At 38.2% G+C, this 223,727-nt stretch overlaps 5 protein-coding genes across 6 annotated transcripts; 2 read left to right on the top strand and 3 right to left on the bottom strand.

Moving 5' to 3' along the window:
- The first annotated feature begins 72,505 nt into the window (after positions 1 to 72,505).
- Positions 72,506 to 77,283, top strand: bmp3 (bone morphogenetic protein 3). The gene is made up of 3 exons (XM_039649858.2): positions 72,506 to 73,141; positions 74,182 to 75,083; positions 76,510 to 77,283. The coding sequence occupies exons 1-3, from the start codon at positions 72,874 to 72,876 to the stop codon at positions 76,699 to 76,701; spliced, it is 1,362 nt and encodes a 453-aa protein (XP_039505792.2). The 5' UTR covers positions 72,506 to 72,873; the 3' UTR covers positions 76,702 to 77,283.
- A 1,340-nt stretch (positions 77,284 to 78,623) lies between these two features.
- prkg2 (protein kinase cGMP-dependent 2) lies at positions 78,624 to 91,908 on the bottom strand. Its single transcript, XM_039650069.2, has 19 exons — positions 91,676 to 91,908; positions 89,867 to 90,354; positions 88,799 to 88,965; positions 88,551 to 88,664; positions 87,753 to 87,858; positions 87,088 to 87,151; positions 85,453 to 85,530; positions 84,470 to 84,564; positions 84,146 to 84,214; positions 83,965 to 84,063; positions 83,138 to 83,291; positions 82,901 to 83,037; positions 82,369 to 82,458; positions 81,537 to 81,678; positions 81,301 to 81,464; positions 81,083 to 81,205; positions 80,906 to 80,968; positions 79,893 to 79,959; positions 78,624 to 79,532 (listed from the first exon to the last, which is right to left on the bottom strand). Exons 1-19 carry the CDS (start codon positions 91,709 to 91,711, stop codon positions 79,437 to 79,439), a joined length of 2,352 nt encoding a protein of 783 aa, XP_039506003.2. The 5' UTR covers positions 91,712 to 91,908; the 3' UTR covers positions 78,624 to 79,436.
- Positions 91,909 to 94,137: 2,229 nt separating this feature from the next.
- On the bottom strand, positions 94,138 to 170,235 carry rasgef1ba (RasGEF domain family, member 1Ba). 2 transcript variants are annotated; one of them, XM_089130209.1, is made up of 16 exons: positions 169,909 to 170,235; positions 155,172 to 155,219; positions 141,765 to 141,815; positions 109,398 to 109,580; positions 108,496 to 108,618; positions 108,215 to 108,352; positions 104,880 to 105,092; positions 104,647 to 104,721; positions 103,333 to 103,428; positions 102,868 to 102,970; positions 101,221 to 101,300; positions 99,558 to 99,653; positions 97,970 to 98,065; positions 97,611 to 97,734; positions 97,109 to 97,181; positions 94,138 to 95,626 (listed from the first exon to the last, which is right to left on the bottom strand). In XM_089130209.1, exons 1-16 carry the CDS (start codon positions 169,975 to 169,977, stop codon positions 95,602 to 95,604), a joined length of 1,593 nt encoding a protein of 530 aa, XP_088986335.1. In that variant the 5' UTR covers positions 169,978 to 170,235; the 3' UTR covers positions 94,138 to 95,601. The 2 variants fall into 2 exon arrangements, with proteins under 2 accessions (XP_088986335.1, XP_088986336.1); XM_089130210.1 differs by lacking the exons at positions 141,765 to 141,815; positions 155,172 to 155,219; positions 169,909 to 170,235 and adding an exon at positions 113,340 to 113,614.
- Positions 170,236 to 180,582: 10,347 nt separating this feature from the next.
- Positions 180,583 to 186,868, top strand: tmem175 (transmembrane protein 175). The gene is made up of 10 exons (XM_039650066.2): positions 180,583 to 180,818; positions 181,003 to 181,041; positions 181,349 to 181,446; positions 181,539 to 181,590; positions 181,687 to 181,722; positions 181,890 to 181,973; positions 182,102 to 182,266; positions 182,400 to 182,481; positions 182,945 to 183,080; positions 184,825 to 186,868. Exons 1-10 carry the CDS (start codon positions 180,618 to 180,620, stop codon positions 185,492 to 185,494), a joined length of 1,563 nt encoding a protein of 520 aa, XP_039506000.2. The 5' UTR covers positions 180,583 to 180,617; the 3' UTR covers positions 185,495 to 186,868.
- Positions 186,869 to 195,748: 8,880 nt separating this feature from the next.
- Positions 195,749 to 221,981, bottom strand: cds1 (CDP-diacylglycerol synthase 1). Its single transcript, XM_039650067.2, has 13 exons — positions 221,664 to 221,981; positions 207,346 to 207,494; positions 205,187 to 205,283; positions 204,806 to 204,903; positions 204,294 to 204,433; positions 202,021 to 202,079; positions 200,488 to 200,570; positions 199,854 to 199,941; positions 199,666 to 199,734; positions 199,419 to 199,571; positions 199,150 to 199,269; positions 198,931 to 199,034; positions 195,749 to 196,857 (listed from the first exon to the last, which is right to left on the bottom strand). Exons 1-13 carry the CDS (start codon positions 221,724 to 221,726, stop codon positions 196,722 to 196,724), a joined length of 1,359 nt encoding a protein of 452 aa, XP_039506001.2. The 5' UTR covers positions 221,727 to 221,981; the 3' UTR covers positions 195,749 to 196,721.
- Positions 221,982 to 223,727: the final 1,746 nt, after the last annotated feature.

The raw sequence follows: 223,727 nt of genomic DNA, 5'->3' as shown, positions 1-223,727 counted from the left end.
GAAGTGGGTGGTGATTCACCCACATTCATAACTGTTTAACTTAACAGGCCACAGTCCTTATTCATGTGGTGGAGTGGCAGTGTGATGAAACTGCCCACTTCAATCCCTCACAACGCACAGCTCATTCATACACCTACAAACAGTGGTGGAGGAAGTACTGAATCTCAGTACGTAAGTAAAAGTACAAATAACCAGATAAATATTTACTTTAGTAAAAGTAGAAGTAACACAATGACAACCATACTTAAGTAAAAAGTAAAAAGTACCTGATTTTAAATGTACTTTAAGTATTAAAAGTAAAAGTACTTGCATAATTTATTTTCTTAATGTCTATTTTCTAATGATTAAAAAAACATTTCATTCTAACTCATTCAATCTAATACTCCTATAATGATGTTCCATAATGATGGAAAAAAAATGTTGTCACCGTTTCTGAAACAAGCTTGCAATTAGGCAATATACACATCATGCTTATCCTTACTATATGTTAATAACTATGGCAGTAAACACGATTAATTTATGGTGTAATTCTGAACCTCTTGGCTTGCCATAATCCTAACCAAACGTATATTACACACGGTGCGTTTCCTATGCATGTAAAAACTAATTTTCGCATATAAATTGCACTATGAACGCACTGCGTGCGAGACACATTTAGTGTGACCGGGTTGATATATCTAGAGCCTCCATTTTTGCACTCAGGTCTAAGTCCCATGGCCCTCTATCAGAATCCAGAGTTTCAAGAAGATCAGAGAAACTCAAAATTTCGACCCAAAAAAAAAAAACGACAGTTTTTTTTTTTTTTTGAAAAAATAAGTTTCTCCAATCTTCTTGAAACTCTGGATTCTGATAGAGGGCCATGGGACTTAGACCTGAGTGCAAAATGGAGGCTCTAGACCCTTCCAGAGCTGAGATATTGAGATATTTATAATGGCATAAATGCTACGTGGTATCTCAATATCTCAGCTCTGGAAGGGTCTAGAGCCTCCATTTTTGCACTCAGGTCTAAGTCCCATGGCCCTCTATCAGAATCCAGAGTTTCGAGAAGATCAGAGAAATTCAAAGTTTCGACCCCCAAAAAAACCGTTACCACTGTCGTTTTTTTTTTTCACTTTCGGGCGAAAAATTAAGTTTCTCCAATCTTCTCAAAACTCTGGATTCGGATAGAGGGCCACGAAACTTTGACCTGAGTGGGGGCTCTAGACCCTTCCAGAGCTGAGATATCAAAATTTCGACCCGAAAAAAAAAAACGACAGTGTTACCCCTTTCGTTTTTTTCGTTTTCGGGCGAAAAATTAAGTTTCTCCAATCTTCTCAAAACTCTGGATTCTGATAGAGGGCCACGAAACTTTAACCTGAGTGCAAAAATGGAGGCTTTAGACCCTTCCAGAGCTGAGATATCGAAATTCAAAATTTCGACCCGAAAAAAAAATGACAGTGTTACCCCTTTCGTTTTTTTCGTTTTCGGGCAAAAAAATACGTTTCTCCAATCTTCTCAAAACTCTGGATTCTGATAGAGGGCCACGAAACTTTGACCTGAGTGCAAAAATGGAGGCTCTAGACCCTTCCAGAGCTGAGATATCAAAATTCAAAATTTTGACCCGAAAAACAAACGGCAGTGTTACCCCTTTCGTTTTTTTTTTTCATTTTCGGGCGAAAAATTAAGTTTCTTCAATCTTCTCAAAACTCTGGATTCTGATAGAGGGCCACGAAACTTTGACCTGAGTGCAAAAAATGGGGGCTCTAGACCCTTCCAGAGCTGAGATATCAAAATTCAAAATTTTGACCCGAAAAAAAAACGACAGTGTTACCCCTTTCGTTTTTTTTTTCGTTTTCGGGCGAAAAATTAAGTTTCTCCAATCTTCTCAAAACTCTGGATTCTGATAGAGAGCCACGAGACTTTGACCTGAGTGCAAAAATGGAGGCTCTAGACCCTTCCAGAGCTGAGATATCAAAATTCAAAATTTCGACCCGAAAAAAAAACGACAGTGTTACCCCTTTCGTTTTTTTTTCGTTTTCGGGCGAAAAATTAAGTTTCTCCAATCTTCTCAAAACTCTGGATTCTGATAGAGGACCACGAAACTTTGACCTCAGTGCAAAAAATGGAGGCTCTAGACCCTTCCAGAGCTGAGATATCAAAATTCTAAAATTTGACCTGAAAAAAAAAACGACAGTGTTACCCCTTTCGTTTTTTTTTCATTTTCGGGCGAAAAATTAAGTTTCTCCAATCTTCTCAAAACTCTGGATTCTGATAGAGGGCCACGAAACTTTGACCTGAGTGCAAAAATGGAGGCTTTAGACCCTTCCAGAGCTGAGATATCGAAATTCAAAATTTCGACCCGAAAAAAAAACGACAGTGTTACCCCTTTCGTTTTTTTCGTTTTCGGGCGAAAAATTAAGTTTCTCCAATCTTCTCAAAACTCTGGATTCTGATAGAGGGCCATGAGACTTTGACCTGAGTGCAAAAATGGAGGCTCTAGACCCTTCCAGAGCTGAGATATCAAAATTCAAAATTTCGACCCGAAAAAAACGACAGTGTAACCCCTTTCGTTTTTTTCGTTTTCGGGCGAAAAATTAAGTTTCTCCAATCTTCTCAAAACTCTGGATTCTGACGAGACTTTGACCTGAGTGCAAAAATGGAGGCTCTAGACCCTTCCAGAGCTGAGATATCGAAATTAAAAATTTCGACCCGAAAAAAAAACGACAGTGTTACCCCTTCCGTTTTTTTTCGTTTTCGGGCGAAAAATTAAGTTTCTCCAATCTTCTCAAAACTCTGGATTCTGATAGAGGGCCATGAAACTTTGACCTGAGTGCAAAAATGGAGGCTCTAGACCCTTCCAGAGCTGAGATATCGAAATAAAAAATTTTGACCCGAAAAAAAAATCGACAGTGTTACCCCTTTTGTTTTTTTTTCATTTTCGGGCGAAAAATTAAGTTTGTCCAATCTTCTCAAAACTCTGGATTCTGATAGAGGGCCACGAAACTTTGACCTGAGTGCAAAAAATGGGGGCTCTAGACCCTTCCAGAGCTGAGATATCAAAATTCAAAATTTCGACCCGAAAAAAAAAACGACAGTGTTACCCCTTTCGTTTTTTTCGTTTTCGGGCGAAAAATTAAGTTTCTCCAATCTTCTCAAAACTCTGGATTCTGATAGAGGGCCACGAAACTTTGACCTGAGTGCAAAAATGGAGGCTCTAGACCCTTCCAGAGCTGAGATATCGAAACTCAAAAATTCGACCCGAAAAAAAAAACGACAGTGGTACCCATTTCGTTTTTTTCGTTTTTGGGCGAAAAATTAAGTTTCTCCAATCTTCTCAAAACTCTGGATTCTGATAGAGGGCCACGAAACTTTGACCTGAGTGCAAAAATGGAGGCTTTAGACCCTTCCAGAGCTGAGATATCAAAATTCAAAATTTTGACCTGAAAAAAAAAATGACAGTGTTACCCCTTTCTTTTTTTTTCATTTTCGAGCGAAAAATTAAGTTTCTCCAATCTTCTCAAAACTCTGGATTCTGATAGAGGGCCACGAAACTTTGACCTGACTGCAAAAATGGAAGCTCCCTTCCAGAGCTGAGATATCGATATTAAAAATTTTGACCCGAAGAAAAAAACGACAGTGTTACCCCTTTCGTTTTTGTTTTTTTTTCGTTTTCGGGCGAAAAATTAAGTTTCTCCAATCTTCTCAAAACTCTGGATTCTGATAGAGGGCCACGAAACTTTGACCTGAGTGCAAAAATGGAGGCTCTAGACCCTTCCAGAGCTGAGATATCAAAATTCAAAATTTTGACCCGAAAAACAAACGGCAGTGTTACCCCTTTCGTTTTTTTTTTTCATTTTCGGGCGAAAAATTAAGTTTCTTCAATCTTCTCAAAACTCTGGATTCTGATAGAGGGCCACGAAACTTTGACCTGAGTGCAAAAAATGGGGGCTCTAGACCCTTCCAGAGCTGAGATATCAAAATTCAAAATTTTGACCCGAAAAAAAAACGACAGTGTTACCCCTTTCGGTTTTTTTTTCATTTTCGGGCGAAAAATTAAGTTTCTCCAATCTTCTCAAAACTCTGGATTCTGATAGAGGGCCACGAAACTTTGACCTGAGTGCAAAAAATGGGGGCTCTAGACCCTTCCAGAGCTGAGATATCAAAATTTTGACCCGAAAAAAAAACGACAGTGTTACCCCTTTCGTTTTTTTTTTTTCATTTTCGGGCGAAAAATTAAGTTTCTCCAATCTTCTCAAAACTCTGGACTCTGATAGAGGGCCACGAAACTTTGACCTGAGTGCAAAAATGGAGGCTCTAGACCCTTCCAGAGCTGAGATATCAAAATTCAAAATTTTGACCCGAAAAAAAAACGACAGTGTTACCCCTTTCGTTTTTTTTTTTTCATTTTCGGGCGAAAAATTAAGTTTCTCCAATCTTCTCAAAACTCTGGATTCTGATAGAGGGCCACGAAACTTTGACCTGAGTGCAAAAATGGAGGCTCTAGACCCTTCCAGAGCTGAGATATCGAAACTCAAAAATTCGACCCGAAAAAAAAAACGACAGTGGTACCCATTTCGTTTTTTTCGTTTTTGGGCGAAAAATTAAGTTTCTCCAATCTTCTCAAAAAATGGATTCTGATAGAGGGCCACGAAACTTTGACCTGAGTGCAAAAATGGAGGCTTTAGACCCTTCCAGAGCTGAGATATCAAAATTCAAAATTTTGACCTGAAAAAAAAAATGACAGTGTTACCCCTTTCTTTTTTTTTCATTTTCGAGCGAAAAATTAAGTTTCTCCAATCTTCTAAAAACTCTGGATTCTGATAGAGGGCCACGAAACTTTGACCTGACTACAAAAATGGAAGCTCCCTTCCAGAGCTGAGATATCGATATTAAAAATTTTGACCCGAAGAAAAAAACGACAGTGTTACCCCTTTCGTTTTTTTTTTTTTCGTTTTCGGGCGAAAAATTAAGTTTCTCCAATCTTCTCAAAACTCTGGATTCTGATAGAGGGCCACGAAACTTTGACCTGAGTGCAAAAATGGAGGCTCTAGACCCTTCCAGAGCTGAGATATCAAAATTCAAAATTTTGACCTGAAAAAAAAAAACGACAGTGTTACCCCTTTCGTTTTTTTTTCATTTTCAGGCGAAAAATTAAGTTTCTCCAATCTTCTCAAAATTCTGGATTCTGATAGAGGGCCACGAAACTTTGACCTGAGTGCAAAAAATGGGGGCTCTAGACCCTTCCAGAGCTGAGATATCAAAATTCAAAATTTTGACCCGAAAAAAAAACGACAGTGTTACCCCTTTCGTTTTTTTTTTTTTTTCATTTTCGGGCGAAAAATTAAGTTTCTCCAATCTTCTCAAAACTCTGGACTCTGATAGAGGGCCACTAAACTTTGACCTGAGTGCAAAAATGGAGGCTCTAGACCCTTCCAGAGCTGAGATATCAAAATTCAAAATTTCGACCCGAAAAAAAAACGACAGTGTTACCCCTTTCGTTTTTTTTCGTTTTCGGGCGAAAAATTAAGTTTCTCCAATCTTCTCAAAACTCTGGATTCTGATAGAGGGCCACGAAACTTTGACCTGACTGCAAAAATGGAGGCTCTAGACCCTTCCAGAGCTGAGATATCAAAATTCAAAATTTTGACCTGAAAAACAAACGGCAGTGTTACCCCTTTCGTTTTTTTTTTTCATTTTCGGGCGAAAAATTAAGTTTCTTCAATCTTCTCAAAACTCTGGATTCTGATAGAGGGCCACGAAACTTTGACCTGAGTGCAAAAAATGGGGGCTCTAGACCCTTCCAGAGCTGAGATATCAAAATTCAAAATTTTGACCCGAAAAAAAAAACGACAGTGTTACCCCTTTCGTTTTTTTTTTCGTTTTCGGGCGAAAAATTAAGTTTCTCCAATCTTCTCAAAACTCTGGATTCTGATAGAGAGCCACGAGACTTTGACCTGAGTGCAAAAATGGAGGCTCTAGACCCTTCCAGAGCTGAGATATCAAAATTCAAAATTTCGACCCGAAAAAAAAACGACAGTGTTACCCCTTTCGTTTTTTTTTCGTTTTCGGGCGAAAAATTAAGTTTCTCCAATCTTCTCAAAACTCTGGATTCTGATAGAGGACCACGAAACTTTGACCTCAGTGCAAAAAATGGAGGCTCTAGACCCTTCCAGAGCTGAGATATCAAAATTCTAAAATTTGACCTGAAAAAAAAAACGACAGTGTTACCCCTTTCGTTTTTTTTTCATTTTCGGGCGAAAAATTAAGTTTCTCCAATCTTCTCAAAACTCTGGATTCTGATAGAGGGCCACGAAACTTTGACCTGAGTGCAAAAATGGAGGCTTTAGACCCTTCCAGAGCTGAGATATCGAAATTCAAAATTTCGACCCGAAAAAAAAACGACAGTGTTACCCCTTTCGTTTTTTTCGTTTTCGGGCGAAAAATTAAGTTTCTCCAATCTTCTCAAAACTCTGGATTCTGATAGAGGGCCATGAGACTTTGACCTGAGTGCAAAAATGGAGGCTCTAGACCCTTCCAGAGCTGAGATATCAAAATTCAAAATTTCGACTCGAAAAAAACGACAGTGTAACCCCTTTCGTTTTTTTCGTTTTCGGGCGAAAAATTAAGTTTCTCCAATCTTCTCAAAACTCTGGATTCTGATAGAGGGCCATGAAACTTTGACCTGAGTGCAAAAATGGAGGCTCTAGACCCTTCCAGAGCTGAGATATCGAAATAAAAAATTTTGACCCGAAAAAAAAATCGACAGTGTTACCCCTTTTGTTTTTTTTTTCATTTTCGGGCGAAAAATTAAGTTTGTCCAATCTTCTCAAAACTCTGGATTCTGATAGAGGGCCACGAAACTTTGACCTGAGTGCAAAAAATGGGGGCTCTAGACCCTTCCAGAGCTGAGATATCAAAATTCAAAATTTCGACCCGAAAAAAAAAACGACAGTGTTACCCCTTTCGTTTTTTTCGTTTTCGGGCGAAAAATTAAGTTTCTCCAATCTTCTCAAAACTCTGGATTCTGATAGAGGGCCACGAAACTTTGACCTGAGTGCAAAAATGGAGGCTCTAGACCCTTCCAGAGCTGAGATATCGAAACTCAAAAATTCGACCCGAAAAAAAAAACGACAGTGGTACCCATTTCGTTTTTTTTCGTTTTTGGGCGAAAAATTAAGTTTCTCCAATCTTCTCAAAACTCTGGATTCTGATAGAGGGCCACGAAACTTTGACCTGAGTGCAAAAATGGAGGCTTTAGACCCTTCCAGAGCTGAGATATCGAAACTCAAAATTTTGACCTGAAAAAAAAAATGACAGTGTTACCCCTTTCTTTTTTTTTCATTTTCGAGCGAAAAATTAAGTTTCTCCAATCTTCTCAAAACTCTGGATTCTGATAGAGGGCCACGAAACTTTGACCTGACTGCAAAAATGGAAGCTCCCTTCCAGAGCTGAGATATCGATATTAAAAATTTTGACCCGAAGAAAAAAACGACAGTGTTACCCCTTTCGTTTTTGTTTTTTTTTCGTTTTCGGGCGAAAAATTAAGTTTCTCCAATCTTCTCAAAACTCTGGATTCTGATAGAGGGCCACGAAACTTTGACCTGAGTGCAAAAATGGAGGCTCTAGACCCTTCCAGAGCTGAGATATCAAAATTCAAAATTTTGACCCGAAGAAAAAAACGACAGTGTTACCCCTTTCGTTTTTTTTTTTTTTTCATTTTCGGGCGAAAAATTAAGTTTCTCCAATCTTCTCAAAACTCTGGACTCTGATAGAGGGCCACTAAACTTTGACCTGAGTGCAAAAATGGAGGCTCTAGACCCTTCCAGAGCTGAGATATCAAAATTAAAAATTTCGACCCGAAAAAAAAAACGACAGTGTTACCCCTTTCGTTTTTTTCGTTTTCGGGCGAAAAATTAAGTTTCTCCAATCTTCTCAAAACTCTGGATTCTGATAGAGGGCCACGAAACTTAGACCTGAGTGCAAAAATGGAGGCTCTAGACCCTTCCAGAGCTGAGATATCAAAATTCAAAATTTTGACCCGAAAAAAAAAAAACGACAGTGTTACCCCTTTCGTTTTTTTTTTCATTTTCGGGCGAAAAATTCAGTTTCTCCAATCTTCTCAAAACTCTGGATTCTGATAGAGAGCCACGAGACTTTGACCTGAGTGCAAAAAATGGAGGCTCTAGACCCTTCCAGAGCTGAGATATCAAAATTCAAAATTTCGACCCGAAAAACCTTTCATTTTTTTCGTTTTCGGGCGAAAAATTAAGTTTCTCCAATCTTCTCAAAACTCTGGATTCTGATAGAGGGCCACGAAACTTTGACCTGAGTGCAAAAAATGGGGGCTCTAGACCCTTCCAGAGCTGAGATATCAAAATTCAAAATTTTGACCCGAAAAAAAAACGACAGTGTTACCCCTTTCGTTTTTTTTTTCGTTTTCGGGCGAAAAAAATTAAGTTTCTCCAATCTTCTCAAAACTCTGGATTCTGATAGAGAGCCACGAGACTTTGACCTGAGTGCAAAAATGGAGGCTCTAGACCCTTCCAGAGCTGAGATATCAAAATTCAAAATTTCGACCCGAAAAAAAACGACAGTGTTACCCCTTTCGTTTTTTTGTTTTCGGGCAAAAAATTTAGTTTCTCCAATCTTCTCAAAACTCTGGATTCTGATAGAGGGCCACGAAACTTTGACCTGAGTGCAAAAATGGAGGCTCTAGACCCTTCCAGAGCTGAGATATCAAAATTCAAAATTTCGACCCGAAAAAAAAACGACAGTGGTACCCCTTTCGTTTTTTCCGTTTTCAGGCAAAAAATTGAGTTTCTCCAATCTTCTCAAAACTCTGGATTCTGATAGAGGGCCACGAAACTTTGACCTGAGTGCAAAAATGGAGGCTCTAGACCCTTCCAGAGCTGAGATATCAAAAGTCAAAATTTCGACCCGAAAAAAAAAACGACAGTGTTACCCCTTTCGTTTTTTTTTCATTTTCGGGCGAAAAATTAAGTTTCTCCAATCTTCTCAAAACTCTGGATTCTGATAGAGGGCCACGAGACTTTGATCTGAGTGCAAAAATGGAGGCTCTAGACCCTTCCAGAGCTGAGATATCGAAATTCAAAATTTCGACCCGAAAAAAAAAACGACAGTGTTACCCCTTTCGTTTTTTTTCGTTTTCGGGCGAAAAATTAAGTTTCTCCAATCTTCTCAAAACTCTGGATTCTGATAGAGGGCCACGAAACTTTGACCTGAGTGCAAAAATTAAGGCTCTAGACCCTTCCAGAGCTGAGATATCAAAATTCAAAATTTCGACCCGAAAAAAAAACGACGGTGTTACCCCTTTCGTTTTTTTCGTTTTCCGGCGAAAAATTGAGTTTCTCCAATCTTCTCAAAACTCTGGATTCTGATAGAGGGCCACGAAACTTTGACCTGAGTGCAAAAATGGAGGCTCTAGACCCTTCCAGAGCTGAGATATCAAAAGTCAAAATTTCTACCCGAAAAAAAACGACAGTGTTACCCCTTTCGTTTTTTTTCATTTTCGGGCGAAAAATTAAGTTTCTCCAATCTTCTCAAAACTCTGGATTCTGATAGAGGGCCACGAGACTTTGATCTGAGTGCAAAAATGGAGGCTCTAGACCCTTCCAGAGCTGAGATATCGAAATTCAAAATTTCGACCCGAAAAAAAAAACGACAGTGTTACCCCTTTCGTTTTTTTTTTTCGTTTTCGGGCGAAAAATTAAGTTTCTCCAATCTTTTCAAAACTCTGGATTCTGATAGAGGGCCACGAAACTTTGACCTGATTGCAAAAATGAAGGCTCTAGACCCTTCCAGAGCTGAGATATCAAAATTCAAAATTTCGACCCGAAAAAAAAACGACAGTGTTACCCCTTTCGTTTTTTTCGTTTTCGGGCGAAAAATTGAGTTTCTCCAATCTTCTCAAAACTCTGGATTCTGATAGAGGGCCATGAGACTTTGATCTGAGTGCAAAAATGGAGGCTCTAGACCCTTCCAGAGCTGAGATATCAAAATTCAAAATTTCGACCCGAAAAAAAAACGACAGTGTTACCCCTTTCGTTTTTTTGTTTTCGGGCAAAAAATTGAGTTTCTCCAATCTTCTCAAAACTCTGGATTCTGATAGAGGGCCACGAAACTTTGACCTGATTGCAAAAATGAAGGCTCTAGACCCTTCCAGAGCTGAGATATCAAAAGTCAAAATTTCGACCCGAAAAAAAAACGACAGTGTTACCCCTTTCGTTTTTTTCGTTTTCGGGCAAAAAATTGAGTTTTTCCAATCTTCTCAAAACTCTGGATTCTGATAGAGGGCCACGAAACTTTGACCTGAGTGCAAAAATGGAGGCTCTAGACCCTTCCAGAGCTGAGATATCAAAAGTCAAAATTTCGACCCGAAAAAAAAACGACAGTGTTACCCCTTTCGTTTTTTTTCATTTTCGGCCGAAAAATTAAGTTTCTCCAATCTTCTCAAAACTCTGGATTCTGATAGAGGGCCACGAGACTTTGATCTGAGTGCAAAAATGGAGGCTCTAGACCCTTCCAGAGCTGAGATATCAAAATTCAAAATTTCGACCCGAAAAAAAACCGACAGTGTTACCCCTTTCGTTTTTTTCGTTTTCGGGCAAAAAATTGAGTTTCTCCAATCTTCTCAAAACTCTGGATTCTGATAGAGGGCCACGAAACTTTGACCTGAGTGCAAAAATGGAGGCTCTAGACCCTTCCAGAGCTGAGATATCAAAAGTCAAAATTTTGACCCGAAAAAAAAACGACAGTGTTACCCCTTTCGTTTTTTTTTCATTTTCGGGCGAAAAAATAAGTTTCTCCAATCTTCTCAAAACTCTGGATTCTGATAGAGGGCCACGAGACTTTGATCTGAGTGCAAAAATGGAGGCTCTAGACCCTTCCAGAGCTGAGATATCAAAATTCAAAATTTCGACCCGAAAAAAAAAACGACAGTGTTACCCCTTTCGTTTTTTTTCGTTTTCGGGCGAAAAATTAAGTTTCTCCAATCTTCTCAAAACTCTGGATTCTGATAGAGGGCCACGAGACTTTGATCTGAGTGCAAAATGGAGGCTCTAGACCCTTCCAGAGCTGAGATATCAAAATTCAAAATTTCGACCCGAAAAAAAAAACGACAGTGTTACCCCTTTCGTTTTTTTCGTTTTTGGGCAAAAAATTGAGTTTCTCCAGTCTTCTGAAAACTCTGGATTCTGATAGAGGGCCACGAAACTTTGACCTGAGTGCAAAAATGGAGGCTCTAGACCCTTCCAGAGCTGAGATATCAAAAGTCAAAATTTCGACCCGAAAAAAAAACGACAGTGTTACCCCTTTCGTTTTTTTTAATTTTCGGGCGAAAAATTAAGTTTCTCCAATCTTCTCAAAACTCTGGATTCTGATAGAGGGCCACGAAACTTTGACCTGATTGCAAAAATGAAGGCTCTAGACCCTTCCAGAGCTGAGATATCAAAATTCAAAATTTCGACCCGAAAAAAAAACGACAGTGTTACCCCTTTCGTTTTTTTCGTTTTCGGGCGAAAAATTGAGTTTCTCCAATCTTCTCAAAACTCTGGATTCTGATAGAGGGCCACGAGACTTTGATCTGAGTGCAAAAATGGAGGCTCTACACCCTTCCAGAGCTGAGATATCAAAATTCAAAATTTCGACCCGAAAAAAAAACGACAGTGTTACCCCTTTCGTTTTTTTCGTTTTCGGGCAAAAAATTGAGTTTCTCCAATCTTCTCAAAACTCTGGATTCTGATAGAGGGCCACGAAACTTTGACCTGAGTGCAAAAATGGAGGCTCTAGACCCTTCCAGAGCTGAGATATCAAAAGTCAAAATTTCGACCCGAAAAAAAAACGACAGTGTTACCCCTTTCGTTTTTTTTTCATTTTCGGGCGAAAAATTAAGTTTCTCCAATCTTCTCAAAACTCTGGATTCTGATAGAGGGCCACGAGACTTTGATCTGAGTGCAAAAATGGAGGCTCTAGACCCTTCCAGAGCTGAGATATCAAAATTCAAAATTTCGACCCGAAAAAAAAAACGACAGTGGTACCCCTTTCGTTTTTTCCGTTTTCAGGCAAAAAATTGAGTTTCTCCAATCTTCTCAAAACTCTGGATTCTGATAGAGGGCCACGAAACTTTGACCTGATTGCAAAAATGAAGGCTCTAGACCCTTCCAGAGCTGAGATATCAAAATTCAAAATTTCGACCCGAAAAAAAACGACAGTGTTACCCCTTTCGTTTTTTTTCATTTTTGGGCGAAAAATTGAGTTTCTCCAATCTTCTCAAAACTCTGGATTCTGATAGAGGGCCACGAGACTTTGATCTGAGTGCAAAAATGGAGGCTCTAGACCCTTCCAGAGCTGAGATATCAAAATTCAAAATTTCGACCCGAAAAAAAAACGACAGTGTTACCCCTTTCGTGTTTTTGTTTTCGGGCAAAAAATTGAGTTTCTCCAATCTTCTCAAAACTCTGGATTCTGATAGAGGGCCACGAAACTTTGACCTGAGTGCAAAAATGGAGGCTCTAGACCCTTCCAGAGCTGAGATATCAAAAGTCAAAATTTCGACCCGAAAAAAAAAACGACAGTGTTACCCCTTTCGTTTTTTTCGTTTTCGGGCAAAAAATTGAGTTTTTCCAATCTTCTCAAAACTCTGGATTCTGATAGAGGGCCACGAAACTTTGACCTGAGTGCAAAAATGGAGGCTCTAGACCCTTCCAGAGCTGAGATATCAAAAGTCAAAATTTCGACCCGAAAAAAAAACCGACAGTGTTACCCCTTTCGTTTTTTTTCATTTTCGGCCGAAAAATTAAGTTTCTCCAATCTTCTCAAAACTCTGGATTCTGATAGAGGGCCACGAGACTTTGATCTGAGTGCAAAAATGGAGGCTCTAGACCCTTCCAGAGCTGAGATATCAAAATTCAAAATTTCGACCCAAAAAAATCCGACAGTGTTACCCCTTTCGTTTTTTTCGTTTTCGGGCAAAAAATTGAGTTTCTCCAATCTTCTCAAAACTCTGGATTCTGATAGAGGGCCACGAAACTTTGACCTGAGTGCAAAAATGGAGGCTCTAGACCCTTCCAGAGCTGAGATATCAAAAGTCAAAATTTTGACCCGAAAAAAAAACGACAGTGTTACCCCTTTCGTTTTTTTTTTTTCATTTTCGGGCGAAAAATTAAGTTTCTCCAATCTTCTCAAAACTCTGGATTCTGATAGAGGGCCACGAGACTTTGATCTGAGTGCAAAAATGGAGGCTCTAGACCCTTCCAGAGCTGAGATATCAAAATTCAAAATTTCGACCCGAAAAAAAAAACGACAGTGTTACCCCTTTCGTTTTTTTTCGTTTTCGGGCGAAAAATTAAGTTTCTCCAATCTTCTCAAAACTCTGGATTCTGATAGAGGGCCACGAGACTTTGATCTGAGTGCAAAAATGGAGGCTCTAGACCCTTCCAGAGCTGAGATATCGAAATTCAAAATTTCGACCCGAAAGAAAAAAACGACAGTGTTACCCCTTTCGTTTTTTTTCGTTTTCGGGCGAAAAATTAAGTTTCTCCAATCTTCTCAAAACTCTGGATTCTGATAGAGGGCCACGAAACTTTGACCTGATTGCAAAAATGAAGGCTCTAGACCCTTCCAGAGCTGAGATATCAAAATTCAAAATTTCGACCCGAAAAAAAACGACAGTGTTACCCCTTTCGTTTTTTTCGTTTTCGGGCGAAAAATTGAGTTTCTCCAATCTTCTCAAAACTCTGGATTCTGATAGAGGGCCACGAAACTTTGACCTGAGTGCAAAAATGGAGGCTCTAGACCCTTCCAGAGCTGAGATATCAAAAGTCAAAATTTCGACCCGAAAAAAAAAAACGACCGTGTTACCCCTTTCGTTTTTTTTTTCATTTTCGGGCGAAAAATTAAGTTTCTCCAATCTTCTCAAAACTCTGGATTCTGATAGAGGGCCATGAGACTTTGATCTGAGTGCAAAAATGGAGGCTCTAGACCCTTCCAGAGCTGAGATATCGGAATTCAAAATTTCGACCCGAAAAAAAAAACGACAGTGTTACCCCTTTCGTTTTTTATCGTTTTCGGGCGAAAAATTAAGTTTCTCCAATCTTCTCAAAACTCTGGATTCTGATAGAGGGCCACGAAACTTTGACCTGAGTGCAAAAATTAAGGCTCTAGACCCTTCCAGAGCTGAGATATCAAAATTCAAAATTTCGACCCGAAAAAAAAACGACAGTGTTACTTACCCCTTTCGTTTTTTTCGTTTTCCGGCGAAAAATTGAGTTTCTCCAATCTTCTCAAAACTCTGGATTCTGATAGAGGGCCACGAAACTTTGACCTGAGTGCAAAAATGGAGGCTCTAGACCCTTCCAGAGCTGAGATATCAAAAGTCAAAATTTCGACCCGAAAAAAAACGACAGTGTTACCCCTTTCGTTTTTTTCGTTTTCGGGCGAAAAATTGAGTTTCTCCAATCTTCTCAAAACTCTGGATTCTGATAGAGGGCCACGAGACTTTGATCTGAGTGCAAAAATGGAGGCTCTAGACCCTTCCAGAGCTGAGATATCAAAATTCAAAATTTCGACCCGAAAAAAAAACGACAGTGTTACCCCTTTCGTTTTTTTGTTTTCGGGCAAAAAATTGAGTTTCTCCAATCTTCTCAAAACTCTGGATTCTGATAGAGGGCCACGAAACTTTGACCTGAGTGCAAAAATGGAGGCTCTAGACCCTTCCAGAGCTGAGATATCAAAAGTCAAAATTTCGACCCGAAAAAAAAAAACGACAGTGTTACCCCTTTCGTTTTTTTTCATTTTCGGCCGAAAAATTAAGTTTCTCCAATCTTCTCAAAACTCTGGATTCTGATAGAGGGCCACGAGACTTTGATCTGAGTGCAAAAATGGAGGCTCTAGACCCTTCCAGAGCTGAGATATCAAAAGTCAAAATTTCGACCCGAAAAAAAAAAACGACCGTGTTACCCCTTTCGTTTTTTTTCATTTTCGGCCGAAAAATTAAGTTTCTCCAATCTTCTCAAAACTCTGGATTCTGATAGAGGGCCACGAGACTTTGATCTGAGTGCAAAAATGGAGGCTCTAGACCCTTCCAGAGCTGAGATATCAAAAGTCAAAATTTCGACCCGAAAAAAAAAAACGACCGTGTTACCCCTTTCGTTTTTTTTTTCATTTTCGGGCGAAAAATTAAGTTTCTCCAATCTTCTCAAAACTCTGGATTCTGATAGAGGGCCATGAGACTTTGATCTGAGTGCAAAAATGGAGGCTCTAGACCCTTCCAGAGCTGAGATATCGGAATTCAAAATTTCGACCCGAAAAAAAAAACGACAGTGTTACCCCTTTAGTTTTTTTTCGTTTTCGGGCGAAAAATTAAGTTTCTCCAATCTTCTCAAAACTCTGGATTCTGATAGAGGGCCACGAAACTTTGACCTGAGTGCAAAAATTAAGGCTCTAGACCCTTCCAGAGCTGAGATATCAAAATTCAAAATTTCGACCCGAAAAAAAAACGACAGTGTTACTTACCCCTTTCGTTTTTTTCGTTTTCCGGCGAAAAATTGAGTTTCTCCAATCTTCTCAAAACTCTGGATTCTGATAGAGGGCCACGAAACTTTGACCTGAGTGCAAAAATGGAGGCTCTAGACCCTTCCAGAGCTGAGATATCAAAAGTCAAAATTTCGACCCGAAAAAAAACGACAGTGTTACCCCTTTCGTTTTTTTCGTTTTCGGGCGAAAAATTGAGTTTCTCCAATCTTCTCAAAACTCTGGATTCTGATAGAGGGCCACGAAACTTTGACCTGAGTGCAAAAATGGAGGCTCTAGACCCTTCCAGAGCTGAGATATCAAAAGTCAAAATTTCGACCCGAAAAAAAAACGACAGTGTTACCCCTTTCGTTTTTTTCGTTTTCGGGCAAAAAATTGAGTTTTTCCAATCTTCTCAAAACTCTGGATTCTGATAGAGGGCCACGAAACTTTGACCTGAGTGCAAAAATGGAGGCTCTAGACCCTTCCAGAGCTGAGATATCAAAAGTCAAAATTTCGACCCGAAAAAAAAAACGACAGTGTTACCCCTTTCGTTTTTTTTCATTTTCGGCCGAAAAATTAAGTTTCTCCAATCTTCTCAAAACTCTGGATTCTGATAGAGGGCCACGAGACTTTGATCTGAGTGCAAAAATGGAGGCTCTAGACCCTTCCAGAGCTGAGATATCAAAATTCAAAATTTCGACCCGAAAAAAAACCGACAGTGTTACCCCTTTCGTTTTTTTCGTTTTCGGGCAAAAAATTGAGTTTCTCCAATCTTCTCAAAACTCTGGATTCTGATAGAGGGCCACGAAACTTTGACCTGAGTGCAAAAATGGAGGCTCTAGACCCTTCCAGAGCTGAGATATCAAAAGTCAAAATTTTGACCCGAAAAAAAAACGACAGTGTTACCCCTTTCGTTTTTTTTTCATTTTCGGGCGAAAAATTAAGTTTCTCCAATCTTCTCAAAACTCTGGATTCTGATAGAGGGCCACGAGACTTTGATCTGAGTGCAAAAATGGAGGCTCTAGACCCTTCCAGAGCTGAGATATCAAAATTCAAAATTTCGACCCGAAAAAAAAAACGACAGTGTTACCCCTTTCGTTTTTTTTCGTTTTCGGGCGAAAAATTAAGTTTCTCCAATCTTCTCAAAACTCTGGATTCTGATAGAGGGCCACGAGACTTTGATCTGAGTGCAAAATGGAGGCTCTAGACCCTTCCAGAGCTGAGATATCAAAATTCAAAATTTCGACCCGAAAAAAAAAACGACAGTGTTACCCCTTTCGTTTTTTTCGTTTTTGGGCAAAAAATTGAGTTTCTCCAATCTTCTCAAAACTCTGGATTCTGATAGAGGGCCACGAAACTTTGACCTGAGTGCAAAAATGGAGGCTCTAGAACCTACCAGAGCTGAGATATCAAAAGTCAAAATTTCGACCCGAAAAAAAAACGACAGTGTTACCCCTTTCGTTTTTTTTCATTTTCGGGCGAAAAATTAAGTTTCTCCAATCTTCTCAAAACTCTGGATTCTGATAGAGGGCCACGAGACTTTGATCTGAGTGCAAAAATGGAGGCTCTAGACCCTTCCAGAGCTGAGATATCGAAATTCAAAATTTCGACCCGAAAGAAAAAAACGACAGTTTTACCCCTTTCGTTTTTTTTCGTTTTCGGGCGAAAAATTAAGTTTCTCCAATCTTCTCAAAACTCTGGATTCTGATAGAGGGCCACGAAACTTTGACTTGATTGCAAAAATGAAGGCTCTAGACCCTTCCAGAGCTGAGATATCAAAATTCAAAATTTCGACCCGAAAAAAAACGACAGTGTTACCCCTTTCGTTTTTTTCGTTTTCGGGCGAAAAATTGAGTTTCTCCAATCTTCTCTAAACTCTGGATTCTGATAGAGGGCCACGAAACTTTGACCTGAGTGCAAAAATGGAGGCTCTAGACCCTTCCAGAGCTGAGATATCAAAAGTCAAAATTTCGACCCGAAAAAAAAACGACAGTGTTACCCCTTTCGTTTTTTTTCATTTTCGGGCGAAAAATTAAGTTTCTCCAATCTTCTCAAAACTCTGGATTCTGATAGAGGGCCACGAGACTTTGATCTGAGTGCAAAAATGGAGGCTCTAGACCCTTCCAGAGCTGAGATATCGAAATTCAAAATTTCGACCCGAAAAAAAAAACGACAGTGTTACCCCTTTCGTTTTTTTTTCGTTTTCGGGCGAAAAATTAAGTTTCTCCAATCTTCTCAAAACTCTGGATTCTGATAGAGGGCCACGAAACTTTGACCTGAGTGCAAAAATTAAGGCTCTAGACCCTTCCAGAGCTGAGATATCAAAATTCAAAATTTCGACCCGAAAAAAAAACGACAGTGTTACCCCTTTCGTTTTTTTCGTTTTCCGGCGAAAAATTGAGTTTCTCCAATCTTCTCAAAACTCTGGATTCTGATAGAGGGCCACGAAACTTTGACCTGAGTGCAAAAATGGAGGCTCTAGACCCTTCCAGAGCTGAGATATCAAAAGTCAAAATTTCGACCCGAAAAAAAAAACGACAGTGTTACCCCTTTCGTTTTTTTTTCATTTTCGGGCGAAAAATTAAGTTTCTCCAATCTTCTCAAAACTCTGGATTCTGATAGAGGGCCATGAGACTTTGATCTGAGTGCAAAAATGGAGGCTCTAGACCCTTCCAGAGCTGAGATATCGGAATTCAAAATTTCGACCCGAAAAAAAAAACGACAGTGTTACCCCTTTCGTTTTTTTTCGTTTTCGGGCGAAAAATTAAGTTTCTCCAATCTTCTCAAAACTCTGGATTCTGATAGAGGGCCACGAAACTTTGACCTGAGTGCAAAAATTAAGGCTCTAGACCCTTCCAGAGCTGAGATATCAAAATTCAAAATTTCGACCCGAAAAAAAACGACAGTGTTACTTACCCCTTTCGTTTTTTTCGTTTTCCGGCGAAAAATTGAGTTTCTCCAATCTTCTCAAAACTCTGGATTCTGATAGAGGGCCACGAAACTTTGACCTGAGTGCAAAAATGGAGGCTCTAGACCCTTCCAGAGCTGAGATATCAAAAGTCAAAATTTCGAACCGAAAAAAAAACGACAGTGTTACCCCTTTCGTTTTTTTCGTTTTCGGGCGAAAAATTGAGTTTCTCCAATCTTCTCAAAACTCTGGATTCTGATAGAGGGCCACGAGACTTTGATCTGAGTGCAAAAATGGAGGCTCTAGACCCTTCCAGAGCTGAGATATCAAAATTCAAAATTTCGACCCGAAAAAAAACCGACAGTGTTACCCCTTTCGTTTTTTTCGTTTTCGGGCAAAAAATTGAGTTTCTCCAATCTTCTCAAAACTCTGGATTCTGATAGAGGGCCACGAAACTTTGACCTGAGTGCAAAAATGGAGGCTCTAGACCCTTCCAGAGCTGAGATATCAAAAGTCAAAATTTTGACCCGAAAAAAAAACGACAGTGTTACCCCTTTCGTTTTTTTTTCATTTTCGGGCGAAAAATTAAGTTTCTCCAATCTTCTCAAAACTCTGGATTCTGATAGAGGGCCACGAGACTTTGATCTGAGTGCAAAAATGGAGGCTCTAGACCCTTCCAGAGCTGAGATATCAAAATTCAAAATTTCGACCCGAAAAAAAAAACGACAGTGTTACCCCTTTCGTTTTTTTTCGTTTTCGGGCGAAAAATTAAGTTTCTCCAATCTTCTCAAAACTCTGGATTCTGATAGAGGGCCACGAGACTTTGATCTGAGTGCAAAATGGAGGCTCTAGACCCTTCCAGAGCTGAGATATCAAAATTCAAAATTTCGACCCGAAAAAAAAAACGACAGTGTTACCCCTTTCGTTTTTTTCGTTTTTGGGCAAAAAATTGAGTTTCTCCAATCTTCTCAAAACTCTGGATTCTGATAGAGGGCCACGAAACTTTGACCTGAGTGCAAAAATGGAGGCTCTAGAACCTACCAGAGCTGAGATATCAAAAGTCAAAATTTCGACCCGAAAAAAAAACGACAGTGTTACCCCTTTCGTTTTTTTTCATTTTCGGGCGAAAAATTAAGTTTCTCCAATCTTCTCAAAACTCTGGATTCTGATAGAGGGCCACGAGACTTTGATCTGAGTGCAAAAATGGAGGCTCTAGACCCTTCCAGAGCTGAGATATCGAAATTCAAAATTTCGACCCGAAAGAAAAAAACGACAGTTTTACCCCTTTCGTTTTTTTTCGTTTTCGGGCGAAAAATTAAGTTTCTCCAATCTTCTCAAAACTCTGGATTCTGATAGAGGGCCACGAAACTTTGACTTGATTGCAAAAATGAAGGCTCTAGACCCTTCCAGAGCTGAGATATCAAAATTCAAAATTTCGACCCGAAAAAAAACGACAGTGTTACCCCTTTCGTTTTTTTCGTTTTCGGGCGAAAAATTGAGTTTCTCCAATCTTCTCTAAACTCTGGATTCTGATAGAGGGCCACGAAACTTTGACCTGAGTGCAAAAATGGAGGCTCTAGACCCTTCCAGAGCTGAGATATCAAAAGTCAAAATTTCGACCCGAAAAAAAAACGACAGTGTTACCCCTTTCGTTTTTTTTCATTTTCGGGCGAAAAATTAAGTTTCTCCAATCTTCTCAAAACTCTGGATTCTGATAGAGGGCCACGAGACTTTGATCTGAGTGCAAAAATGGAGGCTCTAGACCCTTCCAGAGCTGAGATATCGAAATTCAAAATTTCGACCCGAAAAAAAAAACGACAGTGTTACCCCTTTCGTTTTTTTTTCGTTTTCGGGCGAAAAATTACGTTTCTCCAATCTTCTCAAAACTCTGGATTCTGATAGAGGGCCACGAAACTTTGACCTGAGTGCAAAAATTAAGGCTCTAGACCCTTCCAGAGCTGAGATATCAAAATTCAAAATTTCGACCCGAAAAAAAAACGACAGTGTTACCCCTTTCGTTTTTTTCGTTTTCCGGCGAAAAATTGAGTTTCTCCAATCTTCTCAAAACTCTGGATTCTGATAGAGGGCCACGAAACTTTGACCTGAGTGCAAAAATGGAGGCTCTAGACCCTTCCAGAGCTGAGATATCAAAAGTCAAAATTTCGACCCGAAAAAAAAAACGACAGTGTTACCCCTTTCGTTTTTTTTTCATTTTCGGGCGAAAAATTAAGTTTCTCCAATCTTCTCAAAACTCTGGATTCTGATAGAGGGCCATGAGACTTTGATCTGAGTTCAAAAATGGAGGCTCTAGACCCTTCCAGAGCTGAGATATCGGAATTCAAAATTTCGACCCGAAAAAAAAAACGACAGTGTTACCCCTTTCGTTTTTTTTCGTTTTCGGGCGAAAAATTAAGTTTCTCCAATCTTCTCAAAACTCTGGATTCTGATAGAGGGCCACGAAACTTTGACCTGAGTGCAAAAATTAAGGCTCTAGACCCTTCCAGAGCTGAGATATCAAAATTCAAAATTTCGACCCGAAAAAAAACCGACAGTGTTACTTACCCCTTTCGTTTTTTTCGTTTTCCGGCGAAAAATTGAGTTTCTCCAATCTTCTCAAAACTCTGGATTCTGATAGAGGGCCACGAGACTTTGATCTGAGTGCAAAAATGGAGGCTCTAGACCCTTCCAGAGCTGAGATATCAAAATTCAAAATTTCGACCCGAAAAAAAAACGACAGTGTTACCCCTTTCGTTTTTTTGTTTTCGGGCAAAAAATTGAGTTTCTCCAATCTTCTCAAAACTCTGGATTCTGATAGAGGGCCACGAAACTTTGACCTGAGTGCAAAAATGGAGGCTCTAGACCCTTCCAGAGCTGAGATATCAAAAGTCAAAATTTCGACCCGAAAAAAAAACGACAGTGTTACCCCTTTCGTTTTTTTCGTTTTCGGGCAAAAAATTGAGTTTTTCCAATCTTCTCAAAACTCTGGATTCTGATAGAGGGCCACGAAACTTTGACCTGAGTGCAAAAATGGAGGCTCTAGACCCTTCCAGAGCTGAGATATCAAAAGTCAAAATTTCGACCCGAAAAAAAAACGACAGTGTTACCCCTTTCGTTTTTTTTTCATTTTCGGGCGAAAAATTAAGTTTCTCCAATCTTCTCAAAACTCTGGATTCTGATAGAGGGCCACGAGACTTTGATCTGAGTGCAAAAATGGAGGCTCTAGACCCTTCCAGAGCTGAGATATCAAAATTCAAAATTTCGACCCGAAAAAAAAAAACGACAGTGTTACCCCTTTCGTTTTTTTTCGTTTTCGGGCGAAAAATTAAGTTTCTCCAATCTTCTCAAAACTCTGGATTCTGATAGAGGGCCACGAGACTTTGATCTGAGTGCAAAATGGAGGCTCTAGACCCTTCCAGAGCTGAGATATCAAAATTCAAAATTTCGACCCGAAAAAAAAAACGACAGTGTTACCCCTTTCGTTTTTTTCGTTTTTGGGCAAAAAATTGAGTTTCTCCAATCTTCTCAAAACTCTGGATTCTGATAGAGGGCCACGAAACTTTGACCTGAGTGCAAAAATGGAGGCTCTAGACCCTACCAGAGCTGAGATATCAAAAGTCAAAATTTCGACCCGAAAAAAAAACGACAGTGTTACCCCTTTCGTTTTTTTTCATTTTCGGGCGAAAAATTAAGTTTCTCCAATCTTCTCAAAACTCTGGATTCTGATAGAGGGCCACGAGACTTTGATCTGAGTGCAAAAATGGAGGCTCTAGACCCTTCCAGAGCTGAGATATCGAAATTCAAAATTTCGACCCGAAAGAAAAAAACGACAGTTTTACCCCTTTCGTTTTTTTTCGTTTTCGGGCGAAAAATTAAGTTTCTCCAATCTTCTCAAAACTCTGGATTCTGATAGAGGGCCACGAAACTTTGACTTGATTGCAAAAATGAAGGCTCTAGACCCTTCCAGAGCTGAGATATCAAAATTCAAAATTTCGACCCGAAAAAAAACGACAGTGTTACCCCTTTCGTTTTTTTCGTTTTCGGGCGAAAAATTGAGTTTCTCCAATCTTCTCTAAACTCTGGATTCTGATAGAGGGCCACGAAACTTTGACCTGAGTGCAAAAATGGAGGCTCTAGACCCTTCCAGAGCTGAGATATCAAAAGTCAAAATTTCGACCCGAAAAAAAAACGACAGTGTTACCCCTTTCGTTTTTTTTCATTTTCGGGCGAAAAATTAAGTTTCTCCAATCTTCTCAAAACTCTGGATTCTGATAGAGGGCCACGAGACTTTGATCTGAGTGCAAAAATGGAGGCTCTAGACCCTTCCAGAGCTGAGATATCGAAATTCAAAATTTCGACCCGAAAAAAAAAACGACAGTGTTACCCCTTTCGTTTTTTTTCGTTTTCGGGCGAAAAATTAAGTTTCTCCAATCTTCTCAAAACTCTGGATTCTGATAGAGGGCCACGAAACTTTGACCTGAGTGCAAAAATTAAGGCTCTAGACCCTTCCAGAGCTGAGATATCAAAATTCAAAATTTCGACCCGAAAAAAAAACGACAGTGTTACCCCTTTCGTTTTTTTCGTTTTCCGGCGAAAAATTGAGTTTCTCCAATCTTCTCAAAACTCTGGATTCTGATAGAGGGCCACGAAACTTTGACCTGAGTGCAAAAATGGAGGCTCTAGACCCTTCCAGAGCTGAGATATCAAAAGTCAAAATTTCGAACCGAAAAAAAAACGACAGTGTTACCCCTTTCGTTTTTTTCGTTTTCGGGCGAAAAATTGAGTTTCTCCAATCTTCTCAAAACTCTGGATTCTGATAGAGGGCCACGAGACTTTGATCTGAGTGCAAAAATGGAGGCTCTAGACCCTTCCAGAGCTGAGATATCAAAATTCAAAATTTCGACCCGAAAAAAAAACGACAGTGTTACCCCTTTCGTTTTTTTGTTTTCGGGCAAAAAATTGAGTTTCTCCAATCTTCTCAAAACTCTGGATTCTGATAGAGGGCCACGAAACTTTGACCTGAGTGCAAAAATGGAGGCTCTAGACCCTTCCAGAGCTGAGATATCAAAAGTCAAAATTTCGACCCGAAAAAAAAACGACAGTGTTACCCCTTTCGTTTTTTTTCATTTTCGGGCGAAAAATTAAGTTTCTCCAATCTTCTCAAAACTCTGGATTCTGATAGAGGGCCACGAGACTTTGATCTGAGTGCAAAATGGAGGCTCTAGACCCTTCCAGAGCTGAGATATCAAAATTCAAAATTTCGACCCGAAAAAAAAAACGACAGTATTACCCCTTTCGTTTTTTTCGTTTTTGGGCAAAAAATTTAGTTTCTCCAGTCTTCTCAAAACTCTGGATTCTGATAGAGGGCCACGAAACTTTGACCTGAGTGCAAAAATGGAGGCTCTAGACCCTTCCAGAGCTGAGATATCAAAAGTCAAAATTTCGACCCGAAAAAAAAACGACAGTGTTACCCCTTTCGTTTTTTTTCATTTTCGGGCGAAAAATTAAGTTTCTCCAATCTTCTCAAAACTCTGGATTCTGATAGAGGGCCACGAAACTTTGACCTGATTGCAAAAATGAAGGCTCTAGACCCTTCCAGAGCTGAGATATCAAAATTCAAAATTTCGACCCGAAAAAAAAACGACAGTGTTACCCCTTTCGTTTTTTTCGTTTTCGGGCGAAAAATTGAGTTTCTCCAATCTTCTCAAAACTCTGGATTCTGATAGAGGGCCACGAGACTTTGATCTGAGTGCAAAAATGGAGGCTCTACACCCTTCCAGAGCTGAGATATCAAAATTCAAAATTTCGACCCGAAAAAAAAACGACAGTGTTACCCCTTTCGTTTTTTTCGTTTTCGGGCAAAAAATTGAGTTTCTCCAATCTTCTCAAAACTCTGGATTCTGATAGAGGGCCACGAAACTTTGACCTGAGTGCAAAAATGGAGGCTCTAGACCCTTCCAGAGCTGAGATATCAAAAGTCAAAATTTCGACCCGAAAAAAAACGACAGTGTTACCCCTTTCGTTTTTTTTCATTTTCGGGCGAAAAATTAAGTTTCTCCAATCTTCTCAAAACTCTGGATTCTGATAGAGGGCCACGAGACTTTGATCTGAGTGCAAAAATGGAGGCTCTAGACCCTTCCAGAGCTGAGATATCAAAATTCAAAATTTCGACCCGAAAAAAAAACGACAGTGGTACCCCTTTCGTTTTTTCCGTTTTCAGGCAAAAAATTGAGTTTCTCCAATCTTCTCAAAACTCTGGATTCTGATAGAGGGCCACGAAACTTTGACCTGAGTGCAAAAATGGAGGCTCTAGACCCTTCCAGAGCTAAGATATCAAAAGTCAAAATTTCGACCCGAAAAAAAAAACGACAGTGTTACCCCTTTCGTTTTTTTTCATTTTCGGGCGAAAAATTAAGTTTCTCCAATCTTCTCAAAACTCTGGATTCTGATAGAGGGCCACGAGACTTTGATCTGAGTGCAAAAATGGAGGTTCTAGACCCTTCCAGAGCTGAGATATCGAAATTCAAAATTTCAACCCGAAAAAAAAACGACAGTGTTACCCCTTTCGTTTTTTTTCGTTTTCGGGCGAAAAAATAAGTTTCTCCAATCTTCTCAAAACTCTGGATTCTGATAGAGGGCCACGAAACTTTGACCTGATTGCAAAAATGAAGGCTCTAGACCCTTCCAGAGCTGAGATATCAAAATTCAAAATTTCGACCCGAAAAAAAATCGACAGTGTTACCCCTTTCGTTTTTTTCATTTTCGGCCGAAAAATTAAGTTTCTCCAATCTTCTCAAAACTCTGGATTCTGATAGAGGGCCACGAGACTTTGATCTGAGTGCAAAAATGGAGGCTCTAGACCCTTCCAGAGCTGAGATATCAAAATTCAAAATTTCGACCCGAAAAAAAACCGACAGTGTTACCCCTTTCGTTTTTTTCGTTTTCGGGCAAAAAATTGAGTTTCTCCAATCTTCTCAAAACTCTGGATTCTGATAGAGGGCCACGAAACTTTGACCTGAGTGCAAAAATGGAGGCTCTAGACCCTTCCAGAGCTGAGATATCGAAATTCAAAATTTCGACCCGAAAAAAAAAACGACAATGTTACCCCTTTCGTTTTTTTTTTCGTTTTCGGGCGAAAAATTAAGTTTCTCCAATCTTCTCAAAACTCTGGATTCTGATAGAGGGCCACGAAACTTTGACCTGAGTGCAAAAATTAAGGCTCTAGACCCTTCCAGAGCTGAGATATCAAAATTCAAAATTTCGACCCGAAAAAAAAACGACAGTGTTACCCCTTTCGTTTTTTTCGTTTTCCGGCGAAAAATTGAGTTTCTCCAATCTTCTCAAAACTCTGGATTCTGATAGAGGGCCACGAAACTTTGACCTGAGTGCAAAAATGGAGGCTCTAGACCCTTCCAGAGCTGAGATATCAAAAGTCAAAATTTCGACCCGAAAAAAAAAACGACAGTGTTACCCCTTTCGTTTTTTTTTCATTTTCGGGCGAAAAATTAAGTTTCTCCAATCTTCTCAAAACTCTGGATTCTGATAGAGGGCCATGAGACTTTGATCTGAGTGCAAAAATGGAGGCTCTAGACCCTTCCAGAGCTGAGATATCGGAATTCAAAATTTCGACCCGAAAAAAAAAACGACAGTGTTACCCCTTTCGTTTTTTTTCGTTTTCGGGCGAAAAATTAAGTTTCTCCAATCTTCTCAAAACTCTGGATTCTGATAGAGGGCCACGAAACTTTGACCTGAGTGCAAAAATTAAGGCTCTAGACCCTTCCAGAGCTGAGATATCAAAATTCAAAATTTCGACCCGAAAAAAAAACGACAGTGTTACTTACCCCTTTCGTTTTTTTTCGTTTTCCGGCGAAAAATTGAGTTTCTCCAATCTTCTCAAAACTCTGGATTCTGATAGAGGGCCACGAAACTTTGACCTGAGTGCAAAAATGGAGGCTCTAGACCCTTCCAGAGCTGAGATATCAAAAGTCAAAATTTCGACCCGAAAAAAAACGACAGTGTTACCCCTTTCGTTTTTTTCGTTTTCGGGCGAAAAATTGAGTTTCTCCAATCTTCTCAAAACTCTGGATTCTGATAGAGGGCCACGAGACTTTGATCTGAGTGCAAAAATGGAGGCTCTAGACCCTTCCAGAGCTGAGATATCAAAATTCAAAATTTCGACCCGAAAAAAAAACGACAGTGTTACCCCTTTCGTTTTTTTGTTTTCGGGCAAAAAATTGAGTTTCTCCAATCTTCTCAAAACTCTGGATTCTGATAGAGGGCCACGAAACTTTGACCTGAGTGCAAAAATGGAGGCTCTAGACCCTTCCAGAGCTGAGATATCAAAAGTCAAAATTTCGACCCGAAAAAAAAACGACAGTGTTACCCCTTTCGTTTTTTTCGTTTTCGGGCAAAAAATTGAGTTTTTCCAATCTTCTCAAAACTCTGGATTCTGATAGAGGGCCACGAAACTTTGACCTGAGTGCAAAAATGGAGGCTCTAGACCCTTCCAGAGCTGAGATATCAAAAGTCAAAATTTCGACCCGAAAAAAAAAACGACAGTGTTACCCCTTTCGTTTTTTTTCATTTTCGGGCGAAAAATTAAGTTTCTCCAATCTTCTCAAAACTCTGGATTCTGATAGAGGGCCACGAGACTTTGATCTGAGTGCAAAAATGGAGGCTCTAGACCCTTCCAGAGCTGAGATATCAAAATTCAAAATTTCGACCCAAAAAAAAACCGACAGTGTTACCCCTTTCGTTTTTTTCGTTTTCGGGCAAAAAATTGAGTTTCTCCAATCTTCTCAAAACTCTGGATTCTGATAGAGGGCCACGAAACTTTGACCTGAGTGCAAAAATGGAGGCTCTAGACCCTTCCAGAGCTGAGATATCAAAAGTCAAAATTTTGACCCGAAAAAAAAACGACAGTGTTACCCCTTTCGTTTTTTTTTCATTTTCGGGCGAAAAATTAAGTTTCTCCAATCTTCTCAAAACTCTGGATTCTGATAGAGGGCCACGAGACTTTGATCTGAGTGCAAAAATGGAGGCTCTAGACCCTTCCAGAGCTGAGATATCAAAATTCAAAATTTCGACCCGAAAAAAAAAAACGACAGTGTTACCCCTTTCGTTTTTTTTCGTTTTCGGGCGAAAAATTAAGTTTCTCCAATCTTCTCAAAACTCTGGATTCTGATAGAGGGCCACGAGACTTTGATCTGAGTGCAAAATGGAGGCTCTAGACCCTTCCAGAGCTGAGATATCAAAATTCAAAATTTCGACCCGAAAAAAAAAACGACAGTGTTACCCCTTTCGTTTTTTTCGTTTTTGGGCAAAAAATTGAGTTTCTCCAATCTTCTCAAAACTCTGGATTCTGATAGAGGGCCACGAAACTTTGACCTGAGTGCAAAAATGGAGGCTCTAGACCCTACCAGAGCTGAGATATCAAAAGTCAAAATTTCGACCCGAAAAAAAAACGACAGTGTTACCCCTTTCGTTTTTTTTCATTTTCGGGCGAAAAATTAAGTTTCTCCAATCTTCTCAAAACTCTGGATTCTGATAGAGGGCCACGAGACTTTGATCTGAGTGCAAAAATGGAGGCTCTAGACCCTTCCAGAGCTGAGATATCGAAATTCAAAATTTCGACCCGAAAGAAAAAAACGACAGTTTTACCCCTTTCGTTTTTTTTCGTTTTCGGGCGAAAAATTAAGTTTCTCCAATCTTCTCAAAACTCTGGATTCTGATAGAGGGCCACGAAACTTTGACTTGATTGCAAAAATGAAGGCTCTAGACCCTTCCAGAGCTGAGATATCAAAATTCAAAATTTCGACCCGAAAAAAAACGACAGTGTTACCCCTTTCGTTTTTTTCGTTTTCGGGCGAAAAATTGAGTTTCTCCAATCTTCTCTAAACTCTGGATTCTGATAGAGGGCCACGAAACTTTGACCTGAGTGCAAAAATGGAGGCTCTAGACCCTTCCAGAGCTGAGATATAAAAAGTCAAAATTTCGACCCGAAAAAAAAACGACAGTGTTACCCCTTTCGTTTTTTTTCATTTTCGGGCGAAAAATTAAGTTTCTCCAATCTTCTCAAAACTCTGGATTCTGATAGAGGGCCACGAGACTTTGATCTGAGTGCAAAAATGGAGGCTCTAGACCCTTCCAGAGCTGAGATATCGAAATTCAAAATTTCGACCCGAAAGAAAAAAACGACAGTTTTACCCCTTTCGTTTTTTTTCGTTTTCGGGCGAAAAATTAAGTTTCTCCAATCTTCTCAAAACTCTGGATTCTGATAGAGGGCCACAAAACTTTGACTTGATTGCAAAAATGAAGGCTCTAGACCCTTCCAGAGCTGAGATATCAAAATTCAAAATTTCGACCCGAAAAAAAACGACAGTGTTACCCCTTTCGTTTTTTTCGTTTTCGGGCGAAAAATTGAGTTTCTCCAATCTTCTCTAAACTCTGGATTCTGATAGAGGGCCACGAAACTTTGACCTGAGTGCAAAAATGGAGGCTCTAGACCCTTCCAGAGCTGAGATATCAAAAGTCAAAATTTCGACCCGAAAAAAAAACGACAGTGTTACCCCTTTCGTTTTTTTTCATTTTCGGGCGAAAAATTAAGTTTCTCCAATCTTCTCAAAACTCTGGATTCTGATAGAGGGCCACGAGACTTTGATCTGAGTGCAAAAATGGAGGCTCTAGACCCTTCCAGAGCTGAGATATCGAAATTCAAAATTTCGACCCGAAAAAAAAAACGACAGTGTTACCCCTTTCGTTTTTTTTCGTTTTCGGGCGAAAAATTAAGTTTCTCCAATCTTCTCAAAACTCTGGATTCTGATAGAGGGCCACGAAACTTTGACCTGAGTGCAAAAATTAAGGCTCTAGACCCTTCCAGAGCTGAGATATCAAAATTCAAAATTTCGACCCGAAAAAAAAACGACAGTGTTACCCCTTTCGTTTTTTTCGTTTTCCGGCGAAAAATTGAGTTTCTCCAATCTTCTCAAAACTCTGGATTCTGATAGAGGGCCACGAAACTTTGACCTGAGTGCAAAAATGGAGGCTCTAGACCCTTCCAGAGCTGAGATATCAAAAGTCAAAATTTCGAACCGAAAAAAAAACGACAGTGTTACCCCTTTCGTTTTTTTCGTTTTCGGGCGAAAAATTGAGTTTCTCCAATCTTCTCAAAACTCTGGATTCTGATAGAGGGCCACGAGACTTTGATCTGAGTGCAAAAATGGAGGCTCTAGACCCTTCCAGAGCTGAGATATCAAAATTCAAAATTTCGACCCGAAAAAAAAACGACAGTGTTACCCCTTTCGTTTTTTTGTTTTCGGGCAAAAAATTGAGTTTCTCCAATCTTCTCAAAACTCTGGATTCTGATAGAGGGCCACGAAACTTTGACCTGAGTGCAAAAATGGAGGCTCTAGACCCTTCCAGAGCTGAGATATCAAAAGTCAAAATTTCGACCCGAAAAAAAAACGACAGTGTTACCCCTTTCGTTTTTTTTCATTTTCGGGCGAAAAATTAAGTTTCTCCAATCTTCTCAAAACTCTGGATTCTGATAGAGGGCCACGAGACTTTGATCTGAGTGCAAAATGGAGGCTCTAGACCCTTCCAGAGCTGAGATATCAAAATTCAAAATTTCGACCCGAAAAAAAAAACGACAGTATTACCCCTTTCGTTTTTTTCGTTTTTGGGCAAAAAATTTAGTTTCTCCAGTCTTCTCAAAACTCTGGATTCTGATAGAGGGCCACGAAACTTTGACCTGAGTGCAAAAATGGAGGCTCTAGACCCTTCCAGAGCTGAGATATCAAAAGTCAAAATTTCGACCCGAAAAAAAAACGACAGTGTTACCCCTTTCGTTTTTTTTCATTTTCGGGCGAAAAATTAAGTTTCTCCAATCTTCTCAAAACTCTGGATTCTGATAGAGGGCCACGAAACTTTGACCTGATTGCAAAAATGAAGGCTCTAGACCCTTCCAGAGCTGAGATATCAAAATTCAAAATTTCGACCCGAAAAAAAAACGACAGTGTTACCCCTTTCGTTTTTTTCGTTTTCGGGCGAAAAATTGAGTTTCTCCAATCTTCTCAAAACTCTGGATTCTGATAGAGGGCCACGAGACTTTGATCTGAGTGCAAAAATGGAGGCTCTACACCCTTCCAGAGCTGAGATATCAAAATTCAAAATTTCGACCCGAAAAAAAAACGACAGTGTTACCCCTTTCGTTTTTTTCGTTTTCGGGCAAAAAATTGAGTTTCTCCAATCTTCTCAAAACTCTGGATTCTGATAGAGGGCCACGAAACTTTGACCTGAGTGCAAAAATGGAGGCTCTAGACCCTTCCAGAGCTGAGATATCAAAAGTCAAAATTTCGACCCGAAAAAAAACGACAGTGTTACCCCTTTCGTTTTTTTTCATTTTCGGGCGAAAAATTAAGTTTCTCCAATCTTCTCAAAACTCTGGATTCTGATAGAGGGCCACGAGACTTTGATCTGAGTGCAAAAATGGAGGCTCTAGACCCTTCCAGAGCTGAGATATCAAAATTCAAAATTTCGACCCGAAAAAAAAACGACAGTGGTACCCCTTTCGTTTTTTCCGTTTTCAGGCAAAAAATTGAGTTTCTCCAATCTTCTCAAAACTCTGGATTCTGATAGAGGGCCACGAAACTTTGACCTGAGTGCAAAAATGGAGGCTCTAGACCCTTCCAGAGCTAAGATATCAAAAGTCAAAATTTCGACCCGAAAAAAAAAACGACAGTGTTACCCCTTTCGTTTTTTTTCATTTTCGGGCGAAAAATTAAGTTTCTCCAATCTTCTCAAAACTCTGGATTCTGATAGAGGGCCACGAGACTTTGATCTGAGTGCAAAAATGGAGGTTCTAGACCCTTCCAGAGCTGAGATATCGAAATTCAAAATTTCAACCCGAAAAAAAAACGACAGTGTTACCCCTTTCGTTTTTTTTCGTTTTCGGGCGAAAAAATAAGTTTCTCCAATCTTCTCAAAACTCTGGATTCTGATAGAGGGCCACGAAACTTTGACCTGATTGCAAAAATGAAGGCTCTAGACCCTTCCAGAGCTGAGATATCAAAATTCAAAATTTCGACCCGAAAAAAAATCGACAGTGTTACCCCTTTCGTTTTTTTCATTTTCGGCCGAAAAATTAAGTTTCTCCAATCTTCTCAAAACTCTGGATTCTGATAGAGGGCCACGAGACTTTGATCTGAGTGCAAAAATGGAGGCTCTAGACCCTTCCAGAGCTGAGATATCAAAATTCAAAATTTCGACCCGAAAAAAAACCGACAGTGTTACCCCTTTCGTTTTTTTCGTTTTCGGGCAAAAAATTGAGTTTCTCCAATCTTCTCAAAACTCTGGATTCTGATAGAGGGCCACGAAACTTTGACCTGAGTGCAAAAATGGAGGCTCTAGACCCTTCCAGAGCTGAGATATCGAAATTCAAAATTTCGACCCGAAAAAAAAAACGACAATGTTACCCCTTTCGTTTTTTTTTTCGTTTTCGGGCGAAAAATTAAGTTTCTCCAATCTTCTCAAAACTCTGGATTCTGATAGAGGGCCACGAAACTTTGACCTGAGTGCAAAAATTAAGGCTCTAGACCCTTCCAGAGCTGAGATATCAAAATTCAAAATTTCGACCCGAAAAAAAAACGACAGTGTTACCCCTTTCGTTTTTTTCGTTTTCCGGCGAAAAATTGAGTTTCTCCAATCTTCTCAAAACTCTGGATTCTGATAGAGGGCCACGAAACTTTGACCTGAGTGCAAAAATGGAGGCTCTAGACCCTTCCAGAGCTGAGATATCAAAAGTCAAAATTTCGACCCGAAAAAAAAAACGACAGTGTTACCCCTTTCGTTTTTTTTTCATTTTCGGGCGAAAAATTAAGTTTCTCCAATCTTCTCAAAACTCTGGATTCTGATAGAGGGCCATGAGACTTTGATCTGAGTGCAAAAATGGAGGCTCTAGACCCTTCCAGAGCTGAGATATCGGAATTCAAAATTTCGACCCGAAAAAAAAAACGACAGTGTTACCCCTTTCGTTTTTTTTCGTTTTCGGGCGAAAAATTAAGTTTCTCCAATCTTCTCAAAACTCTGGATTCTGATAGAGGGCCACGAAACTTTGACCTGAGTGCAAAAATTAAGGCTCTAGACCCTTCCAGAGCTGAGATATCAAAATTCAAAATTTCGACCCGAAAAAAAAACGACAGTGTTACTTACCCCTTTCGTTTTTTTTCGTTTTCCGGCGAAAAATTGAGTTTCTCCAATCTTCTCAAAACTCTGGATTCTGATAGAGGGCCACGAAACTTTGACCTGAGTGCAAAAATGGAGGCTCTAGACCCTTCCAGAGCTGAGATATCAAAAGTCAAAATTTCGACCCGAAAAAAAACGACAGTGTTACCCCTTTCGTTTTTTTCGTTTTCGGGCGAAAAATTGAGTTTCTCCAATCTTCTCAAAACTCTGGATTCTGATAGAGGGCCACGAGACTTTGATCTGAGTGCAAAAATGGAGGCTCTAGACCCTTCCAGAGCTGAGATATCAAAATTCAAAATTTCGACCCGAAAAAAAAACGACAGTGTTACCCCTTTCGTTTTTTTGTTTTCGGGCAAAAAATTGAGTTTCTCCAATCTTCTCAAAACTCTGGATTCTGATAGAGGGCCACGAAACTTTGACCTGAGTGCAAAAATGGAGGCTCTAGACCCTTCCAGAGCTGAGATATCAAAAGTCAAAATTTCGACCCGAAAAAAAAACGACAGTGTTACCCCTTTCGTTTTTTTCGTTTTCGGGCAAAAAATTGAGTTTTTCCAATCTTCTCAAAACTCTGGATTCTGATAGAGGGCCACGAAACTTTGACCTGAGTGCAAAAATGGAGGCTCTAGACCCTTCCAGAGCTGAGATATCAAAAGTCAAAATTTCGACCCGAAAAAAAAAACGACAGTGTTACCCCTTTCGTTTTTTTTCATTTTCGGGCGAAAAATTAAGTTTCTCCAATCTTCTCAAAACTCTGGATTCTGATAGAGGGCCACGAGACTTTGATCTGAGTGCAAAAATGGAGGCTCTAGACCCTTCCAGAGCTGAGATATCAAAATTCAAAATTTCGACCCAAAAAAAAACCGACAGTGTTACCCCTTTCGTTTTTTTCGTTTTCGGGCAAAAAATTGAGTTTCTCCAATCTTCTCAAAACTCTGGATTCTGATAGAGGGCCACGAAACTTTGACCTGAGTGCAAAAATGGAGGCTCTAGACCCTTCCAGAGCTGAGATATCAAAAGTCAAAATTTTGACCCGAAAAAAAAACGACAGTGTTACCCCTTTCGTTTTTTTTTCATTTTCGGGCGAAAAATTAAGTTTCTCCAATCTTCTCAAAACTCTGGATTCTGATAGAGGGCCACGAGACTTTGATCTGAGTGCAAAAATGGAGGCTCTAGACCCTTCCAGAGCTGAGATATCAAAATTCAAAATTTCGACCCGAAAAAAAAAAACGACAGTGTTACCCCTTTCGTTTTTTTTCGTTTTCGGGCGAAAAATTAAGTTTCTCCAATCTTCTCAAAACTCTGGATTCTGATAGAGGGCCACGAGACTTTGATCTGAGTGCAAAATGGAGGCTCTAGACCCTTCCAGAGCTGAGATATCAAAATTCAAAATTTCGACCCGAAAAAAAAAACGACAGTGTTACCCCTTTCGTTTTTTTCGTTTTTGGGCAAAAAATTGAGTTTCTCCAATCTTCTCAAAACTCTGGATTCTGATAGAGGGCCACGAAACTTTGACCTGAGTGCAAAAATGGAGGCTCTAGACCCTACCAGAGCTGAGATATCAAAAGTCAAAATTTCGACCCGAAAAAAAAACGACAGTGTTACCCCTTTCGTTTTTTTTCATTTTCGGGCGAAAAATTAAGTTTCTCCAATCTTCTCAAAACTCTGGATTCTGATAGAGGGCCACGAGACTTTGATCTGAGTGCAAAAATGGAGGCTCTAGACCCTTCCAGAGCTGAGATATCGAAATTCAAAATTTCGACCCGAAAGAAAAAAACGACAGTTTTACCCCTTTCGTTTTTTTTCGTTTTCGGGCGAAAAATTAAGTTTCTCCAATCTTCTCAAAACTCTGGATTCTGATAGAGGGCCACGAAACTTTGACTTGATTGCAAAAATGAAGGCTCTAGACCCTTCCAGAGCTGAGATATCAAAATTCAAAATTTCGACCCGAAAAAAAACGACAGTGTTACCCCTTTCGTTTTTTTCGTTTTCGGGCGAAAAATTGAGTTTCTCCAATCTTCTCTAAACTCTGGATTCTGATAGAGGGCCACGAAACTTTGACCTGAGTGCAAAAATGGAGGCTCTAGACCCTTCCAGAGCTGAGATATAAAAAGTCAAAATTTCGACCCGAAAAAAAAACGACAGTGTTACCCCTTTCGTTTTTTTTCATTTTCGGGCGAAAAATTAAGTTTCTCCAATCTTCTCAAAACTCTGGATTCTGATAGAGGGCCACGAGACTTTGATCTGAGTGCAAAAATGGAGGAGCTGAGATATCGAAATTCAAAATTTCGACCCGAAAAAAAAAACGACAGTGTTACCCCTTTCGTTTTTTTTCGTTTTCGGGCGAAAAATTAAGTTTCTCCAATCTTCTCAAAACTCTGGATTCTGATAGAGGGCCACGAAACTTTGACCTGAGTGCAAAAATTAAGGCTCTAGACCCTTCCAGAGCTGAGATATCAAAATTCAAAATTTCGACCCGAAAAAAAAACGACAGTGTTACCCCTTTCGTTTTTTTCGTTTTCCGGCGAAAAATTGAGTTTCTCCAATCTTCTCAAAACTCTGGATTCTGATAGAGGGCCACGAAACTTTGACCTGAGTGCAAAAATGGAGGCTCTAGACCCTTCCAGAGCTGAGATATCAAAAGTCAAAATTTCGACCCGAAAAAAAACGACAGTGTTACCCCTTTCGTTTTTTTCGTTTTCGGGCGAAAAATTGAGTTTCTCCAATCTTCTCAAAACTCTGGATTCTGATAGAGGGCCACGAGACTTTGATCTGAGTGCAAAAATGGAGGCTCTAGACCCTTCCAGAGCTGAGATATCAAAATTCAAAATTTCGACCCGAAAAAAAAACGACAGTGTTACCCCTTTCGTTTTTTTGTTTTCGGGCAAAAAATTGAGTTTCTCCAATCTTCTCAAAACTCTGGATTCTGATAGAGGGCCACGAAACTTTGACCTGAGTGCAAAAATGGAGGCTCTAGACCCTTCCAGAGCTGAGATATCAAAAGTCAAAATTTCGACCCGAAAAAAAAACGACAGTGTTACCCCTTTCGTTTTTTTTCATTTTCGGGCGAAAAATTAAGTTTCTCCAATCTTCTCAAAACTCTGGATTCTGATAGAGGGCCACGAGACTTTGATCTGAGTGCAAAATGGAGGCTCTAGACCCTTCCAGAGCTGAGATATCAAAATTCAAAATTTCGACCCGAAAAAAAAAACGACAGTATTACCCCTTTCGTTTTTTTCGTTTTTGGGCAAAAAATTTAGTTTCTCCAGTCTTCTCAAAACTCTGGATTCTGATAGAGGGCCACGAAACTTTGACCTGAGTGCAAAAATGGAGGCTCTAGACCCTTCCAGAGCTGAGATATCAAAAGTCAAAATTTCGACCCGAAAAAAAAACGACAGTGTTACCCCTTTTGTTTTTTTTTCATTTTCGGGCGAAAAATTAAGTTTCTCCAATCTTCTCAAAACTCTGGATTCTGATAGAGGGCCACGAAACTTTGACCTGATTGCAAAAATGAAGGATCTAGACCCTTCCAGAGCTGAGATATCAAAATTCAAAATTTCGACCCGAAAAAAAAACGACAGTGTTACCCCTTTCGTTTTTTTCGTTTTCGGGCGAAAAATTGAGTTTCTCCAATCTTCTCAAAACTCTGGATTCTGATAGAGGGCCACGAGACTTTGATCTGAGTGCAAAAATGGAGGCTCTACACCCTTCCAGAGCTGAGATATCAAAATTCAAAATTTCGACCCGAAAAAAAAACGACAGTGTTACCCCTTTCGTTTTTTTCGTTTTCGGGCAAAAAATTGAGTTTCTCCAATCTTCTCAAAACTCTGGATTCTGATAGAGGGCCACGAAACTTTGACCTGAGTGCAAAAATGGAGGCTCTAGACCCTTCCAGAGCTGAGATATCAAAAGTCAAAATTTCGACCCGAAAAAAAAACGACAGTGTTACCCCTTTCGTTTTTTTTCATTTTCGGGCGAAAAATTAAGTTTCTCCAATCTTCTCAAAACTCTGGATTCTGATAGAGGGCCACGAGACTTTGATCTGAGTGCAAAAATGGAGGCTTTAGACCCTTCCAGAGCTGAGATATCAAAATTCAAAATTTCGACCCGAAAAAAAAACGACAGTGGTACCCCTTTCGTTTTTTCCGTTTTCAGGCAAAAAATTGAGTTTCTCCAATCTTCTCAAAACTCTGGATTCTGATAGAGGGCCACGAAACTTTGACCTGAGTGCAAAAATGGAGGCTCTAGACCCTTCCAGAGCTAAGATATCAAAAGTCAAAATTTCGACCCGAAAAAAAAAACGACAGTGTTACCCCTTTCGTTTTTTTTCATTTTCGGGCGAAAAATTAAGTTTCTCCAATCTTCTCAAAACTCTGGATTCTGATAGAGGGCCACGAGACTTTGATCTGAGTGCAAAAATGGAGGTTCTAGACCCTTCCAGAGCTGAGATATCGAAATTCAAAATTTCAACCCGAAAAAAAAACGACAGTGTTACCCCTTTCGTTTTTTTTCGTTTTCGGGCGAAAAAATAAGTTTCTCCAATCTTCTCAAAACTCTGGATTCTGATAGAGGGCCACGAAACTTTGACCTGATTGCAAAAATGAAGGCTCTAGACCCTTCCAGAGCTGAGATATCAAAATTCAAAATTTCGACCCGAAAAAAAATCGACAGTGTTACCCCTTTCGTTTTTTTCGTTTTCGGGCGAAAAATTGAGTTTCTCCAATCTTCTCAAAACTCTGGATTCTGATAGAGGGCCACGAAACTTTGACCTGAGTGCAAAAATGGAGGCTCTAGACCCTTCCAGAGCTGAGATATCAAAAGTCAAAATTTCGACCCGAAAAAAAAAACGACAGTGTTACCCCTTTCGTTTTTTTTCATTTTCGGGCGAAAAATTAAGTTTCTCCAATCTTCTCAAAACTCTGGATTCTGATAGAGGGCCATGAGACTTTGATCTGAGTGCAAAAATGGAGGCTCTAGACCCTTCCAGAGCTGAGATATCGGAATTCAAAATTTCGACCCGAAAAAAAAAACGACAGTGTTACCCCTTTCGTTTTTTTTCGTTTTCGGGCGAAAAATTAAGTTTCTCCAATCTTCTCAAAACTCTGGATTCTGATAGAGGGCCACGAAACTTTGACCTGAGTGCAAAAATTAAGGCTCTAGACCCTTCCAGAGCTGAGATATCAAAATTCAAAATTTCGACCCGAAAAAAAAACGACAGTGTTACCCCTTTCATTTTTTTCGTTTTCCGGCGAAAAATTGAGTTTCTCCAATCTTCTCAAAACTCTGGATTCTGATAGAGGGCCACGAAACTTTGACCTGAGTGCAAAAATGGAGGCTCTAGACCCTTCCAGAGCTGAGATATCAAAAGTCAAAATTTCGACCCGAAAAAAAACGACAGTGTTACCCCTTTCGTTTTTTTTCGTTTTCGGGCGAAAAATTGAGTTTCTCCAATCTTCTCAAAACTCTGGATTCTGATAGAGGGCCACGAGACTTTGATCTGAGTGCAAAAATGGAGGCTCTAGACCCTTCCAGAGCTGAGATATCAAAATTCAAAATTTCGACCCGAAAAAAAAACGACAGTGTTACCCCTTTCGTTTTTTTGTTTTCGGGCAAAAAATTGAGTTTCTCCAATCTTCTCAAAACTCTGGATTCTGATAGAGGGCCACGAAACTTTGACCTGAGTGCAAAAATGGAGGCTCTAGACCCTTCCAGAGCTGAGATATCAAAAGTCAAAATTTCGACCCGAAAAAAAAACGGCAGTGTTACCCCTTTCGTTTTTTTTTCGTTTTCCGGCGAAAAATTGAGTTTCTCCAATCTTCTCAAAACTCTGGATTCTGATAGAGGGCCACGAAACTTTGACCTGAGTGCAAAAATGGAGGCTCTAGACCCTTCCAGAGCTGAGATATCAAAAGTCAAAATTTCGACCCGAAAAAAAACGACAGTGTTACCCCTTTCGTTTTTTTCGTTTTCGGGCGAAAAATTGAGTTTCTCCAATCTTCTCAAAACTCTGGATTCTGATAGAGGGCCACGAGACTTTGATCTGAGTGCAAAAATGGAGGCTCTAGACCCTTCCAGAGCTGAGATATCAAAATTCAAAATTTCGACCCGAAAAAAAAACGACAGTGTTACCCCTTTCGTTTTTTTGTTTTCGGGCAAAAAATTGAGTTTCTCCAATCTTCTCAAAACTCTGGATTCTGATAGAGGGCCACGAAACTTTGACCTGAGTGCAAAAATGGAGGCTCTAGACCCTTCCAGAGCTGAGATATCAAAAGTCAAAATTTCGACCCGAAAAAAAAACGACAGTGTTACCCCTTTCGTTTTTTTTCATTTTCGGGCGAAAAATTAAGTTTCTCCAATCTTCTCAAAACTCTGGATTCTGATAGAGGGCCACGAGACTTTGATCTGAGTGCAAAAATGGAGGCTCTAGACCCTTCCAGAGCTGAGATATCAAAATTCAAAATTTCGACCCGAAAAAAAAACGACAGTGGTACCCCTTTCGTTTTTTCCGTTTTCAGGCAAAAAATTGAGTTTCTCCAATCTTCTCAAAACTCTGGATTCTGATAGAGGGCCACGAAACTTTGACCTGAGTGCAAAAATGGAGGCTCTAGACCCTTCCAGAGCTGAGATATCAAAAGTCAAAATTTCGACCCGAAAAAAAAAACGACAGTGTTACCCCTTTCGTTTTTTTTTCATTTTCGGGCGAAAAATTAAGTTTCTCCAATCTTCTCAAAACTCTGGATTCTGATAGAGGGCCACGAGACTTTGATCTGAGTGCAAAAATGGAGGCTCTAGACCCTTCCAGAGCTGAGATATCAAAATTCAAAATTTCGACCCGAAAAAAAAAACGACAGTGTTACCCCTTTCGTTTTTTTTCGTTTTCGGGCGAAAAATTAAGTTTCTCCAATCTTCTCAAAACTCTGGATTCTGATAGAGGGCCACGAGACTTTGATCTGAGTGCAAAAATGGAGGCTCTAGACCCTTCCAGAGCTGAGATATCGAAATTCAAAATTTCGACCCGAAAGAAAAAAACGACAGTGTTAACCCTTTCGTTTTTTTCGTTTTCGGGCGAAAAATTGAGTTTCTCCAATCTTCTCAAAACTCTGGATTCTGATAGAGGGCCACGAGACTTTGATCTGAGTGCAAAAATGGAGGCTCTAGACCCTTCCAGAGCTGAGATATCAAAATTCAAAATTTCGACCCGAAAAAAAAACGACAGTGTTACCCCTTTCGTTTTTTTGTTTTCGGGCAAAAAATTGAGTTTCTCCAATCTTCTCAAAACTCTGGATTCTGATAGAGGGCCACGAAACTTTGACCTGAGTGCAAAAATGGAGGCTCTAGACCCTTCCAGAGCTGAGATATCAAAAGTCAAAATTTCGACCCGAAAAAAAATGACAGTGTTACCCCTTTCGTTTTTTTTCATTTTCGGGCGAAAAATTAAGTTTCTCCAATCTTCTCAAAACTCTGGATTCTGATAGAGGGCCACGAGACTTTGATCTGAGTGCAAAAATGGAGGCTCTAGACCCTTCCAGAGCTGAGATATCAAAATTCAAAATTTCGACCCGAAAAAAAAACGACAGTGGTACCCCTTTCGTTTTTTCAGTTTTCAGGCAAAAAATTGAGTTTCTCCAATCTTCTCAAAACTCTGGATTCTGATAGAGGGCCACGAAACTTTGACCTGAGTGCAAAAATGGAGGCTCTAGACCCTTCCAGAGCTGAGATATCAAAAGTCAAAATTTCGACCCGAAAAAAAAAACGACAGTGTTACCCCTTTCGTTTTTTTTTTCATTTTCGGGCGAAAAATTAAGTTTCTCCAATCTTCTCAAAACTCTGGATTCTGATAGAGGGCCACGAGACTTTGATCTGAGTGCAAAAATGGAGGCTCTAGACCCTTCCAGAGCTGAGATATCAAAATTCAAAATTTCGACCCGAAAAAAAAAACGACAGTGTTACCCCTTTCGTTTTTTTTCGTTTTCGGGCGAAAAATTAAGTTTCTCCAATCTTCTCAAAACTCTGGATTCTGATAGAGGGCCACGAGACTTTGATCTGAGTGCAAAAATGGAGGCTCTAGACCCTTCCAGAGCTGAGATATCGAAATTCAAAATTTCGACCCGAAAGAAAAAAACGACAGTGTTACCCCTTTCGTTTTTTTTCGTTTTCGGGCGAAAAATTAAGTTTCTCCAATCTTCTCAAAACTCTGGATTCTGATAAAGGGCCACGAAACTTTGACCTGATTGCAAAAATGAAGGCTCTAGACCCTTCCAGAGCTGAGATATCAAAATTCAAAATTTCGACCCGAAAAAAAATCGACAGTGTTACCCCTTTCGTTTTTTTCGTTTTCGGGCGAAAAATTGAGTTTCTCCAATCTTCTCAAAACTCTGGATTCTGATAGAGGGCCACGAAACTTTGACCTGAGTGCAAAAATGGAGGCTCTAGACCCTTCCAGAGCTGAGATATCAAAAGTCAAAATTTCGACCCGAAAAAAAAAACGACAGTGTTACCCCTTTCGTTTTTTTTCATTTTCGGGCGAAAAATTAAGTTTCTCCAATCTTCTCAAAACTCTGGATTCTGATAGAGGGCCACGAGACTTTGATCTGAGTGCAAAAATGGAGGCTCTAGACCCTTCCAGAGCTGAGATATCGGAATTCAAAATTTCGACCCGAAAAAAAAAACGACAGTGTTACCCCTTTCGTTTTTTTCGTTTTCGGGCGAAAAATTAAGTTTCTCCAATCTTCTCAAAACTCTGGATTCTGATAGAGGGCCACGAAACTTTGACCTGAGTGCAAAAATTAAGGCTCTAGACCCTTCCAGAGCTGAGATATCAAAATTCAAAATTTCGACCCGAAAAAAAAACGACAGTGTTACCCCTTTCGTTTTTTTCGTTTTCCGGCGAAAAATTGAGTTTCTCCAATCTTCTCAAAACTCTGGATTCTGATAGAGGGCCACGAAACTTTGACCTGAGTGCAAAAATGGAGGCTCTAGACCCTTCCAGAGCTGAGATATCAAAAGTCAAAATTTCGACCCGAAAAAAAACGACAGTGTTACCCCTTTCGTTTTTTTCGTTTTCGGGCGAAAAATTGAGTTTCTCCAATCTTCTCAAAACTCTGGATTCTGATAGAGGGCCACGAGACTTTGATCTGAGTGCAAAAATGGAGGCTCTAGACCCTTCCAGAGCTGAGATATCAAAATTCAAAATTTCGACCCGAAAAAAAAACGACAGTGTTACCCCTTTCGTTTTTTTGTTTTCGGGCAAAAAATTGAGTTTCTCCAATCTTCTCAAAACCCTGGATTCTGATAGAGGGCCACGAAACTTTGACCTGAGTGCAAAAATGGAGGCTCTAGACCCTTCCAGAGCTGAGATATCAAAAGTCAAAATTTCGACCCGAAAAAAAAACGACAGTGTTACCCCTTTCGTTTTTTTCGTTTTTGGGCAAAAAATTGAGTTTTTCCAATCTTCTCAAAACTCTGGATTCTGATAGAGGGCCACGAAACTTTGACCTGAGTGCAAAAATGGAAGCTCTAGACCCTTCCAGAGCTGAGATATCAAAAGTCAAAATTTCGACCCGAAAAAAAAAACGACAGTGTTACCCCTTTCGTTTTTTTTTCATTTTCGGACGAAAAATAAGTTTCTCCAATCTTCTCAAAACTCTGGATTCTGATAGAGGGCCACGAGACTTTGATCTGAGTGCAAAAATGGAGGCTCTAGACCCTTCCAGAGCTGAGATATCGAAATTCAAAATTTCGACCCGAAAAAAAAAAACGACAGTGTTACCCCTTTCGTTTTTTTTTTCGTTTTCGGGCGAAAAATTACGTTTCTCCAATCTTCTCAAAACTCTGGATTCTGATAGAGGGCCACGAAACTTTGACCTGAGTGCAAAAATTAAGGCTCTAGACCCTTCCAGAGCTGAGATATCAAAATTCAAAATTTCGACCCGAAAAAAAAACGACAGTGTTACCCCTTTCGTTTTTTTCGTTTTCGGGCGAAAAATTGAGTTTCTCCAATCTTCTCAAAACTCTGGATTCTGATAGAGGGACACGAAACTTTGACCTGAGTGCAAAAATGGAGGCTCTAGACCCTTCCAGAGCTGAGATATCAAAAGTCAAAATTTCGACCCTAAAAAAAAACGACAGTGTTACCCCTTTCGTTTTTTTTTCATTTTCGGGCGAAAAATTAAGTTTCTCCAATCTTCTCAAAACTCTGGATTCTGATAGAGGGCCACGAGACTTTGATCTGAGTGCAAAAATGGAGGCTCTAGACCCTTCCAGAGCTGAGATATCAAAAGTCAAAATTTCGACCCGAAAAAAAATGACAGTGTTACCCCTTTCGTTTTTTTTCATTTTCGGGTGAAAAATTAAGTTTCTCCAATCTTCTCAAAACTCTGGATTCTGATAGAGGGCCACGAAACTTTGACCTGATTGCAAAAATGAAGGCTCTAGACCCTTCCAGAGCTGAGATATCAAAATTCAAAATTTCGACCCGAAAAAAAAACGACAGTGTTACCCCTTTCGTTTTTTTCGTTTTCGGGCGAAAAATTGAGTTTCTCCAATCTTCTCAAAACTCTGGATTCTGATAGAGGGCCACGAGACTTTGATCTGAGTGCAAAAATGGAGGCTCTAGACCCTTCCAGAGCTGAGATATCAAAATTCAAAATTTCGACCCGAAAAAAAAACGACAGTGTTACCCCTTTCGTTTTTTTGTTTTCGGGCAAAAAATTGAGTTTCTCCAATCTTCTCAAAACTCTGGATTCTGATAGAGGGCCACGAAACTTTGACCTGAGTGCAAAAATGGAGGCTCTAGACCCTTCCAGAGCTGAGATATCAAAAGTCAAAATTTCGACCCGAAAAAAAAACGACAGTGTTACCCCTTTCGTTTTTTTTCGTTTTCGGGCAAAAAATTGAGTTTTTCCAATCTTCTCAAAACTCTGGATTCTGATAGAGGGCCACGAAACTTTGACCTGAGTGCAAAAATGGAGGCTCTAGACCCTTCCAGAGCTGAGATATCAAAAGTCAAAATTTCGACCCGAAAAAAAAACGACAGTGTTACCCCTTTCGTTTTTTTCGTTTTCGGGCAAAAAATTGAGTTTTTCCAATCTTCTCAAAACTCTGGATTCTGATAGAGGGCCACGAAACTTTGACCTGAGTGCAAAAATGGAGGCTCTAGACCCTTCCAGAGCTGAGATATCAAAAGTCAAAATTTCGACCCGAAAAAAAAAACGACAGTGTTACCCCTTTCGTTTTTTTTCATTTTCGGCCGAAAAATTAAGTTTCTCCAATCTTCTCAAACCTCTGGATTCTGATAGAGTGCCACGAGACTTTGATCTGAGTGCAAAAATGGAGGCTCTAGACCCTTCCAGAGCTGAGATATCAAAATTCAAAATTTCGACCCGAAAAAAAACCGACAGTGTTACCCCTTTCGTTTTTTTCGTTTTCGGGCAAAAAATTGAGTTTCTCCAATCATCTCAAAACTCTGGATTCTGATAGAGGGCCACGAAACTTTGACCTGAGAGCAAAAATGGAGGCTCTAGAACCTTCCAGAGCTGAGATATCAAAAGTCAAAATTTCGACCCGAAAAAAAAAACGACAGTGTTACCCCTTTCGTTTTTTTTCATTTTCGGCCGAAAAATTAAGTTTCTCCAATCTTCTCAAAACTCTGGATTCTGATAGAGGGCCACGAGACTTTGATCTGAGTGAAAAAATGGAGGCTCTAGACCCTTCCAGAGCTGAGATATCAAAATTCAAAATTTCGACCCGAAAAAAAACCGACAGTGTTACCCCTTTCGTTTTTTTCGTTTTCGGGCGAAAAATTAAGTTTCTCCAATCTTCTCAAAACTCTGGATTCTGATAGAGGGCCACGAGACTTTGATCTGAGTGCAAAATGGAGGCTCTAGACCCTTCCAGAGCTGAGATATCAAAATTCAAAATTTCGACCCGAAAAAAAACGACAGTGTTACCCCTTTCGTTTTTTTTTTTCATTTTCGGGCGAAAAATTAAGTTTCTCCAATCTTCTCAAAACTCTGGATTCTGATAGAGGGCCACGAGACTTTGATCTGAGTGCAAAATGGAGGCTCTAGACCCTTCCAGAGCTGAGATATCAAAATTCAAAATTTCGACCCGAAAAAAAACGACAGTGTTACCCCTTTCGTTTTTTTTTTTCATTTTCGGGCGAAAAATTAAGTTTCTCCAATCTTCTCAAAACTCTGGATTCTGATAGAGGGCCACGAGACTTTGATCTGAGTGCAAAAATGGAGGCTCTAGACCCTTCCAGAGCTGAGATATCAAAATTCAAAATTTCGACCCGAAAAAAAACCGACAGTGTTACCCCTTTCGTTTTTTTTCGTTTTTGGGCAAAAAATTGAGTTTCTCCAATCTTCTCAAAACTCTGGATTCTGATAGAGGGCCACGAAACTTTGACCTGAGTGCAAAAATGGAGGCTCTAGACCCTTCCAGAGCTGAGATATCAAAAGTCAAAATTTCGACCCGAAAAAAAAACTACAGTGTTACCCCTTTCGTTTTTTTTTTTCATTTTCGGGCGAAAAATTAAGTTTCTCCAATCTTCTCAAAACTCTGGATTCTGATAGAGGGCCACGAGACTTTGATCTGAGTGCAAAATGGAGGCTCTAGACCCTTCCAGAGCTGAGATATCGAAATTCAAAATTTCGACCCGAAAGAAAAAAACGACAGTGTTACCCCTTTCGTTTTTTTTCGTTTTCGGGCGAAAAATTAAGTTTCTCCAATCTTTTTAAAAACTCTGGATTCTGATAGAGGGCCACGAAACTTTGACTTGATTGCAAAAATGAAGGCTCTAGACCCTTCCAGAGCTGAGATATCAAAATTCAAAATTTCGACCCGAAAAAAAAACGACAGTGTTACCCCTTTCGTTTTTTTCGTTTTCGGGCGAAAAATTGAGTTTCTCCAATCTTCTCAAAACTCTGTATTCTGATGGAGGGCCACGAGACTTTGATCTGAGTGCAAAAATGGAGGCTCTAGACCCTTCCAGAGCTGAGATATCAAAATTCAAAATTTCGACCCGAAAAAAAAACGACAGTGTTACCCCTTTCGTTTTTTTCGTTTTCGGGCAAAAAATTGAGTTTCTCCAATCTTCTCAAAACTCTGGATTCTGATAGAGGGCCACGAAACTTTGACCTGAGTGCAAAAATGGAGGCTCTAGACCCTTCCAGAGCTGAGATATCAAAATTCAAAATTTCGACCCGAAAAAAAAAACGACAGTGTTACCCCTTTCGTTTTTTTTTTCATTTTCGGGCGAAAAATTAAGTTTCTCCAATCTTCTCAAAACTCTGGATTCTGATAGAGGGCCACGAGACTTTGATCTGAGTGCAAAAATGGAGGCTCTAGACCCTTCCAGAGCTGAGATATCAAAAGTCAAAATTTCGACCCTAAAAAAAACGACAGACCCCTTTCGTTTTTTTTCATTTTCGGGTGAAAAATTAAGTTTCTCCAATCTTCTCAAAACTCTGGATTCTGATAGAGGGCCACGAAACTTTGACCTGATTGCAAAAATGAAGGCTCTAGACCCTTCCAGAGCTGAGATATCAAAATTCAAAATTTCGACCCGAAAAAAAAACGACAGTGTTACCCCTTTCGTTTTTTTGTTTTCGGGCAAAAAATTGAGTTTCTCCAATCTTCTCAAAACTCTGGATTCTGATAGAGGGCCACGAAACTTTGACCTGAGTGCAAAAATGGAGGCTCTAGACCCTTCCAGAGCTGAGATATCAAAAGTCAAAATTTCGACCCGAAAAAAAAACGACAGTGTTACCCCTTTCGTTTTTTTCGTTTTCGGGCAAAAAATTGAGTTTTTCCAATCTTCTCAAAACTCTGGATTCTGATAGAGGGCCACGAAACTTTGACCTGAGAGCAAAAATGGAGGCTCTAGAACCTTCCAGAGCTGAGATATCAAAAGTCAAAATTTCGACCCGAAAAAAAAAACGACAGTGTTACCCCTTTCGTTTTTTTTCATTTTCGGCCGAAAAATTAAATTTCTCCAATCTTCTCAAAACTCTGGATTCTGATAGAGGGCCACGAGACTTTGATCTGAGTGCAAAAATGGAGGCTCTAGACCCTTCCAGAGCTGAGATATCAAAATTCAAAATTTCGACCCGAAAAAAAACCGACAGTGTTACCCCTTTCGTTTTTTCGTTTTCGGGCAAAAAATTGACTTTCTCCAATCTTCTCAAAACTCTGGATTCTGATAGAGGGCCACGAAACTTTGACCTGAGTGCAAAAATGGAGGCTCTAGACCCTTCCAGAGCTGAGATATCAAAAGTCAAAATTTTGACCCGAAAAAAAAAAACGACAGTGTTACCCCTTTCGTTTTTTTTTCATTTTCGGGCGAAAAATTAAGTTTCTCCAATCTTCTCAAAACTCTGGATTCTGATAGAGGGCCACGAGACTTTGATCTGAGTGCAAAAATGGAGGCTCTAGACCCTTCCAGAGCTGAGATATCAAAATTCAAAATTTCAACCCGAAAAAAAAAACGACAGTGTTACCCCTTTCGTTTTTTTTCGTTTTCGGGCGAAAAATTAAGTTTCTCCAATCTTCTCAAAACTCTGGATTCTGATAGAGGGCCACGAGACTTTGATCTGAGTGCAAAATGGAGGCTCTAGACCCTTCCAGAGCTGAGATATCAAAATTAAAAATTTCGACCCGAAAAAAAAACACGACAGTGTTACCCCTTTCGTTTTTTTTCGTTTTTGGGCAAAAAATTGAGTTTCTCCAATCTTCTCAAAACTCTGGATTCTGATAGAGGGCCACGAAACTTTGACCTGAGTGCAAAAATGGAGGCTCTAGACCCTTCCAGAGCTGAGATATCGAAATTAAAAATTTCGACCCGAAAGAAAAAAACGACAGTGTTACCCCTTTCGTTTTTTTTCGTTTTCGGGCGAAAAATTAAGTTTCTCCAATCTTCTCAAAACTCTGGATTCTGATAGAGGGCCACGAAACTTTGACCTGATTGCAAAAATGAAGGCTCTAGACCCTTCCAGAGCTGAGATATCAAAATTCAAAATTTCGACCCGAAAAAAAAAACGACAGTGTTACCCCTTTCGTTTTTTTCGTTTTCGGGCGAAAAATTGAGTTTCTCCAATCTTCTCAAAACTCTGGATTCTGATAGAGGGCCACGAGACTTTGATCTGAGTGCAAAAATGGAGGCTCTAGACCCTTCCAGAGCTGAGATATCAAAATTCAAAATTTCGACCCGAAAAAAAAACGACAGTGTTACCCCTTTCGTTTTTTTGTTTTCGGGCAAAAAATTGAGTTTCTCCAATCTTCTCAAAACTCTGGATTCTGATAGAGGGCCACGAAACTTTGACCTGAGTGCAAAAATGGAGGCTCTAGACCCTTCCAGAGCTGAGATATCAAAAGTCAAAATTTCGACCCGAAAAAAAAACGACAGTGTTACCCCTTTCGTTTTTTTCGTTTTCGGGCAAAAAATTGAGTTTTTCCAATTTTCTCAAAACTCTGGATTCTGATAAAGGGGGCACGAAACTTTGACCTGAGAGCAAAAATGGAGGCTCTAGAACCTTCCAGAGCTGAGATATCAAAAGTCAAAATTTCGACCCGAAAAAAAAAACGACAGTGTTACCCCTTTCGTTTTTTTTCGTTTTCGGGCGAAAAATTAAGTTTCTCCAATCTTCTCAAAACTCTGGATTCTGATAGAGGGCCACGAGACTTTGATCTGAGTGCAAAATGGAGGCTCTAGACCCTTCCAGAGCTGAGATATCAAAATTAAAAATTTCGACCCGAAAAAAAAACACGACAGTGTTACCCCTTTCATTTTTTTTTCGTTTTTGGGCAAAAAATTGAGTTTCTCCAATCTTCTCAAAACTCTGGATTCTGATAGAGGGCCACGAAACTTTGACCTGAGTGCAAAAATGGAGGCTCTAGACCCTTCCAGAGCTGAGATATCGAAATTCAAAATTTCGACCCGAAAGAAAAAAACGACAGTGTTACCCCTTTCGTTTTTTTTCGTTTTCGGGCGAAAAATTAAGTTTCTCCAATCTTCTCAAAACTCTGGATTCTGATAGAGGGCCACGAAACTTTGACCTGATTGCAAAAATGAAGGCTCTAGACCCTTCCAGAGCTGAGATATCAAAATTCAAAATTTCGACCCGAAAAAAAAACGACAGTGTTACCCCTTTCGTTTTTTTCGTTTTCGGGCGAAAAATTGAGTTTCTCCAATCTTCTCAAAACTCTGGATTCTGATAGAGGGCCACGAGACTTTGATCTGAGTGCAAAAATGGAGGCTCTAGACCCTTCCAGAGCTGAGATATCAAAATTCAAAATTTCGACCCGAAAAAAAAACGACAGTGTTACCCCTTTCGTTTTTTTGTTTTCGGGCAAAAAATTGAGTTTCTCCAATCTTCTCAAAACTCTGGATTCTGATAGAGGGCCACGAAACTTTGACCTGAGTGCAAAAATGGAGGCTCTAGACCCTTCCAGAGCTGAGATATCAAAAGTCAAAATTTCGACCCGAAAAAAAAACGACAGTGTTACCCCTTTCGTTTTTTTCGTTTTCTGGCAAAAAATTGAGTTTTTCCAATCTTCTCAAAACTCTGGATTCTGATAGAGGGCCACGAAACTTTGACCTGAGTGCAAAAATGGAGGCTCTAGACCCTTCCAGAGCTGAGATATCAAAAGTCAAAATTTCGACCCGAAAAAAAAAACGACAGTGTTACCCCTTTCGTTTTTTTTCATTTTCGGCCGAAAAATTAAGTTTCTCCAATCTTCTCAAAACTCTGGATTCTGATAGAGGGCCACGAGACTTTGATCTGAGTGCAAAAATGGAGGCTCTAGACCCTTCCAGAGCTGAGATATCAAAATTCAAAATTTCGACCCGAAAAAAAACCGACAGTGTTACCCCTTTCGTTTTTTTCGTTTTCGGGCAAAAAATTGAGTTTCTCCAATCTTCTCAAAACTCTGGATTCTGATAGAGGGCCACGAAACTTTGACCTGAGTGCAAAAATGGAGGCTCTAGACCCTTCCAGAGCTGAGATATCAAAAGTCAAAATTTTGACCCGAAAAAAAAACGACAGTATTACCCCTTTCGTTTTTTTTTTCATTTTCGGGCGAAAAATTAAGTTTCTCCAATCTTCTCAAAACTCTGGATTCTGATAGAGGGCCACGAGACTTTGATCTGAGTGCAAAAATGGAGGCTCTAGACCCTTCCAGAGCTGAGATATCAAAATTCAAAATTTCAACCCGAAAAAAAAAACGACAGTGTTACCCCTTTCGTTTTTTTTCGTTTTCGGGCGAAAAATTAAGTTTCTCCAATCTTCTCAAAACTCTGGATTCTGATGGAGGGCCACGAAACTTTGACCTGAGTGCAAAAATGGAGGCTCTAGACCCTTCCAGAGCTGAGATATCAAAAGTCAAAATTTTGACCCGAAAAAAAAAACGACAGTGTTACCCCTTTCGTTTTTTTTTTCATTTTCGGGCGAAAAATTAAGTTTCTCCAATCTTCTCAAAACTCTGGATTCTGATAGAGGGCCACGAGACTTTGATCTGAGTGCAAAAATGGAGGCTCTAGACCCTTCCAGAGCTGAGATATCAAAAGTCAAAATTTCGACCCTAAAAAAAACGACAGACCCCTTTCGTTTTTTTTCATTTTCGGGTGAAAAATTAAGTTTCTCCAATCTTCTCAAAACTCTGGATTCTGATAGAGGGCCACGAAACTTTGACCTGATTGCAAAAATGAAGGCTCTAGACCCTTCCAGAGCTGAGATATCAAAATTCAAAATTTCGACCCGAAAAAAAAACGACAGTGTTACCCCTTTCGTTTTTTTGTTTTCGGGCAAAAAATTGAGTTTCTCCAATCTTCTCAAAACTCTGGATTCTGATAGAGGGCCACGAAACTTTGACCTGAGTGCAAAAATGGAGGCTCTAGACCCTTCCAGAGCTGAGATATCAAAAGTCAAAATTTCGACCCGAAAAAAAAACGACAGTGTTACCCCTTTCGTTTTTTTCGTTTTCGGGCAAAAAATTGAGTTTTTCCAATCTTCTCAAAACTCTGGATTCTGATAGAGGGCCACGAAACTTTGACCTGAGAGCAAAAATGGAGGCTCTAGAACCTTCCAGAGCTGAGATATCAAAAGTCAAAATTTCGACCCGAAAAAAAAAACGACAGTGTTACCCCTTTCGTTTTTTTTCATTTTCGGCCGAAAAATTTAATTTCTCCAATCTTCTCAAAACTCTGGATTCTGATAGAGGGCCACGAGACTTTGATCTGAGTGCAAAAATGGAGGCTCTAGACCCTTCCAGAGCTGAGATATCAAAATTCAAAATTTCGACCCGAAAAAAAACCGACAGTGTTACCCCTTTCGTTTTTTCGTTTTCGGGCAAAAAATTGAATTTCTCCAATCTTCTCAAAACTCTGGATTCTGATAGAGGGCCACGAAACTTTGACCTGAGTGCAAAAATGGAGGCTCTAGACCCTTCCAGAGCTGAGATATCAAAAGTCAAAATTTTGACCCGAAAAAAAAAACGACAGTGTTACCCCTTTCGTTTTTTTTCATTTTCGGGCGAAAAATTAAGTTTCTCCAATCTTCTCAAAACTCTGGATTCTGATAGAGGGCCACGAGACTTTGATCTGAGTGCAAAAATGGAGGCTCTAGACCCTTCCAGAGCTGAGATATCAAAATTCAAAATTTCAACCCGAAAAAAAAAACGACAGTGTTACCCCTTTCGTTTTTTTTCGTTTTCGGGCGAAAAATTAAGTTTCTCCAATCTTCTCAAAACTCTGGATTCTGATAGAGGGCCACGAGACTTTGATCTGAGTGCAAAATGGAGGCTCTAGACCCTTCCAGAGCTGAGATATCAAAATTAAAAATTTCGACCCGAAAAAAAAACACGACAGTGTTACCCCTTTCGTTTTTTTACGTTTTTGGGCAAAAAATTGAGTTTCTCCAATCTTCTCAAAACTCTGGATTCTGATAGAGGGCCACGAAACTTTGACCTGAGTGCAAAAATGGAGGCTCTAGACCCTTCCAGAGCTGAGATATCGAAATTCAAAATTTCGACCCGAAAGAAAAAAACGACAGTGTTACCCCTTTCGTTTTTTTTCGTTTTCGGGCGAAAAATTAAGTTTCTCCAATCTTCTCAAAACTCTGGATTCTGATAGAGGGCCACGAAACTTTGACCTGATTGCAAAAATGAAGGCTCTAGACCCTTCCAGAGCTGAGATATCAAAATTCAAAATTTCGACCCGAAAAAAAAAACGACAGTGTTACCCCTTTCGTTTTTTTCGTTTTCGGGCGAAAAATTGAGTTTCTCCAATCTTCTCAAAACTCTGGATTCTGATAGAGGGCCACGAGACTTTGATCTGAGTGCAAAAATGGAGGCTCTAGACCCTTCCAGAGCTGAGATATCAAAATTCAAAATTTCGACCCGAAAAAAAAACGACAGTGTTACCCCTTTCGTTTTTTTGTTTTCGGGCAAAAAATTGAGTTTCTCCAATCTTCTCAAAACTCTGGATTCTGATAGAGGGCCACGAAACTTTGACCTGAGTGCAAAAATGGAGGCTCTAGACCCTTCCAGAGCTGAGATATCAAAAGTCAAAATTTCGACCCGAAAAAAAAACGACAGTGTTACCCCTTTCGTTTTTTTCGTTTTCGGGCAAAAAATTGAGTTTTTCCAATCTTCTCAAAACTCTGGATTCTGATAAAGGGGGCACGAAACTTTGACCTGAGAGCAAAAATGGAGGCTCTAGAACCTTCCAGAGCTGAGATATCAAAAGTCAAAATTTCGACCCGAAAAAAAAAACGACAGTGTTACCCCTTTCGTTTTTTTTCATTTTCGGCCGAAAAATTAAATTTCTCCAATCTTCTCAAAACTCTGGATTCTGATAGAGGGCCACGAGACTTTGATCTGAGTGCAAAAATGGAGGCTCTAGACCCTTCCAGAGCTGAGATATCAAAATTCAAAATTTCAACCCGAAAAAAAAAACGACAGTGTTACCCCTTTCGTTTTTTTTCGTTTTCGGGCGAAAAATTAAGTTTCTCCAATCTTCTCAAAACTCTGGATTCTGATAGAGGGCCACGAGACTTTGATCTGAGTGCAAAATGGAGGCTCTAGACCCTTCCAGAGCTGAGATATCAAAATTAAAAATTTCGACCCGAAAAAAAAACACGACAGTGTTACCCCTTTCATTTTTTTTTCGTTTTTGGGCAAAAAATTGAGTTTCTCCAATCTTCTCAAAACTCTGGATTCTGATAGAGGGCCACGAAACTTTGACCTGAGTGCAAAAATGGAGGCTCTAGACCCTTCCAGAGCTGAGATATCGAAATTCAAAATTTCGACCCGAAAGAAAAAAACGACAGTGTTACCCCTTTCGTTTTTTTTCGTTTTCGGGCGAAAAATTAAGTTTCTCCAATCTTCTCAAAACTCTGGATTCTGATAGAGGGCCACGAAACTTTGACCTGATTGCAAAAATGAAGGCTCTAGACCCTTCCAGAGCTGAGATATCAAAATTCAAAATTTCGACCCGAAAAAAAAACGACAGTGTTACCCCTTTCGTTTTTTTCGTTTTCGGGCGAAAAATTGAGTTTCTCCAATCTTCTCAAAACTCTGGATTCTGATAGAGGGCCACGAGACTTTGATCTGAGTGCAAAAATGGAGGCTCTAGACCCTTCCAGAGCTGAGATATCAAAATTCAAAATTTCGACCCGAAAAAAAAACGACAGTGTTACCCCTTTCGTTTTTTTGTTTTCGGGCAAAAAATTGAGTTTCTCCAATCTTCTCAAAACTCTGGATTCTGATAGAGGGCCACGAAACTTTGACCTGAGTGCAAAAATGGAGGCTCTAGACCCTTCCAGAGCTGAGATATCAAAAGTCAAAATTTCGACCCGAAAAAAAAACGACAGTGTTACCCCTTTCTTTTTTTTCGTTTTCGGGCAAAAAATTGAGTTTTTCCAATCTTCTCAAAACTCTGGATTCTGATAGAGGGCCACGAAACTTTGACCTGAGTGCAAAAATGGAGGCTCTAGACCCTTCCAGAGCTGAGATATCAAAAGTCAAAATTTCGACCCGAAAAAAAAAACGACAGTGTTACCCCTTTCGTTTTTTTTCATTTTCGGCCGAAAAATTAAGTTTCTCCAATCTTCTCAAAACTCTGGATTCTGATAGAGGGCCACGAGACTTTGATCTGAGTGCAAAAATGGAGGCTCTAGACCCTTCCAGAGCTGAGATATCAAAATTCAAAATTTCGACCCGAAAAAAAACCGACAGTGTTACCCCTTTCGTTTTTTTCGTTTTCGGGCAAAAAATTGAGTTTCTCCAATCTTCTCAAAACTCTGGATTCTGATAGAGGGCCACGAAACTTTGACCTGAGTGCAAAAATGGAGGCTCTAGACCCTTCCAGAGCTGAGATATCAAAAGTCAAAATTTTGACCCGAAAAAAAAACGACAGTATTACCCCTTTCGTTTTTTTTTTCATTTTCGGGCGAAAAATTAAGTTTCTCCAATCTTCTCAAAACTCTGGATTCTGATAGAGGGCCACGAGACTTTGATCTGAGTGCAAAAATGGAGGCTCTAGACCCTTCCAGAGCTGAGATATCAAAATTCAAAATTTCAACCCGAAAAAAAAAACGACAGTGTTACCCCTTTCGTTTTTTTTCGTTTTCGGGCGAAAAATTAAGTTTCTCCAATCTTCTCAAAACTCTGGATTCTGATGGAGGGCCACGAAACTTTGACCTGAGTGCAAAAATGGAGGCTCTAGACCCTTCCAGAGCTGAGATATCAAAAGTCAAAATTTTGACCCGAAAAAAAAAACGACAGTGTTACCCCTTTCGTTTTTTTTTTCATTTTCGGGCGAAAAATTAAGTTTCTCCAATCTTCTCAAAACTCTGGATTCTGATAGAGGGCCACGAGACTTTGATCTGAGTGCAAAAATGGAGGCTCTAGACCCTTCCAGAGCTGAGATATCAAAATTCAAAATTTCAACCCGAAAAAAAAAACAACAGTGTTACCCCTTTCGTTTTTTTTCGTTTTCGGGCGAAAAATTAAGTTTCTCCAATCTTCTCAAAACTCTGGATTCTGATAGAGGGCCACGAGACTTTGATCTGAGTGCAAAATGGAGGCTAGACCCTTCCAGAGCTGAGATATCAAAATTAAAAATTTCGACCCGAAAAAAAAACACGACAGTGTTACCCCTTTCGTTTTTTTTTCGTTTTTGGGCAAAAAATTGAGTTTCTCCAATCTTCTCAAAACTCTGGATTCTGATAGAGGGCCACGAAACTTTGACCTGAGTGCAAAAATGGAGGCTCTAGACCCTTCCAGAGCTGAGATATCGAAATTCAAAATTTCGACCCGAAAGAAAAAAACGACAGTGTTACCCCTTTCGTTTTTTTTCGTTTTCGGGCGAAAAATTAAGTTTCTCCAATCTTCTCAAAACTCTGGATTCTGATAGAGGGCCACGAAACTTTGACCTGATTGCAAAAATGAAGGCTCTAGACCCTTCCAGAGCTGAGATATCAAAATTCAAAATTTCGACCCGAAAAAAAAACGACAGTGTTACCCCTTTCGTTTTTTTCGTTTTCGGGCGAAAAATTGAGTTTCTCCAATCTTCTCAAAACTCTGGATTCTGATAGAGGGCCACGAGACTTTGATCTGAGTGCAAAAATGGAGGCTCTAGACCCTTCCAGAGCTGAGATATCAAAATTCAAAATTTCGACCCGAAAAAAAAACGACAGTGTTACCCCTTTCGTTTTTTTTTGTTTTCGGGCAAAAAATTGAGTTTCTCCAATCTTCTCAAAACTCTGGATTCTGATAGAGGGCCACGAAACTTTGACCTGAGTGCAAAAATGGAGGCTCTAGACCCTTCCAGAGCTGAGATATCAAAAGTCAAAATTTCGACCCGAAAAAAAAACGACAGTGTTACCCCTTTCGTTTTTTTCGTTTTCGGGCAAAAAATTGAGTTTTTCCAATCTTCTCAAAACTCTGGATTCTGATAGAGGGCCACGAAACTTTGACCTGAGTGCAAAAATGGAGGCTCTAGACCCTTCCAGAGCTGAGATATCAAAAGTCAAAATTTCGACCCGAAAAAAAAAACGACAGTGTTACCCCTTTCGTTTTTTTTCATTTTCGGCCGAAAAATTAAGTTTCTCCAATCTTCTCAAAACTCTGGATTCTGATAGAGGGCCACGCGACTTTGATCTGAGTGCAAAAATGGTGGCTCTAGACCCTTCCAGAGCTGAGATATCAAAATTCAAAATTTCGACCCGAAAAAAAACCGACAGTGTTACCCCTTTCGTTTTTTTCGTTTTCGGGCAAAAAATTGAGTTTCTCCAATCTTCTCAAAACTCTGGATTCTGATAGAGGGCCACGAAACTTTGACCTGAGTGCAAAAATGGAGGCTCTAGACCCTTCCAGAGCTGAGATATCAAAAGTCAAAATTTTGACCCGAAAAAAAAACGACAGTATTACCCCTTTCGTTTTTTTTTTCATTTTCGGGCGAAAAATTAAGTTTCTCCAATCTTCTCAAAACTCTGGATTCTGATAGAGGGCCACGAGACTTTGATCTGAGTGCAAAAATGGAGGCTCTAGACCCTTCCAGAGCTGAGATATCAAAATTCAAAATTTCAACCCGAAAAAAAAAACGACAGTGTTACCCCTTTCGTTTTTTTTCGTTTTCGGGCGAAAAATTAAGTTTCTCCAATCTTCTCAAAACTCTGGATTCTGATAGAGGGCCACGAGACTTTGATCTGAGTGCAAAATGGAGGCTCTAGACCCTTCCAGAGCTGAGATATCAAAATTAAAAATTTCGACCCGAAAAAAAAACACGACAGTGTTACCCCTTTCGTTTTTTTCGTTTTTGGGCAAAAAATTGAGTTTCTCCAATCTTCTCAAAACTCTGGATTCTGATAGAGGGCCACGAAACTTTGACCTGAGTGCAAAAATGGAGGCTCTAGACCCTTCCAGAGCTGAGATATCGAAATTCAAAATTTCGACCCGAAAGAAAAAAACGACAGTGTTACCCCTTTCGTTTTTTTTCGTTTTCGGGCGAAAAATTAAGTTTCTCCAATCTTCTCAAAACTCTGGATTCTGATAGAGGGCCACGAAACTTTGACCTGATTGCAAAAATGAAGGCTCTAGACCCTTCCAGAGCTGAGATATCAAAATTCAAAATTTCGACCCGAAAAAAAAAACGACAGTGTTACCCCTTTCGTTTTTTCGTTTTCGGGCGAAAAATTGAGTTTCTCCAATCTTCTCAAAACTCTGGATTCTGATAGAGGGCCACGAGACTTTGATCTGAGTGCAAAAATGGAGGCTCTAGACCCTTCCAGAGCTGAGATATCAAAATTCAAAATTTCGACCCGAAAAAAAAACGACAGTGTTACCCCTTTCGTTTTTTTGTTTTCGGGCAAAAAATTGAGTTTCTCCAATCTTCTCAAAACTCTGGATTCTGATAGAGGGCCACGAAACTTTGACCTGAGTGCAAAAATGGAGGCTCTAGACCCTTCCAGAGCTGAGATATCAAAAGTCAAAATTTCGACCCGAAAAAAAAACGACAGTGTTACCCCTTTCGTTTTTTTCGTTTTCGGGCAAAAAATTGAGTTTTTCCAATCTTCTCAAAACTCTGGATTCTGATAGAGGGCCACGAAACTTTGACCTGAGTGCAAAAATGGAGGCTCTAGACCCTTCCAGAGCTGAGATATCGAAATTCAAAATTTCGACCCGAAAAAAAAACAACAGTGTTACCCCTTTCGTTTTTTTTCATTTTCGGCCGAAAAATTAAGTTTCTCCAATCTTCTCAAAACTCTGGATTCTGATAGAGGGCCACGAGACTTTGACCTGATTGCAAAAATGAAGGCTCTAGACCCTTCCAGAGCTGAGATATCAAAATTCAAAATTTCGACCCGAAAAAAAAAACGACAGTGTTACCCCTTTCGTTTTTTCGTTTTCGGGCGAAAAATTGAGTTTCTCCAATCTTCTCAAAACTCTGGATTCTGATAGAGGGCCACGAGACTTTGATCTGAGTGCAAAAATGGAGGCTCTAGACCCTTCCAGAGCTGAGATATCAAAATTCAAAATTTCGACCCGAAAAAAAAACGACAGTGTTACCCCTTTCGTTTTTTTGTTTTCGGGCAAAAAATTGAGTTTCTCCAATCTTCTCAAAACTCTGGATTCTGATAGAGGGCCACGAAACTTTGACCTGAGTGCAAAAATGGAGGCTCTAGACCCTTCCAGAGCTGAGATATCAAAAGTCAAAATTTCGACCCGAAAAAAAAACGACAGTGTTACCCCTTTCGTTTTTTTCGTTTTCGGGCAAAAAATTGAGGTTTTCCAATCTTCTCAAAACTCTGGATTCTGATAGAGGGCCACGAAACTTTGACCTGATTGCAAAAATGGAGGCTCTAGACCCTTCCAGAGCTGAGATATCAAAAGTCAAAATTTCGACCCGAAAAAAAAAACGACAGTGTTACCCCTTTCGTTTTTTTTCATTTTCGGCCGAAAAATTAAGTTTCTCCAATCTTCTCAAAACTCTGGATTCTGATAGAGGGCCACGAGACTTTGATCTGAGTGCAAAAATGGAGGCTCTAGACCCTTCCAGAGCTGAGATATCAAAATTCAAAATTTCGACCCGAAAAAAAACCGACAGTGTTACCCCTTTCGTTTTTTTCGTTTTCGGGCAAAAAATTGAGTTTCTCCAATCTTCTCAAAACTCTGGATTCTGATAGAGGGCCACGAAACTTTGACCTGAGTGCAAAAATGGAGGCTCTAGACCCTTCCAGAGCTGAGATATCAAAAGTCAAAATTTTGACCCGAAAAAAAAACGACAGTGTTACCCCTTTCGTTTTTTTTTTTCATTTTCGGGCGAAAAATTAAGTTTCTCCAATCTTCTCAAAACTCTGGATTCTGATAGAGGGCCACGAGACTTTGATCTGAGTGCAAAAATGGAGGCTCTAAACCCTTCCAGAGCTGAGATATCAAAATTCAAAATTTCAACCCGAAAAAAAAAAACGACAGTGTTACCCCTTTCGTTTTTTTTCGTTTTCGGGCGAAAAATTAAGTTTCTCCAATCTTCTCAAAACTCTGGATTCTGATAGAGGGCCACAAGACTTTGATCTGAGTGCAAAATGGAGGCTCTAGACCCTTCCAGAGCTGAGATATCAAAATTCAAAATTTCGACCCGAAAAAAAAACGACAGTGTTACCCCTTTCGTTTTTTTTCATTTTCGGGCGAAAAATTAAGTTTCTCCAATCTTCTCAAAACTCTGGATTCTGATAGAGGGCCACGAGACTTTGATCTGAGTGCAAAAATGGAGGCTCTAGACCCTTCCAGAGCTGAGATATCGAAATTCAAAATTTCGACCCGAAAAAAAAAACGACAGTGTTACCCCTTTCGTTTTTTTTCGTTTTCGGGCGAAAAATTAAGTTTCTCCAATCTTCTCAAAACTCTGGATTCTGATAGAGGTCCACGAAACTTTGACCTGATTGCAAAAATGAAGGCTCTAGACCCTTCCAGAGCTGAGATATCAAAATTCAAAAATTCGACCCGAAAAAAAAAACGACAGTGTTACCCCTTTCGTTTTTTTCGTTTTCGGGCGAAAAATTGAGTTTCTCCAATCTTATCAAAACTCTGGATTCTGATAGAGGGCCACGAGACTTTGATCTGAGTGCAAAAATGGAGGCTCTAGACCCTTCCAGAGCTGAGATATCAAAATTCAAAATTTCGACCCGAAAAAAAAATGACAGTGTTACCCCTTTCGTTTTTTTTCGTTTTCGGGCGAAAAATTAAGTTTCTCCAATCTTCTCAAAACTCTGGATTCTGATAGAGGGCCACGAGACTTTGATCTGCGTGCAAAGATGGAGGCTCTAGACCCTTCCAAAGCTGAGATATCAAAATTCAAAATTTCGACCCGAAAAAAAAACGACAGTGTTACCCCTTTCGTTTTTTTCATTTTCGGGCAAAAAATTTAGTTTCTCCAATCTTCTCAAAACTCTGGATTCTGATAGAGGGCCACGAAACTTTGACCTGAGTGCAAAAATGGAGGCTCTAGACCCTTCCAGAGCTGAGATATCAAAAGTCAAAATTTCGACCCGAAAAAAAAACGACAGTGTTACCCCTTTCGTTTTTTTCATTTTCGGGCAAAAAATTTAGTTTCTCCAATCTTCTCAAAACTCTGGATTCTGATAGAGGGCCACGAAACTTTGACCTGAGTGCAAAAATGGAGGCTCTAGACCCTTCCAGAGCTGAGATATCAAAAGTCAAAATTTCGACCCGAAAAAAAAACGACAGTGTTACCCCTTTCGTTTTTTTTTCATTTTCGGGCGAAAAATTAAGTTTCTCCAATCTTCTCAAAACTCTGGATTCTGATAGAGGGCCACGAGACTTTGATCTGAGTGCAAAAATGGAGGCTCTAGACCCTTCCAGAGCTGAGATATCGAAATTCAAAATTTCGACCCGAAAAAAAAAAACGACAGTGTTACCCCTTTCGTTTTTTTTCGTTTTCGGGCGAAAAATTAAGTTTCTCCAATCTTTTTAAAACTCTGGATTCTGATAGAGGTCCACGAAACTTTGACCTGATTGCAAAAATAAAGGCTCTAGACCCTTCCAGAGCTGAGATATCAAAATTCAAAAATTCCACCCGAAAAAAAAACGACAGTGTTACCCCTTTCGTTTTTTTCGTTTTCGGGCGAAAAATTGAGTTTCTCCAATCTTCTCAAAACTCTGGATTCTGATAGAGGACCACGAGACTTTGATCTGAGTGCAAAAACGGAGGCTCTAGACCCTTCCAGAGCTGAGATATCAAAAGTCAAAATTTCGACCCGAAAAAAAAACGACAGTGTTACCCCTTTCGTTTTTTTTTCATTTTCGGGCGAAAAATTAAGTTTCTCCAATCTTCTCAAAACTCTGGATTCTGATAGAGGGCCACGAGACTTTGATCTGAGTGCAAAAATGGAGGCTCTAGACCCTTCCAGAGCTGAGATATCGAAATTCAAAATTTCGACCCAAAAAAAAAACGACAGTGTTATCCCTTTCGTTTTTTTTCGGGCGAAAAATTAAGTTTCTCCAATCTTCTCAAAACTCTGGATTCTGATAGAGGGCCACGAAACTTTGACCTGAGTGCAAAAATGAAGGCTCTAGACCCTTCCAGAGCTGAGATATCAAAATTCAAAATTTCGACCCGAAAAAAAAAACGACAGTGTTACCCCTTTCGTTTTTTTCGTTTTTGGGCGAAAAATTGAGTTTCTCCAATCTTCTCAAAACTCTGGATTCTGATAGAGGGCCGCGAGACTTTGATCTGAGTGCAAAAATGGAGGCTCTAGACCCTTCCAGAGCTGAGATATCAAAATTCAAAATTTCGACCCGAAAAAAAACCGACAGTGTTACCCCTTTCGTTTTTTTTCGTTTTCGGGCAAAAATTTGAGTTTCTCCAATCTTCTCAAAACTCTGGATTCTGATAGAGGGCCACGAAACTTTGACCTGAGTGCAAAAATGGAGGCTCTAGACCCTTCCAGAGCTGAGATATCAAAAGTCAAAATTTCGACCAGAAAAAAAAACGACAGTGTTACCCCTTTCGTTTTTTTTCATTTTCGGGCGAAAAATTAAGTTTCTCCAATCTTCTCAAAACTCTGGATTCTGATAGAGGGCCACAAGACTTTGACCTGAGTGCAAAAATGGAGGCTCGAGACCCTTCCAGAGCTGAGATATCGAAATTAAAAATTTCGACCTGAAAAAAAAACGACAGTGTTACCCCTTCCGTTTTTTTCCGTTTTCGGGCGAAAAATTAAGTTTCTCCAATCTTCTCAAAACTCTGGATTCTGATAGAGGGCCATGAAACTTTGACCTGAGTGCAAAAATGGAGGCTCTAGACCCTTCCAGAGCTGAGATATCGAAATAAAAAATTTTGACCCGAAAAAAAAATCGACAGTGTTACCCCTTTTGTTTTTTTTTTCATTTTCGGGCGAAAAATTAAGTTTCTCCAATCTTCTCAAAACTCTGGATTCTGATAGAGGGCCACGAAACTTTGACCTGAGTGCAAATAATGGGGGCTCTAGACCCTTCCAGAGCTGAGATATCAAAATTCAAAATTTTGACCCGAAAAAAAAACGACAGTGTTACCCCTTTCGTTTTTTTCATTTTCGGGCGAAAAATTGAGTTTCTCCAATCTTCTCAAAACTCTGGATTCTGATAGAGGGCCACGAAACTTTGACCTGATTGCAAAAATGGAGGCTCTAGACCCTTCCAGAGCTGAGATATCGAAACTCAAAATTTCGACCCGAAAAAAAAAAATGACAGTGGTACCCCTTTGGTTTTTTTCGTTTTCGGGCAAAAAATTAAGTTTCTCCAATCTTCTCAAAACTCTGGATTCTGATAGAGGGCCACAAGACTTTGATCTGAGTGCAAAATGGAGGCTCTAGACCCTTCCAGAGCTGAGATATCAAAATTCAAAATTTCGACCCGAAAAAAAAACACGACAGTGTTACCCCTTTCGTTTTTTTTTTCGTTTTTGGGCAAAAAATTGAGTTTCTCCAATCTTCTCAAAACTCTGGATTCTGATAGAGGGCCACGAAACTTTGACCTGAGTGCAAAAATGGAGGCTCTAGACCCTTCCAGAGCTGAGATATCAAAAGTCAAAATTTCGACCCGAAAAAAAAACGACAGTGTTACCCCTTTCGTTTTTTTTCATTTTCGGGTGAAAAATTAAGTTTCTCCAATCTTCTCAAAACTCTGGATTCTGATAGAGGGCCACAAGACTTTGATCTGAGTGCAAAAATGGAGGCTCTAGACCCTTCCAGAGCTGAGATATCGAAATTCAAAATTTCGACCCGAAAAAAAAAACGACAGTGTTACCCCTTTCGTTTTTTTTCGTTTTCGGGCGAAAAATTAAGTTTCTCCAATCTTCTCAAAACTCTGGATTCTGATAGAGGGCCACGAAACTTTGACCTGAGTGCAAAAATGAAGGCTCTAGACCCTTCCAGAGCTGAGATATCAAAATTCAAAATTTCGACCCGAAAAAAAAACGACAGTGTTACCCCTTTCGTTTTTTTCGTTTTCGGGCGAAAAATTGAGTTTCTCCAATCTTCTCAAAACTCTGGATTCTGATAGAGGGCCATGAAACTTTGACCTGAGTGCAAAAATGGAGGCTCTAGACCCTTCCAGAGCTGAGATATCAAAATTCAAAAATTTCGACCCGAAAAAAAACGACAGTGTTACCCCTTTCGTTTTTTTTTCATTTTCGGGCGAAAAATTAAGTTTCTCCAATCTTCTCAAAACTCTGGATTCTGATAGAGGGCCACGAAACTTAGACCTGAGTGCAAAAATGGAGGCTCTAGACCCTTCCAGAGCTGAGATATCAAAATTCAAAATTTTGACCCGAAAAAAAAAAACGACAGTGTTACCCCTTTCGTTTTTTTTCATTTTCGGGCGAAAAATTAAGTTTCTCCAATCTTCTCAAAACTCTGGATTCTGATAGAGGGCCACGAAATTTTGACCTGAGTGCAAAAAATGGAGGCTCTAGACCCTTCCAGAGCTGAGTTATCAAAATTCAAAATTTCGACCCGAAATAAAAACCGACAGTGTTACCCCTTTCGTTTTTTTTTCATTTTCGGGCGAAAAATTAAGTTTCTCCAATCTTCTCAAAACTCTGGATTCTGATAGAGGGCCACGAGACTTTGATCTGAGTGCAAAAATGGAGGCTCTAGACCCTTCCAGAGCTGAGATATCAAAATTCAAAATTTCGACCCGAAAAAAAAAATGACAGTGTTACCCATTTCGTTTTTTTTCGTTTTCGGGCGAAAAATTAAGTTTCTCCAATCTTCTCAAAACTCTGGATTCTCATAGAGGGCCATGAGACTTTGATCTGAGTGCAAAAATGGAGGCTCTAGACCCTTCCAGAGCTGAGATATCAAAATTCAAAATTTCGACCCGAAAAAAAAACGACAGTGTTACCCCTTTCGTTTTTTTTCGTTTTCGGGCAAAAAATTGAGTTTCTCCAATCTTCTCAAAACTCTGGATTCTGATAGAGGGCCACGAAACTTTGACCTGAGTGCAAAAATGGAGGCTCTAGACCCTTCCAGAGCTGAGATATCAAAAGTCAAAATTTCGACCCGAAAAAAAAAACAACAGTGTTACCCCTTTCGTTTTTTTTCGTTTTCGGGCGAAAAATTAAGTTTCTCCAATCTTTTTAAAACTCTGGATTCTGATAGAGGGCCACGAAACTTTGACCTGATTGCAAAAATGAAGGCTCTAGACCCTTCCAGAGCTGAGATATCAAAATTCAAAATTTCGACCCGAAAAAAAAACGACAGTGTTACCCCTTTCGTTTTTTTCGTTTTCGGGCGAAAAATTGAGTTTCTCCAATCTTCTCAAAACTCTGGATTCTGATAGAGGGCCACGAGACTTTGATCTGTGTGCAAAAATGGAGGCTCTAGACCCTTCCAGAGCTGAGATATCAAAATTCAAAATTTCGACCCGAAAAAAAACGACAGTGTTACCCCTTTCGTTTTTTTTCATTTTCGGGCGAAAAATTAAGTTTCTCCAATCTTCTCAAAACTCTGGATTCTGATAGAGGGCCACGAAACTTAGACCTGAGTGCAAAAATGGAGGCTCTAGACCCTTCCAGAGCTGAGATATCAAAATTCAAAATTTTGACCCGAAAAAAAAAAACGACAGTGTTACCCCTTTCGTTTTTTTTCATTTTCGGGCGAAAAATTAAGTTTCTCCAATCTTCTCAAAACTCTGGATTCTGATAGAGGGCCACGAGACTTTGATCTGAGTGCAAAAATGGAGGCTCTAGACCCTTCCAGAGCTGAGATATCAAAATTCAAAATTTCGACCCGAAAAAAAAAATGACAGTGTTACCCCTTTCGTTTTTTTTCGTTTTCGGGCGAAAAATTAAGTTTCTCCAATCTTCTCAAAACTCTGGATTCTGATAGAGGGCCACGAAACTTTGACCTGAGTGCAAAAATGAAGGCTCTAGACCCTTCCAGAGCTGAGATATCAAAATTCAAAATTTCGACCCGAAAAAAAAACGACAGTGTTACCCCTTTCGTTTTTTTCGTTTTCGGGCGAAAAATTGAGTTTCTCCAATCTTCTCAAAACTCTGGATTCTGATAGAGGGCCATGAAACTTTGACCTGAGTGCAAAAATGGAGGCTCTAGACCCTTCCAGAGCTGAGATATCAAAATTCAAAAATTTCGACCCGAAAAAAAACGACAGTGTTACCCCTTTCGTTTTTTTTTCATTTTCGGGCGAAAAATTAAGTTTCTCCAATCTTCTCAAAACTCTGGATTCTGATAGAGGGCCACGAAACTTAGACCTGAGTGCAAAAATGGAGGCTCTAGACCCTTCCAGAGCTGAGATATCAAAATTCAAAATTTTGACCCGAAAAAAAAAAACGACAGTGTTACCCCTTTCGTTTTTTTTCATTTTCGGGCGAAAAATTAAGTTTCTCCAATCTTCTCAAAACTCTGGATTCTGATAGAGGGCCACGAAATTTTGACCTGAGTGCAAAAAATGGAGGCTCTAGACCCTTCCAGAGCTGAGTTATCAAAATTCAAAATTTCGACCCGAAATAAAAACCGACAGTGTTACCCCTTTCGTTTTTTTTTCATTTTCGGGCGAAAAATTAAGTTTCTCCAATCTTCTCAAAACTCTGGATTCTGATAGAGGGCCACGAGACTTTGATCTGAGTGCAAAAATGGAGGCTCTAGACCCTTCCAGAGCTGAGATATCAAAATTCAAAATTTCGACCCGAAAAAAAAAATGACAGTGTTACCCATTTCGTTTTTTTTCGTTTTCGGGCGAAAAATTAAGTTTCTCCAATCTTCTCAAAACTCTGGATTCTCATAGAGGGCCATGAGACTTTGATCTGAGTGCAAAAATGGAGGCTCTAGACCCTTCCAGAGCTGAGATATCAAAATTCAAAATTTCGACCCGAAAAAAAAACGACAGTGTTACCCCTTTCGTTTTTTTTCGTTTTCGGGCAAAAAATTGAGTTTCTCCAATCTTCTCAAAACTCTGGATTCTGATAGAGGGCCACGAAACTTTGACCTGAGTGCAAAAATGGAGGCTCTAGACCCTTCCAGAGCTGAGATATCAAAAGTCAAAATTTCGACCCGAAAAAAAAAACAACAGTGTTACCCCTTTCGTTTTTTTTCGTTTTCGGGCGAAAAATTAAGTTTCTCCAATCTTTTTAAAACTCTGGATTCTGATAGAGGGCCACGAAACTTTGACCTGATTGCAAAAATGAAGGCTCTAGACCCTTCCAGAGCTGAGATATCAAAATTCAAAATTTCGACCCGAAAAAAAAACGACAGTGTTACCCCTTTCGTTTTTTTCGTTTTCGGGCGAAAAATTGAGTTTCTCCAATCTTCTCAAAACTCTGGATTCTGATAGAGGGCCACGAGACTTTGATCTGTGTGCAAAAATGGAGGCTCTAGACCCTTCCAGAGCTGAGATATCAAAATTCAAAATTTCGACCCGAAAAAAAACGACAGTGTTACCCCTTTCGTTTTTTTTCATTTTCGGGCGAAAAATTAAGTTTCTCCAATCTTCTCAAAACTCTGGATTCTGATAGAGGGCCACGAAACTTAGACCTGAGTGCAAAAATGGAGGCTCTAGACCCTTCCAGAGCTGAGATATCAAAATTCAAAATTTTGACCCGAAAAAAAAAAACGACAGTGTTACCCCTTTCGTTTTTTTTCATTTTCGGGCGAAAAATTAAGTTTCTCCAATCTTCTCAAAACTCTGGATTCTGATAGAGGGCCACGAGACTTTGATCTGAGTGCAAAAATGGAGGCTCTAGACCCTTCCAGAGCTGAGATATCAAAATTCAAAATTTCGACCCGAAAAAAAAAATGACAGTGTTACCCCTTTCGTTTTTTTTCGTTTTCGGGCGAAAAATTAAGTTTCTCCAATCTTCTCAAAACTCTGGATTCTGATAGAGGGCCACGAAACTTTGACCTGAGTGCAAAAATGAAGGCTCTAGACCCTTCCAGAGCTGAGATATCAAAATTCAAAATTTCGACCCGAAAAAAAAAACGACAGTGTTACCCCTTTCGTTTTTTTCGTTTTTGGGCGAAAAATTGAGTTTCTCCAATCTTCTCAAAACTCTGGATTCTGATAGAGGGCCGCGAGACTTTGATCTGAGTGCAAAAATGGAGGCTCTAGACCCTTCCAGAGCTGAGATATCAAAATTCAAAATTTCGACCCGAAAAAAAACCGACAGTGTTACCCCTTTCGTTTTTTTTCGTTTTCGGGCAAAAATTTGAGTTTCTCCAATCTTCTCAAAACTCTGGATTCTGATAGAGGGCCACGAAACTTTGACCTGAGTGCAAAAATGGAGGCTCTAGACCCTTCCAGAGCTGAGATATCAAAAGTCAAAATTTCGACCAGAAAAAAAAACGACAGTGTTACCCCTTTCGTTTTTGTTTCATTTTCGGGCGAAAAATTAAGTTTCTCCAATCTTCTCAAAACTCTGGATTCTGATAGAGGGCCACAAGACTTTGACCTGAGTGCAAAAATGGAGGCTCGAGACCCTTCCAGAGCTGAGATATCGAAATTAAAAATTTCGACCTGAAAAAAAAACGACAGTGTTACCCCTTCCGTTTTTTTCCGTTTTCGGGCGAAAAATTAAGTTTCTCCAATCTTCTCAAAACTCTGGATTCTGATAGAGGGCCATGAAACTTTGACCTGAGTGCAAAAATGGAGGCTCTAGACCCTTCCAGAGCTGAGATATCGAAATAAAAAATTTTGACCCGAAAAAAAAATCGACAGTGTTACCCCTTTTGTTTTTTTTTTCATTTTCGGGCGAAAAATTAAGTTTCTCCAATCTTCTCAAAACTCTGGATTCTGATAGAGGGCCACGAAACTTTGACCTGAGTGCAAATAATGGGGGCTCTAGACCCTTCCAGAGCTGAGATATCAAAATTCAAAATTTTGACCCGAAAAAAAAACGACAGTGTTACCCCTTTCGTTTTTTTCATTTTCGGGCGAAAAATTGAGTTTCTCCAATCTTCTCAAAACTCTGGATTCTGATAGAGGGCCACGAAACTTTGACCTGATTGCAAAAATGGAGGCTCTAGACCCTTCCAGAGCTGAGATATCGAAACTCAAAATTTCGACCCGAAAAAAAAAAATGACAGTGGTACCCCTTTGGTTTTTTTCGTTTTCGGGCAAAAAATTAAGTTTCTCCAATCTTCTCAAAACTCTGGATTCTGATAGAGGGCCACGAGACTTTGACCTGAGTGCAAAAATGGAGGCTCTAGACCCTTCCAGAGCTGAGATATCAAAATTCAAAATTTTGACCCGAAAAAAAAAACGACAATGTTACCCCTTTCGTTTTTTTTTTCATTTTCGGGCGAAAAATTAAGTTTCTCCAATCTTCTCAAAACTCTGGATTCTGATAGAGGGCCACGAAACTTTGACCTGAGTGAAAAAAATGGGGGCTCTAGACCCTTCCAGAGCTGAGATATCAAAATTCAACAATTCGACCCGAAAAAAAAAACCGACAGTGTTACCCCTTTCGTTTTTTTTCGTTTTCGGGTGAAAAATTATGTTTCTCCAATCTTCTCAAAACTCTGGATTCTGATAGAGGGCCACGAAACTTTGACCTGAGTGCAAAAATGGAGGCTTTAGACCCTTCCAGAGCTGAGATATCGAAATTCAAAATTTCGACCCGAAAAAAAAATGACAGTGGTACCCCTTTCGTTTTTTTTCGTTTTCAGGCGAAAAATTACGTTTCTCCAATCTTCTCAAAACTCTGGATTCTGATAGAGGGCAACGAAACTTTGACCTGAGTGCAAAAATGGAGGCTCTAGACCCTTCCAGAGCTGAGATATCGAAACTCAAAAATACGACCCGAAAAAAAAAACGACAGTGGTACCCCTTTCGTTTTTTTCGTTTTCGGGCGAAAAATTAAGTTTCTCCAATCTTCTCAAAACTCTGGATTCTGATAGAGGGCCATGAGACTTTGACCTGAGTGCAAAAATGGAGGCTCTAGACCCTTCCAGAGCTGAGATATCAAAATTCAAAATTTCGACCCGAAAAAAAACCGACAGCGTTACCCCTTTCGTTTTTTCGTTTTCGGGCGAAAAATTACGTTTCTCCAATCTTCTCAAAACTCTGGATTCTGATAGAGGGCAACGAAATTTTGACCTGAGTGCAAAAATGGAGGCTCTAGACCCTTCCAGAGCTGAGATATCGAAATTAAAAATTTTGACCCGTAGAAAAAAACGACTGTGTTACCCCCTTTCGTTTTTTTTTTTTCATTTTCGGGCGAAAAATTAAGTTTCTCCAATCTTCTCAAAACTCTGGATTATGATAGAGGGCCACGAAACTTTGACCAGAGTGCAAAAATGGAGGCTCTAGACCCTTCCAGAGCTGAGATATCGAAACTCATAAATTCGACCCGAAAAAAAACAACAGTGGTACCCCTTTCGATTTTTTTTTTCGGGTGAAAAATTAAGTTTCTCCAATCTTCTCAAAACTCTGGATTCTGATAGAGGGCAACGAAATTTTGACCTGAGTGCAAAAATGGAGGCTCTAGACCCTTCCAGAGCTGAGATATCGAAATTAAAAATTTTGACCCGTAGAAAAAAACGACAGTGTTACCCCCTTTCGTTTTTTTTTTTCATTTTCGGGCGAAAAATTAAGTTTCTCCAATCTTCTCAAAACTCTGGACTCTGATAGAGGGCCACGAAACTTTGACCTGAGTGCAAAAATGGAGGCTCTAGACCCTTCCAGAGCTGAGATATCTAAATTCAAAATTTTGACCCGAAAAAAAAAAACGACAGTGTTACCCCTTTCGTTTTTTTCGTTTTCGGGCGAAAAATTAAGTTTCTCCAATCTTCTCAAAACTCTGGATTCTGATAGAGGGCCACGAGACTTTGATCTGAGTGCAAAAATGGAGGCTCTAGACCCTTCCAGAGCTGAGATATCGAAATTCTAAATTTCGATCCGAAAAAAAAATGACAGTGTTACCCCTTTCGTTTTTTTTCATTTTCGGGTGAAAAATTAAGTTTCTCCAATCTTCTCAAAACTCTGGATTCTCATAGAGGGCCACGAGACTTTGACCTGAGTGCAAAAATGGAGGCTCTAGACCCTTCCAGAGCTGAGATATCGAAATTCAAAAACTCGACGCGAAAAAAAAATGACAGTGTTACCCCTTTCGTTTTTTCGTTTTCGGGCGAAAAATTAAGTTTCTCCAATCTTCTCAAAACTCTGGATTCTGATAGAGGGCCATGAGACTTAGACCTGAGTGAAAAAATGGAGGCTCTAGACCCTTCCAGAGCTGAGATATCGAAACTCAAAAATTCGACCAGAAAAAAAAACGACAGTGGTGCCCCTTTCGTTTTTTTTTTTCGGGCGAAAAATTAAGTTTCTCCAATCTTCTCAAAACTCTGGATTATGATAGAGGGCCACGAAACTTTGACCAGAGTGCAAAAATGGAGGCTCTAGACCCTTCCAGAGCTGAGATATCGAAACTCATAAATTCGACCCGAAAAAAAACAACAGTGGTACCCCTTTCGATTTTTTTTTCGGGTGAAAAATTAAGTTTCTCCAATCTTCTCAAAACTCTGGATTCTGATAGAGGGCCATGAGACTTAAACCTGAGTGCAAAAATGGAGGCTCTAGACCCTTCCAGAGCTGAGATATCGAAACTCAAAAATTCGACCCGAAAAAAAAAACTACAGTGGTACCCCTTTCGTTTTTTTCGGGCGTAAAATTAAGTTTCTCCAATCTTCTCAAAACTCTGGATTCTGATAGAGGGCCATGAGACTTAAACCTGAGTGCACAAATGGAGGCTCTAGACCCTTCCAGAGCTGAGATATCGAAACTCAAAAATTCGACCCGAAAAAAAAAAAACACAGTGTTACCCCTGTCGTTTTTTTTGTGTGTGTGAAAAAATAAGTTTCTCCAATCTTCTTGAAACTCTGGATTCTGATAGAGGGCCATGGGACTTAGACTTGAGTGCAAAAATGGAGGCTCTAGACCCTTCCAGAGCTGAGATATTGAGATATTTATAATGGCATAAATGCTACGTGGTATCTCAATATCTCAGCTCTGGAAGGGTCTAGAGCCTCCATTTTTGCACTCAGGTCTAAGTGTTACCCCTGTCGTTTTTTTTTTTTTTTTTTTTTTTTTTTTTGTGTGTGAAAAAATAAGTTTCTCCAATCTTCGTGAATCTCTGGATTCTGATAGAGGGCCATGGGACTTAGACCTGAGTGCAAAAATGGAGGCTCTATGGCAACCAAACGTCACTGGTGAGACAAAGGTGCAACGGACGGACGGTCAGATTACGTTTTGGCAGGGGAAAAACTGATCAGAAAATGTAATGAAAATGTAACAGAAGTTGTAGAAATGTAGTGGAGTAGAAAGTATTATAATTGCTGCAAAATGTAATGAAGTAAAAGTAAAAAGTTTGCGCTATTTATTCTATTAAGTAAAGTAAAGACACGTGAAAAATGTACTTAAGTAAAGTAACAAAGTATTTGTACTTCGTTACATTCCACCACTGCCTACAAATCAACATAGCAGATGTGCTTGTGAAAATCTGGGTTCTTATCCTAAAGTGGACTAGTTTAGTGGGACATTATAAAACATGATAAATATAGGTTATTGACAGCAGACCACATATTTTCTCACTAAACAGCAATTACACCTCGGGCAGATCTGACAAAATCATATCTTGAAAATAAGTCCACTGGCATCAGATGTCTGGGGTGGGAGTCAATAACTTCCTCCTCAATGATCCTGAAAGAGAGACCGTGACAGAGGACATTGAAGCCGTGCTCGCGGGTCTGGTGTGCGCAGGGGACGCGGTGCAGCATCCGGATCAGACTCTGCTGTGCAGGATGTGTCTGCTCATCGCCATTGAGCTCAACTAAATGGGACAGAGAGCCTTTAATGCTCCCCATAAGCCATGTCATTCAGCGTGTCAACCCAGACACACAGCTTTGCTGAGAGACGTTTCACGGACCTCACTATCGAGCATTAGGCTACAACACAGATCCACATGACTCACCCAGTCGCTCAGAGACAGCTGGGGGTGTGAATAGTGTACGATGAAGACGTAAAAGTAGCCTACATATGGTTTGTTTTGATGCCCTGAACGTGCATTCGAGACTATAATTTAAAGAATGCATTTTTCACGTGTTGTATTTTTTAGGGGCTAGAAAGTTACTCTGTCGTTCTCTCTCAAATTGGCAACACACGTTTTAATCTCTTTGTGAAGAATAATATCCGACTGTATCAACAATTACAATAAATCAGTTGACAAAGTTCGCAAAACTGGTCTAAACTATTCGTTCTTGAGTCAGACTGAATGAATAGAGTGATATTCTAACTGAGTCGGTCGAAGTGAATCTTTTGGAAAAGTCTGACTCGCAAAAATACGGGTTAACAACTGAATCAGTGAATCAAGAACCGCCCGAGGAACCAGACATTGATTTGACCACTGGTGCGGAAAGTCTGCTAGGCTACTTCATTAACTACAATGGCAAAAATTTAAATATTCTGGATACAATTACGAATAAGCAAGCTTTGTAGCGTAAGTGTTGATACGCATTTGAAACAGGACTTGTTTCAAATGCGTATTAATAACATGTGAATGAACTTTGGTTTCTATTGGTTAGTGTAAATGCAAATGTTTAGTTTCTAAATTAATTTTTTTTTCTAAGCTGGATCAATGCTTCAACAAATGGAGCAGTGCTTACAAAACTCTTTAAAATGAGTAGCCAACAATATAATGAATGCCTCGCCAAAATGTTAGGGAAAACGTGGTGACGTAAAGAAAAGAATAATCTGTGTTTTGAATCGGTTCTTTTAAACGAACCGTTCGAAAAATGATTCGCGGAAATCATTTGGACTTCCCAACACTGTCCGACTGCTCCCATAATCCCTATATAGTACCAGCGCGACCAGCTTTACCTTCAATGAATGCAGGGAAGAGGCGCGATTGGCTGAGAACAGCATCGCTCAGACACAAAACCGAGAATCAAGCCTGGCCATCAGGACAACAGCAGATCAAACTCACACGGACATCCTCGTACATTTTGCACAAGGACTGTGATATCTTTGGAAACGTGCATTTGGACTATTCTTTTTGAGCACCAAATTGACATCTTGTTTAAATTTCCAAGTAATGTTTCTCGCTCTCTTTGCCTTATTTGTGTGGTCCATGTGATGCTCTCCCTCTCAAGAGACAAGAGTTCAGCACTGATATACTACACCTAAATCAGCTTCAACAGTCTCGTACATCCAGCATGGATCGCTGTCAACCACTATTTATCCTCCTGTTGGGATGGGGTTATCTGTGCTGTGGATACTGTGCTGTGCTTAAAACGCCGCTTATGAGTTTTTCGAAAGACGTGCAGTTTGAACAAAAAGTGGAAGCGCAAACTAAGCAACATGTGAAGAAAGGCGAGCAGGACACGCTGTCAGAACACATGCAGATGCTCTACGCCAAATACACCAGCGCGGGATTCCCTCTCAAAGATGGCAACACTGTCCGTGGCTTCAAAGGACATTTGGGTAGGTGTTCAATGTATTTCGTAGTAGGCTAGCTGACGAAATGTAGCAATGTACTCGTTAATATCGCCTCACTCCTCTTTCGTGAGTTTAAGTGTTGGTGTGTTCAGTTTTGCGCATCACATCCTAAAAGATATGGTTCAGCCAAATATGAACTCTCTTCATTTAACTTACCCATTCTATATAGGCTATAAACGTGCAGTCCTTAGAGATGTTTAAATTCATTTTAAGTACATCTTTTACCATAGCCTATGGTAACGCTGACTGAGGCTGTCAGCCTCCAACTTCTGTTAAGTTTTCATTTTAGAGTGAACGGTCTCTTTAAGACAGCTTGTTTTGCAGTTGTTTCTATTACACCTGTTTATTTAGATTTGAGAGACAGCATATCGATGTGAAGTAAAGCTCGTCCTGTGGCGTTTCATAAATCATTATAGATATTGTTCAGACTTTTACGTGTCATATGAAAATTATGACACGTAAATTCAGTGTACTTTTACACAATTGCAAAGCAAGCGAGCGTTCGCCTCTGTACGTAGGCTTTTTAAGTGAAAAACGATCTCAAAAATGATGTATTTAATTAATTTTTTTTGTTTGTTTTTTTTCTGAAACACTATCGTTTAATACACTCTAATCACACTTTAGTGTTTTCAAACGTTATAACTTCGCTAAAATAAACTGCCGGTAGTTATCTAAATAACACATCTCTTTCGTGCACATTTACGCATCACTAATTTGATGAAGACTCTGGAAAAGAGCAGAAAGACGGGACTGCAGCGTTTAATAATGACATTGTTTCGTGCAACTTGGCTTTAGTGGTTGTTTGTAAGTAGTTGGAACAAAATCACCCTAAAAGTGCAACCTGCATATAAACGACTGAAGAAAAGTTACTTATGCTTATTACTGAGTAACTTATAATGAGTGAACATACCGCCCTCTAGAGTCATTTGCTTGTTTTTTGCCTTCTGAGCTATGTTTTGGTTAAAGAGTGATGATAACGCCATGCTTTTTTTGAATGTGTGTGTGTTTTTTTTTTTTCCTGTTAGGGACCATCAATGATAAGCAGTTACAAATCTTCAACCTCACTTCCCTCACCAAGTCTGAGGATGTTCTTTCAGCAACGCTGCACTACTACATTGGTGACCTGCAGAACGTCAGCCACAGATGCCCAAGGCACAAGAGCTGTGCTCACCATAATAATCTCAGAAGACAAGGTCATATTCACCTTGATGTCTGGAGTTTCAGCTTTGTGGATAACACCACCAGAACAATCGGCCATTTTCCCATTAACATCTCCACAGTGTACCGGGACTTTATATCATGGCAGTGGAAAGACATTACTCGTGTTGTCAACCAAGCCAAGCATCACGACCAGCTTCTCATAGGCATTGACATTGACTCAAAAGGACGCCAACCTTGGAAGAAACTCTTGTCAGATAGGTCTCCTTACATTCTGGTCTACGCCAATGACTCGGCTATCTCCGAACCCGAGAGCGTCGTGTCTACCTTGCAGAGACACAGAAGCCGACTGGTGCCTAACCTTCATCTGCTTGAAATACATAATCGCAGTGCCTCCTCGCAACATCGGACCAGACGGTCCACCAACGTCCTGCTGCCGCTACAGAACAATGAGCTTCCAGGCCCCGAGTACCCTTATGAGATACCTACATGGGATGAGACCAGCCCTTACGATCCAATGGAGAGCAAACCAGTCAAGCGCCCTCGCAAGAAGCCGCGCAAGAACCCACGGCACAAGAACCCTCTCCTGCAGTTTGATGAGCAGACCATTAAGAAAGCTCGTAAGAAGCAATGGAACGAGCCGAGGAATTGTGCTCGCAGATATTTAAAGGTTGATTTCGCAGATATCGGCTGGAGCGAGTGGATTATCTCCCCCAAGTCTTTTGATGCGTACTACTGCTCGGGGTCATGTCAGTTCCCCATGCCAAAGGTATGTATTCATGTACGATTATAAAAATCTCAAATTCCACACTTCTTTGTTGAAATCAGTAAGCTTTACTTTTTATTATTGTTATTGAGCAAAAAGTCAAGATGAGTACCGAAACGTTGTGCACGCTGATCTGCTGTGATACAATCAACCCCAGGAGCAAATAACCAGAGCAGTGGGAAAAAAGACTGACTGATGCATGCATGTACTGTAGAGAAGTGAAATATAAGCACCACCTAGTGGAAGGAAAAAAACGGTAAATCATCATAGGCAGCACAGAGGTTCATTCATCTTCCATTATTATATCATTCAAGCTGCCTGTTGCCACCAATGTGATATTATTACGTTTAAGAAACAAAGTCTAATTCACTTCAGTTTTATGTTTCTGTAGTAAAGCTGATGATAGAAAACCAAGACCCAATTGTTTCATATTCTAAAATGTATGTGGCTAAATTCCTTCCAGAGCAGTTAAGCAATTTATCGATGGAATATTTGTAAAGATGTATCATTTAAAGTTGATCTTTAAAAACATAAATCATTTAATAAGACTGTTTAATGTCATCTTTTGCTAAATTAATATCCATTTTCATACTGTGTGTTATAGTGTTGTGATTCCTAAATTCACTTGTAGCATTTAAAATGATTCAGTTTAGTTGTTAGTGTTTTATTCTTAATTTATTCAGATACTTTAGCATTTTAACATCTCAGGCCAGAATGTTAATATTGGTACATCGCCAGTGTTCATTTACTATTGTTTATATACTATTATAGTATTTATTAATATTTTGAATTAGCTTTTATTCATATTTGCAAGTTTCATCATTTAGGTTGTAGTTGATTTGTAGCGTGCTTATGGCATTTTTATTAGATTTTGTTTAATTATGTAGGTTTAAGTTTTTTTATCAAATATTCGAACTCAGCTTTTTTCTGTTAGCGAATATATTTTTAATAGTTTCCGTTTTAGTTAACAACAGAAACTCTGTGCATCTCTACTACAGCAAATAGCCGTCCCATGTCAGGCTTTTCTTTGCTTTTCGAATGATTGTGAAAAGTGAGAGCACCAGTAATTTCCCTTTCACAGACATTGGAATGCAGATGGATTAGCATGAGACCAACCATAATGGCCCAGTTTCACAGACAGGGCTTAGATTAAGCCAGGATTAGGCCTTAGTTCAATTAGGACATGTAAGTAGCTTTTATAAACATAACTTTACATTACTGGTGTGCATCTTGAGACTAAGATACGTCAGCGCAAGTTATTTTCAGTTAAAACAGCATTTTAGTCTGGGACTAGTCTAAACCTTGTCTGTGAAATCTTTGACCTATTTGTACATCCTTTAGTGCTTTCACTTGTTTATCGCGAAACAAACTGTAGCTGTCCTAAACCCTGTAATGGGTTCTGACCTCTTGAGCTTTTTACCTCTTACAGTCTTTGAAACCTTCAAACCATGCGACCATCCAGAGCATCGTTCGGGCGGTCGGGGTGGTCCCAGGCATCCCAGAGCCCTGCTGTGTTCCGGAGAAGATGTCTTCCCTCAGCATCCTCTTCTTTGATGAAGACAAGAACGTCGTCCTCAAGGTATATCCCAATATGACAGTGGACTCCTGTGCCTGTCGGTAAATATGCCTTGGTCTTTTCCACCAGCCTCCCTCCCCTAAACTGATTTCCAATTTTTGCACTGGAAGAAAAACTGAAGATGCTCATTTCATAAGCCTTGAAGAACTATCTACAGATTTAAGGATTGTGAAGAGCAAAGTGATTTTCCAGAATGAATTTCTTCCTGTTAGCAGGAGGCTTCGTGCATCAGTTGAGATACGAACATATGAAGAGATCCTCTGTCTGTGTTTGACCAGGATGTTCTCATGTTTCTATAACCTCGGCAGTTAAGCTTACAGGGGCCAAACATTTGCTGTCATTCATCATGTTTCTGTACAGTTTGTGTAATCTGTCATTATTATAGCTATATTTTTGCTACAGAGGCATTGATTGACTCTAAATGTTCATATTCTATGGCTGCTATAAAGTGGACTTCTAGGGAAAATGAAAAGTAAAGATATCTTTTTTTTGTTACATTTGTCTTTTTTTAATTAAATGATTACCTATATAAGTTACTTACTGTTCATATTCAGTTTTCCGCATTAAGCTTGAAACAGTGTTTTATTTCTGGGTGACTGTTTTGAATGTCTTCAATCTGCATCAAATATATATATATATATATATATATATATATATATATATATATATATATCATGTTTTCCTCCAAAAAGGTTCATTGTTACAAGCCTAAATGTAACAGTAATACATCGAATTTCTTTTATCTGTCTTTTTTTTTTTTTTGATACTTGCTTTTGTAAATATGATGTTTCCGTCTGACCGATTAATACAAGGTTGCATCCTCACATTTAGCTGAATTCAAAATGTATATGCACGCATTCATTTTTCTGTCATTCCCCTGAAAACTGCTAGTGTCAAGAAACCAGATGTTATTTTATGAGCAATTTTTAAAACAATATATTCAGGAAGTTGATTACGAAAATTTTATGTTGATTATTTAGCCTTTGTCTCTTTAACACAACAATGCCTATATAAAGTGCCTTAGGTTAATCAAACATTAAATACAACGTATATTCTACAAGAAAATTTATATTTTACAAAGATGAGTGTAACATGTAATGTCTTATTTTGGCAGAATATTTTAAGTCTATCAGTTTATTTGGATAAAATGTGATATTTTGTTCTGTATACAAATTGTACTGTTTTTAGCATAAAAACTAAAGCAAAGACATATCACAAGCTGCATGTTCATAAATGGGGTGTGGGATTTTTTTGACAACAGAGAATTGAACACAAATGTAAAAGTGGGCTATTATCTTAATATATGATACATACGTCAAAACACACTATTTAAAGCACTCCTTTAGCATTTTTGTAATATATTTTTTGGAAGGCTTCCGCCACACTGTGTGTTTTGTAAATGTTATGCTGTAGGTGAAAGGATGTGCTTTGTATGATAAGCTTCATAAGAAATTATATTTGTATATGGAAATGACCTTTAAAAGCATTTATTTATTGTCAGTATGATGCCTTCTGTATCTTAATTTTGTGAAGCACAGAGGGGTTCATTAAATATTCATTGAGCTTTGCTGCACAAAGGTTAGACGGGGTGCAAAAGGAAGCAATCACATGACTCATGTCAAATGAGCGAGAGTGCTATTTTTGTAACATCTCCCAAGTTGAAAGAATCCCTTTCGGCAGACTGTTCGAGGAAAACAAATAAAGTTTTAAGAATTCTGTAGCCATGTGTTTATTTATCTATCATGTGTTAAAGGACTCAGCCCTCTGGCGACAAAGCAGAGCTTTACTGAATATTGATTGCATTGTTATGCAATCAAAAATTATATTGAGATTGTTGCATCATGGAACATCCATGATGTAAATTTCTTAATGGGTCAATGCGGTCTGGAAAGTTACCACACAAATGTCAAAGTTCATTATTTAATAGATACTAATGTGCAATAACTGCTGAACTTAAAAATAAAGAAATGCTCATTTTTTTACATTTTAGATAACATTTTAATATACAATTAATGTACAATATCTTTGTAGAATCTTGCAGGGTAACTAAAAAAAATCTAAATTCTCACAAAAAAAAGAAATACATTTTTCCTATTCACAAGGATAAAATACGCAAGGGGCAAACATTACATCAGCACAAACATAACTGGCTCAGATGCAGAGGTTCGAGTCACCTGAAGTATGCTAAAAATATTACTTTTCACACAACTCTGCTGGACTTGCACAAACGGCAGTGCCAGTCGCCCGCTGAGGTTAACCTTTCAAACCTCATCAGTGGCATTCACAGTCACAGGTGGTTATTACCTCCAGGAGCTCAAATACGTGACATCACCAACGCTTCTAAAACAGGGAACATCTCACCCTCCTGCCAAACCACAAACCGTTCCACATGTCTAAAGGTAAATATTACCAATGGTTTCACACCATCCTCCTCTGAGATGCCCCAGCTACATCATTCTCACAGACTGATCCTGCTCTGACATCTCAGAGTTTCAGTCAATTCAACAAAGTTTATAATCGCAATGAATGAGTAAATCTGAACATCGTTTCTGAAACAATCCCTTTCTTATGTCTCTCCTCCTCTGCTGTGCCTCCCACTGCACTAACAGCAGCCTTCTGTCAAGGAGTCCATTGTTGCAACACATACAGTACACGGGTTCTGTCGGCTTCATGGTCTAAGGTTCCTTTGGGAAAAGGCTGGCATTTTGGAGATGACAAAACGGCAGAAGAGTTTTGTTTGACTCACAATGTTTGAGCACATGGGTGCATCGAGGGGTCAGTTAGAAGTCGGTGTCCCAACCTGACATTTCATCTGGAGGGATTTCTTCTTCAGGAGGATAACTGTCAAAGTAACTGTGGTCAGTGGGTCCCTTCACCTGGAGAAGAAGACAGAGACAGATCAAATAAAATAAAAATACTTGAAAAAAAAATCATGTTTCCACAAAAATATTAAGCAGCACAATGTTTTCAACATTGATAATAATAAGAAATGTTTCTCGAGCATCAAATCTTCATATTAGACTAATTTTTGAAGGATCATGTGACACTGAAGACCGAATTAATGATGTTGAATATACAGCTTTACCACCACAGGAATAAATTATATGAAACAATACATAGAAAGGAGTTGTTGAACATGTTGAACTCTGATCCCACACTTTTGAATGGTAGTGTGCATGTCCTTTTATGATGCTGTATATGATCCCATAAAAATCTTAGGATGATGTTTGTCTTACCTCTCTTTTAAGTGGTGATATCAGACATCTGGATTTCATACCACTCCAGCTAAATCCTGTAAACCATCTAAACACCAACACACAACATCATGAATTTAATAAAATGTATTTATTGTAAAATGTATGTCGGTAACATAACAATGAGGCCAATTTCAAAGTTAGTGTTTATGGATGTCCACTGATTGCAAATGTAACGTTTGCTAACATGATAGAAACCTGTTTAGGGGCAAAGTAAAAAGAGCCAAGCCTCAAATTAGTCTGAAGGCTGTGTAAGTTCAGGCCTGTATAAGAGCAGGCCCAGAAAAAGCCATAAAGGTCAAGATTAGAATCTCCTCAGATTTACTGATTGATTTGATTAAGAGTGACATGTTTTACCGATGGAACACATTCCAGAGATCTTGGGTTATCTAATTTAGTCTGCACCACTATGAAAAACCAAGCATAAGTGTGTTTTTTCAAACATGAGAAATCTGAAAATGAAAGACAAAAACAAGTAAAATATCTGTAGTAATATCTGCAACCACACTATATCCATAATTCAGTATATTATGTGGGTAACTAACTAAGCAACTACTTAAGTGAATGTCTTTGAGTGTACAACGTCTGAGGGTTCGGACCAATATTTTGTGAAAACATATGAGATACTACAGTTTAATATTTTGTGAATTTGGTCAAGTGAAGTCAATTATATTTATATAGCGTTTTTCACAATATACGTAGATTGCATCAAAGCAGCTTCACAGTATCAATCAAAACACAATAACAATGTTAGTTTCTTAGAGGAAAAACATCCATGTTTGGTAGAGCTGATCAACGGTAAATTAATGATTGGTTAATTCATTGGAATATCTCCAACTGAGCAAGCCAAAGGCAACAGCGGCAAGTAACCGAAAAAATCCATCAACTGACCATTCATTTTTGGTGTTAATACATATAGCATAAGACAGTCAAATTTATGAAATTGGGGATATTTTTTGTCAAACAGCAGCAGATTTTGACTGTTGTACACTTACCTGTGTTTTTTAATATCAGTTATTCCATTCTTTAGATTGCCCAGTCGCTCTGAAGGGTTTTGTCTTCATAAAAAAAGAGAACAGGAAAATCATTTTATGATATATTGCAGAGGCTGAATAGTTTCAGAAAACAGGTAAAAAACATACGAATAAGTTAAGAAGGATGCATGATCGTACCTGCACAGCTTTCGGATAAGGTCACCAGGCCTCTTGGTGATCTTTTTAGGGAAATCCATCTTCTCAATTCCTTTCAGAATGAATGTGTATATAATCATCTGATCTGAGCCAGTAAAGGGGGGGCTGAAGGAACAGAATCCGATCAAACACATTAGAGTAGGTCTTTCATGCATTTGTATTATTAAATGTTTTCCACTAGAACTTGAGCTGATGCAAACCTTCCTGTAAGAAGTTCAAAGATCAGGATTCCAAGAGACCAGAAGTCCACACTGAGACCGTGACCTTTATTGAGAATGATCTCAGGTGCAACATACTCTGGAGTCCCACAGAACGTCCAGGTCTTCTGGCCACACTTGAGCTTCTTAGCAAAGCCAAAATCCACCTAAGCAAACATGCTTGGAGTCAGTATCGCTGCACTGAAGTTGTGAAGTGAAGTTGGCTGACTTCTGCTCACCAATTTGACGTAACCATCTGCGTCCAGCATCAGATTCTCAGGCTTCAGGTCTCTGTATATGATGCCATTGTTGTGTAGGTAGTCAAAGGCCTCTGTTACACAGCCCACACAGAACTTGGTAGTGTACTCATCAAAACTCCCCCTGAATCAAAACAGAAACTTTTAGCATATTATCAAACCAGTAAAACTGTAGCTGTTCTGGATGCATAAAATAGGTAGACGTGATTATGCTGGACACATATGAGAGAGATAAATTTACTATGTAAATACTGATTTAAATTAGTTGGAAAGCCTATGTAACATCACGTTGAATGATAACGTTAAATTGCCAATAAGCTTTGAGCGGGTCTGTGACTGGCACTCAATTTGCCCTGGTTCGAGTGATGCAAAGTAATTTACATTACAGAACTTATTCAGTCTGCTACATATAATGAGTAAAAGTAACTGAGTAAAAGGCTAATAGGTAAAAATCACATTTTGTATAAAAATAAAATTGTCTTAAGTAGCGCCTAGTTTACTTCTAGCTGACAATTTTTGAGTAACGTTAAAACCGCCAAGATTCCTTGACTCCGTCCAGTTTCATCAGGAAAAATCCCACTTTACGAGTGCAATGGCTGGTAATTTTCCCGTTTTAGCTAGAACATGACGGTTGTGCAAATAGTTTTTTTTTTTAAATGGCAATTGCATATTTAGTTTTATATTACTATTTGTGGTATAGTAAATTTCAGGGAAGAAAAAAAAACATTGAAATGTGGGACACTGCTTATGTCTTGTGGGACGCAGGACGAGGACTGTCCAGCTTTTGGTCACCTTAGCATGAAATGTAGCTCACCTGTCTCTCAGAAGACTCCAGATTTCTCCACCCAGACATGCCTCCAACAGCATGTATACATACTTGTTGTCTTTGAAAGTGCAGTACATTCTAAGAGTAAAAATGTACAGATCAGATCAAAAATAAGTTTTGAAATTCACAGCTTGCAGTGACATTCACTGCCACTGACTTCTTTTATGTTTGGTTAAATTAAGCATTTTAGGTATGAAATTTCTCTCTTAATTTAATCATGTGAACACTAAGGGGATTCATCATGAATATCTCTTCAAAAACAATGAACAGGGAAATTCAATGATCAAATTATCTTTAAGATAGTATTTTAGATAGATAGATAGATAGATAGATAGATAGATAGATAGATAGATAGATAGATAGATAGATAGATAGATAGATAGATAGATAGATAGATAGATAGATAGATAGATAGATAGATAGATAGATAGATAGATAGATAGATAGATAGATATTTCCTAAAACTCACAAGACTAAATAGGCTTTACTAAAACAGTCTGATAATACTAGATGAACATACTTTACAATAAAAGGAGAGTTTGTTTCAAGCAAGATCCTCCTCTCTGAGTAGATGTGCTCTTCCTGTCTGTTATCCACGATGTGCCGTTTCTTGATGCATTTCAGAGCAAACGTCACATTCTCATGCTTCACTTTCACCTAGAGCAAAAAAAAAGGCATCATTATTGCTCATTTCACTCCCTCACTTTGTGGGAATGATTCAAAGAAGAAGTGTGATTATTGTGAACAAGCTTCTAACCAATTCAACTCTGCCAAAGCCCCCAACTCCCAGCGTGGCAATAACCTCGAGGCAGCTGAAGGGTATAGTGGATGCAAAGCTGCTCTCTGTCTCTTTCAGCTCTATCATATCATGTGACACTGGTGTGGTTGGTGGGGTGCAGCTTCCTGACCTCCTAATAGAAAAAGTAAGGATTTTCAGAGATAAGTGAATGTCATTATTTTGGTCATTCTGTTTAAGACAATTATACAGAGTGGCAAATTTGTCTAATTTTTGATTGGTTACTGAACAGCTGAAAAGGAAAAAAATACTATTATTTCTAGGAATTCTTTCTTGTCCACTAAACAAATGAGCAAATTTGAAACACTGACCCTTGTTCTTCTAATAAATAATTTTAAGTAATAAAATTACAAAAGTAAAGCATTTATTTGAGTGGTCTCAGACTTTTGAACCCCACTGTATATACAGTGTATCTAAATAGGTGGATTTGAGATTCAAATGCTTAAATCCAGAAAGTACAATCTGCCATTTTCCAAATATCTCGAACCAGTTGAGATATCCTTATATTCACAGTCACACTACATAATATGTATATACAATATGTGCATATTGGGAATTATGGTCAGTTCTTCAATTCTGTCAATTGGGGATTGTTGATAAATCTTAGCATTTAGTTTTTACATTTACGTGAAAACACTTTTTTGTTTTTGAAGAACTGTGCCTGTAGTACAAAATAATGTTATTAGTGCTATTTTTCAGCACAATGGAGTATGAAGACTATCACTGTTTTAATTATATATATATATATATATATATATATATATATATATATATATATATAAACTTACTTAGCCTTTCTTTTCTTATCGTCTCGTGCTAAATTCTCGACATAGCTCTGGAGGTACTTCTTAAGCTCATCAAAAGTTCCAACAGTTTGGCTGAAGGTTCTAAGAGAAAAACGTTGTTATTGTCACAAACAACAAGAAACAAAATCAATTAAATGACGATGATCTACAAGTGTGAACTCACTCTCGATCAATGACAAGGCATTCCACTCCATCCTCATCTGCTATTATATTTGCAGATCTGACATCATCACTGTAGTTTGGCAAAGTAGGAACACATAAAGTGCATTAGACATATACTGAGCTAAAAATGGCTCCTAAAAATGACAGTTGAACATGTTGTGGCAATGAATATGTTTGTAATACTCTATTAACCAATATACATGTTGACGAGACAAAGATGATGCTCTCTGCTACTGCAGTGATGCTAAAAGTCCCCATATACCAAATGGGTATTGAAATAGGATTAAATGGGGACATTGAGCTGGGGATTGAAGAAGGACAGCACCTGATGAGGGCCTTCTCTCCGAAATAATCCCCTTTCCCCAAGGTGTTGATGATCTGAGGCTCTTCATGATCCTGTGTGCACTGTGTGACTTTAATCTGAGCAACAGAGAAAGACAGAGGTAGCATTTGAAAAAAAAAACAAATCATATTAGTTTTTGAGAGAACCACATTCACAGATTAAAATCCTTCAACTGTAGGCAACAGGTATTAGATAATAATGATTAAAGAAATGTAGTTAGTTTGTTCGATCTTTCTCAATTCTCTATAGAATGATCCACTAAAACACAATGACCCTCTTGACCTTCAGTTTTTGGTGGCCAGCACTAATGGTCTTATTCCCAAAACAGTCTCGGACATGGTGGCGACAGGCTGACGAGAACCATCATTTCCGGTAATTAAATTCTCTCCCCCTCAGTAAAACATCTTCCTTCCCCCCGTCCCCCGTCTTGAGCGACAGTAGAGCAGAAATGAACAGGGGATCTGAGCCGGACTACCTCATGCCAAACAGTTCCTGTAGCTTCCCAGTGGAGAGTCCTGTCTCTTAACCCCTTCGGTGTCGAATTACTGATTTATCTAAACGCGCTCGACCTCCCAAAGACCCAGATCGGTGTCTGCAGTGAAGTCCATGATTAGTGGAGTGGAAAAAATGGTTCCTCAAATGGGATAAATCACTTTTATTTTTTGATGGTTTAGCTTTAGCATTGAATGGTGTGAGTACATAGCATGACCTGGCTAGTTTATGTACTGTACCTAAAATTATGTTAACACTCTCGTCTTCACTAGGCATGATGAATGGCTTATATACTATAATTACTAAAAGTTCCTGAAAAAGGAAATCAATAATGATCATACAGCAAAAGCACATCAGTTTTTATTTGAAATTATAGTAGTAAATAATATTATGTAACCTCGTGGAATGAGACATGATTCAGTGTTAAGCATAGTACGCTAAATACAAATTGATGATAATAGATTGCAAATTACCTTTCCATTGGCGATTATGTAAAAAGTGTTTCCTTCTTCTCCCTCCCGGATGATGTAGTCTCCTTTATTATAATACTCCTGTTCAGCAAACGCAAGACAAAACTCATTTAGCTATTGATTTTACCATCAACCCACTGCTGTCATTTTCCCGGAGAGGTTCCCTGAGGGAGACAACAGGAAGGCTGTCATGTCTGCTTCCACAATGATATAAGAAGATACGTCTCCTACACTTTGCTTACTTACATACTTCTCAAATTTCATAAAATGTGTTTTCTCAGTAGAAGTAGTTAAAAGGCTAGGTCACCCAAAAATTAAAATTCTGTCATCATTTACTCACCCTCAAGTTGTTCCAAACCTGTATGAATTTCTTTCTTCTGCTAAACACAATATTTTTTGTTGTTGTTGTTCAGCAGAAGAAATAAATTCATACAGGTTTGGAACAACTTGAGGGTGAGTAAATGAAGACAGATTTTTTTCTTTTTGGGTGGAGTGGAGTATCCCTTTAAATTGTACAGTTGACCATAAGGTAGCACTTTACTAACCATTAAAACAGTTCAGCTTTTTATAATAAATAACAACAACAAAACAGCATTTTGTAAGTGGCTTTATACTCCAGAATAAGCTGTTTACTAGACTAAAATTTGTGTGTGTGTGTGTGGGGTGGGGGGGGTTGTTACAGTACTTTGGTTGCCTTGCCCTAGAGCTTGAGAACACTGTGCTTGAACTGATATCCCTCCTCAATGGAACAAGAATGTTTTTGCAACAGTGATTTCCTAAAACAAAGTCCTATTTACAGTGGAACGGAATGATTCACCTGAAATTTGAGATTAAACTTTGCCAAACTGAATCATTAAACCATTCTAGAACATCCATCAAAGGCGTTCCAAGACATTCTTTGAGTTTTAATTTCTCTGGTGCATGTACTCCACTGATCTCCATCCCCAACCGTCTTCCTGACAGAGCTCTGCTGTGTCATTAGAGAAGCTCTCTAGGTATGCCACACTCCTCTGAGGGTCTCGAAACATGTGTCTTCTTCTAGCATCCCATCTGCATTCCATTCCCCACTGTTTAATGATAGAGTTCCACATTATCTGCAAGTTTCAGTCCAAAACATCTGGGCCACTATTGGGTTACATTGCTTCTTTACCTCTAGAGAGGGGAATATAATTAACTCCATCGGAGTGATTGAATAACGACATTCTCCCATTCTACCCCAGGGGCCGACAATCGAGAAGAATGCCCTTGAAGTTTTTTCAGCATGGAAGAACATGAGGATGCTTATTTGACGTTGAGTCGACAAAGCCCACACTCTTCTAGAAAAACTCACTTGGCCCCTCATGGAGAAATGGAATAAATCACTCAGCAGCCTACACTGGCTGCTTCAAACATCTTTAACAAATTACTCGTCCCCTCGATTGGAGCGAACACTTCACGCAGCCTTAGTCAAATAACTATGGTAACAATATACAGGGCCAAGTGATGAAAGATGCAATATCAACACCGCTTGCCCAAAATTGTCGGTTTGGATTTAGACATCTGAAAACTTTACTACAGATAGATATTTTGGATCAGAAGAGGCCGGTTTGCCATTTTGAATCACCAAATTTTAATAATGTTAAAAAAGGTTTTACTTACCACCTCTAAGCAGTCCACGATCTTAGTTAGTTTGTCCCCAGGTAGACTAGCAAGAAGTGAAACACTAAAATAAAAATAAATAAAATAAAGGTTAGGACATTTGTAGGAAACAAGCAATAAAACATTGTTTTCTAAAATATATATTTTTGCCATTTTTCCCTTTTATGCTATTAATCAATATTCAATGTTCATTTTCTTATTCAAAACATATTGGTTTAAAGTCATTTTATCTTTGACTCTCTTATGACTAAACTGATACAAACAATTTAAGATTGGCCCTTTGACTCGGATGGAACTGATGGTTATGGAGAGTCATCTAATATAAGATACTATCTCACAATCCTTTCTTATTAGAACGTATTTAAGAGCGCTCAAATTGAATTATAGCATTTTCCTCCTTTCATGTTTGCCATTTCAACTGATAGTTATATAAGCAAGGTCACAGAGGTCACTTCAACCAGACCGTGAACTAACATTAACAACATCAATAGCATGGCTAATGCCTTCACAAAAAAAAAAAAAAAAAATCCTAGCTATGCTTTATTTGTTTGTATGATCTCTACAACGTTTCATGCAACAGCCGCACTTTGATGTTTTCAGGTCCAGCTATAATATGTGGTAGGACAACACAGTAAACAGCGGGAGGGATGAACAGTTTGGATTACCTCCTCAGGAAGTGGCGGTATTGCTCGTGTCGAGCCTCGGCAGTCATCCGCATGATGTTGTGAAAGACTTCTCGATCGAGGGCCCATGTTTTCACATTGCTGGCCGCTGTGATCATAATAAAACTACAGGTAAGGGAAATACCAGAAGCTCCCTCGTTCCTCCCATTTAAAGTCCCATTTAGTGGTGTCCATTTAAACTTCAGTGACTCAGTGACCAGGAAACAACAGCTGCTTCCAATAGGACCATTAGGAAGTGATTAAATTTTATCAGGGTGACTTGGTAGAGAACATATTTAAGTATCAAATTACCAACAGATCATATATTTTTTTTGTAATATTAAGAATTAAACATTAAATCACATTAAAAATTAACCACTGAAAGAATGCACGCCAGTGATTTATGATTTAACATTATGGGTAACCATGTTTTACTGCACACCAGTGCTTTTTTAAGAGTGGGAATAAAAGATAATATGAGGGAAGGCATTTGAGATGGTACATCTGGCCACACAAACAAGCAAACAAAATTACTGACAAGCAGATGAGATTACCGTTACAAGACAAAACAATGGTGTTTTAGTTCTCACTGGTGTTTGTTTGATAGCCTGTGGCTACATGAGGCCAATCCATGGTCACAGCATGAATAAAACACACTGAAGTGCTATCGTGCAGGGACAATTTGAACTCGGAGGAAATAAGTTACAGTACCCTATATAACGTATTTGTCATACACAGAACTATATTGTTCAAACACATCTAAGTGAGAGACGGAACAAAGCGCAAATATAAACACTTCACCTTTGACCGATGCAGTCCTGGTGCAATTGTACAAGATGGCTAATTCACCAAACGTGGTCCAGACAGCTATTGATGTGAGCAGTTTGTTGTGCTGATAGACATCCAGCTTGCCATCTGTAAGAGTAAACGGTATTTAAACACAAATTGTTTCTTTTTTGCAACAAATTTGCATTTAATTCAAAAAGTGGGTTTATTATTATTTACAGTGTATAGATTATTATGTAAGAATTAAATGACTTGATTCATACCTGCAAGCACAAACAAGTGGTTTCCCGGCTCTCCTTGTTTTATGACGTATTCTCCTTGCTGGTACGTCCGCTCATACATGCATTCCACCATGTCTTTGACCTGTTGCACTTCCAGTCTCCTCAGATACTGGTTCTTATTCAAAGCATCGGTGAGGAGCTTCTTTACACTGTTAAAGATATTGGTAAAAAAAAAAAACACACACAGTTACTCATACCTCCAATTTTAGACAAGGTTTAAGCCTAGTCCTAGACTAAAATGCATGTTTGAGCTGTTTTAACTAAAAACAACTTGCGCTGACGTATCTTAAATACGTATCTTTTTTTTTTTCCTAAGGCACATTTATGAAAGCTACTTAAATATCCTAATGAACTAAGGCCTAATCTAAGCAGGCCTTGGACTGTTCATGGGTTGACTCAGAACAAATTATTCAAGATGGACTAATTGGACAGTTCTCGCTATTGAAAGGCACCAGTTTCCTTTTTTGAGTGTTAGAATAGAGACAGGATAATGAATATCAGCATTATATTTTGCAGGCAGATTAGACCAACTTAAGCCTCACAACATAATGAGCTTAGCATATGAAAAACACAGACTAATTACCAACATGAACAAATGGCGTATCTATTTTAGTTCTTTGAGGATGCTTGATACAATAATGAACATTCTTGTTCAAACCCACGCACATACAGTATGCACACACTAAACACGACCTATAACCTTACAAACATACAGCTTTAAACCACATGTATTTCTTCTGATGATAACAGGTAATAGTTAATCAAACTATCCGTGTTGGTGCATCATCATGACACCAGTAGGTGGCGAAAAGGGACGTATTTCTGAGTGAACCGTGAGATTACTCGCAGCAAATTACAAACAAATTCCACTTTGACTTCGCTTGGAACTTTTTTCACTGGAGGTGCAAAAATTGAAACTGGCAATAATTTGACTAAAAGTTTACTCTGTTAATTTATAAGCATATAGTCCCAAATCCTAACATAACCACTAATGTCAATCAAATTCTGGAAGAAAATTGGCCTTAAAAGCAGAAAATAAATTTCTCTCACCTTTGCTCTTTCCAGACCCGTGCACTCTCAAAGTAGAACTTTGGTATACCGCTGGAATCATACGTTCTGGACGAAGGCTCTGCAGAAACCCCAGCTTTTGCTCCTTTCCTCCTGTTGAGGGTATCTCTGAGCAGGCCTGTGAGACACTGACTGACCTTTTCCTTGATAGGTGATGGCAGGAGACCCAACTCCCCGTGATTCTTCAGTACATCCTGGAGCTTGTTGAGTTGGAGACACTTGTTCCTCAAAGCATCAGATATCTCTGAAATGGCCTGCCTCTGCTGAGCCAACTGCTCCTCTAGATGTTTGATCTGAAGCTCCTTGGCATTCAAGTCTTCATCCTTCTTCTTCAGTTGACTCTCTAACTCTTCCACTCTAACTTGAGGAACTGAGCTTGTTTCCCCATTGTTTTTGGATTTGGCCGAGCCACTGACCTGCTTGAGAGGATTCAGCTTCATAGAACCATTTCCCATTTTGGCACTTTTATTCTACAACAAAAGATGATCAAGTTCAATTTCAGTTTGCTGCGGGATGACATCAAACAATATTTTTAAAATAATTAAAGGATAATATTATCGGAAAAGTATCAAATATAATTTTTCTGTCATTTTTCCCTTTTTCTGTCAGTCAATTTAATGGCTTGAAAAAACATAGTTAACATTTAAGTGACTATAAAACAAAAGTGAATTTAGTAAAGTAACTTTTTTAATTTAATTTTTTTATCTGTACATCAGGAAGGTCTCAGGGTCAACTGGAGCTTGAGGATTAAATGTGTGTGATTGTGCATATAGTGTATTCATTTTAATAATGAATCTGAGATTGCCATTTAGTCCCTGTCCCAACACAGATTTGTTGATAAATAATATAGATAATGCTGCTGGTCCTTCTGGGTGTGTGCTAATCTTTTGTCGTCAGGTTTAATGCTGGCATTTGTGCTCTACAGAACACAACTTTGATGGTAAAGGTTAGGGGATCCTCCCATGCCTTTCATCTACCTGTCATGTATATCTCATTATGAGGGCCACAACAAGACAGAATGATCACCCATATTTTCATATCTCAGATAAAGAGTGAGAGAGAGCATTTTACCAGAGATCTGTTGGCCCCAGTGATTTAGACCTAATCAATAATTTAGAGGCACGGTAATACCGGATGGCACCAGCACCCTGTGAGTGTGCAGTATGCTCTTTCCTGGACTGTCTTGTGATGTCATTCTTTGCTGACTTTCATTGATGGAAAAACAAATGAAAGAGGATGTTTTGTAATTCACTTTGGTTTACGAACACACATACAATGGACAGTACACTCCCACCATCACAAAGAAGAATGTTTGAGCACAATCACAGTATTTACAGCACAAGACCTCATGCCTACTCCATACATAAACTTAAAACACTAAGTACACAACACAAAGTAGCCAATGCAGTTTAAATAAGAGTTATTTTGTTTGCATCCAATCTGTTGTTGAATTCACAGGATATTTGATTAGCTTTATTTGCTTACATCCTTGAGAAATGTTATTAAGACAGGATGTTAGCTACAACAGAAAAATAGCTTAGGTTATTTTAGTCTACGATACTCAACGTAAACCTCATGCAAAGCTAAACAGAAATACAATAAAATTAAGAAACGTGTTTTCTTTCAACGACAAGTAAATGCTTAATTTTAAAATGATAGCCTATAACGTTACCCTCACAGTTTTGTATAGCCATGCAGACGTTACACCTGTTCTTCCAATTTATCGTGTAGATAACTAAATGGTTCTGAGAGGCATAAAGTTTAGTTTTAAATGACAAGGAAAACCCCTACCGTTTTCGTGTAGAGGAACTGTTGTAGGCTACTCATAAAAGAAGACGGTTGACAAAGTGTTGTGTGTTTGGGCTGCAGCCCCAGTCAGCAGCAGCTTCGTCCAGTTCACGCGCACACACTGGGCATGTGTCATTTCTCCACAACAACTACACTGGCAGTCGTGATGATGGCTTCATTAGGCTACAGCAGGATTCTCTCTCTCTCTCTCTCTCTCTCTCTCTCTCTCTCTCTCTCTCTCTCTCTCTCTCTCTCTCTCTCTCTCTCTCTCTCTCTCTCTTCATTAGTCAATTAATTTATATTTTGGTTTGTTTTCCCGAAGCGTATATGGATTAATTAAATGCTGTTGTTTTAAATATCTTGTCCAAAGATCTATTGGGCAAAACAATAGTTTATTTATTTTTTGTCCATTTTTGCTGTTTCATCCATTGTTTTGTGTTTGATAATTGTTTCATTATAGCCTACTGCTGAAAAGCACATGTGACGTTTAACAGCGGGTCCTATTGTGACACAACTTACCCCGTATAGAGGGACAACACCAATTGAATGCGTATTCTCAGATAATGCGTAGGCTATATGAATAAAATTAAATCCATAACATTTTAAACATAAACAATTTCTATATATATTTAATTTATATATAATTGCTGGAGGAAAAAAAGTGTGAAACCTGCTGCTGATCATCCCTGATCAACTGTTTAGAATCATCTCGACTTTAAAGGGCTATATTACGCTTATAATGTATCCAGATTTAGGCTACACTGAGATGGATTTTGGACATAGGCTAGTGCTATTACAGCAATCCCCGAGTCAGTTGAATTGATTTATTCGCAATCGCATTGCGCATCAGAACCAGTGACTTGCATCAGAGTGCCGCCCTCGGGCAATGGAAATTACCAATATATCATTCAAAGCTGTGAATCATATGAACTGTGCATCAAGCAAATATTAGCCTACATGATAGGCTACATATAATAAAATAGAATATACAAAATTATATTGTTTTTCCAACCTATCATCTGCACTTGGCCAAAACTATACCAACTCTAAAGAAATCAATATTAAGTCGTCTTAGAAATCTGTCGGTGATATAGTTGACCAGTAGATGGAGACAGAGGCCCATTATTCGTCTGAATTTGGACCATCCTCAAAACAATACATCATGTCTTTGACACATTTCTGAAACATTGTAAGAACATTAATTAGAAGTTCTATTAATATAGGGCCATTGAAAATATTTTGCATATTTTACTCCACCTCTCATCCCACTCTGGTGATCTTACAGTGGGCTGCACAAATCTCAGCCTGGATAAATGAACACTTCCAGATCAATATAGCCAAGCAATTCCTCCCAGCATCAAAAATAACACCATCCAGGTCAGTCAGAAACTTTGGAGCAGTGTGATGCTAACCATCATCTAGATTCACGCTCTACAACATCAGAAAGTTCAGACACTTCACCCACTCATATTTTACATGTAATCACTGCAAACTACATTTGCACAATACAGAAATTACTGGATCTGGACCCTTCCAACTTTATATTTATTGTTGAAGATTCTGATAAATTAGAAATATAGAACAATAAAGGTCAAATTGATCAAAGGTGACAGTAAATACTTTTACATTGTTAGTTTTAAAAGTTTTCGATTTCAAATAGGCTTACTTTTGTATTCATCAAAGAATCTTGAAAATTATTAAGCAGCACAACGGTTTTCAACTTTAATATGAAAGGTTTCCTGGGCATCAAGATGTTCAACATCGTCATATTACAATGATTTCTGAAGTTTCATGTTACAAGAGGCTGAAAATGTGTAAAAATCACAGGAGTAAATAACATTTAAAAAATATTTTAAATAATCACGTTATTTCAAATTGTAGTAATATTGTTTTTGTACTGTTTTTGATCAAATAAATGTAGCCATAAGACTTCTTTCAAAAACCATTGGAAATAATTTTTACAGACCCTAAAATTATTGGACTGTTTCATAAAGAGACTAGTTTTAATTAGGGCTGTCAAACGATTAACCGCATCCAATATAAAAGTTTGTGTTTACATAATGTGGGTGCGCTGTGTATAATTATTTTATACATATAAATACACACACATGCTTGTATATATTTAAGAAATATTTTCAGGTATATACTGTATATAGATTTACATATATAAATATTTTATAAATAATGTTTTTTTCTTAAATATACATGCATGTGTGTGTATTTATATATATACAAAATAATTATACACAGTGCACCCACATATATTATGTAAACACAAACTTTTATTTTGCATGCGATTAATCGTGATTCATTGTTTGACAGCCCTAGTTTTAATAAACCTACAACTCATCCCTTCATAATCCTGTTCATAGCAAATATTGTTTATGACAATATTCCTGTTATTATTCCAATATACTGTATCAGATCAAAATCATGAGACACACACATAACAAAAAATACTCAAATAGCTTTAAAGGCATTCTTTAATTCCTCTTTTTTCTTGTTCACTCCATGAGGTTCTATAATCTGCCCAAACAATCAAAATACATACCAATATACAGAGTGGAGAAAAAGACATGATATTTACATAGAAAAAAAGATGCATTTGTGGACCTATTCCAATAAGGGGAAAAAAAAAAAAAAGATTGACATCATCCGACATACAATAACTTCATAATGTGTGCTAGTACCGTCAAATAGTATTTTTCCATACAAACTTTTATAAACATTATAAAATATAAGATAGGGCAATATCTGATTACTAAAAAAAACATGTACCTAGTACAAAATAACAAATAATATAATAAAGTATGTAAAAATCTGTAACATATTTGAAAACAGTAAAGCAGGCAAAAACAGGACAACTACAGATATTTTGGAGGCCAATAAATATAACCAAAAATAGAAAATATTAATATAACAGTAATGAAAACTAATACATCCTATAAATGGACTCAAATCCCAACTACCACAGGTATGATAAACCTTCATGAATTTAACTCCTCCCTGATAAGAACAACACTCTGTCCCCTCGTCACTTCACCACCAGAGGACGACATAACACCATTCACCACTGACTATGGTCAACAGCACTTGGGAGAATTCTCTTACACACAGTGCGATATCCATCAATAAATATCACCTTCATTGTGTAAGAAACAGCATTACACCTGTAACACTGACAAACAAACACTGCTTTTCCTTCAACCGTAAACCATGACGACAATAAAAAGGGATGGGGAGCATTATGCTGCAGAATCATCACAAAAGAGTTTACACGAGAAAAGAATTGACATCTTTATTAACAGAAACATCCAGTGCATTTGGCAACCCTCAACGAGTTTGTCACGCACACATCAATGGTCACTCACAGAGCTTGAAGCAATGCATTACTCTCATCTCATGTGCATACAAAAACACTATCAAAAAATAGTGACAACATAAAATTATACTTAAATTAATGCTTCAGGTACAATAAAAATATACAGTACTGGAACCCAGTACACATAATGCTGGTTTATATCATCATGATTTTTTTTTTTTCTTTTTCTTTTCCCCAACCTGTTCCAATTGAGTTTGCCAACCAGCAGCAAACTCACAGAGTCAACAGACAAGAACGACAGCATAGACCGGAATTGGTTTGTAGTCGAGGGACATACCAAACACATTTCTCCTTCAGCTCAAACCACGGTTTAAAAAGGGGGAAAAGGGAGTACAAAAGTCTGCACAAAGACATGAAAAAGCCTGCAATATCCAGTATGAAAGACAGAAAGAGTAGGGCCTTGCAAAAAAAATGCTCCTCTTTCCAACATAAAAATGTGCCGTTCAGCAAAACATGGATTGTCATCTCCCTTGAAAAACAGGGATACATCTCACTTTTGGAAGGGGCAAAAGGGGGACACAGCTTGCTTTTCAGAGGGTTCACTTGATTACGTCCTGTTCAACAAAGATGACCTGCAAGAATTGTAACAAAATATTCATTTAACGAGTCAAATACAATGATTCAAAATGATGAAGCAAAAATACATAACATTCAATGTATTTTATTTAAAGTCACAACTAAACGGAGCACACTGAAAAAGTCCTTGTAATTAAGGTAAAAAAAAGGAAATGTATGGTTATTCACAATAAGATCAATAACATGTATTATCTCATTTCCGTTTTAGTACAAGCAGACGACTGAATGGACACACTGTACAATATCTGCCCTGTATTCTGATCCAAGTCCAGCACCCAACACTTGATAAATCAAGTATAAACTGGTTTCAGGCTAGCAATAAAAGACAACTTTGCCCTATGGACATTATTCTTCTGTCTGTCTACACATCAGCTGGATTGTCTTTTCTCTCTGCTCTGCCCTGTTTCCTGTTGGGCTACTATCCTCACTCCGAGACATTGAGTGTGGTAGATCACGAACTGCTGATACAGACAGAATCTGGTGCTGTGACAGATCCTGTCGCAGTGGAAAGAAAAAAAAAAACCCAGCCCAACATTAGCCTCTGCAATCACTTTCTTCCCCCCCCCCCCCCCCCCCCTCTCTCTCTCTCTCTCTCCCTACATCCCTCTTGAGCAGTAAAGCTATCAGGAAACGTGACTAAGCAAGAGCCAAGAGGTGTCACCCTTTCCAAGCACGCATATGTGTGTGTATCCATCACTGTGTGATCTTTGGCAAGTGTTAATGGAACGTGTTTTCGTCAGCTGTTTACATATTGAAAACGATTGAAATGAACGTGAAATCAAAAAAAGACAAAAAGCTTCTTTATAAAAACAAATTTTAAAAAAGTGCAATAAATATTCTTGAATACTTTAAGATTAAGGTTACACAATATAATTCCCAAAACACTGTTTATTTTGAGTGTAATGTTCCAGTAAGGCAAAATGTACCTTAAATCATGTAAAAGTAACGCAAAATGAACTTAATTGAAGGTTTATACATTTCTCCACTGATTAATTTCCAGGACCATTTGTTATTATTGGATGAAATTTTTGTTTTTAAATCCTTAATTCTGTCCGACTTGCCAATTAATCATTCAGATTAATTTGTGACCGTTTTGACTGATTCGCTCAAAAGAACAATTTGCTTATAAATCAAGATATTACTTGGATTGCAAGCATTGCACACAAACTACCAATATTTAACCTTCTAGATGAATGGCATAGCTAGATTAAATTATATTTATTACAGAAATTTCCATGACCTTTAGGATTTGATTAATATTTAATTGTATCATTTTTCAAGACATGGACCACACAATTTAAATTCCCCGATATTTCTCTGACAGTGGGAAGACTGTTAATTCAATATTTTGATTAGCAACTCAATTACTAATAGACAATGTCTATCAGACAGGTCAGGAATAATCTGAACATCTGAATGCATTCACACTTGCCAAGGGAGTGTCAATCAACATCCCTGATGAATCATATCATACACACCTGAGAGATTTCCATCTGTCTTTCTCCATGTTGTTCTCCGGTCCTTCACTTTCATACGATGCCAGATACAAAGCTGTTGACAGATCATTGAGATGAGACGAGTGTGTCAGCAACAGAAAACAAAGCCACCTGTTTTCGTTCATGAGGAATGTTCTGAACTCTTGTTACTCGGTTATTTAGCATGACGGCATTTTACACCTGAGGTAAATTATGACAAGCGCAGTTGTCTTTGTGTCTGGTATTTGTGTGTTTATTTCGCAACTGTCATTAGAACAGGTTTATGACGTGACCTGAGCAGAAGAGCTCTAGTTCAGGCAGGAAGTCCAAGCTCACAGTAAACAAGTTAGGCAGAATGTAGAAATAATGTAAAATCAGCAATGTCTTCCCTCAATATTATTAAGTGTCTAGGTTTTTAGTAGATAATCTCCACTGAAACTTAAAAAAAAAAAACACAACAGCATGCAAAAAATTAGCATGGAAAAGCATCATATGACATCAGTACCGTCTTCACTGAAGACTGGTGCGGTCAGGAGATACTGCAGAATCTTGCGGTCTCTGTCAAAAGGACACTCCACCTTCTTCCAAGTCATGAACTCCATCACTTGTTTGGCCAGCTCCCAGAATTTCTGCAGCACAGTCAAGATTGATTCTGTTAGAGATCATCACCTAAGTTTCGTGTGTAGCTTCTGTCAGAATGAATCCATGCCCTTGAAACTTCATTTCAACAGATGCAAACGTCAATGAATTGCTGCTTGACAGTCTTTTCTTAATCACCCATTGTTATGCAGTAGCTGTGACGCCAGTTGTTTCCATGCATCATGTTAGCTTGCACGTATCGCCGAGTTAAACAGAAAGTATTACCTCAAAATTGACATGTCCGTTGGGGAGCCTGTTGGTACATCCTTCATTGAGGAAGTAAATGTCTTTGATCAAGAGGCTGAAGAAAGGAATAACAATCTATAAGGAAAAAAAAATGAACATACGATTACACAACAGCTACAACTGACCAAAAGCTTAAAAAAATGCAACCTCATTGGAGGCCATCTAAGGGTTATCGTCACAGCAAGACTGGATTAGGCAACAGTGTGTTACAGCATCTACAACATGATAAACAAAGCTCTCTCTCTCTTCAAAACACAATAAAATAATCCGCAATTCAAGCTTTAATGCAAAAATTTGCATCAGATGTGGAAAGAGCTGAAAAAAAAAAATTGTGGGCTTACTGAGCAAAAAATATTCAAGTAAAAATAAATGCCATGGTCTAAATCTTTTGTACACCTGAAAATTACCATCAGTCTGAAGACAAGAAAATTTAAGTAAATACCTTTTTTAATAATATTAATACAGTACATTTCATGACATCATCCTCAAATTCTTTTAAATGTTTATTTTTGTTTTGTTTTTTATTTATTTTTTGTCTTAAACCTAAACATCACACTAAAACTGAGAAATGTATAAACTAATAATCTCACTTACTACTTTTGTTATTTAGCTTATTTTGTGTTTATTTGAGTATAGTCCCATGTGTCTAATTAACCCCAAATTTAAACTGAGCTTAAAATAAATGTAATAACACTAGTGAACAAAACAATGGGTCAAAAAACAAGCAGTAAACATGTTGTGAGTGAGTTAAGGACATTAATAGAACAGTAATTCATTCCTGATTTAATTTGTTTACAGTGGAAATTCCTGGCCTGGAACATGCACGTATTATGTCCCTTGTATCTTATTTAAAGTAACAACACTAGCCAAAGTCTAAACACATTTCAAGGAAAAACAAGTGACATGGGACACTGTGATGCAAAAAAGCTGAGCATTCCAGAGTCGCTCTGGAACATTCTGTCTCACTCACCACCTAAACCCACACAGCGAACATCTCCTCCCTAACCAGTCGAAGACACAAAACAAGCCTTACAAAGCTTAACAAAAACAAACAAAAAACAAATCCCCCCAACAATATATAAGAACACACAAAAAAGTTGTGCACTTTGACAAAGACATTAACAATGACACAACATCCCTTTGGCAGACTCATGCCGGATGGAGTTTATTGCGTGAGTTTGCTCAAAGAAAACATTGAAGAGAATCAGAACATTTTGTTAACTGGCCGACTGCCATGTTTTTAGAACAAAAATGGAGCATATTTTGCCGAGGAAACAGAATGTCCCATTTCACGCCTTGCCCTCAGCAAATCATCCATCAGTCCAGCCATTATTACATAACTCTTGGGCAAAGAGGTCAAACTCAATTTACTGAAAATACAAAGTGTCTGAACTGGGGACTGCATTTAAGATAATTTTTTGTACTTGCATCTTTTACGTAATGAATCAGATTTTATCATTATCCTCAGCACGTTTGTTGTTAATATCAATACAACATATCACACACTTCAAACACTGTTTGAAACTTCTGTGAGAATATGTCTGGAAGGAGAAATGAAGTGCATTACCTTCTCTCTGCTACTATGAGCAGTGATGGATCTCTGAGTGGCTCCACGCAGCGCTGTTCTGTAGTTGTAGAAATTGCTAGAGGGATCCATCTGGTGCTGAGAACAGAGGGAAAAAACAGGTTTATGCACCAACCTCAGGACTTGGCCTGGAAAATGTAGATGTGGTTTCTACAAACTAAAGTTTCTAATGAGCCCTGAATCCATTTGGCATGGTTACGTCTTAGTAAGAACTACTGATTTAGGCAACATGAGTCATTCTAGTTACCATTCAGCATGGGACATTCTTTCATGGGAACTACGTAAGATGATACATTTCATGTGCTCTCAAACGTCATTCAACTTTTTGCCTGAAGGTGAGACGTTCACAAAGGTTCAGCAGTTTTAGTAGGTCCACTATGGTTCAAAGGAGTGGGGTCAGTAGATATTTTTAATGCTTTTGAAAGAAGTGTCTTACTCTCACCAATAAAAATATATAACATTTTTAATATATTTACTGTTTCTTTTGATAAATTTAATTTGTCCTAATATTATCCTACATTCTTCCATTGTCTGAGAGTAAAACAAAATGTAAAGGTGTTTTTAGAGGTCGACTGATTCATTGGTTTGCCGATATATCGATACCGATAGTTGATTGGTGGAACTATCGTTATCGGCAAAAATCCTAAAACGTACATGAACGATCAAGGTACAATTGTATTGCTCAAATAATAATGCATGCAGTAAAACTGTATTGTATATTGCATAATGCATAGTTCATGAAAGCTATATTACATCCTTGATAACAAATGGGACTTGCAAAGTGTTTCCTATGAAATTTACAAATGTTCTAGGTAATTATAGCTAAAAAAAACATTTTTGACCTGTAATATTTTAATGCTCTAATTTTTTTTCTGTTCAGTTTGTTCTAGAAGTTCTCATTAATTTGTATATATTTATTTAATTTAGCACATTTCAGTTCAGCACAGTTTTACTTGGAGTGTTATGTTTGTTTTTAATCCCATATCCATTTCTTAACCCAAGAAATATCGGTTGAATAATCGGTTGTTGGCATGCATGGTCAAATCTAAATATCGGTATCGTAAAATCCACTATTGGTCGACCTCTAGGTGTTGTGATACAGAGGCTGAACCTCCCTAAAGACTACACATACAGTCCCTATTTACAGCATTTATCAAAATGCTGCAGCCGACCGTGTGTATTGCGTACATAAGTCATATATCAAGTTCAAGGAATCTATAAAGATAAAGCAAGACCTAAACACACCCTCTAGACAGTAAACACAGTGTGCAGTTTGAAAATTAAAGCCTTAAAGCTCTCAACCCCTAAAATGTGGCCTAAAAAGCTTTGTAAACATTTGCACACCCACTTAAAGGGAGAATTGCCGTGCTTGAGAGAAATAATGATACAAAAGCAGCAATTCTCGCCCACTGGAGACTAAAATTAACAAGAGGTGGTGCACATATTGTCGTGGGTTTGAGCATCATGCATGCATAAGTCAAGGGGACAAGAGCCAGGGTTGAACACTTAATGTGCTTAGTGCAATGTCAGCACTGTGTTCAATCCCAACGGGATTCAATCCCACTCATGCTGTCCCCTACATATTCCCTCACTCCAGTGAGTCACACTCACCCACTACTGTAAACAGAAAAGATGAAAAACCTACCTCTAGTATATCAAATTTGGCGGTTTTGACTTTCCCCCAGGTCTTCTTGAGCCGTGACACAGGGCTCATGTTCATCCCGGCTGAAAGACACACAGAAACAGACACAGGTCAGCACATTGCAACACCTCGTTTCCTGTCAGAGGTGCAGTTTCTCTGTAGCAAACAGAGCAGTTAGGCCCATGAGCCCACATGAACAATGGCATTAGCAGAGCGTCATTTCCCTCCGACAATAAGTTCAGCTTATAGTGCCGAGGGTCACAGTGGGCTTGTGCAGTCAGCAGTAATGACCAGATGAGGTCAGAGTGTTGACTGGAAATCACTAGGGGTGGGTCAGCCAATCAGATTCGTCTGTACTGACGACAGAATCATTTCTTAATATGTTAAGGAACATTACTTGTTTTTGATGCTTTAAAATCAATATGAAATTAAAATTCAACTTTACTTTCCTATTGCACATTCTTTAGCTATTATTTTAGCATTCAGTCCACTCTGAAATAAGTTTTTTTTTTAAGTCTCCTATGCTCACCAAGGCTGTATTTGATAATTACAGTGTTAAAAAAATTATATTGATAAATATTAGATATTTGTATAACATGCATTCCCATTTTCCTGAATATTTTGTGATCTACATGTGAAAGTCCATTTGTTTAGATCTTTTCTTATCCAAATACAACAGTTTTAACCCCGAACAATATCAGCACTATCTGTCCATCACCAGACGAGACATCTGAGACCTTAGTACCAGTAACAATCTGTCTAACAGGTGACAGACCCAGAGCTGCTCCGTCACACTAACACGATACTAGTGCGAATGATCTTTCTTTCCTAGCCACGCGCTGACACTCCATTCACATCACACAATGTACGCTGCCTCCAAAAAAACACTAGCAGGAGCGATCAACCTTTCCCATGACTTGTTTGTTCTCTTCCAGTGACTTTAATATCAGCCCTCCATCTCTAGGGAGAGAGGCTTGTGTAAGAGCCATGGCCCACAGGCTCGTCTCCTGGGAATGACCAGGGAAAAGACAGCTGGTTCCACTCCCTCCCTCCCACAATCCCCTCCTCAATGAGTCCGTCCCTCTCTCAGTCTATTGGATTGGTCAGCACTGACCATCTGCCTGAAGGATGCCGCTCCCTCGTTCCAGCTCTCACTCACACAAGCTGAACAGCTGCCTCCTCTCATGGCCCTCTCCACTCCTGCTCCCCTACCCATAATGCCTCAGGCACATGCAGCTAATCATCATTTTGATATAATATATGATGCATGCTTTCATTATCAATAGAAATCGAACAAATATACAAATGTTTGGAATATATATTTATATAGCTATATTATAATATAGCTAAAGATTATCTGTAGATTTTCCAAACAATGAACAGTTGAGATACAGTACAATACAAGGTTAAAAAATTGTATTATCTAAATCTTGACACACAGCTAAATATGACTCTCTGCATCACTCCACAAACACAAATAACCTGATAGTGTTTGCATAGTCTATAAGAGACATGTAAAGCTTACAAGAGCAAGGATTAGAAAAGCAAACCAAATCCTGCCAAAACAGCAACTGTCTTATCCAAACAGATTTGTAGGGAACAAGAGAGCTTTCTGTAGCAAAGTGTTGCAAGGGACATCAAAATACTCACTAATGATGGCCATGAGCGAGTTGAAGTTGCCAATGTTGAAGCATTCTCGTGCCACGTCGATGAAGAACTCAATGACTCGAGCCCGATGTTTCTTCTTTACAGGCTGCATAAGAAAAACAGGCAATTTATGACCATCAATAAAGGGATTCTGATTTCAAAGATCACTAAATACTTAAAAGCCTTTAAATGAGATATATATATATATATATATATAAATAAAAGTTTTTTTTTGAAAGCCTCTTATGCTAACCAAGTTAACAAAAAATACTATTAAAAAACGGAAATATTACAATTTGAAATAACTTTTTATTTAACATTTGTTTATGAATAGAAAGAACATGAATTTTCTGACCCCAGTGTATGTTTTCTATAAAGCCTATATTTAAGATCACATGAGAATCACTAATAGTGCAACATAACTAACTAAGTTGCTAGGTGAGTCATAGCATAAGATCAGATAATTACCATGCAGATCTCCGTCGCCACCAGGTAGCTGAGCCTGTTGAACCACTCCACATAAGCCTCCAGGTTACTTGCTTTTTTGTGATCACTAAAGCATCTCTGCAAGAATCAAAATTTCAAAAGATCAGTTTCACTATTATAATTACACTTAGCTTGAGCTTAAGCTAAGTCAAGTGCTTAATTTAGAAAATCACGCCACAATGTTTTCTAGTTTTTGTTGGGTTTTTTAAAGACCATGTGTTTTTAATTGATCGGTATGAGCCAATTTCATGTTTTTTTTTTTTTAACCAAGTAGTTAAATACAAAAAATATCTATGATGGAGAGACCTTAAAGTTGTCTTTCATCACTGTTTTTACTGTGTTCTTACTATTCCTATGCATTTTATAATATTTATGTTGGGTTTTAACATTTCCTGTTTTAGCTGAGCATTCATTTAGCTATTGATGGAAATATTTGTCAAAATGTATGTGTTGATTTTATCGGTCTTGCTTTATTTATTGACTTAATCATCTTGTGTATTTATTTATTTTTTTCCAATATCATTGCATATAGTAAGTTTATCATAAATTCTTAACTGCAGGAATTTTGAAAGCCATTTAAGTTTATCATTTGTAAATCGCTCTTGAAGTGATCTCACAAAACTCTGAATGCTGAGATATGCGATTCCTACATTCCCAACCCAAGAAACAAAGGCCTCTGAGATGACTGATGATCTCAAACAATGCATTCAATCAGAGAGTTCGAGCTATTGTCTGTTTAAGGGAATGTATGCGGACGCTCTGTCTGAAAGCTTGGGTCACTCTAACCCTTCATTCCTCACATTCCTACAGTCGGACTGTGTCGTCCGTCCCACAATGCACAATCCACCCTACTCTACCTTTGATGGACAACATCAGAGAGCCAGTGCACAAGGACCCTCTGGAGAGACGACGATCAAAACAAAAGAGAAAATCGCACCAGCAATGCCTCGACACAAGCTGCTGCCTAGCAGCCAGGCGGCAATGGGCATTACGAGGCAGGGCTAAGCAAACTTTTGGCGGGTTATTGTGAGAAACCAGTTGCTAGGCTTTGGCCACAAAAGGACACTGTGAGGAACGTGAGGAGGGAAATTTGGACAATGACAGATTAGACAAGGAATGTGCTGTGAACGCTGTGTGAAAAAGGTGACACGGCGTTGAACCCGAGAGTTAACGTAAACATTGTGCGTATTGATTTCTCCAAGTTGGTTGTTTGCTGCAGTGAGCGAAAGACATACCATTTGTGTTGAATGTATTTTTAGTTAACCTTGCTGACCATAAACAGGATGGGACTGTTACCTTGTCGTTATCAAGAGGGTCTTTCTGAACAAACGCCTGAACAAACTCCTCTGGTCCAATGTAGCTCAGTCTTTCCTGAAAAATAAAAATGAAGTCAGTGCATCATTTGCAGTAAGTCCAAATGGTAGCATTGAAAATAACTACACGGATTATTGATTTTGTAAATAAATCCACCCAAACCCACAGTAAGGTGAGGAATGTAAGGTCATGTAAACAGAGGAAGCTCCTCTCACCAGTTCAATGTGTGTGAGTTGTTGTGCCAGGGTAAAGGGGTCATTGCAGATGGTCAGAATGTCTCTCTGGATGGACTGAGGTTTGGTCTTCAGAACAGTTAGTCTGTCGGTCACAGACGAGTTGATCTTGGCCAGGGCCTCCTCATACTGACTCAGTGTGGTGAGCTTACGGATCAGCGTTTGTGTCATCTGTTGCACCGATTTACGATAGAGCTGAAGAGGAGACAGAAGTTGTGGATTTCATTACAACCATGCTTTTATAGACCAGAATTACCTGCTACTAGTCATTCATTTGAAAGGATTGACAGCTAGACGTGTCCTGCACTGACACGAAAGCTGAGCGAATACACCGAGTATTCTAATGGGTATGGGATTTTCAGCCCTTTCCACTTGACTGGCCAGCAATGACTGGTCTATCGTTCCAAGATAGGGTTGGGTAGTATGTTACATAAACAGTTAATGGAAGATTACGAAACAGCAAAGGTTCTTCAAAAGGTTCACGAGAGCCCCTGCATGCCTCCCATTTCCCCTCGTAACACAAGATGAGGTTGAGTTATCTAATAACAAGAGCCTGACACAGTTCTGGACTTCTGTTGCATAAGAAGAGGACCGCAGCGGTCATGCCCTGTTGCTCAACTTCAGTCAGACAAAAATCTACATCCTCTGCCTGCTCGACAACAGTGGTCTTTTTAAGAAGTATTTCGTGATTTTTCTTACAATAATTTACGTTTTTTTTCCAGCTAAGGAACGATAAAAAATTTGACAGCCATATTGCCCGTTGGTGTGGGCGCTAATGTAGTAACCGTTATAATTATCATTCTTGCTGTGAACGGTCCAAGGTTTTCCTAAATGAGTGCAGGATGTACAAAACATCTTTTGTTTCTGTCAGGCTTCTGTACTCCTTTGACTGATTAATCTGATTGTGCAGGAGGTCACTGGCACATAAATCCATTTGACTCAACATTCGAGAACAACCTGCATTCTTGTGCACTCCAGCACATTGATGATTTGCGAGAGCGAGAGAACAGCAGGAGACCTAGCAGCACTTTAAAGAATCACAGAGAATCTTTAATAGTTCCCTCTCCAAGGTCTACCATGTTGACACAAACAAAGGAAAGGGAGATTATTTTTAGCAGGAGTTCTTGGCGATAACTGCTTGACATTTTAATACAGCAAATCAGACATCTTACTTGTTGTAAAAAAATAAGAAAGCCGCCTCTGTGCTGCCTCCACATTTTTAACCCTGGCACGAGTGTGCGACAGCCGTACAGATGACTCTGGCATGGATAAACATGCACAATAAACAGAATTTGTTCAAAATGTGTCCAAATGTGCACCAAATGCTTGGATCTACAATTATGCAACTGTGCACTGCCTTTCCTATACAGAAGACCACATGCATAATGGTGAACTAAGCAGACAAGAAGCCTGAAGACCAAACTGCGGTCTGGAGTCTGGACACAGATGTTACAACATCTATTCTTAGCTCCCGCACCGAAAGCAAGAGATCTGCAATGCAATTGCCAGTAAAAAGACGGAAAACAGCAGGTCAAACAACTGCTGGGAAACTCATCAGGACCGATGAGGTCCAGAAGAGGTCAAAACCTAAAAGGCCTAACTGGAAACCACTTATAGTCATCTTGTTATGATGGGCTGTGAGCACTGGAGAGTACATTTGAAAATACACCACACATGTTGTCTCATTTATTATTATAAAAACACCTATTGTCTATTGTGTGGCTGCTGTGAATCCCCCGTCAATGTAGAGTCAGTGCTCTACTGTAACAGACTGCCATTACCCCGCGATTCACATACGAGTACATGCCGCACAAATGAAGGGGAAAAACACAGGGACTGAATTACATAATACAGACAGCATACTGATGGTCTGAACAAATGCATTCTTCATGCTTTGAGACGCTCTTCTCAGGCAGATACACATCTACACAGATTAAATTTGTCTCGTCTACGTAGTAGATGTAAAGATCAAAGAGACTTTGATGAGTTTTTCATTATTATGGGTCAGTGACATAAGGGTAAAATATATACTTTTAATATATTGCTCTTGTACTCATGTTGGTTTCATGTTTTATTTCAACATTTTTGATATAAAAATAAACTTAATTCATCATATAAGAGGCATGTTCAGATTATTGTATGTATGAATTTGGTTACTATGAATTTTTAAATAAAACAGGTCAACTACATCATTGACCCTTATACAGTTTTAGCTTTCCATGTTATCTTTTGAGTGTACTCTACATGTGATCTTATTAGTTGATCACCCTTTCACAAGATTAAAGAGGCGGTACAACACGAACACATTTCCTCCATGAGCGTAGCGGGGAAGCAGAAGCTCATCGATCTCCAGGCTCAGGATGAAGCAGATCAATAACCACACATGTGTTTACTGCAGAAGACACTGGAGGATGAGTCCTTCTTGTCTTTTCGGGTTAGAGAAACATCATTCGATTCTGGATCTGATGGGTCAGCGCCCTCCATCTTAAACTGTCTATTCTAACTAGCTCCCTGCTGTTAGTCATTACACTAATGCTCACAACCATGTGAGATGACCAGACCTTGCTCGGGCAAATCTTTTTCACTGTACATTAACAAAATCAAGATTTGCAGACAGAGAAGGACTGTTCAACTGCGGACAATGGAGACAAATGTTCACAGGGACATTCGAGGACAAATCTTAATGAGAGCTGCCAACTTTATTCAAATTTAAAAGGAAGTGACAGGCTCAGCACCGACCGATAAACAGCAAAAAGTATGTGGGCACAACAGAACCTGATGTAAAAAATAAAATCTGATCAGAGTGTTGCTTTTTTTTTTAAGAATTTAGCATAAACTATCCCAAATGTGGTGAAAAATCCCTTTGAGGAAAAAAAAATGCTAAGCCAGAACATGGTAACATCAGGGCTAATGGAACAATTTAAATGCAGCCTGTGGAAAAGCACCAGTGAAGACAAAAGCAGCCGAACAAAAGAGCTTTATTCTCACTTCTGTCAGAGCACTTTAGGTCTAAAGAAATCTCACTCCCCAATGCCCAGGTGTTGACACCTTCTCACCCAGCGTGTTACATCTTATGTCTTAAGCAGCCGAATTTTAAAGAAGCCATGTTAAGACTTATGCAAAAATGTTTTATTCTCTCTATGCTAATAGTGGTACTAAAGGTATAAAGAAACGCTAATGTCTTTGACAAGTATTCTCACCTTTAGGTGACTATTATTTTAAAACGGCATTGCCCTTTAGCTGACATTTCCTTAAGAATAAAAAACTCATTGTTTCTGCTGAAATTATCACCAAACACTTGGAAGCGGCAGACTTACTTCATCTCCAGTACTCAGACGATGTGTTAGTTCCTTCAGACTCTTCATCATCCTTTCATCCCTGAAGTCATAGGGAAACGTCTCGGTCCACTCAGTCAGCAACTGCAGGATCTTAGGAGCAATTTTCCTGACTCTTGCCTATAGATCAAGTAAAAATAAACAATGCAATTGCAATTATTGTCTCTAGATTCTTAAAAGTTCCTTGCTAAAGCTAGAGCAACCATTACAACTGAAGACACCTTCAATCAGTGTAATGATACATCATGTCTTTGCCAGTTTACCTTGTCCGCCTGAGGATCACTGAGCCTCTGCTGGTCCACACATAAATGGCACACTTTGGACATCAGCTCATATGGATGAGTAAAGAGACGGGAACTGAGCAGAAACGTGAAGATGTATGTCCTCTGCAAGTCAATAAAAATTTGATCAAAGTTTGCAATAATATGTTTTCATTGTTCTATCTAAACAAAACTAGTATTGAACTACAATAAATCTAAGTGTTAACTACATACATTTATATATTTCTGGAGAATATAACTAGTAAGCTGCATTACTGTTACAAAGTTTTGGGTTGTTGTTGTTTTTTCAAAAGAAGATTTGCCCAGCAAGTCTGTATTTATTTGATCATAATATTAGTTTAAAATATCTATTTTAAACTAAAAATTTATTTTTATCTGTTTTCTATCTTAATATACATTTAAAATGTATTCCTGTGATGGCAACGCTAAATTTTCAGCATCATTATGCCAGTCTTTAGTGTCACATGTTCTATAAAAAAAATATATATATATACAGTATTTGGTGCTCAAAAAAACATTCTTATTATCATCAATGTTGAAAACAGTTGTGCAGCTTAAGTTTATTTTATGAAATTTTTTTTGGAAGCTTTTTTTTCTTCAGGATTCTTTGATAAATGGAATGTTCAAAACAAAAGAACAACAGATTAAATAGAAATCCTACTTTTGATCAATTTAATGGGTCCTTAAAAGTATTAATTTCTTTATTTAAAAAAATATACTGAACCCAACCTTTTGAATGAGGCAGTGAATGTTGGTGATAGTTAGACAGTTTTGACATTTTAAAAAAATAATTTGAGACATAAAAATGAGCGTCCATGCGTTTTCAATACTCAAAATACAATATCAGAATAAGGCTGAATACTTTTGATACTCTATATACTCACATCAGGATAGTACGCCACTGTAGGGACCAAGTGCTCAATAAGTGCCTCCAAGGACCCCGACACCAGGGTGTTGTCATGGTAATACAGGCCTTCGTAGTCTTCCTCCTTGGCCTTATAAATATTCTTGTTGTATCCATTGGGCCCATACATCACTGGAAAGGGTGGCGTTTGAGGCATTTTGTCCTGTTGAAGGATATAGTCTTATGAGCCTCAGATGAATGCAAACACACTCAAAAACAGACATTAACGTATGAACCAATTCGTTAATGCTGAGCCTTCATTTTCCTCAGAAAAGTTTGTTTACATTTATGTAAAACACAAAGTCCCCAGTATCATTATAGGAAGCTGAGTGGAAAATTACTCTTCCTCGGATGGACGACTCATGGGGATGAATCTGTCGCGATTAATCTCAATGTGCAAACACCTTCCCTGATTGAACCTAAGAGAACTTGAATTTAATCTCCATTCAGTGCGCATTTCAGACACTCGCTAGCTCTTTAATCCACCATAAATCACCTGAACATCCCACCGCTCAACAAACACCAACAACTTAATCTTCATGCTGCTTTTACCTCACGTGGATGTACAAAACAGAGGCTCTTTTAACCATGGTTTGATGCGAAGAAAATAAACACGATGACCTATGAGATCTAGTGCTTCTGAAAAGAAGGATTCTCTCCACATAACGCCCCCTCTCAAAACCAAAACGTGGCCCTTTACAGATGAGAGTCCTGTGAGTCGGTCACCATTAGCTAGAGGTGATAAGCAGACAAATGCAGTTCTTTACCCACACAAAGAGCACTGACTCACACTGCCTCCCTCCCTCCTATATCTCCCTTCTGTATCTTCCAGGCTCTCGTGGAACGGCAGAAAGTGAGCTTTGCACATGTCAATGCATCACCTAATCACGCGGGCGGCTCCAGCATGCCAGCACGAGCTTCTGTGCCATTTCAGAGCTCAGCCCGTGACTTTATGCGAGATTCCTGGACACTGCGCATATGGGCCCCTCAATGGAGGCATTCACAGCTAAGGCACGGGGCGTCAAGGGACACCCCAAACAATGTGTGGCCCCAATGGCCGCCTGCCTATTCAGGCTCACAGACGTTCGGGTGCCAGAGTCGGACGAGAGTGCACAGGAGGGAGGGGGTGTCGCATGAGGACGTACATGGCCCCCACTGAGACCTCCTTCATAAAACCATAGACATTAGCATCAAAATGGAGCCCCAATAGGTCAAAGAAGAAATGCCCTCCGCGCATCTGCTTTACCATGTGTTATACCATCTGAGCAAGTCAATGAGTTGAAAAGCGAGTGACTTTGCTCTCATCACCAGAAATTGACAATTTGTCAAGTCCTGCATGAATGATGCCTCTCTGGGAACCAGTAATCAGTTACTGGGATATTACTCTTCGTCTCACATTCGGCCTGCTGTACAGCATTGGCCAAAACATGCAAAGAAATAAACCACCTTGTTGTTTTTGACTTAAATCCACTTACGGCCAAAATGCAGGATCCTCCTGCGCATCTGCCGATGCAAACCTATTAGCGAAGCCCCCAGGCCACAATGCAAATCTGCTAAAAACTGCAACAGAAAAAGCCAAAGCCCTTTTAAACTCACTAGGCACACCAGCTGCATCCCAATTTAATTCTGAGAGTGAATAAAACAAAGCCGAAGCTGATTAGTAGTAGCAGGGAATCTGGATGTGTTTACTTTTTGGTTGCAGGTGTCAAGTATGGCCCGCCACATGTCCTCTCCCCTCTCCTAAACAAACACTGAGCACAGCCTTCACAACAGGGACCGTATAGTGTGTAAGCAAACAAAAAGGTCCATCCTTTCACACAATTGCTGCACTGTATTTGACAGAGCTTTTATTTTGACTATGTAGAATATTTGGCATCCATCCACGGCCGCATTTTAGATAGTTATGTCTTTCAGAAAGCTGAAAACATTCAGTCCCACCCATGTTGACTGTAGTATTGATTACTGCGTCTCTAGATCACAGCAGACTTCCTCAAGCATAAAGCAACATTAAGTAAGACAAATAAACTGATTGACCAATGAATTTCCATGATTTTTATACTATTTCTTGTTTGTCATACAGCAGGCATTTGTTTGTTTGGATCTTTTAGAGGAATATGATTGGGAATCATGTCTTCCTGTCAGCACAACAGTAAACAGTACTTCCTATTTGTTAGAGCTTGATCCTTGGTTGTTGTTGTTTTTTCTTCAGCATGAAGCGACCTTTAAACAGTAGACTTACAACAACTTTACAGCTTCTAAAATCATGCCAATGAGCTCAACAAACTCTGTTGTTGAGGATGCGGTTTCAAAACAGCCCAGAATGTATGGGTTTTGTGGTTTTAACCTCTGCATTTGCAATATACACGATTCATGGAACCTATCAAGGAATTGTAAAATTCATGATTTCCATGGAAATTGATCCTAATAACACATGGAAATGTAATTATTGTAAATAAGAATGTTATTTTATTTATTACATTTTCTATTTTATCAACTTTGTGAGTGTAATCTTAATATAAAAATAATCTATAATATCCAAATGAGTGGAAATGATGTTACGAATATTAGGAAATGAGGAAATAAACATGTCTGCTCAAGACACTGTCATAGACGCCCGCATGACACAACATTGCCAGTTTCCAAATAAATTGAGCAAAAGGATGATATTGAATCTAAGTTTTTTTTCTGTCAAAGTGGATTATATGAGAAATGAGCAGGTGTGTAAGACAATGGGGGAAGGGAGCCAAAGCTTCATTGAAACTACTCAAGTGTGTCTGAGTAAATAAAGGGCTTGTCTGACAGGGCATACCGTCCTTCCCACTGTAAAAGCACTTTGAGCGACCTGCATGACTTGTATCACAGGGGCAAAGTTCAGCCAAATCACAGCAACCTGATGCAGATCAGCATTTCAAAACAAAATCAAGTGCCTCAGACACAGTTCTTTACACAATTTTTGAAAAGACAAGAAACCCTTATTTCAATGAAATTCAAAAAACTACAATAAACACAAGTAGATATGACAATCTGCTTAATTCCCAAAATAGCTTGATAGTGGAACACATGGGTACTGATCATCTGAAATCAACAGGGGAATATTCAGCAACAGCCCTCCAGTTCCCAAAACCACCCATCCACAAGAAATCCACCACTACTAGCTATAACAGGACAAATGAAAATGATTTCCCTACTGAACACACAAAACTCCATAAAACTGCCATCTTCATTCTGAAATGCACACCATCTGTTTAGTACACATTATGTACACTATATTCCTATGCCAATTTACTGTAAATTTATATCTCTCACACACACACAAATGTAATGGCATTTCAAGATACTTTAAGATTTCACTAGCTGCTAAGCCCCATGAGTTTTAAAGACTTGGAATCAAAAATGTTTAATTCCCTAAGATATCCGTATCTCTTTAACTATATAACTAGTGAGGTATATAAATATTATAATCATGGTATAATAGTATATATCAAAGTCTAAAGATTAAATCAATTAAACCATTAAACTATCAGACCAGTCAAAAAGGCAAACTAGATTTTTAATAACATACCATAAATAACCAATAATACATTGTAATCATCCATTATGGTACATATGGGACTGAATTTGTTGTGCATAGGATATTGTGAGAGATCACATTCAGGACCGCCAACATACCAGAGCCACAGCCTAGATTCTTAATACTCATGTTAATAAGAAAGCAATGACTAGGCTATAATCAGCAACGAATATGTGTTGGGTATGTTTAAATATAAGAAACTGGATTCTGCCCTGTTTGCATGACATGACTGACGGATATATAGAAGGTTGCACTGTGAAACAATATCAAAATGCATGCAAAAACAAGCGGCGTCTAACATCAGGTGATGTTATTAAAGGCATGTTATTAAACATCGCTTGCGTTTCTCACCTCGACAGGGACAGAGACTCCGCTGTAGATCAGATCAGCAGAAGTTTGGCGTTGAATGGCTGAGCAAGAACCTCCGAACATATAATAATCACACACTTCAAAGAAAAAGATACTTAAAACATGTTCAACTAAAAAGTCTTAAACCACGCTGCGTATTCCCAAGTCATACGAACACCGATTGTGACATTCAAGCGTATGATCCTTATAAATATCTCCAGGAAGCTGATGTGCGACGCGCTATTTACTCACGGTCTCAAGCAAGTGTGCGGATCCAGTGAGCGCGCGCGAATAGTAAATGATAGTAGGCTGAGCTGTGGGATGCGAGGTGACCAATCAGCGGACAGCACCAGACTCAGACACCCGCGTGCATGTCAGCGCGCACCCATCAGTTTGCGAAAGCAAGCATACCGATTTCTATGGAAGCTTGTTTCCGCCACTGAATAAAAAAATAAAATAAATAATTGCGACTTTTTATCTCACAATTCTGACTTTTTTTCTCACAATTGCAAGATAAAAAGTCCGAATTGCGTGATATAAAGTCGCAATTGCGAGTTGTAAAGTCAGAATTGCGAGATATAAAGTCAGAATTGCGAGATATAAAGTCAGAATTGCGTGATATAAAGTCGCAATTGCGAGATAAAAAGTCAGAATTGCGAGATATAAAGTCGCAATTGCGAGTTACAAAGTCAGAATTGCGAGATAAAAAGTCAGAATTGCGTGATATAAAGTCGCAATTGCGAGTTATAAAGTCAGAATTGCGAGACATAAAGTCAGAATTGCGTGATATAAAGTCGCAATTGCGAGTTATAAAGTCAGAATTGCGAGACATAAAGTCAGAATTGCGTGATATAAAGTCGCAATGTGAGTTATAAAGTCAGAATTGCGTGATATAAAGTCGCAATTGCGAGTTTTAAAGTCAGAATTGCATGATATAAAGTCAGAATTGTGAGATTTAAACTCTTCTGATGGGGGAAAAAGAATTGGCCTAATAAGTCGCAATTGCGAGTTTATATCTCACAATTCTGAGAAAAGATGTCAGAATTTCGACATATAAACTCGCAATTATGTGTTATAAAGTCAGAATTGCGAGATGTAAACTCGCAATTGTGAGAAAAAAGTCACACTTCTGTCTTTTTTTCTCAGAATTGCGACTTTATATCTCACAATTCTGACTTTATATCACGCAATTCTGACTTTATATCTCGCAATTCTGACTTTATATCTCGCAATTCTGACTTTATAACACACAGTTCTGACTTTATAACTCGCAATTGCGACTTTATATCACGCAATTCTGAGAAATAAAGTCAGAATTGTGAGATATAAACTCGCAATTGTGAGAAAAAAAGTCAGAATTGTGAGAAAAAAAGTCAGAATTGTAAGATAAAAAGTCACAATTCTTTATTATATTTTTTATTCAATGGCGGAAACAAGCTTCCATAGATTTCTCTAAAACGGCAACTGAAAGAAGAACTAATGACAAAGCAGAATCCCAGAATTCAGCAAAAATCCCCTGAAAATAATTGTCTTGGTACTTACAAGTCTGCCATTGGGCTATAGGCTATACAGAAATACACTGGTCTCATTTGCATAAAGTAGGCTAATTAAACGGTATGGCATGAACTTGAAATTATCTTTTCTCATAATCCACATTTATTGAAACAAAATAAATAGTTTAATGTTAACAAGCATAATTGATGTGAATGGGGATATTTTGGGGAATCTCCCTCAAGTCTCATTTTTTATATTTTTGAAAAAATCCAGATAACACTTTAGTAGGCTACAGACTGATAATATTAGATTACAATGTGTTTGTATCTGCGTTTACCTACAATATCTTTAGCTTAATTTAAAATAAATCTGTAAAACCCACTACATTATTTTCTATACCTTATCTCATCTTAGAAGTTTTGCTAATGTGCCATTTACACATGCATGTTTCTTAGATACTGTATGTATCAGGATGCCTGGACTTTCACAGAAACTGGGCACACCCCCCACATCAGATACTACAGTGATTACCTCAAACAATTCACAGGGGTTTTCCTTCTCTCATCGCAGGTCGGGGGGCCGAGGCGAGAGGTCATCTCGCACCTTCATGAGGTGTGCTAACTGCGCACCAATAGCATGTTTAAACATCACACATATCAGTTTGTCTTTTAAATTGACATAACAAATTGATTTATCTTCTAAACGTTTTACTCCTCTTACTGGTTAAACAAAAAAAATACTATAATATTCATATTTTCAATAAGTGTTTAAAGTATTATGCACATAAGAAGAAATAAGCTGATATCAAACCAGCACTAATTGAGGGAGTCTATAGATCACATACAGTGAAAACATTTGTTAAAAAAGCAGAATCGAACAAAGTTCCGAAGCTTTAAAGATGTGTATGAATCATCTCTAAAAATCTGCATCACAAAAGACAGTTCAAATGTGGTGTGAAAATGGAGATGTTTCTTCATGCCTTTGACAACCAGCCTGAATAAAATCTGGATATGGGGAGCATTATGCTTGAAAATAACCATTCACAGATTTCACATCTTGGCTAACACCTCCACAATGGGCCCACAGTTATATAACCTCTGTGTATATTGAAAGGCATTGTTCATTGTGAAGTGCTGAATTGTGGAGGTGTTCATAAAGATATGAAGAGCTAAATACTCTGCAAAAGTTAATACTAATGACAAGAACCAAACATAACAAAAAGTTGAAGAGAAACAGCTACAAGTTCATTCAAATACAGTCATTCGTCCCAATAAATACACATTTAAGCTTAGTCAGCACAGACAGTCTGACTTGGCTCCCCTTCTGCTCCCGAGGTATTCACACCCCTATTGTAGTCCTAGATGGGGCATTATGAATGTGAAAAGTGATGCATGAATTATTTAGATGTTTGAAATGCTTAAAAATAATATATGATACTGTGTCTGTTGTTACATTTACATGTTTGACTTAAAAAATCCTTAAAACAGAACAAGGATAAAAATGTATGCTTAAAGCTAAATGTGTTGATTGTTGATCACTTGATTAAACAAAGAGAGTCTTGCAAAACACAAAAGTCTATGTAGAGTGTGTACATTTCTTTTACACATAAGAATGCTAAACATGGAAATTGTCATTTTTACTCATTCAAACATTTCTGCCACATTCATTCTGAGGAAACAAATGCACTAGCAGTTGACAGAGATGATCAGGCACAAGTGTTAAAAACCACAGCAGTGTAAACCAAAGTGCTAATGTACTACAGAAACTTTACCATATGGTTACATCATGTGTGTGTTGAATCTTCATACTGGAAGGCAAGGAGGTCACAATCGGCTTTGTCTTTTGATCTTTGGTGTCACTCTGTAATCATGTTGTTTAATAGCTAGGCTTCCATTTACAACCCCATTCATTAAAAATAATTCAAAATGCTCCATTTTCACCAAATAATATTATGCCACGTTGGGTGTCATTTTGAGTTTTAAGTTTAACAAGTCAAATGGAGACATTCAGTACCCCAACAAACAGACATACCAATATCTAACTCAAGATTGACTTGCATCATATATGAATTCGGACTCAATTATTTGATGTAAGCCAACTAAAGAAAAGCACCAGTCCGACCAGCCTTCTCCATCCCAACTTTTAACTTCACAATCATAAAGAAAATATAATTAAATAATACTGGCTTCCAAGCAGGAACATGGATGGTAACCAATTCCAGACAAAGGGCAAAAGTAGGTCATCGCAGTCTGCTGCTTCTTTACTCATCATCATTCACAGAGCCTCATTAGCATGTCGTTACATCACAAGATCATCACATGGAAAAGTCAAAGCATGGAAAACACTGTGACTCAATGATCAGAATTAGCTTCCAAATGAGGAACCAGAAGCGTGTGTGTTGCTTCCTGACATTTAATATGTTACAAAAAAACTTTCTGTGAAATATATGACTCTGTAGTTCTCGTAAAAAATGTTTTTGTAAATTTGTTCACTAACAGTATTTAAAGTTTAGATTTTTAGCTTCTTGATTAAAAAAAAACAAACAATTCTACCATCTTAATTTGCTTAATTCACTATTAATATACTGTAGTATCCCAGTAGGTGTTGAACTTTTTTGTGAACATTTCTCTTTATGAAAGATTAATCCATAAATATCTAGGTTATTTATATTAAGTTGCACTTAAATCCAGCACTTTTCTAAACATTTACAAAACATGCTGGGATAGACACGATCAATTGTACTCATGTATAGACTTCTTCACAAACATACCAGGGAATCCCCAACTGGCAAGTAAAGAATGAGCGAGGCACTTTCCCAGTCGATTTCTCTTGATGGATTCAAGAGAAATATTACACTCTGCAATCTGATACAGACCACACAAGTGAACTCTCAACTACACAAGCCAGTTATAGTCAAATGCAACCTGACAATATCAAAACCTTATGGAAATACGACTGGATTTAATTTGTCAAGAATGTGGACCATATATACGTTTCCAGAGGAATGTCTGCAGCACAATTCTTTTTTCACAGTTGGCCTAGTTCAATGTTGGCGTGAGCCTGAGGAGAATGCCTTTATGTCTCTGTCTGACAAAACCACTCACATCCCAGAAATCAAAAAATAGGGCATCTCTAACTGCGGGAAGTGACTTTTAAGAAACCTTGATTTAAAGTTCAGTAAATCCAAAAAGTAAAAAAAAAAAAAAAAATTACAACAACAGTAAAAAACTTCTGTCGCAAAGACGTGCAATTCTTCTGAGGTGACCTCCGCACTGAAAACATATCATTAGGATACTGAGGCAGATAACAACCCATTGCACTCAGCCCTTAAGGTCACAAAGATATCCCCTCTCCCATCCCATTCTACAACAACAGAGGCCACGTGATTCAACATGTCATAGGTGGACTGGATAAGATCAAAGGACAGGTGAAACGTATTCTGAGAGAGTCAACACCAAATTACTGAAGCTGCACCAAATGTTGAAACGGTCATAAAATGAATTCATAGTTCTACAAATAATGTAATCATTTTATACATTATTAAGAATGTCTTCATATTAACATATTTTAATACACATGCAAACACAAGCATAAACACAACACTCTCCGCCCAGCAGGTGTCTGGGAGACTGGCTGCCAGCGGAATGAACCGGAAACCTGAAAGTATTCCCGGCTCCCACACACACTGAATGTCAAAGAACATGATCTCCCACCCATGTATCTTGGGGGTAAACAGAATCACATGATGCAGGGGCAGAATTTACTGTAATTATGCAAACAAGTCCAGATTACAATGTACAGCAGCACACACTATATTATTTATGCAGTATGAACGTTCACATTACTGGGATGCTTGCCATGAATTATGCAACATTTTCTTATCAGTTCCGACAAATATAATTAGCTCTCAGCCATCAACCAAATTGACCAGCTTTAGACATATAAGCTCTGAACTACATATAAAGACACATATATATCTCCTGTTACCATCTGGAGGCTACGGTGAGTAGGATGGGCTGCTGGTTTGTTAAGTCAGTCAGGGAGCAAAGGACTGTCCTGTGTCCATCTGTGACTTGGCTGTCTGAAGGAGCGCTGACATTTTAATTATCTTTGACTGAGGCAAGAGACTGAAGGCTGCAGTCTGGGAAAAAACTGCCTACAAAAGAGAATGGGTTATAAAACTGTCTAAATGAGAGGCGTATGAAATGACATATGTGGGTTTAAGCATGATGTCCAATAAAATGTTTGACCAAAAAAAAAGAAAAGAAAAGCTTTATTTTTTTAATTGACAGTGAGGAAAATGGACACTGACAAAGCAAGTCGTAAGCAAACTACCGTAAACAAAAAAAAGTGATGACTTTTGGAATTTTTAACTCTGAAAATGTCCAAATTATACATAATTAAAATGATATATAACTAAATATTTAATAATATACAAATTACTCAATAGACTCAAATCAAGTCAAAAGCAAGTCACATAATAAGCATCCTGGAAAAGAGCTCTGAGAACAGAGTTATGTGCTTTGGGAGGGGTCCTGAAGCATATAAGACAGAGCAGCTGGAAGACATTGCATGTGTGCATGTGGAGTGGCATAAATGTATGGGGGGGAAGGCTAGGAAATGGAGGAAACTAGAAGACAACACCCAGACAACCTCCCTGTGACCCACATACCCTCCCTTTTCCTCCCCCGTCTTCCCTCTCTACCTTCTGAGAGAAGGCTTGAAAGCTGACATTCCATCACCACCCCCCTCTGTCAAAACAAACAAGAAGACCACCTGAGGAAAGGGAATTGTTTTGTCACATTTTCAAGGGTCTAATCTTAACTAGTCAGAGGCCCACTTTATACGTCAGACCTTTGGGTACACAAGACATGCTTGAGAAATCAATGCTTGATTTTCTATTAAGAGTTATGTATGATGACACATTGCACTGAACGGAGGCATACGCATTGTTGTTTTGTCCTACTTTTGTCTTATGGGTGTTGTCTTTCATCAACAAGGGCTACGAAGACTATGCACTCAAGAAAAGGATTCCTCAGTGTCACGTAATTGAACAAATGCCACAAACAGAATTACGTCAATCATCACATTTATATGCAACGAAAACATTCAGAATTTGGTAAGTGTCATGTAAACACATCAACCAATATGAACAATAACATAATAAAGATTGGCTTAATAAAGATTAAAGGGATACTCCACTTTTTTGGGGGGGAAATAGGCTCATTTTACCTCTCCCCCAGAGTTAATCAGTTGAGTTTTACCGTTTTCAGATGTATTCAGTCGATTTTCTGATATTTAGAAGAATATCAGTAAACAGACAGTTTCTGGTCTCATTGACTTCCATAGTATATTTTTTTCCTACTATGTAACTCAATGAGACCAGAAACAGTCAGGTAACTGATATTCTTCTAAATATCAGAAAATCGGCTGAACGGTTTGACTTTGGGGGAGTTGTAAAATGAGCCTATTTCCAAAAAAGTGGAGTATCCCTTTAAGCCAATATTCTGGTTTCTAGAAATATGAATAAGACAGCAGGCACACAATACTATACCAATATTTATCATAATATTGGGTCATGTAATGACCTTATAGAATACTCACCATTGCGTAACATTCATTAAATCAGCATGGCTAAATAAAGGTAAAATGTGGGTTATATACAACCATTCAAAAGTTAGGGGTGAGAACTTTTTTTTTTTTTAAGAAATTAATAATTTTATTAATCTAGAATGCATTGAATTGATCAAAAATGATGATACAAATGTTTTCTATTTTAGATAAATCATGTTGTTTTATTCATCAAAAAAGTGAAATGTATAAGGGTTTTCCCTAAAAAAAACACACACATTAAGCCGCACAACTCTTTGATTAAAAAACTCTTTGAATTGATTATAATAATAAATGTTTCTTGAGCACCAAATCAAAAATTTAGAATGATTTCTGAAGGATCGTGACACTGAAGACTTTTAGCATTATTTCAGCAGTAATAATGCTAAAAATTATTTACAATATTACAATTTTACTGTATTTTTGATCAAATAAATGCAGCCTTGGTGCGGATAAGAGGAAGAACACATTTAAAAAAATCTTTCTGACTTCAAACTTTTGAATGACATTAGACACACACACACAAATATATAAAATTTCAACAAAGAAACATAATTTACATTTGTAACATTGTAATTCATGCTCTGTGTTGCTCTTGCATATAAACTTTTAACTAGAATATGGACCATAAAATGTCCCTTTAATCACAAAATGTGTATGTAAACATGGTCACATTATAATGAGGCAACACTTATCAGCACGAACAATTCACAGAGCTTCACCATGAGATTCCAGCCGCAGGTTTCAGAGAATGCGAGTTAGGCTAGATGATGTTGCCAGCAGACGGTCATAATGGATGTTCCCAGTAAAGGCTGGGGGCGGCCCGACTCTTCCCACCATCCCTGCTGAACAGCTGAACAGGCCCACTTGTGTGTTTGTACTGTTTGATTCATTCCACCAATGCAGAGGACACTTGCTCAGTCAACTGGCTGCATAGCTGCTGCTGTTTTTGTTTTTCAAAATCGCCCACTGAATAATCTCACATTATAGATAGGATGTCACTGGCACAGAATGAGATAAAACAAAATAGTCCACCACATAAAAGCTAATCTGTTCAGACTGCATAGGATCTGCCCCTTTTCATGGCCGTCCAAGTCAACAGATGACTTCTTCCCACTGCCCCTTCTTTCAGCCTGGGGCTCAACTGGCCGATCTGAGGCGGCCGAAATGTGAAGATGGCGTAATTCAGACCATTTATGTAACAGCATGTAGTCATTCATTAGAACTGGTCTCCACAAAAGTTTCTCTAGGTTGTGTTTGCCTATTCAAACGGGCCGCCAGACTGTCTGCTCTGACCCTGCTCACAGCCTTTCCTATCATGCCACCAGTGCCTGAAACAATGTAAGCGCAGATGGCAGGCATGCCACACCAAATGCCACACAAAGCAGTCCCAGATGGAGCCGGCCTAGGATTTATCTGCCTGATAAAAGAGTATGGAGAGATTGCACATTTTGGGGATTCAAAAAATAGCCAAATATCTGTGTAAGAACATATGACTTTCCGATCACGTCTCTCTTCTTTCGTCCAGACAAATTCTCTTTTTGATCTGCTAATGTTTAAATCTCCTGAAAAGGATGGGAAGTTAGACTGGATGGGCAATGCCACTATTATGCACTTTGGTACTGTTTTGGCTTCTCATATAGGAGTATGAGGCCTTTCTCTCCTTCCTATTTAGCTTTCACAGCCACTGTAAACATATGTTTTGAATATACAGTAGCTTTTCTTAAAATAGACATTGAGACGTGATCTGTAAACACAGCTGGTTGGCATCCCACATTCATGAAATTTAAGTGATCATAAGGTCTTTTTACACAATATGAAATAAGTTTTCCTAATAATATAGGGGTGACAGAAAAACAAAGGATTACAGTTCCTCACATAAATCTTCGGAAAGACTTCTCTGACATCTGTAAATGATTATAATTACAAAACATAACACTGTGAAATCACAAAATAAACAAAAAATGCTACAGTTAATATACAAAGTATATTCAAGAGAGGTAAAGCGATGAAAATTCTTCCTGAAATCCAACTCTTAAGAAAATATTGAGCACGGTTCAGCTGTATCGTGATTGTACGACCTAAACATTGCTATAACAAACACTTCTTAGTCTGAATGGATGTGGATGTTACGGTTTAAAATTGATTGTTACAATATGAAAAAAATATATATAAATACAACAAATCCTTTCAGAACAGAAATGCCCTGATTATTCCCCTGTGGTTTTTGTGTGGGAAAAGTGATGATTTGGTGATTCCAGTCACGTTCAAATGCCTGTGTGTGCTCATTTTCATGATGTGACGAGTGAAACGGAAGCAGCACAGCCCATCCCAATCACAGAGAGCTATCAACACACACACCCTCCCTATCATAATCTTTCTGCTTTGTGAAACAGTTTAGATTTCTCTAGTCCTGTATAGTTGACGAACCTGAATAGAAAAAAAAAAATAAATGTGATAAAAACAAACACAGGTACTGACACCTTATATTTTAAGAAAAAATATATACATACGTACGTGTGATGCATTCTGGGAACATCATTACGAGATATCAAACTGTATTTGCAGAAAACTGTTTTACAGTAAAACGACATCTCTTTTTAAAGCCTGGGTTATATTTAGATAGAAACACTAGGGGATAGATCTGTTTAAAAATAAAAGTTAAAGCATTCACAGAGACAGGTTTAGATCATGCAAAAACTAGTATCCCAAAGCATATTGATATTTACTGTATGCTTCAGTGAAACGCCTAGAAGGCAACAATAATAGAGCATGTTTGAAACCGTTGTCTGTTTAAAATAAATTCAAAGCCTTTACCATCATGTAGAGGAGGTCGCATAAAATATTTATTTGCAATAGGTGACCACTGTATGACACTGACATGAATTGTTAATTATTTGTGAATGGGGTATTGTATCAATTTTCAATAAAGTTTTGATGCAATGGTGCACTCTGCTTTTCAAAACTGTCACACCGCTGTTTTATCATGATAATCTTCCACATGTAGAACCGTAATCGAGCGATTCTCAGTGGTAGCATGATGTAATACACTCAAAAAAATAACACCATTCCTTTAACCCTCTGGGGTCCGAGGTATCGGCGGTGATACCAGCTCACTTTTTTCCTTAGTGCAAAAGAGACTCAAATTACTCTGTTGATTTTGATCTTACATATAAGTGTTACACATCATTCAAAACTGTTAAATGTCTTCTTTTATTTGTGTACACTCATATTAAAAACTAAATGTTGTGTTTTTCGTAAAATAAAGAAAATAAACGATGCGAGTTTTCCCTTCTCTCTCAATTTGAAGTTCATGAAACACGACATAAACTGATCTTTAAGTCAGCAAATACTTGCTACACACACGTGAGAGTTATGTCTTTACAAAGCTTTAAGTCTCCATTTTAGTCTCTCAACTGTAACGTGTAGTCCATGCTCTAAAAAATGCATGCTGGGTTGTTTTAACCAATGTTTGGGTCAAATACAAACCCAACCGCTGGCTTAAAGGGTTAGTTCACCCAAAAATGAAAATTCTGTCAGTATTTACTCACCCTCATGTTGTTTCAACCCCGTAAGACCTTCGTTCATCTTCGGAACACAAATTAAGATATTTAAGATATTAAGATTGCTCCTGCATACAGTCCATAGGCTTCTTGAGGGACTGGCTCTTGCTGTCCCCGAAAAGTCATTAAAGACATCGTTAAAATAGTCCAAGTGACTACAGGGGCTCAATCTTAAGTTTATCAAGCGACGAGAACACTTTTGTGCACAAAAAAACAACAAAAATAACGACTTTATTTCAACTATTCACTTCCTTCTCCATGAGCCTGTAAGTCAGTTAACGTAGTGTGATTGCGTAGAGCTACGTCACACGTAGGCTCACTATTGGCCGACGCTGGTCATGTGTGTGTGATGCGTGTGACGTACAATAACAGAAGCTTACGCTATTAAATTAGTAACCTGACTCGCGCAGAGGGAGAAATAAACGAATAGTTGAAATAAAGTCGTTATTTTTGTTGTTTTTTTGTCTTTAATGACTTTTCGAGGACAGCAAGAGCCAGTACCTCAAGAAGCCTATGGACTGTATGCAGGAGCGATCTTAATATCTTAAATATCTTAATTTGTGTTCCGAAGATGAACGAAGGTCTTACGGGGTTGGAACAACATGAGGGTGAGTAAATACTGACAGAATTTTCATTTTTGGGTGAACTAACCCTTTAAATTTTTGTTTATTTTTTAAACCCAACTGTTAGGTTTGTCCATATTTGACCGAAACATGGATTAAAACAACTCAACATGGTTAGAGTGTAGTTTCTGTTTTGTGTTTCAAGGACTTCTCGATTATTTCTTATTGTTTCCTTCTTCTTTTGTTCTTCTTTTTCTGTTTCCTTCGTTGTCATGGATTCTAAGTATGTTTACATTTGTTGTCTCATGCTGTGCCCTGAATTTCCCAACTTAAGTATAATGCATATACTATATGCCCTAAAAGTACATCATTTTCAGTGTGTAGCAGAAAGATTATATAGGCAAGCTTTGGGTCATTATAACTTTGTCATAATTGCATCTTTAAAAGACAGCTGTGTCATCTACACTCTAAAAAATGGTGCTGAATAGCACTAAAAGTGGTTCATTGGCTTGTAATCATAGGGGAACCACTTTAACTTTGTCATATGGTGCTATGTAGAACCATAAGAGGTGCCATAGAGCACGTTAACCACCCCAGAGAACCACTGAAGAACCGCTGAAGAACCAAACTGGGCTTAACTGGTTCTTTAAATGGCAGTGGTGCTATATAGCACCATGACCACCGCAAAGAACCCCCGAAGAACCGCTGAAGAACCGTTACGTGCATCTTGTCACCATTTAAACTGCCCTGTCATTAATCTTGGTGCAGTTAAAATCATAATCAATTTAATTTGGAGAACTCTCCTCATGTGTTTGCAAAATTATGCATATAAAAGTTAAAGGAGTCATGAACTGCATCCTTTTATTGTTTCATAATTTCCTGGGGAGAACTCATAATGGGATGACTTTTACTTCAAAAATTGTCAAAATTTAGAAATAAAAGGCATTGTTCTCCAGGTGAAGTCTATTGATGCTTTCCTTTTTTGTACTTTGGACTAATCCAAATAAAGTGAGTGCTTCAAAAATCTGTGATTTGTGTGGAGTGCTGGGACAGGAGAGGAGAGTTCTTAATTGTCAAACTGTAATTTCCTTGTTACTGTCTCCTTGACCCCTAGACTGGGAGGCACGTAACATTATTAAATCACTCAAACCCCTTAATCTAAACCTCTTTGTCTAACCATCAGTCTTGCACATCAAGCTTGTGCCAGTTAGACTGTCTGCTTCATGGTCCCCCAACAGACATTCTGACCAACTTTGGAACTACATGTCAATTTATTCTAACCCTACTAATACTCTGATGATAGTTAGAGTATTAGTAGACACACATCAATAATCTACAGTAGACATGTAGGTGCAACACTACTTATAGTCAAAAGGAAAAAAGGGACCATCAAAATACGATAAAATACGAAAAACGATAAAATCATGCCTGCGGTCCACCATGGTGCTAGAAAAACTGTCCGCACTTGATGTCAACTGAACACAACGTTAAGAGATCGCTGGATAAGGATAAACTTGTCAGAGCTTTTGCTCCAACTGTTGTTTGAAACAGGCCTCTGAATTGAAAAGGTTGTCTCTTACTTTATCCCTTCACCCATTAGATCCACAGAGATGGACATGGATGTCTGCTGGTTTTGCAGTGAGCACCAATGTGCTCCAATGTGCAATGGGTTGAGGGCAGTATTAGTCATTAGAGTGTACACAGATCTTCGCTTTGGATTCTAAACGGAAAAAAAGACATCCTGGTATCTTTGGAGCAGGCAGGGGTAGTAGCAAAATGGGATGCAGTAATAGTGATTCATTAGTTGATTGATTAGTCCCCACCTGTGCCTTGTTTTTCTCCACACTTTCTGCTGTTCATTGTCTGATAACTGGTTAGGTTATACATAAGTTATAGGTATATAGGTTTGTTAGTTTTTTTTTATTAATAAATATACTGCTGTGATTAAATCCTGCCTCTACTCTTCCTTGCTGCAACCACTGCTGACAACAACAGTGACACATGTTGTAGAGAGGCAAGTTATAAAGAGTAAAGTACAAGGAGTAAAACAACAGTAAATGCAAAGAATAAATACAGAGTATCACAAGGTACACAGAGTAAAAACATAATTAAAAGCTATATAGTAATAATATTATATGGTACTACTAGATAATATTGTAATACAACACTCCCTATTCGATTTCTATCTGTCATGGGGTTCCTGGCATAAAAACGATACATACGATTTTACACTAAATAATGTAACGACAATAACATGACAGCTGTTTATCAGTTTGTTTGTCTGTCTGTTAGCAGGTGCATAGTGAACTAAACTGCTTTCAAGATTGTACCCCTGAAAACTGGGCTCTTTGCTGAGGAGAACAATGTTGACCGAAAGCTTTCAAAGCCCAGCTCTGCCGGGACTCAAACCCCTGATTTTGTGCTGTCAGTCAAGTAACTTCCACCAGTCCAGCTGCCCATGTTCACTTTCTTCTCAGCATGCATGTCTGTACAACATCACTTTAACAACCAAGAGAGATAGCTTGCTGATATGTCTAGCTGAAATATAAATTGTAAGAAGGGAGTAGAGCTTGTTTTTCACAGTTGTTGTGATAATACTGTATAATGCTCATCTGCTCTTTCTGCGTAAATATTAAACTTTTTTACCATTAGAGAGCATATTGGCCATGCAGATGCAGAGTAAAGTGTAATGACGAGTGATGGTGTTGACAGTAGCTTGAGGAGGGTTCAAATCAACCGACACATTTATGAGTATCAGGAGATCGCATGCAGCTGTTTTGACTGATGGTGATATATCTTTTATCAACTTCGATGTAAAATATTTAGAATGTACTTGTTAAGGGATCAAATTCATGATTTAAATGTTAAATATCTTTAAGCTGACAAGTGTTCCTGTCCAGTGTCCAGTAATTGATTTAATACTTCAAATCAATATCACACTGTATTAGGTTGCAATAATAGTAAAGGCGTTTATATTACAGTAATGCTACTTCATTCAACATCCAGGGATGGATTCCTTTAAAAGCATTAAATGTAATAGTATGTATGGTATTATTATAAAAATTTCATGTTAATGCTGATGATAATGTTTTAATCCATTCCAACAGCGCATGTAAGAGTGACTTGAGCACTACAAATACAAAACTAAGTCTGTGCTGTGGGTTTTTCGGCACTCATTGCAAAGGAAGTATACTTTGAAAGGCTATAGTGTACTAAACTGTCTGCAAAACAGAGCTAACACAGAGAATAAAGTATACCTGGGCCTAATCAACTTCCTAGTTATTGCATTCAAAGGACACTTGTCATGGAAGTGACTGTGCAGGGTTGTGCATGATCAGTCACGAATGGTGCTTTTGGAACTCTATAGCTTCTCAATAAATAATGAATAAATAATTAATTATGAAGTTAAAGCTTTTTCACAGACATGACTCAAAATAATTTAGTGATGATGCAAAATAATTGTCCTTCTGAGGATCTTTATGTCCCAAGATGGGGGTCAGAACTTTTTCCAATGCCAGGCATTTGAAAGCTTAATATTTGTCTGATGACTACACTGACCTGTCCGTATGTCTATTTGGCTGTGTTTTGGAACTAACTGTGTTTTTAATAGCGGTTTCCAATGGTGACCACACTCTCTCTCAAGCCGCTTCCTGTTGGGTAACGTTTCTCTGACAGTTGTTTACAGAACAATGCTCAGACACGGTTTTATATGCTAATCAACAATACAACATGAAACAATATGAATTGACAAAAGTTGAAGATTCAAATTAGACTTTGACAAAGCTCATGAGCAACTTGCATAAGAACTAAAAACATACTTGCTCAAATTCATATAATAGTATAAAACATCTTTAAAATCTGGTTTAAAATGTAAAACATGGAAAAAAAATGAATCTATAAATCTGAATAAATCTGCCTCTCTGACTATTGCAATGCTCAGTGAGTCAGATTTGATGAACATGTATTTTATATATATGAATATTCAGCAGTTCTGAGAACACAACACAGACATAAAACTGAAACTGTACTTTCACTTCCTGAGAATGTGTAAGCTTCATGTTATGGCAACATTTGACACGGTGTAAATCCATAACATGATTTTCCCATATCTAGATTTGATATAGTTATGGCAACATTTGACACGGTGTAAATCCATAACATGATTTTCACATATCTACATTTGATATAGTCAAGTCAAAAAAGAGCTGTACAATGAAACATTGAGCATTTAAAAAAGAAAGCATAAAGAGAAACCATGCATCATACAAAATATAACATTATATGTATTATAACATAACCTATAACATTAAACAAAATACAATAAAAAGTCAAAATAAAAACCTATAACTAACCTAATCTAAAAGACGTAGAACAAATAAGATTTAAGACCAAGTCGCTACAATGGGCGAAATGTGATCTCACTTATTTGTGCCGGTAATAAGTCTCGTAGTTTTGCAATATACAATTGTGTTATTATTTTAGAGCATCTTTTATGAGTTCAGTCATTATTTAATTTTTACATTCATGTTTATTTGTAACATTATAGAATGGAAACAAAACAAAATGTATTGTAGAAGAACACCAACAAAACTAAAGAGCAATATCACAGTAACTACTTTTAAAAAAAAGCTACTTTTTCATTGAAACTGTCTGGCGGCTTTAATAACCCATAACTGAGGCCTTCTGCTGAACTTTCCAAAATTAAATCAGCACACTAAACCCTAACAAAAAAAAAACCTGTAGAGACAGACCTCTAAGCAAAGTTTGACAATAGCCTCTTGGCTCAGAGTTTCTAGCACGTCAATCAGACTCAGCAGAGAGGAGGAGCAAAAAGATGGGATGTTTTCTCATCCACACCGTAACCAGCTCGATTTTGTGGCATGGAACCCGTGAGAATTATTTCCACATATCAAAAAGCCAATAAATCTCTCACAAATTTAGCAGTTGGTGGGTGAATGAGTTTCTCAGCCGACGGCTACCTATTGCATTCAAAGGGCTGATTCGCTATGATGTAACTGGATATGAGCTCATTATGAGTCAGACAGAAAGAGAGGATTGAGAAGAGAATCGTGTATATGCTTCAGTAGGTTTGAAGACAAAGTGCTTCTTACACACATACACTCACACACGTTTGACAGTAATCGTTTTTGAGTCTCCCCCTTCTCTCATCTGTTGCCATTCAGACAGCAGTAAAAGCTGTGCCAGTGTCCCCAAAGAGACCTCCAGAAATACTCTCAGAAGTCTAAGCGGGGACAAAAACACTGGAGATTCACAGCATTCTCTCCGTACAATAAGAGTAAATGTTTAATGGTTAATTTGTCCCTGTCTGATCAGTGTTTGGGTTATTATACATGTCTCACACAAATTGTGCAATATGTAAACTTCCAGAATGTTCTCTACCACTTTGCTGTAAATCAGAGTATTCCAAGCCTATTTATTATATTCACTATATAAGTCCTGAGACCCACCAACTTACTTTTTTGTTTTTTAAATGTTTGTAGATTTGATTGGGCATTAGAGCTTCCTCAAAACTTCCTAAGACATCTGATAACAACAATAATGTTATATTTTATACGTATATGTGTGTGTGCGTGTGTGTGTGTGTGTGTGTGTGTGTGTGTGTGTGTGTAAATGTTATATAATGTGTAAATGTTATATAATGTGTAAATGTTATATAATGTGTGTGTACACAAACACGTATAGAGAACGGAATATATATTTAGAGATATATTCACATATATGGCTGATATTCTTAACTTTAATATGTATTATGATTATGTTAGCCTATATTATGAATATAATAAAGTCAGTAATATTAAGTCAGAAAATGTATCAATAACTGTATCATAACTCAGAGCAGCACATATATTCTGCTAAAAATGTTCCACAATAATACATAAATATGTTTAGTTTTCTTTTCTTAAAAACAAACTGAATGCAATCATGGTATTAATGTACTGTATTATGTTCTAATTCGTTTTTATTGAATGTATTTTAATATAGTTTTACAGATTTTTATCTTAAAGTTAAGTAGAACCCCAGTTGGAAATAACCACTAAAACATCCCCAAAAATCAGTTCTCTGTGTACAAGTACTTCATGTTGAAATACCCATGGATGCTGGCCTAGATTTCATTTACAGTTACAATGTAATTTGCCCGTTACTTGACAGTGAAAGTCACTTCACGCAGGGTGTAGAGTGGAAGACACACTCTAAGTCAAAGTCACTCAACTCCCATTCAACCACACAGTCATCCTCCTCTCATCATTTCCTTCTTGTCTCTGTCGTACTCTTCCTCTCAGCTCCATTAGTCACAGTGCTGAGAGCGCAGTCGGCCCCTGCACCTGTCCCCTCTGTTCTCACTCACACACCCGAGGGAACTGTTATTGCCCTGGGAAGAGTCGTCTGCTCGACTACTCTCTCTTCATCTCTCCATCACACACTGACACACTCACGCGTGTACAAAGAAAGTCGGGTCTGCTACGCCCGTCATACGCCTATCTCATGCAAAATCAGTACAATATTTATTTTTGGAGAGGGAAATAAAAATCGAATATTCAGATATTCCCATATGGATAGAATAAATGTCTTTGTCCTCTGATTTGTAGCATGTATAAAATGACAACCTCCATCAGGTGCTCCATTACATTCATCTCCTTCAAACATCAATTTATGTGAAGTCACAGTCAGTTTAATGTAATTGAAACTGACACCTTTTATGACTACCCATAATGTTTTGTCACATGTGTGCCTTTCAGTCAAATGGGGTGTTTTTTTTCTCTCTTTATTTTATAAGTGAACATACAGTTGAGCCTCTCAAGGTCAAAAATAATCTGCATGCGAAGCATATAACAAAAGCTATAGCAGATTTGATCACGTTAACAATGAGCATAAGCAATTTTATAAATGGCAGAATATATAATAAAAAATACTTAGAAAGCTTTATCTAATGAAGTATCTGTCAATTTAATTTTTGTATTAGGCAGACATACTATATGCCATGCATGCTTCAGCTGGTTGAGAGAAATCCAGGAGGATTATCATGGAGTCTGCCAGGCTTTGGTGCGCTGCCAACTGATGCAATGCCGCTCAGGCAATCTAACGATGATGCATTATGTAACGAGTCAGAACTTGTCATTAAGCCCTTCATTTGGTCTTCGTATATATAGCAGTTCTTCTCTCAAATCATGACCTAAAAAGTATTCTGTACAAAAAAGAACAAACAACAAAAACAATGCTGAATGCAAATAATACGATGCAACTAACCGTACAGTAGAGCATCATTTGAAAACTTGATCATGTTGTTGTTTTGTTGCAAATTCTGTGACCTGAAGTTAGACAAATAACATCACATACCAACATCCTTTATGAAAAATAATAATGTTTTCTTTGGGGTCAATTATATAAATAAACAATTTAAACTACTGTTCAACTTTGAGGTTGATGAGATTTAAGATTTTATTTGATGAAAAAAAAGAATTTCATCAGCCATAACTCCATTATTCACATGATCCTTCAGAAATCATTCTAATATGATCTGATTTGATGCTCAAGAAACATATATATATATATATATATATATATATATATATATACATATATATACATATATATATATATATATATATATATATATATATATATATATATTAACTTATGTATGATAAACACATTTGGTGTTAGATTGCCACTAGATCACTGGCTTCTAAAGCAAAACCAGTGAGAAGCACTCATATAGAGCAACTCTCATCTTTACCCTTCGGACATGTTCCTGTTGTTCTCAGAGTGAACATTCCTGTGGTAAGCTTCATGGAAGTTAAAGAAAGATGGTATATTTGTATGAATAACCTATGAGCGTGCTTCAGATTTAAGGACTTACTTGAATGTCAAATGACCATCTGCTTCAGCACAATGCTGTGATCAAGGAAAGCAAACCAGTTTTCCTCTTGCTTATAAGGTTTCTCTTTTATTTGGGAGGTGGAATGTATTCTTCGCTTTACAATCCCAAGGCCTGTACTTGAAGTTACCGGAAGTAACATTTTTCTATGTTTCCTTAATTCTTCAGCAGAAAGCATGTGCCCTTTTATAGTGTTTTTACAGACAAAAGGCAGTGCTCATTTTGGCACACAGCCTTTATACAATAAAGTAAATTTATCTTCTCGTGAAAAAAGATTTATGCGTCTGTCTCTGACAGCAAAGCTTTTGTATTAGTAGTGTTGGCACAAACACTGCAGCAGATCACATCAAGCACAAAGATGCGTAAAAAGAGTAGAGTGCCTACACAGTGATTTGACCAACCTTGTGTCAAAGAAAAATAATAGAAGGCTGTAAATTTACACTGCATTGACAATGTGAAACAAAGTGTTTGGTTGCGTGTGTGTGTGTGTGTGCGGAGCGCCCACATGCAAGCTGCTCTGCTCGTAAACATGGGGCCAAGTGACCTTCCTCTGAGGATGTTTGTTTTCCAAGGAAAGGCTGCTTTGATGACTAACTGACTCAGCACTTTTGTACAGGCTGCGTTATGCCCGTGTTATGGATGGGCTACCACAGCCATCAGACAGCTCACTGAATCTGTGAAGTGTGATTCTCTATGGCACACATTATCTTTCAGTCTTTAATGGCTGCTCAAATCGCTCTTTATTATTTGCATGCGTCTAACCTCTTCCCACTTGCATGCAGCAATCCACAAGGAAATGACTTTGGCTTAGAAACTTATGGTCCTGGCTTAGAAATAACACCGGCCAAGATAGCATTGAACAGTGTAATAGGATTCACAAAAATCTAAAGGGTTATTATCTAATTACATTGAACTATGTCATAAACCTGAGGCCCAGACTTTCTTACAGTGTGGCCTCAAAATATTTGACACTTAAACCACTCTTAAACATACATGAATTTCATTGCATTAGCCTAGGCAACAAAACTTTGAGTCTTTTTAAACCAGGTGGCAAACAATTAATGCTAGAGCTTGTTTTCAGAACTAATGTAAGTTTTGTCAGTTTAGTACAGGGCTTAAAAATGGAAAAATAAATCAATCGGTTCACACTTAACAGAATTATTATTTTGGCGTTTCTGTTCATGTGTTCCTTTAACATTACAGTTCTGAAACCAGTTTAATTAAAAAAAAAACACCTGTGCATTTTTATTTTATTTTATTTTTTCTGCCTGTACATTATACCAGAGCTTGAATAGAGCTTTATCCTAAATAGCTTTATTCTAGAGCTTGTGATTAAACCTCATAACTCCAGCAGATCCTCTAACTTTTGGCAAGACCTCATGCAAGACCTTGTTTGCAGTGTAAATGTAAATAAATAACTGGTCCTTAATCAAAAAATGATTGTAAAGGCTAATGTTTTATGTATTTGCATATTTGAGGAGCAGAGAAGAGAATCTTAGGGCCTCTTCACATAACGCGTCTTTTGCGTGCTCATAATATTGCGTCAAGCGCGGTCACGGTGAGTCCAAGGACGTCCGAGCTTCGAGATAAAAACATCTCAACTTTTCAGAATGCCACAAGCGCACCGTAGGTCACGTGACAAGAACCAAGCACAGCAATGATAGACGCCTCCGGATCGCCACCGCCCTAGCGCTTTGAAAAAAGGAGAATGCGGCGCGCCTAGAGTTTTCTACGCGTTTTAGGCGCTACATGTGAATAGCGCCTTAGCCTCGTATTTTCCCTCTAATATAGCCAATATAGCCTGTGAATAGAACTTCATCTTTTATAACACACAATTTTGTCCAAATGTATTAAACTACAGGACAAATGAAGAGTTCAGATGCAAAAGCCTCTAAATTTTCTTCTAGAATGATCATTTTTATCAAGCCTGTATATTTAAGTTCAGTAATTTCACTTAAATTGCAATGAAGATTACCTATTAATTGTCATTTAAGTGAAATTACTGAACTTAAATATACAAGCTTGATAAAAATGATCATTCTAGGAGAAAATTTCAAATGGCACTTAGAGGCTTTTGCATCTGAACTCTTCAAATGGAGCGCCCACATAGCTACTATAAACGTTGTAACTTGTAAGTTGATGAAAGGTGATTCTTAACTTACTGCCTCAGATGCAACTGTTAATGACTAACAAAACACAAATCTCGGACATTCGCTGCTGAAAAAACTCCAATTGAGCTTGAATTAGCAAAACTGTTATATACAATGACACACGCAAGTGTCTCATAATACATAAAGCCAAAATCCTAACTTTGACAACATAGTGTTTAATTATTTATGTATGCATAAAAAACCTGCATTGTAGCGGTTCTGCACTAACCTGCACTTTCGGTGGCTTCAAAACAAACACCACACTTGATATTACCTGCCACTCATTTTCATAATACTTAAACGGTTGCTGACATAGGCCTATCCTAGGAAAAACTCCTGAAATCCAAATGCCAGAGACTTGACAGCTGAGTGTGGGCATTTCACTGACGTTGGATGCCTCACATTTGCATGCCATTCTACATGAATTCGTTAGTAGTGAGAAAGAAAACTGAGAAAGAAATTAAACAAGTTTTAAAAGTGAAATGATGTGGAATTCACTACCTTCCTTTCTGAATCGACTGGTTTCACCTGATGACTGTCCATCAGATTCACTTGTAGCACATTATCATTCTACAAGCTCATATGAGTTTTCAGGCTCATAGAACCTGCATTCATTAAACAGCTGTCATGTGTCCGATTACATTGTGTCACAGAAAGAAATAGTACATTTTCCCCTGTGAAATCCCCACTTTCTCTTTTCATTTCCTCTTTATTTGAATTCTAAGAGAATTAAAGTTGTAGATAATGAAATCAACCAAATGTAGCCGTTAACCAGCAGACTGGAAACCTGGCATTATTGCATACATTTCTCTATTGAGGGGAGAAAATAACTTTCCATGACTCAAAATGTATACTCTGGATGAACTTCTGGGTGAACTTCTTGTATTGAGGGAATTATTTTTAACAAGAGAAAATGCAATCTAGACGGTTTATTCGTGAATAATTTGCCTTAGAATTTGCAATATTGTGTATTAGAGTAGATAAACTGAGGTATAGCTTTACCTAACTAAGCAGTGTACGCTTTAGCAGAGCCAATAATGGTACGTTTAGCCTGAAGGATTTATTAAAGGTTTCTTTTTTTAAATTCTTTGCCCTTTTCTTTTCAGTAAAAAGAGAAAGTTAATGTTTTATTCATGCTGTACCGTAGCCTGTGGCAAGCTAAGGATTTTTCGGTGAGATTAGATATGTTAAGTCATTTGTTAAATTGTTCAACAGGATAATAGGCTTCGAATTTGCATGCAGGCATTGCCTTTGATTGCTTCATGTTTACAAATCTTTCCAAGACAAACTGTAAGTCTGCAGCAGCAGATAATCACTTTCTTCTCCTGTGGGTATGACAAGCTGACCTGTATGGAAATGTGCACTTTGCATCCACTATTATTTTGAAAGGATTTTTAGGTCCTGTGTGGTGAAAAATGGAACAAATAAACTCTTTATTGTAAAAAAAAAATTGCCTCAACTATGTATACCGATGAGCCAAAACTAGCCTAATATGATTTGTCATAACATTTTGGCCCTTGTCAGTGTTGCTCACATCTAGATCGCCTAGTTTTGAGTTCTTCATGGTTATGACCTGAGACCAATGTATGAAGAGTGTCCAGTTGGAGGACAGATATTTATTCTTCACTCAGGAGACAGTGACTTTTATCTTTGGTGTACTTTGAGTGTCATGCTTAGACCACAAATGTGATAAACTCCACACACACAATCAAATTTCCCTTATTTCCAGCTAAAATATTACGTTTGCAAGAGAAGGCCCACATGTGTGAGATGCTCCTAATGTTCAGTTTAAATGGAGGTTGGAGCAGGCTTCACTCAAAGTTTATACTTCAATTTATTTTAAGAGTGCTGGCCTAATAATGATAGTGCATGTATGGAAGAGAGAGGCCGCACTTTGCATATACAGTTTTATTATACACAAACAAATGTTCAAACAAATGTTTGTGTATAATAAAAACTGTATATGCAAAGTGCGGCCTCTCTCTTCCCTAATGTTCAGTTTGAAATGCACAAATGAGGCTCTTAACTGGTAATTGGTGTTTAATAACAAGTAAATTGAGTTTGACTTGAATGTGTTGCATGGGGAAAATTTAAAATAATAAACATAATAAGGTAAACTAATCTTATGTTAAGAAGATCAAGCTCTAAATATGGCATGTGAGATTTATGCCGTATTTTTAAATTTTAAGCATGTGTTGGAATTCATTAAAATACTTTTGATCAGCTTTTTTGTTTTTTACTGAACCAGAGATAGAGGATTCACAGTTCAGTCATTCTTTAAAACTTCAAAAGGGGATGCTCTCATAAATAGTTAATTGTATGCCTCATTTGTTGACTGAAAAGTGCAAAATAAATGTGAACAGTTAAATTAAACTTGGAGTTAGACAAAGCATGCTCTCTGATACATCAAAGATGAGGGTTAGAAGATATTGTCCCATGAAAAACATCATCATCATCTACTACTGAGTGACAAATCATATTTATCACTCAAAAGTATGATGATGATGATAATGATGTTGTTGAATGTTGGGTCATAATTTCAACTGTTTATCTCTAATTACTTAGTATCTCAATTTCTACTTTTGATATAATTAATGTAGTCATTTTTATGTAGTAAAAATTTGATGAGTTTTTATGTAGTAATTATGATTAAAAAATATTTTGTATGTGGCAGAAATGAGCTTCTATATTAAAATAGATATGAAGTCCTGACTCCTGACCAAAATGAAACACACTCTCACAAACATGCACAATCATGATTCAAATACAGAACTGTTGAACATGTGAGGTAATGAGTAAAACATCACTAGTTAAACTAACATATGCCAATAAACCACAGAGGTATTATCAATGCTGCGATGTTGTCTGAAAATGATTTCTCTGTAACACTTTACAATAAGGTAAATTAACATTAGTACCTTAGTTAACATGAACTAAGAATGAACAATATTTCTACAACATTTATTATTCTTAGTTAATATTAATTTCAAAATTGACAAATACATTATTAAAATCCAAGGTTGTATTTGTTAAAAGGGATACTCCACTTTTTTTGGAAATAGGCTCCCCCAGAGTTAAACAGTTGAGTTTTACCGTTTTCGAATCCATTCAGCTGATGTTTTGATATTTAGAAGAATATCAGTAACCAGACAGTTTCTGGTCTCATTGACTTCCATAGTATATATTTTTTTCCTACTATGGTAGTCAATGAGCTGGTAACTGACAATCTTCTAAATATCAGAAAATCGGCTGAATGGATTCGAAAACGGGAAAACTCAACTGTTTAACTCTGGGGGAGTGGTAAAATGAGCCTATTTCAAAAAAAAAGAAGTGGATTATCCCTTTAACATTAGTTAATGCACTGTGAACTAACATGAACAAAGGATGAACAGCTATATTTTTATTTACTAACAAAGATTAACTAATACAGTAACAAATGTATTGATTATTGTTAGTTCATGCTAGTGTTAACTAATGAACCTGATTTTAAAGTGTTACCGATTTCTCCTCTTTTGAAGACACACCGGTTCAAAGGAGGCATGTGGGCATAAAAGCTTTTCCTGTTACCATAGCAATGGAGTCAGCCACATGACATCAAATAAACGCTTTTGACGGTAGCTACTGGTGACCTAGAAAACCTACTGAATACGAGGACCCACAGGGCATCAAAACCAATTTCTCACGGAAGAAGAAAAACTCAAACAAACACAACTGAGGGGAACAAAAAAAAACAAACAAACATGAATATTCTATTTTTAAGGAACAGTTTGAGATTTGTCAAAAAGTATATTAAACTTTCTATCATATGAATTTCCAACAGACAAAATATTGTATGATGTATTAAACTATAACCCGACTATATATATATACAGTATATATATATATATATATAACACATTATGAAGTTAACATTAAAAAAAGAAAAGGTATTTCTTGTAAGACCCTCTCCAACTTCCCTGCCATGTGGTCACTACTATTATTCAGACTGTGTACGGATGTGTTCAAAACTGGTCCAGTGAATCAGACACCTCCCCCTCAAAACTCCTAACCACTGATTAAAATTCCAGAGCTCCAGCAGTGCTGCCCTGCCACTGTCATGGGACACCAACCAAAATTAACAACCTCTGGTAGCTAGTCAATCATCAGTCAAATGCTCATGAATGATACACCAATGCAAGACAAATTGTCCATCGCTTCTAATGCACTTGCTATGACCAGAGAGCATGTGATTCTTGGTAGCACTTTATTTTACAGTCCTGTTTCGCATGAACATACTATTTAGGCAACTTTGTTAAGCCACTAACTAGGTACTAACCCTGAACGTAGCCCTAAACCTTATGTAGTTACCTTACACTACTCGGTACTTTTGTAGTTAAGTACACTGTAAATACATTAAAAGTGCACGTAGAGTAAAATAAAGTACAACCTGATTCTTTTTCTTTTTAATTATTAATTTAAACAGAACATTTGCACCAACAACAGACATTGTCCGGTCTGTTATGCATTTTGCAACAAACAGACTAAGTCCAATAATAAACTGCTGAAAATATTCCTATTCCATATTAAACACTACCAATTCTAAAACAGTAAATATATTTAGGCAATTTCACACTTACAATTCTGCGGTTATGATGTCACCAGAGATCACACATAATTACAGATGTGCTAATAAAGCAGGCAACCAGAATACTGCGATATTGACAATGCTTTTATACAACAGCATAAACACAAAATTTATATTTAATAACTTACATTTTAGATACAATATTGCCTGTTACTTTGTCTATTTGTGCTCCACCAATGAAAATAGCTCTAATCTGTGTTTTTGATTGAATAATTTGGGGCAATGACCCACTGGCTGTGTCGGAAATCACCCCCTATACCCTTAAATAGGGTACTAATGGACAGCCATTTGTAATTGTGTCTGAAATCATAGTGGACATTATCAAGTGCACTCATTCAATCCCACAGTGCACTGCAATAGCGAGTGTACAACCGATGTACGCTCAACGGCTAGAGAATACCCATAATGCACTGTGCCTAATTAATTTCCTGCGTCTGACCAGAAGATGGTGCCTGCAGCTGCTGGTCCGAAGTGGCTACAGCGTAATATCATACATACTGGTATAAATTCCTTTTAAATCGATTATTAAATTGTTTTATGATGGACTCTTAAAGCATCACAGACCCAATGAAATTCAAGGACCAGAACTAACTGTCGTAAAAGGTCACAGCTAAAATAATTTAAAATCCACGTTGTCTATAATATCAAGTCAAAATGTTTGATTTCTGCACTCACATAAGGTGAATATAAGGTCACTGTGAACTACAAGGCCAAAGACAATCTTAAGACATTCTTTTTTTAAACAAATCACCCATGATCTGCCTTCATCCCTATAGCAAACAGACCATGCGTTACAGCAGAGAAGGTGGATGAGAGATCTTAAAACGTTAAGTTTGCAGAGAACAAAAGCACTGCAAAAAATCAATTTGGTTTTGGCACATTGTTATTGCATTAATCCTTAAAGCTCATCTCATTGGAGTTAAGCCTTCTGCACTGATCTCATGTGTGGACTGACTCTGGTGCACAGTCCCATGGAGAAAGCCATTGTTCAACACGCATACGTTAGCATAATATTAGGCCTTGATCCTCCGGTGTGTCTGTGGGCAAGTTGGATTCTCCCAGGTTTCATTAGGCAGAGAAACCATGCCTGGTGCCTTAAACTTTACTGAATACAAAATGATCTCCAACTGTGAAAATCCACAGGACCTAGGGATGTAACGGTACCAAAATCTCAGTAGTCGGTACGATAACATTAAAATTTTACGGTTCTCTCTGTACCAATTTCAGTACCACAGCAAAAATGTATTTAACTATTTGAAGAAAATATTCAATTCAATTCAATTACAATATACAAAAATATTGATGATATTGAGAAATATTGCTTCTAAAAAACATCAAGCGAAAAATAAGCAACCTTCTACGCACACATTATTATTAGAAGTTAAATCTATTGTACAGTAGCCTAAGATAATTATTTCTGTCAATTTCAAGTTAAAGTTTCAAGTCATATCAAGTTAAACCAAATATTTATTTTTGACGGGTTGCCGCGAAGACCTTTGAGTTTGCGTGTATGATATGACGATAGTTTTTCTCAAATTAAACGGTAAAATGCTCATAAAGTGATTCTCGGAGATTCATTGAATCATGAATCATGAATCATGTCATCATAACGTGAGGCAGCAGAGACTGAAAACAGAGCGAGTGTAACTCGTGCTTCAGTGTGTGTGTGTGTGTTTGTGTGTGAGAGAGGTAAGTTAAACAAAAGATCCATAAGCAAAAGATCCATATTTCCGATTAATGTGGAATAAAGGTCAATAATATATGCTTTTGTTATTGTATGAGAAAGCGACCCCTAGTCGCGAAAAATCCTGCATATTGCACCTTTAATAATAAAATCATAAATCATGTAAAAATGCAAGCAAACATTTAATAAATTAATAAAATGCAGAGTTTTTTTTTGTTTGTAAACAAATACCACACACAAAAGTGGTGCAAATGTTCACCACTGGTTCTTGATTTACATCCTGCACTACTCATCCCCAAAATTTTTACACACAAATGAGAGGTCAGTAAAGAATATCACAAGCCATCAAGGGGCAACATGACGAACCGTTATGACAAACTGATTGTTTTTGATAAATAAAGAATGTAGCTGTCTGTGACCTCATGCACTTGGCTCCATTAGTAACTGTACATTTGCTACTTGGCAAGCTTTGCATTCCTCCTGATTCTGTACCAACTCTGTCTGATGTGGTTAATTAGTCAAGATTGAATATCCGTGCTGGCTGGCCAACAAAGCAAAATGGGAAACTTGTCCAGAACTAAAATATTCTCCATTTCAAAAGTTAAACACAATCTCGGGATTTACAGAAACAAGAGTATTATGTTAATAAGAAGCTACAGTATCAGTGACCATATATATATATATATATATATATATATATATATATGTGTGTGTGTGTGTGTGTTGCATAAAGTTGTGTTAAATAAAGTTGTGTTGCAATGCCCAAAGGCTTAGTGAATTGAAAACCTAAGATGTTCTTCAAACAATAATACACATAGGATAAAGAAAATTGGATTTGCTTACTGCATTGTGATCCCCCAGTGGTTTTTCAATCAGTGTCCCAAATATGGTAGGCTGCAAAAGAAAGTAGAAAATCCATCAATCAATAGAGGAACACAAAAGTTGACACACAGTTCATGAGCAAACGTGCAACAAGATAAACTTTCCTTTTAAATTAAATGAGGATGTAAACATCACATGATTCAGATGGTTCATAATAAAGGTTATCAGCGATTTCAGGCCCAAACTTAAATCATCACATTCATCTAATCTTTCCTAACGATCCGCTTGCTGCCCTCCCCATAAGCAGGCTTTCATAAAACGCATCTCTGAAGGCAGCCTAGGCTCTGAGATCTGCACACAAAAACAAATGGGAACAACCACTAAAATCAAAATAAACAGTGTCAATCACCGATTGTTCATTTTTGCGCTCATGCACAGCGCCTGTGTGCGAAGTCGGAGCTGAAGAATAAGTCAGCGTCTATCAACCCTATGATATCAACGGACCAGATACATTTAACATGGAAGAGGCAATCCCCAAGAAGAGAAGGATAGGGCCAGGGAATACCGTCATTTTTTGTCAAAGAAACAAAATAATAATCGGGAAGGCTTTTGAAAGGTGGAAAGAACTCAAAGAACTGAAACATTTTAATTCGGACGCCAAGGTTGCAGTGTTTCTTTTGGACCGGTGAGTAGCTTCTAGAGATGACTTTTTTTGTATGTGAACTGTGTGTGAAAATATAATTCTTTAAAAAATATGACTGAAACGTGACTTAACTTGGATAGCTCTAGCAAATATCAGATTGTAGGGATTTAGTGTATGTGAGTTTTTCATGATGCACGAAACGGGAGGGAGGGGCGAGCTAACTTGGTTTGTTTGGGATCTCGCTTCAAACACAAACAGAAGTGACGTCCCCCACAATCGCTGATACAAGCTTTATGCAAAGCCAGAAAAGCTTTGAAACTAGAAAAAGACAGATGTGAGAGAAAATATTGTGTCAAATACACAGTTCCTTGTTTTTATAAAAACTTTAAAGCTTAAAAATGGTTGACCATTGCATTATTGTTTGCCTTTAACTGAGCTTGGAATAATGATTTATTAAACAGATTTTGCACACACTTGCACGCAAGTATTTTTTTTTTCTTCACAGCCAATTCTGGCATCCAAACAATATCATGGACCCTATTCTAGTATCTAAATATTTGCCTATGCCTATGCTTAGTGCATTGTGTCGTGATACTGACACATGACAAATTGCAAAATTGGCAAGATAATAATAAAACTGGCAAGAGAGATTGTTTTAAGAACTTTATTGAACCGATTCATAATTAAGCAATCATTATGGCCAAAATCAACCTTTTTGAGAGCATAATTAATAAATCAGACTGATTACTGCAGTGTCACTGCATGTAGTGGAGTAATATTCCACAGAACAAGGTTTCCTGAGGCTGTTGTCCAGAACACAGGACGCTTCAAATGTTACAACCCCGGTGATATTTAATGACTGTGGCTGAGGAAGAATGACTATAATAAAAGAGTGGAATTCATTACTTGTGTGAGCAGCTGTCTATGTCAAGATAAATGGAAATTGTGTGACAGATGAAAAAGAAGCTTGTTTGGCTAATTGAAGTCTAGACCTTCAAATAAGAAATGAGACAAAATGGCAGAATGCATCTCGCCCTGCAAGTCCATCGGTCAGTGATCCAAAGCAATTAACAAAACAACAGTACAGAGTTACAGCACCCGCTGGCTCCGGCAGAGAATGAGAAAATGACAGAATAGGCAGCAAAGCAAGTCATGCATGTAATTAAAACCATTCCACTAATACAACGGCTGGAATCATAATGGGCTACACTAACAATCCTTCTTCCCCAGCAAACTACTTGAGTTGCAAGTCCTGTCTTGCATTTTTTGTAGTTGGCTGGGTCAAAAAGGTAATCCATGTTGACTTAATCAGAAGGATGTTTGGAGTTTGGCACAGCTGGAAAGAGCGTGATCTCATGTATAATCTGAGGGCTGAATCATTCATCGGCCTATTAATTATAATCCGTCTTCTGTTCCACATCCTGTTTTTAATGCTACATTTTTGAGCTCAGAATTAATGGTGACACTTTAAAATCAAGTTAATGCAATATCTAAAATAAAATAACAATAATCAATATATTTACTCAACTTACTATTGTGTTTTTAAAGATTAAATTCGAATTGGACTTAGATAAAAGCAAAGGTAATTCAACTGCAAAAATAGGAGTAAAAGACCATAAACAATTAAATATCCACCAATACAAATACATTTAAAAATCTCCAGTATCGACTGATAAGTACTATGGTACCAATATATTACAGTTACAATAATATATTTATAAATTATCATTAATCTATATCAATAACTTCTGTAAAGATTTGTGGTGTTTAGTTCATGATATCTATTCCAAAGTGTTAAGAAATGCGTGTAGGGACTAACTTTCGGCCAACATGCCTGGCTTAACCATCTACTTCAGTAACCTCCAAGTGTGCTACTCCACATCAACCGCTTCAACTGGGTGGTACCAACAGCAGAAGAGAATAGCCATGGGTTGATCATTCTACCCAATTCTCTTCACCTCAGCCTTTGAGGTCATCCTAGAAGGAGAAGGACAGATGGGCAAAGGAATCAGATCGCCAGCAGGACACTAATAGACTCCTAAAAAGATTCAAGGAACTGTTGACATGGGCCAGGATGAAGATAAAGCCATACAAGTCTCGCAGTGTCTCAATCCGCAAAGGAGCCAGGAGAGACGAGTGGATGCCGAGGAGATTCCACGCCTGACAGAACAGCCGGTGAAAAGCTTGGGAAGGCCATACACAGCTGACCTGTTAGACAAAACATGGCGGTCTCTGTGACAGCACAACTCACTGCTGGTCTGAAGAAGATCGACCAAAGCCCTCCACCTGGCAAGTTTAAGGTCTGGTGCTACCAGTTCACCCTGTTTCATCGCCTCATGTGGCTCTTAAAGCTGTGTGACAAGGAACAAGGAACTGTATTTGGAAGGAAGACCTTAAGACTTCCACTAAAAACCATATTCTTGGGCTATAAACTGGAGAAGGCGAGACTGCAGTTCGACCAAAAAAATTCACCTGATCCTACCGAGAGCCAAAGTCAGGAGTCATTCGTTAAATTCAGAACAAGAAGAAGATGGGACGCATCACAGGCATTAGAGCAGGCCATAACCCGGCTGAAACATCAGGAGTTAGTAGGGGCAGTGGAATATGGCACGTTAGGTTTTGGATGGCGAACACCACCCAAGCCATGGTCCAAAGCCTCAAGGGAGGAAAGGAAACAGCTTGTGATTTCGGAAGTCAGAAGGGGGGAAGAGGAGGGCTACAAGGTCAGTACAAGGCAGTAACCCAATCTCAGCAATGCAGATGGACCTGGGAGGCTGTCACCGACAGGTCCATCACGTGTTCTGATCTATGGAAATTGTCCTAAGCAAGGCTATGCTTCTTGATCAGAGCCACATATGACACTCTCCCAAGCCCCCAAAATCTGCACCACTGGTACGAAAATGAGCCCTGCCGGCTTTGCGGCCACCAATGTCCCAGCCTCCAGCACATCCTCTCTTACTGCAAGACTGCATTGACCGAGGTGCGCTACGGATGGCGTCACGACAGAGTCTTGCAAAAGCCATTGAAGCACGAAGGCTCGAAGAGAACCGTGCCTGCCCATCAACATCACACCTGCCCATCCAGTTTGTTAGACATGGGGGAGAGGCACTTAGTGGCACAGTAACAGAGGTACTTGCTGACACCTGGAAGGGAGTGGGCCCTCACAGCTGAACTGGATCGCCAGTTGAAGTTCCCTCAGGAGAGTCCTCAAAGAGCTGGCAGAAGAGGCAGAGCAAGGGAGCTTTTGGGTCTGGCTCCGTAGAAAGGACCAGGCTTGGGGGAAAGACGGATCCTAAGGCTGGCTGCAGGGGGCATTCCGGGGTTAAAGGAGCGAAACATCAGTGAAGGGTGGCTCCTGACTGACGACTCTGAAGCCGGACCAAAGGCACTGGCGGAAGTGTGTCAGGCAGGAATGCCTTGCAGGTGGTCTCACCTGTGCTTACAAATATCATTAATCTGAATTAATAACTGCTGTAAAGATTTGTGGTTTTAAGTTCATAATATCTAGTGTATGAATGTTAAAAAAGAGTCATATTGCAAAGTGTTAACAAATGCATGTAGGTACTAACTTCAGGCCAACTTGGCTCTTAATGCTTAGAGGACTTGGCTTTAACACATTGTGTTTGCTTCAACAACTGCCAAGCATGTCCGGGGCTGCTCTAAGGCAAGATTCAAGTTTTCCGGTAATCTTCATAATCTTCAACCATGCACACAACACAGTCTGAAGGGCAGAACGGGAACCTGGCATCCTCATGTGCCAGAAACCAGACATTTCACACTCAGTTTGCTCATTGGAACATCAGTCCCTGGCACTGAAGGGGCCAAACCGTGTCTACTGAGATTTCTGCTTTAATGGAAACACTGGGGGGAATCCATGCTGCTGCCACAGGTGCATCAGACCCATCTAATCACACAGATGATTGCGTTTTCTGTCACAGTGCTTGTGTGTGAAAAACAGATGCTCACCTACATGTTATCTCAGGAAATTGCATTCCCTATAATTCAAGAATTAACTCTGAAAATATAGTGACAAACAAGACAAACATCATGAGATCATCCCCCTTCAACTGCCAATTAAAGAGTCAAAACAGAAATTCAACTCATCAGGTTGATTATTTTTTTTATAAGGCACAACTATGAGCCAATGCATGAAACAGTTGGTGGCCGCTTGTGTGCGTTTTAAATAAATTCTTGATGTGATTGCTTTTAACAATGTGAACCTTGAGCAAACTTAGTGGGCTGAAGTGGAATTTACTGTATACAATGCTAATGGAATAGTAAAAAGGGGTAAAAGGTCAAAGAGAGATTTCTCAACTGAATGGATCTCCAGTTGTTTAGACTTTAGACAGACAGATCTGAATCAATGCTCTGCATTGACTTATAAATCTCTGTCTGGGTGCAGACAGCTGAAGGATGTCTGGCAGGTCAAGCTGAAATGTTGTGTCTCTTCTGGAATTCAAACCTCATTTAGCAATGCAATTGTGCCACTCAAACTGAAGATGTTTCCAAAACCATGCGAGTAGAGGATAGGCTAAGTGCTAGGGCCTGGTGTTTAAAGCAGAAACAGGCCCATTTAAAGGTGCACTTTAGTATTTCTACAATGGCATCGGTAAGAAAATATTCGGGTATTCTGTAGGCATAATGCAAGACTACAAAGAACGCCCACTTACAATGGCCACGTGAAATGATGGGATTACAAGTTACACCCAACTATCAACCACACCATCTGTGAAACCCTAAAAACTGGAGAGACACAACTTATAAATCATGACACACTTGTCTGTGATCACTGATCATGACAAAGCTTATATTATCTACATTATTGCTAATTTTATTGTTTTTAATCCTGTAATTGTGGACAAATGTGGGCACAGAGGACTCAGGTGTGATCCTAATTTTTTTATTTTTTTATTTAATTATTTATTCTAAATGTTATCTTTATATAAAGTCTTCGATAAAGTTGTCTATCAATTTATGGTACTTTATTGTTTTTAATTAAAGTCCCCCTGTGGTGAAAATCTAGTTTTTAATGTTGTTTGCTTATGTGGTGTTTTCAATATGCTTTAAGACAAACCGTGTGCAAAAGTATTTTCTCGTAGCCCTCAAACCGTATTCACTTTATAGCCCTTTTAATCCTGTAATTGTGGACAAATGTGGGCACAGAGGACTCGGTGTAAACCGAGCTTTAGCTATCTTTCTCTGTCTTTGAAAAAATGAAAGCTCAGTCTGGCTGATCTTGACAGTGTTGTAGTACTCGAGACTCGGACTCGTCTCGGACTCGGTCTCGAGACCATATTTTAATGGTCTTGGTCTTGTCATGGACTCGTGTGCATTTGGACTCGGAATTGACTCGTGCTCTAACATTTTTTTTTTTTAGGACTCGGACTTATTCCCGAGTCCACTCGAGTTCAATTCAAAATATTTTTCATGATTATTAATGTATGTTAATAAAATATTTCTTTAAATTGATTGACACTCCCAGTGATTGGTGATTTTCTAGTGCAAAACTGCGCATGACAAATTGCAATAAAATTACTTTTAACACCACCTACTATGTGACCTTTTTACCCTAAACTGATAATATTTTTTAAACTCTAAGTAAATTCAGTAAAATAAAAAAGGATTTCTCTAAGTAAATAAAAGTAAATTAGGTAATCAACCCTCACTGGTCTCGGTCTCGACTCGGACTCGACCGTCTCTGGTCTCGGACTCGACTCGGACTCGACTCTCTCTGGTCTCGGTCTCGAGTGAGGTGGTCTCGACTACAACACTGGATCTTGAATCTCCTCCAGGAAACATTATAAAATAACAAAATAACCCCATTTCAGGGGACCTTTAAAACTGCATTGAAAACCAAAATCACGGTTTGAAATCGCTGGTGTCTCATGTTTTCTGATGTCACAAATTACCTTATTCCCAATGACGTCAACATATGTGATTGTCAATGAATGGATCTCTGAACTGGTGCGTGAGTGGAGGCGTGGCTAATTAGCATATTCATAGAACAGTGTATATTAGATTAGGCAAGGGTGTAGAGTTATATTCAAGCTATTTTAAGACATGAAGAAATTTATTTTTTTTAAACGTTTAAATATGTCATTTTGGTGATCAAAGGTAAGTGTTAATGGTTACAATTATTGACTATAGGGGGACTTTAACAAAATATGATTGTATATAAATTTTACTTAGTCATCATATAGCCTATGAAACTTGAGTAGATGGAGTAGTTTAAAGTTCCTTTTGCTTCAAACCCTGCCTCCGATTCATAACACCTAATAAATAGCTGGATTCTCCCATACACGATGCTAAAAATGACCGCTCTCTCTCTTCTAAAGAGCTGTGTTTTTGAAGTAAAATAAATAAGTTCAGCTGCTTACTGTAACACAGTATGACCTGTGTGATGAGGTCAGTTGTGTTTATGTTGGGTGAAGGTGAACTCAAACTCCCACTTTAGAACAGCTGCTATCTAAAACACAAAAGGTGTGAGCGTGTGTCTGTCAGCAGCAACTTAGATTTTTTATATTTTTTTTCATAATGCAAAACTTGTGTACCCTTATCCAAGATATACAAATTCAAAATTAAAAAATAAAGACAAATATAAAGCGTAGTTCTGGAATCCCACTTCAAGTTATATCTTATATGAGCATAACATTTCAGCTGTATCAGAGACACAGAACATAACTCATTTACATTAACAAAGTCTTAACATATTAAGATATTTCTGATTAAATCTGAGAGCTGGATCACTCCTCCATTGGCTTCTTAAGGGATCGAAACTGGCTGGCCCAAAAGTTATGAAAGACATGGTTAAAATAGTCTGAGTGACTACAGTGACTCAATCATACTGTAAGTTTATCAAGCAGCGAGAATACTTTTTGTGTGCAAAAAACAAAAATAACGACCTTATTCAACTATTCATGTCCTTCTCTGTAGGCCTTGAGATTTCATGTAGTGAAACTCTGCAATAAAATACACTTTAAAAGTTCAAATATAAAAGTCAATTCTAATAATAGTTAGACTATTTTACACTTTATTTATTTTTTTAAACAAACAAACAAAAAAGATTTATTTCAAAACATTACCTTTTAAAAGTTTGGGGTCAGTAGAGGTTTTTATTGGATTTATTTAGATGTGTACAATAATTGATAACAATTTTAAATAAGTTAACAAAAAATTGTATTTTAATTAACAATGTTAACAATTTTGATTCATTAAGTAAAGTAGATTATACTCGTGAAAATGTTTTATTAAATTGAATGTGTCATTAAACTGTTGAAGACATACAACTAAGACTGACTGGACCCAACATGTGTTATGTTCAATACAATTTGGACTTAGCCTAGGAAAAAACCCAGACAACTTCCAGTAAATTTAGATTTGCTCTGAAAGTTAGTCTGGAAATGGGCTTGAATGAGCTCTTTGCCAATCCGTCGAAATCGAGGCACCAATCAGAAATGTTGGGGCGGGCTTTACACGATGACGACAACGCTGGGATTTTGAAGCAGATTTTGTAGGCTATATTACAAAAATGGACGCCGCTGTCGGACATCACTAGTTCGAATCAGCTATCGCGTCTGTTTTAAGCGGTTTGAACTTTTCTCTTTTTTTAAAAAAAAAACGAGCAAAGAACAACACTCGGAGATGTTTCGCATACGTCATCTCCTTCATTGCTCTGATTGGTTTTAGGTCTATCCGAGACGTTCGTTGGTGATGCTCCTCAGGGAATGATTTATCTATGACGCTTTGCCAGACCATAACTCAGTTACAACTGAGAATGGTTTTAACCAGGCTAATTTGGACTAATAATAATTAATAATTTGTTACATTTATATGCTTTTCTGGGTACTCAAAGCGCTTTACATGAAAGGGGGAATCTCCTCAACCCACCACCAATGTGCAGCACCTGGATGATGTGATGACAGCCATATTGCCAGAACGCCAAACACACACTCACCAGCTTATTGGTGGAGAGGAGACAGAGTGATGAAACCAATCAGTATATGGAGATGATTAGGAGGCCATGATGGACAGAGGCCAAGGGGCAAATTTGGCCAGGATGTCGGGGTTACACCCCTACTCTTCAAAGGACATCCTGAGATTTTTAAGGACCACATTGTCAGGACCTCAGCTTAACTCTTTTGGCGCTTTTCCACTATACAGAACCAGCTCGACTCGACTCGCCTTTGTTTAGTTTTCTACTGTGTAAAAGTTGTACCTGTACCTGCTTCCGGGTACTTTTTTTTGTATCGGGCGAGGTTCTGAGTGAGCCGGACTAAAATGTGACGTGAAAACAATCCCGACTGCTGATTGGTCAGAGAGAATCGTCACCATTCACTGCGTCATCACTGCACGCGCCAGACGGAGTATCCAGAATATCCCCACCATTTTTAAATAGTTTGGCCAGAGATAGTTACTAAACTTACTACTATTATAATAGCAACTCGGAAGAATAAGCCGTGGTCAAACGAGGAGGATCAGACTTTCCTTTGTTTGGTTGCCAAAGAGAGGATCCAGTGAGAGCTTGATAGGGCAACGAGGAACGAAAGGCGTCGCTATGACGACCGGATACTATTTGTGGCGGTACTGCCTGCAATGGAAAACGGAATCTTATCTCGAAAAGCGAGCAAAGGCGAGCCGAGTCGAGTCGAGCTGGTTCTGGTAATGGAAAAGCGCCATTTGACAGTATAGTGTCCCCGTCACTTTGGGGCATTAGGACCCACATAGATCCCCTACTGGCTTCACTAACACCTCTTCCAGCAGGAACCTGGTTTTCTCATGAGGTCTCCCATTCAGGTACTAACCTGGCTCAGCCCTGTTTAGCTTCAGTGGGGAACCAGTCTTGGGCTACAGGGTGATATGGCTGCTGACGATAACACATTTTATGTGGGCTTGTAATCACAATTAAAGCCCAAAAAAGAGGTAAATTTGCACGAGTACTCTGAGTCTTATAAGCCACTTGACATACATTCCTGCAAGTACATTTTTTAAGATCATAATTAGTTCCAGTCCAACACATACACAGTAAGATGTATTGTAAGGTGTCAGGGAAGACAGGGGATCTCACATGGGTAAGTTACCACAGGTTGCTGTAATAATCTTAGCTCTGACCACAGCACTAGAGATCTAATGAATGCAGCAGGAGCTCTGTGCAAGCTTATTAAGCTGGCCACCCCATTCTTAATCAGCTGGAGCAGAGATCCGTGCGTGAAACAGCACAACTGCATGTGGTGGCATAATGAGGGTCTGTTAAATCCTCATGCTCTTGTGACATGAAAAAGGAGAAAATCAATAGTTTTCCTGTTGTTAGCATCTCCGCATAGCATGTTTATGTAGAGCGCAGGCCTGATTTATGTGGTCAAGCAGACAAGACGGGTCAATGCGGTTACCATTGTTCAGCAACCTTTGGTAGTGATGTATAGTTTTTTGTGCATGCTGTCATTTTTATGTATTAAAGGGATAGTTCACTTTAAAATTAATTTTTGACATATTTTAGCTTACCTCAAGGGCATCCAAGATGTAGGTGTCTTTGTTTCCGCAGTATTTTCAATTTTTATATTTTTAAGTCAAACCGTTCTTGTCTGTCATTCATATAATGGAAATATATGGGGTCCTCCTCAAAGAGCATGCACAGAGAAGTCCAAATTAAACATGATTTAATGACTCGTAAATGTAAGTACACTTTGATGGCCTAAGACACGAAACGAGCATTTTGTGTGAGAAAACGAACAGTATTTATATCGTCTTTATAGCTCTTGTAAACACAGCCACGTCCAAGTGATTCGAGGGCGCGGGCGCTTCGGTCTATATAAATACTATATAAATACTGTTCGCTTTCTCACAAAAACGGCTTGCTTCGTGTCTTAGGCCATCAATGTGTACTTACATTTATGAGTCATTAAATCATGTTTAATTTGGACTTCTCTGTGCATGCTTTTTGAATACTGAATCACATTTCGTCCCATTGCGCAGTCACAAGATTTTTTTTTTGATGCACATCGAGGAAAATGATTCAGTGTTTCCATCATATTTTGTTCACATGTTTACTAATCAGATAAAACATTATTCTCCCTCAATTGAGCACATAAATTTTTTATGTGCATTTTTAAAATGTATTTATTTTTTATTATATATATATATTTATATTAGAATTGTATTTATTTGTATGCGATATTCAAAAATGTGCATAAAAATAAGTAGATAAGAAACAACTAGTGTCACTAGAAAAACAAGTGATTTATACACTTCTTTGAGGTCATGTTTCATAATACAGTATTACAGTATATCATAATACAGTATTATTTTTGAACTGGATTTTTTTCTCACCCAGTTTTTTGAAGAGGCACAGCTTCCATTGCATCCGCAGAGGAAACAACCCTTCTATAGCTGAGTGCAACGTATTATCATTTAGATGTGAGCTGAACACATCTGGCGTGACCTATAGATAATCCACTTACTGTATATTAATATAAAGAAAAGAGATTTTATCAATCAAATCCCAGAGATTGAAGCGTGTGCTTTATCCTTTCATCTTCACAGCTGCAAATCATGAATCTTTTCCCATTTTTTCCCATTAAAGAATCCTGGTTTCCACAAAAAAGATTAAGCAACACAACTGTTATCAACAATGATAATAAGAAATGTTTGCACCAAAAATTTCTGAAGGATTATGCGACACTGAAGACTGGAGTAATGATACTGAAAATTCAGCTCTGCCATCACTGGAATAAATTATGTTTTCAAATATATTCAAATAGAAAACAGTTGTTTTTAATCTGCAATAATATTTGACAGTATTGCTATTTTACTGTATTTTGGATCAAATAAATGCAGCATTGGTGAGCATAAGAGACTTCTTTCAAAAACATCACTGATCCCAAACTGCCCATTCGGTATGTCCCTACATATTTAATATATTTTCATCATTTGTGTTCTCCCGTAACTAACGTGAAGTCATCACAAAGTAAAGATTTATGCTGATATTTTCCAAACCCCCATTTTGAGATCTTACTTTTTTTGTAATCTAACTTCATGGTCCTGTCAAAACATAAAATATGCAGGTATTAAAATAAAACTTTTTTTTCTTGATAAGTGAAAAATATGTTTTGACCATACATGCAAACCCTCCACTGGTACAAAAAAGGAGTGAGCTCATAAAGGAAAGGGTGCAACCAAAAACACAAGCACAGTCCAAGGAGCCTTTTGATATCAAAGAAAACCACACAATGAAACACGAGACCCAATTTTCATGCTGGTCTCATACACTCATCTCAGGGCCATCTCTGGTCTCATACACTCATCTCAGTCTTAATTTCAGTGAAAACAAAATCTTTTTATTTCTGTAAACGTCAGATTTCACTGGTTCCAACTGTAGTTCTCACTGCATAAATAAATACCCCTTCATGTCACTTTTTAATGAAGTGTTTTTATTACAATTTGGCTCTTACACAAAAGCTTTTGTAACACTATCCATTCTCCACAATCCCATCAACACTGTCTTTCTGAACTCAGCTGCTTGTCTCAAAAAAAAAAAAAAAATGGCATCAAATGCTTAGTATCAAAGAGTCAGATAAACCCAGTCGACCTTGGGTGCGGCTGAGCCTGGGCACGACTGCCTTGAGAACAAGTGGAGCACATGCTGACAAAAAGTGAACCCGAATTTCGGAAGATGAAAGTCATGTTTAAGCATTCCTAGACGCACTCTTCAGAAGGACCGTGACTGTCTATGCGTGCAAGGATCAAAGCCTCGCCTCCAGTGCCGAGTTGATGGCGGAGTATATGGAGTGTGGGGGCTATCGAGGTCCCTGTGTTAATGGGGACTGGGAAGAGCTTTGGGCTTTGATGGAGAGCTTGTGCCTGATCCCCATCACTACTGCATTGTCTGAAGGGCAGGGACAGTGGATCAGGCTACAGTCTTGCTATATGGAGTGCTTTGGTGTCATGCTGTTCATACAGGTGTAAAAAAGACCTTCTTCTTCATTAGACAGGTGATGTCATGAGACTGACTGATGTGAGAAGAGATTAGATGTTCCTTTCATACAAAACCAATTCATTTTCTCTGTATTAAAATACTCTTATTTCAGCCTGAAGTTTGTTTCACCCCAAAATGGAAATATGTCATTTACTTACCCTCATGTCATTCCAAAACCACAACACTTTTGTTCATATTCAAAATACAAATGAAGATATATATATACGGTATATATATATATATATATATATATATATATATATATATTTAAATATCAGCTCATCATTTTGGTTTTGGAACTACATGAGGGCGAGTAAATGCCTAAATTTTTTTTTTTTACTAGAAAGTAGAAATCAATCATTCATAGCTTGATTTCTCAAAAGATTGTGCATCGCTAATAATTGTACATGAAAAATATATATTTCATGTAGATTATATGTACACATAAATTTGTTCTTACCCTCATTTTAATGACAGTATATTGCTCTGTTCAGGAGGGCAGAACTACCTCTTTATTTTAATTAATACATGTAACAGAAAACTGCCTGGATATGGTTTCTTATGAAAATGATGTATTGCCATAATTACAGCTAATATTAAACAGTATATAAGTTCGTAATACTATATTAAGTAATCAGGTGTGCGTTACAGTGTATATAAACTTATCTTTGGTATATTTATGGTCTGGCTGTCAAAAAGCAGTGATGGGAAAATATCATTGATATTTTCTGCCTCAGGGTAACTGCAGCTTAGCTCCAAAATCAATACTTCCTCTTCCATACAAGACATAACACAGGCAAACAAATGGAGAACATACCCGTTGTTTGGTGACATGCCTCAGTCCGATGTGTGGCTGACTCCTGCACTGTTGAGGAAGAAAAAATAGAATTTATTTTCTAGTACAAACACAGAGACCCATTTTTCTACAGCTTAAAAGTCTCTGATTTTTGCATTCTCACTCTCCAAATGTTTCAGAGAACTTAAGTGAATATAATCTGAACTGATATTTGTAGAAGGCAGTATTATAAACTGCACGACAGTTGTGAACACAAATCAAACATGGCAACCACACAAAGGTCATTTGATCAGAAAACAGTATAGAACTTGACAACACAGTTTTCCAGGAGAATTCAACTTGATCAACTTGGACATGATTCAACAGGATACGGATCAGGTAAATAATAATTTGTGTCAGCACTCAGCAGCTTTTTAAACTCCTTAACTAAATGGTTTCTGCATCATATCCAGAAATTTGAGGATAAGAGGAGGGACAGTGAACGAGGAGGGCTAATTTTAGAAAACAGGAAGTCCATGTCATTACAAGTGAGAATAAAAAACACCATTTTATAATTTTTATCTAAAAATAAAAAATAAATGCCATATTTTTGAATACTATTATTTGAGACCTAATGTAAAAAGAACAATAAATATATGGGTTTTTTTATGTTATATGATGTGTTTTTATGTTCCTAGAGGCTTGACTACACTACACGACAAACAGGGTCGGCGCTAATGGGGGGTATTAGGGGGCATTAGAGGGCCATGGGTTGGTTTCCATCCACTGCGCAAAATTATTAAAACATGATTGCAGAAGCCAATGGCCCCCCTTAGAAATATAAATGATTTCAAATATAATTGCCCCCTGGCTTTGACAACAAATCTGAACACTTGGCACTTGTCAACTTTGTAAATAATTACAGAGAAAATCTGAGCATCATAAACTAAACGACTGATTAGATTGGATTGATTTTTATTTAAAAGGGACCATGTGCAATTAATAACATAAATGTAAACATTTGATGCATTACACCAGAGTTAGCCTTATAGGCTAATTTACATCTGCAGTCCCCCGGCACAAATAAATACAGATACATACAACACAGATTAAAATATCAACATTATTCAAGAATATGTGGCATATCAAACATAAAACATCAAACATTCTTCAAGAGCATATAACATGTACTTAATGACCTCACTGACACGCACACACACGCACTCACACACTAAAATCACAACATACAACGATATGTCCACCCACAACCCCTTCTCAACCCTATAATAAAGAGGTAAATGTGACTGAAAAATAATATTACCCAATAATAAATTAGTGGATACATTGCTGTGAAAATTTTAAATGTTTTTTTTATATTATCTTTAAAGTGCCCAAACAAATCACATGTTTTTATATTGTCTGGAATTATATTCCATTGTATTGCAGCTTCGATAGCAAAGGCTGCCTGCCCAAATGCTGAATAGCGAAAGGGTACAGTACAGCTATATACGGAAACTATTCTAGTGGTCCGCACAGAGCCACGGTAACAGATATACTCACGCAAACATGTGGGGGCCAGACCTTTTAAAATTTTATAAACTGTGCATAAATTTGAGAATAATCTAATTTATTGACTGAGGATCACACATTGCCAGTCTCTAGTCATTCCAAACACCACAAACTCACACAGAAACTTGTGTGGTGAAACCTGCATGCCGCATTTCAAACATGACGTTTAAAGGCCAACAAGCTTGGATTTTCTTTCCAAAGGCAAGGTTCATAAACAGTCTGCAGTCCTTTACTTCACCAGCTGCATCAACACACACAAAAATACCTTAACTGACTCAAATCATGATGCCTCCTCACAAAATCAAAAATGAACCTCATATACTCTCTCTTACATGCACTCACACAAGCCACTCTAACAACCTAACTCAATGAGCGTCTAAACCTAAGATTTGAACACTGACCTGAACCAGAAACCACCACTCTCCATGGGACAAAGCAATTAACTGTTGATTTTGCGACTCTAGAGTAAATGTATTCAGCTGATGTAGACAAAACATGGTGCCTGGGGTAACAACACCTGCTCCAACCCATTAAAGATGATGGACCTTTTCACAATAATAGGTAAATATAAAATGAAAAAGAAACCATATCGATTCAAATCAATACAATAGCACAGAAAACTGCTGCTCATGTAAATTCATCAGTAATCTTCTTAATATCTAAGAGCAAAACATGCACAAATCATGAGAGAGGACAGACAATTGCAAACAGAAACCATGTCGCATAAGAGTTCTTCATTATGAGGGAGCCCGGTTGCCTAGTTACCACGGCAGCCTGCTCGGAGAAAGTTTTTGGGCTGGTCACAATACATCGTGGCTCTGCTGCCTGAGGGGTTAAACGCCTCCTCCAGTCTAAGTGATGCATCTGAGTGCTTGTGTGTGTGTGGGAGGTAAGTTTATGACAGAAGAAACAGAGCGCTCTCCAGGTCTACAGTTGCCCAGAGGGACCAGTTACACAAAATGCTTAGATGGTCTCCCTCAAGTTTGGCCGGGGACAAACTTAACGACTGTAAGGCCGATTGTGAACGTATTTTGATACTTATGGCTGATCATGTCTAAAAATCTGCTCCAGTCGTTGGAAACGTAGGGTGTGTAATGTGTTCAGTTCAGAGTCTTAGAATGTTTCAGCGAGTCGTTAAGTCAAGTGAACTTAAGTGTGTCCCCGGCATTAGCCATCGCATTTTCTTTCTCTAAAAACTTTATATAACGTTATATAAAAGACTGGAAAAAGCAGGTTAAATTGTTCCAATTCAATCTAATGACAATTTTACACTTCAAATGTGTATGCACTATGTATTTACAGTTAGATCAGTGTGACTTAGGCTATTTTAACAATGTATTTTCTCACTTTCTGGGCTGGCAAGTTTCAAAGAAGCGTATGGAGGAGTGAGACTCAGATTTAATCAGAAATATCTTAATTTGTGTCCCGATGATTAACAAAAGTCTTAAGGGGTTGGAATAACATGAGGGTGAGTAATTACAGCCCATTCTCACCCCAAGGCGTCACTTAACTGACGCCTTGGGAAGCATTTGGACATGCTTCAATATCTGACGCTTTAGGCGCCCTTTAGCGTCAGTTAGATGACGCCCTAGGATCGCGTGTACCCTACCCCCACCCCACACCTAAACCTAACCGCGTCCTCTAACTGACGCTTTCCTTTAGCGTCAGTTAGATGACGCCGTAGGATCGCGTCATGTAAGTGACGCTAAAGGGCGCCTAAAACGTCAAATATTGAAGCATGGTCAAAGGTGACGCCTTGGGGTGAGAATGCGTTGGTAATTACTGACAGAATATTTGTTTTCGGGTGAACTAACCCTTTAAGCCTTTATTTCAAATACATCTGTGCAGTGTGAATTGGTTTTAATGCTATTATTTGAGGTGTATCTGTTAGTGGGTTTAGTATTTGTTTCAGTGTTATGTAGGCAGGGTTTGCACTGAACTGGGTTGAATGAAGAATCCGTAAGGATCTCTGTTTGTTTGATGCTCTGTGTAGGCCATGTTGACCAATCCAAATCGCTTTGATTCAACTTTTTGAACAATCTTTTTTTTTTAAGTAATACTTCACTTGTACTGTAACAGTGATTTAATTTTGTTTACAGCAATTCAAAACTCTGACAAGTAGCTCTGACAATTAAGACCAACAACAACAAAAACTTTACTTTAAAACTTTTCTCAGTCTTGCAATGTTCATGCACCTTTTTATAGAAGCTGTGCTTTAGGTATTCAAAACAGCTGATAACCCATGAACAACAGCCTCTCAAGGACATGGATGCCAACTAGTCCATGATCTTACATTTCTGGTCAAAGGAGAGGAGATATGGTGGTGGAGAACATTTTTCTCTGTTTTTTTTTTTTACCCAATACTTCATAGATAGAAAACACTGCACTTTAGATGCACCTCTAGAAGACAAATAAGGGTGTAGTTCAAGGGAGTCTTCAGCTTATGTTAACATTTTTGGTGGTTGGGACTGGGAGGGAGTGCTGACATCATTAACACATTTAATGCCAAGTGCCAATCAAACCAAACCCCAGACTGAGATGATTAAGTAAAAGCATCTATGTGCAAGACACAAATGTCAAGGACAGCAAGGATCAAATAGGTGTATATGAGCAGAATCTTATAACAGCAAATGGCAAAGTAAACCAATAAAGTGCTATAATTAATACAATCAAGTTCTCTCAAAAGCAAATTCAAATCAAGACAATGAAATGTTTAAGTTAGCGCACAAATGATCAACAAATGCAACTCCATTCAAATGTAAACTCATTGAATCCTGAAGCACGGTGATAACAATACAACATCACTGCATTATTTTAATGCATAGGGCCACAAGGTCCATAATAAGTAGAGAGGGTTATCCATTAACTTTTCCAATCATTTCAATGGCAGCTTGCAGCAAGAAATAGGTAATTTGTCATCTTTAAATCCAATTTATGTTACAACAGGCTAACTGGGTCATGCTAACCTGCTTTATTTTAATACAGTAAACACAATAATATTTTTAAATAGCCAGTTGCACTTGCGAAAATGCAAGCGGAAAGACTGAACGCTGCATGGTGCATACACTCACAAAATTTCGAGATATCATTTTTTTATATCGCACACCCCATTACCATGCCAAACACAGTTATCATGAGAGAAATCTTTTTGTGGAAACTGTTTTCTTCAGTATTCTATGATTATTAGAAATGTTAAAGGGACAATGTGGAGGACTTTCTCCCATCCAGCGGTGAAATTGTATTTTGCATTCAAACGAATTGTGCTCTCCAGCGCTTTGCATCTACGGTAGCCATTATGTACCAAAAAGCTATGACAGGATGTCTTCTAACAGCACTTCGTGGAGTGTCCCTTCAGGTGAACAGATTTGTTATTTTATACAAACAGCAACTTGACACCAAACAAACGAATGTTACTTACTGTATGAATTACTGACTGTGAAAAACATGAACTATTGTAATAAGTAGTTATATTTTCTGAAGAACGTACATTGTTAGATACCGTCATCAACTTTTAACTATAAATGTTCATCCGTCTATAAAATAAAGTACACAACCAAACAATGAGAAAAAAAGCTTGTAATTAAGACTAGCATTGACTTACTGTCGATAAGAAAGCGGGCAACTTACTCGTGTTTTTTGTAATCTCCGGTCATGGTAATCTTTTGTCCCTCTCTGCTATTATAGTTTTTCAAGATGGCAGAACTACATGGAAGCCTCCTTGGACCTACCCATCCCATGTATATAAAAATAATAAATTCTTCATTTACGAGGATAAGTCAGATAATTGGCAGAGGTATTTGTACACCATTGCGGACATATTTATGAATAAAAATATTGATTTTAAATAACAACATATTTATTTTACCTTTTAAATATCTTTACTGTCAAATGTGATCAATTTATTACGATTATTGTTTCATAAAATTATATATATGGTCATGTATATGCCCTACTTTCCCTTAAGAGACTTTCAGGGTTTATATGGAGGAGTACAACTGTTGATAACACTCTCATAGCAACAGCTGCTTTGGAGACTTAGACAATCAAATACCAGTGTTTCTTCATCAGGGTCAAACAAAGCTATGCAGAGTATTTCAGAGGACTTTCGGAATTCGCTGACAGAATTAATATAAATATTTTCTTAAAAGCAGTTCAACTATTTAAACAGGAGGTATATTACCACATTATCAGACACCATCCCTTTTCTTTCCCTTCTTTTCAAGCAGACGAGCACCAGCACTTACATTAAGCTGACCTTGGCTGACGCAGCCAGTCACTGTGCAAGTGTGGATAGCACAGAGACATCCACTCCATCCAGCGGGCATCCATTTTATCAGCATCAGGGTGACGGAGTGCATGGCTGTCATGGGGATGAGATACGGCAGGCTGAGGTCCCATCAGTGCACTAACATCTGATGTCCTGACAGTGTCTGCTCACCTCTGGCCTACCCAGCTGTGAGTCCTCTCTCACAGTGTGTGACAGGCAGCAAATGCACAGAACATGCCTCATAAAACAAAAGGACTAAATAACGTAGAGGGTCTTTTTTTTTTTTTTTTTTTTTTTACAGTTCATGAATTACCTTGACATCTTGAGAAAGGTCTTGAGAGAAAGCCAATGTGGTATTTTATTACCCCAGTCATGCTCTTGAAGGGTCACTGAAGTATTGGGCCTTTCATATAATTACAAAAGCCCTGTTAAAAGGCATACTCATCAGATGGAGATCTGAATGACTGAAGATTGTAGAGGTCAGAATAACATTGAAAATCTGGCATTCAGAATCTATATAAAACCTGGACTTAAAAAAAAAAGGTTTTTGGTAAGCTAAACCTCGGATGTTGTTTTATAGGATTTAATGTTTTCGTCACTAATCAAATAAGTTAATTAACCACGTGACTCCGTTTGTACAAAAGATCAGCTGTTCTTTTACATTGTCAAACTGAAATTGTATTGTACAATATATACAATACAATTTCAGTTTGACAATATATACTTTTTAAATTATTAAATTATTTGACAAATGCAGAAAAAAAAGATTTTTTTTAATATTGGTCTAAGACATATGGACCCCATTTCACCTTTCCATGAAAGGCAAAACATTTCTGAAACACTAAGTCAGTGTTGTAATGCACTACTTAATTTATCACTTGATGGTTTTATCTCCACTTTTCAAAGTGGGTCTTTGGAGAGAGAGAAATGTACAGAGCCCCCTTGTGGTGTATTTGAGAGGACTGAAGCAGAGTTTATACAAATTAACCAAGGTGTGTGCAAATTAGCCCTTATTATAGGTTGAGAGAGCTTCCTATAATTTAGAAACACATCTGCGTATGAAAAGCACAAGAGGCATTAGTTACAATACGCAGACTGCCAAGTGTTCATTAAAAATCTTTTTGGCAAGTACGTTTTCCATTGTAAGTCCCTTCGCGTAATTTGCCGCCAAGATCTTTGCTGATTAGCTTGTTATGTGTGAGTGACATGTCTCTCTTTTGAGACCTTGAGCCTGATGATTCCCGCTCCAAACAGCAGGTGGATTGAGCGGGGCCTTTGTTCATGACTAACGAGACACAAAGAAGATTGACATACGGCATCGGGAGGAGAAAGTCTCCAAGGGAAGCGTTGTTTGATGAGATTATGCTGTAGAAACAAAACCGAGGCTTTCCCTGTTTTCCCAGGAAACAAAATCCTTCAAATTAATTCACTGTGAGAGGAAAGAAGACATTTATAAAGAAAAAAATAGAGCGTGTTAGAGAGTCTGAAGATAACCATTTCGGTACATCTTTGGACGTAACTGTGATGTTGATGTTTGATCAGCATAATCAACATACTAAAAGCTAAAAAGAAAGCATAATTAACAGAAAACCATCCATAAACAATAATGGTCTGGGTATAAATGAGTATAACTATACTCTCTTCTCAGAATGCTAATGTATTCATGTGAAAAGCCAGAATTACGCCCAAGAAAGAGGGATACGTTATCCCAAAGTCAAAACTCTTTCATTAAAATGGAAATTGCCTCAGATAAGAGTCAATGAAGGTCAATTAAAAACTCATATAGGCACAAAAAGAGATAAAGCCTTCAAAGCCCTTTTAACAGAAAATAGCTGCACATACTGTATGACAAACGCAGACCTTGGAGAATAATACATTTATGAAAATGAAATCATTCCAACATGAGAAGCACATGATAATGTTAATATGTAATTTAAACCATTATATTAGCAATTATCAAGATTATAATTATTATAAGCCAGTATACTGTCTGAACAGATTTCCATATTTTTCAAAATTGCAATTATGATGGTATTATAAACCTTAATGGTTTAAAGCAGCGATGAATAATTTGCATTAAAACATGGCTTCTAACAAATAACAGTTACTTAATAATAATCATGTAAATTTACAGCCACAAATTGTTAACAATTCATAAAGTAGATTTACATGCTCTGAGAAATTCATGATTATAGTGATACTTTGACATTTTACTTGGATCTTGTGTTGCTTTAGCCATTGCCTCTGGAAACACTTTGATAATAGTTGTATATATAAAACAGTGTTAGTTCACTTTCATCCGATGGAAAAAAACAAACAACTTTCTGCTAGATTTGTGCGCCTTGTGCACCATGCAAGAAAAGTCATACTTACTAGAATTAAATGAATGAGTGTAAATGATAACACAAATTTCATTTTTAGGTGAAGCATTTTGTCTGTGTTGCTTTGTAAATACAGCTCTGTCTGCATCACTGTTGTTTTTTCTATGACTGTGTGAATGTTGGAGTTTAATTTGACCCTATTTCCTTTGTCATGCCTTTATGCTGAATTGTTTTTTTTTCTTTTGGTCTAAATCTCAGTGTTGATATAGTGCTACTTCTATACTATTGGTAACCCCTAACTCGTCAAAGAGAGCCGGTGACCTCAGATTATCGCGGTTCTACCTACTCATTTAAACATCACACATTTACTTGATCTGGGGTTAAAGGAGGATTTCACCCATTTCAACATTAATCTTATTGAAAGTGGATCATATATGTAGTCGAAATGTAAAATATTTTTTTTAATTTGGTGCCCTCTTGACCGCGAAAAGACGCATTTGTATGAAAGACTACAACAACACCCACAATGCACCACATTGCAAAGCTCCGCAAGCCACACCCACTAATCCAGAAAAGCATATTCAGAGAATTTGTTCATGAGAAATTGCCATCGTTGAAATTCGCTGCAGCTGACGGACTCTATCTGAAATGAAATAATGAAATGTGACTTCCTGCTTATTATGACGTAAAAATCGTCATTTTGCGTCATAATAAGCAGGAAGTCACATTTCATTATGGAAGTAAAACACCTAAATCCTTATTTCTCCCATCTCAAAAGAAAATAAGGTAATAAACCATGACCATTCAAAAATATGACTGGGTTTCTAAAGATACAACGCTTAATGCAAATGGATGAAGTGTCCCTTTAAATAGACAACCAACACATTTTTAAGAATTGTGAAAGAATTTAAGAATTAAGACGAGAAACAAACAAAACAAAGCACATATGACTCTGTACTACTCAGCATAAACTAGATTCCCTTCCCCAACAAAAAAAATAAAATTGGTTTTGTGGTTACCTCATGACTTTAAATTGTGGCGAAAGCCATTACTTTGCACAGCATTTTATTTTCTTGAGTCATCCATGTTTAAAGTCAAACATGCTAGTTTCAGCTATTCAGTTGTACAACAAAGCACATTCAATGCTGAAGGACAGTATCATCTGTGAATTTAACTTCCCCCAACAGACTTTTGAGAAAAAAGGGGGTAGGTCACATGTTTCTGACATACAATAAAACACTCAAAGGTCCGGCTTTCACTTTCCTGTTGTGCCGCACTGAAAATCCATTAAAAACAAGGTGCTTTTTTGTCTCTTAAAGGGTTAGTTCACCCAAAAATGAAAATACTGTCAGTATTTACTCACCCTCATGTTGTTCCAACCCCGTAAGACCTTCGTTCATCTTCGGAACACAAATTAAGATATTTAAGATATTAAGATCGCTCCTGCATACTACTCCATAGGCTTCTTGAGGGAATGACTTGCTGGCCTCAAAGTCATTAAAGGACAGCGTTAAAATAGTCCAAGTGACTACAGGGGCTCAATCTTAACTTTATCAAGCGACGAGAATACTTTTTGTGCGCAAAACAAACAAAAATAACGACTTTATTTCAACTATTCACTTCCTTCTCTATGGGCCTGTAGTCAGTTAACGTAGTGTGATTGCGTAGAGCTACGTCACACGTAGGCTCACTATTGGCCGACGCTGGTCATGTGTGTGATGCGTGTGATGTACAATAACAGAAGCTTACGCTATTAAACTAGTAACCTGACTCGTGCAGAGGGAGAAATAAACGAATAGTTGAAACAAAGTCGTTATTTTTGTTGTTTTTGCGCACAAAAAGTATTCTTGTCATTTGATAAACATAAGATTGAGCCCCTGTAGTCACTTGGACTATTTTAACGCTGTCCTTTAATGACTTTGAGGCCAGCAAGTCATTCCCTCAAGAAGCATTTGGACTATACAGGAGTGATCTTAATATCTTAAATATCTTAATTTGTGTTCCGAAGATGAACGAAGGTCTTACAGGGTTGGAACAACATGAGGGTGAGTAAATACTGACAGAATTTTCATTTTTGGGTGAACTAACCCTTTAAGATGATGACCAAGGGTTAAAAGTGTGTAAAACTGAGGAACAAGCATAAATGTCAGTCTATTGTCCAAACAGATGAGAAAACTAACATCATCGAAGCATTCATGAGTGTATAGAAAATGTGCAATCTTTCACAACCTTTAAGTTATTTGTTCAACAGATATTGTAAAAAATAATAAGCAGCATATTCTGTTGAATCTGTGACATTTCTTGCTGATGTTTTTTACACAGTTTGATATCTTAAAGGTCACTTGCTTTCACTGTCTGGAAATCCTTCTCTTCCAGTGAATGTCCCTTGTGTTATTCCTAAAATATATGCAGAAACTGAAATATGCTGATCAGGCTGAGAATGGTTAAGGGCGGCATCATCTTTGCAGCATCCTTTCTGTATGCTGAGCTGTCTGTAACCTCCATACCCTTGAGAACTCACATCTAATGACCACACTGATCACACTCATCTCTATATGTATGAAAGTTTTGAGAAGGAAATAATAATGACCAGTTGTTGTCCTTTTTCATTAAATTAAAGGGATAGTTCACCCTAAAATGAAAATGCTGTCATCATTTACTCACTTTCTTGATTTCCAAACTCCCAAGCCTTTCGTTCATCTTCGGAACACAAATGAAGATCAATTTAATGAAATCTGAGAGCTTTCTGTCCCTTTATTGACAGCGCAACTGAAACTTTGACAATTCAAAAAGTTCATAAATAGATCATAAACCTAATCCATATGAATTGAGAAGTTTAGTCCAAAATTTTCTGAAGAGAAACAATCAATTTATATGATGAAAAAAGAAAAATCTAGGATTTTATTCACATATAAACACTGATCAGCGAACATAAACAGAAGCTCAACCGAACCTGCTTGACGTACAGTACAAGAACAAATCTCTTGATGAACCTCATTGGTTCTTGCAGAAGATCAAACGTGCGGCGTAAAACAAGAGAATGAACCTCATTGGTTCTTGCAGAAGATCAAACGTGCGGCGTAAAACACGAGAATGAACCTCATTGGTTCTCACGATGCTTGAGCTTCCGTTTACCATAATTCATGTGTAAGTTGATGAATGTTTATTTGTGAATAAAAGCCTAAATTCAATCACTTCATCATATAAAGTGATCGTGTTTTTTTAGAAAATGTTGGACTAAAACACTCAGTTCATAACGAACGCCTTAAGGGTACGTAATGGATCAATTACAATTTTCATTTCTGGGTGAACTATCCCTTTAACAAGTTAGGATAAAGCAGCACGTTCTCTTCCAGACATTTCTGCATGAAATCAACATATTAAGCAGATTTCAGTGTCAAAACAACAAGACCCACACACATCAAAACTGAATGGTAAACTGTGGTTCTCACTTTTAAGATTGCCTCTCTAAATACTGCCTCACAGTGGAAGCACTAGGATAAAAACATTAAAAATATACATAGCTTCTACATGAGTTTATCTCTGCACTACACTTTAAATAAACTATACTAATAGTAAAGTTGTGTTTTAGTTGTGTTTGTTTAATCCTAATTGATAACAGCTTTAGAGAAAGCTGCAGTATTCCAGATAAAAAGATTGCAGCATAAATTCTTCTTATAAGACCCAGTCATTTCTAAGCTCATACCAATCGAGTCAATTACCCAGCAATTGTCAGTTTAAGGGAAGAAATGAGTTCAGTTTTTGGCTGGCAGCATTTCAGTGTCCACTATGAAATAGCCTGTCGGGAACTAAAAGGGCTTAAAGTGTAAATTGCAGGTTACATTTTTCACAAAGATAATGCAATGTGCTTAGATAAAGATGAGAACCGCCAACCATTGTTTTGTATGTTTTTTTATAGCAAAATGATGAATATAATATGACAAGTTGGTACTTTTTACACTCCGCCTCCCTTCCACTATAGGCAAGATTTTGAAAAGACTTTGGCTTGTTCCCTAATGTTATCTGGGTTAGCACCAGGGCGTCACTTAACTGACGCCTTGGGAAGCATTTTGACCATGCTTCAATATCTGATGCTTTAGGCGCCCTTTAGCGTCAGTTAGATGATGCCCTAGGATTGCGTGTAACCCTACCCCCACCCCACACCTAAACCTAACCGCGTCATCTAACTGACGCTTTCTTTTAGCGTCAGTTAGATGACGCCGTACGATCGCGTCATGTAAGTGACGCTAAAGGGCGCCTAAAACGACAAATATTGAAGCATGGTCAAAGGTGACGCCTTGGGGTGAGAATGCGTTGCCACCATAAGACACCAGGCCAACCCTCCACTCATTTTCCTCACACCAAGCATTGATAATTGATCAATTGTAGGGCTGTTGTCCATCAAGAATTTGATGGTTCCCCACATCCTCAGTCTCCCAGTCATTTTCCATAGTCAAGCCACAAACAGTAGGAATCTAGAAGAGTACGGGTTGCTATGGGTTGCTACTCCCTCTAATGATGTCATCACCCAGTTACTGTAAAAAAACACGCTACCTTTGAAACCCCAATAAATGTTATATTACTGTAATGCATTTTAAGACAGAAATGTTTAAATATACATATTGAGCACTTTAATTGGTTGTCGTTGTTAACCTGCAATTTACAATTGAAATGCTGTAATTTGATAAATTAATTCAATATTTTGTTAGGTTTAATCACTTTGTTTTACATGATAAAAAATTGCTATAAAATGTATCAAAATTATATTAGGATGCTTGCGAGTGCAAATTAAACTGAAAATATTTGATTTTAGGTTAATAAAATAATAATATTAAATCAAGCAGCCAAACTTCAAGCAGCTATGCGTGTATGTGGGGGGCAAAGAGTGGGTGTGTGTGATGTTAGTGTGTGTGCATGTGTGCTCACCTTGCCTGACTCAATCTCTTGCTGAGTGTCAAACAAGTGACCACAGGACACTAATGAGGACCAGATCTAAGCCAACAAAACATTCAATGACCTCACACTCTAATGCACTTACACACACACACACACACACAATGCATTTTTTTTTTTTGTATTTTCCTATCCTAATCTAGTGTTGTCTAATAAACATGGCATTGTGTACAACAACGATTGTTGGCTCTTTGACAAATGATTTGTTCTTCTTTTGTAAGTCGCTTTGGATAAAAGCATCTGCTAAATTCATAAATGTAAATGCTAACACCTACCACACCACAGTAATCTGAGCAGCCACATTCTCCAATCATTTCAACTCTTTTACTGTACATTTTTAGAAAGCTAATTCCTGAGCCCAAGTAAGCTAAAAACACACACCATGTCCAATTTAAAACAACAAATCCAAATCTAATCTAACCCTTAATCTCTAACCACCCCCCCCCCCCTCCCCAACTAAAAAGTGTTGATCCATTTTAAACTAAAGTCAAACAAAACAAACTGCACTCAACAGACCTAAACCTAAATTTGACAAACCCCAACAAACTAAACGAATCTGTAGGCCTGTTATTCTTACAACATTCCCTAAATCAACGACAAATATCAATTAAAATAAATGCAAAACAGAAGGACACAAGACACACAGAGAGTTTAAAAAAATAAACAGCAACACAGGGGGAAGAAAGGCATGATGAGATTAGAGGCAAATGCTGATCTGATGGCTTTGTGCAGATTCAAACAGAATATTCTCTTATATAACGGCCCGGGCGCTAATCCCTCAACACCACCGTACTGCAGTTGTTCTTCACTCAATGGAACTGCCATTACGGGCTGATTATGACCATCAGCAATTTCAAGAGATAATTGAAAAGCATAGATTAATTTGGTGCTCACACACACACTGATTTGAAATGGCTGGGGGATTATGAAGTAAATCAAGCAGCAGCTGACATGATAAACAAACCATCTAAACAAACATATTATTTTCATAAGACATGGAATGTGTTTGCCCTCACAAGGTGCACCCATAGGGGTTTACCGGGATAGAAAGTATATGCTTATTCATAATCCTTTGACTGCACAGTTGAAGCAGCAGCACAATGCAGAGCATAACTGTAACTTAAATGAAAAGAATCGGACTGATTCATGCAGTTTTCATATCACAAAGATAGTCCAATTAGAATCAAATGTTTTGCAGTAAATGTAATTATTTTGGTTGGTAGGCTTTGTTTTGACAAAATCCATTTAATGGATCTTTTGGACACACAGACTTCAATAACTAATCTTACATTTCATGGCATGCTATCCATCTCCTCATATGTTGTGTTTGAGGTTCCAGATATGCTGTTTTGTGCACAGGTGCAATTTCCCCTGATAAGAATGACACACTGACCCAAATAGGAGCTTCTTAAGGACATCTACGAGGTCTCGTTTCCATTAGCATTTAACGATTTAGGTTTCATATCCACCCGAACACACTGTTTTATACATGAAAAGCTTTAAATGTGTTTGTTTAGGTAAACGGGATATAGCCAAAGCTTGAACCATTATTTCACTGCTCAGGTGAGCCACCCATTCAGCGTTAACAAACTGCTGCCTCCACTAACCTGAGCATCACTTGCTCTTCAACAACCTGATTACTGCAAGTCAAGACGCATTTCGACCTCACCTCGAAGATGGGAGATGCTCCTTTTTCGGGCAGTGTACATCCCAGCAGCTCGGCGAGGAACTTTGCCATATAAATAGGCTATGTGTTGTGTGTTCCGCCGGAAGATTGAAATATCCGCTGGCAGCTGTTGTCTATGTGCCCACTACAGAGCCCACAGGTAGTCGTGTTCCCGCAGCGGTTTCCTACTGCACAACAGACCGATTTTTCGCTCCCTGGATTTTCCTTTCAGCATTTCTTTAAATCTGAACGCATATGAGTCATTTTAAAGGTGTGCCAGCTCATTGTCTTTTGTCTAGTGAAGCGCGCTTGTGTCTGCTTGCGAGCGCGGTGGAGTCGAGCTCAGTGAACGCCACTTATAATCCTCGTGTAGTAGGGGAGGGAGGGTCGGTGAGGGGACGCCAGATACACACATGTAGGCTAAAGCTCCGACAGGTTGCCTGATTCTTTCTGGAATCTAAAGGAAGTTTGCTGGCTGGCTGTTTTTACGCGAACTCGAACTAGCCTTCAAAACTCACCTAATAGAATTAGCGCACAAATAATAAAAACCTGTTGAAACCCAAGTTCAATTTGCCTTGCCTGCATGCGTTTCTCTACGATCAATTTAGGCGTAGCCTATGAAGCTTTTGAGAAATTCATTCAAAATTTGGTCAGCTGTGACTGTCAGATTTACCAAATGGGAAATTTGGTAGTGATTAATGACTTAAAATCATGAAATTAAAATGGAAAATTCTAAATTTTTTATGTAATGTTGCACATCATAATCTTTATCGATGTGCATGTTGTAGGCCAGCATCCCTTTCACCTTATAGCCCAAACTAACCTGGTAGTAGGCTACCTGTATTGGAGACCTCCTGAGAAAACCAGGTTGCTACTGGAAGAGGTGTTAATGAGGCCAGTAAGGGGTGCTCACCCTGTGGTTTGTGTGGGTCCTAACGCCCCAGTATAGTGACAGGGACACTATAATGTCAAAGAACACCCTTCGGATTAAAATTGTTAAGGCTAAGCCGAGGTCCTGACTCTGTGGTCATTAAAAATCCCAGGATGTCATTAGAAAAAGAGTAGAGGTGTAACTTTGGTATCCTGGCCAAATTTGCCCCTTGGCCTCTGTCCATCATGGCCTCCTAATCAACCCTATATACTGTATACTAATTGGCTTCATCCTCTCCAGCAAAAATCTGTTGTGTGGTGGGCATTATGGCGCGCAATATGGCTGCCGTCACATCATCCAGGTGCTGCACATTGGTGGTGGTTGAGGAGATACCCCCTTCCATATGTGAAGCGCTTTGAGGTCCCAGAAAAAGCACTATTTAAATGTAACAAATTATTATTATTATTCTTTAATCAAAATAACCTCCCAATTGCAGCAATATCTATTTTCATCTCGGATGATTTGTTCACTGGCGCGAGGGCAGGACAACCTCACTCACAAGCTTGTTTCTGCCATGGAATAAAAAATAATAATTCAATGGCCCAGAGTCAATTACCACACCTCAGAAATTGTTCAGGTTATGTATTTCAAGACGTTTGTCAGGTTTTTGTCCAAAAAATGCTATTGTGTGTGAGACTCATTTTTTACGTATCTCATCCCAAGCCTCCATTGCTAATTCCAAAACGTCATTTTAGAGCTAGTAGCGGAGACTTGAGAGAGAGACAGAGAGAAAGAGAGAGATGTGTGTGAATTACTGAGTCTGCGTCTAGCCTATAGCGTACAGTCAGTGCAAAGCTACGTTTATCTACTGCCTGCACCAGCGAAATGGTGAAGATACAGTAATCTGCTCCTCGCTAATGAGAAACGCCATATAGCTTTTAAGTTTCTAAATACTGATAAAATCATCAGAGCAGTGCTGAAAATGCACGAGTACACTTATAAGAGAGCGTGAGAACGATATATGTGCTTTTCATAATACAAATAAACAAATGCATTATAGTATGTAATTTTGTGGCAATTTAAAAAAAAATAATTTGTTGTTTTATCCTTGGTTCTGTAGGATGTAAAGACCTTTGAATAAACTGAAATCATTTGGCGAAGTGATATATGGAACTGTAATGCGGTCAAGACATGCCTGGAACTACTTTTATTTATCCTTTTCCTGAAAATAATTGCACAGCTTAAAACGTTCGGCAACTAATCAGGCATGTAGTATTAGAAAAAAACATGTAAAAGATAATTGCAAGTTTTATCACAATTCTGACTATTTATTTATTTATTTTTTTTAAGCCTAAATACTCCAATCCCCAATCATTGTGAATGCATGGAAAATGGCAAATGGTACATTATTTATAGTCTCCTTTTTGACAGAAGGTTCATTTTTAGGTGAACTTTCTCTTTAAGATCACACAATGTAGAATGCAATGACTGAAAAAATATTAGGGTCACTGTATACAGATGGAGCAAGATGTGAGTAAGAGATTTAATAATTGTGATGAGGTGATAATAAATAGCATTATTTATAGGCTACAGTGTTTAGAGTGTAGTGTTCAGAGGTCGCTTAGTGTTGTTCAGTCATAATGCCATTTGAAGTTTTAATTCAACAACCTGCTGATGCGGGACATGATGTCTGATGGAAGGAGCGAGAGCAGTTCATGAGTCGCTGGGGTCTCTGGAGACCTTCTTTCTTCATGTCCTGGAGATGACCTAAATGTGTAAAAACCCTGAGTTCAACTGTGTTCCCAAATGTGTTCAGAGCATTTTAACATAGGCTGATGGACTCTGTGAACATACATAATGCAAACAGAACAGCAAGATAAAGAGACTCGCACTCAATCTGTCCCTGGCATGAAATCATTATTCACACTTTAATGTTTATCAAATGCGATTGAGAATCACAAATCAAAATGGCCATTGGTCAAAAGAATGTGTGTGGCAGTGACAGTGATTAGGTGATTAGGCACATCTGTGATTAGGCACATTTGATGCAAACTGTGTTATGCCATTTCTGTTAAAAAATCAGATTCACATGTCGGCTCAAGCCGCTGCGCCTCTGAAAAAAACTTGACTTAACATCTAGTATGAGGTCAATTTCTATACAGTTAGTTTGTTCCCTTCTGTTTTATTGGCAGAAGCAGGTATCTAATGTCGTATCCTTCATTCACTCTTGCACCCTATAAACAGGGTCCCATCTGTTTACAGTGACCTTTCATGACTACACTTTGTTGTTTGGATAGGCATGTATGGCCTGATGACTAAAGAGGGGGTTATATTCTCTTCTATGTGTATTTTAGGAATTAGCACTGCATTTTGTGGGCATCCTGTCTTATATTGAACAGCTATCTTTCATATCAGATAATAAAACTATTAACACTAAAGCTAAAAACTCTTATGACTGTTGGATTTGACAGATGTGTGCATTTAAACCTGTCCTACTTCGGTGGATGTGTGAATATTTTTTAGTTTGTGATGTGTCATGTTCTCAGCTTCAAATTCTCTGGTATCCAAGCAGCTGAAAGAGGTCGTCATGGTAATATTGCATTTGCTTTCTCGTGACATTGACTGTGATAATACCAAGATCGCACTGTTCCTTAGAAACACACAGTTTCTCAGAAAATCAATTACAAAGTGATTTTGAATTTGTGTGTTGTACTTGTTTTATTTTATAGTACTTGACCCTCTGGAATACTTCTGGAATTCTCATTGGCCTACAGCACTGTTCTGTGGTCAGATGTTTTTGTACAAAAAACATACAGTAAAGTGACTGTTGTCTACACAAATATTAAAATAGTATAACATTATAATATTATAGTATATACTATTTTATATATATATACTATTATAGTATAATAGTAAAACTGTTTAAAAACAATATTTCATATTTTTGCATTTGTGTATAATGTAGAGTCAGTTAATTTTTCTAAATATGAATTTTACATTTCTTGTGACATTTTCATCACATTTTTACACATTTTTCGATTTATTATTATTTTTTTTTATTTAGTTACATTTAAACATTGACATTTCAACGGACATTTCAATCACAGTCCCCCTTCAATGCCCTCACAAACCCCTATAGGGTGCTTCTTAATACTGAAATTGATCCTAAGTGGATGGAGCAAAGATGCAAGGAAAGAAAACAGGGATGCACAAATAAGATAAAGGAAGCACCCCTAATGGTTTGTAAACCCCATTTGAGAATTCCTAAATACACGTTAAACTTAAAGAATCAGATAAAGAAAACAACAAAATACTTTCTCTTTCATTTTCATCAGTGTGTGTCCTGTTCCCGGGGTTTCCAGTGTCATGGTTTTGACTCTGGGCCTCATTGGAGGGAACGGGCCCAGCAGAGACAGGTGTGCCTTTGCTTTTCATGTGCAGGTGGCCTGCTGTTCAACCGGCTGCCAATGACTAATTACACAAACACATATGTACAGTCACACTGACTAAACCACTTGCTTGACTGAAATGATCAACCTGAATTCTAAGCATTGCAGTTGACTGTGGTGAAAAGTATTTGAATAAATGTAGAAACTGCGCATAAGTATCTTTTTTTGGCTACTTATAGTTTTACAATAAAATATAATAGCAGCTTTTACTCTCTACTTGACTACATTTTTGTTCTCTTTACTGGCTTTATGCACAGCTGCACTACTTCCTGAACTTGAGCCAGCTCCTTGTTTCCTGTCTGCCATTATTGGACAAATTGATTAATTCAGGTGTGCCTGACCTCAGTAGTCACGGCAACAATAATCAGGCACACCTGAATTAATCAAGTTTTGCAGACAGGAAACAAGGAGCTGGCTTAAGTTCAGGAAGTAGTGCAGCTGTGCATAAAGCCAATGGGCTCTCTTTCTTTTTACAATTATATTAAATAAACATAACTATGTATAAAATTACATCTAAACGTATGAAAGTTTTATTTCAAAGACGAGAGGATAGTAAATTTTGAAGACTCTGCCATAATCCCGTTTTCCTCGGTTTTCCTCCGCTTAAATCTCCTCAACCGGAAACTGACGAGCATCCTTGCGTCGAATGCGGAACTTATTCGTGCATAGCCCATTCCCTAACATAGACATATACACTAGACCTCACCTTGGCTACGGCAGTTCATTGGAACGAATGCGTCAATAGAGCCGCCATCTCGAAACAGGGGAGCCCCTCCACTTTAATGCATCAGCGTCAAAGACGCAGGTCTAACGGAAATAAAATCACCATAAATCATCATGAATGCTATTTTTCTTGTTTTTTGGTTTGTTCCAACGGTCAGACATGTATTTATCATTGATTCCAGAAAGAAAAATTTAAAAAAAAGAGTTTCATCCGTGAACATCATACGCTGCACAAAAGTCCGCCACCACCAATGAATTCGAAGTAAAGGCAGAGATAGCAGCGTTACCTAGCTACTTCCTATGACAAGACCCCTGTTCCAAGATGGCGGCGGTTTTGACACATGCTTAGAACCCCAAGGTAACGTCTAGTGTATATATCTATGATTCCCTAATACATTTTAAACCTAACTTTTTCTGCAGCCGTTCATTTTTGCAACAAAAGAAGTGATATCGCCACCTACAGGGCATTGAAAGACTTTGGTTGACTTATGCCCTTTTTGAGCACTTGTGTTTGTTGTAGATGTTTAAGGGGCAGTTGATTTATTGCAATATTGTGGTTGTTTAGTTTTATTTCCATTTTAGAAAATAAACATGTGATCGCTCTCCTCAAAAATCAACCGTTTCTTGTTTTCACTGGCATGTCTCTTATTGGTGTTTGAGGACTACAACATCTTTAAGCCAACATTCAGTAAGAGTAAAATTCTGTTAAAACACGATACTCTACGACTCAAGTCGAATTGGTGACTTGTAAATGAATGGAGTCACTTTCGCTGCAAGGTATCTGTACTTTTACTCAAGTATGATTTTCAGGTACTCTTGAACGCAGTTGATAAGACGAAAGCTCCAAAGCGTGCAGTGATTTTAATAAAGCGGTTATAGACAGATTCCATGTTGTGCCCTGAAGATGCTCCATATGGTCTCACAGCTGTAGGGTGCAGGATATCATGTCTCACAGCACACAGACTGACCCCCTGCTGTAAAATCTCTTCAGTGACGATGAAATGAAATTTTGAAGGCCTTCGCATCTGCATGTGATGGTAAAAACCCATCATGTGGGAGATTAGAGAGATAAACTCAGGCATTCTCTCTCCGGCTTTCTCTCTCATGTCTTGCTGAGACGTTTAATGATGCTGCAAAGTGCCCGACACAACGCCAGTTCTTTTTCTATTTCTATCTTACAATTGCGGATATGCCGTGTGCCAAACTGGGACTGGGATAGGCCCATAAAGCAGTGGTGACTGCAGCAATGATACTGCAGTGCAGCAGCACCTGATTTATCGCCCCAGCTCATTTCAGGGTGAGGACAGGCCCATTAACAAATGAGCTTTAATTCACACTGGCAGTTCATCCCTGCTCAAACCCTGCTGCTCTCGTTCTCTATTCACTACCACTATAGAGATGTTGATGGCACATACTCTGGCAATGAGTAAAGACAAGCTTGTAGCTTTCACACAAATGAATTTAAGGGGCAAATGAAGCCGCTGGGCAGAGAGTCTTTGAGCTTTTCGGAGGCTTAGTGTTCCTGTCAGCTGTCATTTATTTGATCTTTTTTTTTATCTATGAATTTTGGCAGCTAGCTTTTTTGTCTTCACTTTCATATCGATAAGCCATGAGTGAGCTGAGATGCAGGGTGTGGGTTTGTGTGTGAGGAAGAAGGGGAAAAACATTATTAATATTAATGTAGCCAAATACCCTCATGCCGGTCCACACACTAAGACAAACATGCATACGGCACACTTCACATCTGTGCTGCATCTTAATTTATTTCAATAATTCAGAGGCTCGCAGCCCACATCATCTGCAAGGATACTTCCGCTGCATTAATAATAATGACATGAATAATGTCAAAGGCATGACATGGAGGAAATCATGGATATAGGGATCGAGGAAAACACTTCTCCAAACTGTGGACATTTTATACCAAGGGATCTGTATAAAGTTTTTATGGCATGGACACCCAAATAATACCCTTGCAGCACTTTTAAAAAAGACCCATTTAATAATGTGAAAAAAAAATATTATGCAATATATTTTAAATACATTTGGGGTTAGGTAAATGAAATAATTGGTCTTTATATTGTCATTGGACAAATAAAATATGATTTAAATATAGAAAATATTTACAGAATTGTGGCTTTACACAACCAGAGAGCAATGACATGGAGAATCTCCCTTGAAGAATACACCCCCTTTCAATATTACTATATTCTATATTATTAAATATTGACTCAATTGAGAATAGATTTTTTCAATAACTTAGTATAACAAAGTTTTCTAAATATTTTCATCCATTAAGACATGGATAATTACAGACATCATTTAATTCATTTTATTAAGTCAGATTAATGATGAATTACTGACCTATTCAATACAGCGTTCCAATTTGCCACCATCTCCTCAACAGTCAGAATTTCAAGTACACTATCCCTGGAGAGAATGATCATCCCTTCTTTTCTCATATACTCACTACCTCTTTGTTGGCTTGATCTAAAAGCTCTAGGCCGTGACAGCTTCAAACAACTGGGGAAATAGAAAGAGCTTTGCTAGTCCTGTCAGGTCGCAGGTGATTACATGGATGTTATTTTGAACCGTTCTGAGCTTTGAGGACTCTGTGGGAAACCGTGGTATCCCAGTTCAGCAATACATACTGGTCCTGCTACTATAGAGTATACTGTGTATATACTGTATATATATATATATATATATATGTATATGAAGAGTTCAGATGCAAAAGCCTCTAAATGCCATTTGAAATTTTCTTCTTTAATGATGATTTTTATCAAACTTGTATATTTTATTTCATTAATGAAATATAACCACTATTAATTTCACTCTTAATAACCACTATTAATTTTGAATACAATAATTTATAAGTGATATAATTGTTAGCGAGGAATGGAAGTAAATATATATAGTATACACACACACACACACACACACACACACATATATATATATATATATATATACTGTATATCCAATAAGGAAAAACAGCTAATAATAAATCTGTCAATTCCTTACAAGGTTGTGATTTTTAAAGTTGCAATATGTAATTCTGAGATGTCATAGATTTGTCCTATCTGTCAGGTTGTTTTTAATCTGCACTTGATCATTTTCTCAAATGGAACAGAACTAATATCCACTACATTTTTGCAAAATTTGACTGCTTTTACTGACTGATTAGCAAAAGGAGTTTTGTACCCTGTCACATACTGTATGTGTTCAATGATATTATAGCGTTGTACTGCTGTAACGCTGCACAGTTCTATTGAGCTAGCCTTGCACAAAAACTACATGTCAGCAGAAAGCAACGTAATAATGGGCTGCTAAATACGTATAGCAGTAAAGGTATAAATGTGTTATGTAAACTACAGTTTAGCATAGTTGAACCCAATGTTTAGCTCTGAAAAAAAAAGCCTGCTGGATTTTATGTAAAAGCACATTGTTGTGGCAGCATTAAGAAGGCAATAATGGTTAATTCTCTGCCAAGTTATTTAAATAATTAACAAAACAAAGCAGAACAACAGAAAAGCATCGAAACATCTGATATACTAATTTGCTCTGAATAAACATTACTTGAATGAAAACAGATGTCTCAAAAAAGGCTTTACATTTAATCAAGGCAGACATTTGGGGACAGAAAATATGAATAATAATTTAAAAATATATGTAATGTTTGTAAAATTAAGCTTGTTGTTGAGTGGTGGCAAATTATTCTCAGAGGAACAGATGGATAAGCTGCCATTGGAGAATTACAATGCAGGTTAAATTGATTAGCTTTATTTTATAAACAGATGAAGTTTCACATCACAACAGTCTGAATGTCTTTGTGGAAATATTGCTTTGGTCATGCTTATAATTTTGGAAAATGTTCAGGAATTGATTGGTTTTCAATGGAACAAATAGGGTTAGTGATGTCATTGACCCGGGAGGAAGCTTGTGTAGTTCCGACCAGCAGTTTGTTGTAGTCCTTAAAATACGATTTCTTTAAAAGCAAATATCTCCCCTTGCTTTGAACTTTGAGCGTTGTAACATTGCAGATGCTGTTTATGCTCAAACAGCAAAATTACATACTAACTAAAGTTAGAAAAGTTAAATCATAATCAACCACCCCTTGGATCATTTAGATGTAATAGATAATTTGTCATTTATTCAGACTCGCCTCCTTTGTAATGATTTATTTTGAAACTTTAAAAAAATAATTTGTGTTCTCTCACACAAATGTTTTGTGCATGTGTGCATGAGCATGTAGCCTATAATGTGATATTTGGTTTTACAATTATTATGAGAATGACTGACTGTTAGTTGCTAGGTTACTGTTCCATTCTGTAAATGGCCACTTTGATTGAAATTCTATTAAAAACAAAAGAAGCCCTTCTTTGTTGCTGCCTCCCAATGTTTTGTTTGGGATTGTGTTGATTTGCGGTGATTAAAACGGCTCAGAAAAATTGACCGTTTCTCTCCACTCTTCTGTTTCATACTATCTCTCAAAGAAGATTACAAGAGAATTATTTAGTCCTCCCGTGATGCGCCTTGTGATTTCACTCTATTTTTGCACAATATACTGTCATCTGTGGCAAAGCAAAAATACTTTGTCAAATTCATCTCTAAAGTGCAGGAGCTCCGGACGTCACGTGACCTACTCTGTTTATACCGCCATATTGGCAGGCAGGAGGCGGTCCGAGACCGGGACGCGAATGAATGAATGAATGACAGCAGGATGAGTTTCAAGTTACCTATGGCTAAGCCACACCCTCAAACGTGATGAGCCAATCACAGTGTGCAGCTAACCCGAGCGCCGAAGTGATGACGTCACTTTGTAGGACAACTCGGAAGCTAGCGGCGCATGGGTTCCCTCGGTCGAAGAGCAATGCATTTTCCTGATTTTCCCCATAGACATTTGGAAAATCGCAAAAAATAAGATCTGTGTTTAACAAAGGGTTGTGACCCTTACATGTTTTGTCTATCAAGATCATCTTCAGTCTCTCAAGATAATCAAGTTAATCCAAAATGTATACATTTTAAAACACAATCAGACACAATAAAGTTAAAAAAAAAAGAGAGAGAGAGAGAGAGAGAGAGAGAGAGAGAGAGTCGGAGGAGAGCCCTTCTACTGTTCGCATATGTGACGTCGCCGCATAACACATTTTCCCTCCACAAATCACGGTTTTCACCACGCTCAACTAGTTTGTCCTCGCCCTGAAAGAAGGTGGTGAAGTGCACCAAAGACAGGCATGTTTAGCGGGATCCGTGTGCTAGTGGGTCTGATGTATATCAAACACGTCGAAAGAGTTGTAGTCCACAAAGTGCTCTCACACAAAGTCTAACCGTATGAAAATTCTACCCGCTAAAATTGTAGCATTCTTTACACGAAATATTTAAAAAATTCACAGACAACATATGTTACATTCATTGCACAATTCAAACGGGATTAGAAAATAATTATTTTCTCTCGTCTCATTCACTTGCATTGACGGTTTTTCAACCTAGAGGTCCAGAGCGAAGGTAGCGGAAAGGGCGGGACTTACCAGCTCGTTCACGAAACAGACACCGTTAACCATATGCCGTTAACTTCCGGTCAGCTGATATCGACTCATCAGTGTTTGCAAACAAATGTACTGTGGCTTCATGCCCACACCGTCCAGTGGCACACACCACATATCCCGGTCATGGGAGATAATAATGAAAGCGAAATAATCGAGCACCACGATGACGAGGAAATGGAGAAGAGACGGAAAACGAGGAATCATTCGAATTCCTTTCTGGAGAGCTTGTCGTCGTCGGAGAAGGAGGGACATAGCAGCACGCAGTCCTCACACCGCCTGCTCGCCTACAGTGATGCACTCATCTCCATCATCGCCACTGTCATGGTGAGGGAAACTCACAGAGAGTCTGCTGCAGACCAAAAAGATGGGACTGGAACTGAATGTCTTGAATGCACATTTAGATCGTATATGACAAGCCGCTGACATTTTCTGTAACTCATCTGTTGTCCTGGAAAACATGCATGGGAAAAAACGCTCTAAACGTGTCATGAAATTTTTGTATTCACAGATACTGCCTGTTGCACATACTAAATTTCAGGATAATGAGGTAAAACAACATGCTACAATATAGCCTTCAAGTGACAGTTAACCCCTAAAATGAAAATTCAGTTATCACTTCAAAAAACCCTCATGTTGATCTAATACTTCTGACTTTCATTCTTTTGTGGACTGGAGCAAAGTATATTGTCTTGTACAATTTATGTTCAAGAGAAGAAAGAAAGTCAAATTGCTTTAGATCCACATGAGGGTGTAGAAATCATTTTAGGGTGAGCTGTTCCTTTAAGACAAAATACAAATGAAAAACAATTTGTTGTATGTTTATCTCCTAATTGATATGATCGCTCTACATTCAGGAACTGAAACAGAGTATTCAGGCTTTGCTCACCACCAAAGTTGCTGTTTACTTGATGACTTTTTTGATTGTCACTGTTGCTTGGGCTGCGCATATCCGGTGAGAGCATTCAAGCGCTACAGTCTATAACTTCATTTAACTGTTTGTTTTATTCATTTGCATAGAGATTTTATTTAAGTATTTGTCTTCAGGTTGTTTCAAGTCATTGAACGCATTGATGACACACTTGCGCTGCTTAACCTGGTGAGAACACAAAAAAAGTAGTGTTAGTAGCTGGCTGCATATTAATTTTGAAAGAGTTTAATGACTTTTCAACATCTGATTTCTATTCTATTTCAGGCATGTATGATGCTTATAACCTTCCTACCGTACACAGTGAGTCATACCACTCATGTTTGAAAGATTTGTGGTTTGAAAGCACAATCTGATGACATTGTACTTTCCTTTTGCCTCCTTATATATTTTTTAAGGGAAATAACGTGATGTCTCTGCCTGTTCATGATTGTTTTGTAATGTTTACTTTATTCATTATCTTCTCATAGTTCTCTCTCATGGCAACATTCCCTGATTATATTCTTGGCATCCTCCTCTTCTGTGCTTGTGTCATGGTGATCGGTTTAATTCAGGTTAGAATGTGTACATGTGATGAACAACATTACCAGCTTAAGATTCTTTGAGATAACACCATCTCCATTATTTTGAGCACTGTTTGGTTTTTACTGTCATATGTTTTTGTGTGTGTCTCCATCCACAGTGCTTGATTGTCTTGTATGGATTCAGCCGTCCTTTCCTCCTCAATGACCAGATCCAAATGTCTGAGAATCAGACTTATTACAAGCAGCACATCCTCAAAGTCATCATGAAGGTTCCTATCATGTGCCTGTTTGCCAGCATTTTTTCAGTTATCTTCTTCCAGTTGGTACGTAAATGTATCTATATATATAACATGTACTAACAAATTTATTATATATGCGTTTCCTTTTTTAACCTTATAACAATTATACATAAACTGTTAAATTAATTATTTTTATTTATATATTTTCCCTTGGTAGTCCTACGTCATTTTGGCTATTGTCATATTCCTGCCCTACATCTCTGAGTGTTTAAAATGGATCCGGAATAAAACCATTGGTGGTGAGATCAAAATGTCACAACACTTCACTCTCTATTCTTACATTGGATGTTTTGTTGTCATTGTTTTACTACTTACACTACTGTTCAAATTTTGCGATTGGTTCAGTGTTTTCTGAATGAAAATAGCTTGAAAAAACTTATGATAACCAAGAGTAATGCTAATTTAGTTAATTTAAGTTCCTTTACTAGTTTCTAATTCGCACCAAGGCTGCATTGATTTTTTTTTTTTTAAAGACAGTAAAAACAGTAAAAATGTGAAATATTATTACAATTTAAAGTAACTTTTTTCTATGTTAATAAATTTTAAAATGTAATTTATTCCTGTGATGACAAAGCTGAATTTTTAGCATCATTACTCCAGTCTTCAGTGTCACTGATACTTCAGAAATCAGTCAAATATGATCTGATTTGTCAAGGTTATGTAATTGTAATCTGCATTATATCATGTTTTCTATAAACTCAGGTCAGGTGGAAGACAGTCCAGATTCAATGCTCTTCTACACCTATCAGCCCAGTGAACCTTTGAGTAAAGAGCGAGTGGAGTCGTTCAGCGATGGGGTGTATGCAATCGTAGCCACACTGCTCATCTTAGACATTTGGTTTGTATTTTATTATCCTCCAAAGCTAATATGACAGTTTACGATGTAGTCAGCAGCATTGGCTTTGTCATTGCTCTATTGGACAGGCTACTAGTTGTGTAACAGCATCAAAGCTGACACAAAGCTTTGTTAGTTCACAAAAAAACAACTAATTAATCAATAGTTACTAATTAATTCTGTAATTAAATACTCTCCCTCATGGTGTTCCAAACCCACAAGATATTGTTTATCTTTGGAACACAAATTAAGATATTTTTAATGAAATCTGAGAGATTTATGTCCGATTTTATCACGATTCTTTTTCATGTTGGTTTTACTATTTTGCAAGAGACTGAGCATTACAGACAAACTAATGCCCCTATTTTAAAAACAAAGCCAAAGTGGCGAAGATAAAAATCTTTGTCATTATTTTCTTTGTTATTAAAAATTAAGAACAAAGATGCACATTGCACATACAAAACTTAATAAACAAATGAAATAAACTGCTTTATTTTATACATTGATTCTTATTAAAGTTACACTGTGCAACTCTTTTAGTTTATTCTCAGCTAAAAACACTTAGTTCTTTCAAAAATATATGTGCTCATTAATGTATCTTTACTTCGTTCAAGTAATAAAGTATTCTCGTGAGTGTATAATATGCCGTTGAAAATACATACGGGTTAGGGGTTCTAATGTCGGTCGCCATGTTGCCCCTCAATCTTGAAAGTACATTAGCCAAAGAGGGACATACCCGTTCATTCAAACTTCGCTTTTCGCGTTTACGTTTGAGTTAACACTCATGGACGAGGTCGAACTGGAAGCCATGTTAATCTTGGACTACATTGGCCACCGTAGGAGTTAAAACGAAATCGGAATTGAGAGGAACAGAAACTAATTTTCACTGGATGGTCATATACCTTTTTACCGCTAGATGGGGATAAAAATCACACAGTGTAGCTTTAAAGCAAGAGGAGTGAGTGATTTCCCCTTTGAACAGTTTGAAGTTTGCACTGAAACTGTCTTTTGGACCTTGAACCGTTATATGAAGAAAAATGCTGGAATTTGTTTAATCAAAAAAAACCTTAATTTCTTTTCGACTGAAGAAAAAAAGACATGGATATCTTGGATGACATGGGGGTGAGTAAATTATCAGCAAAAGTTTTTTTTTAAAAGTGAACTACTCCTTTAAACATTAAACAGAACATAAACAGACGCTCAACCCAAACCTGCTTGATGCGCAACAGCAAATCTCTTGCAGAAGATCAAGCGTGCGGCAGAACACCAGAATGAACCTCATTGGTTCTCGCACGTCAGGTGAACAAGCTTGAGCTTCCGTTTACCACAACTGATGTGCGAGTTGATGAATTTTTTATATGTGAATAAAAGCCTAAATTCACTCCTGTTCATGGTGTAAAGCAATTGGGGCTCTTCAGAAAATGTGCACTAAACCGCTCAATTCACATGGATTAGTTTTCATTCTCTTTATGAACTTTTTGAAGCATGAAAGTGGTAGTTTTGTAGCGGTCAATGGAAGAGACAAAAATCTCAGATTTCAACAAAAAAAAAATCTTAATTTGGGTTCAGAAGATGAATGAAAGTCTTACGGGTTTGGAATGACATGAGGGTGAGTAATTAATGACAGAATTTTCATTTTTGGGTGAACTAACGCTTTCAAAACACGTCTGTTTAGCTATTCATTTACTGAAGGAGCACTATGCTATATAAACAAACTTGCATTAATGTCTAATGTCTATTTACACAGTGAAGGCAACGTACCTGATCCGTCTGTGGTGAAGAAGCAGTTTAACAACAGCCTGGTTGCTGCGCTTCAGGAGTACGGCCCCGAGTACCTGGCCTACTTCGGTTCCTACGCCACCGTCGGGCTGCTTTGGTTCGTTCATCACTCTCTCTTCCTGCACGTGACCAAGGCCACGCGCCTCATGGGCCTCTTCAACACGTTCTCCCTGGCCTTTGTGGGTGGCCTGCCCCTCGCCTACCAGCTCACGCACGAGTTTCCCAGAGGCTCCCGCAATGAGCTGGAAGCCGTGCAGATCAGCTGCGTCATCATCTTCTTCGCAGGTCTGTTCCAGCTAGCGATGTGGGTGGCGGCGCTTTTCACGGAGCGCGAGACGTTGCACCCGTACGTGCGCTACGGCGGTCGAGACCACACCTTTATGCTGGCCAAGCTCTCGCTCTACCCCTGTGTGGCGCTCGGGACCTTCTTCCTCACCTGCATCCTGAGCCGCTTCAGCGCGCCCATCTTTCACATGATGGAGATTGGCGTACCGTTCGCTTTTCTGTTGCTGAGGCTTCTGGTCCGTGTGGTGCTGGCGCTACTCAGATGGCTCTTCTGTTCTGCAAGGAATGATTTGGACAGCGTTCCAGTAGAGGAAGAGGACTTACGGTTGCCTATTACTGATGTATTGACTTAGCTGTGAACGGAGAAGAAGAAAACACCTCGATGTTTGACCTAAGATCAAGGTTTGGCTAGCTTTCCAGAGCCATTGTTTAGAATGAATGCTGCAGAAGGCATCCGTATGGGTCAGATCTCTCCAGTTATTTAGCGTGATAGACAGTGGAAGTGATCGATGTGGTGTGATAAGCGCTTGGTCTTCATCACGATGAGTCTTCAATGTCGTAGCAGTGGTCTGCGGAGGGCATAGGAGTTTTTTTTTTTTTCTCCTAACAGATATGCACTAAAGTTTTTTCCTCATCTCACAGTTTTTATTAGCATGCTAAAACATCGTTTTGATTTTTTTGTTCATATTTGAATGTGAATTGTGTTACTTAAAAGTAGGGCTGTCAAACGATTAATCGCATCCAAAATAAAAGTTTGTGTTTACATAATATATGTGGGTACACTTTGTGTATAATTATTTTGTATTTATATAAATACACACACATGCATGAATATTTAAGAAAAAAATATTTATATATAAATCTATATACAGTATATACACGAAAATATTTCTTAAATATATATAGAAGCATGTGTGTGTGTTTATATATATATATAAAATATTATGTCAAATATATTTTCGATATATTTAATCATTTAATGGTTTGACAGCCCTACTTAAAAGTTTTCACTTAATTCAAACAGCAAGATCTACAAAAAGAACTACTGAGTTTTTTAAGTCCAGGATAAGTTAGGTTGGTTTTAAAATCCCTATTTTATTTTTTATTTGTTAATTATTTTGACTTTTGTACTTAACTTCTTGCAATGTAAATATGATCATCTATAAAGAGCTGGATTCGTTAGGTTTTGTGGTTGCTTCCTATTCTAATGGAGCTATGATTCAGGTCTCGGCTGGTTTTGGTGGCTGAAATCTTTCATACAGCTGTATAACCGTCCAAAACATCATGCATTAGGTTGAGGTAAATGCTCTGTCAATGTTTTGTAATGCTCTAAAAAAAATATCTTCTGTTCATTTTGTGTGGCAATGAAACCATTGATGCACCTTAGATTGAATAATGAAGTCGCCATTATACTTTACAGTCTGACTCTGGATTGAACAGGTAGAGATCATGAAAATCAAGATGTATAAGCCATTATAATGTTTGTTGGTTTGAATTTCATCTAAATGTTATTACCATACTGGCTGCAAGATGTTATATGTAAAATGCACTTGTTCAACAGTTCAATTGCTATTTCAAGTGGTTGTTGTTGTTGATTAATCTACTTTTCTTTACATTAACAGTCTGCTTTGGTTTTGTGAATTCGCTATCAGTTCAAAATGTTACTGTTTAACACCAAACAAAGATGCAACTTTGAGAATAAACACTCACTTGCTGCTTGCAGAAAACTGTATTTGTGGTGGAAAACTAAAATCATGTAATAAATGTGACCAGAGTAGGTCAAAAGTTAAGTTTATTCACCAAATGTAGCATTGCAATAATAACAGTAATATAATAATAATAATAACTAGATTAAAAAGTTCGTCGAGACAAACTTTAAGTTGGCTTGTGAAAGTTTGGAACAGAAAGTTTGAAGAAGTTTAAAGTAGTTTGAAGAAGTTTAAATTAGTCTAAAGTTTAAATTAAGTTTAACTTAGTTTAAAGATAGATAGATAGATAGATAGATAGATAGATAGATAGATAGATAGAGTTAGAGCGATAGATAGATAGATAGATAGATAGATAGATAGATAGATAGATAGATAGATAGATAGATAGATAGAGTTAGAGAGATAGATAGTTAGATAGATAGAGTTAGAAAGAGACAGATAGAGTTAGATAGATAGATAGATAGATAGATAGATAGATAGATAGATAGATAGATAGATAGAGTTAGAAAGAGACAGATAGAGTTAGAGAGATAGATAGATAGATAGATAGATAGATAGATAGATAGAGTTAGAGAGATAGATAGTTAGATAGATAGAGTTAGAAAGAGACAGATAGAGATAGATAGATAGATAGATAGATAGATAGATAGATAGATAGATAGATAGATAGATGCTAGGGTATTCTGGGTGGTTGCTATGGTGTTGCTAGGTGGTTTTTAGGGTGTTCTTGGCGGTTGCTAGGGTGTTGCTACGGTGTTCTGGGTGGTTGCTATGGTGTTGCTAGGCGGTTGCTAGGGTGTTCTGGGAGGTTGCTATGGTGTTGCTAGGCGGTTGCTAGGGTGTTCTGGGTGGTTGCTATGGTGTTGTTAGGCAGTTGCTAGGGTGTTCTTGGTGGTTGCTAGGGTGTTGCTAGGCAGTTGCTAAGGTGTTCTGGATGGTTGCTATGGTGTTGCTAGGTGGTTGCTAGGGTATTCTGGGTGGTTGCTATGGTGTTCCTAGGCAGTTGCTAGGGTGTTCTGGGTGGTTGCTATGGTGTTGCTAGGGTGTTCTGGGTGGTTGCTAGGGTGTTGTTAGGCAGTTGCTAGGGTGTTCTTGGTGGTTGCTAGGGTGTTGCTAGGCAGTTGCTAAGGTGTTCTTGGTGGTTGCTAGTGTATTGCTAGGTGGTTGCTAGGGTGTTCTGGGTGGTTGCTATGGTGTTGCTAGGCAGTTGCTAGGGTAATCTGGTGGTTGCTAGGGTGTTGCTAGGTAGTTGCTAAGGTGTTCTGGATGGTTGCTATGGTATTGCTACTTGGTTGGTAGTGTTCACATATGGTTACTATAAAGTATCCATATTAGCATTTAGCTATTCACAGCTAGCATGTTTAGCATATTGAAAGTCCTGTGTGCTAGCCTGAGTCAAAAGACCCAACCCCCATCGCGATACAATGTTCTGATGCTGAGATATAGCTGTTAAAAAATGGTTGTTAGGGTCCTCTCTTTGGTTGCTAGGGATTGACTTGACAGCTGCCAATCATGAAACTCCAAAGGCTGCTTGTCAGTATGAATGATTTAAACCAACCCCCATCTCTATACGTTGTTCTGATGCAGAGATACAAATCTTGCTTAATGGTTGCTAGGGTACTCTGTTTAGTTGCTAGGGAGTGGCTTGGCAGCTGCCAGTGATGAATCTCCAAAGGCTGCTTGTCACTATGAATGATATAAATCAACTCTCATGACTCTATGACATTCAGATTGGAAGATATCCCTCTTTAGAATTTGGTTGCTAAGGTGCTCGTTAATTGTTGCTAGGGCGTGGCCAGAATTTGTTGAGGTGATGCATGGTTGGCTGTTTGCTACCCATAGTCAAATGAGACCACCCTCATGTTTATATGACACTTATATCCTGAGATATCCCTTCAATCTCTTTCAATGGAAGTCTATGGGAGTTGTTGCTAAGGTGCTCTAAATGGTTGCTAGGGCGTGGCTTGATAGCTTCACAGTAATCCTGAGAGACTGATTGGTCGTCTGAGTAAAATGAGCCCGCCCCCTTGTCTCTATGACACTGTGATCCAGAGCTATGTTCAATATAAAATCCTAATGCAATGTGTAGGACGGCCCATTTCATGTAAGTCAATGGGGCAATTTTGGGCAGCTCCTGCCCCCCAGGGGTGCAACTATTCCCCTACTGTGAGGTATTTTCTTACAGAGCCTGTCAGCCTCTTCAAATGTGGTACATTACAAGTTTCTAAGAAATCAGCAATATTTAGTATGGCCTACGGTTGCTAGGGTGCTGTAACTGGTTGCTATGGTGTGAATTTAGAGTTAATGAGTTTAGAGTTTATAAGTTTAATTGAGTAAGTGTCCAGAGTTTATTCATTTATGAGTTTAATAGTTTTATGAGAGTTTATAAGAGTATGAGTTTATGAATTGAGAGTTTATGAGTTTAGAGTTTATAAGATTAAATGAGTCTTAGAGAGTTTAAGTTTAGAGTTTATTAATTTATTGTGAGTTTAAGAGTTTAAGATTAGATAGATAAGTGTCATAGATTGATGAGTTCATTAGTTTGAATGAGTTTCAATGGCTCATATAGTGTATAGAATGACAGTTTGATTGAGTCTGGGGCTTCAAGGTATTTAGATTTGAAATTTTGACAGTTGGGCAGTTTGAATTTCTCAATGGGAGTCAATGGGAGTTTTTTCCGACTTTGATCGTCATTTTTAGGAGAACCGTAAGTCCGATCAGTTAGAAAAGATATAGCACACCGAGTCAGATCAGTTTGAGTGTCCGTGCCGAGTTTGGAGTATGTGGAGTTAAAGCTCTAGGAGGAGATAGAGTTGCAAATTTTTGAGTAAGAAGAAGAAGAATAACTAGAATGTACATTTCCAGAGGAAAATGTGAAGTGGTGCTTGCAGTGGCAAAAAGCTCGCTCGGTTGCTAGGGTGTTCTGGGTGGTTGCTAGGGTGTTGCTAGGTGGTTGCTAGGGTGTTCTGTGTGGTTGCTAGGGTGTTGCTAGGGTGTTCTGGGTGGTTGCTATGGTGTTGCTAGGTGGTTGCTAGGGTGTTCTGAGTGGTTGCTAGGGTGTTGCTAGGTGGTTGCTAAGGTGTTCTAGGTGGTTGCTAGGGTGTTATAGATGGTTGCCAGGGTGTTGCTAGGTGGTTGCTAGGGTGTTCTGGGTGGTTGCTAGGGTGTTGCTATGTGGTTGCTAGGGTGTTCTATACGGTTGCCAGGGTGTTGCTAGGCGGTTGCTAGGGTGTTCTGGGTGGTTGCTAGGGTGTTATAGATGGTTGCTAGGGTATTGGTAGGTGGTTGCTAGGGTGTTCTGGGTGGTTGCTAGGGTGTTGCTAGGTGTTCTGGTTGGTTGCTAGGGTGTTGCTAGGCGGTTGCTAGGGTGTTCTGTGTGGTTGCTAGGGTGTTGCTAGGTGGTTGCTAGGGTATTCTTGGTGGTTGCTAGGGTGTTGCTAGGTGGTTGCTATGGTATTCTGGGTGGTTGCTATGGTGTTACTAGGTGGTTGGCAGTGTTCACATATGGTTACTATAGAGTTTTTATAACATTCATGGCATGATATAGCACTTAGCTAATCAATATTAGCATGTAGCTATTCACTGCTAGCATGTGTAGCATGTAGCAAGTCATGTTTGCTAGCATGAGTAAAAAGAGCCAACCCCCATCTCTATACGATGTTTTGATACAGAGATGTAGGTCTTACAAAATGGTTGCTAGGGTACTCTGTTTGGTTGTTAGGGACTGGCTTGGCAGCTGCCAATCATGAAGCTCCAAAGTCAATGTGAATGTATAAACCAACCCCCATCTCTATACGATGTTTTAATGCAGAGATAAAGTCTTGCAAAATGGTTGCTAGGGTACTCTGTTTGGTTGCTAGGGAGTGGCTTGGTAGCTGCCAATCATGAAACTCCAAAGGCTGCTTGTCAGTATGAATGATATAAACCAAGTCCCATGCCTCTATGACATTCAGAATGGAAGATATCCCTCTTTGGATTTTGGTTGCTAAGGTGCTCTACAATGGTTGCTAGGGCATGGCCAGAAATTGTTGAGGTGATTCATGATTGGCTGTTTGCTGGCCCAAGTCAAACGAGCCCACCCTCATGTTTCTATGACACTTATATCCTGAGATATCCCTTTGATCTCTTTTAATGGAAGTCTATGGGAGTTGTTGCTAAGGTGCTCTAAATGGTTGCTAGGGCGTGGCTTAATAGCTTCACAATGATGCTGAGAGACTGATTGGTCGTCTGAGTAAAATGAGCCCGCCCCCTTGTCTCTATGACACTGTGATCCAGAGCTATGTTCAATACAAAATCCCTATGCAATTTACCATAGTAGGAAAAACACTAAAAGTCTATGGGACTTTTTTACCCAATGATTTGCCCCTGGGGCGAACACCGTACCCCCGATCGCTACGAAAAGTCACAGCACACCTCTCCTCAATAATCCGCAAAATTTGACGCCTCAATCAGGGGTCTGTGATGTCGGCGTGTATTTTTTAACAGATGATTACTATTTAGTCTCTAAAATGAGTTTTTATAGTTTTTATAGAGTTATTTAGTATGGCACGAGGCCTGCGGCCTCGTGCCTATTGCCCACGGTTGCTAGGATGCTGTAACTGGTTGCTATGGTGTGGCTATGAAGATTTTAGGCCATTACTCATTGGCTGCTTGATAAATTAAATCCTCCTAGGGAGAGAGAGACGTCTGCCTGACAGCAGGGCTGTCAGGACCTTTTGTGTCTGTGAGAAAGTGACAGTTGGGATTTGAATTTTTGAAAATTTTTCAATGTAAGTCAATGGGCCTTTTTTTGGCCTCTTTTTCGTCCGCTGTGCGAACATCGTACATCCGATCTCTTAGAAAAGTCATAGCACACCTCTCCTAAACGAGCCGGTCGATTTGACACCACTCTCATGGGTCTGTGACGAAAGCTGCGGGAGGAGTAGCGCGCCGAAGAAGTGTCCGGAATAATAAAAATAAGAACTAGAATGTACATTTCCAGAGGAAAATGTGAAGTGGTGCTTGCAGTGGCAAAACTCACCACCCGGTTGCTAGGGTGTTCTGGGTGGTTGCTAGGTGGTTGCTAGGGTGCTGCTAGGTGGTTGCTAGGGTGTTCTGTGTGGTTGCTAGGGTGTTGCTAGGTGGTTGCTAGGGTGTTCTGGGTGGTTGCTATGGTGTTGTTAGGCAGTTGCTAGGATATTCTGGGTGGTTGCTAGGGTGTTCTTGGTGGTTGCTAGGGTGTTCTGGGTGGTTGCTAGGTGGTTGCTAGGGTGTTGCTAGGAGGTTGCTTGGATGTTCTGGTATAGGTGGTTGGTAGTTGTCACAGATGGTTACTATGAAATTTGTAGCATTTTCTTGGCATGATTTAGCACTTAGCTAATCAATATTAGCATGTAGCTATTCTCTGCTAGCATGTGTAGCATGTAGCAAGTCATGTTTGCTAGCATGAGTAAAAAGAGCCAACCCCCATCTCTATACGATGTTTTGATGCAGAGATGTAGGTCTTACAAAATGGTTGCTAGGGTACTCTGTTTGGTTGCTAGGGAGTGGCTTGGCAGCTGCCAATCATGAAGCTCAAAAGTCAATGTGAATGTATAAACCAACCCCCATCTCTATACGATGTTTTGGTGCAGAGATATAAGTCTTACAAAATGGTTTCTAGGGTACTGTTTTTGGTTGCTAGGGAGTGGCTTGGCAGCTGCCAATCATGAAACTCCAAAGGCTGCTTGTCAGTATGAATGATATAAACCAACCCCCATCTCTATACGATGTTCTGATGTAGAGATATAGGTTGTGCAAAATGGTTTCTAGGGTACTGTTTTTGGTTGCTAGGGAGTGGCTTGGCAGCTGCCAAACATGAATCTCCACAGGATGCTTGTCAGTATGAATGATATAAACCAACTCCCATGCCTCTATGACATTCAGAATGGAAGACATCCCTCTTTGGATTTTGGTTGCTAAGGTGCTCTACAATGGTTGCTAGGGCGTTGACAGTAAGTGTTGAGGTGATTCAGGATTGGCTGTTTGCTGGCCCAAGTCAAACGAGCCCACCCTCATGTTTCTATGACACTTATATCCTGAGATATCCCTTTGATCTAATTCAATGGAAGTCTATGGGAGTTGTTGCTAATGTGCTCTAAATGGTTGCTAGGGCGTGGCTTAATAGCTTCATAATGATCCTGAGAGACTGATTGGTCGTCTGAGTAAAATGAGCCCGCCCCCTTGTCTCTATGACACTGTGATCCAGAGCTATGTTCAATACAAAATCCCTATGCAATTTACCATAGTAGGAAAAACACATGCATTTGATGGGACGTCCTTCACCATAGTAAGTCAATGGGGAAACTTTGGGCAGCTCCTGCCCCCCAGGGGTGCAACTTTTACCCCATTGTGTGGTATGTTCTTAAAGAGCCTGCCAGCCTCTTCAAATGTGGCAAATCTCACGTTTGTCCGATATCCTTGTTTGGAGCTACGAGTCGTCAAAGTTTGTCTCAATGTTAAGTCTATGGGATTTTTTGGAAATTTGTTCGCCCCTGGGTCGAACACCGTACCCCCGATCACTGATAAAAGTGATATGACACTTCTCCTCAATAGGCCGCACGATTTGATGCCTCAATTATGGGTCTGTGACAAAAACTGTGGACGTAGGAGTGCTCCAAACTTTTTCCTGGAATAGTAAAATGCTATACTAGAAAATTTTCAATGGGAAAAATTTGGGGAGCTCCTGCCCCCCAGGGGTGCAACTTTTACCCCATTGTGAGGTATTTTCTTAAAGAACCTGTTAGCCTCTTCAAATGTGGTAAATTACACATTTCTGCGAAATTCTCGCTCAGAGCTATGAGTCGCCAAAATTTGTCGTAATGTTAAGTCTATGGGATTTTTTGGGCCGTTTTTCGCCCCTGGGGCGAACATCGTACCCCCGATCGCTTATAAAAGTCATAGCACACCTCTCCTAAATAAGCCGGTCGATTTGACGCCTCACCCATGGGTCTCTGACAAAAGCTGCGGGAGGAGTAGCGAACAGAAAAACGGCGGAACAATAAGAATAAGAATAAGAATAATAAATAACATTGGGGTCTATGGGGAAAATTTGGGCAGCTCCTGCCCCCCAGGGGTGCAACTTTTACCCCATTGTGAGGTATGTTCTTACAGAGCCTGTCAGCCTCTTCAAATGTGGTGAATCGCAGGCTTCTGTGAAATTCTCGCTCGGAGCTATGAGTCGTCAAAGTTTGTCGCAATGTTAAGTCTATGGGATTTTTGGGAAATTTGTTCGCCCTTCGGGCGAACATCGTACCCCCGATCGCTTAGAAAAGTCATAGCACACCATTCCCGAATATTCCGCACGTTTTGAGACCTCATTCATGGGTGTGTGACAAAAACTGCGGGAGGAGTAGCGTGCCAAACTTTTGGGCCGACTCAAAAAACACAATAGTAATAGTGTTGCCTTGCTTTCAGCAAGCACCACTAATAATAAGTATGGAGGATAACAATAGTGTTGCTTTGCAAGCACCACTAATAATAAGTTTAAATAGCATTTCAGTAAGTTGGCTCTCACAAGCCAACTTAATAATAATTCTTACTTTTTCCCAGTATTGCCCATTATTTGTTACTTTGTCTTCTGGTAAATATCTACTACTGAAAACTTAGGCCTACTGTTTTAAAAAATCTGAAAATCAAACCGACATAAATAAAGGTTCCCATTTTTTTTAAAACAATGAATAACACAAACCATGATAAGTAATTTAAAACCCATTTCTGCTAAGCTTCTGAACAGAATAAGCTTGCACAATATTATATAATGGTAACATGATAAATTGTACAGCAGTTCTCAAAATCTAAAATTCTAATACAATTGTGACATCCACAAAATAAGCTATAGCCACCTTTCTCTGTTTGGTCTGATATGATTCATATTTCTATAAACACAACATTCTCACATGACTGCAAAATGTCTATAGGACTGCAGATGTGAACGAAAGAAGAAACATGTAAACCTAATGCAGACAGGAATGAAAAAGGTAAGGGGTCATAATCATAGTCATTATATATATATATATATATATATATATATATATATATATATATATTTGGGGGACTTTACAATTCACACAACTGGTCCAAAACTACACTATGTCCCTGATGTGCATCCTCAGTAAAGTTACAATAACCAAGAGTAATGTTAATCTTGTTCTTTAAGTGCATTTAACTACTATAAATACCCAATTTATTCAGTTGGTTTATTAATTGTTACAGGATTTATTGTTTTCTTTTGTAAGGTTGTAGTATTTGACAAATGTTAATCATTGCGTTATATTTAAGCTTTTTTTTGTCACAGCAAAATTGACAGTGCTTTGGTACATTTGTTTGGAAAAGAATTTCTGAAAGATTTCACATCATTAAATTAACATGAAAATTCAGGTTTTTAAAAACAACAAGAGCAGCAAAAAACAATATAGCAGGGAAGATATTGTAAAAACAAAATAAAAAAACGGTCCCACTTTATATTAAGTGGCTTTAAGTACTATCTACTTACATTTAAAAATAGGTATAATGTACTTATTGTGCTCATGTTGTATTGTAAAACACTTTTGCTGTTATTGAGGGTAAGGTTAGGGACAGGTGTGGTGGTATGGGTAGGTTTAAGGGTAGGTTAAAGTGTAAGGGATGGGTCAGCTGTGTAATTACAGATGTAATTACATAAATTAGTTACAGCTGTAATTACATGCTGGTATTTTTAAAATGTAAGTACAATGTAAAAACATGTAAGTACAGTATAAGTCCATTGTATCAAATTATTCGTTTCAATGTAAGTACATAGTACTTAAAGCCACTTAATATAAAGTGGGACCAAAAAAACAAAGCATTATAAACATCAACTTACCATTTTTAGTAAATTTAAGCACATTTAATTTGAAATATTTCAAATATTGGATATTTGTGCATCAGTGCTTTTTGATATTAAAACCTGAAAAGCTAATTGAAAACAGTTCAAAGTGAATTTTTCGACTCGTGTAGATACAGTGCAACTAAAATGAATGGTCACGCAGGGGAACAGCAGATCACCTTCTCAAAAAGGCTGTTTATCCCCCAAAAACAACCCGTTCAACTTATTCTCCACCCATAGAGACGTTTAGCCATGCTGGATTGGAAGACAAGTCAAAGTCTTCTTGCATATCATTTTCATAACTTACTATAATTTAGAATATGTTAAGCTTTATATATTATTGTAATAAATGTATAATCTCTCACTATATTTGATCTAGTATATCATATATATGTACAATAATACATATGATGATATGTACACACACACAAGTGAGTTACTCTAGCACCCTCAGTAATGTGGAATGGAAAAAGCAGTAGCCTAACAGTAGGACTTACGGACATGCTCCGCTTTTAGACGTGTTTTACAATGCTTTAAGTTTCGGACCCCTGTTATAAATCAAGCTCATTTAAATGCTAACTATGAGAATAATGGCATCTCACCTTAAGTCACCTCCATGAGTTATTGCATTCACAAAGCCAGTCATACACTCATATATCAGGCCACAGCCACTATTAAAATCGGAACAATGATGACACTCCGCGGAAGCGCCTTTCTTGTAGTGCTATACATTCACTTACCATGTGCTTGGATCTTGGAAGACCTGGGAAGATGTTGATTTCCTAAAAACAGTGACTCAGCTTAATAGAACCGTGTCGCCCTCTTGTGGTTAAGTCTGTAATGGGTTGATAGTGAGAGTTTGGTTTGCAGCAGACGTCACACTCTCTTTTTGTACGGGAGCTCCTGCGGTCGTTTGGGAGTGTGCTCTTGTGATCACAGTCATGAGTGAATGTTTGCAGAGTTCAACAGGACATGAACTGTTTTTGTCTGCTGTGGTGGAGTTGTCCGTCATTGGGCTTCCTCCACAGCAGGGGGCAGCATGCCCCTTTCTCGCAAGTGATTGCGCAGCGTGTTGAAGATGCTGAGTTGTTGTTCTGGTTGCAGGACGAGCAACTGCTGTAAGACCTTACTGGGGTTCGGCCCCCTGGGGAGTGGGAACATCAAAACAGTGTCAAACATGCCTCATTACATTTCAGTGCTGATATCTAAATCAAAATGCTAAACGACAATACAGTTACTTTTGCAAAATATCACTAGTGAAAACATCTACATTTTGGCTTCTTTAAAAATGTAAGATATGTATATCATGACAACTTTCAGAAGATTTTTAGCATGGTAATGGATATGACAGTGTACTTGGTCTTAGTGGAATAGATCTGCTGCTGATATTGCAGCAGTTGATTATTTCTGTTGTCTATGATTGCTGCTGAGCAAAAACAGGGATTTTTCCAGATCTTATGAAGTCACAATGTTACTCAATGCCCAGTCCCTGTCCCAAATGGAACACTTCACATGCACTTTCGGTCTTGTGGACTTACAATGGCTGCCGCATGCTCGTGTCCGTTAAGTCCATGAGACCGTAGTGTGTCCCATTTATCATTATAGGTTTCAGAAGGATGCTCGCAAGCGCCCCCTTTGCGATCGATAGGCGCACTTTTGCCGAGCCCGCACTGATGGGGGCTCCCGCCCGACAGTCAAAGTGACGTTCCGTCACGAAAGTGTGGACTCGTAGGAAGACCAAGAGTGCTTAGGGTACCATTTGGGACAGGGCCTAAGAGTGCCACTGCTATGTCGAAGAGACGCTTTTATTCCTCACCCCGGTTCCAAAATCCCTCTGTTTGCTGGACAAACTTAGAGTGATTAAAATGGATTTCAAAAACTGTTCCTGAACATTGTAATGTACCCCAACATGTATATGTGCGCTGCACATTTTAAGCAGTTTATTTCTGTGGCTTATGTAAGCTCTTGCTTCTGTAAGACGGTTCACCGCTCTTTAGGAAAATGAACCATGATTTTGTTACCGATTACTGTTTGTAATACCTTAGTTTTCCAACAAATATCACAATTAAATGGTGGATAACATTGTATCTATAATGTATAAAAATTACAAAAAAACTACTCTGAAATATCCGGTGGCCAATCACAACATACTGGGCCAGCTAACCAATCACAGCACCTTTCATATTTCAGAAGGAGGGTCTTCATTGAAACAGGACCTAGATGCCGCTTTTGAGACAGACTAGGGAAAGAGGTGCTCTAATAAATGTAAAATGTTTAAAATAATGCGTTTATTTGTACAATTGATCAAGAAAACATTCTAGTACGCCCCAAAAACAAAATCAAGACTTTGTAAAAGGGCATAATGAGACCCCTTTACATGTTGACCAGCACGTCTAGCTGCAGATGCGACAAGAACCAATCAGCTTATGCCAAGCGGTAGTAAACGATTTAAACGTCATCAGTTTGCATTAAGGACCCATCGGCCTGGACCCATCTAGAGTTTCATGACAGAACTTGTATGTGACCTGCTCCAAGATTTCCCCATCCCACAGTGTGAATTAATGGTGTAATACAAAAAAAAGAACTTAATAAAAAAAAAAAACATTAAAAATCCACAAATATTTATAATATAATAAAATAGAAAATATTTTTTTGTAAAATATAAAAAATTAAGAAGCTGTACAGTGTAATAAAATAATATAAATATTTAATAATATTCTTTTTTGTTTGTTTATACATCATTTCTACTACAAACTAATGCCAAGACAGGATGATGTAAATGTTGGATTCAACTACTGGTATTCTTTAAAAATGAGTACATAAAACTCACAATGTGTTAAATTGTTGGAGCAGGTCACATATAGCTGTGTTATTGATAATGGGATTATTTAACTGAAGAGTCTCGACAGATGGTTGGACGGACGTTTTGTATTTCTTTGATTTCTTAAATCACGAGGGATCAGACGATCTTGTATAGCTTGATGTATTATGATGAAGGTAATTATAAAAGTAACAGCCCACTGATGAGTAAATCTATTTTATTTATTGGACAAAGCCAATGTTTACACACATTCAGCACTTGGTCTGTTAATTTTGTACCCTGTGTTTAATTAAATTATTTTTATTGTCATACTTCCAGTTTCATTTATTTTATGGATTTGTATAGGCAATAAGAAATGATAACCAACTGAGTTAAGAGGTCACCTGACTTGCTTACCTGATAAAACTTGCTATGTAAACATGAACGAACGTCGCCATCAGATACTGACAGTCAAAACGATCCATTATTCCACCATGACCAGGAATGGTGTCCGCAAAGTCCTACAAAATGAAAAGGCACAAGCTCACAGTGTAACGGTCACTCCAAGTAGATAAAGACTGTGTAAAGACACAAATTCAAGAATTTATGTGCGACTTCGGATGAACGTGAACTAACTTTGATCTTGAAAGCTCGCTTGAAGCCACTGGCAAAGAATCCACCGAATGGTCCGATCAGAGAGGCGAACGTAGAGAGTGCAATACTGTGGATCTGAAATGGGTAAAGGTTCACCGTTTTCTGCAGACACAAGAAAGATATAGATCATCAGTTAATACAACAATCATTTTGTAACATTCATCTTTACCTATCACTTCAGAGGATTATTCTCAATGATTAAGGCTTTATTAATTGTTACAGTATGAAGTTTTGCCCAGTCCAGTGCTCACCCATCTAATTGCATTCTGCACCACTGCAGGAAGTGCATATTCCTGCATCATGAATAGATTTGAGGGCTCGCACTCTACTGCAAAGCGGTTCGTCTCGCTGTTGTATTCCACTGGACAAACAAAGTACTGGTACTGGGATAGCAGGTAGGCAAACTGGAAAAAGGGGAAGACATCAAGGCTTTAGTAGTCATATCTCGAGGGATATGTGTTGACATGACAGTTGCTTACAGGTCTAATGGTGACTTACAAAGAAACTTAAGACCACTGTTGCAAAGAATCCCCCAATAAATCCTTCCCAGGTCTTCTTCGGGGAAAGCTGATAGACATAGATGACATAAGATCATTTTTATCCACAATGCATGAATTTATGGAAAATGTACTCATCTCAGTCGATTAAGGCATGAAACATCTACCATATAAACATCACAGGTTTACCTTAATCAGTGGTGTTCTTCCAAAAAAGAAGCCAAACAGGTAGGCCATGATGTCATTACAGATCACAATAGAGATGGGAACAATAAACCTGGAGAACAAATTATAGTTTTATTTTACACAGACATACTGTAGGAGAGAAGAAACTGCAGTGAACAACAAAGTATAAAGACACAAGGGAGAGAAGTTCACATTCATTTAATGGGCAACTCTGTGCACAGCTGCACTACTTCCTGAACTTCAGCCAGCTCCTTGTTTCCTGTCTGCCATTATTGGACAATTTGATTAATTCAGGTGTGTCTGATTATTGTTGCCGTGACTACTGAGGTCAGACACACCTGAATTAATCAATGTGTCCAATAATGACAGACAGGAAACAAGGAGCTGGCTGAATTTCAGGAAGTAATGGAGCTGTGACCCATTGACTTTTTTTAGACAATTATTGATAACTAAAACATGACAACTACAACACGAACAATTATGAACAAAAATGAGTACTGTACACTGCTCTCCCTTGATCGGCTATACTGTATATGTTATCAAGTGAAACGCCAGGAAACAAAAGAATGTAGTTTGAGAAACTTAAGTAGGAATGAGGTGAAACTTCAAACTGGTCTGTCAGGTCAGGTGGGCTTACCAGATCATTCCCTCAAACAGGTTCTGAATAACCAGATGTGACTGAGTCACCACAATCAACAAGGTCACATGGGTCCAAGCAAACTGGAATGGCAAGCACAAACACACACACACACACACAAAATGACCATCCACATACAAACACACACAAACTCAGAGTGAACAGTTGAAATGTTGTCTATACACTAAAACAATGATGATATATAATGCAACATGTTTTTACACAATCACAGCATGATTTATTATTCACTGATAAACACTTTTAAATCTTAAATATTCATTAGGAAGACTCAACTAAGACTATAACATAAAACAAACTTGTCAAATACTTGACTACTAAATGTTAAAGCAAACTTGGCAGGAACAAAAAAGTATTTTGTTTCTGAGCGTTTCTTGTGGCAGTTGGTGTTGTGTTATGGGTGTTAATCACACTCACACTCACAAAGAAAATGACATTTTGCTGACATCAGTAGTTAAAGTGAAGTAAGTACAGTTTATGCCTATTATTAGAGTTCCTGAACTGCTGTGGCTGGACTCAAATCAGAAGTCCAACAATGTTTGCATGTCCTGAAGGAATTATCAGTGCTAGCAAAGTAGCAGATGACTAGTGTTAATGTTTGAATTCAGGCTTGGGGGTTGTGCGTCAATAAAAAGCAGCATCAGAGCCACCATTGCCATTGTCACGATGCTAAGTGTGCGTCTTGTTTTCAGTTGGCTTTATGAGACACCATCTTTAGAGTGCAATGAAAATATCAATCAACAATCAATTCATTAATTGTGCAAATAAATGCAAAAAAGAAGACAAATTTAGTATTCAAATATCGCAATGGCATCATCACTGCTGTTGCTCTTTTTTAATTCTAAAATAAATTAAATAATAATAAAAAAAATATTTCAGCAAAGAGACATTAAACTGATCAAAATTACCTGTAGAGCGATTCATACTGTTAAAAAGATTTCTATTTCAAATGAGTGCTGTTCAGAAAAAAATCAGTAATGGCTGCTGAAAAATTCAGCTGCGTCATCACAGGAATACGTTTAAAAAAATAAAATAGCTATTTTGAATTGTAATAATATTTCATAATTACTGTTTTTTATTGTATTTTTATCAAATGAATGCAGCCTTTGTGAGCATGAGAGACTTCTTTTAAAAACATTAAAAAAATATTTCCAAGCCCAAACTTTTGAAAATACAGTAGTCAACATGGATCAAATCCTTTCATCAAAGTTATACATGAATTGACAATACCCGTTCTTGTCTTAGGATAACTTTTTTGATCCACTTCAAATGTTGACTACTGTAGTTTTTTTTTTTTAAATCAGCATCTAATATAAATATATTTTCACATATTTTGAAATACTTTCACAACACCCAAGATATCTGAATATGAACTAACTATACAGAAATAGTTTTAAATGTGATATGATGACATGTGACTAGTGAGTATCTAATTGTCCAGCATATGAGACACACATGACTGTGAATGGAATGGACCGTTTAGTTCTGGCTGGCACAGAAAAGACTGATACACACCATATAAAACTGCAGGCGGTAATGCTTCTTCACTAAACTCAGTACAAACATGCAGAAACCTGTAAAAAGCAAAAAAACATGCAGTTAATTTCCTAAAATACAGGAGAAATGATAAATCTGATCATGGTTTTCTGTATCATTCTGTTTTCAGCATTAAAATTTTTCACACTGTTATGACAGAAGCAATACACAACATTACGACATATTTTGTTTTCATACATCTACAAAATACTGTTAGTTATTCTTTATACTGTATAATGTGATTTACACTCTAGGCTCTCTGTAATATACAGAGGTCTTAATGAAAGCCATTAAAGGGATACTCCACCCAAAAATGAAAATTCTGTCATCATCATTTACTCACCCTCAAGTTGTTGCAAACCTGTATGAGTTTCTTTCTTCTGCTGAACACAAAGGAAGATATTTTGAAGAACGATTGGAACCAAACAGTTGTTTGGCACCATTTATTTATATAGTAGAAAAAAAATACTATGGAAGTCAATGGTGCCAAAGTTCCAATCGTTCTTCAAAATATCTTCCTTTGTGTTCAGCAGAATAAAGAAACTCATACAGGTTTGCTACAACAGGTTTTGCAACAACTTAAACGATGATGACAGAATTTTCATTTTTGGGTGGAGTATCCCTTTAAGAGGTGTTGGAAAGAAGGTTTAGTGAAAATAAAAATGACTGCAGTGCTACAGCTTCCAACATGCTGTGTATTTATGGCCATAACAGAGGCAGAGGTACATGAGCCTTTGGTCCTGTGTATGAACACACATTTACATCTAGTGACTTTGTGGCAGCCCTAAGCTGGTCCAAACTCATGAAATTTGTGAAGTTCATGCAGAGTGATGCTATCATTAAAGCAAAAGGGTGACACACCAAATACACTGCCCAGCCACAAAAAAAGTCACTTTTCAGATTTAAATAGGCAAATGCTTAAGAGTCTATGTCTGGATCATTGCTGCAGTGATTATTATGTTCCTAGCATGTTATAGGTTTGGCAACAGTTTGTCTAACCCTAATTGATGGAGTGTGTAGCTTTTCATTTATTAAACAACCATGTTGGAAGACACATCATGGCCATATTCAAGGATGACAACGACAAGATTCATCAGGCTCAAATTGTGAAAGAATGGTTGGGAGGGAGCATGAATACTTGGCCAATATCTTGTAATGACAATGCAAGAGTCAAGTCTTCTATAAAGTCAACTCCAGCACATCCCAAAGACTTTCAATGAATTTGAGGTCAGGAGTCTAAGGTGCTAATTCATGAGTGAAAATGATTACCCAACCATTCTTTCACAATTTGACATTTGACATTGAATCTTGTCATTGTCATCCTGGAATATGGCCATGATGTAGAACATGGTTGTTTTTAAGTAATGAAAAGCTACACACTCCATCAGCCAAACATATAACATGCTAAAAATATAAATCACAGCAATAATGATCCAATCATAGACTCTTCAGCATTTGCCAATTTAAATCCAAACAGCGACTTATTTTTTGGCCAGGCAGTGTTCAATTGTCTTTATTAATTTTTTTTTTTTCCTTAAATAGTCGCGGTGCTCAAGGTTGTGCTATATTGTGAATATACTGTATACTGTACATTACCTTTCAAAGATTTGGGGTCGGTAAGTTTTTAGTTCTCACCAAGGCTGTATATGTTTGATCAAAATACTATAAAATTAGTGATATTGTGAAATATTATTACAATTTAAAATAACTATTTTAATATATTTTAAAAAAGAATTCATTCCTGTGATGGCAAAGATCCTATAGAAATCGTTCTAATATTCTGACTCGGAGTTTAAGAAACATTTCTTATTATTATCAATGTTGAAATGGATGTTGCTCTCCTTAATATTTTTGTGGAAAAGAGCTTTCATTTATTTAAAATAGGAGTCTTTTGTTACATTATAAATGTGCTTAACCAATTTAATGTATCCTTGCTGGATTAAAGTATTCATTTATTTAAAAAATAATAATTACTGACCCCAAACCTTAGAACAATAGTGTGGCAGCAGCTCAATAGCTTGTTGGCAAAGAAGAACAGCATATTCACATGTTGAAGCATTGGTAAATGTGACCAAGCATGCATCTCTCTTGAAGTAAATTAATTTCATAAATACACAAATTTGAATATGATTCCGAATATAATAAATTATGAGAAAAAGCTAATTGTGGACTATGGGCTTTTGACCTAGAGTCATAAAAGTCTCTGATTGTCTCCTTGGGAGTGTTTTATGCAAGCTTTCAGTTACACTCACCTGCCAAATACACTGCAAAAGAAATGAACCGATGATAACGCACAAGGAACTGCAAAGGTTCCTCCCTTTGGACGAGTGCGCCGAAATAATCAGCCACTGTCTCGCCATAAAAGAAGTAGTTCACACAAATCAAGAAATACCTGAAATACAAGGTGCATTTGTGTCAAGATCGGAGTCTATTTGAGTGAAAGACACATATTTGACAGAAACTGTGTTGAGTTTTAACAATACACGGCCCCTTTCTTCTGCTTTGGGCAAAGCCTGCAGGTGGGGCGTACTTTACGCTAGAAGTAGGTTCCAACATGGAAGTGGACTTTGCTCAAGTCCAGTTAATCACAACTTTATCTATGACAAAAGGTGACTGGTAAAACGTGAGAGAGTAGGTGTATGTTTGTTTATAGTTGAGTGTTTGTACATGAATGTAAAGTGCATAAATCAGTGAGAAGGGGGAAAGGGTGGAGAGATAGTGAGAAGAGAAGCTTTAAACAGTGTCTTGTCTGCATTTTACTCACCAGCTTAGAGTCCTGAACCAAGGCAGATCATAGGAATGGTAAACTCTGTAGCCAATGGTTATAATTTCATGAAAACACTTGATTTGAACACCCATAACCTATAAAAAAGAAATATAAAAATGTTGTACGAGTCAAACATCTTTTTTAAAATCACTGCATCGATTGATTCATATAGACTTTTCATTGAAAACATCTACGTTTTGTCAGTTTAAGTGAGGTTATAAAAGAGCTAAGTGGCCCAAAGGGTTTGTGGTAGGCCAGCTAGGATGTTGTGTAAATGCTTGGTCTAGGAAACACAAACGCTGGCTAGCCAGTGGTCAGTGTGTTAATCATGTTAATTTAATTTTATGTGGTACACATATGGTTTGTACTTATACTTACCACAAATATAAGCATAATGGGTCCCAAATAGATGATGAGGAAGAAGCCAATGATCATGGTCATTGATAATATGCCTCTTATCCACCAGTTCTTCCACCTGCCGAGATCGAGATTTGCATGAGGAATCAATAGTTGAATCAAAACTCCAGAATCAAGACTACAGTTTAGTAGGAAACCCTTTGAGACAGTTTAAATAATAAATGGGGGCACATCCCCACTTTTAAGGGTAGAAATAAAAGCCACTAAAAGCCAGTGAAAGAGGTGAAAATGAAGCCGAGTATAATGTTAAACTGATGACCCAGTAACCCCATTGATGACCATTTTCCTCTAATGTAGGTGTTAAAATGCATGAAATGCCACGAACAGAATGAAAACAATGATTTCAGTTTGATTTAAGCTCCCACTGTTGATCGCTGAAGTTGTATTTTTGATGTTCTGAGATTTCTGAGAACAAAATGGATGAGATCGATTTATGCTGATGGCGCCATAAATGTAATAAATGGGGCTTCATGAGAGATGTGAATTCTTCGTTTTCTGGCCCAGAGTGTAATAAACTGTTTGCAGGTGCCACAACTCACACATGCCGCTTAAAATAATAAGAGGAGATTTGTCAATGGAGAGGAAGAGAAATGGGAGGGAGAGGGAAAAAAGCGCAGCATCATCACAAAGCATAGCCAGGCGCTGGCATTCAGGCATGTCGCCCTGCATTCGATCAGCGACTCTGCGGTCTTTTAAAGAGACTGCAGCAAATCCCACTAACAGAGCAGCAACACAGACAAGGATTAGGAGCATTTTACCCACTGACCTACCCCTTAACCTCATCTGCATATCCAATATCACTAGAGTCTGTCTTATTGATCAGAATCAAAGTGAATAGCTGAGCAATTCGACATTCTGTAAGGTTATGCGTCTACTTTTAAAGATTAACCAGATCAATTTTTACCGAAAAATCCATCATATGTGGATAGGATTGTTTTTAGAGAATATTAGTGCACTTGTTTTCTTTTTCCCAGCAAAAACAGGTTCAACTAGTTTGTGAGACCTTAGAGACACATAGTTGCCTGTGCGTATTGTAGTGGGGCCTAAACATACATAATGCAGTCCCTCCAGGATTTCACGATTTTTTTGTGTGATTTTTGCGATCAAAATGACTGATTTTGTGGTGGTAATTTCCAAAAATTTGTGAAAAAATGTGTGATTTATATATAACATTTACCATAATAGTATACTGTAATATTCAGTCCTTCCAGAAAAACGCAGAGTTTTTTTGTGATTGTTGCGGGCAAAAATCCTTGTGTGGCCCGTTTTCTTTAAAAATGCGATGGAAAGAATATGCGGGATATTTATGCAATTTTATGGGATGAAATTGCAGGAATTTGCAAAAATTGAGGGAACTTGCAAAAATTGCGGTTTGATAAAAAAGAGAAAAAAAAGTGATTCCCCCAACACCCTGTTCTCACTAGGCTAATGTAAGAGTCATTTCTTATTACTTCCTTTGATAAGCAAGCATACTACATCATAGAAAGTGCTGGGAATATTTAATTTCTCATCTTGTTTTATTTCAGACTGTAACGAGTGTAAATAAGGTGTGGCCCCTTTAAGAGCTGCGCGCTCCCTGTTGAACTCTCTGCAGTGTTATATGTGCGCCACAAACACCCCATGTGTGCGGGTAATTTCTGTTTGATGCTACTTCTTTTATCTTATGTTGTTTATTAAGGAACGATGTGACGGTAGAACATGTGACAGACAGATATACGAGTTCGATTTGTGAGATGTCAATCGCCTCCGTGAGTCTGTCTGGCGTCGCGTAATTGCGTCACTTCATAACGTTCCCATGGAAACAGGGGGAAATGGCTGCTCTTGTGTGAAGCAAACGCAACATTTTACAACTTTCTGCTAAGATACATGTGACTTTTTTTGCAACAAAAATGCGAGGATTATGAAATTATGCAAACCCCGCATATTTTGCACGGAAATCGGCAATTTATGCGGCGAAAGTGCGGCGTATTTGAAAAAATGCGGCCCCCGCATAAATATGCGGACTTTGGCTGATTTTGCATTGAATTCAGCGATCGCATAATCGCGTTTTTCTGGAGGGACTGATAATGCTAACATAGACTGTTTGGGGAGTTGCTCATGAGCACAGTGTCATTGGGTACCTAGATGACAAGCCCTCCAGGGCTTTGTTGAGACACTGTGGAGTGTTATCTGTGGGAGGTGGCATGTCTGGTGTGTCCGCTTTGGAATCGCCCTCCATTTCTCCTTCCCCTTCACCGGGAAATGCAAGCCTGTCGTCTCCATCTGCCTCCTGCAGAGTGCAAACACATAGTGAGAACATACATATATATATATATATATATATAGATAGATAATTCATGCACTTACTCTAGGGCAGATAATTATATATTTGCTAAATTATCATTTTAAAAACAATCGCCAGAAGTAAAAAGCTAAACGTAGGCTATAAACAAACTAAAACACGTTCGAATTACTTCAAATTCGCTAAGCTGTCAGTCTTTATTTTTAAACCATTTACCCTATGATGATGTTTAAAGTCCCCGATAACCTCTGTAGTCCCATTTAGCCACTTGTTAGTAATTCATTTTCAAGACTTAGTAAAAGTAAAACTTTTAATTTACTTTTAAAAAAAGTAAAAATGTGACAATATCCTGAGCTTGTGTTAACCACAGACCTTATGGGCTCTATGCACGGCGGTAATTCCGGTGAAAGTGTAAGGATGCTCGATAACTTCCGCCGATCGTAGAGTCCAATGCAATACCGAGAATTTATATTGGTTTTTATACTCTATGGTTATACTAAAGAAACGTTAGTCACAAAAACAGACAAAACAGACACCCCTCGTTGTATTTATGCTTCTTTTAAAAATTATATTGAATAAACATAACTATATAAAATTACATCTAAACGTATGTACGTTTCGTTTTAAAGACGGGAGGACAGTACATTTTGAAGACTCTTTAAATCTCCCCAACCGGAAACTGAAGAGCATCCTTGCGTAAAATGCAGAACTTATGTGTGCATATAGCCCATTACAGGTATACCAAAAACCTTGACTTGATTGACTTCAAGAAGATGGAAGCGCAAGTGCTAAAATGTTAACTAATTTCTGGGATATGTCATTCAAAAATATGTCCCTCCATTGCATGTTGCAGTTTCCCCCCATTCATTCAATACGGACAAACTGCCTTGAGCATTATATAGTCTTTGGTTGCATCTTATGTTGTTTTTTATGAATCCCACCATGAATGTTGCCTTTTTAAAATGAATATTAAGTCATGCTCTCTGTATATCTGCAGTAGGGCTGCAACAACTAAACAATAAAATCGATAATAAATCAAATAATTAACAAAGAATTGTATTATCGATTAGTCGATAGACGCTGTGCACCAGAAACTATCAGCCAGTCACATCACTTTACATTAGCGAAAAACACATTTCTTTGCACATAACGCTTATGGAAAAAAAATAGTGAAACACAGAGTGAGTTGCTGCTGTGGGAAATGTACATGACCTAGTTGTCAGAAACGCATATTATATTTTTCATTCTATAAGCTTCAAACATTTTACTGTGGCTTGCCCTGTCATGCTTTGGCAGATGCATCTGTTTAATGCTTTTGAGACATGCTTTTCTCAGAACATAATTTTCATTTTATGGTTATCTCCTCCTTACCCGTAAATGTTAGTGAGTCCCGCAAGTATTTCCATTTTGCATAACCTGACAAGCAGCAAGTCTCCATTAAACTCCAGTCTTTAATAAACGAGCACTGATGTATGCCAAACAAACAGCGCACAGTAGACTTATCCCAGTACTGGTAATGCTGACTAAAACCTACATTTTGCTAAAATATTTCTTGTTAGAAATGAATTTAGGTTTAAAATTAGTTAATTAATCATATTTTTATTTGAGTAGTTACAGTAAAGGGACTTTTGTTGGAGTAGAATAATACAATTTGTTCAAATGAGGGAATGTGTGTGTTCCTCATACCTCGTACACATTGTTTTTGTTTATTATCATTTTTAATAAAGCCATTGCTTTAAAATGATAAGCAATAAGTTGTATTTTGGTTTAGAAAGTAGTGTTTATATTTTAACCATTTTTTGCAAATAATTTATAGCATAGCCAACATTTGTTTTCATAACTTTTATATTGCACATTGTTTGGAGGACAATGTTGGGCAGGTTGACAAATAAAGAAAAAATTAAATGATTAAAATGAATTAAAAACATAATTTAAAAATGTGATATTTTTTTTACTTTTCATTCGATTAATTCAGATGAATGGTTTATCAAAATAATAATTTGATAATCATTAGATGCAGCCCTAGTCTTACATAAATGGCCACTAAGAAACATGTTCGAAAACACTGAAAGACTGATTAGTTGACTAGTTGGTCAGGTAACCTAACTGTGGTATTGAAAATATGTAGTGCTGCACAACCCAAACAGAGACACTTAAACAAAACAAAACACACAAGTCACAATGTCAATAAGCCAGAAGTCTTTTGCAATCACATCGAAATGCAGCTCTTCATGGAAATCACAGATTTACCAGTCAAAGTAATGGAGAGCGATGGAAGAAAGGATATTAGCCAGCATAATTTATGCAAATTCTAGACAAATGCCTCGGAGGAAAATCAATCGGGCTTGCGGACATGGCATCTGAGTAGGTGCAGTACAGTAGACTGAAGATACCCGGCTGCTTTCTCATCTTTCACTGTTGCCTTGGCCAACACACCACAACTACGAGCTAAAGAACCAAATAAAATATGGCTGGTAATAAAATATGGCTGCCCCCTGAAAAATCCTCCACAGTATTAGCAGATGAAGCTAAAGAATCAAGCAGTGGATGGAAAAGTACTAAAAGAGGAAAAGTTAACCAAGGTGTCATTTCAACAGATTGTGGTTATGAAGCTATATCAATTTCTCAATTTTAATCAATCTTCATTCTGATGAATCGTTATTTTCAATTCTCTTGGGTTTCTTAAATCCCAAGATCAATCTTTTAGTGATGTTTTTTGTAGATGTGTGAACAAAACTTTTCTAAATTAGGGTTTTTCCTGCATAGAAAATATTTTGAATCTATCTCCTGCCAAATAATTTAATGTGGCGATACCTGCCATTCTGCGGGAGTTTTTGTTCAGTGCGTGTTTTGTACAATTCGCAAATCCTTTTATTATAACCAAAGTAAATGTCAATAAGGGACTCATTGTACAGTGTAGACATACTATTATATTATTGTTAATCATCGTAGTAGGGCCCCCCAAATTACTCAAGGCCCTGCCCCCCTTCTCTCCTCTCCAAGTTTGATGTCACCAAAGAAAGAACAGTACAAGTTAAGTTGATGTGCATCTCTCTCTAGGCTGTTTGTCTAACCCAGCTGGGTAGTGCATCTTTTGGTCTGTCTGCGTCTTGTTTGCTAATGCCGGCCACTTCCAGGGCTGTGTTTGTTCTGTGACTTTGTGTCTGACAAAAAAAGTGAGAGTGACATATAACTATTTATAACGTTCAATAAATGACAAAATGCAACGGTGTTTGTTTAGAGAGAGAAAACCTTCATCCAGAACAGAGTCGAACTAATCATGCAAGTTCATCATATCTTCTTCATCCAACGGATTACAAGTTGTTTACTTTTGATATGAAACGTCTCAGCTTTCGAATTTTATCCATCTTTAATGTGCCACAACAGATCAATGTAGCGCCTCAGTTCAAGTGAAGCGGCAGCATTGAGCGCTCATGAACGATCCCAATTTACATGGATCCACGAAAACGACAAAAAATGCTGTACTCTGTTGCCAGACCATTAGACGTCGATGAAACACGCATGTGCCTAACGTCAACGCTTTCAGAGATTCGTGTTTTTGTTGTTTACACTGAGACGTTAAACTGACAGGAGACGTTCTTTTTATAGTTGACAGCATCAGTTGAAAGAAATTAGTTTCTTGTATATGTACTATTTTACATGTATCTGATCCAAATGATTCAATAAATCGAATTGAAATCAAAACAAGAGCTTGTGAATAAGAATCAAATCTATTTGTTAAATCTGTGTCAATACCCATCCCAAATGTTCACAGATAACATCATCACATGGGAATGTTGCTGCCTAACTAGGTTCGGCCATTGCCAATTTGTAAGCTTCTTCATGTGGCGGCAACTGCAGCAGGCCTCATCCTGGCAAGCCTGATGTTTAATTGTCTCATAAACTTCAATAAAGCTGTAATCTGAATTTAAATGCTGTGCCGACAGTCTAGTCTGCGATCACAGAGTCATCAGACTGAAAAAAGATCCCAACAGCAGCTTGTTTACAGCACCTAAATGTAAAAAAGGCCATAGAAAACAAGCTACACATAAGTTTGTATTTACTACATAGCAATAATGTTCCTCTACGGCCTACACAAATGCTATAAATATTATAACAGTTACTATTATAACATAAATGTAGTTAATCCACACACTTCTATATGCTATTTATTTTCAAATGGACAGAAATTCTGACTTAACTGTATTAAATGCACTGTAAGCTGTTAAATGCATCAATATGAATTTCAGATACGAGCCCTAAAGGTCACATAAAAGATACACTGTTGTCATAAGTAGTTCATGGCCTGAATAAGATCAAATGTGCTCCAAACATTATGCCAGTCAAAAGTCAGGCTCCTGTGAGTCAATGTTGGCTCTGTTATTCATAGCGTTTGTGTGTTTTATGTTTGTTGACATTTCTGTCAAACCCCTTACTGGCAACCTAATTTGGCCATGTAAGAACAAGGTGAACAGTATAATTTCCAAAATTAGCCAAGTTTAGACCAAGACTGTAAGAAACTGTGCTCAGGAGGTAATTGGGAGCAAGTTGCGCCGAGAGGTAGAGTAGAGAGGTCACTCATGTCTGAAACAAGGCTCAGATTAAGGGTGGTAAAAGAAACCCTCTGCTAACTTTTTAATGAGGGCACACTCAAGCCCCCAGAAAACATTCATGGAAATGTACAGAACTGAGCAACACTCATTCCAGCAATCAGCTACATCACTATAGTCAAATTCATTTTGTGAAATTTGAAAATTAAATGGTTATTTTTGAAAAAAGAAAACTGAAAGCAACAAACAAACCAACTAGAAACATTCTCCCATTCATCTGCCCAGACAATAGACATATGAGAAGAGAGAATGTTTCTAATGCTCTAGATGAGTGGATCTATTATTATCCTGTGGGTTTCACTAAATCGCGTGCCGTACTCCAGTCCATTCAAGAAAAAGAATCAGTGTTTATGAATGTGCATTGATATGTCCACTATTTAAATGGCACTCAACAGGTCAATAGTCATACCAAAGACTATAGATATGCAAAGAAACTGGGAGAAACTGCAGTACGTCCTACCTTCTAAAAAAGCCAATCACTGATTGCTAAAGCCATCGCGTCACTGCAGCTGACGTTAGAAGCTCCGGCTCCCTTGAAAAACATGAGACGCATTGGTTGGTTTATCCTGAAAAATAAACTTTTGTGCTATATTTGAGGATTCAAAAAACAATATTTATGGGACAGTTCGTGTAAGATTTCGGCAAGCAGTTTTTGAGATTTCAGGATTCCCCCATTCAGATAGATAGGACTTGATCTCGAATGCTTGAAGTAGCTGCACGGAATGAACACAATTTCCTTGAAAGGGACTTTGACTATACCAACAGCTCCTAAAACTAATCAAGTGTACAAGTTTTCAGTTCAAATGGGCTATTTTACATCATCAGTGTTTTATTTTGTTCCCTAATGTCCACTTATAATGTTAGACAGTGTCTTGCATCAAATCACTTACTATTTCAAGATCAAACGATTTTGTTGTTACCAATACAGATTATAGATTATTTTTGTTCAAATGTCAGATTTTATTATGGTTTATGCCAAACCTTTACTGAAACAGAAGAAATTACTTTGAATTTGTTGCCAGCTTGGGGGCATGTCTCTACACAACAATGAACTCTTTTATTTCTAGCAAGCAAGGAAAATCCATGATATGTGGCATTTAGAAGCGGCAGAAATGTCTGTGTATTTGTCCTTAAGAGCTGTGTGCTTCCCACATGTATGCTCCAGCCTATAAGAGTCCTGAAAGTGAGGGGATAAGAAGACTATCCTGCTGATTAGCTGCTTCATAAATGAGACTACGCTAATCCCCGAGAGAGAAAGAGGGAAAAGCCCCAGTCCAGCTCCACCCCAGAAGGAACACACCAAAACAAACACACAAATGCAGCCACCAGTCCCCCACATCTCCCATTCGGTTTCTACCCGCAGAGCCGGTCTTTGCAATAGAATTTGCTGAACAGACAGAGATCATATAACCAATGAACAGAGGAAATGCCAAATAACCTGCCAAATCATCACTTTAGCCTCCTTTTAAATCCTCTCTGAAGTGCTTCAAGGGTGAAAATAAAGTGTCAGTAAAGGACGATATCTTGACTGCAGACTTTTTCCCAGGGATAATTGACAGCTTGGCCTAGTTTTCACTGTCCCTTTAAATACAGCAGTGGCAAAAAAAAAAAAAAAAAAAAGGGCTGATCAGGAATTCATACTGTTGCAGCAAATACCAAAATGGACACACTCAGGCAGGCGAGTGGATGCAGCAGAATTCCAAACGCAGCATTGTGTGTATTCTGTGCTAATTAGTCCACTGTTGCATTATGAGAGAAAAGCAGTGCTAAAAATACCAGCAAAGTTGCTCATCAGCATGAGTTCTGCAGAATGCCCTTATTACCAGACAGATTACTCTGAAAGATGTGCTATGAGAAATGACTATGGCCCACATGTGTTAGCCAATGAAAACACTCTCTTCCAAAGCCAAGAGTTTGAGATTAGACTACCTGTTTTGTCTAACAATGGAGGACGATATGTTTGGGAAATATGTTTGGAAAAGTCATATGAAATTACTTTCAGCAGTTTTAACCAGGAAAACTTACTTGTCAACTAGCAATTAGTGTTACAATACAACATTCAATAATATTGATTTTGAATATCCGAAATGGTTTCCATACTAAATTCTCTGCAGCATTGGTACTAGGGCTGTTTAATGTATCGATACAACGAAGTATCATCACATGCTCCTTGCCGATATGAATATCAATAAAGCTACTTCTGTATCAATGGGCTTTATGCACAGCTGCACTACCTCCTGAACTTCAGCCAGCTCCTTGTTTCCTGTCTGCCATTATTGGACAAACTAATTAATCCAGGTGTGTCTGACCTCAGTAGTCACAACAACAATAATCAGGCACAACTGAATTAATCAAGTTTGTCCAATAATGGCAGTCAGGATTGGAACAAGGAGCTGGCTGAAGTTCAGGAAGTAGTGCAGCTGTGCATAAAGCCAATTCCACAGTACATGCACAGACTTGTGACAGCGCTTAATTTAAATACAAGAACAGCATGAAGTCGGACCGACACACGAACAAACAACAACAAACGTGTGTAGCTAATCAGCAGCATTAGGGCGTGTATCACGTTGGAGGAGAGAGAAGAAGCAAGACTGCAGAAAAAGAAATGAGACAATACAAAAAAACTCAGAGGGAATCACTGGAAAATGAATGGGTTATGACTGGGCAAGAGCTTTAAGACCAGCGTTAATATTAGAAAAGCTTTCCATCTCTGCAGAGAGCTAAGAAAACAGTCGTGGACGTTGTTTTGATTCAGCTCCACACGTGAGTAACACTGGGTTTGAGTGTCATTGTGTGTCTGGAGCTGCAAACTCTTGTTTGTAATTACTATTGTGTACTGTACGTAATTTTTTTTGTGCTTCCATTCGTTCATCATCTTCGCTTTATTTTTTCATGAAGCATTATTTTGTTGCGCTTCTTCTATGATAAACAGATATCCACTCTTGGATTGCATGCGTAACAGAGGCCAACCAGTGATAGTCCCCCTGACGACAGCTAGGAAACGCAGTGTTTAGCGTCATTGTTAGTGCACTCGCCTCGTATGCCGGGGGATAGGGCTTTCGAGACCGTCTCGGAGCAGGGCGGTTAGGATTGAAGTGTGAGTTTGAGGCGGAGCAATGAAGAGAGGGGTGTGCTTGTTTAGGTTGATTTAAAATATATCAACAATGTCCAACAGCGTTTTCGAAATATAGCTTACCTCACCTTTAAAGTGGTGTGCTTTCGCCTCTCATTAAAAGCCCAAACTTAAAGGGTTAATTAATTAATCCCAAAATGAAAATTCTGTCAGTAATTATTCACCCTCATGTTTTTCCTACCCCGTAAGACTTTCGTTCATCTTCAGAACACAAATTAAGATATTTTTGATAAAATCTGACAGCTGGATCACTCTTCTTCTTAAGGGATCAAAACTGGCCGGCCCAAAAGTTATGAAAGACATCATTAAAATAGTCTGAGTGACTACAGTGGCTCAATCTCAAGTTTATCAAGCGACGAGAAAACTTTTTGTGCACACAAAACAAACAAAAATAATGACTTCACTCAACTATTCATGTCTGGGTCTTGAGATTTCACGTGGTGAAACGGCGCAACGGTTCTGTGTTGCACGTCACACGTAGGCTCACTATTGGCCGACGCTGGTCATGTGTGTGATGCGTAAATTCACTATGTGAAATCTCGAGGCCCACAGAGAAGGAAATTAATAGTTGAATAAAGTCGTTATTTTGTTAGTTTTATTGTGCTCAAAAAGTATTCTCGTCATTTAAATTCTGCTGTACTGTAGAACGTTGTCAAATCTAACTAACATGACATATATAGCCTATAACACACAACCTCACACATTTATTTCTTAGGGAGGAGTAAAGTTTACATATGTGGTTTCAACAACCAGATGCATTTACACTGGTCCAATTTCATCTGGAATGCGGCCCAGACCACTTCCTGAAGTGGTTTGAGGGATCAGATTCAAATCCGTCTCAAATGCGTTTCGGAGGGCATTAACACCTGGTCTTTTCACGATTGGATAGCTATCCGGTCACAGAAAACGCATGGCCAGGTGTAAACAGCCCTTAATTGATACACTGGTACCATCTGTGCTTTTTCACTCTCTCTTCTCTCTGACACCCAGCTGACGCAGTGTGTACGGTACCGTATTTTAATTTAAAAGTATATAGTGTGTTTCAGAGCGAAGCTTGTCATTTGTGTTCATCCATGCTGCTCATGATTCTGTGTTTTTAGCAGCTCACAGCGTCAAATACAGCCAACGAGTGAGAAGTGTTTGTAAACTTGTTGTCACATAAACCTAAAGGTCTCCTTGCAGTTTTCCAAATAAAAGCTTGAAGGTATAACTTAAAGATATTAAAACATAATGTTTGTAATTTTACTGCTGTACTGTAAAATAACGTATTTGTTGTATTGTATACTAATACTAATTTTAATAAGTTTATTATTAATAATAATATACACTCTACCAGGCCTAAAGCGGCCTAATTATGTGATGTGATTATAAAAAGTGCAGAAAAAAAACAGTTTTCTGTGGTAAATTGCAGAAGTAGGACAGGATCACGAGAAGAGAGCCATTCTATGGAAGAGGCCAGGCTGGAGGTTGTGCTGCACAGAGGTTATGATGGTCCACTGAACTCCAAACACAGCTGAGGTGTTTTTAAGCAGAGCACCATGTTAAAGCCCAGTGACACCCAGGCTAATGATGCTTCTCTTAGTTAAGGAAAAATAAAACAAGATATTAACTGAAAACCATAACACTCAGCTCTCAGTGAAAGTGAAGGCTGTATATTGCTATGAGTGATGGAAAGAGATTGACCTTGAGAGAACTGGCTGAGGGGCTTTAGATGGACAGGCAAATCTCAGCCTGTACGACATCAGCGTTATAAGGTCAGTGGTCTCCAGGACAAATTTCAGAGCCTTTGTTTCTTTGACTAAATCTGTGGCATTTATTTTCAAATAAAGGATAAACCAGCCGCCCTTGCAGAAGTATTTGTGAATAAACAAAAACTCAAAATATTTTATGTAAAAGTTACAACATTTTAACTCTTTCCCCAAAAATTCTGTCAATGAATGAAAATTCATTGACAGAATTTTCCAGCTTTCGGTGTTTTCACTGTTGTACGGTAGATGATACTATTACGCATCTTCTGAAAGAGTACTGATCAAAACAAATGTGATGATGATGCAAAAACAAGCAATATGATGCGTCATATGCTTATGATGTGTCATATGCAATCATATGCTTAACCCTTTCACAAAGTTAAAAATATTCCCTCAGCATGAGTTTTTCTAGGCGACTGTTATTTAGAACCTGTCACTTTAATGTTTCCATGGTGACGTGTCATTGCTTGTCATGTTGCCACAACACAGCGCTGAAAGAATGATGATCTGCTTTTATGTAATTTTTCCTTTTTTATTCAAAATATTTTCAAATGTATTAGCTATAACATGAAACACTGCTATTCCGATTGTCAAATACCGGTATGTGCAAGTGGATGTGTTCTGTTTAAACACCTTTATAACGATCACGTTACTTGAGCTCTATATGCGATAGTTTACAACACGTCAATTCCTCGACTTCTGACGAAATACATGAAAATATGTGGCTGGTGAACTGGGAGAAAAATAAAATGTTAAGCTACTTACACATTGTGTATCTGATATAAATATGAAAACATGTCATCTTATTATAATGGAAAGGATTATTATTGTCGCTTCCATAGACATCAGTGTGTATTTTACAAACTCAGAATGATTTTTTGCTAGTACTTATGTGTATTTAAATGTCTGAAACCTAAAATAAACAGTATGTGGTTGAAAACACTGAATAGTTGTGATATAAATACAGCACTGAACGTGTTTGTCTCTGGCTCAGCGCCGCCCAACGTGCGAAAACACATTTGAATTTAGCAGGTGATCACGTGATCCACTGACCACTCTAAGCACGCCGGTGTGATCGTATGTGTGAAAGGGTTAAGTAAAATAATGCGATCATCAACATTAAACAGCATATAAATTTTGCATCCAAAATTGCCCAATGTTACTGAATATAATGTCGACACTGGTGCGTTCGAGTCCTCCTGGAAAGTTCGTATTTACGAAGCGAACTAATCCATCAGCTGGAAACTGAAGATTCCCTTGGGGGCCACCATTGATTAGCAAGCCTTCACCTGCTGTTAGCATTCCATTGACTCCCATTCATTTTGTGGGTTAAGTATATGATTACACATTATATCGCTTGTTTACTTTGACAGCGAATAACTTTACATCTGAGGCCTCCAAAGACTCTCATTTGTCCATTGTTTATTTCTAAAGAAACACGACAATGTATAAAAGGCTCCATTACTTTGTATCTTACATTATAGCCCAGTAGAAGCAGTTTATGTAAAAATAGGCTAACGATTGCGTCATAACCACGCGACTCTCTGTCGCACAATAGAGACATTACCGTATAGACAGGAGGAGAAGCTCGTGGGCAATCGGAGAGACGTTGAGGCATAAAGTCGAGGGAGAAGCCCATAGAGAGTCATAAATTGCTCCTGCTGCTAGCTTATGGACAGCTAATACTCACTCTCTCCGTCTCAGCAAGATTCGGAAGGGAATGATTCAGATTTCTCTTGGCACAACTACTAGAAGACGTACAACTGTCAGACAGGTTGCTCAATCACATCTACATTGTCAAGCTCAGCCATCAGGAATTGTTTCTAATTCGCTTGACTTTTCTCCCTTGAAATATATAGGGTCGCTGTGTCCATTTCTTTTACCTATGGCATTTACGAGGTGGGAAGTCGTGTTTGAGACGGCAGGTGCATTCAAGCCACTTTGGTCGAAGTAAGATGGCGCCGTACTTTCTCTTATAGGGATCCACCCAAAAATGAAAATTCTGTCATCATTTACTCACCCTCAAGTTGTTGCAAACCTGTATGAGTTTCTTTCTTCTGCTTAACACAAAGGAAGATATTTTGAAGAACGAATTGAACCAAACCATTGACTTCCAACGTATTTTTTTTAAGTCAATGTTGCCCCTCAACTGTTTGGTTCCAATCGTTCTTCAAGATATCAAAATATCTAGAGGCCCGTTAGATTTACTTCACATAATCTACAAAAGTAGTTCACATCCATGTTCACTCCGGTATTACGCTCGATGGTTTCATTTTCGCATCATACATGCGTTTATTTTATCTCTGTAAAGCTGCTTTGAAACAAATTGTACTGTAAAAAGTGTTATGTAAAAGGTGACTTGACTTGACTTTACAGTGGAAGTTCGATGCGGCTGAGCTAGCGCATAACACACATCATAACCTAATGTGATTGGCTTACGGGTAACTAATGATTTTATACTTAAGACAAGCACCACCCTAAGAGAAAGAAAACACTTTTCAATTATGCTATTCCAGACTCTGTCTACAAAGCAAAGCGTAGTAGCAGAGTTTGGTATTAGTATTACCAAGCTAAAATGATTTGTTGCCACATGTGATCTACCCAAACCCTCAGCTATCCTCATTATCACTACATCATTTCCAGGGAAGAGGAAAGGACTCTAACCCAATCACACAAAGAGCAAACCGATGAAAAGCTAAAAATTTAATTTGTCTAGCCCTTAACCAGTGTTTGGGGTACCAGAGGACCCCACTGGACTTTTAATTCATTTTTTAAAGTGTTACCTTCATCTCAGGGGCATGAAACTCTCTGACTTTTCCTAAATAATCTATCTAAACATGCGCAAACACCTGGGCTTGATTTGGTTGTTCTAAAGGTGCATAATTTTTTTTACCATTTAAAGGTGTTTGGGGTCAAAATAACCCCACATTGAAAATGAATGGGAAGATGAAAAAAAAAATCCATTTTGTTTGTAAAAAAAAAATAAAATAAATAAAAGTAAACCTATTATAAATCTGAATATTTCTACATATTAACCAAGGACTGGTCCTAGAGCATATTAAAAGTGGAAAAAACTTTCCATCTCATACACACACACACAAACAAACACACTAATGTATCTGACTGCAACAGGGAGCATTTTTACAGAAATTGCCAAATAAAATAAAGAAACTGGCACAAATAATTAAAAAAATAAATAAATCAAGGTCTGGTCCTAGAGCATAAAGACGAAGCAGAACAAACTTTTTATCTCATACACACACAAACAAACACAAACACACACATGTATGTGACTGCAACAGAGCGCATTTTTATAGAAAGTGACAAAAATAAAAAAATCAACTAAACTGGCATTAATCTGAAAAAATTCACAAAATAGAAGAGAGAGAGAGAGAGAGAGAGAGAGAGATGAAAATGAAAATGTGACTTGTAAGGTTTCTGCAAATGTATGTAATTTGCAAAAGCAGATAATTCAAAATACTAAAAACACAAAAATTTCATTTTTGAAGGGATAGACTATTCATAAAAACAAAGAAAACTGAAAACAAAACACTGTACACTGACTTTGAACTTTTGAACATTTCTTAACTGAGAAAACTAAATTACACTTTACGGACACAGACCTAACTCAAAACATATTTCACCTCTTAAATAAATATTTACCAAATATACCTCAAAAGCTAAATCGATTTTTCAGCTCAAGAGTGCATGACTTCACTTTACTATCCAGCAAAAACACATCTTAGTCCAGTTATAACACGTTCAAAGGCACCCAACATGTTTCACAATAATTTAATGTTATTTAAAACTGTTACCATAACTGCCATAAAATGTTTTTAACAGAACAGCAACAAAGGCACTGGCTGACCTTACCAGAATAATTCACCCCCCAAATAAAACTGTCCTCATTTACTCACCCTCACCTCCTTTCAAAATTGCATGATTTCTTTCACCAAAAACAGGATGATAATAGTCACCAATCACTTTCATTGTATGGAAAGAAGCAACGAAAATTAATAGAGACAGGGACTGTCATTCTGCCAACTTCCCTTTTTGTGTTCCCTGAAAGAAAGTCGTGCTTGTTTGTAATAACATGAGGGTGAATAAATGGCAAATTTTCATTTTTTTTTCACCTATTTCTTAAAATTCATGGTTTCTGAAGTCTAATTTAAATGACATTAAACAGCTCTGTATGGCACACCAGCTGATTCTGACAGCTGACCGTGTATCAAACCCTAGTGAGATGCCAACAGACAGAATTTTAGAGCAAGACAAACTTGGTTGATGGTCAAAGTCTTCAGAACATTCCAGACACGTCTATTAAGACCAAAATGCTGTCTAGTTAGGCAGCTCACTAGGTTTAGCGACACAGCCACTGACTCAGCCACTGACTCCCTGGCTGGCTTTGCGGCGTGTTTGGCTCAGCAAGCAACTTCAGATGAGGCAACCGCCAGTTTAAAGATAAAATGAATTAAAGGGACAGTCCTATAGCACAAATGTCACCACATATAATCATAATATTACCTTAAGCGAGTTGTTTTTGTGTAATATCTGCTCAGGTTGAAACGGTCTGACTGTTTGCTCGTTAGCTGATTAGCTAGAAGGTCATTCGCAATCGACTATGAGAAATAAAGCCTCCTGAATGAACGTGTTCTCCATAAATTACCTTGTCACTGATGTTTTCCGTGCTGTCAGGGTCTCCTCCGCCTCGCCGTCTCAGCTCCGTCATTTTTGCTTATTTCAGTATAAATTATGCATAGATATCGTCGGAGGTCCGCGCTAAAATGAAGCAAGCGGGGTTCGTGTCAGTCTCAATAATCCGGTTAATTTAACCGACTGCGACCATCAAAGTCAAGTCTCTCCCGCGGCAGGTGTAGGGACAGACAGCTTGCGTGCATTTGTTTATGCCCGCAGATCTGCTGCTGTTTTGTTAGTTAAGTGAGAGACCAACCCCCCTCCCGCTCTCTCTCTCTCTCTCTCTCTCTCTCTCTCTCTCTCTCTCTCTGTGACTCAACATAAAGAGGAAACACTGCTCCACTCTGTGGCTGGAGTTCAGGTCACTTCACTTCACAAACTCTTACAAAAGTCCATATGTAATACTGTCTGTGAATGTTGTTGATGATTTGAAGTCAAGACATCTCACACCTCCGTGATGATGACGACGTTCTTTTAACCTTAACTCTCACACAGTCTTTTCTTGGACTGTAATCCTAGCTCTCCTACAATTGTTAACACATTAAAGTTAATAATTATCCTAGGGAAGTTAAATTTACATAAAGCTATAGCTAATATCCATTAAAGCATTTAAATTTTAGGCTAATTATTTTATGACTCTTTGAATGCAATTTCAAGAAATAAGATTTTTTTTTATCTCTTATTCTGAGAAAAGTCTGTGGCCTAGAACTTAACGTTTTACATTATGCTACAAGAAAATATGTAAATTGATCAAGATAAAGAAAGCTAGTCTAAAGTCTATGCAGAAATAGAAAGTTCTTATGTTTCCTGTTGTTCCAAACTTAAGCCTAACCCTTTTCCCACATAGTGAAAGTGAATGGTAGTGACTGACTGTGGAATGAAAGTGAGTCATCATAAGCTACTGAAACAACGTGATGACGATTTTATTCTTGATCATTTATCATCATTTTAACCCTTAATTTGTAGACTATTATTATATTTGGTATATTATATTTGGTGGCAGATTATATAAGTGAATTTCTGCCCTCTTATGATGAAATTTCCAAATTTCACCATAAAATTATCATCATTTACAGTAGGCCTATACTACACTTATGCCGTATAACTTTCTCTGTTTACCCGTTTTGTTTTCTTCTGAACTTCACCACTTAGAATGGTTCTTATTTCAATATTTTTTTTTTTTACTTTAGTCTTGTAATGGCAGTTAGGCTACGTATCTATACCCTGCAGCTACAGTGAATATGGTTATCACTCTTTTTATTTGCTGTATAGAGTTCACTTATGTGTGACTAAATACAATAAACAGTGACAACCAAATTCTCATTAAATCTTTCTAGTATGTACCTGAATATAGGATGTTCATGCAGTGCCAGAAGATAATGTGTCTTTCTTATTTACTGCCAAGACATATAAACTTTGCTATAGTTCTTTCAATGTCAACCATTGTGTACTTTACATTCGCAAGCTGGGGTGTCTATGATCTCCACCAGAGGACAGTACTCTCGACTCCTTTGCGCTCCCATTATGTACTACGTTACCCATAAACCATTGCTCGGACTCATTAGGATTTGATTTGTCCCACCTGTGGATCATTAGCATGTTTGTGTTTGCCTATTTAAGCTGTGGTCTGGTTTGCTTTCGAAGTGGAGCCTTTTTAGTGCTACAACTGCATTGCCAGTGTTTCATGGTCCCTGTCTGTTACCTTGGATTCTGTCTAGTTTGGATTGTCGGCTGTTTTTGGCTACTATACTGGATTGTCCTAAATAAATGCTGCACTTGGGACCCTCATAAAGTCTCAAACCAGTGAATCATAACAGTACACCGCTGAGTAATAAAAGAGATGTATATTTGTCTAGATCAATCACAAGTCCTAGCAGTTTACAGGTCACTTTCATTAATTTGTGTCCAAATAGAAATGTCATGATGCTGTTTTATTTTAAAACATATATATGATTTACTTAGTAATTTTTTGTGTAATAAAGGATATTATAAGGGGCCATAGCAAACAAACAGATGGGTGGTATTGGCACATCAC

This window comes from Pimephales promelas, chromosome 4 (genome assembly GCF_988280905.1).
Source record: "Pimephales promelas chromosome 4, fPimPro1.hap1.1, whole genome shotgun sequence".
Classification (NCBI taxonomy): domain Eukaryota; kingdom Metazoa; phylum Chordata; class Actinopteri; order Cypriniformes; family Leuciscidae; genus Pimephales; species Pimephales promelas.
This window is presented reverse-complemented; position numbering and strand designations above follow the sequence as displayed.

What these genes read in the sequence shown, in the direction of transcription:
- bmp3 (XM_039649858.2), top strand. Translation starts at nt 72,874, where the DNA reads ATGGATCGCTGTCAACCACTATTTATCCTCCTGTTGGGATGGGGTTAT. An exon ending in TGGCTTCAAAGGACATTTGG is followed by an intron (nt 73,142 to 74,181) that starts GTAGGTGTTCAA and finishes TTTTCCTGTTAG; the next exon opens with GGACCATCAATGATAAGCAG. An exon ending in GTCAGTTCCCCATGCCAAAG is followed by an intron (nt 75,084 to 76,509) that starts GTATGTATTCAT and finishes TACCTCTTACAG; the next exon opens with TCTTTGAAACCTTCAAACCA.
- prkg2 (XM_039650069.2), bottom strand. Translation starts at nt 91,711, where the DNA reads ATGAGTAGCCTACAACAGTTCCTCTACACGAAAACG. An exon ending in CGGGTCTGGAAAGAGCAAAG is followed by an intron (nt 88,966 to 89,866) that starts GTGAGAGAAATT and finishes TATCTTTAACAG; the next exon opens with TGTAAAGAAGCTCCTCACCG. An exon ending in CCACTTGTTTGTGCTTGCAG is followed by an intron (nt 88,665 to 88,798) that starts GTATGAATCAAG and finishes TTACTCTTACAG; the next exon opens with ATGGCAAGCTGGATGTCTAT.
- rasgef1ba (XM_089130209.1), bottom strand. Translation starts at nt 169,977, where the DNA reads ATGGCAAAGTTCCTCGCCGAGCTGCTGGGATGTACACTGCCCGAAAAA. An exon ending in GGCATGTCACCAAACAACGG is followed by an intron (nt 141,816 to 155,171) that starts GTATGTTCTCCA and finishes TTTCTTTTGCAG; the next exon opens with CCTACCATATTTGGGACACT. An exon ending in TGGCGACGGAGATCTGCATG is followed by an intron (nt 102,971 to 103,332) that starts GTAATTATCTGA and finishes TTTCTTATGCAG; the next exon opens with CCTGTAAAGAAGAAACATCG.
- tmem175 (XM_039650066.2), top strand. Translation starts at nt 180,618, where the DNA reads ATGGGAGATAATAATGAAAGCGAAATAATCGAGCACCACGATGACGAG. An exon ending in CTAAATTTCAGGATAATGAG is followed by an intron (nt 181,042 to 181,348) that starts GTAAAACAACAT and finishes CTCTACATTCAG; the next exon opens with GAACTGAAACAGAGTATTCA. An exon ending in CAGTTATCTTCTTCCAGTTG is followed by an intron (nt 182,267 to 182,399) that starts GTACGTAAATGT and finishes TTCCCTTGGTAG; the next exon opens with TCCTACGTCATTTTGGCTAT.
- cds1 (XM_039650067.2), bottom strand. Translation starts at nt 221,726, where the DNA reads ATGACGGAGCTGAGACGGCGAGGCGGAGGAGACCCTGACAGCACGGAA. An exon ending in TTTTGCAGTGTATTTGGCAG is followed by an intron (nt 202,080 to 204,293) that starts GTGAGTGTAACT and finishes TGCTTTTTACAG; the next exon opens with GTTTCTGCATGTTTGTACTG. An exon ending in CAGTGGTCTTAAGTTTCTTT is followed by an intron (nt 199,572 to 199,665) that starts GTAAGTCACCAT and finishes CCCTTTTTCCAG; the next exon opens with TTTGCCTACCTGCTATCCCA.